We start from the raw sequence: 250,142 nt of genomic DNA on the forward strand, positions 1-250,142 counted from the left end.
TTCGTGAGATGAGATTTGGTTGTGTATTTTGATGCTATTGACAGAGACTCAAAAAAACATCCAGAGTAGGTTATCTCTCTTTGGTTAGATAATGATAAATCTTTCTCAGGGAAGAGAATGCCCTGTGGTGGCTGCTGCCCAAGTGACCATTTGCCATGAAGGCTTTGCAGGACACCTCTGCAGGGCTCTGAAATGAGGGAAAGTACAAGAAAAAGCTGAGCTCAGCAGTTAAATCTGAGAGGAATGTAGCACATGAAGAAAAACTATTTCCAGCTGTGTCTTTTAGGATCTTTACACCCTGCTACTGCTGTGGTTGAGCTTCTCAGTAACGTCAACACTCTCCACAGTAGCAAGTTGAAGAACCGCCATTGGATGTGCCAAATTAGTCACTTCCTCCTCCGAGCTGCATCATGCTTTCTCCACCTGAAGGGCTTTATCATGCTTCTGTCTCTGTTTCTTTCATTGCCAAGTTTAACCCACATGGGCAACATGCTGCTGTTCACCATTCTTCTTGCTACTTCTTTCTGCTCCTGTAAGCCCTTTTTCATTTCCCCTCCCCTCTCCTCTCTCCCTCCTGTGTGTCAAGAACACAGTCCTGGCTCCAAATAACTGTGGTTTCCTCCCCTTCTCTCAATTTCTCTGCTTCTCCTTACAGGTGCAGATGCCCAGGCAGTACCGGTGCAAACCCCAGAGATACAGAGGCAGGTGCCCGGCAGCTCCACCAGCATGGTGTGCCGAATGAGCCATGAAAGAACCGTGCACTGGTACATGCAGCTTCCTGGAGAGCCACCGAAGAGGATACTGTACATGTCAGGACAGCAACGTGCTGTTGCAGACAGTGGAGATTCAAGGAGATTTAAAGTTGGCAAGAATCCTTCTGAGCCTGTCTATAGTCTTACAATCCATTCTTTGACCCCGAGAGATTCTGCCACTTACTACTGTGCGTACTGGTTTTATCAGGGCATCACAGTGTTAGGTGGAGAAAGATAAGCTGTACTAAAAGGCTCTTTGCACTTTGATCACTGCCAAAATGCAGATACTTCCTTGTTCCAGCCCTCTTTCAGGATTTCCTGCAACAGCTTAAGAAAAACAGCAATTTATCTCGACATCTGCCAAATATCTGATGTCAATAATCATTTCAGGACTCACACATGTCTGTAACATCCAGAAATTTGAGAGTCCCAGTCACTTTAGGGAAAATATATAGAACATTGCTCTTGTGGTGAAAGCTTGATTGTACTGAGAGCACTCACCTGACAGTGAACACAGCCTGTCTGTTTGTGTGAATGAATGTTAGCTGTAAATTTCTCCATGGGAATCCTTGGAATAAGCAGACAAGCGTATCTCGATCCCCTCAGTGTTTTCTCTTGGAGAAAAAAGACATTGATATTAAAGAAGGAGAGAACACGAGATGATCTTGCACATCCTCCTTCATATTTTTCTTTTATTTCCTTTGCATTTCAAGAACCACAAATCCTTAAAACTGCCCAGAAAACCTAATGTTATTGTCATAGGTTCTTGCCTGATGTGGCCAGGCCAGACCTGAAATCCTCAGTCAAGGGGCTATGCCCATGGCAAGCAGAGACTCTCAGGGCCTTCAGGATAAGAGTGCTGAGTCCTACAGATCAGATTCTGGTTTTACCAGTTTGGAAAGCTGGCATTTGCCTGACAGCTAAGTCAGAAAACTGAGAGAGTTTTATGCCTCCAAGTTCCTGAGGTAGGACAGAGCGCACATCCTCAATGCCCTGTGAGATTTCCTCTAATATGTCTGCACCTTCAAAGAATAGCACCAATACCTCCCTAGTGGGAGCTTTTCAGTTTCACTGGCTCCAAACATTGCTTTTGTGGGATTTTGGAAAGCTTTGAATACATAACGGCTTGCTCTAGATGTTTCTAGCCCCTTTAACTATCTGAAAGACAGGTTGTAGTACATGTGACCTCAGACGCTACCTGCAGTCAGCTTGCCTTCTTTCCTCATGTCCTGGGATGTGAAGACTCCACACAACCAGTCTAGGAGGTTTCTGGAGTGAGGTGACTGCAGCTTCCTAACACAGAAGACGGAGCAGCCAACAACGATGTCCCTCTGTGGTGGCTGCAGACTGCAGCTCTCCCCAAGCTCGCTCTTGTTTTCCAGTCTTCCTTTCCAAGAAGTGTTTGCATCTCATCTGAGCCTCAAAACCGAAATCCTGTGGTCGTACACTTCCTCCCACGCTTGAAACCAAATCGGAATCACATTCCCACGGTGCAGCTGCCCTGGTTGCTGCAGGCTGGTGCCTCCAGTGCTCTGGTGGAGGGCAGCGCCAGCACAGGGGTACCGCGGGCACTTTGGCATACACAGCCGAGTGACTGAGCTGACGCAGCAAAACGAGGTCTCCAATGGGACTGGGGAACGCCTCCTCCCCGCATGGGCATTGTGCACCTCTCCTCACCCCTCCGGGTGACAGAACGTAGACACAGAACACCTCGAGTGATCTCCAGGCTGAAACCTTCACCACACAGTACACACCTGGAGCTGCTGTCGCTTGCAAACCTTTCTCAGTGCCTCTGGCTGGAGTTTTCAAGGACAACCCTGGCATTTACCAGGTGACTCATATTTATCTGAAAAGCAGACTGGACTACAACCTCTCACCAATTTTAGCCTTTCCCATTCTGGAGACAGTTTTCTGCAGATCAACCCATCTCTGTGTGCACTGAAGACCCATCGCTGAGGACCACTCTAAAGAGTCTCATCCTCCTCCCACACAACATTGTCCTCATCAGGCATCCCTTCCATCATCCTCTGACTCTCAATAGCAGCAGAGCCTTTCACGCAAACATGCTGCTGCTGGCAGCGCTGCTGGCCACAGCTGCTTGGTCTTGTAAGTCCTTCTGTCTTTTCTTACCTTTCTTCACAGGCACCCATGCCTGTGCTGACAGGCCTCTTCCCAAATGCCTGAATTCCAGCTAATGACATCCTTGCTCCTTTTCTCTTTCCTAGGTGGATTTGCACAAGAAATTCCCATACAGAGCCCTATATCACTTACTAAGTTCAAAAAAAGTGCACGGATGACATGTGAAATTCAAGCGTTAGGGGGGAATTTTGATGGCAGTGTCATACACTGGTATCGACAGAAAGAAGGCAAAGCCCCAGAGAGGCTACTGTTCTTTTCAGCAGGGAAAGCTACGGTTGATACTGGCTTTCAAGCAAACAGGTACTTGGTTGAAAAGGTTTCTGGCCACAACCGGTGTGTTCTTACAATAAAAGAAGTTGTTCCAGATGATGCTGCTACTTATTACTGTGCCTACTGGGATGCTCACTGTGATATACATTCAAAGGCTGTCAAGGCAAAAAGAACCCCAACAAACCAAACACACCTTCCCTCAACGTCTGAACCACAGGGCTGTAACTCTGCCACTGCCCTGATCTTTTCATTCCATCTGGTTTCAGCTGCAGAAAGGCCAAACCATTTTCTGCTAATCAAAAAGAGCAGCTAACCCTACTTTAAGGACAAATGAAATCTTCGCTACCTTAAGAATTGGCACATAAATACTGGGAAGTCACTGGTTCCTTTCGTGCTGTTTGCATACATCTAATGTGGATATTACCAAGGTATCCAAGATGTTTAAGTCATGAGCCAGTGTAGCCCTGCTGTTGATCTGGCAGCTTTTTGTAGTTTTTTAAAATAAACTCACACAATCTTTTTTTTTACCCCACTCAGAAAGATGCAAACGCTTCCAATCACAAGAAGCCTTCACTTCTAACTATTTTGCCATTTAGACAGGAAATCAACCAACAGCTTTTTGAACAGCTAGCAGCTCTGCATTCCCTGTGATACACAATGACATTATAAACAGTTGTTTTGAAGTTAAGGTTGCACTTGTAGAAGGTACTTTTCCCACACTTTGTACCGGTAATTGGATTTTCACTGTTGGTGGGAGATTGAGCCTCTTCTTGTGACGCCCTCCTGACTCGCAGTCCTTGTGAGGGCTCAGCACTTTGCACGGTGGATTGTTCAGCCAAAGCCCAGCAGAAATGAGAGGAAGGGCCTCTTCACTAAGCAGGATTTGCAGTAAAACAGGAGACAGACAGAGTTCTCTCCCACACTCAGGTCAGCTCCTGCTGGAGTGGAAATGTGCAGCTTTCCCTGTGATTTATGCTCGCAAGAAAGGGCTGGGTTGTGCCTGATGAAGTCAGTACTATCTTGAGTATTGACCTGAATGGTAGCAGATACAGGTAAGGAAAGGCCGGAGAGAAAGGAAGCAAAGCCACAGTCAAAGCACCACGGAAAGCAGCATCTGCATTCAAGTGTCTCCAGCATGGTGTGGAGCAATCAATGGGGTGACAGAGGTGCAGAGCAGACTCTTTGCTCATTCAAGACGGATGTGCTGTTCCAGATAGGCCTGAATTCCCCCAAAATTTGAAGAAGCCTCTCGTGCATTAGTTTACAGTTCCTTCCTTGCAATGCACAGCTCCTCATCTGGTCTGCCTTGGTACAATAGCTGACCTGATTTTTCATGTCTTCTAAACAGGCTGCAAGTTTTGAGCAAAGGAAGAAGCCAGTCTGGAACACTAATGTGTTGTCAAGATAGATACATCTACAGAAAGACTGTTATAAGTCAATCCTTAAGTTACCTAAATTCATATTCATCACTGTAATTGATTACTGACCATTTGAATGGCTTTACATACGCTTCATAGTTGCTGTGATACATGTATCAGATGTACCAGTCCAGAAAGAGCTCTTAATCTGTTGACTTAAGATTTCCTAGCTGAAATCAGAACAACAACCAATGCTGAATTCAGTTTGACCTGTTGAAGAGCCCTAACCACTGATGTTTCAAAAATGGTTTGAACTGGATCATCAAAACCACAGAACAGCAGGATGTAAGTGAAAATGAACTTGAAGCACCGCTCAGGGTTGCAGAGGCAATATACCCATTTAGCATTCCTCTACTGGTGGAGTGTCTTGTTTTGTTTTCTCTTTTTTTTTTTTAATTCCATTTAGAGTTGACCAGATCTTCATTTAGGTTAAAACACAGGACTCTTGATAGACTTCAGTGGATCTCCTCATCTAACAAGGCAGCAAACCCGCAAAGCAAACACTAACTCGACAATAGCTATTTACACTTGCTTTTTACAAACAGAAAGACAGTAATTTAAACTATTTCAGCCCTTTTCTGTTTATGGACAAACACTGAGTGATAAAATCATAGGACCACGGTTGTACTCTGCTGGAAGCTGTCCTGGGGAGCCCTGTATCCCTGAGACCTTGGATGAAGCCAGGTCAATGGAGGAGTTTGCTTTAGTTGATGAGGACTGGGTTAGGGATCAATTAAATAGTCTGGACTTCCATAAATCCACGGGTCCTGATGGGATGCATCCGCGGGTGCTGAGGGAGCTGGCTGAAGTCATTGCTGGACCGTTCTCCATCATCTTTGTCAAGTCTTGGGTAATGGGAGAGGTGCCTGAGGATTGGAGGAAAGCAAATGTCACTCCAGTCTTCAAAAAGGGCAGGATGGAGGACCCAGGTAGTTATAGACGGGTCAGGCTCACCTGGGAAAGTAATGGAACAGCTTATCCTTGGTACCATCTCAAGGCATATCAAGGATAAGAGGGTTATTAGGGACAGTCAGCATGGCTTTACCAAGAGTAAGTCATGCTTGACCAACCTCATAGCCTTTTATGAGAATGTAACAAGGTGGATGGATGATGGCAGAGCGGTGAATGTGGTCTACCTTGACTTCAGTAAAGCCTTTGACACAGTCTCCCACAGCATCCTCACAGCTAAGTTGAGGAGGTGTGGTCTAGACAATAGAGTAGTGAGGTGGGTTGCGAACTGGCTGAAGGAGAGAAGCCAGAGAGTGGTAGTCAATGGTGTGGGGTGTAGTTGGAGGCCAATATCTAGTGAAGTGCCTCAGACATCAGTACTGAGGCCAATATTATTCAATATATTCATTAACAATTTGGACGAGGGAATTGAGTGTACTATCAGCAAGTTTGCTGATGACACTAAGCTGGGAGGGGTGGCTGACACGCCAGAAGGCTGTGGTGCCATCCAGCGGGACCTGGACAGGCTGGAGAGTTGGGCGGGGAATAACCTGATGAAATTTAACAAGGGAAATTGTAGAGTCCTGCATCTGGGCAGGAACAACCCCAGGTTCCAGTATAGGTTGGGAAATTACATATTAGAGAGCAGTGTAGGGGAAAGGGACCTGGGGGTCCTGGTGGACAACAGGATGACCGTGAGCCAGCACTGTGCCCTTGTGGCCAGGAAGGCCAATGGCATCCTGGGGTATATTACAATGGGGGTGGTTAGTAGATCGAGAGAGGTCCTCCTTCCCCTCTACTCCGCCCTGGTGAGACCACATCTGGAATATTGTGTCCAGTTCTGGGCCCCTCAGTTCAAGGACAGGGAACTGCTGGAGAGACTCCAGCGTAGGGCAACAAAGATGATTAAGGGAGTGGAGCATCTCCCTTATGAAGAAAGGCTGAGGGAGCTGGGTCTCTTTAGTTTGGAGAAGAGGATACTGAGGGGTGACCTTATTAATGGTTATAAATATATAAAGGGTGAGTGCCACGAGGATGGAGCCAGGCTCTTCTCGGTGGCAAACAATGATAGGACAAGGGGTAATGGGATCAAGCTGGAACACAAGAGGTTCCACTTAAATTTGAGAAAAAACTTCTTCTCAGTGAGGGTGACAGAGCACTGGAACAGGCTGCCCAGGGGGCTTGTGGAGTCTCCTTTGCTGGAGACATTCAAGACCCGCCTGGACATGTTCCTATGCAACCTCACCAAGGGCTTCCTGCTCCAGCAGGGAGATTGAACTAGATGATTTTTGAGGTCCCTTCCAATCCCAAACATACTGTGACACTGTGATACTGCTCTGATGCCAGAACACCCAGTATTCCGGGTCTTCAGTACAGGGTCTCCAGAGCACATTGAGCACTGGGGTATCGGTCACATTTCACAGAAGAATGAAAGATCAAATTCCTGGTGCAATCGCAGGAGAGCACTTACAGCATCTATGTGAAAATCACTTGAAATATACCAAAACAAACAAAACCAAAACAAACACAAAACAAACCCAAACAAACAAACAGGCTGACACCTCACTAAAATAACATTACAACAGCACAGAAAGGAGAATTGGTGTAGACAACTTCGAATGAGAGCCACCAATGACCTAGCATCTGAAGAATGACTTTCAAAAGGCAAAACAGGCAAAACAGGTAATTTCTGTGTTTTGCTTGCCCTAATCATCTTTCTTTTAGGCTAAATCAATTGGGGGATAAAGCATTTGTGCTTCCTTGAGTCACACCCAGCATTTAGACATGCAGCTTACCTCACCTGTTACAAGAAGCAGTTGCAAGCACACCAATACTACTTCTGAGCTCCCAAATCTCTGCTGTGTGTCTTCCAAGCCTTGGGCATTCAGCCTGTGTCACAGAGAGTAACTTGAGAGACTTCAAATTCATGAAGTTCCACGTTCTTACTTTTTCTCCATTTTAATGGCAGTGGACATGAGGAAAAGTGTCTGACTCAAGCATTCTTTAGCAGCCTTCAACCAGTCCAAAAGTAGGCATAAAAACTGCTTCAGACTACAAAATTGCTTCAAGTGAGTTAAACTAAATTTGTTGGTGTGTATGAGAGAAAGAGAGAGAGGGAGAGAAGGTGAGTCTGTGCCAAGTGTGTAAAAGCTATAATCAAGATAACAGTCAGCGGGGTTCAGTCAGGTTGCTTTATCTCAACGCCACCCACCTGCTGCCAGGAAACCTCTCCAGATGATGCCCAAGCGAGTGGTTTCCTTTGCTCAGCCCCAGCCCTGCAGCCCTGCCTTCCTCCCAGAGGCAGACGCCAGCCAGAGCCCTCGAGATGCTGCTGCTCCCGCTCCTGGCCCTGGCTGCAGCCTGGTCTCGTAGGTTCCCCTTGTCAGCCCGGTGCGGGGCAGCGGCAGGAGGCACCCCCTATTTACACGTGAGCATGAACAGCAGGCTGAGGCTGTTTGTTCTGTTTTCTCTCCTTTCCAGGTGGACAAGCACAAGTGCTTCTGAAACAGAGCCAAGCCTCCATCACCAGAAAGGAAACTAGAACTGCCTGGATTGACTGTACAACCCAGGGCATATCTGACTTCCAGTCTGCGCTTATACATTGGTACCGACATATACCCTCCAAAGCTCCTGAACGGATTCTGTATATCGGATCAGGTCAACCTGTTTATGATGATAATTCCAATATAAGAAAGTATTCTTCTGTGAAGAAAGGTACCAATCTCTGCTCGTTCTCCATCAATGACATAAACTCCAACGATGAAGGTACCTACTACTGTGCCTACTGGCAGGCACACAGAACCAGCAGACCACAGACAGCCTGTACAGAAAGCTGCCTGTACCCTGAGTGGCAGCTTTACATCAAACACAGAGAACCACCATTGCACCTTCCTGCCTCTGCAACCTCCCGACACTTTTGTGCTGAGCATGTAAATAGAAACAATGCACAGGGAAAAAAGCAGAAAACTGCAGTGTGCTACACCTCATCTGGCACCATGTGCTGTGCTGGGGAAAAGGAGCACTCCTGGGGATGATGGTAAGCACAGCTGGATTTAGGGAGTGACACAGAGCATTTTTGAACAATATAGATACTTTCCCAAGTACTGCCTAAGCAGCAAAAATGAAGCAATAGCAGGGACAGAGCGTAGCAGGAGGATATTGACATGGAGATCTGGCCTGGGAGACTTCAGACCCAGGTCACACTGGAGATGCTTGTGAGACTCATCAATGCTCTCTCCTGTTTCAATGTTTATGATAGTGATGACTCCTTATAACACCAATACTCCTTAGCACCTCTTCCTACAGCAAGGCTCTGTTACACTGAGCATCTCCTGAAATGATGTCCCCAAGAAAGGATTCAGAAGACTATTTACAAGAGAAAGCTGCAGACTAAACCATGGAATATATGGAACAGGTGACACAACACTGCTGAGCCAGACAGCTGAGAGCAGACCACAATGACATTTCACTTAGATGGCAATGCAATCACAACCCTGTGTCCATGTGATAATGTCACATAACTCAAGCACATTGTTATTTCTCCTCAATGGCAGTCCACCCCCCATCTGAGCTTCATTACTTATCTTCCTACAGGCCCAGATGTCTTCTCTGAAAATCTCGTTGCTGCAGGTTCTCCGTGCAGCTTCTGTTTGGCCTTGAAAGATACCTTCCTCTCTGGCTTTCACACTTAATTGGCTTATTAATAAAGACAAAGCCTTCCATTCAGTAATCTCTATGGTTATTATTCTTCTGTATTTCTTCTTCTTCTTTCTTCTTCTTCTTCGATTGTAGATGTCTGCACTACAGGACCTGACACAAGTTCATCTGTGTGTCAGAAGGGCAAAAGGACAATACGAACTTTCTGTACTATTCGTGAGATGAGATTTGGTTGTGTATTTTGATGCTATTGACAGAGACTCAAAAAAACATCCAGAGTAGGTTATCTCTCTTTGGTTAGATAATGATAAATCTTTCTCAGGGAAGAGAATGCCCTGTGGTGGCTGCTGCCCATGTGACCATTTGCCATGAAGGCTTTGCAGGACACCTCTGCAGGGCTCTGAAATGAGGGAAAGTACAAGAAAAAGCTGAGCTCAGCAGTTAAATCTGAGAGGAATGTAGCACATGAAGAAAAACTATTTCCAACTGTGTCTTTTAGGATCTTTACACCCTGCTACTGCTGTGGTTGAGCTTCTCAGTAACGTCAACACTCTCCACAGTAGCAAGTTGAAGAACCGCCATTGGATGTGCCAAATTAGTCACTTCCTCCTCCGAGCTGCTTCATGCTTTCTCCACCTGAAGGGCTTTATCATGCTTCTGTCTCTGTTTCTTTCATTGCCAAGTTTAACCCACATGGGCAACATGCTGCTGTTCACCATTCTTCTTACTACTTCTTTCTGCTCCTGTAAGCCCTTTTTCATTTCCCCTCCCCTCTCCTCTCTCCCTCCTGTGTGTCAAGAACACAGTCCTGGCTCCAAATAACTGTGGTTTCCTCCCCTTCTCTCAATTTCTCTGCTTCTCCTTACAGGTGGAGATGCCCAGGCAGTACCGGTGCAAAACCCAGAGATACAGAGGCAGGTGCCCGGCAGCTCCACCAGCATGGTGTGCCGAATGAGCCATGAAGGAACCGTGCACTGGTACATGCAGCTTCCTGGAGAGCCACCGAAGAGGATACTGTACATGTCAGGACAGCAACGTGCTGTTGCAGACAGTGGAGATTCAAGGAGATTTAAAGTTGGCAAGAATCCTTCTGAGCCTGTCTATAGTCTTACAATCCATTCTTTAACCCCAAGAGATTCTGGCACTTACTACTGTGCGTACTGGTTTTATCAGGGCATCACAGTGTTAGGTGGAGAAAGATAAGCTGTACTAAAAGGCTCTTTGCACTTTGATCACTGCCAAAATGCAGATACTTCCTTGTTCCAGCCCTCTTTCATGATTTCCTGCAACAGCTTAAGAAAAACAGCAATTTATCTCGACATCTGCCAAATATCTGATGTCAATAATCATTTCAGGACTCACACATGTCTGTAACATCCAGAAATTTGAGAGTCCCAGTCACTTTAGGGAAAATATATAGAACATTGCTCTTGTGGTGAAAGCTTGATTGTACTGAGAGCACTCACCTGACAGTGAACACAGCCTGTCTGTTTGTGTGAATGAATGTTAGCTGTAAATTTCTCCATGGGAATCCTTGGAATAAGCAGACAAGCGTATCTCGATCCCCTCAGTGTTTTCTCTTGGAGAAAAAAGACATTGATATTAAAGAAGGAGAGAACACGAGATGATCTTGCACATCCTCCTTCATATTTTTCTTTTATTTCCTTTGCATTTCAAGAACCACAAATCCTTAAAACTGCCCAGAAAACCTAATGTTATTGTCATAGGTTCTTGCCTGATGTGGCCAGGCCAGACCTGAAATCCTCAGTCATGGGCTATGCCCCTGGCAAGCAGAGACTCTCAGGGCCTTCAGGATAAGAGTGCTGAGTCCTACAGATCAGATTCTGGTTTTACCATTTTGGAAAGCTGACATTTGCCGGACAGCTAAGTCAGAAAACTGAGAGAGTTTTATGCCTCCAAGTTCCTGAGGTAGGACAGAGCGCACATCCTCAATGCCCTGTGAGATTTCCTCTAATATGTCTGCACCTTCAAAGAATAGCACCAATACCTCCCTAGTGGGAGCTTTTCAGTTTCACTGGCTCCAAACATTGCTTTTGTGGGATTTTGGAAAGCTTTGAATACATAACGGCTTGCTCTAGATGTTTCTAGCCCCTTTAACTATTTGAAAGACAGGTTGTAGTACATGTGACCTCAGACGCTACCTGCAGTCAGCTTGCCTTCTTTCCTCATGTCCTGGGATGTGAAGACTCCACACAACCAGTCTAGGAGGTTTCTGGAGTGAGGTGACTGCAGCTTCCTAACACAGAAGATGGAGCAGCCAACAACGATGTCCCTCTGTGGTGGCTGCAGACAGCAGCTCTCCCCAAGCTCGCTCTTGTTTTCCAGTCTTCCTTTCCAAGAAGTGTTTGCATCTCATCTGAGCCTCAAAACCGAAATCCTGTGGTCGTACACTTCCTCCCACGCTTGAAACCAAAGCGGAATCACATTCCCACGGTGCAGCTGCCCTGGTTGCTGCAGGCTGGTGCCTCCAGTGCTCTGGTGGAGGGCAGCGCCAGCACAGGGTACCGCAGGCACTTTGGCATGCACAGCTGAGTGACTGAGCTGACGCAGCAAAACGAGGTCTCCAATGGGACTGGGGAACGCCTCCTCCCCGCATGGGCATTGTGCACCTCTCCTCACCACTCCGGGTGACAGAACGTAGACACAGAACACCTCACGTGATCTCCAGGCTGAAACCTTCACCGCACAATACACACCTGGAGCTGCTGTCGCTTGCAAACCTTTCTCAGTGCCTCTGGCTGGAGTTTTCAAGGACAACCCTGGCATTTACCAGGTGACTCATATTTATCTGAAAAGCAGACTGGACTACAACCTCTCACCAATTTTAGCCTTTCCCATTCTGGAGACAGTTTTCTGCAGATCAACCCACCTCTGTGTGCACTGAAGACCCATCGCTGAGGACCACTCTAAAGAGTCTCATCCTCCTCCCACACAACATTCTCCTCATCAGACGTCCCTTCCATCATCCTCTGACTCTCAACAGCAGCAGAGCATTTCACGCAAACATGCTGCTGCTGGCAGCGCTGCTGGCCACAGCTGCTTGGTCTTGTAAGTCCTTCTGTCTTTTCTTACCTTTCTTCACAGGCACCCATGCCTGTGCTGACAGGCCTCTTCCCAAATCCCTGAATTCCAGCTAATGACATCCTTGCTCCTTTTCTCTTTCCTAGGTGGATTTGCACAAGAAATTCCCATACAGAGCCCTATATCACTTACTAAGTTCAAAAAAAGTGCACGGATGACATGTGAAATTCAAGCGTTAGGGGGGAATTTTGATGGCAGTGTCATACACTGGTATCGACAGAAAGAAGGCAAAGCCCCAGAGAGGCTACTGTTCTTTTCAGCAGGGAAAGCTACTGTTGAGACTGGCTTGAAAGCAAACAGGTACTTGGTTGAAAAGGTTTCTGGCCACAACCGGTGTGTTCTTACAATAAAAGAAGTTGTTCCAGATGATGCTGCTACTTATTACTGTGCCTACTGGGATGCTCACTGTGATATACATTCAAAGGCTGTCAAGGCAAAAAGAACCCCAACAAACCAAACACACCTTCCCTCAACGTCTGAACCACAGGGCTGTAACTCTGCCACTGACCAGATCTTTTCATTCCATCTGGTTTCAGCTGCAGAAAGGCCAAACCATTTTCTGCTAATCAAAAAGAGCAGCTAACCCTACTTTAAGGACAAATGAAATCTTCGCTACCTTAAGAATTGGCACATAAATACTGGGAAGTCACTGGTTCCTTTCATGCTGTTTGCATACATCTAATGTGGATATTTCCAAGGTATCCAAGATGTTTAAGTCATGAGCCAGTGTAGCCCTGCTGTTGATCTGGCAGCTTTTTGTAGTTTTTTAAAATAAACTCACACAATCTTTTTTTTTACCCCACTCAGAAAGATGCAAACGCTTCCAATCACAAGAAGCCTTCACTTCTAACTATTTTGCCATTTAGACAGGAAATCAACCAACAGCTTTTTGAACAGCTAGCAGCTCTGCATTCCCTGTGATACACAATGACATTATAAACAGTTGTTTTGAAGTTAAGGTTGCACTTGTAGAAGGTACTTTTCCCACACTTTGTACCGGTAATTGGATTTTCACTGTTGGTGGGAGATTGAGCCTCTTCTTGTGACGCCCCCCTGACTCGCAGTCCTTGTGAGGGCTCAGCACTTTGCACGGTGGATTGTTCAGCCAAAGCCCAGCAGAAATGAGAGGAAGGGCCTCTTCACTAAGCAGGATTTGCAGTAAAACAGGAGACAGACAGAGTTCTCTCCCACACTCAGGTCAGCTCCTGCTGGAGTGGAAATGTGCAGCTTTCCCTGTGATTTATGCTCGCAAGAAAGGGCTGGGTTGTGCCTGATGAAGTCAGTACTATCTTGAGTGTTGACCTGAATGGTAGCAGATACAGGTAAGGAAAGGCCGGAGAGAAAGGAAGCAAAGCCACAGTCAAAGCACCACGGAAAGCAGCATCTGCATTCAAGTGTCTCCAGCATGGTGTGGAGCAATAAGATGGGGTGACAGAGGTGCAGAGCAGACTCTTTGCTCATTCAAGACGGATGTGCTGTTCCAGATAGGCCTGAATTCCCCAAAAATTTGAAGAAGCCTCTCGTGCATTAGTTTACAGTTCCTTCCTTGCAATGCACAGCTCCTCATCTGGTCTGCCTTGGTACAATAGCTGACCTGATTTTTCATGTCTTCTAAACAGGCTGCAAGTTTTGAGCAAAGGAAGAAGCCAGTCTGGAACACTAATGTGTTGTCAAGATAGATACATCTACAGAAAGACTGTTATAAGTCAATCCTTAAGTTACCTAAATTCATATTCATCATTGTAATTGATTACTGACCATTTGAATGGCTTTACATACGCTTCATAGTTGCTGTGATACATGTATCAGATGTACCAGTCCAGAAAGAGCTCTTAATCTGTTGACTTAAGATTTCCTAGCTGAAATCAGAACAACAACCAATACTGAATTCAGTTTGACCTGTTGAAGAGCCCTAACCACTGATGTTTCAAAAGTGGTTTGAACTGGCTCATCAAAACCACGAAATAGCAGGATGGAAGTGAAAATGAACTTGAAGCACCGCTCAGGGTTGCAGAGGCAATATACCCATTTAGCATTCCTCTACTGGTGGAGTGTCTTGTTTTGTTTTCTCTTTTTTTTTTTTTAATTCCATTTAGAGTTGACCAGATCTTCATTTAGGTTAAAACACAGGACTCTTGATAGACTTCAGTGGATCTCCTCACCTAACAAGGCAGCAAACCCGCAAAGCAAACACTAACTTGACAATAGCTATTCACACTTGCTTTTTACAAACAGAAAGACAGTAATTTAAACTATTTCAGCCCTTTTCTGTTTATGGACAAACACTGAGTGATAAAATCATAGGACCACGGTTGTACTCTGCTGGAAGATGTCCTGGGGAGCCCTGTATCCCTGAAACCCTGGATGAAGCCAGCTCAATGGAGGAGTTTGCTTTAGTTGATGAGGACTGGGTTAGGGAGCAATTAAATAGCCTGGACTTCCATAAATCCACGGGTCCAGATGGGATGCATCCGTGGGTGCTGAGGGAGCTGGCTGAAGTCATTGCTGGACCGTTCTCCATCATCTTTGTCAAGTCTTGGGAAATGGGAGAGGTGCCTGAGGATTGGAGGAAAGCAAATGTCACTCCAGTCTTCAAAAAGGGCAGGATGGAGGACCCAGGTAGTTATAGACGGGTCAGCCTCACCTCTGTCCCTGGGAAAGTAATGGAACAGCTTATCCTTGGTGTCACCTCAAGGCATATCAAGGATAAGAGGGTTATTAGGGACAGTCAGCATGGCTTTACCAAGAGTAAGTCATGCTTGACCAAACTCATAGCCTTTTATGAGAATGTAACAAGGTGGATGGATGATGGCAGAGCGGTGGATGTGGTCTGCCTTGACTTCAGTAAAGCCTTTGACACAGTCTCCCACAGCATCCTCACAGCTAAGTTGAGGAGGTGTGGTCTAGACAATAGACTAGTGAGGTGGGTTGCAAACTGGCTGAAGGAGAGAAGCCAGAGAGTGGTAGTCAATGGTGCGGAGTCTAGTTGGAGGCCAGTATCTAGTGGAGTGCCTCAGGGGTCAGTACTGGGGCCAACATTATTCAATATATTCATTAACAATTTGGACGAGGGAATTGAGTGTACTGTCAGCAAGTTTGCTGATGACACTAAGCTGGGAGGAGTGGCTGACACGCCAGAAGGCTGTGCTGCCACCTGGCGGGACCTGGACAGGCTGGAGAGTTGGGCAGGGAATAACCTGATGAAATTTAACAAGGGGAAGTGTAGAGTCCTGCATCTGGGCAGGAACAACCCCAGGTTCCAGTATAGGTTGGGAAATTACATATTAGAGAGCAGTGTAGGGGAAAGGGACCTGGGGGTCCTGCTGGACAACAGGATGACCGTGAGCCAGCACTGTGCCCTTGTGGCCAGGAAGGCCAATGGCATCCTGGAGTGTATTACAAGGGGTGTGGTTAGTAGATCAAGAGAGGTCCTCCTTCCCCTCTACTCCGCCCTGGTGAGACCACATCTGGAATATTGTGTCCAGTTCTGGGCCCCTCGGTTCAAGGACAGGGAACTGCTGGAGAGGGTCCAGCGTAGGGCAACAAAGATGATTAAGGGAGTGGAGCACCTCCCTTATGAAGAAAGGCTGAGGGAGCTGGGTCTCTTTAGTTTGGAGAAGAGGAGACTGAGGGGTGACCTTATTAATGGTTATAAATATATAAAGCGTGAGTGCCACAAGGATGGAGCCAGGCTCTTCTCAGTGGCAAACAATGATAGGACAAGGGGTAATGGGATCAAGCTGGAACACAAGAGGTTCCACTTAAATTGAGAAAAAACTTCTTATCAGTGAGGGTGACAGAGCACTGGAACAGGCTGCCCAGGGGGCTTGTGGAGTCTCCTTCGCTGGAGACATTCAAGACCCGCCTGGACATGTTCCTATGCAACCTCACCTGGGGCTTCCTGCTCCAGCAGGGAGATTGAACTAGATGATCTTTTGAGGTCCCTTCCAATCCCAAACATACTGTGACACTGTGATACTGTTCTGATGCCAGAACACCCAGTATTCCGGGTCTTCAGTACAGGGTCTCCAGAGCGCATTGAGCACTGGGGTATCGGTCACATTTCACAGAAGAATGAAAGATCAAATTCCTGGTGCAATCGCAGGAGAGCACTTACAGCATCTATGTGAAAATCACTTGAAATATACCAAAACAAACAAAACCAAAACAAACACAAAACAAACCCAAACAAACAAACAGCCTGACACCTCACTAAAATAACATTACAACAGCACAGAAAGGAGAACTGGTGTAGACAACTTCGAATGATAGCCACCAATGACCTAGCATCTGAAGAATGACTTTCAAAAGGCAAAAGAGGCAAAACAGGTAATTTCTGTGTTTTGCTTGCCCTAATCATCTTTCTTTTAGGCTAAATCAATTGGGGGATAAAGCATTTGTGCTTCCTTGAGTCACACCCAGCATTTAGACATGCAGCTTACCTCACCTGTTACAAGAAGCAGTTGCAAGCACACCAATACTACTTCTGAGCTCCCAAATCTCTGCTGTGTATCTTCCAAGCCTTTGGCATTCAGCCTGTGTCACAGAGAGTAACTTGAGAGACTTCAAATTCATTAAGTTCCACATTCTTACTTTTTCTCCTTTCTATTGGTAGTGGACATAAGGAAAAGTGTCTGACTCAAGCATTCTTTAGCAGCCTTCAACCAGTCCAAAAGTAGGCATAAAAACTGCTTCAGACTACAAAATTACTTCAAGTGAGTTAAAGTAAATTTGTTGGTGTGTATGAGAGAAAGAGAGAGGGAGAGAAGGTGAGTCTGTGCCAAGTGTGTAAAAGCTATAATCAAGATAACAGTCAGCGGGGTTCAGTCAGGTTGCTTTATCTCAACGCCACCCACCTGCTGCCGGGAAACCTCTCAGGATGATGCCCAAGCGAGTGGTTTCCTTTGCTCAGCCCCAGCCCTGCAGCCCTGCCTTCCTCCCAGAGGCAGACGCCAGCCAGAGCCCTCGAGATGCTGCTGCTCCCGCTCCTGGCCCTGGCTGCAGCCTGGTCTCGTAGGTTCCCCTTGTCAGCCCGGTGTGGGGCAGCGGCAGGAGCACCCCCTATTTACACGTGAGCATGAACAGCAGGCTGAGGCTGTTTGTTCTGTTTTCTCTCCTTCTTTATAGATGGACAAGCACAAGTGCTTCTGAAACAGAGCCAAGCCTCCATCACCAGAAAGGAAACTAGAACTGCCTGGATTGACTGTACAACCCAGGGCATATCTGACTTCCAGTCTGCGCTTATACATTGGTACCGACATATACCCTCCAAAGCTCCTGAACGGATTCTGTATATCGGATCAGGTCAACCTGTTTATGATGATAATTCCAATACAAGAAAGTATTCTTCTGTGAAGAAAGGTACCAATCTCTGCTCGTTCTCCATCAATGACATAAACTCCAACGATGAAGGTACCTACTACTGTGCCTACTGGCAGGCACACAGAACCAGCAGACCACAGACAGCCTGTACAGAAAGCTGCCTGTACCCTGAGCGGCAGCTTTACATCAAACACAGAGAACCACCATTGCACCTTCCTGCCTCTGCAACCTCCCGACACTTTTGTGCTGAGCATGTAAATAGAAACAATGCACAGGGAAAAAAGCAGAAAACTGCAGCGTGCTACACCTCATCTGGCACCATGTGCTGTGCTGGGGAAAAGGAGCACTCCTGGGGATGATGGTAAGCACAGCTGGATTTAGGGAGTGACACAGAGCATTTTTGAACAATATAGATACTTTCCCAAGTACTGCCTAAGCAGCAAAAATGAAGCAATAGCAGGGACAGAGCGTAGCAGGAGGATATTGCCATGGAGATCTGGCCTGGGAGACTTCAGACCCTGGTCACGCTGGAGATGCTCATGACACTCATCACCAAATTCTCCTGTTTCAATGTTTATGATGGTGATGACTCCTTATAACACCAATACTCCTTAGCACCTCTTGCTACAGCAAGGCTCTGTTACACTGGGCATCTCCTGAAAAGATGTCCCCAAGAAAGGATTCAGACTATTTAAAAGAGAAAGCTGCAGAATAAACCATGGAATATATGGAACAGGTGACACAGCACTGCTGAGCCAGACAGCTGAGAGCAGACCACAATGACATTTCACTTAGGTGGCAATGCGATCACAACCCTGTGTCCATGTGATAACGTCACATAACTCAAGCACATTGTTATTTCTCTTCAATGGCAGTCCACCCCCCATCTGAGCTTCATTACTTATTTTCCTATAGGCCCAGATGTCTTCTCTGAAAATCTCGTTGCTTCAGGTTCTCCTTGCAGCTTCTGTTTGGCCTTGAAAGATACCTTCCTCTATGGCTTTCACACTTAATTGGCTTATTAATAAAGACAAAGCCTTCCAGTCAGTAAACTCTATGATTATTATTCTTTTGTTGTTCTACTTCTTCCATTGTAGATGTCTGCACTACAGGACCTGACACAAATTCATCTGTCTGTCAGAAGGGCAAAAGGACAATACGAACTTCTGGTACTACTCGTGAGATGAGATTTCATTGTTTATTATGATGCTATTGACAAAGACGCAAAAAAAAACATCCAGAGTAGGTTATCTCTCTTTGGTTAGACAATGATAAATCTTTCTCAGGGAAGAGAACGCCCTGTGGTGGCTGCTGCCCAAGTGACCATTTGTCATGAAGGCTTTGCAGGACACCTCTGCAGGGCTCTGAAATGAGGGAAAGTACAAGAACAAGCAGAGGGCAGCAAAAAGCCGGCTGGGGAACCCTGGCTTCACTTCACCATTTTCCGAGGTAAATGGATAAGGCTCACCAGGCAGATTGGACCTGTTTTAAGTAAGAGACAATGGTTCACTACGACTTATCCCATTCATGTTCCCAAAGGAGGCGGTATTTTCTAGGAAAGGCTGGTGAAATGTGTTTTGGGGACAACTTTGGGGTGTCTGTGGAGAAAAGAACATCTTGAGTTTTTAAATTGTGAGCTCAGCAGTTAAATTTGAGAGGAATGTAGCAGATAAAGAAAAACTATTTCCAACTGTGTCTTCTAGGATCTTTTCACCCTGTTACTGCTGTGGTTGAGCTTCTCAGTAACATCAACACTCTCCAGAGCAGTAAGTTGAAGAACGGCCATTGGATGTGCCAAATGAGTCACTTCCTCCTCTGAGCTGCTTCATGCTTTCTCCACCTGAAGGGCTTTATCATGCTTCTGTCTCTGTTTCTTTCATTGCCAGGTTTAACACACATGGGCAACATGTTGCTGTTCACCATTCTTCTTGCTACTTCTTTCTGGTCCTGTAAGCCCTTTTTCATCTCCTCTCTCCCTCCTGTGTGCCAAGAACACAGTCCTGGCTCCAAACAACAGTGGTTTCCTCCCCTTCTCACAATTTCTCTGCTTCTCCTTACAGGTGCAGATGCCCAGGCAGTACCGGTGCAAAACCCAGAGATACAGAGGCAGGTGCCTGGCAGCTCCACCAGCATGGTGTGCCGAATGAGCCATGAAGGAACCGTGCACTGGTACATGCAGCTTCCTGGAGAGCCACCGAAGAGGATACTGTACATGTCAGGACAGCAACGTGCTACTGCAGACAGTGGAGATTCAAGGAGATTTAAAGTTGGCAAGAATCCTTCTGAGCCTGTCTATAGTCTTACAATCCATTCTTTAACCCCAAGAGATTCTGGCACTTACTACTGTGCGTACTGGTTTTATCAGGGCATCACAGTGTTAGGTGGAGAAAGATAAGCTGTACTAAAAGGCTCTTTGCACTTTGATCACTGCCAAAATGCAGATACTTCCCTGTTCCAGCCCTCTTTCATGATTTCCTGCAACAGCTTAAGAAAAACAGCAATTTATCTCGACATCTGCCAAATATCTGATGTCAATAATCATTTCAGGACTCACACATGTCTGTAACATCCAGAAATTTGAGAGTCCCAGTCACTTTAGGGAAAATATATAGAATATTGCTCTTGTGGTGAAAGCTTGATTGTACTGAGAGCACTCACCTGACAGTGAACACAGCCTGTCTGTGTGTGTGAATGAATGTTAGCTGTAAATTTCTCCATGGGAATCCTTGGAGCAAGCAGACAATCATATCTCCATCCCCTCAGTGTTTTCTCTTGGAGAAAAATGACATTGATATTAAGGAAGGAGAGAACACAAGATGATCTTACACATCCTCCTTTATGTTTTTCTTTTATTTCCTTTGCATTTCAGGAACCACAAATCCTTAAAACTGCCCAGAAAACCTAATGCTATTGTCATAGGTTCTTGCCTGATGTGGCCAGGCCAGACCTGAAATCCTCAGTCATGGGCTATGCCCCTGGCAAGCAGAGACTCTCAGGGCCTTCAGGATAAGAGTGCTGAGTTCTACAGATCAGATTCTACCAACAAAGCCTGGTTTTACCATTTTGGAAAGCTGATATTTGCCTGACAGCTAAGTCAGAAAACAGAGAGTTTTATGCCTCCAAGTTCCTGAGGTAGGACAGAGCGCACATCCTCAATGCCCTTCCATCATCCTCTGACTCTCAACAGCAGCAGAGCATTTCACGCAAACATGCTGCTGCTGGCAGCGCTGCTGGCCACAGCTGCTTGGTCTTGTAAGTCCTTCTGTCTTTTCTTACCTTTCTTCACAGGCACCCATGCCTGTGCTGACAGGCCTCTTCCCAAATCCCTGAGTTCCAGCTAATGACATCCTTGCTCCTTTTCTCTTTCCTAGGTGGATTTGCACAAGAAATTCCCATACAGAGCCCTATATCCATTACTAAGTCCAAAAAAAGTGCACGGATGACATGTGAAATTCAAGCGTTAGGGGGGAATTTTGATGGCAGCGTCATACACTGGTATCGACAGAAAGAAGGCAAAGCCCCAGAGAGGCTACTGTTCTTTTTAGTAGGGAAATCTACGGTTGATACTGGCTTTCAAGCAAACAGGTACTTGGTTGAAAAGATTTCTGGCCACAACCGGTGTGTTCTTAGAATAAAAGAAGTTATTCCAGATGATGCTGCTACTTATTACTGTGCCTACTGGGATACTCACTGTGATATACATTCAAAGATTGTCAAGGCAAAAAGAAAACCCAACAAACCAAACACACCTTCCCTCAACATCTGAACCACAGGGCTGTAACTCTGCCACTGCCCTGATCTTCTCATTCCGTCTGGTTTCAGCTGCAGAAAGGCCAAACCTTTTTCTGCTGCTCAAGAAGAGCAGCTAACCCTACTTTAAGGACAAATGAAGTCTTCGCTACCTCAAGAATTAGCACATAAATACTGGGAAGTCACCGGTTGTCAGGGATTGGCTCAAGGAGCATGGACATGAGTCCACCAAGCAACTGTACGAGCAGAGCCCATTTTAGTTGACATAAGTAGGCCTTAGATAGCTTGTCTATTAGGCCGTGGGAAAGGGGGAACGGAAAAGTACTAACTAAGGCAGGGTCAGGATGTCCTTGAAGAGATAAGAGTCAGAAGAATGTGGGATGCGCACAGCTAGCTAAACCCAAGTAGGTGGAGTAAGTAAATGTAACCTTTTAGTGCTTAGCCTATTAGATAGAGACAAGTATGCATAATTATGGTATTTGGTATAAATGCACGCTATGTCGGGCAATAAAGTTGAATCATGCTTTATCACTCACATTGAGTCGGCCTGCATGTTTTCCTCAGCCGCGTACTCGCAACCAGTTCCTTTCGTGCTGTTTGCATACTTCTAACGTGGATACCTCCAAGATCACTGATGATTAAGTCATGAGCCAGTGTAGCCCTGCTGTTGATCTGGCAGCTTTTTGTAGTTTTTTAAAATATACTCACATAATATTTTTTTTTTTTACCCCACTCAGAAAGATGCGAACGCTTCCAATCACAAGAAGCCTTCACTTCTGATTATTTTGCCGTCTAGACAGGAAACTAACCAACTGCTTTTTGAAGAGCTAGCAGCTCTGCATTCCCTGTGATACACAACGACATTATAAACAGTTGTTTTGAAGTTAAGGTTGCACTTCTAGAAGGTACTTTTCCCACACTTCGTATTGGCACTTTTCTGGCAATGGTATCACAACCCCATGTCCATTGGTATTTTTCAAGCAACCCAAGAGTATAATTTCCTCTCCTCTGTGCATTCCATCCTCCATCTGAGCTTCAGTACTTAATCTCCTACTGAAGAAACTGATGAGGATTAGTAAGCATGGATTTACAAAGGGGAATCTATTTAGATAACTATAGATAATGAAGCTCTCTGGAAAGTGCATGTTGGCCATTTCTTCAGTATCAAGTCTATTTGGTGATTATTTGAAGCTGGAAAGGGATACTGCTGAAGAAGTCCTTGGCCACTGCATGTGTTCCCTAGGCATAGACACCATCAAGTTTGATCTGTAATTATTCCTACTGGGAGACTGCATTAGAAGGCTACCATACAAAACCCAGACAGTGTCTGTAATTCAGACATTTAATTGTGTGAGACTACTGTATTGCTCTATGCTCCACCTGGGATCAGGTGCCTGACAGATATCTGCTGTGTGATCAGAAGAACAGCAATGTGCTGCTACCATTTCATACATGCCCTGTTAGTTTTGACAACAGGAACTTGATTTCAGCTCCTGAAGGTACAGCTGCCAACACAGTTTTCACTCTGATTAACCCTAGGTGCTCATGCAGGAGACTGTCATGGGATGCTCCTGGGATGAGTGACCTTTTCCTTGCACCTCTCTCCCTTCACCTCAAAGTCTGCCTCATATTTCTCTCTTCCTCATCACTTTGTTGTCACTCACCACCTAGTAACTTTGATGTGTCTTCTGATCCTTAAGACGTTTTCTTTCTCATCACCCTCAAGGTGGCATGAGAGAAAAATAACGGAGTTTCCCATGGTTATTTACTGGGAGAGGAACGATCATTTTCACTTCCTCCACACTGAAGCAGGTGTCTCTTCTTGCCTGCATCTGCCTGGAGCCCTGTGCCATCGGACACCTCTCCAGGCTGGTCAGCAACACATGCTTGCTGCATGTGGCCAGCTGCCAGCAGGAGGGAGGGAGGCTGAAGCAGCTCCTCTCCCTCCTGCCCAGTGAGCTGCAGCCCAGGCACGGGGCAGCACTTCGCAGCACCAGCCCCACTCACGGAGATGTCCCTCTGTGGTGGCTGCAGACAGCAGCTCTCCCCAAGCTCGCTCTTGTTTTCCAGTCTTCCTTTCCAAGAAGTGTTTGCATCCCATCTGCAGTTCGAAACCAAAATCCTGTGGTTGTACATTTCCTCCCACGCTTGAAACCAAAGCGGAGTCAAATCCCCACAGTGCAGCTGCCCTGGTTGCTGCAGGCTGGTGCCTCCAGTGCTGTGGTGGAGGGCAGCGCCAGCACAGGGGTACCGCGGGCACTTTGGCATGCACAGCTGAGTGACTGAGCTGACGCAGCAAAACGAGGTCGCTAATGGGACTGGGGAACGCCTCCTCCCCACATGGGCGTTGTGCACCTCTCCTCACCATCCTTCTGGGTGACAACACATACTCACCACCCACCCAGGGTGATCTTCAGGCTGAAACCTTCACCACCTAATACGCAGCTGGAGCTGCTGTCACTTGCAACCCTTTCTTGGTGGCTCTGGCTGGAGTTTTCAAGGACCACCCTAGGATTTACCACAATTTCTCATATTTATCTGAAAAGCAGACTGGACTACAACCTCTCACCAATTTTAGCCTTTCCCATTCTGGAGACAGTTTTCTGCAGATCACCCCATCTCTGTGTGCACTGAAGACCCATTGCTGAGGACCGCTCTAAAGAGTCTCATCCTCCTCCCACACAACATTCTCCTCATCAGACGTCCCTTCCATCATCCTCTGACTCTCAACAGCAGCAGAGCATTTCACGCAAACATGCTGCTGCTGGCAGTGCTGCTGGCCACAGCTGCTTGGTCTTGTAAGTCCTTCTGTCTTTTCTTACCTTTCTTCACAGGCACCCATGCCTGTGCTGACAGGCCTCTTCCCAAATCCCTGAATTCCAGCTAATGACATCCTTGCTCCTTTTCTCTTTCCTAGGTGGATTTGCACAAGAAATTCCCATACAGAGCCCTATATCCATTACTAAGCTCAAAAAAAGTGCACAGATGATATGTGAAATTCAAGCGTTAGGGGGGAATTTTGATGGCATCATACACTGGTATCAACAGAAGGAAGACAAAGCCCCAGAGAGGCTACTGTTCTTTTCAGGAGGGAAAATGGTTGTTGATACCGGCTTTCAAGCAAACAGGTACTTGGTTGAAAAGGTTCCTGACCAGAACCAGTATGTTCTTACAATAAAAGATGTCATTCCAAATGATGCTGCAACTTACTACTGTGCCTACTGGGATACTCACTGTGATATATATTCAAAGATCATCAAGGCAAAAAGAAAACCCTCCCTCACTGAACCACAGGGCTGTAACTGTGCCATTCCCCTGCTCTCCTCACTCCATCTCGTTTCAGCTGCAGAAAGGCCAAATCTTTTTCTGCTACTCAAAAAGAGCAGCTAACCCTGCACATCTGTCCTTTTCAAACTCTGAGTTGTCAATAGGACTCTGGTGTTCAAATATACGTCTGCTATTTTAAGGAGAAAGGAAGTCTTCACTGCCATAAGAATTAGCACATAAATACTGGAAACTCACTTGCTCCTTCTATGCTGTTTGCACAGGAATGGCAGAATTCTGGTGGCCCTTCAGGTCAGCAAACATTACACTGACCTCCTAGTCCAGCCACTGTTCTCCCCTAGGCAAAAGAAGGCAGTAAAAGAAAGATTAAATGCTGAAGAAACCACCTTGGTGGTGGGAACAATATGCTTGCCACCACCTAGCATATCTAAGAAAAAGCTCTCCATGTTCCCCACTATAGCTCTATGTGTAAGCAACAGTTAGTCCCTGGAAATATTGTTTACCTAATTTGGATACCAGAAAATCCCACATGCCCCAATTTAAAGCAGAGATTTACATTCTCTTATCTACCACAGCTGATGATGTGCTGCTTATAACCATCCTTTTCTTTCATTTCATGTAAAGGCAAGAAAAAAAAAATATAAAGAGGTTTTTTTTGAAGGAAGGAGATTTGCTGAAACTATCAAGTTTGATGGTCTTATTTCAAGTTTGTCCTGAGTTAGTATATGGCCCTGGGCACAGCAAGAATTTCACAGAAGAACCTTAAAGGAATAATTTTTGCTTCTGCCTTTAGCCAAGTATGTGCTTGCTTATCAGCTTTTCTTTTTTGATGAAGGGTGTAATCGGTTACCTGAAATGCCAGACCATCACACATAAGGAGCTACAGGACTTCAGAAAGAGGATCAGGCTGGGTGCAAATAAACAATATACACCAGTATCCTCAGGTCTTGAAAGTATTGAAGACAAAATGAAATTAAGCATGGAAGTGTTCATTGATTTCACTGAATCCTGTTGGTATTTTCAGGGCTAGTCAGTGGTGTGATGTACAGCTCTCAGCCAGAAGCCTGTAATCTCACATGCTGTCTTTACTCATAGGATCGCATGGCAGTTTTCTGTGACTAATTTTTATTTTTTGTTGTTTTCTGTCTTCCATGTGCAGTCAGCATTGTTGTCTTTCTCAGAGACCCTTCCCTTGGGGTCCTGTCGTGGTGTCAGAAAGATTCCTGAAGCAGACCTTAGACTTGTCAGAGCATGTGGCATCACTATGCCCATTTTATGATAGTAAAATTGCTGTGGACCATTAAGAGACCCATCTCCAGTGGTTTTGTTACTTCTAGCACACTCTGAATGTCTCACAGGGGACCAGCACTTTCTGAGCTTCATAACAGCCATCCATGGTCTGTTTACAGAGCAAAGCTTCATGCAGAGAAGTCTCTTTCACTTTCCTCCTCCTTTCCTTTTCCCTTTCCCTTTCCTTTCCCTCCTAGCTACTGCCTGAAGGTGCATGCTGACCCTCATGCCTGAGAAATGAATCCACAGAGGTTTTTCTCTACCGTCAAGCCTCTCCTTAACATTTTCCCTTCCTGTGGTGCCCTGATACTCTCCTGGTTTGGATCATTGAAGTTTAACTCATTAAAGAATATTAGTCTGATTGGACGAACAAGTGACACAATAATTTGAAATATGTATTTGGTCTCCAAATGGATATACATCAGTTTTGGTTTCCTCATACTAGCAAGCCCAGATCATACAGGAGACAAGCTGTCTGCAATATGCAGTGTTTCACTTTGTTGCTTATTTTATAACTACATTCTAAAGGGGAATTCTCAGCTACGCACTGTCGTGACCTTAATCCAACAGTCCCAGCAGTGGCAGGTGAGATGGTGGTGGTCCCCTTTGCTGTGTGTCCAAGGACATGACAGGGAAAGCAGCAGTCAGCATCATTCTCTGTCTACACCACTCCTGCCATTGCTCTGTTTTGCGATTACAGTGTTATCGCGCAGGAGCCTTCAGAATAGATGATTACTTTTGTTACACCTACCTCAGCTGAAAGACCCTCACCCTCAGCCTGGTTCCTCCCTCTGGCCACAAATGTAATTTCTTAACTTTTTTTTTTTCAGTTGATATGTCACATGAGATCCTAGAAGCACTAAATTTCAGTTTCTTTTAAAAGGCAAACTAAGCATGTAGGCTGTTTGATTGACAGCAGTGGTAACTCCTCTGATGTTATCTTGGGCTGTTTTATAAGAAATCCGTGCGCAAAGGAAAATCCTCCTTCTCCCACCAGCTAGTGTACATAAAGCTGCCAGTGAGCTGCTGTTGGAGAGCCTGGAGTGATTCCAGGAGGTGAGCTGACAATAACCACACACTGGAGGCAGAAAATGCAACCTGCAGCACACAGGCACATTTGCAATGCTTATGGTGCTGGCTTATGGTTCCTTCTTCCCCTCTGCTGGATTGTGTTAAGACAACTGAAAATGAACTCCATGTCAGTAGTACTTGATGTCACTTAATTGCAGGAGAGACGGGTGTACCTCTTTGGGAAAGAGCAAGATCATTGCCTGAAGGTATGTGACTTTTAACATTCACAACCCTGCGCACTTGTTTGTGTGTCTAAAATTGAAGAGAATCCTTCTCGTAATTCTTTGCTGTTACGTGGAGGCATTACCTAGCGAATCCGCAACAATTTAGGAAAGAGATTTTCTCTGAAGGACATTAGATATCAGCTGAACAACCAGGTGTGAGTCTGAAATTCCTGACATCCTCCAAGGAGCCAAGGGCCAGGCCTTCACTCAGTCTCCCAGTGCTAACTGGCAATAAAATTGGATTTTCTTCAGCAATGGCATAGCAAGAGAACACACTAGCTTATTGCAAAGTCAAAACATGGTGTGGAGAGCCTGGATCAAATACTTCGGTGGAGGAACTAAGCTAATTGTCTCTAGTAAGTACTACTATTATTGATCTAATTTTCACAAAGTCATTCAGGTTCTCAGATAATTAAGTATGAAAGACTATAGGAAAAGTAATTTCTGCCAGATAAATGTTCTTTAACCTTTGAACTGTGTGGATTGGGTGGATTGATGTGCAATGAATATATCGACCTTGTGAATAGAGAGATCGCCTCTAGATCAATTACTAGGATGTGGGAATGGAAAAATTAGGAGAGGTAAAAATTTAAATATTGGGATGCATTCATTCCCGTTCTGTGAAAGAAAAGTGAACTTCTTGAAAGCTGAGTCTCAGAAAGGTAAGAAATGCAAAAAGTTTCTTATTTATAGAGATAGAGTCTTAGTTGAGTGGGAAGGAATATTGCCTCGAATGTAACAAATTTCTAGTTCCTGGCCCTACTGAAAGAAATTAGTTCGCTTTTTCATTGGTATTATTCTTAATTGTGGTGGAGCTATGCAATCACTGGGATTAATGCTGGTTTTAGTATAAAGCAGATAGCAATACCTACAGGAAGTTGCTCAGAAAACACATGAACTTACCAAGCTGGCTATAAGTCAAATCATAAAAAGCAGAGGAGAGTTCCAGAAAAATTTAAAATGTTGTCCGTGCCTCAGACCAAAAATGTTTTCTGCTGCAATTTGCAATGAAACTGTGTCTGTGTAGACTCAACTGCTTTTGCCAAAAAGATTATGACACAGCCACTTACCAAAGGCATGAACTTAGTTATGGGCCTCAGTAATTTTTGTTTAGAATACAGACTTTGCATTAAAATATGGGCTTCAAAATATGAGTTTGATGAAACTTCAGTTAAGGTACTTTCACACAATAAGTAATTCACAAGATAGGACACTTAAGAAGAAAATATTGTTTACCTGTGTATTTAAGTCAACAAATAACTAGTAAACTTTCTTAATTTCCTTTGTGAATCATAATGTAACCACATTTATTCTTAAAACAGCAAAAAGAGGTTATTTCAGAGAAAACTTAGCAGATTAGAGGCAGCAGATCTCTGTTAGAAAAATCCTAGAATATAATGTAGTTCTAAAACAAGCACAGCACTGTTTTCTTCTCAGAAAGTTCTGTTCAAAATCCTGAACTTTTTACTCACTGCTCAAAGTATTTCTAAAAATGGCACCTTAGTCAATGTTTAAAATTCAGCTATTACAATGGACCAGACTATCACCAGCCTCTAAATCAGAGAGATTTTTTCTGTAGCTTGTGCAAGAAACGTGCAGTGAAGGTGATATTGCTAAGCATTGTAATACTGTGGAATGCTGATACCAAAATATTTGGAAGTGGAACTAAGCTTATTGTTTCAAGTAAGTACAAAATGTAAAACTTAACTACTCTGAACTATCTTCAATACAGTTAGATACTGACTACATGAAGTGCTCCGCTGTTTTATCTCCCATTAGTTTTAAACCTACTGAATGCTTCAAAGAATTTTCCTCCTAAACAGCATTTCCATATGTTATTGCAGCACTGATGTATAACTAACCTCATTATTATTTTATTTTTAAAGATTAATTTAAATATGGCAAAGATAACATTCAGAGAACTGAAAGATGGTTTTGTCTTTAAATGTGCATATTCAACCTTTGTGATATTTCTAACTCATTCTGAAAGAAAAGTGTCAAACCTTTGGGTTACTCGAATTCTTTGAAAAGCAAAGTATTTTCCTTCAAGACTATGTCTGACTATACCAAATCAAAGGGGTTTTCTGAGATATGTCCAGAACTTCTGAAGATATGCATAGCTAGAAGGCTACTCCCTCTTCCTAGCTTTTGCAGAAACTGCTTATTACCAGTCGTTACTATTATTAAGGAAGAATGCCAAACTTAAAATGCTTTGACATACTTGTCAAAATTATTTTGCTTCGAGTAAACTTCAAGTGCTTTGATACTTGCCTGTGATTTGGCTCAATTAAAATCTTGAGATAAAAGCAGGTTACCTAATTTTGACCATCTGAAAATAACATATGTGATTAGTGGGAGGGTCAGTTCCAATCCATGAGGGTTTTGCTTCATGTTCCTGACAATAAAAATGTTGGTTGGAGGTTTTGTGCTGCTCAGATCTCTGCATAACGTTCACCAATTATAGGTCTGAGTTTATGGGGTGTATAAGGAGCAAATTAGTTGGCCAATATCTGATTAAACAGATTTTTCTGCTGGTGCTGCCTCTTTCCAGAAAGCAGAGTCAGAGCCAAGGTGCTCAGTCTGCACCATCTGTCTAAGCTTCCAGAAGACTAAAATTAGTTTAGGTGAATCCTACCCATTTAACAACATGTGTCCTCAAAAAACTCCACTTTTTTTTTTTTTTTTTTTTTTTTATGTAGACAACTGCTCCTTTTTTACTTTTCTAGGGCCTAAAAATTTATTATACAGGAAATCTGATTTTGTTTAAAGAATACTGTTTACCTATATAAAGATAACAGAGCTGCACTGTTATTGCAAAGACTTTATTCACTGTGACTGGCTATTACAACAAGGTATTTGGCTCCGGTACAAAACTCATTGTGTCAGGTAAGTTACATGCTCTTTTCCATGCAAAAAGCTGTATAAACTTGGGGCTGTCCTATAGATGAGTGTTACATTGTCCCAGAGGGCACTCAGCCTGCTCAGAGCCTCAATGGCCACCCTCCTTGTGCAGAATTCCCCTCCCCAGCTTGACATTCCTACAGTGAGCCTTGTACTTGTAATGCAGTGGTTTGGGATGAGAAAAATTTCTGAAAAAGAGCTTACTTTTTTTTTTACTCCCTGAAAGGAGTTACTTTTGATCATACTCCACCTGGAAAATGTGGTGGAAAGCAGCCTGTAATGTTTTCCAGGGCAATTGCTCTTTCCTCCATGTGTACCGATGGAATAAGCACGGAATCAAGCAGCTGTGAATTAGGCATAAAGAAAACCTCTTCTCAATACAGATACAGAGCAATATGCAACAGCCATTTCCAAAATCCTTTTTTAATTAAGCATGTGTGCAGGATCTGTTAAATGTTTCCATGATTTTGCATGGCCAGTGTTAAATTAGAGCTGCACCCTCCATTTGTCAGTATGCTAAATCTTTAGTTTGGTGTACATGCAAGCTTAGTTATTTAAACCTGAAAGACTAATGTAAGTGAAACCTGTTGAATGAGCACAGGTTCATCCATACACTGTTTCGTAAGGAAAGTTCTAACTATAGAAATCAGAGTGTCAAAAGAAGCAGGTGTATTTCTAATAAGAAAATAGGGCTAGGCTGGAACACAAAAAGAGATTTTAAAACCACTGAGACTAGGTGGGTTTTTGCAAAGCACTCACGTACAGTGACGTTTACAAAATCTTCGGAACTGGCACAAAGCTTGTTGTTTCTGGTAAGTTTTTTAGTATCTAAGAAAATATGCCTTATTCCGACAATCCAAAATCTAGAGCAAAGGGAATGCGATATGCTATTTTAAAATTATAACACAGATTAAAATACTGATTTTGAAGTGTAACGCAGAAAAGCGATGTGGAATTTGCAGTAGCAGAATCCATTTCTTTAGCATGCAAATACTTGTGTAAGAGAGGTCAGGGTAAACTACAGGATTCACATAAACCATAAACTGCTGAAGTATTACTTCTTTTGGATACTCAGAGCTACATCATGTCATTCCCTTGTGCAAAGCTTACTGCCCAGAGCAGCTGGGTCAGGGTAACTCAGATATGCAGCTGTAGATTGCCCCTTGGCCTCAGAGCAGAGGGAATAGAGGTGCTACATAGGAAAACATTGTGAGGGCAAACAGATTCCCTAAACCATGGCTGAAGCTCAGCACCTCTCTTTTTGGCCAAGGGGAATGTATTTCCCCATGGATTTGTCCTAACAAAGCTGATTTATTCCCGGCAAGAGGAACTGAACCTTCAGACGCACCACAGAACTGGTTAGCTGCAGGCAAACAACAAACAATTAGAAGACTAAAATGTGGGGGGAAATCCTGGGCCTTCACAAACGTTGCCATTGGTTTCAGTGTCAGCAGGATTTCACGTGAAGTGCATATGGCTTTCCCTGGGGAAAGATGTGCACAGGAATGATGGAGGTTGGTGCTTCTCTACCGCACACAGATGCACGTGTGATGTTGCCTTTTGGTACTGACTACCCGCGAGAGTGATGTGTAGGTACCTGGGGCAGGATTTGAGGGTGAACGGTCCCGATCCCACATCCATTTAAGCAGATTACAGTAACCTTAACACACAGAGGATTAGGCTCAAAATGAGTAAATGCCCCTCCGCTAGGCTTGAGAGGATCCATGGCTGTTTAGGACTGCCTTTCATTAGTTCACTTAAACAGTGGTCTAGTATGCGTGTATTTTTAAATCACGTGAGCAAAAACACTCACCATCCTAGAAAATAAAGGAATTTTTCTAGAAAAAAAATCTAGACAAAATATGGGAGCTAAATGAATTCCCCAGACAACAACACTTTTGGTTTGTTTTGACATTTTTTTAAACAACTGATAGGAAATATTAGCTTGAAACTGAAATTAAAGTACATACTACTGAGGGATCTTTGGGAATAGCAACATTAGCTGAGATTGAATTCAAATTTTCTACATCCATGTAGCCAAAATAATAGACTCTTTTTGTTCACATGATAGCTGTTACATCTGGTACTTGTTTGGCCAAAATGTCCCGAGCAGTTTTTGTAATGGAATGTGTCAATGGGCATACGAAAAGATATTTGGTTCTGGCACAAAACTCATAGTCTCCAGTAAGTGTTTTCAAAGACTTTTTTTTTTTTTAAAGTTTTGTAATGGGAAAGCTTTAGAGTGAATGTTGACAGCTGTTTAAGGTATCTGGGGTGGCTCAGTAGGTCAGGACTGTAGTGGGCTATTATCAGTAATAATACCTGGACAAGAATGCTGTTTACGAGCCCAGAGTGCTGAGTTGGATCAGCTCCCCCTGGCTTGAAGGGGAACTGAGAAGCTTTGAATATCACACAAAATTGGTCCATTTTGTGTGATCATCCAAGTAATAAGAATTAAAATTTCAGCTTAAGAACACATTGACTTTATTTATAAATCTTATTTATAGATACTTATGAAGAAACTGTAGAGGAATTTCATTAAGAAAACTTCTGACAGTTCATCTACAAAAACATGTATTTTGAACCTAAATTCATTAACAGCTCATTGATTATGAGCCTTACTCTGGAATGTTGTTTGCACAATATATTGCAGGCTCACTGCATCATTACAAGAGAGAAAAGTCAGATTTTAGCTTTAGAAATATTTGTACCTGTTTATATACTATTTTAAAAAGACCCACGTGCCTCTTAAAACCTGCCTTAGAAAATTGTTTAAAAAAAAAAAAAAAAAACAGCAAAATTTGTGAAAGTGTAATAAAAACAAAAAAGACAGTGGAGTGGAAGTTCATGACTAAAATTTTCGGAAAGGATAAGGTCATTTACTCAGAAAAGCCAGTGTAAATCATCTTGTTGACTTCAACGACTTCACAGATCATTCTGAAAATACATCAAAATGTACAGCCAATTCTGCAAGTTTTCATCCTTTCTTCCATTCAGTTTATGGAGAGAGAAATATATATATTCACACACGAACATATATACACATGTGTATACGTAAAACTTAATTTGCTCCGCTCTCTGCTGTCGTACATTTACCTTCGCGTGTATAAGGCACTCTTCTATGTATGCACACGGTTGCAGTTATTCAGACCATGTTTCCTCAGTATTGTGATATGATTTAGGTGTTTCATTTAGTCTAAGCACCTACGGTCTTTTTGTGGTAAATGGAAAAATACTGGAAATTCTGGAGGTGGAAATTATTCTGTCTTCGTAGAAGCCTCTAAAATGGGTTGGATGAAATAGCAGCTGAAAGTATCTTTCTTTGCCTCTCTAGTTAGATTTGATAATCCAGAAGACTAACATCAAACTAGGCAATTAAATTTTAGCCTACTGAAATTAGTCAGAGTAACTTACTAAGCTTTGAAAATCTAAAACAAACATCAGAAATAGTCATGAGGCTTTGCTGAGTGCCTTGTCACCGGGACAGGAGCCACATCATGGTCTCCTGAATATATACAACTCTGGAACAAATAAGTCATTTTATAAATTAGTTTAATCTTGCATCCCTGGGAGCACTGGTGCATAAAGAAGATAAAAATAACCCTAAACTAACGTTAGAGAACCATAAAATTGTTAGCAGTTTTATTACTGGGTCAACAGAACTCAGTCCATACCTTCATTTCAATGACAAATCTCCAAAATTAAGGAAATTCATAATACAAGAGTTATTGTTTTGAAGTAGACAGTCTTATGCTTCAGTCATCCTTGTTTTTAAACATAAATCACTAAGTTGTTTTAAGTGGTATGCAATGTACAAGATTGCTCTAGAATAGCCAGATCATTTAAAGAAAGGTGGAAGCTTTTTGACAAAAACACGTATTGCATTAATGTGTTTTCTCACAACGCATGAAACCTGCACCACTCAGCGAGAATGAATTTTAAAGCCTCTGCATCTAGATGCTCAAATTCAGTGGCAGAGATTCACACAGGAATCTAAGGAGAAAGAGTAGTGTAAGTAGATGAACACCTAAAATCTCTTTGCGGCCTCAATTTAAAAAAAAAATCTGAAGCAGCACCTTCTACACAACAAAAGTCAATTTTGAAAACTGTAACTAGTCTTCAATTGTAGTTAAGCATAGACAAAAACAATTGCCCATGACAACTAAAGCAGATTCTTAATGCTACTATCCACTTTTATAATGTCAAAAAGTCTTCTCTATATGGACAAAATCTGGATGATTTTGACTCTTCCTAATAATATTTATTCCAGACGGCCAAATGAAATAGAGATTACCTACAGCTAGCCTGTGGTAAATGACTCACTTTTCATTTAAAATATATTAACATATGTTAATACTGAGTATGTTTTACAAAGCACATCACCCACGACAACCCTGTTATAGACAGTCATGTTATTTGGAAATAGCAACGTTATCTAGATATAGCATGTTCTTCTGCTTGAGCTTTGTTTAGGTTTTTCCTTTTCAGATGCAAACATTTAAACAAATCTAGTGTTAAAGGAACAGCATTGCCAACCTTTATGATCCAAAGCATTTTGTGATTCCGTTTTCCTGTCTTTATCAAGATTTTAACCTAGCAAATACATAGAATGTCTTAAAAAATGGCAACAATAATTTTTGCTGCCTTTAAAAAAAAAATCACAAAATGTATGTCAGATTTTAAAATTAATTAAATCTAGCAGATATTCATTAATTAGCAATGGGGACTTATACTGGGGACATAAAACTGCAAACATGTGAAAGGCAGGTGACCTACCTTTAACGTTCTATAAACAAAATTGTCACAAAGCTGGTTTTGCATAAACATTATAAAGCAACATTAAATTCCTCTTATCAAATAAATGAACAAAGCTCTTTCAGAAACTATTACTATTATTAAATAATTGTCAAAGACTTGTGCAGACAAGTACACTTTCTGACAGCAGTACTGCTTGAAAGGCTATGGGATATAGCTTCTCACATAATTACCTGAAGTTTTCTAACTCAATTTCAAGGGAGATTATTAATAATCTTCAACAATATTTCGCTTTCTTAAGATTTCTCAAAACTAAGTTTTCAAACACTTTTGAGTAGCTTTCTAGAGTTTTAAAGAAAGAGACTTAAATTCATTTTTCAGATAAAATTATCAATAAATCTTTTATGAGATACTTTTTAATCTGCTCAATATTATAGCGGTAAAGAGGAGATCTAGTCCGCTCTAGTCTTCCTCTACTAGATGTACTGCTTGACATGAAGCATGAACAAAGCAGTCTAGATGTCAGCGCTCACGAAACAATTTAAGACTTAAAACAATGTTTCTTCATGTACATGGCACAATATCAAAACCTAGATAAAACATTATCCAGACTCTGGAAGACTCTATATTGCCTAAACAAGAATGAGTTTAGAATATTTGAATTTAATTTTGTCTTCTGCTTTTTAGTTTGACTTTATGTACCATACTCATTAAAGTCTCTATTTGTTTTAGTACTCTATAAGATAACATTTAAAAATAAGGTTAAAAGTCATATTTTTCATTCATGGTTATTCTAAATAGTGCTGTTACTGGTTTGACTGAAAATTAAAACTTGCCATTTGGATGCATTGAAATAAGATTTAATATAAAGTGTATTTGAATGCCAGGTTCATTTAGCTCAGCCTAAAACTTCTTTTTACTTCAAGGATGGAAATATCTGTAATTCATCCATCCCATTACCTAAAACTCCTTTCATACATCAGACATTTCTATTCCCATCATAAGTATTTCATTACAAATTAGTGAGCTAAAACATTTGTTAATAAGACGTTTAGGTTGTTGCTCTTCAGAACTTGTATTTTGTGGCTGGGCATTTATTAGCTGTACACTACTGATCTTCCAACTCTCTATTTTGTTATTTTTTCCTCCAATAACCAATCCAGACAAAGGAAGCTCTGCTCCAGTAAAGTCTGAAATCCTGAAGAAGAAACATGAAAATCTGATAACGTATGTTTGCCTTATTGAGAAATTCTACCCGGAAGTTATTCGGGTGACATGGACCGATGGAGAAAAAGAGATAACAGACAATGTGGGAAAAGGAGATGCCTGGAAGCCTGCAAAAGAGGAGGAATACTCAATCGGCAGCTGGTTAACTATACCAGCGGAGAACAAAAACAAGAACTACTACTGCAAATATGAGCATGAAAGCCAACAACGTTCACTGCCGACAAAAGGTATAATATATACTACATTTAAAAAATTTAATTCTATGTATTATTATAGACATCAGCTTTTCTTAGCAATGAAATGACAGAATTAATGCTTTCTATTACTGTTCCTGGAAACATCTGCTCCTTGGCACAACAATAGCTAAAATACACATCTGGGGAAACTACCCAAGTTTTCCCAGGTAAGCAACCCAATGCTCCCCAAGTGAAGGTCCCATTGTAAGAGAAAAAGAGCAGTTCTTCAGCCTCATCAGGTGCAAACTAGCAGAGCTCCAAAAGGTCTGCGCTGAGCCGTGGCAGGTACTTTCCAGTCTACAGAAGTTTCCGAGAACAGGATGACCTGTTAGCCATGGCTTTAAGGTGTAAGTGCCTCTGACACCTCCTGACATTAGTTACAGCTATAAACAACTAAGGAGTTAAAAACAAGTTTACTGGGCATGTAGAGCGAAGTTTAAATATATTACTTACTCATAGTCCGGCGACAGTGAGGTAATCACCATGCATGAAAAGTGAGATATCTCATTTAATTGTGGAAAGACAGATTATGCAAAGAAAAATCTGAAAGACAATGCAATTAAAAAACAAACAAACAAAAACAAAAAATCCCACAACCAAAACTATAATCCATGTAAATTGTTTATATCATGGTAATATCTTTAAGAAAAGCCGCCTATATTGGTTTAGATTAATCTTTTCTCAGTACCTACTTCTGTCCCACTTACTATCAATTAACCTAACTCAAATGAGTAAGAGAGCATGGCCATAAATTTCAATCTTCAAAATATATTCTGACAAAAATGCTTTAAGTTTATTTAGATGGAGGATGTATGTAGGGATGCAATATAGGTGTCTTTAAGCCCATGTATCGATGCATACAAATGCCATAACGAAGAACAAACACAAATTTGCTGCTTCAAGCACAAAAGGGTTTATTTTAGAGAACAAACCATGATCAAAACAGCAAGTTCCCAATAGGGAAACCTTAGATCATATTCTCCTCAAGATTATTATTTAGTGTTGAGCCACCATGAAGTACCCTGTTTCCTCAAAAATAAGACAGGGTCTTACATTAATTTTTGCTCCAAAACTTATGGCTTTTTTACATATACAGCTGCCTGAAAACCATTTAAACTGACTTTTTAAATGAACTGTAATTAGGTATTATTTTTGGAGTAGGGCTTATATTCCGAGCATCCTCAAAAATCCTGAAAAATCATGCTAGGTCTTGTTTCTGGGGTAGGTCTTGTTTTCGGGGAAACAGCGTAACAAACTAATTAAGGTCCCTTCCAATGTAAATTATTCTGTATTTCCAATAACAGCACATTGTATAGGCAAACAGACTCCAGTTACTTCTGTGACAAGATCAGGTGGTCAAATTGACTTCAGCTCCAAGTAAAAGACGCTGCCAAGGAACAGCCTAATGGACACATTCCTGAAAGGGCAAAGGCAAACCTCCCACTTAGAGCAACCAGTACCCAGTCACTTCTCTGCAAGCATTTTTCCCCTTCAAATTCTCTCTGCACATGAATCCAACCTGCAAACATCATCCCTGCAGACAGATCTCAAACATCTTTTTTTGTTGTTTAACTTCCCATTTCTCTGTTGCTGTATTGCCTTTTTTTTTTCCTTATTTCTCAATTAATGTTTGTTAAGTTAAAAAAAAATAAAAAGCCTAATTGGGGCACTTAAACTTTCCATTAGATTCTACAGAGACTTCTCGGGAAGAGGACTGCAGCACATATCCTGGGAACGGCACTGTTTTTAACAGAGGTAATAAAAATGTATTAAAATGTGGGAATGCAATGCACGTTTATGCATGAGTTAGATATTGCTATAACACATCAGAATATCATTAAAATTATCTAAATCATCTACAGAAAATCTTTAAAGTCTGGGGTCAGCAACTCAAAAATGCTTCAGTGCTACTCTGAATTAACTTCTGTTGAGGATTATAAGAAGGGACTCTCCTACTTTTAATAGGTAGCTTTATTAGGATGCTATAGATGCTGTTCAGGGTACTATATTATTAGCCCTTATTAAGTGCCACTTTTTTAAATACCCAAAGTAGTTAAAGGCTTGACGCTGCAGCTGATGCTCCATCAGCCTAGCAATTGCGCAGCACTTTGGTCATTTTCTTTTAGCTTGAATGGGGCTTTAGGCAAAAGCATGAGCAATTAAGTTAAAAAAATCCAACACAAAAGGAATTAAGCAAACCTGGTGCTACCAGTAATCAGTGCTGGAAGCACTAGAATAGTGTTCTTGCCTTTACAGAGAATAATAGCCCAGCAGAATTGAAAGGCAGTCTAGTGCTAAGAAACGCACTTGATCTAGAACTTTTTGGAAGTGCAAACCCTCTCAAACGACAGTGGTACTTTGTATGTGTTTATACACTGTCCACTGGAATCAATGTAATTGCAGCAGTAAACAGACTACACAGTCCTACCTGCCTTTTAAGGGGTTGTACAATATTGACACTAAACAAGACTTCTGTTTTACATTTCTTACAGATCACTTAATGCACAGGACAGCATATTTAGTGTATATTGTCCTTCTTCTGAAGAGCTCCATGTACTATCTCATCGTACTCTTCTTCATCTACAGAATGTGGGCTTCAACCAAGCACCAAGGAAAGAAAGCATAAATGCTGATTTAGGAAAGCCTTACAAGTTCATCTTCAATTGGCTTTGCTATGTGCTTATCCATATAGACTCCCCTGCTCTCAGTGTTAGATGTAACAACAACAAAAAAAATCCCCAAATAATTTTCTGGCATTAATGCATAGGTCTTGTTTTTGCTTCACTGCTAGAGTTTTTGTATCTGTCTGGTTTTCCTGATTTTTCTGAATATTGAACTGAGATGGGCAATAGCAGTTAAGTTACACACCTTGTATTTTAATCCAAAGTCCATATTGCTGGACAGGGTGCTGTGCCATCTTGTCTAGACCACGTTTTTGCCAAGAAAGGCTGGACATGATGATCCTTGTGGTGCCTTCCAACCTGGTATTGTATGCTTTTGTGACTGCAAAATGAAGAAGGTACTCATGTTAATAGTAGATATGCACACAGAGATTTAGAGTTGTAACAGGGCTTTTGACATATAAAGAACAGATGCATTTTCTTATTGCACTTAAGGATTAATTAGGAACATTCCTGTGCTGTTAATTCACAGGTATTTGTTAATTTTTACTTCTGATGATTTATTGCAACTCTCATGTATCCACCAAATCAGGACTTAAATATTTTGAAGTGAAGTGTGCTTTAAGTCAATTAAACACAATTTTTCAAAGTCAACAGAATATCTTTGGTTGAAGAAGTTAGACAAGCATAAAAGTAATTCTAAGGTGCACAAGCACAGAAATGGAAGAAATCCAGCAGGCTTTGCACCAACCCTGTGACACATACTGAAAACCTGCACATTGTATTTTTAAGGAAGAAAACTATTGTAGTGATCACAAACATCATCTTGTTTAGAGATACCTTTTAAGTTGAGCAAAAGCTTAAATCTGAAGCTTTGATAGATAACGTGTTTTCACAATAGAGGAAAAATTCTCAGGTGTTGGACTTTGTACTCTACATCTTCATTTCTGTGGGAAAATCAGAAGTAGATATTGGGGTAAAGCATTTGCTCACTTTGGGACAAAGCACAACAACAAGTTTGCAGATAAGCGCCTGCAGCATTTACACTCACTGTATCTGTAATGATGTAGGGGGCAATAAAAGCTTTCCTTCAGGTGTGTTTTTGAGGCCCGTGTTTGTTTTCCTGCATTTCCACAGCATAAACTAACACGGCTATAAAACACGATTCTTTTCTCTGTTCGCATAAGTTCCTCTGGAAATCAAAGATCCCTAGAACCACCTGTTTTCTGCTTTTTAGTGTATTAAATGGGAACACTTTTACACAGAACAATTAAGGTTAGCTCATTAGATCTTTTCTGTTGAAGAGCTAAGCCAAGCCGGGGGAAATGGCATGCTGTCACAACAGGATTGCCTTGTAGGGCTCACACCCTTGCAAGTGAAGGAGAACATAAGTCACACTCAGTTCTAACAGTCACAGCTCTTTTACTAACAGCACATCTTCGAAGGAACTCTACAATCTGCGTATTGAAGCCAATGCAACTAATTACTGCCTTCAATGTCATGTCCCTCTTCAATGCAAAGAAAGATGTGATGTCTAGTCTTTAGTCAAACTCTCTTCAAGTATTACTTGTTCAGGCTCAGTTCCAATCAAAGTGAAATTAAATAGCGACAGAGGTTTTCTTGGAATACAGTTACAGTGGATTTCAGTAGCATCATTGATATTACTGTCCCAGTCTTCCCTACCTTTATCCCTGATGAAGAAATGCTTGATTGCATTAATGAAACAAAATCTCTTTCACTAAAATGATCCTCAAATTCACTTGTCACGCCTCATACAAAAAAAAGGGAAGATGTTGTCCATGTGGCGCAGGAAAACAGAGAGAAAACACAGTGTTTTAAGCTTTTTGCACAAAAAACCCTGCCTACATGCAACCTTAAACCATGCTGAGCATAGCCATCACCCCATACTTTCTGGGGTTTCTCAAGCACAAGGTTGCAGGTTTTACATCTGCAACAGCTCCTATGTCCCTGAAGTTTATTATATAGACATACACTGTTCATACTGAGTTTTTAATTCTTATTTATTTAGCCTGAATAAGAGGACAAGTGGATTTTTAAGGCTCCTGGGTGCTGAGACATTTGTTTACAGGAAGGTCTGGTTAATTTAGTGGAAAAACCCTGTAAACTGAACCAGTCACAACTGGTTCGGAGAAGGTGGGCTGTGATGAGAATGGGTGATAAGCTGAGGACAGTTAGACCACAGCCGTCCTGTCTTTTACCACAGCATACTTCTGAACCATTTCCTTCTAATGGAAATACAAAGTGATAAAAACCACATGCCTAAGTTACATGTAAATAACAGAGTGAAACTGGCTGTTCGCTGTGCATGTTGGTCTAACTGCATGCTTGTGATATGTACGTGTAGGGGCTATTGCTACCACAAAAACATGAGTGCTGCAGGACTTGCAGTCTTTTTTTATCATGAGTGCATGCCAGAGATAGATGTTATCTATTAAGCATAAAATTCTGCTGTCAGGACTTTGTAAACACTTGAAAAACAGATCTCATGTCTTACTACAACTGATTTTCAGTGATTTCAAGCTTCTACAAGTACAAGCATTACACCCGCTCTACTCCTGTTACAGAGTTGCAGAATTAATGCAAATACTACAAAAATGGTTAGAGGCAATCTGGTACTTCTAATGAAAAGAAGACTGAATAGGATAAACTTTTGCCATGAAAGCACAGAGGAGTAATCAGCACATATTGATTTATTTGTAGAAACGGATTTGCAATGTATTCTGTGTCTTGCTAGAATAATTTTGTGTCCTATATTGTACAAAAACTTACATGTTTGAGAATATTGACTTCTCATCTATCAAAACAACCTACAACAGGTTGTAGTCGTAAATGAAAAAGACATGCGTAAGGATTATAGCAGTCTGTCAAGAGCTAACTTCTGTTGATACTAGGTACCAACTCTAGTAGAGTTTAAGAGACATTCAAATAGTGGGCTATTCAGTTTGAGATTTTGAAACTGCCGGGGCACCAGCACATAATTGGAAAGTTGTGAGGAAATAAAAAATCTCAGGGGAATAGTTTGAGAATTCATTTCGCTGCACCTGTAAAAATTTACAGGGAAATAGACTGAACAACAATTAACAACAAGTAATTGACAAGTTCCACCCAGTGAGTCCAAACAATAATAATACAATGAAATAAGACTTACCTATGATGGAGCTATATTTAATTAATTATATATATATATATATATATATATATATATATTATATATAAATATATATTTAATTAATCTCTCGATAAGGTACACAAGACAATACCTTCCAGTAATTACCTAGTTCTTTGAAGATTAACCTCAGGAACTACTAGATACATCTTGGGCAAATATTTTCATACCACCCAGGAGGCAACCTAATATATAGAGATTTTGTTTTACGGAAGTCGGGATGAATGAAGATGAGAGCCAAGACAACAGATGTTGAAAATGGGGAGGCTCACAAGGAAAGGTAACTCACCATTCCCAAAGAGCACTAGAAGACTTCAAATCAGAAGCTTCAGTGTCTCAAGAAGATTTCATTCTTCCCCTAGCTGGAGCTTTGCCACTTGTGGCAAAGCGAATGCATGGGGCAAGGTGATCCTGAAAATAAATGAAGTCATTCCCAAAATGAGGGAAGAGAGATCCTACATTCAATGAAAGCGCACTACAAAATTATACAGACCTCTGCTGTGACAAAGTGCTCAAAGTCCCCCCAAATAAAGTTTAGGTGGTGACAGGGCTACATGCCCAGAGACAGCTCTTACAGGAGGCACTGCTTTTGCAGGGAGGTGGCTTTGTGGATCAATCACTTCAGGGAGACTGTTCCTTTCCTTTCCTGGAATAGCATAACTGACAATCATTTTGAGGCTCAAATTGTAAAATAACAGTAGGAATAAACTATCTCCAGGCTGATTTTGTACATGCTACTAGTTGAATGATAATTCAGCAACCAAGACTTTATATCTAGTCCCTTCACCTTTAATATGAAGTCTCTAAGCATTTTCATGTGATTTAATGTAATCTCATTTCTCATAACCATAAAGGGTGCTTGAACCAACACTATTGGCTTGATAGCTGGGGCAGACTGGCAGAAAAAGTGCACAAGCTGCTGCTGAGGCTCAGGTGGCAGCTCGCTGAGCTCAAAGCAATGCCAGTCACAGGCCCCTTACCACCATGTGCCATATGAGGCATGGTAGCTGAATGCACATGCAGCATTAAGCTGGTTAAACTGCGATGGACAAGCATTAGCTCATTGAGCTCATGCATGTGGGCAGGAAGGAAGAAGAGAAGAAATAGAAGGAGGGGAGTCAGAAACATCAGCCATTTCTATCTTCAAGTACGATCGCAAATATAGGAACAAAAGAAGAACATTTCCAGAGAGGGCATACAGTCTTTCAAAACTTTCTGAATCTTCAGGTTTGTTACACCCACAGCAAAAGCCTGGACCTCCTCTTAAAAATATTGACAGACTATGTTTTGCAGTTTCAATCCACTTTTTTGGTGAAAGCACCCTGTTCACAGAATCACAGAATGTTTGGGATTGGAAGGGACCTCAAAAGATCATCCAGTCCAATCCCCCTGCTGGAGCAGGAACACCTAGGTGAGGTCGCACAGGAAGGTGTCCAGGTGGGTTTTGAATGTCTCCAGAGAAGGAGACTCCACAACCTCCCCGGGCAGCCTGTTCCAGTGCTCTGTCACCCTCACTATGAACAAGTTTCTTCTCAAATTTACATGGAACCTCCTCTGTCCCAGTTTATACCCATTGCCCCTTGTCTTATCATTGGTTGTCACCGAGAAGAGCCTGGCTCCATCCTCGTGACACAGACCCTTTATATATTTATAAACATAAATGAGGTCACCCCTCAGTCTCCTCCTCTCCAAACTAAAGAGACCCAGCTCCCTCAGCCTTTCCTCTTACAGGAGATGTTCCACTCCCTTAATCATCTTTGTTGCCCTATGCTGGACCCTCTCCAGCAGTTCCCTGTCCTTCTTGAACTGAGGGGCCCAGAACTGGACACAATATTCCAGATGCAGTCTCACCAGGGCATTAGCATTCCTCAATCCACCAGCAACCAAACCCAGTTCATTAAGCGTCTGTTACGTTTAACTAAAATACATTTTCATTTTGCATTGCTAGTGTATTTTTAGTCCAGAGTACTGTCAGGGATCGTGTCACTGCATAAAGTTTCAAGAATCTCCAGACAGGAGAGACTGTGTTGGGAGCTGCAGCATCCTGCTTGGTAAACAGGGTATTTCATTCATTACCTGTATTTCTGTAACCCTAATTTTCCCTCTCCTAAGTACAGACCTTAATTTGCAGTGCACTGGTACAGCACAGCGTTTACTCTTTGTTGTCCTGATGATTCATCGCCCCTAGACGAAGCTGTAAGTCACTTATGCCAAGACACTGCAAGGTTTCTAATTGTATCATCGTGTTCTAACTCTTCTTGAGAGAACTTTTAACATCTGTTTTGAATATACTCCAATTCCTAGTAGGTACAGAGCACCCCTGCTCACCTTCATGTAAGCTTGCAAAATATATACCTGCAAATTCCTTTATGCAAGCAAAGCCACACAGAATGTACATGTGGGTCTACAAAAGCTATGAAAAGTTAGGAATACTTCCACCCCAGCTCTGGCTATCCTGCTTCTGCTGCCCTCCAATTCTTGTGCAAAGAATCCTTTTCCTTCGGAAAGCTTTGGGAAAGGCCAGTGGCTGAGATCTGACACGCTTTTTTGGACAAGCTCAAGTGCAGAGTACCAGGCAGACAGCACTTCCACTCTGAAGATGCTTTCTGAAACAAAAGTCTGTCAGGAACAAAAAACCCTTCTTCAGCAATCAGTTTTCCAGCCTAGTTCATCATAGTGAAATACCAGGTCAGAAAGCGAGGGGCTGCCGAGTTTCAGAATGAAACTGAGACACCCTTGATTCCACAGAATAAAATCTCTTAGTATTAATACAGTATGAACCTGCTCTATTTCAATAGATTGTGGACGGTACTGAAAACAGACTTCATGTATGATCACAAGTTGAAACCATAGAAGTCTAACTGTAGACTCCTAATTCCACATTGAAAACAGACTCTAGATATGGCTCATTCATCAAGGGGGTAAATACCCTCTGTTTTGCACCAGGAGGTGCTAGTCTGTTACAATCCATTAAGAGAGGAACTCAGGCTCTGTAAAGTATCATTTAACATGTTGTTTATTAGACCAAACACTATAAGGAGATAGTATTATGGATAATCTTACATCCCTTGAGAAGGTGGTAACCATGGGTGCTGTAGATTTGAACAGGCCCCTGATCCACCCACAAAATGCTGGACAGACCCTGTCAATAGGAGAGATTTTGGTCATTTGAGCTAGCTTATAAGTTTCTTACAAGAAAACAACTCTGTTCATAAAGGATGTTCACAGGAGAACTTCTTGCTGTACTTGTAGATAAAAGCAAAGCCACACTGGTGGCATAATCACAGCTACCAAGCAGGAGCTGCCTGCAGGCTTTTCTGTTAACAAAGAGCTGGCTGAGCTGATCCTGCAGCCAGGGAAGCTCTGCAGCACACAGAGCCTGGGGGCCGCTTTGTACGTGCAGCACAGCACAGACATGTGCAGGTCACACTGACTCCACAACATACAGCAGTGTCCGGTCAGGATCATGACATTCCATGCCTTGGTCCAGATGCGTTTTAACTTTCTCAGACATATTAGAGATTGTATTAAGTACGTACAGGCTTCTCAAGCCTTAAGTACGAGGCGTAACAGAGCGGACAATGATCTGTCCAGGATCCCTAGCTCATCAAATACAGCATCTTCCGCAAGGCTCACAATACACACTCCCAAACCACCAGTGATCCTCCTGACATAGCAAAAAGCCTGCAGCTATGCCATTAGCAAGCCCTTCCTAAGGTGTACATACACAGGGCAGTGGAGTTAAGGTTGCTCAGGCCTTATTCATTATAGCAGCACCTGTCACTCATGTGCTACAAGTGACTGCCTTTGTTGACATACAAGGAAACAAAAAGTTATTCATTATCCACAACTCTCCTGCCCTAAAGACCTCAGACTATTCTCACAAAAACAAAACAAAACAAAACAAAACAAACTCCAACAAACCAAAAAAAAACAACAACCAAAAACCCCCACAACCATGACACAAATGATGAGACAACCTCACAATATAAACCCTGATGTTGAAGAAACATCACAACCATTAAAAGGAAATGCTCAGGAGTAAAATTGTTTTCAAAATCTTGTAAACAGTTCATGGTGCAAGAAATTAATTAAACTCTCAAGAGCTATCCTGGAAGAACCAAGCAGCTCTAACTACTGTTAACTTCAGACACCGGAGTTAAAAGAAGTTTTTCCCCAAATCCCTTAGGCACGTTTCAGGAAATTCTGTGCTTTATGTGAATTTTAGTGCTTTCCCTTGGGAGGCCAGCAAGCTCAGCCAGCAGGACGTCCCCAGTACCTCACACCCAGGACAGTCAAGAACATTTCCGCAAGCTGGCCAATAAAACACCTGTAGAAGACACCATGAAACAACACCCTCATTCAGATTTTCCCTCTGCACCTCCAGGCAGAGCAGCCTTTGGAGGTCCAGGTCTTCCTTCTCTTCCCAAAGCTTGACAAAAACCCTAGAGAAAACAGAAACACAAAGAAATTTTAGGACTGTATAAATGTAGGAGTAGTTACATTTATACAGTCCTATACTTACATTCAGGCCTTTGAAGGCAACTGTGAAGCTGATGTGGCCCCCAGTGAAAATGAGTTTGACACCCCTGGTATAAACAGAGGAAATGTGAAAGATCTTTGCCAACAGGTAAGAGACTGAAGTAGACAGTAACAGGAGACAGAAACTGATTGCTCCCTAGACTCTTCTGTACTAATATCAGAAATTCTTGGAAAAGAGAGAGCTTGTTTTCTTCATTTAGGTATTCCCCCAGTTCACACACCAGACACTGAAAGAACACTCCTGGTTCTCCATTAGATGAAACAAAGACATCTACCTTTCAATACATGGCTCTTTAGAGCTCAAAGAAAGAAGAGAGCTCTGCCCACCTTTTGGAGCTGTTGCTCCTTGGTGTCTCAGAAGTTTACTCCAGACCTCGAGTAAGCCCTAATGGAAACATCTCACAGCCAGCCACCAGATGGCTCAAAAGCTCCCCTTGTTCAGAGAGCTTTAGCGCTCACTATGTCATTAGTCACTGAGGATAATTCAAGCAAGCAGGGCTCTTTGAAAGACAATGTCTATAGCTGGGCTGGACATGAACTCGCTCCCTGCTGTATCTCTTGAATTCAAGAAAATGTAAGTATTTAATTTCATCCTCCTCACAGTTTAATTAGCAATGTAAACAAAATAACAACGAAGCAACCGTTCCCTGGCACACGGAACTGCTATTTATTCCAGTTCTCTCACATTATTTCCCCTGCCTTTCCCTTATCCTCACCACATCCTGAAACACAGCCTCAATGCAGCATTAGGTCATTTTTAAGCAACTGTAGCTATTATGTGCTTCAAATAATTCATAGCATACTTTCAATGACTTTTCACAAACTACACTGCAAATGCGCCAGTGGAGTGGAGAATTTTTCTCTATGCATAATCTAAACAAGTGTGATTGACGAGTGAGGCTGCCTTTCTTGCAACTGGGGTGCCTGTTTTACAGCTAGGGATGCAGTTCTCTTTTTCACAAGTCAGTGTTCCAGGAAACTTCAGTCACAGGCACTTCTAAAAACTCCATCAGCTTTGCAAGTGTATCATACTGAAGATACAGAAATTTTATTATATTAAAGTGATGTCTTATACTGCACTTGATGTCTGAAGCTTTTTTTTCATGACCAGCTACAGTGTGCATTTAAAGTTTTATTAGCTACAGTGCAAAATCCCTCAGAACAGGGTAAACTGTACATTTGGAAGTATGAACAATATTCAGGAAGTTTAGCTAATGAAGTATCAGGCTGAAAAAGATTCCTTGCCTTCACAATTCAATTTCACTAGAAAATGGTATTGTGAAATGAGTTTAAACTTTGAGGTTTCATATTTTTAAATACAGAGTTTCTGAATAAATACTCGAGTGAGAGAAGAGGAACAACTTCAGATAAACAATTTTGTGGATCTTCTATCAAGTCCTAACCCAATATAAGTAATGTAAGTAAAACATTCTATATGATAATTGCAGTCTCAAAACCAGTATATGAAGAAAAGCGTCTAGCTAGATACTTTAAGCTACGTTGATCTGGTTTATGCAGGATATAAGAACTCAAAATATCTTTCCTAATAGCTTTGGTATATAAGACTTGTATTTAAGTGGCTTCCACAGGATGAGGTTTTGATGTACTTCTGGATACGCCTCATATCCTACTCTTCACTGATACACGCTTTAACTCTCCCAGGAGAGAGACAAGTACTGTATGAAACATCATGCAGCATGAAATTGAATATACATACATATATATTCCTGCTTCCACTACATCCCAGAGGTAGCTGCAACTCTACAGAGACAAATGTGGGCCAAAAACCCTCATCACTTGACATTTTCTAGTTTAAATTCATAAACTGCTCTAATGAACACTAAAACATAATTTTATTCTTTGTTTCAGATGCTTGCAGATGGTCCACAGCTCAAGTTGTGACAAAGAACATGGTTTTGTAGGAGGACCAGCTGGAAGAGACTAGCTGGAAGGAGCCTTAGTGACACAAATGGAATTCAAAATGCCCATATTGGAATTAGGTCAGAGCAAAATCTGTAACAAGACTGACCGACTCCTGGATGCATTGCCAAACTACAAACAGAACTGTCTTATAGCCAGTTCACATACCACAATCAACTTGTAACTGGCTGGATGTATCTGTTTAGCTTCAGAGCCTGTGATAGTTGTTTATTTTAAGAAAGTATACTGAATGTCCCCCTTTTCAGTTTTGAAGCCATGCAGTGTTTCCTTAACTTTAAAACCAATAGTTTTAGAGGTACCATAAAATGAAGTCACAGTAACGTATGTGCTTTAGCAAATGCATCAACAGATGACAAATTCCACAGTGATCAAATCAATATATCATACTGATACAGAAGAGGTTTAACTTAGTATAACGAAATCTGAACTGCTTTGGACTTCTAGTTCCCCGGGTCTGCCTTCAGAATATAGTTGTGCTGCTACTTCACAACTGAGCACAGAATCTGCAAGAAGGCAGTTACTTCCACTTCTAGTGACCCCAAGAACTATCCAGAAAGCCTACAAACTCCCTGGGATAAATAGGTCCACTGAGCCCAGTAAGGGCTCAACCAACAATTAAACTGGAAGAGCAGGGAAGGCCCCACACAACATTCATACCTTATCACAAATTGTACTAACCTCCAGAAACCTTAACACCTCCAACAACACGGATTTGTCTGCTCAAAGGTCTTGAGTTCTCCTCCAAAACCAAATGTTCTTTGTTAGGTCACATTTTGCCCACTAAAACACCCCTTCATAACAGTACACAACACAAAAAAAAGGCAATGGGCTCTCCCTTTGGAGTTTGAACTTACCTACCATCATCTACTTGGATGAAATAATACTGTGTCCAGTTCTGGGCCCCTCAGTTCGAGAAGGACAGGGAACTGCTGGAGAGAATCCAGCAAAGAGCCACAAAGATAATTAGGGGAGTGGAGCATCTCCCTTATGAGGAAAGGCTGAGAGAGCTGGGGCTCTTTAGCTTGGAGAAGAGGAGACTGAGGGGTGACCTCATTAATGTTTATAAATATGTAAAGGGTCAGTATCATGAGGATGGAGCCAGGCTCTTCTTGGTGACAACCAATGATAGGACAAGGGGCAATAGATACAAACCGAAATACAGGAGGTTCTACTTAAATATGAGAAGAAACTTCTTCACAGTGAGGGTGACAGAGCACTGGAACAGGCTGCCCAGGGAGGTTGTAGAGTCTCCTTCTCTGGAGACATTCAAAACCTGCCTGGACACATTCCTGTGTAACCTCATTTAGGTGTTCCTGCTCCGGCAGGGGGATTGGACTGGATGATCTTTCGAGGTCCCTTCCAATTCCCAACATTCCGTGATTCTGTGAAAGTTACTTTCAGCACACTGGAAGAAATCCCTCTGAAGGGTAGGGCTAAATTTTCCCAGAGGCACTCCAAAAAACATGGAAGGATGAACTGGTTTTTATTGAGTAAGACTTAGTCTGGGGCTCCATCACCTAAGGCAGAGAAATGTATGATAAATATACTGAAATGTGCTAGAGGTCATCAGGCAGTTTCTAGAGAAAACCCAGCCTTGCTTTCTTGGCCGCTCTGGGCACACCAATACAGAAGTGAGAGGCAGCAGCACACTCAGGTTCAGAAGCCTTCCTATGTTTCAGGCAGGCTTCATACAAAGCTAGCTTTCTAGGCACAGAACACAGTCACTGCAGGCTGCAGGGGTGCTAAGGTGACAAAAAGCGGCTGGAGGGAAGAGCTCACCCTGCTTATCACAGTATGTTTGGGATTGGAAGGGACCTCAAAAGATCATCTAGTCCAATCCCCCTGCTGGAGCAGGAACGCCTAAGTAAGGTCGCACAGGAACATGTCCAGGCGGGTTTTGAATGTCTCCAGAGAAGGAGACTCCACAACCTCCCCGGGCAGCCTGTTCCAGTGCTCTGGCACCCTCACTGTGAAGAAGTTTCTTCTCAAATTTAAGTGGAACCTCTTGTCTTCCAGCTTGATCCCATTACCCCTTGTCCTATCATTGTTTGCCACCGAGACGAGCCTGGCTCCATCCTCGTGGCACTCACCCTTTATATATTTATAACCATTAATAAGGTCACCCCTTAGTCTCCTCTTCTCCAAACTAAAGAGACCCAGCTCCCTCAGCCTTTCTTCATAAGGGAGGTGCTCCACTCCCTTAATCATCTTTGTTGCCCTACGCTGGACCCTCTCCAGCAGTTCCCTGTCCTTGAACTGAGGGGCCCAGAACTGGACACAATATTCCAGATGGGGTCTCACCAGGGCAGAGTAGAGGGGAAGGAGGACCTCTCTTGATCTACTAACCACCCCCCTTGTAATACACCCTAGGAGGCCATTGGCCTTCCTGGCCACAAGGGCACAGTGCTGGCTCATGGTCATCCTGTTGTCCAGCAGGACCCCCAGGTCCCTTTCCCCTACACTGCTCTCTAATATGTAATTTCCCAACCTATACTGGAACCTGGGGTTGTTCCTGCCCAGATCTCTACACTTCCCCTTCTCTACACTTCCCCTTGTTAAATTTCATTAGGTTATTCCCCGCCCAACTCTCCAGGCTGTCCAGGTCCCGCTGGATGGCACCACAGCCTTCTGGCGTGTCAGCCACTCCTCCCAGCTTAATGTCATCAGCAAACTTGCTGATAGTACACTCAATTCCCTCGTCCAAATCGTTAATTAATATATAGAATAATGTTGGCCCCAGTACTGGCCCCTGAGGCACTCCACTAGATACTGGCCTCCAACTAGACTCTGTACCATTGACTACCACTCTCTGGCTTCTCTCCTTCAGCCAGTTTGCAACCCACCTCACTACTCTATTGTCTAGACCACACCTCCTCAACTTAGCTGTGAGGATGCTGTGGGAGACTGTGTCAAAGGCTTTACTGAAGTCAAGGTAGACCACATCCACCGCTCTGCCATCATCCATTCACCTTGTTACATTCTCATAAAAGGCTATGAGGTTGGTCAAGCATGACTTACCCTTGGTAAAGCCATGCTGACTGCCCCTAATAACCCTCTTATCCTTAATATGCCTTGAGATGGTACCAAGGATAAGCTGTTCCATTACTTTCCCAGGGGCAGAGGTGAGGCTGACCAGTCTATAATTACCCGGGTCCTCCTTCTTGCCCTTTTTGAAAACTGGAGTGACATTTGCTTTCCTCCAATCCTCGGGCACCTCCTCCGTTTCCCAGGACTTGGCAAAGATGTTGGAGAGTGGTCCAGCAATGACTTCAGCCAGCTCCCTCAGCACCTGCAGATGCATCCCATCTGGACCCGTGGATTTATGGATGTCCAGACTATTTAATTGCTCCCTAACCCAGTCCTCATCGACTAAAGCAAACTCCACCATTGACCTGGCTTCATCCGGGGTCTCAGGGGTACAGGGCTCCCCAGGACAGCCTCCGGCAGAGTAGACAGAGACAAAGAAGGCATTCAGTAATTCTGCCTTCTCTGTATCTTCTGCAACCAGGGCACCCACCCCATTCATCAGTGGGCCTGCATTGCCTCTGGTATTAGTTTTATCTGCTATATATTTGAAAAAGTTCTTTTTGCTGTCCTTGACCCCTCTCGCCAGCTGTAATTCTAAGGAGGCCTTGGCTATCCTAGCTGCCTTCCTACATCCTCTAACAGCAGCCTTATATTCATCCCAAGTGGCCAGCCTCTGCTTCCATGACCTGTAAACTCTCCTCTTCTGCTTGAGCATACCCAACAGATCCCTGTTCAACCACAGAGGCCTCCTGTCTCCCTTCCTTGACTTCCTACGTGTGGGGATGCTCTGATCCTGAGCGTGGAAGAAGCAATCTCTGAATGCAATCCAGCTATCTTGGGCCCTTTTTCCTTCAAGCAGTCTTGCCCATGGGATTTCCCCCAGCAATTGCTTGAAAAGGCCAAAGTTAGCCCTGCTAAAGTCCAGGGTTGCAATTCTACTTGCTATTCTGTTCCTGCCACACAAGATGCTGAACTCCACCATCTCGTGGTCACTGCAACCCAGGCAGCCCTCAATCTTTACTGCTTCGACCAGACCCTCCTTGTTAGTGAGGATGAGATCCAGCAGTGCACCTCTCCTAGTCGGCTCCTCCACCATCTGCATGAGGAAGTTATCATCAATGCACTGGAGGAATCTCCTGGACTGTGGCTGGCTGGCTGAATGGTCCTTCCAGCAAACATCAGGGAAGTTAAAATCACCCACGACAACCAGGGCCTGTAACTGTGAGGCCACTCTCAACTGCCCATAGAAGGCCTCATCAACTTTCTCAGCCTGATCTGGTGGCCTGTAATAGACGCCCACAACAGTGTCACCCCTGCCAGCCTGCCCCTTGATCCTGACCCATACACTCTCAACTCGCTCGTCATCCACTCCTGGGCAGAATTTAGTACATTGTAGTTGCTCTCTCACATAGAGAGAGCATCCTTCTGATGCTACAGAAGGGGATAGCAACATCAAGTCCCACTCCCCACTGGAACTACTGACCTCTGGCTTTCCTTGCAAAGTCTTCACTTGTGCTAGCCCTGTTCTGAAAGCTTCTCCAGCACCTTCCAGCCTTCCCTCCTGATACTGCTCCCTCCTTACTCAACAGCCTTTTATGCACAACTTTCCTCAGGTCAGGCATGTCACCTAAACTCAGCTGAGCACCTGCAGAATCTACCTGCCTCAACACCAGCTCCAGTTCTCTTATGCTCTCATTTTGTTGAAAAATACTGGGATTTGTGTTTCCAACATTATGTTCTTCTGGACTTCCTCCATGTCTAAATTACTCCTGTTTGGAAAAGGCTTGTGTTGAATGAGGTGTCTCTGGAAGGGCAAAACTCTGTGCTCACAATGCATGAACCCCCATTTCTGAATAGCACTGCCTGATGGACACACTTCTGTGGAACACATTGTCAGACAGCCCACACTCTTGTCTTGAACTAATAGTCTCCAGATCTGGCACTATGTTAACAAGGAGAGGGGAAGGAATAAAAATTTTCAGCTCCAACTCAGAACAAGGAGTCCTACTGATCTACAGATGAGCAACCCAGAAAAGATTTGCTTATCTTCTAAATCCATCAGCCAGACCAACTGCAGGGTTTTCTAAAATGATTTGCAAGACTCAGTGTGTGATCACCAAGGTAACATCTGGGGAATAAACTCCATCCTGAAATAGGTTACAATTTAGGTATATTTCTTAAACAAAAATATGAGTCCTGGCAGCAGGACTCCAGGAAATCTGAGATGCAGCTCATACCTATTTTTCTACTTAAATTTTTCAAATATTGGGTTTTGAAAAAGTGTCTCATCACAAACACTAACAGGTCACAGAAAAGGAGGCTTCTCTAGTCAGCTATTGAATATAGATAAGGTCACTAGGAGGCAGTAACATAAGAAGCAGATCTTTCAGATTTGTTCCCCATTCTGCCAGGCATCTTCACTTGAAACCTTTAGCCTTTGCTGATATTCTACTCCTCACCATGCTAGTACAGCCAGAGCTACCACTATACAGAATTTCTCCATTCTCATGTATTATCTCACCTTTGCTACAAAGGAGCATTCATGATGTAGATATAGGTGCACAGTCCTCCTTGCTTCAGGAGGGAAAAATGCCCAACGTATTTCCTTACTACACTCTGGTTCAACTCCCTTTATGGCATCAGTGCTGGCAGATTCACAGCAGTCCTCTGAAACGAAGCCAGCTGGCTTAATGTCATCTGTTGTGGCCTTCATTTCACTCATGGGGATTTCTTCAAGTTCCACAATATGCTGTGGAACTCCCCTAGGGAGGAAAAAAATACGTCAGTTCTAGGACAAGCACTGATTTCCATTGCATTACATTTCCTCAGCGCCCCCACCCCTTCACTGTAAGAGAACTGTAAGAGAAGTGACAAAGTGACAAGAAAAATTAATCAGAGCTACTTACATGCAATACTCTTGTCCAGTGACAACACTGAAGGAAACATTCCCACATTTCTGCCAACAAGAAGTGTTTCACTGTGATTAAGCAGCTGAAAAAAGACTGACAGTCCCCAGGAGACCAAGGCTTCAGATGACTAGCAGTACAGTAGAGAAACCCAAATTCTGCCATGCTTAGAGCCAGCCCTCTTCTTCACCTCCACAGGCAAATTGTGTGGATGTCTGCAGGAAGAAAGCAATGGAGATACCTGGAGGTGAAACCTCAGAAACCAGAAGCCTCCCTGGCAGACAGAAGTAAAGGCCCAGGTCAAAGATGGAAAGGTGGGATCCCACCACATAGCAAACCCCTTGTCCTTTCTGGCCCAGCATCTAACTACAGTAATTTCCAAGCAGCTTTTGAAGATGGGAGTCCATACAAGGCTGACACACTTGTCTAATGGAGGGATAGTGAAAACCATGCTGTTGCAGCTATATTCAGCTACACATTTACATGTCTCACAACTACGAGAAAACTGAACTCTATGTAAATCAGGTCCCACAGACTGTCCATTAAAAGGAGAGCACTTAAAAAAAAAAAAAAAAAAGAAAAAAGAACGTATTAATGACTAGAACCATGGGAAACCCAACAAGACTTCTGCTGTGTAGCTAATTGACTTGCCCGGCATCACTGAGGTTCAGAGAAAGACCTCAGGATTATCTCGAGCCAATTCTGACAGCCTCCATTACTGGAAGACAAAGACAGGGTTCAAAATAACTCAGGAGGTGCCTGCACTTGCTGTGGTTGAAGCAGTGTTTGTAAATAAAAGATCTGAAACTTGAAACACTAAAACACAGGAAAGCATCTCAGTCTTCTCTCACTTTGAGCTTCTCCTCCTGCAAAACCAGGGCTAGAGCTCTGTTGTTGGCTTGGATGGTATTCAGTCACACAGGCCTGCTGGCTGCAGGAGAACCGTCTGTCCTTACACATGGGAAATTAAGAAGAACAAGCGCAGGACAAGCTGTGACACAGGCAACCAAAGCATCTTACTTGACTCATTGGCACTCTTAGACGAGGGCTCAAACTTTCCACAGCCCTGTCCATTTCTTGCTCCTCTCCTTTATCTGTTCTTTCAAGTTGGCCTGACTCCTTCTAGATGACTTTCACAAGGACTCGGCCATCTCCTACCTGCACAGAGCCCACAGCCCGCCTCGCCCCTCCAACGGCCAGCAACCGCCATGGCTCGTGTCACCCCCTCACCTGTGAGATTGGAGGGGGGGGGAGGTGTATCATTGGTGTTTCTCAACCAGACTGGCCTCACCTGTGTAGCTTTTGGGGGCAGAGGGGTCAATCAACAGTTAACAGACTCCTGGTTGTCAGCAGGAAGCATTGGGTGAAGATCTCCTTTTGGCGCACAAGATGAGGCCATGGAGATTCACGGTCTCAGTGGAGTTTGGTGTGAAAAGCCACGAGCACATCAGGCACCCCACAGGCTGCTTTTTGACATGCAACACCCCACAAAAGACAAATCAGGAAGATGTAGTTTCTCTTTACCTTTTTGGTGCTGCTCTCTGTCCCCTAACAAACTCACACCAAACCTTTCCACTAGGCCCCAATAACCCCTCACAGAATAAACAAACCCCCAACAAGCTTGAGGGAAGAATGAACTGTGCTGGGTGTGAAAAACCACACCCTCACCAAAAATACTGGCATTATGCCCTGTCACAATTATCCTTATGCCCACTTACTACTACAACTTTGCACCTTCTTGTGGGCAGCATTCAAGAGGCCCTAAAAGCCACCTCTGTCCCCTTGCAAGTTTCTCTATAATTATCCAATTAATATAATTAAATGTAACTTAAATTTTTTTTTCTCAACCAAACCTTAGTTAGTCTGACTGAAAATAGCCTTCCATGTAAGCTTTGTGTAATTATGGCTAATGCTTGTTACCCATTTGGCCAACGAGCAATTTGTGATCTCCAGCAATGGTGGAAAGGTCTTGCCTGTCACATTGGTTCCAACTAAATGAACTGTGCTTTGATTCGAAAGAAGAGCTTTCTCCATTGCTATCAGTCCCAGTTAGTTACACTTTTTTTCAAGCTTATACTTGCATCAAAATAACATCTTTTCTCCCCTTCCCACCCCCCCCCTTTCTTTATTACAGCTTTACATGGTACCTCCCAGGTCATCCCAGTGATCTCGGAAATGCTTTGAGATATTTATCTAGATAACTCTTTGTCTGTAACTGTCTAATTCTGGTCCACACACACTTGTGAGAGCAGAAATTGGATGCTCTTCTTGAGCCAGTGAACAAGCCCTAAGTCCAGGTCTCACTGAAGGGATGACAGAGGTTAATGTGTGATCTCTGAAGGGTGCAGTCAGGCCACATGATGCTGGAATGGAAGACAGTGGTCTGGTTGAAGTGGCTGATGTTCAGGAAGACACAGTGATGCCTGCGGGGCAGCTGCATTAGACACTTGTGTCTAATGACACTTGTGTCCTGAGACAGTGCCTCCTGAGGTCATGCAATGCTATTTATTTATTTCATGGCATGTCCCTGAAACTGGGGACTTTCCTGATCTCTTTGGACTTTAGTGAAATCATGCTGGTCTAAATCTCTATTTGGAGGTTCTCCTTTTGTGGAGAATAGAAAGATGAACTCTCGACATCACCCTAGTAAAGGTAAACACAATGTAATGTTTTATAGCTCTACAGAGTTGTTAGAGATGAAAGACTTTTGAAACACTTTCCTCCATCTTCCCCAGTATTACAGAAAAATGATAATGAAAAAACCAAACCAGTCTTACTGGAAAGCTTTGGAAAACACTCTGCATTTCTAGTGTTAAAGCAGAACATGTGAATCGGGCCATCCCATCTGCTGTGCGTGTTTTGCCTAAGTGATACAACAAAATGTGCTTGGTTTTTGTTTTCATACTGCAGAAAGACACCACAGAACACACTGACAGAGAAATGGAGAATGATGACATCGGAAAGGAAACTGACTGCTGCCTGCACCCCTAGAAGAATAATTATTGACTTGACCAGTCAAGTGGAGGAAATTAGTCCAGGAGGAAATTAGTCATCAGGCACATGCAAGTAAACAAGCATTTTGCTTCAAGACTTTTTTATTCCACCAACTAAATATGATTGCTTAGACTGCTAAGGTGGGGGAAAAAATAAATAAAAAGTTTAAAAGGTGGCCAATAAGCCCACTGTGCTGCTAGATGAGCTTTCAGAAAAGTTTGTTAAATGTCAAGGGCCAAATTTCAAATAAGCAGCTACTAAGCAGCATGAGTTGTACTGAAGGATCATTTTTAAAACTTCAGTGTACCTTGTTAGTAGACTGACTTTTTATACATTCTAAGTAGTTTGCAACATTAACTTGCATCGTGGCTAACAGCACCATAAAAATCACAGCTGGAAAAACAGTCACTCTAATTTTCAAACAAATGTCAGATACAATATAGCCATTAGAAAAATTCTGTTGAGTTGCACAATTCTGAAATAGTTTTACAAGGAAAACTTAAAAATAGGACAGGCTTGATAATACTGATGCTTTTATTTACTGATTTTGCTTTTTATTTTTGTTTGTGACCAACCTATATGAAAGCAGTTTACAAGAATCAGGTAAAACATTATTCTTACTTCTGGTAAGAGTTGTTTTGGAAGAAAGTGAAAGACTTGAAATTAATCCTTCCTAGGACTGTTCCCCCTTAGTTCTTTTAAATGCCTTAAAGAGTCACAATGGATCACATAATCCAGTATCATACAGTCTAAATGTTGGGTATCTTATGTTCTGGGTATTTTGTTGAATTTGTTTTGATTTTCTCATAGCAAGAAATGGAGAAGCTCTACAACAGAAGTGGCTACACTATCAGAAATCTGCAACAAACAACTTTTGAAAAAACTACTAAAAAAAAAAAATCTTAATCTTTAGAAAGAATGTACTGATGCTTTACCTGTGCTCTAGAAGAAATTTTGCAGTAGGCTGGTACTTGAGTTAGTAACTCCTTATCTGACTGTCACAGCTTAATATCGTAATTACAGTTTTCTCTGTGCCATAAAATGTCCAGGTTCAATGGGGTGGTTTAGAGGAAATTAATTAGAAGAAGATGTGCTCCCCACCATACGCCAAATACGGTTCTGGCAGAGTTTTGTATGTGTGAACACTCAAAACCCCCAAAATATCCCTTTATCGTCAGAATACAGACCATTAAAAACATCTAATCAAGACCCTGATAGTATCTTCTGAAAAAGTACACACAGGAACAATCGCAACAGGAAAGCATCTGCTACAGGTCCAAAAGGATGATTCCTCTCAGGCCAAATGTTGGGCTCCTTGCTGGCCTCAAGTTAAGTCCAACACAGGGGTGAAACCACTTCAAATACTTCAGAATTGCCAATACAGGTGCTACTCATTTCCCACTGGCGATGTGCCAGCTTGAAAAGAGTGGAAGTTCTTACTAGCATTCACTGTCCATAAAGAATAGGCTACGGAGAAAAATCCCAGCATTCCAGAAAACACCTTCTTCCCTGTACTGCCCCCATCCTCCACAGCAGTACAGCCTAAAAGTAGCAGACCAGGCTAAGAAGTCAGAAAATAACAAAACAAAAAAACCAAACTAAAGCAACCAACCACAACAAATTCAAAATTTCAAAGCCAAAGAGATATTTTTCAAGAACATGAAGACTGGTGTTAGCTACTCTGCAAAGGTTTTCCTCTGTCCTGTTATCTCAGTATTTAAAAGAAAACACAAAACATCTGGTTTCAGTCAGTCAAGTGTCCATTTAATAAATTCCTTAGCCACATTTCCCACCCCCTTCCTCCCACCCTAAAATTTCAATTCACACATAAGCAGCAGATGACATAATTTCATGGTGTACAACATAATTCTTTAAATCTGCACTCTTAATAGTAAGAGTATCAGGACTAGTTTTTGACAAAATTACCTAGGAACTCAGATGTGCTCATGCAAAAAAGCAGATTTTTATATACAGTCCCTATTCTTTTCTTATAAATTTAAATATTTTACAAAAATGCATTTTCAAAATGTATAAAGTTTAGTGAATACCCCAAATGTATCTTAAAATAAAATGTTATCTGATTTCAAAGGTTATTTCAACAATGAAGTCTAGAATTGCACCAGATAAAAGGCACTTGTGCTGTGTGATGTCTTGAGCAAATATGTTAGTCTATAATACAGTAAAACAGTGTCGTCTTGAATTCATGCAGCTGTCTCCAAGCATCAAGCATCATTAAAGCAGCCCAAAGAGATCGTGAGTAAACTTGATTCCACAGTTGTAAAAACATTTGCTACCGCTAAGTTGAACATACAGCGTTGTGCTCCAGCTCTGACTCTAGAATCAAAGGCTACAGAAAAATTGCTGTCATTCATGTGGGAATTCAAACTACATTTCATTCTCTCATAAGTTACAAAAAGAAGTATGCCATTTAATTATGAAACCAAACCAGCTATGAACAACTCAGTGTTCAAATAGTTTGTGCCAATGAAAGTCTGTATCCAAAAAACAAGCTAGGGGCTAGTTATTCAAGGAGCAGTGCATCATATTTTTGATTTCCGCTTCACTGCTGAGATAAAAGCGCAGTCCTATTTGCCTTCATCTTCTCCAGTCTTTTCATTAAGTGGCTATTGGTCATCTCCATCTCTTCTATCTTATCCAGTGCTGTTCTTAACTACAAAATAAAAGCAAAAGTTATGATCACTTTAACTGGACTTTCTACTGTTCTTAAACTTTGACAGAGGAAATTAAATCAGGAATACAAGTATCATATGCTTTGTAAGAGTACCACGTAAGTTACCACACAACTCTTTCATGACTGCAGTCAGATGAAGTGGAAGTCAACTATTAAAAAGATATTTAGGAAGCAACTGAAACATGAAACATGTACTCCTTCTGAAAGAGGTAGGTGCTGGCAACTTCCTATTACACACTATTTAAAGGTACAGCCCTCTCCACAATAGTTACTTACTGATGGATCTATATCTATATCATCTATATCTATATCTATATCTATATCTATATCTATATCTATATCCATCCCATGGGTAGCAAACATGCCAGTCATGCAGCAGGTCTTAAGCAAGCACGACAAACAGCTCAGTTAAATACAGCTTCTTCCCAGCTCCCTGTTAGGTGTATGCTGGAAACTTCCCAGGCTGGCCCTTGACACAGAGCATTCGGCTCCCCATTAATTTTTGCAGAAGCATTAGTTTTAAATAGTGCAAGTTACCACATTTAGAAGAATATGTAATTTTAGATCCTTCCTTTCAAGGAAGTACTGCCTTGAACTGTAATTACTTTTATTTGGTACAGTTGTCTTCTCAATGCAACACTGATATACTCGGAGACCTTCTCAAAAAACACTTACAAGCTGTAACCAAAGATTACAAAAAACAGAGCTTGGAGGCAAAAGACAGAGCAGTCCAAGACGAAAAGGAGCACGGAGCTGAAAAGGAAATAAAATGAATTACCTCTCGCTGAAGCTTCCTCTTTTCAGCTTTGAGTTCATCTTCTACTTTTTCTGCATTTTCTGCTGCATTTTTATACCTTGCAACCTGCCCCTCAAGTCGTCCAATCTGCAAACCCAAACAAGACAGAAGATTACTCAGGTGTTCCAGCCTGAGCTCACCTGCCACCAGCTGTTCTTCACCTTCTGAAAAGCCACCATGACACAAGGCATCCTGTGAATTATCCATAGTGACTCCCTTTGGAAAAAGGAAGTTTGACTGTGTTAGCAGCAGCCATAATTACTAAGAGAAATTTTAAAAGAACTAATAAAACTGTAAAATAAGTTGTGGGTAGAAACTTGGAATACCCTTGACTGTCTGTCCTCCCTGGCAAGGGTCATGGGAAATGGTAGAGAATGGAACATAGCATAGGACACAGCTGAAAGATATTGAAGGTTAAGAACTAAGCAAAGAGCTGGAAAACCAAAACCAACAACAAAATGACACACAAAGAAACAACCTGGAAAGTTGAAGAGCAAAGACCAAATGAAAATGTATACAGCAGAAAGGAGACTGTAACTGTTATCAGGATATGATGAAGAGGTGTTGAGCTCAAGCACAGAATTCAGCAATAAAGAGGGGGGCTTGAGACAAAACCTGGCTGCAATCTGCAGCCCACTCACTGGACTATTACATCTATAGTTCTCCCCGCTACCCCAAAATCCATAGAATGGGCTAGTAGCCTGTTGCTGTAGAATAGAGACCAACTATGCCTCTGTGATTCAAATCACAATCCTTTATATACATTTTAGGTGATCTACAGAGATGCTGAACTATAATACCATGTTACTGATTTATAGACACAAAGTGTGAGTAAATCAGTATGAGAAACATATATCTACAGAAACAAACTCTTGAATTTCAGAGAGTAAATAATGTACCTTCCACAGTCTATACAACTTTCTGACAAGTAATTAAGCTACATAGACTGATTTTCATGAACTAGTAGCTTCAGTTCCTCTTCATATTCTGCTGTACATTCACATCTCAATAAACTAACTCCATATTATTTTCTCTTATGGTTAGACTACGCATAGGTATTGAATTGGACAATACATGAAAAAATACAAACGTACTGTCATTCTGTGCAAACTAAAAAGATAGTAAATCAAATGATGAAATATGTTTTCAGTTTTTGCTTATAGAAGTATTATAAAAGTGTGCAGAGCCAGTGTAATGATAAGAATAAATATGAAGAGAGACCCACTTACGTTTTGTTCCAAGGTAGTTATATCTTGTTCAGCTTTCGAAAGCTTAAATTTGTATTCACTAATTTGTCTGTTGGCATCTCCTAGACAAAAATTGAGACAAACATATTAGTCAAAGCAACTTTTTATACTGGCAGTTTCCCTTTTAATTAAAATTCATTAAAAATACCATTTTATTGAGAAGCCCATAGAAAGGTTTACAAAGACACAAATGTTATTTCAGAAGTCTTTTTGGAGAACAGGAAAAGGAAATAATTTTCCTGTTTGTTAGAGAAGGTCTCCCTAACATGTTGTTTAGAGAATACAGCTACTGTCTCTGTAAGAGTGTGCATTAAATCTCAGGTGTATAAATGAGATATACACTTTTTAAGACACATATTTATAGCCAACTCACCTCTCAAAAGAGAATCAACACAATAACCAACACACACTGCGAAAATGGATCAAATCACTATAGACACAATACCAGAAGCATATGGCATTGACATGTGTAATAACATTCAAAAGATAAGGAGTACAAGGCTTGAACCTGCCTGACAAACCAAGGAGTTTTGCAAATTATTTTGGTGTTATATTTTAGCCCTGACATTGCCAGTGGTCTGTTCATGTACATTGCCACAAGCATACTAAATGACAAGCTGTCAAACAAATTTACAGCTGATGAAATAGCCTGCTTGAAATGGAAGGTAGCTTAGTGCTTCTGTGAAGCAACACTGAATATCGTATTAAACTTCAATAATTTTTCATGTTTTGCTTCACAGAATAACAGTCTTGTAGATTAAGTTTCCATATCAGAGAGTAAACAAAATAAAAAAAAAAAAAAAATCAAGTAGTATATATTAACAAAATATCTCAAGCTGAAATTCTATCATCTAAAAATTGAAGTTGTTCCAAGTAGCGGCACCCATTCTAGACAAGGTCATCAATTGAAAAATAACTTCCCAGAATGTTATTTTTCAGCACTGAAAGAGGCAGATTTTTAAGCTATTCTGCAGCTAGAATTCTCTTACAGGGAGATATACCACCAAAAATCTAGCTGGTCAATTATATATTCCTTCACAATACTACTACTACACACCAATATAGGAAAAGAATATAGGAAAAGCAGCTGGAAGAGTCTGTTTCCTCTTGCCAGTAAGAATACCTTCGAACAGCAACCATATACCTACTCTGCATTTCAATTAGCTGCAAGTCAGAACCATTCTCTAAGCCCATGATATCTGTATTCATGCCATCACTTTTAGAGTATTTCTGTCGCTCTTCTTCCAACTGCATCTTCAGTTTTCTAACCTGGAAAAAAAAAAAACAAAATTATTATTTTGTGAAAAAGAGACTTCTAGAAGGTTCAGTGATTGTCTATCTAAATATTCAACAGGGAGAAAGGCAGAGCAGTCCCCAGGTGCTGCTAGCTGTGGCGGTTCTGTGCGGGCGATCAGCAGAGCCAGCCAGTATACCTTTTAGACTCTAAACACTTATGAAAGTTATTAACAATATCCTGGTGAGTTTACACGGCTTTTTGGGGATCCTCTCTTTTACTCCATCTGGAAGTAAGGTCCTAGGCAAGTCTGTGGTGCACAATAGTCTTAAACGGTTCAATTTCATGCTACAGTAGCTGTCTCAGGATTTTTCCAGTAGTCAGGGGACACAGATTCCTCAGCTACATCCTTTGTGTCTGCACTTTATGAAAGAAGTGGGAGCTACTTTTTTGATTCTGTTATCAAAATACTGTCCTACAGATGAGTGGTACGAGAGTTATACTTGGAAAACTCCCATTCATGATATAAATCAAATATTTTAATAGTGATTTCTGCAATCACATGGTGACAAATATGCATATACATACATATATATATATATATATATATAAAATAGCCTTGATTCAACACTGTAATCTATTTGCATTTTAAACCAGGTATCTACATTAAAATTAAGGTATATGTTGTCTACATCTGATTTTGCTGTGTATGACTTTAAATTCGTAGTGTGTTCAACTAGAAGCCCAAAACCAATGTTGTTATTAACAATTGTTCAACAGCTATATGTTTTCTTGAGTCCTCTCTTCTCAATAATGAACTGTATTAAAATACAACTACTTAGATACTATTAATTTTCTATTTCAGTGGCTGAAATGATCAAAGAAATAGCATCACTTAGCAATTGGGAAGCTCATGAGAACATCATTTCATTGGGTTCAGTATTTCCACATAAGACAAAATAAAAGAAAGCACAACTGTAAGTACATGCACTAATAGTTGAGTCAGCAGCAAGTTATATTTCAGCTAACCAGCTAGTGAAATGAGGCTTCTTCACCATCTAAGATCAAAGTCACATGGATAAGGACATTAGTGAGAGGTGCTGATAATTTGTGGTAGCCAGCCAGGTAAGAAGTTGGGTATTGTATTTTGCTTTAGCACTTTAATATTTGATTAAGCAGCTTAGGTGCTTAAAATTTCTTTACTGCTAATATATTAATAGTCTGCAAAAGGATACAGAAAGGTCTGTTTCTGGAAAGAATAGCTTATTTTACCTGGGACAACAATTCCTCCTTTTCCCCAGCCAGTTTTCGTAGCCGGACATCTAAAACCAAAGAATCCAGTTAAAAACCTGAGAAATCTGTAACTAAGAACATATGTCATAATTTTTTGTTCATTTTCTAATGCTCTTCACAATTTAAGGGAGCATAAAAATTTGGTATCTCACTAATAACAACATACCAGTTAATAGCAGGAAAAACAGGAATTTTTTTTCATTCACGCTATTTTAGTGTAATAAATTTAAAAGCAAGACCTCTGAGTTCAGTAATTCTTCAAACTAAATTATCAACTGAGTGGTGTGGGGTTTTTTTGTTTTGTTTTTGTGGTTTCGTTTGTTTGTTTGTTTTAATAAGAATAAAACACAGTTTTGTCCCAATATCTACAACAGCCATTTCCAACAAAGTTGTCTTCTCATTGTACACTCTTTTCCCTTCTTCTTAAAAACTTCTGTGTCTTCAGGGAAGGCACTAAGCTTCCTCATACGCTTAGAAAGTTTGTAGAAAGTGTTCTCAAACCACAAGAAAAGTACTTGGGAAAGGACCCACAGGAATGTTGCCCTATCTCTACCCAGTCAGAAATCAGCAATGGCTACAAAAGTCTGTCAAGCAACACCATGCCTAGATTAGAACAGCTCCCTTGGAAGTTGTAACTTTGACAGAAACAAAGCACAAAGACATCTGCATTTCACTATGATGGGGCCACAGCAGAAACATGTATCAAGTCTTATCTCTATCAAAACAAAAATATGTACAACTACAATGCAAGTCTAGAGAGATGTTTCTTTGCATGTTAACTGAGTTTTACAGTGGATTGACTACACATACAGTAACTTGTTCAATCTAAAGATAAAAGCAAATTAAAATACCCCCCACCCCCAAACCTGTATCTTTCTGTTGTCTGCGTTGTTTTTTGAATGTTTTTAAAACTTCGGGGTTTTTTCGCTTCATGATTGTGATTAAACACTGAACTTGCTTTACACTAATAAAGGCAGAAGTATTTCAAGGAAAGGGAAAGAACATACAATACTCTGTTTTCTGTAATGGAAATTCTTTCATTCATTATACATACTTTTAAAGATTTTTTTTTCATGAAATGCAATGAAAAACATGCTATTCCAAAATACAAGGTATTGTCTGACAGCAGTAAAAGAGAAAGCGGAGCAAGAGATGTAATCAGTTACAAACATCCAAGCATATACTATTATTTTTTTACTCAAAAGATACATCTGTCTTCTTACTCAGCATAAACAAACAAACAAAAAAGCACAAACTAAACAAAAACAACGCCACAACCTCGAAAATTGTGTAAACATGTACTCCAGAAGCATCACAGGTATCTTTTTGCATCTGTAAGTCACAACTAACTGTAAATAGGAGGGAAACAAAGACTTCAAATACTCCATAAAGTATATTAGGATATTTTTACCTAGTGGTCCTTCTCCCGCAGATTCCAAGACTTGAGCAGCTTCCTGTGATACAACTGTTATTGCACCAACCACTGATTCATGGTTTACATCACCATTTGGTGTGCCATCTGGAATTATAACTAATCCATGTTTCTAAAAATACAAAAAAGAAAAAAAGAACCTCATAGAAGAGCTGTACCGTAATATAATTGGACAGAAAAGTTTTTAAAAATCTTTTCAAGATGATCAAAACAGTTACAACGAAATGCAGCATTTATCTGACCCTAAGCTCAGGTTTTGAGACTGCACAAGAATAGTAACTATTCTTCTTTTTCATTGACCTTGATTTCATGCCCTATTCCTGGATTTCTGTTACTGTAAAGTATCTGCTACCAACATACCTCTCCTCTCGTCATTGCTTCCTTCAGGTCAGCCAACTCCTCTCTGAGCTCATCTCGCTCATTCTTAATGCAGTCAAAGTAATCTTTCTGTCTTTCTAGGGCCTGCGTTCAGGCAGATAGCAAGAAAAAGAACGGCACAGAGAAAAAGCATATGACAGACAGCAGAGAGATTTTCTACAAGTAATACAAAGAGCTCAATAAAATAAAAGTTATTTAATATATATAAACATACATTTCTGATAACTACCTTTTACAAGTCTGGTATGTAGCCTCATTGCTGCATGTTTGTCATGATATAATTTTTTCCCAGGCAAGTCTTAGTAGATTCTATAATAGACTTTTATTTAGTGGGTTCTATTTTTGGTAGATTTTGATAAACTACATCAAATACCAGAAGAGTAAGTGATTCTTCTTAATACAGGCACTCTGTGGCCAGAAATAAAATTTCCTGGAACTGAACTGGCAAAGATCCTAAAACGTCATGTCCATTGAACTAATTTTTCTACCTTTTACAGAGTATAGAAGTAGAAATCTTACCTCATAAAAGACCTTGGATGTAAAAGCCTGCCATCCAATACAAATACTAGTTCATTTACTACTTGCTTAACTACTGCAACCACCCTTTACTAAAACCAAAGCCATAGGTTTTAGAGGTGGAAAAAAGCAGTAAACACTAACAGCACTATTTTAGTACAAAAAAGTATTGCAGCTAAAATTACAACATGGATAGAGATAGGTTTGCCTACCTATGCTGGAGCTGTGTTACCTGGCAGTTAATCAGACATTTTCACTGAACTGAGCTGCATCCCAGTATTCCATTACAATTCAATATTGTAATGCATTACAAATAATCCTGACCGTACAGCAACAACAAAAGTGTACACACATTTTGTTGAGAAAATGATCCAACTAAACCTTATGTCATGCATGAATGTTTAGGAATGGACTGATAACAAGAAAGAAATGAAGGTGTAAAACTTTGTGTTATAAATGCCCAACATAATAATTTGCAGTGTGCTGAATTTCAATAGTTATCTAGAATCTGTATACTAGAGCAGTGTTTTAATGCATTACTCTTAACTTCAACAGAAAAAAATTAAGTGCTGTTGCACTTGATTTATTAGTATGGAAGTGTAGCATTTAAAATGCAGGTAATTCAAAATGTGTGAAGGCATTAGCTGTCACATCATAGTTTAACAATTCATAAAATGTCCCTTTATTTCTTAACACATTCCTGATCTCTAACTACATTACAAACAGTGTGATGAACTTTAATCATTACATCATTTTGTATTCCACTTAAGGATACAAACACCTTTGCCATTTTCAAAGAACAGTGGCAGAACCGGAGCTCGCTCACTTGAGAGAATAGACACACAGATCCTGGGGACTTGGCAGTGTCCTGTGATGCTGCTGACCTTCCCAAAACAGCCCTTCTATCCTCACCCCCTGTGCACAAGCATTGGAAATCAGAAAACTTTAATGGGGAAGGATGTGAAACTGATACAACCATGTATCTTTAGTGGTGGAGAAATTACTAATCAGTATTCAACATTGAAAAACTTTAATAAAACTGCTATTGTTCGTGTGCTTGGAGATTATGATACACGACATGAATTTTGTACTAAATATACTTCTGCAATTCTTCTGTTGGGGCAGAGGGAAGAAACCATGACAACTAAGCTCTGCAGACACATTTTAACAAACCAGTATGGTTAACATCTGATCATTTGGCAGAAAGTATACTTGTCTGGGGTCCTATTTTCTAAGTATTCCAAAAACCTCCACAAAATCTATACCAAACTCAGACATGCCATCGCTAATGCACGTACAATTTGGAGTCACCAAACATTAAAACAGCTGTATATTTCAGGAATATAACCTGGGAGTTCAGTGTCCTCAAACTGATCTAATTTAAGAACAAGTACAACTGCACACTTCAATCACTTTGTAGAAACAGGACCCTATATGAAGGCAAGTGTAAAACAAACTCGTGCTGTCTCCGTTCTGCTTGCCTCCTGCTCTTCCTTCTGAGGCAGCAGTCTTGAATATATTTTAAAACCGGTTTAAAATTCTAGTTATAAAATACTTTGTGAAGCTTCTCAGAGACTTCTGAAGCTGGAACAGAATAAAAATGAGCAAAGCTACTTAGCGTTGGGGAGAAAGACTCAAAAACTGCAAGCTAAGAATAGACTGCAAATGTTTTTCGGTAACAGAAGTGAGAAAGAAAAGGCAGTAGCATTTTTACATTTTAAGAACTAAAGACTTCAATTCTGAGAAGGCAAAAAAACATCTAGTAATGGTGTTTACAAGAATATAGAAACTGGCAGGAAAATTTTGTCTGAAGGAAAAAAATATTGGTTTCGTCACTGTTTTTATGAACATTATATAAACGCTCTGTACAAACTCTGGCAACATATTTGAGAGAGAAAAAAGCACTTGCAGAAAAAAAGTTGCACAAATTGAAATAGTTCAGAACCCAAAGGTGAAGAGTAAGTATGGCAAGAATACTGTTAATTAAAGATTCAAAAAAAACTGTCAGAAGAAGGTTCAGAAAAAAATTAAAAATATTGAAATATTATGATGGAAGAGAAGACTGCAGTATGGATTGAAGGACTGAAAGGTGAAATAAATGCTGGTTGAAAAAAGACAGAATAACAGGGTTTTTTTAAACTAGCCACCACCGGTTAAAAGAGAACTTCTCAAAGTGACTTGAACTCCAGAAAATACAGCAATTTTCCAAGAAATCTCTGCATGTCAAAATCCTGTGTAAAACTCAGAGAGAGATTACCCTACAGTTATTAAAAGGCAGACAATGCTTTTCTAAAGACTTTCTATTGAACTCCCTCTCACCACCAGGCAATTTACTTGTGCCACAGAACAGCCACAAGTGCAGGGCCATGTTGTTATCACCTAGGATCAGATTACAAAATTATAAAATTGTGTGTATAACAGTTTATTATGTTACAGATTTAATTAGCATTATTCATCTTTGCATAAAGATGAAGTGGAGCTCATTTTCCACAGAAGAAAAAGACTGCAAAATGTTTGAAATATTTAAATTGGGATTGGCCTTCATTTCTTTGGAGTACACAGCATTCCCTGGAGTGTGGGAGCGCCCATCTACTTCTAAAATGAAAAAATACCTTCCCCCCATATTTGATTCATACCCCTATTTTTTTATCTTTCCAATTAATTGTCTCCTGAAGATCAAACACCTCTTTGGTTATGGAGTCTATATTCTGCTGCATGCGTTGATTCTCCTGTAGTAAATAGGATGAGGGAAGAATAGAAAAGAGAAGTAAGGAAATGGAAAAAAAAGGGAAAACATTAAAATAGAGAAAGGAAATTAAATAGTAAAAGTCAACCAAAGAGATATGAGCATGAAGTTAAAGAAAAAGGGTGCTACTAAGCGTAACATAATATTTCCCTTAGGAATTAATGCAAGAGAATGGTAACTAATTTTAGTCAATCACTTAATGTTGATGAGAGAATTTAGTGCAGGTAGAGTTACATTTTTTTTTTAGTAACAGTTCCCATTACAGACTGTGGGTAATATGCCCTTTCTTTAGGAAAATAATAACCCTGTGGCTATTTCCAGATACCTTCAAGTACTGTTTGGAAGTGAACACTTATTTTAACAAGTGGTTTTATTAATATTTTACAAAAGAGAACACCTCCTTGAAAGCATAAAGAAGAAAGTTTGAATCAAGCGTCCAGGAAGTGATATCCAGCTGCTGACTGCCCTCTGGTACTATATTAATACATATCAAGTGTGCTCCTGTTTTTTATCTAACACTGAATTCTGCTGTTTGCCTTGCAAACATTAACTACAATTCTTTGCTACATTCATATAATTATGTATTAAGATGATATAAGAACTTCTAGGGCTAGAGGTAACTTTTTGCCTTCCTAGTGAGTGAACTTGATTCTGCAAAAAGCTAAATGGCTTCAGCTAGATTATCTGCTAGTGTGAATAGCTAGAGAGGTTAGTCGAATAAATGTTAAATACGGAACAAACTGTCTTTACTTTTGAAGGGACGGCATGCATTTGGTGAATATTCAACACTCATATCCTACATTCTACCAAAGCACACATTCCAGCAAATCTGTTGCATATTGTTGATTCACATACTTCTTTAAAAAAGGCAAACAACCACAACCAAAGTAGAAAGCAGAAAGTGTTTTTTTTTAACTTCACAGTGAAGTCAAAGAGAATCCAGAGCAAGTGACAGAGCTACAAGCAGAATTTGCCAAGATTTTGCTTGTCAGCATTAATCTGCAAAATCCTGCTGTTTAGGCTAATCTTACTCCTTTTCTTCTGCTAGTAAGTCATATCAACTCCAGTTCATGAAGCATATTATTTTCTCAGTAACCATAACAGATCTGAGACTTTCCACAAGCCTTTTGGAGTTACTGCATTACTGCCTGGAGAGCATAAAAACTTAATGAGGAAAGAAATCAATCAGTGAAGACCAATATTATATAGCTCTTGAAAATTAGGTAGTGGAAATTTTGGCCCATACACTTAAAATCACAATTTTTTACTCAAACCAAAAGGCAGTAGGAAGATCATGTGTAATTAAACCACAGCTTACAGTACTAGAACCAAAATCAATGGGAAATGGACACTTGCATACTACTGACAATATATATTTTTGTGGACCATTTTAAAATTAAGACTGATAATAGCTCTGGGATTTTAGGGCACACTTATTCTGGAAACAAATCAAAGGAGGGAGAGGGGAAAAGAAAGTAACGCAACATGCACCCAGCAACATTGTTATGACACACTGAAAAATAACACACTGACCAGTGTTTCTACATTTATGCTTGACTGGTAAGAAAATATTAGTTACTGCAAACTTCAGTGGTTGATGCTCACAAAAATCAGAAATAACTGAAAAGAAAACTTTCAGAAAGTCAAATAATATTATTTTGTAATATTCATGCATCAGAACTACCGGCTATCCAAAAGATTTTAGACATAAAAACATTAGTTCTGCCCTCACAAGGAAGGAAAGATACAAGTAACAATCATGAGATAACTGATTCTCACAGGAATTAATAATTTTACACGTTTGAAAACCTTGAAGAGACATTTTCAATTCTACAAATTAAGAGAGATTGATAGCTTAAACTCTACCCAGTCAAACAAGATTAATTCTTTCTTAAAAACGTAAGATAATATTTAAGCTCACTTCATGTATGGTGGTTGGTCCCATTCAAGTTTTACACCATATATATTTGTGCAAGTTCTATCCGACACTATCTTATATGAACATACCTCTATCAATTCATCTCTCTGTCGAAGGCCCTCTTTAAGTTCATCCAGCTTATGCTGTAGAACGCTGCACGTGTGTTTCTGTCTTTCCAATTCCTATATTAACAAATTAATGATTTTTATTTCTTTTCGGTTTGACACTAATTTCCAGTATTAAAAAGTTAGTAATATCACTTAACATAACGTTACCTACGAAGTTACTGCAACAATTTGAGAAATTCTACCTACCAAGTTTCTAAAATTCACAGAATCAGTATTTTAGGTAAGTTCTCCAGATATTTACCATACAGAAGACTATTTAATAAACTCTAGAGTGGACAGAAAAGATGCTATAAAAATTTTAGTACAATATTAATGAGAAAAGCTCAGATATTGAATTTACATAAATATTCTTGGAAAAAACCTGCCACGCAGATCTTCCCTTTTCAAGAAAGGGGGACTGAACATGCCCTATTCAATTCAAATGCATATTTTATCACTAGTGTATTGCATTGATTAAATGCAACTAATTTGCATGTAATTGGTGCAGAGGTGGAAGGGTGGTGTGTGTGGGGTGGGTTGGGATGTGTTTTGGGGTTTGTTTCTTTTGGGGGGATGGTGTTCAGGTTACTAGTGTTTGGTTTTGTTGTTTTTTTTGTGTGTGTGTGTGTGTGTGTTTGTTGTTGTTTTTGTTTGTTTGTTTTTAATTATTAATTTTTAGTGGGGAGTGGTTGGGGTTTTTGTTTGTTTTGTTTTTAAAACAAACAAACAAACACCCAACACAAACAAAACAACACTCAGAAGATCTTTGGTCACTGAGATAGACAGACTTTTCTACTGATTCAGAAGTTTTCAACTGTTCTTACTAAGTAATCCAGGCTTCTATGGTTTATCTTTATAATTAGAAAAAAAAAGGTCATAATAATCTGTACCTTTGACTTCTCTTCATTCTCCCTATAGAACTCTGCTATCTGTTCTTCTTTCTCCTCAATGACGTCCTTTAGAGTATCCACTTGGTAAACTAAGTTGTTTTTCTCATTGTCTAGTTGAGCATTGGAAACCATAGCTTTCTTGTACTTCTCTTCAACCTCAGCTAGCGAATCCTACAGACAGTAGAAAGACTTACATTAGTTTAACTTTTTGATGCATTGTTATAATGTTAAAATACCACCATAATGCTGAAGAGCACTACCTGTTTTACAGTGAAATTACACAACTATTTTTGTTTCTGAATTGTAATTCATGTCTTCTCTTTACAAATATCAGGTCACGGTTCAATTTCCATTATTCAGGTTAAGTCACACACAGCTATTAAAAGTTATCATTATAAAAGTATGAGAACTACAAGATAATATTCCACTTGCATTTTCTGCTCTGCCACCTTCACAACTAAACTGACAGGGTAGTAACATCACAGCTATATTGTGTTTTCAGTGCATGCACAAGAAAATAGTTCAGAATGAGGCAACAAATCTGACACAGAGCACTCAGACAAGTAACTAAAAAAGATCACAGAAATCTCTCTAAAAGTAGCTATAACTTAATGTCCATTATTTGAGTAGTGCTTTATACTTTGAAGTTAAGGTAACCACACTAAGTAATGATTCTTTGTTTAAGAAAACATTTTCTCTCTTTTCCTTACTGAGATTTAAAAAAAAAAAAAAAAAAAGCAGCAGCATGTAAAGATTGACACGCTTGATTCTCTACCTGAATGTGCACATGTGCCTAGCTATAAATGCTCTTACGCAATTCTTTCAAATTTACCAATATTATTTTATCCTATTTTTTTCCTCAGTACTGTAACAAATGTCAACTATTTGTTCTGCATTGAAACAGGCTGTCCAGGGAAGCAGTTGAGTCACCATCCCTGGAGGTGTTTAAGACGTGTAGATGAGGTTCGTCAGGACACGGTTTAGAGGTGGACTTAGCAGTGCAAGGTTAATGCTTGGCCTCGATGACCTCAAAGGTTTTTCCAACCAAAATGATTTTATGATTCTATTCAAATACTAGAACAACTATCACTCCAGACACTTTTAAAACATGTAATGATTTCAATATGCATGCTTCTAAAAACACTAAAGTTGAGTTTGAGTCCTAATTTTAGAACTGAAAATAAAAACTATTAAGCCATTCCATTTCCAAAGTAGGTTTGTGCCCTACTACAAATCCCCTAGTATTTAACGTAATCTATTCTTTCAAAGCATGGGTACCATAACCTCCATGTTTAATTTGTATTATGACAGTAGAAGTACTAGCATAGAAAGGGCATCAGGCTGGGGTTTTCTAGAAAACAGAACTGTAGGACTAAGATACTAGGGGAGAGGATGGTAACAATCTAAGTTTCCTAAGAAAACATAAAAAAACCCAGCCCCAAAATACTATTCCATGTTATAAATCCCCATTTTGAGAAAGCTGTCCTTAAAGTACATATATTAACTCTAATAATTTTATCCTAGTTGTGCGTATTTATATGTCTCTGTTCCATTCACTAAATTCTGGAGAATTTTGTGCTGGAGAAAAAGAGTATTTTAGAAACCCTAGAAAAAAATAACTTAAGACACACCCTGACAGACTACAGATCAGAAGAGACAAGAAAAATATAAGTAGTGAAAAGATAAGAAAACTACCATTACCATTTGGGCAGCAGTAAACAGCAAACAAGATTCACGATAAGATAGAAGCAAATGAAAAAGGACATATGTAAGTACATTCCACTAATTTTTAAGTTTTAGATTAAAACTGAAGAAACCATTTTTTGTGATGGTGGAACCATGACAAATCTTGTAAAGACTGGTAAAACAAAATGTCACAGACAGTAAACCTTCCAAAGACTTTCAAAGAATAACTTGATTTAGAGAAAAAGAAGGAAAACATCAGGACTAAAATGAATGTTGTAGTCCTTTTGTGAGGAGATACGAAAATTCAATGAAAAGTACAACTAGGAAAAAATTCCAACTTGATTGTTTCCGTGAGTGTGTTGAGTGGAGTCATGTTGTAATTTCAGTTCGCAGAGATCTCTGGACACCATCTGCTCTGATCTCCTAATTAAACAGGGTCAATCAAGATCAGGCTGCTCACAGCTCTTCTCCAGTTCATTTTAAGTATCTCCAGAGACGCAGACTGCAGAACCTGGCTGGACAACCCGTTCCAGTGTTTGACTGCCTCCCTTGTGAAAAGTCTTTTTCTTGAGGTCTCATTGGAATTTCTGCCTTTACAATGCAACTTCTGCCTGTTGCATCTTGCCTTGTCACTGTGCACCTCTGAAAGGAGTCTGCCTGTCATCTTTACAGCCTTCTATGCGGCAGCTGAAAACAGCAATGATAATGCCACCCTCCTGCCCAAGGCTTATCCAATCCAGTTGTCTCAGCCTCTTACAGTATGCCATGTGCTCCAAGAGTTCAGCCTTAAAGAGAAGACTAAGTTGGGGCTTAAAAGATTGGATTAAAATGCCATTAATCAACAAGTTAATAGGGGAAAAAGTCTGCAGTTATGAACGAGGAATAAATTGATTTTGAGACAGAAGAGTGAGAATTGCTTCCCAGAAAAAAAAAAAAAAAAAAGCTATGCCAAAGAGTCTCCAATGAGTTAAAAAAAAAAAAAAAATTGCAACATTGCTAAGGCTACTCGAAAAGAAGAAACAATTCCAAAGAAAAGTATTACACATGTTCCCCATGGCTACAGAATTCCATGTACTTTCAGTAATCTTCCAGTTTGGTGGGAAACAACATGGATTTGGAAGAAATTCTGAAGCACTTGAATGAGGCAGTGGAATGCCTAAGGATGAAGCAGTGGGAACAGGCTGGAATGAAAACAGATAATAAGGCTCTCCACATAACCTAAAGCTATGAAGAAGTACCACCCACAATTCTTAGTAAAGTCAAAGGGCTATGCAAATTAGTCTACTTGGCTAGAATAAGATGATTAAACCCAGCAGACATCAAGAGAATGCTCTGTTAACTGCATAAAAGAAACATTTTGAGGAAAAAGAAAAAAAAAGGATTCCTTTCTAGTTGATGCAAGGGAATATAGAAAGAATAAAACTGAATCAGACTGAGACATGAAAAGACCTAACTAAATCACTAAATCAGAACTATCCTCATTAGAGTTTATTCTGCTGACACCCAGCAGATTTGTAGCCAGGTAAAAACCACACTCTTTGTAGCACGAGGGATGGGCAACCACAGAAATAAAGTTAGCATGATTACATATCACTGTTACTCAGCCACTGAAAAAAACCCCACCATTTAAAAGGAGTGTAAAAGCAGGTATCCTAGTAACTCTAACACACACAAGACAAAACTGCTAAAGCAGAAGTTGGGGGAAAAGGCAATACCTTCCTAATTACAAAGGGTTACTGAAAGAATCTCTACAGAATGCAAATTAACTTAGGAAGATAGTATTCAGTATTAACCATAGCATAAAATGCAATTCCATTTTGTAAGTCAAGCATAGATCAAGATCTTACTGTCTGTTGCACACCTGTGCTCTTTGGTAACTGTAATGGATTACAACAAATAATAGCACATTAGTAATGATTCAGAAGAGTAGTCATGAGATGCTGGCAAATATGCAAAAGCATGAGAGTTAGATCCGTTCTGAAAATATGAATCTCGCATTTTATTCAAATTTAGTACAATCATTGCCATGTCTAATAATCTTGTAATCTACTGCTCTTTGAAGTCCTTTTAATATTCATATGGCAATATGATTAAAACAAGATGTACTTCACGTAAGCATATAGCTATCAGATTCAAAGTTACTTATCCTCTAAAGAGGAAACAGTTTTTGCTACACTCAACAGCTCAAATTACATATCTTCTCTTTACTATACCATCTAATATGCTGTTTAATCAAGGAAATTCGAGGAACCTATTAAAAACATCACTGTTACATGCTCTAGTACAAAGAGCTGTCATTAAATTCAGTCTCTATGTGGATATACAACAAATATAGAAAGATCTCTCTACTTTTACAAGGAACCATTCACAATTAGGTTACAGGAAAGAGAACAGAACAAATATCCTGAAAGAGATTTGTAAGCCACATCATTTGCTCTATTCGGTTTCCCTTCAAAGAGGGGAAAACAGTAATACTTTAACTGCAAACTGCTAATTATGTAAAAATTTGCATAAGAAAAGCACGCACACTAATTTAAACCAGTCAAAATACAGATAGACTTCACTAATCTAATATGAAAATACAAACCTATAATTTCAACAAAGATAATGGGAATGTAAGTCAAATATTAAAAAAAAAAAAAGTCCTTCATAACGGCAAAGCACTAAAACAACCTTAATCTTTGCCTGCATGCTCAGATACATTTCAGCACATCTTTCAAAATTAATGTGGTTTTGCTTTATAAGATGTACTTTTGCCGAAACTTGGAAGACTAATGCTTAATTTCTTAAATTATTTGTCATAACTATATCCTGTCTCTTTCTTCCTCTCTCAATACATAGTAATTACTTTGAGTATCCATTTACTTGCTAACAAAAGTCTGAAAAATAGAAATTCAACTTCTCATTACCTTACAGAAAACACTTGCTAAATTTGAAAGTTTAATACTATTTTAACATAAACCAAATTATGAACATTGGCTATCTCATTTACGTTTAAAACATATCTTAACGATTTACTCATGTGACAAATTTAAGTTGATACTTTCTATGAATTAAAAGTTAGAGACATGCTTTAAAGAAATTTAAAATCTTGTTAGTAAAGCCTTATATAGTTAGTGGAACCAGTGGTATCTCCATTACCCCAAAAACACCCATACAGAATGCATGCTTGGGAGGAGCCCTGATACCTTTAGTTCTTTAAGTCCCTGCATGTATCTCCCTTCTACATCGTGTATCTGGTCCTTAAGATCATAGATATCCTGCAGGACATAGGAATGAACCATTGCATAAGAAGTATGGGGAAATAATTTATAGTCGAAAAAGCAATAAAAGGTTTACATGCATTTCTGTCAAATGCCAAAGCCTGCAATAATTCACAGCAATCACAGTTACTTCACAACAACCTGATGGAAATTAAGATTTTGTTTATATTCCTGAATCCAAGGCATCTCAAATAGGACAGAACTGTTTCAAATTCGACATAAACAAAGTCTTATTTTAATATATGCGAAACTGTTAACACTATAAATATTTATAAACAATTACTAAGATACAGAAATATTTTGTGATTAAAAAATACATCCTCATAACTTTTTCTTAGTATTAAGAAATCAGAAGTTCTATAGCAAAAAAAAACTCCTCCTAACCAAAAATACAATTTTAAGCCAGTTCCAAATTCACTGAAAACACAGTTTACCCGTAATTCACTGAGGGATGCATCCGGATCCACCAAACTGCTTGTGTCTCCACTTCCTCTCCTAGATGAGTTGCCGCTCAGAGGAGTTGCACTTATTGAGTTGCGAGATGATGGCTTAAAAAGAGAAAAACACTATATCAGTAATTATGCTGTCATATCCGGTATACTTGACATTGCTTTCTATAAATTGCTTCACAGTCATAGAATACTTCTCTCTCTTGTTTACACCATTTCTTAATAGTAGCTTATAGACAATATTTTACATTGATTATTATCCAGCACTTTTGCTGTTTCTTTCTGAAATGTTCATTTCCTTTGATGACTTATCAGTTAACGTAACATTACAGGTTTGAGACTCCTGTTCAGAAGACTTTCATAAGGAGGCTGTTAGTGCTGAAAAACTGTAGAAGTTTAAAATATTTCTAAAAATTGTAATTTCTGCCACCCAGGACTCAGAATAAAGTTTCCAGCGGAATCTAGCACATGAATTTTAATAGCTCTTGCCTGCTATAATTCAACCTTTCCTGCTAAATACTTCTCACACAGAAAATAAATTCTATAAAAAAACTAATACTTGCTAGAAGTAAACTGGAGAATACAATTATTTCCTCGTGAAATGAAAGACACAAAGCACTAATATTTTGTAGATAAAAAATATATCTAAAAAGAACTCTTTGCAAGCTCTTAAAAATGATTAAAATACTCTGCTAAAAACCACACAAAATTTATACTTTTGGAACTGCTTCAATCCTTTTAAATTTATGGATGAACACTGACTTTCAATAATTTTTAAATTAAAAACTCTTACCCTTGAAAATATTTCTGAATGTGATTTTTCACTCTTTTCTTCTAGCTGAAAGAGAAAAGGGAAAACGATCACAATACACCTTTTTCCAATGAGACACTACTGAATCACCATCTTCTGTTCAAAGATACTGAGAAATATTTAAGAATGAAAAATGAAATAATGAAAAAAAATCCAGAAGTTAACACAGATTAAGACAGGAAAAAAATATTCAGCATGAAAAAGTAGGTTTTACCTCAATTGCAAAAATAAATGAACACTTGTCAAGAAAAAGTCAGAAACATTTTCTTGAATATTGGTATATGACTTCTTAAAAACTTCAAGTATTGAACAACAAAATTTGTTTCACTATTCAACACTATTTCAACAGGGTAGTGACTACAACACTTGGTGGCACAACAAACATGAAGCTTCATGCAAGTGCACTTCAGACAATCAGTGTGAAATGTCCTAGTTATTAGAAAACACATTTGTTCCTTTAATCTCTTTAGTGAAACCTGTAGTTACATCAGGACAAAAAAACAATTCTGGTAAAAGCTCAGAAATGAAGTGTACTAAGTAAAAGCAACTCATTAAATAATTTCAATTCATATTTTATGTATTGAAGCCTAAGAAAAAGAACTACCATCCCCCCTTCTTATTTAGGAGACTCATATTGTAAACTTACATAGTAGATTTCCGTATTTTCTACATTGCTATGAATTAAAATAGGTGGAATCAAATGAAGACACTAATATGTTGCCATATTTTCTAAAACAATTATGCTACATCAAGTATGGTATCTCAAGTATCTGGCTTCTTTGAAAACACCTGTTTTTCTCCCAGTCCAAGGACAAGAGACTTGGAAATCTGCTACAAGGAGAAACAAATGTTACAAGATCTTTCATTTTCCTTCTCTTTTGGTTTCTGCAGAAGGAACATGGCATTTCCATGGCAAATTTACCATCTCCAGAGATGTACTGAAATTGTAAAATGCAAATATTTCTCACTACTATGATGGTAAATTGTTACGACATCAATTAATCTGAAGCATCCATTATTACAATACCAGTTACAAAGCACTATAAGAACATTAAATCATCTAATTGCAGAACCAAGGAAACAGCGGTGGTAAGGTGCTCTGGCAGTCACCTAGTCCTGCCTCCCAAAGCCAAACCGCTGCCAAGAGCCCAGGTTACCTGTGGCTTTACCCAGCCAAGTCCCACCAGCTCCCAAAGCTGGAGGTTCTCCAGCCTTGTTGCAGCCTGACAGAGCACAACACCGACCTCCTTGTGGAGCTCCTTGCACCGAACTCCTGTGGGCTCATCTGAACTTCTCGAGCTGCAACATGAGGCTGCTGCCCCTTCTTGCGCTGCGTGGCATGGGTGTGCAGAGTTTGGCTCTTGCTTAATGGAGGCTGCTGATCACCACGTAGCGTCCCCTTGGCCCAACCCAATAAAGCCCAGTTCTCTCAACCTTTCCTCCTACCGCATGTGTTAACCCTGACTGTCATTTCAAAGACATGCCAAAGAACAAAAATATCACTATTTTTTCCACTGTTAAACACAAAAGGTTTGATGGCAAGCAACAAAAAGGAATTGGACAACACCCTCAGGCACATGGTGTGAACTGTTGGAGTTGTCATATGCAGGGATAGGAGTTGGACTCGATAATCCTTGTGGGTCCCTTCCAAATCAGGAAATTCTATGATTCTAAGAATTTCTAGAATTGGTAGTAGCAATAAAGAGAAGGCAGCTGGGTTTGTTGTGAACAATGTTCGGATTAAAGGAATACACAGGAAAATCTTAGTGATAATTTTCCTGTACCATGGTCTGTTGACTTGGGATTCAGTACAAGAGCAGAGCCAACAATAAGAGTTCCAGTAGTGGATCCTGACAAAATCTTAACTTGGATCAATGAACCCTAAAATGTACCAAAGAAGGCTCAGTTCTAAGTATTTATTTTTGTCACTAAAACAAGTAGTAATAGTATTCCAAAATACACAAAAAACCTAGACATTTGATTTCCACAAGAAAAAACCCCAGCCTTTTAAATTTAAGAGGTGCTTAAGCTCATCACACACAAAACGTGAAGCATTAACACATCACATGCTCCTAGCAACAGGCAAAATCCCCTTCAAAATAAATAAAGCAGCATGCTTTCTAAAAATTCAGACTCCAGATATATTTATACAAAAAATGCCCCCAAATCTATTTGCTATTAAATAACTCTGAGTGCTTTCACAGTATTTATTATTTCAGAGTAAGAACATCCACAGTTAGTAAATTCGCTGTGTTCACCACAGCATAACAAGCAGCATTGCACTCACACTATTCAAATCTTGGATGTCATCTGCATCGGAAACAACGCTTCCCCTGCGGTTGGAACGACTAAAATAGTCAGCAGCAGTTTCACTTTGATCAGAAAAATCAGAAGACTTCAAAAGATAAGGAGAAAGGTGAGAGAGAACTGAAGATGATACCACAGAATGAACAAAAGTTTATTTAAAAAAAAACAAACTCCAACAAGCAAGAAATCCTAAGTTAAATCTCCATTATTGCAATTTGTTTTTCTAACAGTTTAACAGCTGTAAAAATCTTAATTATTCTTCTAGAAGTTTGCTACTTTAAATGTGTCTACATGAATAAAATGTGTGCCACACTGATATGAATACTTTAGTCAGCATATGCATTGTTTTTAAACACTCTCTTCACATGTTTGTTATTCTTATAGTTGACAGTATCTAAAATGAAAAGCAATGAACATTTATTATTGTTTCATTTTCCTCATATGGAGTAAAATAAAAAATACAGACATACAAAAGGGTTTAGTACTAAAATAGCACCCAACAAGCTACAAAAATACTTTAAAAAAAGTCTGTAGAACATTAAAACATTATAGAATCAGAAGCTGATAAATAATAGTATTTTCCTCTACAAATGCTGTCTTTTTTTTTTTTTTTTTCAAATTAACACAATCCCCACACATACTCATAGTAGGATCTGGGCTTCCTTCATTTAGAACTTTGAGAGGCAGTACAACAGAAGACAAGCTTACTCCCCAAAGCTTATGTCAGAAGTACCTAAAAATGTCAGGATAAAATGCTAATGCTACACATCAGTGGTAAAAAAGATAAAATATATCTAACCACACTACAGTAAATACACCTGCCATGGGAATTCAAATGAAATATTTAACTGAGAAAACATTATTTATTCATGTTAAACGTAGTTTTTGCTGAGAACAGTAGGTTTACCAAAAGTGTTGTACTGATAACATCCTGCTTCAAAAGACTTGACTTTATAGTTAATGTGAACATTATACTTGGTTTTAAAAGCAATTATAAGAGCACAAGCTTTAAATGAACAGTTTGAAAATATTGTTCCTATCTAATTTTCACCACTCAAAAAAATAATTCTGATTTCTTTGTACTTGATGTACATGAGTGATGCGGCCTCATCTTATTCTGACCAAAAGACAGTGAGATGCCTTTTATGCAAATATGACCAGTTACATATAAAACAGTTTGCTGATGAACACCTGTATCAGATTAGGACTACAGAATTGTATTTTTTCTCACTGCTAGGTTATATTCTATTTCTCTGACAAAGAATTTTTTATATATATATATCAAAGTAAATATATTTACACAATCAGAGATTTGGCTAAACTTTCTTATTTGACTTGCATTTCACAAAGTAGAAATATGCTGAACAGAATTCTGCTTGTATAAATTATGCTTACAGCAGAAGAACAAACAACTCAAGGCCTACAAACACAATCTATGACACCACAGCTCTTGTCATTCAAAACCAAGTTACCTTTGCTGTTGGCAAGTCCATACATCCAATAAACCTGACTGCTTGTCTTTCTATGCCTTTTGTACTTCTAATGTCTTTCTCAATAGATTTATAAAAACTGATACAGTTTAAGATGGAGATACACACGCAGGTTTTCACCAGCATTTTCTACTGTTTCCTACTTTATCTTTTGATTTTCAGTGAGTACTGAGCTGACTTCCCATGCACTACCCAGAGTGAAACCAAAATATTAACCACAGAAACAGTAGAAAGGGAAAGCTATGAATAAGATTTTTACTTAATCCGTTTTTCAGAATTCTTTTATTAAACAAATACTTTGAACTCTAAAACATTCACCAGTGTGAATGAATGGAACCTTGGCATTACTGGTATCACATATACATATATATATGTGTATATATATATATACATATATATGTATTATATATACATAGCAATATATAATATCAGATCTCAGTATGAAGTGTATGCTTTTAAGAAATGAATCTCAGTGTTAAGAGAAACCAAGTTCAAGGGACTTTGCAGATGGATGTTAGGTTTTGGAATTTCATTCAAGCAATAGCAAAATTCCTGTTTTCTTACATTCTCAAAAACTCACTCTGACATCTGTTGTAGCTAAAAACATCCAGTTTTGCAAATCTGTTTTCGTTTAGTCTCTATAACATTGTTTAGAATATGTTAAAAATGAAAAAAAAATGATTGAACATTTCAATGTAGCGCATACCAGAATATTGATTTACTTTTTCATGTAGCATGACAAATAAGCAGCAGTACCAGTGAAACTAAGACAGTTGTTCTGTGGCAGAAACAGAACAGAAGCATTTAAAAAAAATCAATCCGCAGCACAAAAAGCCATCTTTGGAACAATCCTTTTAACACAGTACAGAACAAATTTCTCTGTTTTGAATACTGGTCACCATAAAAAATGAGCCAGCAACTTCTTACTGCACAATATAACAAAGTTTGCTATAGTTCCCTTCCCAAAAAGACAGACTTTTTCACATGTATTGTAGAAACAGTTTAATGTGCCTGCCCCAACTATGTACCATATTCCATTTTCCAACTCCTTCCATATATATATATTACAAACACTTAAAAGATGTTTAGAAAAACAAATTCCTTATTGCTTCTCCACTTAACTGTCTTCTGCTAAAACTTTACGTCTTACTAAAAATCAAATCTCTGACGAATTACATTTTTTGGATGTAGAATTGAAAAATCGAGTCTGTGTTTTGGTCAGTAAAGAGATCCCCAGTGTAAACACTCATAATCATCGTGCGTTAGTATCAAAGCATTTAGCAAACCATGCAAAAGGAACGCTCACCATAGGACTACTTCGAATTGAGCTTGCTCTTGAAGAATAACTGTATTCAGATGGCTAAAGAAAAGTTATGAAGGAAATTTTCACAATATTCATAGATTTTTCTCTCCAGAAAACAAAGTTAATGAAAGAAACCAAAAGCCTGTTACACTTACAGTGCGAGAACTATATGAGCTATATAATCCATCACCATACAAAGATGCCTGAGAAAGAAGGAATGAAATACCATTTATATTCAGTCTGAATTATGCCATGCTCTTATACACCGTAATTCTTACAAACTCTAATGTACTCTATCTTATTCCATCTACACATTTTGCAGTTAACATTATACTTTTTGAAAGGACAAACAACTTTTACAAATTTCCAGCAGCATTTCCTCCTACTATTAGGGATTTTTATTTCCAAATATAAATCTAAGATTTTCCTTGCACAATAGCAAAAGAGTTAAAAAAAAAACAAAAACAAAACAACCCAAAGCTTAACTATTTTCAGAAATAAATGAATTAAAATATTTAAATTGCCATTTGGTTTTTGCTGTTCTGAAGTCTTCAGAAGTTTTAATCCATGCTGGGAACTGAAACTACCTTGTACACTGATCAGTTTTATTTTGTGCTCATCCATGCAGGTTTTCCTGAAGAAGAATGTTTCAAAGTGTAAGGCTGAAATCTCTTTATCTTTTAAAGAAGCTCTGGGCAACACAATTATAAAAAAAAAAATGAACTACAGTCTCATGCTGCTTTCCTCCTACATCTCTAGTATAAATCAGAATTATATGTAGATTAGAATTATAGATAATAGCAGTCATTATGACCTTGATGTCTCACTGGATCTTATAATGTTTCCTTGAAGAACACGCATAAAGCCAAAAAAAGTAAATTATCTCCGTTTGCAATCCAAGCGTAGAACAAGACCTCACTAACTACATAAAAATATTACATAAGAGTACTTGACAATTTTCTACATAGGCTTAGCATGTCTCTAAATGACAGTATAAGTTGGATTTGAACTACTGTAGCAGCAAAGTCAAAGATTCAGGCATGCATGTCACTCTTTGAAGACAACAACTTTTTGTAGAGCTATCTTAGTCATTTTAATGGAACTTCCAGCTATACTAGAAGTGCCATTAAAATGGCACTATAATACTTTTTATTTTGTAAAGATGCAGATTAGGCTTTCATCCTATTACATTTTTGTATTACTATTACATTTAAATATGGCATCTTATTTGAAAGTATTTAAAGTGTATTTACCACAAATTTCTGTAATCTCCTAACAATGATTTTTCCTATTCAAATGCTTAAGTTCTTTAAATACTTTTTTTTGTATTATACATGCAGTTGTTATTTAGTATATTTAGATTAACTTGTTGCAACCCATGTTCTTCATCATCATTGTTGTATTCATAAACTTTATGCTTGTCCATAAAAAGATCAGTAAAACAGCAGCAATTACTAAAATTCTTTAGAGAGGCAATTTTAAAATGTTAAAAACATTAAACTGAGTGCCTCCACAGAACAACGCACACAAGCAGCAGCTTTATTTAAAAATATGAAAAAATGCACATGTAATACTGTCAAGCCTCATGGCCATACAATACAATTTTATGGCAACCATGCAAATGGTGCTTACGAACCAAACTGATACTTCTTATCAAACCAGTGTTTACAGAAGGAGACACCTATGAAGAAAAGTGTAATTTTATATTTCTGAGGCCATTCAAACATCTAAAGATAGCCAAAATGTTATTTTATGTGGTACTAACCCTGTAACTCCTAGTTGTTGCCACTGGATCACTGTATAGAGAAGATGACTGTAGCACGAAGAACAGAAAATGTCAGAAACACCTGTTCTGTGTACATTTCTTTTAATCTATTACTTTATACTCCCCAAAAGTTCTAAGGATTGAAATAATAAATTTCACATCTATAATAGACAGGAATTTTAAGAATTGTGTGGATACACACTCCAAGAAAACCCATTATCTTTGAAATCATAATCTAAAACATTAATTAAAACAATCCAGTCTTTTTATCAGAAGATTTGTAGAAAAGAATGATAAGAAATTAAATAGCTTTCAAAAGACATGCTGATTTCCTCTAGCTACTTATTTCAACCTGTCCAGCAGCTGCAGGTACTGGAAGGTACCACCCAACTTACAACAGACCATTGCTTTATCTCTCCTGTTACTGTAGAAGAAAAGCAGTACATTGGTACCAAACTTTAAAGACTTTTTGCTGTTGTTGCTGTTTTTTAAAAATAGGACTTTGAAAAAGTGTCACAGACACTAGTTGTTTTCTTTATATTACAGAGCAATCAGGAAACAGAAATTTTAATTTTAAAACCCCACATACACAGAACACAGAGTAAACCATACGCAGAACACAGAGTTATCCATTCATTTTATAAAAGGCAACCCTTAAGAGCAAGAAATACAATTTCAACTACCACTAGCTGTAATAATTTGCAGTCTTATAGAAGGAAAGAAAGAGAAGTTTGTTTCATATAGGATAAGAAAGCAAATCCAACTATATGTATTTTATATACATAGAAAAATTAATATAAGAAGAGGAGACAGACCCGAGTATGGTAGGAAGGAACTGGTTTACTATGTCTAAGGCTGCTATAATTTCTTTGATCATAGTAAATTCCACTCTGTGGGGGGAAGAAAAGAGAAAAGTTGCATCTATAGATCTTGTAAATAAAAGTTCTATCTCAACATTGCCCAAAAGTTCCCAAGCTTAGAACTTGTACAGAATGCTGTAAAAATTTTCCCCTATGGTTGACCCATATATGACATTCTGAAGTAAGTAAAGCATAAAAAAACCAAACTACTTATGTATTCTATATATCACCATTATCTGTATTTTTAATACCATGTCCAAAGTAGTAAATTATTTTGTGTCCTTTTCCCCCCCCTCTAATAAATAACAAAGCCCCAAAAAGTTTACCTAAGCCCTGATAAGTGAAGCATGAAATATATGGAGAACGTATTTGACGAAACTTGCTAATAATTAGTACAATTATTTGCTTGATTTTTTTTTCTATTAGATACCAATCTGAATCAGAGCATATGGGGAGAGATGACAGAAATTCCTAAGAATTTAGTAGTGGAATGGCTGTTTGTGTGATCAGCATTAGTCTGCACCCTACCACCATTCCTTATACCACGCGTGCATGCTGAAAGCCTAGCAATTATACTTTGGCTTTGTTGTTTTTTGACACTTCCTACACAAATTGCACATAAATGTATATGTGAGAAAAAAAATTATATATACATAAAATGAAGGAAAAACAGAGAGATGAAGACATGACAAAAAGTAGTGCTTTCAGCATGTAGTGCTTGATATCTCAATAGGCCATGAAAGGCAGACAGATCCATACTACTCATGTATTTAAGGACTGGGGAAACAGAAAAATGGTGCCTCGATAACGCACACAGAAATGCTGTAATACAAACATGTAAATACACAAATTATTTCAGCTTTTCCTCAACACAGGTGGCCATGTCCCCAATCCCTGATGCAATTGCTGATTCATCAGTGCCAAAACACTCTGAAAAATTACATCCAAAATATATGATTTCTTGGCACTATATTCACATATGTTACACTGAACTTTCTAAAATAGTTTTGGGAATATCACAATAATCCACATGCCTTTTTCAACAGTTCACTGGGTTAATGTCACTGTTTTTGGTAAATTCAATCTGTTTTACATCTACATTTAAAATATCTCTAAAGTGATAGGGGATAAAGTGTAAATAATAGAGCACATATCTCCAACCTGACTGAATAAACTTTCATCCAGAAATGCCAATCTACATATTCACAAAAGCCTTCCCCAGGCCTCCAACAGAACATGATTTCTATTCAGCTGATTCCATTCATGGAATTCCACTGCCATGAGCACAGTTTCAAATGCTCAACTTCAGGTCAGAATTTAGTCAGTACAAGAGGTCTCTTTTTTCCTGAAAACATTTATGTGTATGTCAGCAAGCTAATAAATCTATCCATAACTTTATCAGTATGTAACTCTACACAGTATATTTATAATAAATATTATAGTCAAAAACTAACCAATAAGTCTTTACGTGAATAAGCAGCTTTCTTCTTTGAACTATGAGATTCACTGTAAGCATGACTCTAAGAATAAAATTTAGAGAATTAATGCTACTATATAGTAACATCAATCTTAAAACATAAATAAGTCAAACATAAGGATTTAAAATTTTTATCACCTACAATGGAAGCACAACAGAAAATTCTAACTACATTATTAGAATAATAGGCCATACTTCTATCTGTGTAAAAAAGAACCGATACGTGCATCTATAACCAATACTATCTCTGATTAACAGGGGCTTGGGCTTAAGACAGTGCTCACATTTCACAAAAAAAAAAAAAGTATAACCAGTAAATAAACTAAAAAAGCTTAACATTACAGATTATTCTAAGCATTATATTGTGTTTGCCTATCTGTAGCTAATTCAAATAACATTGCTGTTTAAACAAATTCAGCTTTTTAAGCTGCTTACATATTACTTCTAGTGGCACTCAGTGCTTGCCTTTGCTTAGGAGACATACACAAATTTTACCTGGCATAATACCAATGAGAATGTGATGTACACTACTACCACTTCATAACAATAAGGATTTTTAAAGTAAAGTTATGTAAACCACCTGTTTTTTCTCAGGACAATTTTAGTCAAAGTTTCTATATGGAAATGGAGAATACAAATATATGCATATACACATTTTGTTTTTAAGTCTAATCTGTATGTATCGCTTTGCTTTAAAGTTCAGAAATAATAAATACTAAAAAGTGCTTACTGTAAGACAGTTATCTGTAGTATGTGACTTCATTAGATTTTCTCCCAGAAAAAGTTTATACATGCATTCTATAGAAAGTGTTAGAATTGTACTGCTATTTTAGGTCTGAAATTGGGATAGTACAAATTCATATACTTAAAAAAAAAAAAATCAATAATTCAAAGTAGCTGGTTAGTGTCACTACATCTTAAAACCAAAGTACTAAAGTTTTCACTGAAAGACATGCAAAGTGTTAACATACAGGGACCGAGTATCTTGAAGATATATCCTTAGTACTGTCATACTGCAGTAAAAAAAGAAATTAAAATAATGAAATTAAAAATGTATATATATCAAAATTAGTTGGTTTTTTTTTTCAAATAATGACTAAAATACTTAAAAGGAAATTGCAATACAACATTCTACTAATTATGAAAATGTATACATAGAGGAATGCCATTTATTCAATCTAAAGGGCATTCTGAGGCTGGAACACTGTTTATTAAAGACTATTTTTCCCCCAACAGCACCTCGATTTCTGAAAAGTAAAATATTTTGGACAGCAGCAGGTTATGTGAAATATTTCATGTGGTTTTGGTAACAGTGTTTTAAATAATTAAGCAAAGTCTCGTACAATACATTATATTAAACTGGGAGTGTGTTTATTAGGTGATGTGATAATAGGCTCATGTCCACACAGGCAAAGGAGCCCAGAGGACCATCAGTCAGCTCTGATGTCAAGGTGTGAAACCCATCAGGATGTGGGGGGGTCTTAGGGCACCTTACAGACCAATGGAGGTCACTGCCTACAGGGTATGGAAGACACTATGGGATGCAAGGTAACCTAGAGAGCAATCGAAGGTGGGGAAAGGGAGGGAGATACAGCTGTTTGCAGAAGGAGCGAATGTGTGAAAAAGAAGGAATAGTCGGATGAAAGTTGCGTGTAAAGAGACTGCCTGTCTATCAAATTTAGCAACTCAATATTCATAAAAACAGCTTTGTAGTAATAGTTTAGCCAGTGTCCACATGGGCCTTGTCACTCAACAACAGCAAAATCTGTGGAGTTTACACATTCTTTTTAGTGTACAAATCTTAAATTTTCAAAGCAAGCTTATGTTTTCCAGTTCATTTAAAATTTCACAGGTATAACAGCTATTCCGACTGCAGGTAATGCACAATCCAAAAATGTTACTTAGTATCATCCTATGCTTCCTTAAAACAAACAAACAAAAAAAAAGCACAAACAAAAATTGAAGGCAGCTTGAGAACATTACAGACTAACAGCATGCTAGAGTACCACCCAGTATAATTTCCATCATGATAACTACTGAGACAATTACAAGAAAATATGATTTCTACTTGTCTATTGATACACCTGAAAATTCCTTCTAGAGATCAAATAAACACCAAAAATCCCCTAGTTTTAGATTTTGTATCTGTTTATAAATTGATATAGGCCAGGTTTAGTTCATATTATTTCATATTGTTTTTAATATTATCTCAATAGTTCCAATATATCCAATATTCATATTACATTAAAAAGTAATTTAATATTATGAATATAATTTACAGACTATAGTACCTTTTTGTGCTTCTAAAAGTATAACTATACAGGACCCAGAGGACACTGTACCAGTTTTAGCCAACTTAAGATAAAAAATATTAAAAAAAAAATAAATTAAGTTATTAGCTTCCAATAAGCAACCTTGCTATCAGAGAATTGAGAGATCACTCAGATTATTATCATAATAAGATTTAACTTATACCTTTACTTAACTGTTAACAGCTTAAGTCTACTATATTTAACTTGCTTAAACTAGGAAACCACAAAATAAACAGAAATATCTATTTCTGAAGAATTGAAATTTCTGTTTGTGTTCCCTTCCCTGAGACTAATTCCCTTCAAACTCGAAGTTATCTTCAAAGACCAAACACAACACTTTGAGCCCTCAAACTTGCAATCACAAAGCCTTCGATTACATTAATCAATCAGTCGAATTAATACAATTTTCTACATAGAAGCATGCTTTCACCAAACTACTGCTTTGGTAAGTAGGCACAGAAAATGTTATAATGGGAACACATCCAAGCATGCTCATTCCAGGCTACACACCACAAGATCTCTCCTTCTGGAGGTACTTGCTCTGCTCCTGTGAGACCCACTGACATCCAAAGAACTCTTAGGAATGAAATTGTAAAAATATATCAACATATAATTTTTAAAAGCTCTAGTGAAAACTGTTCATCTTCACTGAAAGGCACAAAATAATCAAAGCAGTCAAAGAAATTCTGGGTATTCGCCCCCCAAATGAGCTCAGTTACCTGCTGAGTTCAAACCCTATTCTTTAGTTCAGGGTAAATTACTACATCTCTATTTTAGCACATTTTTTATGTTAACGGAAACAAGAACAGATCTGAGCAGACTTGTACCATCTCACAAGTTTATAAGTGTTGCCACATAATACATTTTACATGTTTTTTTTCTGTAAAACATTTACTGTTTGCAAAGTAGTCAAAAGTACCTTATTTAAACAATTTAGTCAGTAAAAAAATCTGTGTGATAAATTGCAGAAACACAACACCAAGACTTGCAAGATGTAACAAAATTCAGTTAATCAAAGATTGCACCTAAAAGCTGAATCCTCTTAGTAAATGACAACTTTTTCTTTAAAGTCATGCAAAGAAACAGCTTATCCTACCTTTCCAAATAGACAAATTGCTAAAATAAAAGGGTTAACTTTTGTTTATCTCCTGGTCTATATATCCAGATCAATGACAAGCTGATTTCTATGTACATCTACTCAGACAAGGAAAATGTTTACAAACCCTCAATAAAACCATTCTTTAGCACTGTATGTGACCTGAAGAGGATAGAAGAAAGCCTATACAATATGATAAATACTTCTATTAGAAGTCTTTGGGATACCTCGCATCATTCAGGCAAGTCTTTGCCACTAACAAATAACATATCCCCATATTCTCAGAGAAATAAAACACTACATCATACCAAACTCTTCTTCAAATTGTATCCAAAGGTATTACTACTTTTTCTTCCACAAATATTACAGAAACACAAGTGCAAGAACAACAGTGAGCAGGTGACCATCAGCATCAGTTTGCTATGAAAGCCCAAGCTACTGACAATGAGTAACACTGATTTGGAAGTGGCATTAATTCAGGGTCACTAAGTCAGCAGTAGTATTTACTTTACTAAACAAAAATTTGCCTGTTTGCAGAATTTGAGACAGACGGAGAAAATGGAAAAGACTTTTTTTCCCAGACTTTTTAAATTCGACCAGTGTTTGATCATTAACAGCACCTTCACAAATGACCAAGAGATCTGATGTGTAGTACAGGGCATTTCAAAAAGATGAACCAAATTCCAAATATATGGTGATTTCAAATTGGGTATATATTTTTGAAGCACCCTGTAGTAACCATAAGACAACTGACAACTTATGTATGAATCTTCATACTCTACCATTTATAGACAAGCCAATTAATCCTTACTAGTTGGCAATATCTGAAGCCTAAGTACAATTTACTCAGCTTTTTAAAAAAGACGTAAATTATATTACACTGGGATAACACTAGAAGATGACACTTAAAACTTGTAATTAAATATCTTATTTCAAATAATTGATTGTTGAACTACATATATTTCCAAACAATTTCCAAATGCCTATCCAGTTATTTTCACTAATGAAAATATACTGTAAATAAATACATGTAGTAGAGGGAAAAAAAGCATGAGGTATTTATAGTAAAAAGAATCAAAGAATTTAAATGTGATACACAATACGTAAAAATAAACTATCTTGTTAACATTGATGGAAATAAAATACCAGATGAATTTTAATATTGTATGTGACTGAAAATACTGACTCTAAAACTGCTAATACTTGGAAGACTTAAAGTATCATCCACTCCCCAAGCAAATGAACCTCCCCTCTTTTTTTTTTTCTGGAGGCCACAATGGAAAACAACACAGTTTGAACACAAACCAAATATGAATGTCGACTGGACCGGTGAGAATACCTGGCCCTCTCTGAATCTTCCTGAGAAAGGAGAAATGCAGAGTTATTTCATAGGAGAAAAAAAAAAAAAAAAATATATATATATATAAAAAAGTGACAAAGTAAAAGCAAGCAAAAGTAAGCAACATGCTGTTAGCACTTTTAATGTTATGTATCATTTTGACTAATCCATCATGGCAAGTGAACTCATTCAAGTCACAAGAACTGTGATTTCACCTGATCTAGGTAAGCATTCCAACACACTACATTAGGAGATGTAAACAAGGGAGGTTAGTTTAATTAATCATTAGTGTTCAGTAGCCAATCTTTCTTCTGATTACTATATTAATGCATAAAAAGTAAAAAAAAAAGTTTAAAATTAAGAAATTAAGGTAAAAACTTTTTAAAAAGCTTAACCGAATCAGAAGTACATTAGTAAGAAATTTACTTTATAATTACTACAGTCAGATTGTTATCATTTTACAAAGTTATATTAGCTCTAACAAAGATGTTAATTCTCAGTTTCCTCATACATATTTTATATTGTCTCTTTTATTAAAGGAACAAAGTTTCTTAGGCAAATCGATCAATTATAGGTTCTATAGGTAGTTCTGCTCCACAATGACAGTGAAAATATTAAAACCAAATTACAAAATTTGGGGAAGGACAACTAGCTAAGACACCTTAATATCTTTTGTGCTGTTGAAGATCAGGGAACGTTCACAGAAAGGAATATGCGAGAAGCAGCAGGACAAAAATGCAACTGATTTAAAACCAAAAATTAAAATGTTTCACATGCCATAAGCTTCTCAAAAATTGAGTTACTGTAAACAAGCTCATCAAGAATTAGATTTTAAACTATCCAATTTCAAGGCTACAACAGGGCTCTAAACTAGGAGTCCTTCTTCAAATTACTTGCTTTCTACAGTTTTCAATGTCTATTTTAAAGATTGCTGGCCAGTTATCTTCAGAGTTAAAAGCTTGGCCTCCAGATCATAAATAGATACCTATGGTCTAAAGTTGGATTTCAAAATGCTTACGGTCATGCGTTTATTTTCTACATTATCACTGGATATATTAACTAGTTCAATATTATTTTGTGACTATTCAAGAGGCCTGGTTGATACTCTGCAAGAAAATTTCCCACGGAGAGGACAAAAAAAAAAAAAAAAAAAAAGAAAAAAAAGGTTCTCTTCATTTCATAATGACATTTTATGTCTTCCTCTCTATAGTGTCCACTTTGAGATTTAAAACGAACATTTATACTATGTAACTTTTCAACACATAGTCAGATCACTGCCAATAGGCAGTGTAGGTTTATTTAGGGCAACAAGCCTCTTCCTGACATAGAATCAGAAAAGAGAAAGCCAGTGTTAAAGAGTTCTGCATATTCAGGTCGAAGGATAAATTAAGTACTGCAGTACGTACTGTAGGTAACTGCTGCTGGTCACTATGAAGCTTGTTTCTAAAAATTTAAGTTTGAAATATGTACTTTATCTAGGAGAGAGGTGAGGTCTCCTGATCCATGAAAGGAGTGCACATGTGCTCAGAAACCTCCTGCAGCAAATGTGCCACTTACAAGCACGAAGAGAAGGTGTTGTTCAATTGGGTGGCATTAACTTCAAATCGAAATTGCTCACAAATGCAATCTGTGTTTTGCAATTTTTGTTTTCTCTCCAGCAAGAAAGCATTCAAATGTGCATTCCGCCATGAGATAACATAAACCTATGTTGTTCTTTATAAGTGGCGCGGGAACAAATAAGCACACACATATATCAGGTAGGCAAAGAGGCAATACAAAGCCAGCACACCTTTCGCAAATAAAATTCTAATGACAGTTCTAGGATTTATCAACAGAAATGCTGATTAACTCTCATGGTAGTTTTAACTATTTGAAATTATGGTTAGTCTTGGCATGTATTTCTTAAATGTTCTTGATTCAAAACATCTGCACAGTGAACACTTCCCTAATAACAAACAGAAACTCACATATCCCATGTGCCGCCTTAAGAGGCAGGTGTAGTTTGAGAAAGGAACTCTCTAATATAACATTGCACTAAATTAGGATAAATCGAACAGCAGCTTTCTCAGATTGTAACTCAACTATCTCTATTCCTTCCTACTTACTACATTTAAAATAAATAAATGAACATTCAAATATTTTATCATTATTATTTGAAAATGAGAGGCAAAGGGTAAAAGGATGCAGGTGATGCACAGGGTGTTTTTAGTTGCCTGTGAGGGGTTTTTGGTTTGTGTTTTGTTGGTTTGGGCTTTTTTAGATTTTTGTAAATAATTGTTTTTTAAGTCAGGGAAGTGACAATCATCAGTGAAAAGACTAGCATTTGCCACATTGCTCAAAGAAGAAAAAATTAAATGCAAGTCTGCTAAGAAAAATAAAAGTAGTAAAAAACCCAAACCACAGAAGTTAACTGAAATTAAAACATCTACTACTGAAAAGATATTTACATGGATTGAAACTAATGAAATTTCATTTTAAATAGATTGGCGACTTTAAACCAATACATGGTAGAAACAAAAAACATTTCATTTTAAGAAGAGCATCTCATTTCATAGTTTGTCTTTTGCTGCCATGAAGTACCCTCCATATCCACATCCATATATGGTTTATATGTCATTATTTTCGGTAATAAAACACTTTGAAATAACACACAGCAAACCATTAGTAAATTACTTCCTCCAAATCCTGTGTTAGTTCTCTGAGTGGCACAAACATGCACAACAGGTGGTTTTAGCCTACCATCCATTTCTGGATATGAGCCCATTTTCTATCATATGAATGCTGAGAAGACTACGGAATGTGAAAAGAAAAACAAAGAAACCATTTACAATATAGATTATTCACCACACAAGACTGGAATCTTAAATCAAATATTTGGAAATATCTGAGTTAATTGCCATGTAATCTTCAGCATACTATTGGATACCTGAGGCAGCTAGAGAAGTACAAATATGGAATAATGAGAGCCATGTAAAATTGAGGCAAAAACATGTTTTGTAATTGTACTTGTTATTACCACAGGAAAAACAAACAAACAACACAAACATAAGCATTTACACGGATTTGAATGTAATAATGATAAATAATAAATTATCAATCTTCTGCATGCTGCATTGAAACCTGAACCAAATGCAACAATCATGAAATAGTCAGACTGTTGAAAACCTAGTTCCCAGGTATTTTTGCTCAAAAAAATGAAACTTTTTTTTTTTGAGAAATGTTTGGAGCAACACGCAACCATATGTATAAGTATTGTCCCAAATCTATTTATTTTTTATAAATAAAAATCCTGACAATAGGTATTTATTGTGAACACTTGGTATAATTCCTATGGGAAGAAACTGACTGAAAACAGTATACCCAAAGTTACAAATCCAAATTATCCAATTACTAAGTATATTACACATGAAAAGTACAGCAAAATAATTCTCTACTTTTTCATAGCTGTTTATCCTATACACTAGTCAGTGTACATTTTGGGTATATGTTTACTATTTATGCTGTGCTGTCAGTTATCCATATTTACATGGACCACTTGCACACCAACAACAAGGAAAGAAACTGCCCCTTGTGTTAAGTAACTCTTATAAAAGCACAAAAGTCACCAGCTGACTCAGCCACAAGTGTAGTAATTCAAATCCAGACAACATTCAGCTTCTAATCTGAAGTTTACAATTGTTCCTCTCGGTGCAAAATTATTTATGCAAGACCGAGTTCTGGATACTGTCATTATGTTCTCTCCTTCTGCTCACTTAAAATCCAATAAGCAGTAATAAGAAAGCCTCGACAATTAAAATACCTAAACATTTAGATTCATTTCTGTTCAATTTTTGTTGCTAGGTTTGAATTTAGTGCATTTGTTAAAAGTAAAACATCCAACCACCTGATGATGTCTGTAAACCTAAAATTTGAAACCACATTAAAAACATTTTATTTTTAATTTGACAGCAAGAGTGCTAACAGCCTATTTTGTATAGCAGATTTTTCCCACAAAGTGAGGGCAACTATTGAGGAAGTTCAAAATGAATAGTCGGATCAATATTTTGTGAGGTGTCATCCACAGGTAATTACAAACAAGTTGCCTTTTCAGATAAATAACCTAAGGGAAAAGAGCTGGGTATGGGGGGAGACAGAGAAGCTAATAGTTGCCTGGTGCCGTAAATACTAGCAGACCGAAAGACAAAAGTACAGAAAAATGTTAAGAATTTAGCAAAGACTTGCAATAATTCCTGATTTACACTACCTCTTTTTGCTGTCGCTCCAGCTCTCTCATACGTATATCTCTTGCTTCTGCTCGAGCTGCCCTTTTGGCTGCAAGCCTGGCTTCCGCCTACAAGCAAATTGAAAATACTGAAAATTAAACCCACATTTTTTGTGAAGACATTATTGAGCACTTTCTACAGAAACACATTAAGATTCTAACATCACAATACATAAATAGAAAAGAAATTGGAGTTCTCTGAATGAAGTTTCAGAAAGGATACATACTTAAGTCTTTACAGATATCATTACAAGTTCAAAGAATTACATGTTGATAAAAGAACTGAGTTCATAAATACTACTGTCATTAAATCAAAAAATTCATATCTTGCAGACTTTAACAGGACTCTACCTATGCATAGGATTTATACAGGTATGAATGCAGCTGCAGAATCTTTGGCCACAGACATTAAAGAAAAAAGAAGTAATCAAAACCTGGTGATTGGTATATACAACTATGTATCTTCTCCACTTTCTATCCAGCCTCAATCAAAAAAGAAACACATTGTCTTTCAGATCCTAAATGCCACCTCAAATCTAATCAGTTAATAATTATGAGGTAATAATTTTTGACATAAAGCAAACAGCTGAGGAAAACAAGCTCATTTTTTACATGTTTGTAAAATGAGCTCATGAAAATTTTCTCTTAAATTCTTAGAATATTAAGCCACTGAAGACAGGTTTTCCATCAAGATTTCCTGTTGTCTATCTACTGTTGCTTAAAAACTTAAGAGAAATATCAGTAGCCAAAAGTTCAGAACTCCTACCATGCAAAACACCTAATTTTATAGAACTTCATAAAAATGTAAAATTCAATGGGGTTTTGCCTTTGGTTAGGGTTTTTTTTCTGCTTTTGCCACCATCACAGCACAGGTTTATGTAAAGTATTAGAAACTTACAAAATTCATGACAATTGCAAATAACTGTTTTTCACTGTGCTTCAGGAAAAAAGTTTAAATTATGACTACACTACAAGTACAAAGATACCTATCAATGACAAGAAGGAGGGCAAACACATTATAGCTTCATTACTTAAACCAGTTTGTATTGGTTTCAAATGACTCTCATTAAGATTGTGTTTCTATATTTTGCATACTCAGATGAAGTGATTCCAAAGCTGTGTCAGCGCTCCTGACTGCCACGCTGCAATCCTTTTTCCGAGCAGCGTAACACTTCTTCCTACCCAATGACAGCACGCAAGAAAAGCAAGGGAATTACCATGCATCAGGAAGGCTTTTCTTACTTGCAGCCCTACTCTGTCATTGTCTGTAATCATAGCTCTGTGGCCTATAAACTTTGACACAGATGTATATGCAGCACAGAAAGAGAAAGGACTCACACGGCTGACAGGTCTGGGTTCAATTCTGCCTGTAAATCAGCAGATACACACATCTAGCCTTTAGACTCTGGCAAGGTTTTCTTGCAAAAGATAGAAAGTTCATTTGTTTACTGATTCATGCTGAAAATCAATTCACATTTCACTCTGTCCTAGTCCAGTAGCCACAGATCAAACTTTCACATTCCTACAGTAGAAGGGAAACTCCATTTCTCCCAATTTACTAAGCCCTTGAATTTTACAAACATTAGTCATAAAATGGGTGCCTGAATTCAAAGAAATAATTTTTTTTCTTATAGAATTTTTTTCGAAAAAGTTTGCTATTACATTAATTATTAATCTGAGCAACCAGGTTCCTCTAAAAGGTACACAATTTCAAAAAGACAAAGTAGTTGGCAAGTTAACTCAGAACGCAGGTCTTGAGCTTCCTTCAGCAAGCCCTAGAGCAAGAGACAAATCACATTACCATTTGAAAGGCCATCATAACAATTAATTCTTTATTCTCAGTAAAATTGTTAGAGATAAGACCCCATGTTATTAATAGAGCACTCATAAATCTTGATAACTACGTAACTGAAAAACAAAGTTAAAAGTAATAGAGAAATAACCATAATTCAAAAGGACATCACTTTCTTCCTGGGTGCTGTTGTTCACTCTGTTGCATTACTGAAAAAAGCCCATGAAAGTTATGAAACAATTTCCACTAACAAACTCTTCACAAATTAAATTCTTCAGCTATGTTGAGATAAAGTCTTAAAATATCTGCTAAGGCAAATATAGTGCCACAACAGCTTTGGCTAGAGAACAGAGTTGAAATGATGAAGCTGTTTGGACTATAGAACCAGCACAGAAAGGAAGTCTAAGCTACTTTTTATGTTTTGGAAAAAACAAAACAAACAAACACCCACAAAAAACAACACAGCAAAAAGACAGGGAATCATGTTATAACACTTTTCTAATTCCATTACTATTTGAATTGAAGAGTATTCTAAATACATCACTATTCTTTGCTCATAGGAACTTGGGAGTCAGTACAGGTTGCTTTCTACAGCTTGCATCAAACAAATTCTAATCTTAGAAAACTACAGACAGGCCACTACTGCCTTGATTTCCATTTCACTGATCGTTGCTCTCTATACAGTCTTTAGACAAGACACACATATCTTTATAATAACTAATATATTTATTACAAAGTCATATAATTGAAATATAGCTTGTTAAAAAGTCATATACCAAATTCCTATTTTCCTGAACTGAGAATTAAACTGTGTCTTGTCTAAAATCTAGCAAATCTGACACTTTATTTTAAAAGTTCCTAAAGGGTATTACCAGCTGTTAAAAAGGAAGGCAATAGCTGTATTTTCTCAAACACTTCAACTGCAAATAAGAGATGACGTATCCAAACCTGTTGGAGCCATACCAGTACACTTATACTGGTGGGTAAAATGGACATAAATCACTTTGTTAGATATTCTGAAGGGCAAGTAGGATTCATCATTAGGTATAAATACAACAATTCTGCACAGAATTCATTCAGAGAAGTGGTGAAGAAAGGAAATAGAGGACTACAGAAAAGACCTTTGTAAGAAAAGGGATTGGGTAGAAAGAAACACAAAGAAGAGGCCCTCAAGACTAAAGGACTAATAACTAAATTTGTAGATTGTTTTTGTATATGAACAGACTCATGCAACTCTTATCAGTCCAATCTGGACCAGCTGGATCCTTTGGCTGAAACCAATTGTACGAGGTTTAACAAGGCCAAGTGCTGGGTCCTGCACTTGGGTCACAACAACCCCAGACAGAGCTACAGGCTCAGGGAAGAGTGGCTGTAGAGCTGCCTTGCAGAAAGGGATCTGGGGGTGCTGATTGACAGCCAACTGAACATGAGCCAGCAGTGTGTCCAGGTGGCCAAAAAGGCCAACAGCATCCTGGCTTGTCTCAAGAATAGTGTGGCCAGCAGAGATAGGGAAATGATTGTGCCACTGTACTCAGTACTGGTGAGGCCCCACCTTGAATCCTGTGTTCAGTTTTGGGCCCCTCACTACAGGAAAGACCTTGACATGCTGGAAAGAGTTCAGAGAAGGGTGATGAGGCTGGTGATAGGTCTGGAGCACAAGTCTTATGACAAGTAGTTGAGGGAACTGGGACTGTTTAGCCTGGAGAAGAGGAGGCTGAGGGGAGACCTTATCGCTGTCTACAACTACCTGAAAGGAGGTTGTAGCATGGAGGGTGTTGGTCTCTTCTCCCAAGTAGCAAGTGATAGGACAAGAGGAAATGGCCTTAAGTTTCCCCAGGAGAGGCATAGATTGGATATTAGGAAAAAAGTTCCTCATGGAAAGGGTTGTCAGGCATCGGAACAGGCTGCCCAGGGAAGTGGTGGAGTCACCATCCCTGGAGGTGTTTAAAAGATGTCTAGATGAGGTTCTTAGGGACATGGTTTAGAGATGGACTTGGCAGTGTTAGGTTAAAAGTTGGACTTCATGTTCTTAAAAAATCTTTTCCAACAAAAACAATTCCATGGTTCTACTTCTTATCTTTTACCATTTACTCTAAGGACAAATATGTGATTTTTAAACCAAGTGCCATATCTGCATTTCTCTGGTTATTAGCTCAGCTCTGGGTAACAAAACAAAGCCATCTGTTCACCACTGAGTTCTGGATTTCTTCATTCAAAATAGGTACCAAAAAGCATCATGGGAGAAGAAAACAAAAAAAAAAGCTTCTTTGCACCTGCATGAACAGCATCTCATTCTAGAAGAACATGATGATTCTTACTGTTTTCATGCAGTTAAGCTACTACCTTGAAGCAGCGCTCACTTTGATTAGTTTTTTTACTGCATATGTTTAGTAAATACAGGGTAGCAAGAGAATGGTCTCCTTCCATTAGAGATGGCATGGTCAGTTTGCTTATTTTCACCTAAAACCCAATTACTAACAACTACTTACAGTCACATTTAGAAAACTATCTCTGCTTACTCCATTTTTTCCTTTTTTTTTTTTTTTTAATACATATTCTTCCACAATTTTTTTAAAACCTTCCAAGCCATTTTATCTCAATTTCCAAGGGTAACATTTAGTTTTTCAGTTAAATCCAAGATATTTTTGTAAAGAAAGAAAGAAGAAAGGGAAAGAGACCAGATTTTAATTTGAATGTCTTTGTAAAGATTGAGCCTATAGTCTCTCCTTTCTGAAGTGCTTTTTTCTTAGTCTCTTTAGAGCAACCATCAAATTTTTCACCAAGTTAAGAAGCATACTAGTACATGGAATTGATATGGTAGAAGCTTCCATGCACGTTCAACAAGGAGAATCATAACATCTGTCTTCGTACTGTAGACAGGTATCCTGCTCTTTCCCCTTGCCTGCAAGACGGAATTCACTAGAAAGCAATACTATTTTGATTTAAATTTTTATACTGTAGAGAAGGCAATTAATTAGATCAGATTCAGCATAAAATCTTCAAAAGGATAAAACACAGGCTATACCAAAATTTGTTATTCACCTCTGACAAAATATGAATGCTTTTTGTTGAAAAATTAGAATTATTGCTACCACGGGCTACCACATATGCATAATTCATTTCTCTCTCTGTTGAGGGATATGCTGGGTTACTACCCTGCAGTTTTCAAGGCAAGAGGCCCTAGTAAGGAAGACTTTCCTCCTTCCAACAGCTGACAACAGTGAGGGCACCAGCTGCCCTTGACAAGGTACCCAAACTCCATCGCTGCCACAGGGCATTGAAAAATTGAAAAAGCACTATTGAAAAACAACAGCAAACAAAATTTTGAAGTAATACTAAAGTAGAAATGTTTGATTTAAAAATATTTAAGTGATCTCTTATTAAAAAAATTTCAAAAATAATCTAGCATCTACAATCTCTGTAAGAGCATGGGGTTCTTTGGGGTTTTGTTTGCTTTCTTAAGAAAAGCAGAAACTGTATGCAGAGAGAAACATGCACTGAACTTTGAACAGATTCAATATGGCGAAGACTATGTTGTTAACTTTTTAAAAATTCATTATGCAGTCTTCAAACATTTTAAAATATTGAACTCTTGGCTCCTTCTACCCTGGCAATTAAGTAACATGACATGTTTACCAAAGAAAGAACAACTCCACACTACCCAAAGTTTGAGTCATTAGAGAGTGAATTTTAAATCCAAATTAATCTTATTCTCTCACATGAGAAAACACCTTGTGAGAATTTCCAGGCTTCTGCTATAAAATGAAAATAGTAAAGAGAATGGTTCCTGAAAAACTACAGACAAGATGCTACAAGAAGGAAATGAATATCAATGCATTGTCCATGGGCTCCAATTCTTTGTCATCTATTCAGCCCTGAAGAATGAAAAGGTTGCTGATGCAAACACAGAAAGAAAGGATATAAAATGTAAATCCTGATTGTTCTTTCAAACTGCTGCTTATCTGATTGAGGCTCGTGACATGACAAGAGTCAGACTCTTTTCACTTTCTGGCATGTTCATTATATCTCACTTTGAACTGAAGTCAATGTAAGAACACAGAAGTGATAAACCTCTGTCCCTGCATGTAAGGCTGTTCTTGCAGAAAGAGGTCTCAAGCAATCATAAGACAGGCCTGGTGACAACAGGTTACTGCTGAATATTTAAAATGAATACAACAGCTTCTCTGTAAATTACAAAGACAAATGAAGCAGAGATGCAGATGTCAGCTGAAGATACTCCATCCACAAAACAGCTTTAGAAGCAGAGAATCTCCACAACAAACGAACAGGGAAAACAGATCTTGAGATCGTATCAGCTGTATCCAGTGTAGACTGTGAACATAACCCTGAGAACATGAACCTCAACTGCTACTTATTTAGCTATTTGTTAAACAAAAAGGATTCCCACATAAGAACCTAATCTTGATAGGAGACCAAAGTCATACTAGACAATCCCTGTTATTTGGAAAGTCAGAACTTTCTACAAGACAGAAGAAACCACCTTCTTTCTCAATCAGAGAGCTAACAGCTTCAGAATCCATTATAACAGCTAGAGAAGGAACCAGAAGATGGTATAAAGGAGCTCTTTATATTTTCAGGAGATTAACTCTCCTCAAATTAGCCTTGCTATAATCAGAAGACACTTGCAAATACTTCACTTTAATGTAGCTGGGTGCATTTACACTCAGAGCCCCCCTACTGCTCGCAGAAAACACCTGAACACTAGACCTACACCTGTTCCCACAGCTTTCGAAACAAACAGGATAAACTGGTAATCCTCTCTGTTGTACCAAGGTAAGACTTCCAAACAGATCAACTGCAACTAATCTCACTTAAGATACTGAATAATATGGAGAGTGCAATGCTTCCAGAGAAAGATGCATAGATCCCTGTCCCTTGATATGCACATCACCTTTACTCTTCCTCAGTTTCAGCAAGCACATGGAATTCAATGCCAGTAAGGATAATCTAATACAAAGTAGGCCCCAAAGAAAGAGGTCTAGTCCCTCAGAAGTTCCTGGAATAAGACAGTAATTCACTGAACAGTGATGGTTTAGCATACTTGTGCCTTGCTCCATGCAGAGGCACCGCAGAAGAGTTTGCCTCAATGCAAACTCCCACAGCAAGGAAAAGAGGTTAAGAGAAGTCTCTACATAACAGTGCTAGTGCTGCAAGAAGTGAAGGGGAGGAGACACAAGCAACTGAGGAAAAAGTCTTCTGATGAGGAAGGATGGAGAAAATGGAAGAAACCTCACAAGGAAGAAGTAGTTTGACCAAATCCCTCAGATCCCATGGTAGTGCCCTTGTCTTCCATTAAATATTTTTGTGATGACACATCAGATTCAACCAGTGCAGAAAAATGACTACATAGAAATTAATTTATTGGATCGGTACCCAAGAATTGTTTACACAAGGTTTACTAGAAAGTAGATGTTTGTTGGTACCAAAATGAAGATATCACAACTTCTTTTAATGCATCCCATAAAACAAAGAAATCTCAATTTTGTCAAATTAAGAGTGATAAGAAAGAACACGACAAGTGCTTTCTGAAATCTGATCTTTTGGAGGAAAAAACTCTGAAACTTCATACCCTGCACTAAGCCTTTGTTAGTATTAAAAAATCTGATAATTCCTAGCACCATTTTGTGACTGCTCTGAATTCCAGAGCATTTCTATGCAGTTTTTCCATGCAGATCATCCTGAGTGCCAGCCTTTTGTTTCTGCATATTCTGTTTACCATGTCTTGATACCTAGAACACCTTTCAGGGATGTTTTTCTCACGAAACATCTGACTTATGGATTACAGGGCTCAACTCAACTGTTTTAATAACATCTGCTAAAAAGGTAATTTCAGAAGAGGAAGTTGAGGAACAAGGCACCCTTTGACAATAAAAAGATAAGCAAGCCACATTGCTGAGATAATGGCTTCAGAACGTTAAAGTATGTCTACTCCATACATTCGAGCAGTGAGAACTGACATGCACTATGTGAGCATGGTAACAGAACATTTTCCCCAGCTTCAAATGATAGTGCCTATGTGTGGCACACTAAAATCAGATGTTAAAGACAGAGCTTAGTTTTGTTCACTGGACTCTGCTGTTATATCCTGAGAAATGTGTTCTCTTTCTTTAAAGTTTTCTTTAGAATAAGGTGGCTAATACCATGAATTACAGCTACCAAATCAATGACAACAGCTGCTGTCTGACATGGGATCTGAAAGCCAGCTTCTCCTACACAGACCAAGGGATTAACAACCTAACAGTAGTACATATTGTGGTGATACAACATTCAGGATGACAAATAACTTTTCACACTATTTTGAAATTGGATAACAATTTGAGACTCTTAAAGTGAAACCTGGATATGGCAACACAAAAGAAGAAATGGTGCTGTACACAGCCTTGAAAACATGTATGCAGAGGTAACAAACCATTTTATTTCAAAATATGTTTAATTCTCTTCTTAACATGCCACGAAAGGTGACCCTCAAAATAAAAAAAAAAAAGCACCAGTATACTAGGAAGTGAAAAATAATTCTGATAAGAAAAATCAGAAGGAACATTTAGAACAATTTAATTCCAGTAAGTTTTAAGCATTAAGACAAATCAGTTAAAGAAACAATTAAATGCTTACCCCTTAAATGATATACTGATGAGCATAATGATTTTAGTTATAAAAATAAGACTTAGATTAATATCAGAATATTGCATAAGTTTTATGAGATTTTCAGCAAGTTGTTTTCCAGTTCATTTTTGACAGAGGAGGAAGGAAGCCTTAATATATATTAATCCCTGGAACAGACATATTCAACTCAGTTTTCTCTGCGAGATAACATCTCTAGCTGTAAGACCTAGTATTAGTTTAATTTAGCATTAAGGGAAGGAAGAAATGGGGGAGAAAAACAACACCACTTCATTTTTGTTTAATTTACACTCATGCTCAAATTTTAATTGAGGCAGTTAGGAATGTAAGAGAACAAAGCCCCACAGTAATTTTAAGCAAGATAATACTTATAACACCTTGGTATTGAGTCCTTTTTTTTCTAGGCTAAGTCGCAAGCTGATGCTACTGTACTGGAACCACACAGAGAACACTCAAAAAAAAATTTAAAGGCAGATTTCTTCTCCTTTGTTAACTGTTTTCTCCCAAAATGTGAGACAGAACTTGAGGAATGAGACTGTACATGATTCAAAGCCCCACATAGAACATATCTGCATTAGATTTGGTGTGAACCATAGCTTCCTGGAAAGTTGCCAACTAAATGAAAATTATTTTTTTACTGGCAGAACACTTCCTTGGCCTACAGTCTATGATGACTACATTTGAAAATGCACACATAAGCTGTGTTTTCAAAGACCTATCACACATGTACATATACTATACACACACATATATATAGACAATAGTTTACATTACAATGCCAACTAGAATCTGCATTTTGCACTCATTTGTATAATCTCAGATTAACAGATTTGTAGATAGTGTAGCTCAAAGGTTCTGCATCCACTTTTATATAAACAGTATTAAGGCTTTTGTTTCCAAGTCACAGCATTTCCTCCCAGAAAAGCTCAAGTCCAAATAGACATCTGTAAGACTAAATTGCAGCTGCCTCCTTCCTATATCCGGTGGGACTACATTCCCCTTTGTATACAAAATTGCCCTTTGTATCAATTCCTTGTTACTTGCATATTTGGCTGGTTAACTTCAGCTTTCTATTTTTCACATGGTGACTCCCTTAAGGAGTCCTGGTATGGTGTATACATTAAGCTTTTTTTCGAAAGAAACGTGGTTTTACAATTGAAATAGACTATATGACAAATACCTATTAATAATGACTATTGCTTATTCAACACCAATACACCATACTTACCATCTTAAGAATACTATACATTGTAATGGGATAATCATGTTGTTTTTTAGTTTTAGACCTGAGATGATAACTGGATTTCTCATTTATCTTTAGCTAACAACTATTTGAATCATATAAATATCTGTAGAAATATCTGTAGAAATATCTGCTAAACTTAAGTGTGATCCTGTCAAGTTACATTAATCATACAATTAAAGTATCATTGTGAGAACATTTAAGTAAATGTGATTTTTTTGATCAAAAATACTCTTAGTTGGTATTAGTTATCAACACTTTTGGCTAACTGCACTTTTTAATGCACAGCTTAATTTTAATTTTTTTCTGGATAATGAGACTTCTTCCACCAGTATTTCTGAATTTAAAACAATTTGAAGTTAACAAACCTCTCTGGCAATGTTACTCAGGGCTTCATCTTCTGCGGAAAACCTGTCTTTCACTGGGGTTCTCTTCCGTCCTGATCCAGGAGTTCCCATGTTTATTCTCTGGTCCTGTATTTGCAAAAACAGACATGAAAAAGCTCAGTTTTCAGATCCAAAATTAAAAACAAACAATCCACACCCCAAAACATAATATACTTTCCAATTATTTAGCTATATAATACTCCAGAACCCTACATGCCATTGGCACACGTTTCTCCAAGAGCTATATTTCTGGAAAAACCTTATCACTAAACCTTGTGACAGCTTTACAGAACACCACTGCATCCTACAAGGTGCACATACAGTGAAGTTTTTCTACTGAACAGAATCTACAGCTTCAAGGTTACACACAACTGTGAACTATTCCTAGCTCAATGAAGATACTTAAATACCCTGTCGCTTTTCACAAATCCTAAAAATAAATATCCATATAATTTTATGGACTTGAAGAAAACTCATTTCAACAATGGGTTCAAGAATGAAACTTACACATTCATTAGAGCTCTCTCTAAAACAGAAAAGATAAATTCAGCAGACAGAAACTTTTCAAAGCACCCAAGCAGGTAATTGGGGCTTATTTACACAATGTTTCTTGACAAAGATTATTTCACCTAAAAAGATTTCTAATTTGGGAAATGAAGAAAGAAACATGCTAGCATCATATATCCAGAATAATACATAAAACACCCTCTTAACTTTCATAGAATCATAGAATGTCCTGACTTCCATAGCTTGCTAACTATGGGAAAAATTATTTCCCTGCATGTTATGAAGAATTTAATATATGCTGTAAGATTAGAATTCTCGCAGAAAATAACAAAAGAGAACCTGAAACCAAAACGCAACCACACAAAGAACAGTTTGTTATACTGGCCTTCCTAAAGATAAAAGGAAAGTACATTATAATCTGCTGCATTTATTGTTCAGAATTCCTGTGTCACATCCATTACATGTTTATTTCTTACTGTAGGGCTGGGTTACAGGTTGTATTATACAACTGATTAAGTGACATCCTGCTGCATTTCATTCAAAAAAAATGAAGTGTCTAAAGTCCCCAAACAAAATGAAAAGCCTGTAAGGAAATCCCTCAAGTTCCCTCTCATTCATTGTCACTTTAGGCGTATGTAAATGTTATCTCTTCCCCAAGTTCTGTTGTCTACTCTTCTTCCTATTATCTTTTGACTAAAGGTTTCTTTTGTTTCTTTGGGCTTCCTAGAAAAAAAAAAAAAAAAAATGTCACCCGTCTTACATAAAACAGAAGCTGAATTACAATTTAAGGCCCTGTCACTCACCACCTTCAATGGCACCACCTGTTCTGATGCCTGGGTCTGTGCCAGTGGATTTGGCATCACACCCATGCAAGGCGTTCAGATACTGCAGTGTGAACAGGCTATAAATAGACAGACTGAAACTCTCCTTTTCTCTTTCAAGTAAGACTACAAGATAATTAAAATTCACCTGTGTAAAGACAATCTCTGTATATTTGATCCAACAACAGAAAAGCACAGCCCTGCTCTAGAACCAGCCTCAGTTTCTCAATTAATACTGGAAAATAAGCCAGCAGCCTCTGCATTTCAAGTCTAAAGCCACAAACCAGCAGTTTATTTCTTTAAATATGTAACATCATTTAATCCTGAGAAGGAATTCCACATTTTGTCCCAGGCAAAATTTCTCGCGGTTTCACTTGTCCACTTGCAAAGTTAGCGTTTTTATCTGCTACAGACTCTTAAATATCAGAATCAAGTGGATCATAAAGGAGGTTCTATAGAACACTGCAATAGCGCTAACTGCCCCTGCTGCTGGAAACTGATATCTTTAACACGTGATAAGACAGATGTTAATTCTAAAATATCACCTGAATGTAATTTCACAATATTAGAGAACATAAATACCCAGGTTCATCACAAAATTTTAATCTGTCTCTTAACAAACAAAACATAGCACTAAGCATTTTCTCAACAAAACCCAAAGATCTTATAGAATATGTACCAACACTCTGTGTGATCAATTTCAGTTATAAACCAATTCAATTTAAATTAGTGGCTAAATTCTTTGATTTCATTAGGGAAAAAAAAAAAAAGGAGGCAATGAAACCAGTGGGGTAGAACATTAACACAGAGGAAGGCTGGAATTTCTTGAAATCAAACAGTCTAAAAATCTAACAGAAAAAATCTGAAGAAAGGTTACTTGGACAAATAATGTTAGAAACACATTAATAAAAAAGGAGAATGAATTTAGGAAGCAGGATAAAAAAACACCATTCCTTGCCAGCAAACCAATCACAGGTTGCTGATAAAGCCTATAGTAGTAGTTTATTTTGATGTTTGACAGTTCCACAAATGTTAAATATACTAACAAATATACCTGTGAAATACACTACAAAGAGCAAAAGCTTTTTCAAATATCTAACTAAAAAGAAATATCTAAGAAGCAGGAGTGCTATGCAATTATGATGAAGTTGAAATTAAAGAACCTAAATATACTTCATAAGTTAAATGAACACTTGATCTTCAAGAAATAAATACTGCTGATGCGTTAAGGCACGGAAGCTACCATAACCACAATTAAAGCAAAGTTCTAAAAATTAATGTGCTCAGAAGAACAGTGGAAAACTCAACCTAGCAATTTTAAAGAACTGTCTCATGAAACTGCAGCTCTAGCAACACAAAGCTACAAACAAGCCAGAGGTATTAACATTGCAAAACAGCAGAAGTAGCAGTCACATTTGAGAAAGAGCAGAAAGAATAACATGGGAAGTCACAATCTTATCTACCTAACCTTCAGTGTTATGTCAAAGCAAACTCTAAAGTAGAGACAAAAGGGCATAGACTAAAAATATATTACTTTACTTGAGTTAAAATTATACAAGACTAACATAAGTGTGTTCCCCAGAAGAATGCCCCTATATGAGGGTACACTCTTTGGAAATAGCATGACTGTCCATGGGTGCAAAAAACACCTAAGAAAAGGAGCTACATGATCACAGGGTGAACATGACTCAACAAAGGATTGTGTGTAGAGTGTCAGAAGGAAATAAACATGGTTTTAATTCAATAGTTTTAAGGATTCATTTAGTCTTATTCTGAATGAAAATTCTAACTGAAACTAGAACTATTGCAAAAAGGAGTTAATTGCTAATATGAGTAGAAGAACCTAACATTAAAGGGAAAAAGCAGAGACTGAGAGAAGCATGTAATTACTGTCTGCCGAGAGATTATAGTGCTTACTACTATGATGGAGGCAAAGTTATTGCAGCTCATGAATAGTGTTTCCATTTGTAAAAAAAACCTGTTCATCTCTAATCATGGCCCACTTCAAAAACCGTTGGCACAAAGTTTCTGCTCTGAGCAGACAAGCTCCTGTCAGCTCTTCAAGAAAGAAAAAGTTACTCTTTGGATAGTTGACAGTGAGTCCAGTACAGGCTGACAACTGCACAATCTACCCCTTTAAAGCAGCATGTTTGCAGTTTATTTGCCATTTGAAAATCTGAGAAATACAACTTCTTATGAGTTCATCGTGGTATTTCGCAACAGAATGACAACTCCTTAGATGTGGTTGAAATCCTTCAGTTTGTTGGTGTTATGAAGCTACAGATGAACAGAAAGTCACCAGTTAAGACAATCAAAAAACCATCATGCTGTCTGATGGAACCACAAAGTGTAACCACACTTGGTTACTGTAGGTAAACTTAAAGCAATGCAAGATAGCAACTGTACTGACATATCCTCCAGCCCTCTAGAACTACCAGGCACCTCCAGACCCAGCAAGCTATCTTTGGTGACCTTCATCAGTCTTCACAAATTACCACCATTCCAAGACATCATGCAGTGATGAAACTTCAAGCAGTGGCATTTATTTTATGAAGTATGAGTTTTCTGCCTGTCTGCTGCTAACAGCTGCACTTGGATATACCATTACTCCACAAAATAAAGCACTACACATAGGATATTACCATCAGTGACAAGTAGCATCTACAAAGCTCTTACAATGGTCACTCACCAGAGGATCTCTCAAGGCACAACATAAAGCATCTGTAGGTTTCAGAGAAGCAGTGTAACACTACTGAACTCTTCTATAATCAGTGCTACCATAAATGATGAAGATCCAAGAAGAAACTAAGAAATCAAATGTGATTTTAAAATATGAGGAAATGACAGTACTATAATGAGCACTGTGAAAAATGACAGGAATGCACAATAAAAAAAAGTCCAAAGAATCTTCCATAAGTGTTTATTCTAAAATGAAACAAACATCTTTTCTTACACTGTCAGCTTTTTCTGTCATTTTGCAAAAGAATGATGCATAACTCAAAAAAAAAAAAAAAAAAACAAAAAACAAAAAAACCACCCACAAAACAAAAAACACACACGACCAAACAAAACACTGCTACTATATTGAGGCTCCATTTTTTAATGAAACAAACAGAGAGCCCCATGGTAACAACCCACATTCAGTAATAAGCTGCAACTATTTAAGATATTTTTCCATTACCAATTTAATACACTCCTACACTCTTTTCTACTACTGCTACAGTTACAGTACAACGAAGAAAAGCAAGCAGGACAAATTCTCCTGAGTGCCCCTTAGAGCCTTCTCCACCTGCTGCTTCTGCAATCAGCTGACATGACTCCTGCTGACTATCCCTCTGCTGAGGTAGCAAGCTGCTAGGCTTAGAAAGACTTGCTTCCACCTGGCCCTTTGGGAGGTGCCCCTTCGCCTCTTCCCTTAAAGTAGCTCTAAGTCTGCATGTCTAATCCAAAAAGAAGAAAAAAAAAACCAAAACACACAAACTTCATAATCTTCACAAGCTAACAGCACTATTTACATAACCTATTTTCAAGGACACAAAATGTATAAACACAAATTGTCCATTACATACACTTCCATGTTACCTAGTTTCCAGACATTCAAGATAATAAATTAGGATTACTTTTTCAGAAAGTATCTCTCATCATTTTTTGTAACACTACCAGACTGTACTGACCCATAACTATCATATCACCACACACCTTCACTGCAGGAACTTAAAAACACAAAGAACACCACAGTATCAAATCTGTTTCTGGTTTCTAATCCTCTGCTGGCATTATGTACCAGAGGTATTAAATTATATAGGATATCAACCTAGGTTTTTTGGGTATAAGCACATGACAACTTCTGTGCTACGTGAAAGTCTAGACCTTCACATGTTCTACAGATGCTCACTAACTGGAGCTCAGTTTAAACAGCACTTTCTAAAAGTTAACATGCTAAAGCACTACGTCACCTTCCGAGACAACAAGAGTCATTACAAACAGAAAAATTACGCTCCTTTGGAGTCAGTTCACCAGAAATACTGATGTACAGGGCTACAAGCTCACACTTCACATATTTCATACAACTGTCTTCTATTCAGAAGTTTTCAACTACAGCCAGGAATTCAATTCAGGTAAGACTGACTCCATACTCTAAGGTAAACATCTCCAAGCCCAAGTAACGCACAGCAATGGAAAAAGCATGTAATGTACGTCAAACTATTTTGTACAACTAGAGCACCTTTCATCTGTTCTTACATCATCGCTAAGCAATTACATCAAACAAAGAATCAGATGTATATTAAGAAGATAACTGTTTCTGGGCCCCAATACATTTAATTACACCACTTTACAGTCAAGACACAATGAATGTTTGAAGAACTCACCAGACAAGTGTTGATTTAATCTCACAGTAAATTTGTAACAAAAACTCCCACACATTTCCAAGGATGTTTGATGATAGCATTGGTACTTTAAAGGGATAAAATTGGTCCTAGGCTTTCCTCATTTCAAGCCAAAAACATCTGCAAGTCTCTCTAAAACGAAGGAGTCACTGAGTAGATCATACAAACAACGCAGGACCACAGAATGCTTGGAGTTGGAAGAGAACTTTGGAGATCATGTAGTCCAACCCACCTGCTAAGGCACGTTCACCTAGAGTAGATCACACAGGAATGCATCCAGGTGGGTTTTGAATGTCTCCAGAGAAGGAGACTCCACAACCTCTCTGGGCAGCCTGTTCCAGTGCTCTGGCGCCCTCAAAGTAAAGAAGTTTCTCCTCATATTTAGATGGAACCTCCTGTGCTTCAGTCTGTGCCTGTTGCCCCTCATGCTATCGTTGGGCACCTCTTGACACCCACCCTTGAGATATTTATAAACATTGATGAGATTTATAAACATTGATGAGATAAAACGTTTTTATTATCGGTGAAACACATAAAGCTGCCCTTCAGAGTATCATGCTAGCATTCAAACTGGAAATGACTCAGAGCTGCTATCAGGCTCCTTCCAAACTCATTAATGTGCTCATCTCATCATCAACAACAGTCTCTTTGCAATTATAGCAGCGGGGCATACTAAGAATAAATAAACGTGGTCTGATTTTTATTTTTCTTTTTTTGTAAGCCCGACTAGGAATCAGAAAGGCTGTCAGAACCGCACGGCGGGTCCCTGCGCAGGGCACGCCCTGTCGCCCCGGGAAACAGCGAGGCTGCGGTAAAGTGCTCCGAGAAGTGCGGGAGAGAAAGGGGCCGAAACACACACAGCTGTGATTTCAGGACATCTTCCTTTCTCTGTCTCTCTCCTCTCCCCCGCCCTCACTCCGCCGTTTCCACTCAGCACCGAGGCGCGAACGGCACGTTCCCACAGGCCTGCGGACCGGGGCGCACGGATCGAGCCCGCCGGAAGAGCTCGGGCCGCCCGGGCTTCCCCTGGCCCGCCCGCAGCGGGTCTGACAGGGACAGGGGACCGCACGCCACCGCCCCCGGATGCCGCCCTTATTGTTTTCCTTTCGGTTCACCTTCTTGACGAGGGAGTCCCGGCTGAGCCGCCGTGCTCTCCCCGCTTCTCTAAACCCGAAGAACCGGGTTCTCACCCCGCTCCCCGCCCGGGTTTGTGTGTGTATGACACCCTCCCCCGTACCCCCTCCTCCCGGCCCTCACCCTGTTCTTACCCGGGCCCCAGGGAGCCTTACCTGCGGGCCAGCCTGCTGCAATACCGGAGCGCCTTAATAGGGACGGGGCGGGGGGGTGTTTCTCCTCTCCCCCCCCTTCCACGGCTGTGAGGGGCTACTGGGTCCCGGAACCGACTCAGGCTCCTTCCTTCCCTCACTCCCCACGCCCAGAGTCCAAGGAACAGAAGCCGCCCCAGGGCGAGCGCAGATGCCCGCCGGGCACGGATCGTCCAGGGGCCGCGGCGAGGCAGCTGCTGCTGCCTTCCTTTACCTTTCCGTAAGCCCCACCCGCCCCTTCCCCGTGAAGGGCCGCGGGAACCGGAGCTTTGGGCAAAGACGAGCCGCACCGCTCCAGGCCGCCCTCTTCCCCGCCCCGCGCTCTTGCCTCCTCCCCTTCAATGCCGGGCGGTTACAGCCACACCGAGAAGCCGCGTAGGAGACAGCGGCTAATGGCAAAGCACACGCAGAGTCCCGCGGGTGGGCGACGGATGGAAGGGAGGACGGCCGACAGCAGCTGCGAGAGCGGTATCCGACCCACGCTGCCGCCGAGACCGGCGTGCAGCCACCCCGCCCCAGCCCCTTACGCAGGCCGGCGAGGAGAACGGCGCAGGCGCCGCACCCGCCGAGAAACAAGGGGGGAACCGGGCGGTGCGGGCACATGCGCAAAGCGGGCGGGCGGGGCGGCGGCCCTGGCGGGGTCCCGGGCAGCCGGTGCTCGGGGGCGGGTGTCTGTGTCCTGAGGCGCCCTTTGCGCTCAGGGACGGCGAGGCAGCAGTCAGCGTTAAACGCGCTGCCGGAGGAGACGTGTCCTCCTTTCCCCCCGTTTCTCTTTTCCTCAGCAGGCGGCGAAGGGAGGGGGAGCCGTGCCCTGCGGTGGGGAGGGCAGCGGCGCCCAGCTCTACGCCTCGGCCCCCCCTTATCACCGGGCAGGCCGGCTGACTCACCCCCGTGGCGGGGAGAGGTAGGTCTGCGACCTTCTCCTTTATGTTTGTTTCTCCGTTTTAGCCGGGGTTCTTTTTTTTTGTTTCAAATCGAGCGGCGTTCCCCATGGAACGGCCCAAAGCCGGAGCCCCGGGAGGCCGCAGCCGCCTCTGAGGAACCGGAGCCCGCGGGCACCGCCGGATTCGCTTCGTCCCCGACCCGGCCGCCTCCTGCTGCCACCGCTCTGGTCTGGCACGCCACACGAGTGCCTCAGATTCACGTGGATGGGTGCCAGGCAGGGTTTCTGGGTAAAAATCCTCGGCAAGCATTTACACCTTATCTTACACTGGCCCAAGCGCGACCAGACTTCTGTACTATCAGGATTTAAATACAAGTAAGCATCAGAGTCCCGAAGGATAACATATAGAAAATAAAGAAATGGCTATACTATTGGATGTATTCTAATTTATGCACAAAGAGCCAGCTCGCATTCGTAAAAGTATTGGTAAGACTGCTGCGAAATAGACTTGGGATCAGATCTGTAGTTATTTGCTTTTCAACACCTCTGTCAGTATGTGGAGGGTGTCTGTAAGGACACAGAGATGATCAAAGGGCTGGAGGAAATAGTGTTTCGTATGTTAGAAATCACCTGGGAATGAAAAAGTACTATTAGAATGACAAGCCTAGTGGGAAGACACAAGAACATTCACCAGAGCCCTTGGCAGAAGTCAAATGTTGTCTCACTAAAATAAGCTCAAGTGAATGTGCATAAAGAAAAAGGGGTTTGCAAGTGAGTTTAGTGTGTTACAGTAGGTGTAAAACAGCTTGAGTTTTATTAGTATTTTATAACTTTGTCTGAGAAACTCTGTACTGTCTCAGTCTCCTTCCTCAGTTGATCATACAGCATAGCCTCACTGTGCTTATTTTCAACAGCAAGTTATCTTCTGTAGTAATAGATGATGATCTCACTGCAGGGAGATGAAGCAGGAAGTTTCTCGTGGAACATCAGTAGGAAAGACCTAACAAAATTACTGGCGTAAAAACTACATTTTTATTTGAAGTTTATTCTTCCAGAAGGACCCACCTGCTGATTTTTCTGGGCTTTTTGGAGAGTCTTCATTGAAAACATCTCAGGTTACCTTGGTTTGGTCAACCTAGTGGAAGAAGTCTTTCATTCCCTCTTGAGTGGAGAGAGTTTGTGTGGAATCTTCTGAAATGTGGGATGTCCCAGGTCTGTGGGGGATGATTCTCTGTTAATATATTGCTATGTAAAAGGGAAAAATGGTTTTGGTTGTTTGTACATTTTTCTTAAATGAAGTGTTGATATCTGCATACGTTTAGTCTTTTGGTATCATAGGCTGCAAATTTTTCTTTAATGATGCAGCAAAACACATGTCTCCTTGAGAGCAGACATGCATTTTTGTGGCTTGAAAGAGCAATTGTTTACTTGACTGAAAAGTGGTGCACAGTGCAGCGAATACACAGCACAGTTACTGCAGGCAGTGGTACAGGATGTCACAGTAGCAATTCTGAGTTCAGCATCCTTAATGAGTAGTTAAACAGTCAAGCTATATACGGTTTCATTATAAACCTCTAATTAGAAGCCAGAAAATGAAAGTTATGTTAGAACTTTTGCTGTAAAACGGCTGCAGTTACAAAATGTAAAATAATTTATGATTCTGCCTTGAACAAAATCTTATTGAAGCTAGTATAAAGCCTGCTCTGATAATAATGGGTTTCTGCTAAAAATAAATAAATGAATGAATGAATGATCACTGGATCTGCCTTTATATTTTCTCCTCACTGTTTTCTTGCTAGGTGGTAGATTAGTATAGGTTCCTTGTCATAAGATATTGAACCTGCTGGTTTACCCTCTCCTTTCCCTTTTCTCTGGAAAGCTCTCTCTAAAGCTGTTTTGCTCAGTTGAGACATTCCATGGGTAAAATTTTAGTTCTTTTTAGAGTAATGGTCACCTAAGGAAGTATATCTAGGGTGAACCTGTAAGTCAGTTATAGGGAACACATTCAACAATATCAACTTCCTGCAATAATTTGTATGCAATTTTAAAGAGATTTTGTCACTGAAACAGCTTAGACGAGAGAGTTTACAGAAAAAGGTGTTTTCCTGTGTAATGTTTGTATTTGTGCAGTTTTAAATATTTTCCCCTCCCTCCCCCTCCTCTGTTTAGCATGTCTAATCTTCCTGTGAAGCTTTTGTTTCATTATTGCAGTTTCTGGTTAAGAATGTAATAGTGATGGCACATATGTAGGATTATAGTCCAGTTTAATCCCTAAACAGACACTGGGCAATCCTGTGGCAGGGTAAAAAGATCATTAAAATTATTCAGTACCAGCTCTGTTGAAGCACTTGTCATTATTCAAAATAATGTTAATTTTCAGTTACACTCAAAGCAATAAGTAAAGGGTTGCATGACTTAAATCTGAATCTTAAATCTAAATGATGTGACACAATTTAAAGAGAATATTTGAAATGGTTGTAAGGCAGAATGCATGCAGACTGTCTGCTGAATGTAATCACAAAATTCTTAAATCTTTTGTAGAATTCATTGAACTACTGAGGGACTATTATCTGGCTTCCCCTATAAGGTTTTTGCATCCATATGATGTTTACCAAGTAGTGCAAAAAAAACAAGCATTCAGGATTCCTGGTTGTTTGTTGTAGGGATATGCACATTTCACAGCTGTTGTTGTAGGGGTTAATCTAGGCTAGGAGGTTTCTGGTAGTGCTAAGTAACTGCAGAATCGGTGAGATTTAGTTTTCCCCTTCACCTAATTTACTTTTAATAGTGCAAAAATTCGTAGGGCACAGTAGGAAATATGCATATACAATGTATTTTTATGGGGATTAGCACCCACAAATCTTTCTGGTCTTTTCCAGCAGTAGAATTATATGAGTTTTCCTGGTTCAGATCTATTGCATCCTCAGCAGGGAAAGGCTTGGACTGTGTTGAATAGCTGTGGGTGGGTTCCCAGAAATCTACATTTCCAAGTAAATGCACTCTTTTGTGGAAAACATCTGTTTTAACACAGATTTGTTAATTCACCAAACAATTGAAAAGAGAATGCTCTCTGCTTTCTAGGTATTTATTTTCACTGGTTTGGTCAGGTATTTTTATTTTAGTCTTTTAGAAATAAGGTAAGCAATAAAATATTGGGGATTTATGTTTAGAGTGTGTTCATAGGAATATTTTTGTAATTTCTATAGATTAGTCTTAATTTTTGTACAGTAAAATTTTGAGCACTATAGTGCTCTGAACAGTGTCCAAAGATCAGCTTGTTGAATAAGAAATAAGGGGAAGATACTGGCACTATTTGGATTGATCCCATTTAGATGTAAATAAACTAAGAAATATCTTAACAAGGTTTGTGGACTGAGATTTTGTAAGGAAGTGAAGCTATAGTCTGAAGAAAAAAGAATTTTAAAAATAGGGTGTAACTGTGACATTTGAAGGTTTTTATATTATACATAGCAGTGTATTTTTTTTCATATATAGCTTTTAATCATTATTCCATTGTAAAAACAACTAGAGATTCAAGTATTGTCATCCTTACATACTTGATAGATGTACTTCTAAATGTCTCTGTGTTCTGTTTGATATACAGAGAAATACTGACAATTTTCTATGCTGAATATAATTCTTGAAAACTCAATCTGAAGTCATGACCTATTTTTTGTGTGTTATATATCCCCCAAAAGAGATTGTGGAAATGCTGGTTGATTTTAGTGATGACACACAAGCCACAAGGAGGAAATCACCTCACTCTTATACAGTTGTGTTGAGTTTGCAGAACTAACGAGCAGTGTCTATATTAAGCACAAGTGAGTAAACACGGGGATCTTTTAGTACATACTCATATGTTTTTCTTAGTCACCTTTCTGACACCCTTTATATTTTTTATATAGAAGTGTCATTAGACTGTAAAGTTTAAATACGACATTTCAGTACATTTAGATTTTATAACACACTAAAACCTAATGGGCCTTTATCAGAACTCTCCTGTGCCTGATATTCCCTTACCCCAAATTATCATCACCTACTACAGTGTTCCCACTAGGTATGCAGAAGTGAACAAATTATTAATATAACTAAGACACACCTACTATGATTTTTTCTCTTCTTTAGAAAATATAATAAAAAATAAACCACTCTTTTATTTTTGCTTCCCGAAGGAACTACTCCTTTACAATTCTCTTCAAAATCTCAAGTGCACAGGTTCTCCATATAACAAAACCAGCTTTCACTGACTCTTCATCTCACTTTCTCCAGTAACAAACTTGACCCTCTGTCTAATGTATTTAAAAAAACCCAATCAAATGGAATAACTGAAAGCCAAACTGAGAGAGGTGCTTTTCCATCAGTGTTGAGCCTGTCTGCTGCTCGCTGCTGCACTGCACTTCTTCTCCATTGGTGTATTATATGCCTGACATTAATTTGCATCATTATATAAAGGTGAAGGTGGATGTTTCCTTCATACAAGTGCTGTTAATCTGGGGAAGCAAAAGGACTCTGAAATTCAAATTTCAAATGTCAGGCTCTGAACTTCCCTTTACTTTGGAGATCGCCAAACCTGTATATTGCTCACAGAAGCCAGTCAATGGTAACTTGTATCTTTGTAGACTTCATCAGCATCACTTTTGGTCCAGTTTCTTTATAGCCCCTGAGCAGACACTGCTGCATCGGTCAATGGCAGCTGAGTGGAGCAGCCCATTTCAGATCAAGCAGATTGTGTTTAATAACTCCACTTACTGAACTGAAAATGAGAAGACTGGGAATGAAGTAATATTTGTCTATAAGGTACATGCACTCAAGATCTAGAGCAAAACTAGCTTTGCCAGGTCATAGAGCAGGTAGTAACTCCAATGTTTGAAATTTTAGGACTATCATACTATTTTTTTTTTTAATAAAGTTCATATTCTTAATTTTTTAGAGAAATGCTATGTTAATTGAATTCAACCACCGGAAAATGAGGAAGAAGAAAAATGTTAAAAGTTCACAGAAATGTTCATAATACTTAGTTCATTTAAATAAAATACGTTTCAAACAGTGTCTTACTCATCTGTGAAATCAAACCTGTTGACATTTGTCTTGAATTTAATAATTTACTTCATACAGAATTAGCATATCCCTTTTCAGTCTTTCTTGCAACAATACGTGGATCTTTTATTCAGCTAGAAAGCGAAGCTACTACAAGACTCCAGATGTCTAGTTGTAACACTAGAACTGGCCAAACTTAAAAGTGGATGTATAATTTGAAAATATAAAAATTAACCCCAAACCTAAGTTAAATTTATAATATTCCTTTAAATGTACATTTAGAGCCTGAATGTAGGATTGCTTAGATTTTGTAGCAAATGTATCTCTACATGTGCTTCATGTTGAATCTTCTGAGTGTTACAGCAGCTCAACCTTTGTGACCTAAGTATTTATGTTTCTGTATGTATTGTGCAGTCCTGATATAAAAAAACCCTTAACGTTGTTGAATTCTGTATTTGATAAATGGACGAGAAAAGATAGTGTGTGATTTCTAAGGTTTTGTCTTGCCTTTTCAGGGGTTTTTAAGACACTCATGCAAATAATCTCGATTAAGGGATTTCCTAAATTACACTTATGCATGATACCTGTGCAACTCTACGAGACTTCCTGAATTATGTTAGCAGAAGTCAAACTGATTGAAACAGTGTAAACAAAGCTAGAGATGATGTAAGAGGAAGAATCTGTCTTCTGCTGTTTCTAGGCTGAGCAAATATAAAAGCAGTATAAAAGCAAGCAGATATCACTCTAAATATATACTGGGCAAGTCTACTTCCAGGCATGATTGAATTCTGAAGAATGACACCACAGTCTTGCTCAAAATTTCTGTAGCATTTGAAAGGAAATCCAGTAACTTTTGTGATGATTCATGCCTGAATATTTTGTACACTTATTAACTGTTCTGACCAGCTCAGCTAAAAAAGAGAGTGCACACACAAACTAGATTATAGTTTCTTGTGCAGACTTGTTTATTAGCATCCAGTTAAGGGAGCCAGTTGGTTACTTACGCAACTTCAGCTCAGCTTGCACAGGTGTCAGTGAGGGCATCACTTTTAAAAAATGGGATTACACAACTGTAATGAGGACACTGTTTGGCAGGGAGAACTTTTGTTGCAGGAAGTGAGACATGAGCAAGAAATAATACTGGGTGGTGACTACAGGAGCCAAGATTGGGTTTGTGAGCCTGGCAATTTGGGGCCAGGATAGGGAATCCCTTCCACCCCCCAAAAAAATCCCAAACTCTCTACATGGCTACAAAAGGCTTATATGGTGTCAGAACCAAGGCACAAAACATATGGTTTTGTTCATACTGTTTTTACAGTATTTTTTCAGAGCAAAGCTGTACTTTGAACCATACATAATCTTTTATGCAACAACTTAGTTTTGTGACTTTGTATAGACATCGGATTAATTACTTATGGCTGAAAACAAATACTTTTAGGATTTATTAATGAAAATAGAATGGGTTAATCCACCAATTTATTAATCCTTCAAATCACCAACAGAAATTATAACTTCTATTTATATATGTAAAATACACATACACACAATATGTATAAACCAAAACATCATATACTGATAAATTAAGTATTAAAACTAAGCTAAATCAATCTCAAACAGCTTGCAGCATCTGATGAGAAACAATTATTTAAATAACCATTCCATGCTGTTAGGTTGCTCCTTCACTGAAGATGTCACAATATTCTCCTACCTCTCCATGTCTGCTTTACTTTAAAACCTTTGAGAAAAAATTTAAATAGTCACCCGAGCAGCCCAAGTGAGATGTGTGCTGACTTTTCAAGCTTTGCCTGTTTCCTGATGGAAATACCACAGCTCTCAATTCCTTGTAAGCAAGGCAGCTGCGTTCATTTTTAGAACCACCAGTTCTGCATCTGCGTTAATCTACTTTTGTATGTTATGGAGAGGACATTTGGCTCCGTTGCTTGTAAAAGGTGGTACCAAACATAACCAGTAATGATGACTGACTGTCATCAGTAATGATGGTAACTGCTATCTAAACATTAAAATATGAGTTAATACAACTAAAATGTGGTTGTCTGAAACTACAGAATAGTTGTGTTTCTTTTAGTTTGTCATTGATAAGGGCAGAAGTAATGCCTGGAGTATAACCTAGAACAGGAAAAAAGTAGCTTCCTAGATGTTGTTACTGTTAAAACATGCAGACCTTTTCCTCAAAAAATAAAAAGCGCCAGGAAAGATGAGATTATGTTAGATGAAGAAAAGCAGTAAAAACCCTTATTTCAAATTAGTTATTTGAGGGCTGTGCTTGTTCATGTTTGTCACATTTAAAGGAGTAGCATCCAGAAAGGCTACTGAGAAGTGTTCTGTAAAAAGTTACCAAGGAAATTATTGAGATAAAGAAGAAAGTTGTAAGGAAGCCATTGAACTTAAACCCATCATTCTTCAGTGCAATTATTTTACTTACTGGCTCTATTTTTGGGCAACTTAACATAGGACTAAAGGGCACAACTGAACGAATCTATTTTACTTCTGTTGGCAGTGCTAGTTTTAAATGAGAAATGTGAGAGTTTCGCTTGGGGATTTTGTAAAAAATCCAGAGGCTTGAAATTTGAAATAATTCTCCTGATAATGACAAATAAAAGCTTAGAGCCCAACACAGAGCCTGGAAAGTGACAGCGGTGTCTTGCCCAGCAGCTCTGATGCCAGCCGGTGCCGGGCAGGGTGCAAAGCCTGAACAAGGTCTCAACATTTGGTCTGTCAGGTGCCCCAGCAGTGAGCATGGGGGTGCAACACAGCAGGAGGTAGCTGGACGAAACCCAGGAGTGAGAACTCTTTGGCTTAGCACAGAGAAGCCAAAGGAGTGGAGTTTGCAGGTGTTTAGTGAAGGTAAGAAGAGAGAGAAGTAGGTGCATAAGTGTAAGCTGTTATCCCTGGTTAGCTGATGAAAACTGCTGCTGTTTGCAGCTTCTCACTGGCAGGGAATATACTCTTGGTGCAGGTTGCTGTAATAAAAGCATTTGGAAGGTCAATATCACAATGTGAAAGTTATTTTACATATATACACACTAGTGTACTGAAGACCTGATACTTGTATCCTTTACGTTAGGCAATACTGCTGCTCTTGTTTATCAGTACTGAGCTGTTATCTCTGCAGTGATGCCATTTTCTGATCCTTTCTCTCTTCTATATTTGCACCGTGAGGTCTGATTTTGAGTCCCATGTTTCAAATGCTGTTAACAGTTTATATTTTCAGTATTTATGCTCTCCCCTGTGTCCAAATATGTCAACAAATAAAAATATACTCAAGTATTTAAAATGCAACAGTCAGTAAGATGATGTTAAAAAGCAAACAATTTTTGTTTGTGCTTTAAAGACTAGAAATATTTTCTGTGTTGACTAACATACCTGATATGTTTCCCATTCTTAAAGAAAGCATTTCATTTGAGTCATGAAGCCTGTTAAGCTTATTCAGCATTTACATTCTTCTCCCTCCCCTCCTAAAAATTGTCATCTCTGGAAACATTGGAGGCAAACCTCAGTTTTCTATGCTTTCAGTATTTCTGTCTTTCAGCAGTCTTCATCTTTGAGCAGTCTTAGACTTAATTTAGTCCAGTCTTAGGCTAAATTAACAAAACTACTAATTTCTTCCACTACAGCAAAAATGAAATTTCCTAACTAGAAGCAAAATTACTAGTTGTCATTAATGGACTTTACTTCATAGGAGTTAAATTTCTTGTCTGCAGTGGTCATCTTCTCAAATAAGCATAAAGGAACTCTCTCCCCCTTCATTATTTCCTTTCCACCATATAACAGCTTTTGACTTAATGCTTTCTGCTTTTGTCTTCTTAGGGCACCTCTGCATGAATGATGCGACAAGATTTATTTGTATGTAAATCAATGCTAAAAAAATACAAAACTGCATTCAAAAAGTGCAGATCTTTGAACTTAGAATTCAGAAATTTTATTCAGTTACGGACAAAGAGTGATTCGAAAATTGTTCATGTACTCATCTCTCTGCTATGAATTGTGTTTGCAGTCTACCACTATTCTCTTTGCTCTGAGGCTTGTGTTGAGCAACTGCTCTGTTTACCTGTATGATGTCTGCCTTTCCAGTTTGGGTGACTAGGTCTTCTGAAACGGCAATTTCTCCTTTGAACTCCCGAGAAGTACTGTTGGAAAGTAAAATGTGGGAGAGCAAGATGTGCGGTTCCAGCCACCTGGATGATAAAGGAAGATCAATACTAACATGACCATCCGGACGGTCAAAGACATAATACTAACATAATAATATATAAAGGGCTTTGGACAGATTACTTTGAAGTACGTTTCTCATAATTGTAAAAAGTTATAGCCCAGACTCGTGAGAATGGTATCTCGGGCCGGATAACCGCCCCCAAGTGCATGGGATGTGTGAATGTCCTTGGGCCTGGTCTGTGAATGTCCTTGGGCCTGGTCTGTGAATGAGTGGAAAAACAAGTGAGATGAACATCACATGGGTTTAGTGTGTTCTTGATAGCAATTAGTGGAAAAGCACCTTTTTGTAAACATCTTAGTCCAGGCCTGTACCTGTAAATCCTATAAATTGCCAATGGTGAATAAAGAAAGCAACCTAGGCCTAGGTCAGCTCTCTGCTTGGCCAGGCTCTGCGCTCCTTCCTGAACAAGATCTCTGCCTCTGTGTGAATTTCTGTCTGCATCCCAGTGTGCGTCGTTCGTATTTGCCGCAAAGTACCATCTTGATTCTGAAGTATTTGAGGCTGCTTAGGTAAGAGAACTCATTTCCAAAACCACTCAATAGCTTCATGGCTGATTTGCAGCCTGCAAGGTGATGGCAACAAGGGAATGTTTTATAAGTATGCATTGTGTACACTAGAGTACCGACACCACAGAAGCTAAAGCAGCCTCACTCACAGTGGTTTATTTCATAATAGCCCACAGTTATCTCTCTGTACTTAACCTTCCTGTGTGGCTCCTGCTTAAGCACATGCTAAATGGACAACACTACAAGATCCCATGACTTGTGGGCAGTATGTTACCCGATGAGACTGTCTGTCATTTTTCATAGCCATAAGAAAGTAAAAGGTTGTAACAGAGGTTGGCAAGAACAAAATTTGATCTTACCTGCAGCATGTTACTTGCTTAGTATTGTCCCTAATGGACTAGCAAAAATTTGGACCACTAGACTATAAAGAATTAAGTATCTAGAAATATATTTAAAATAATAAAATTAATGAATGTATGAACCTTCATATTGTGCTTAATTAGGTGAACTTGAAAGCAATTTTTAGTACATGGAGGAAGAGGAGTAAATACTACATGAAACATTTTCAGTACTAGCTGTTAGAGTACACTTTGAACAAGAATTCTATAATAGCATGACGATGGTTAATGCATTATGACAGCAAGTGAAGGGTTATCTTTCTTACAGTATCTGAACCAAACCAAAAGGAAGTTATGCCTTCCTTGTAAGTATTTGTGTGCATATTTATAGTATAATTATGAAATTTTAACTGTTTACAATGCTTTTTCCTTCTCTCAGTGTCCCAACTGCAAAATTATCTTGGTTCTTTGGATTGTGGCAGTTTATATTGAAGAATGAATTCAACAGAGATTTAGGGAGCTACATGATGTAGAAATAATATTTCTTGCTATTTTGGATAGTTACAGGGATGAACTGAATAAGGTAGGATAATAGAAGAACAGTTCATGACACTTTATCCTTGGAAATCAAAGACTAAATAACTCGTCTCTATTCTTGGCACTACCAGGAGGAGGTAGAATGACATCTCAGTGTTCTCATGAGTTCTGTGTATTCTAACCTAAATATCCACTGCAGACCCTCCTGCCTGAGTACAAGGTCTGGCCTTCATCTCTGATAAATAATTCAGTGTAGCGCTTCTGTAAGTATTATCACATGCATTTAATATGAAAGTTTCACAGAGTAAAAATCATATTGTAAATTCTTTAGTTAACAGTGACTTGCATCATAACTCTGAGTTTCTTTGCATGCAAATTGCTGCTGAGTTTTATAAAAAGTACCTGGCAGTAGGAAATAATAATCAAATTGCCTGAAAACCTTTAATTTAGCCAGACAGAGTAATAAACAACATGTAGTTTGAGTTCATATTGCATTTACTATGAATTGAACTGCACCATTGCAAACTTTAGGTTAATACTCCCTCTGCTTTTAGAGCCGTGGGAAAGTCCAGGTGGACTGAAGCCGATTACCAGAGGAAATACTTCTGTGAAGACTTGTCACTGTTCTGTGGGTATATTTTAATTTGAAGGTTTTTTTTTTCCTCTGTAAATGTAACACTGTAATACTTCAATTACAGGCATCAGAGTTTATTTGGGGTAGTTAGAAAACCAGTATTTTGCCATTTAGAAGGCAAGTGATCAATTTTAATAGATACATTAATCAATAAGGAATATTTTATATTGCATATTCAATAAGGAATATTTTATATTATTAAACGGAGAAGGTATATTTTATATTAATAATTAAACATAAATATGCTGTGAGCTGTACTTGGTATTTGTTAAGCTAAACCAAATATCTCTGGCCTTTTTGGAATAAGCAGAGAAAAACTTAATGAGTGTGGAATCTAAGTGCCATGATAACGTGAGCAAAGTCTGAGAGAGAACAATTCAACTATTACATTTGAGTTTAATTTGAAATAGTGCATCTTAACAGATGAAGTTGCAAAATCACATAGTTGGAACATTCTGAGCAGTTTGGTAATCACTTCCTCTTAAATAATAGTTTTCTCAAAAAGGAGTGCTTCACATCTCGAGATTCTGCATTCACAGTATGTCTTTGCAAACAAGAGGGGATAACAGAAAGGAAGCGTGCCAGCGTGTCATCCTTACGTACAGGTGAACTCCTAGAGATGATGAAATAGCATGAGAATACAACAAGGGGAGCATCTTGCTTCATTATATTTATACACAAGTAAGAATGTCTTCTAGACCACAGAGTTTTCCAGAACTCAATTGACTTGCCTGTGAAATGACTTGTGTTTATTATATGGGCATAGCATCAGAGCTACTGAGCATTTGTTTCTAAAGCACTTCAAGAAAGCCAGGTATGATGTATGCAAATCAATACCGAATAACTCTGCTCCTGTATTAGTTCAGCAGAGGTGATGAAGTATTCTCTATTTTCAACTGAAAGGTAAGTCACTCTTCTTTATGTAGAAGTGCCCTATGGGCCCGTCCTTGAGAAGTAAGTCAGACATGAGAAGAATTTCATGCTTAGAGCCCTCAGGTCTCTTCAGCCTGATATTCCGCCCTAGTCAGTGGCTGGCAAATCTTGTAGCAAATCCCAAGAGCTAGAAAAAAATAGTTAAGGAGGATGAGAAACACTTCTCTCCAAAATATTTGAAAAGTAAGAGTAGTAGGGAGTTTAGAGTACAACAATACTCAAGCAACAATATGTCAGTATTAGGATATTATCTTAAATGCTGACAAATTTCTAATCTGAAATTGGTGATTGAGTGTTCTTAGAGATCTGTTACTTTGATAACCTTTATGTGTCCTGAATTCCAGCACTAATCCATATATCTAGCTACGTACAACTATTGTCCTTGTGCTTTTATGTGTCACGGCTTTGTATAATCACTGAACAAAAATGTGTATTTGTTCTATTTTGTTGATTCTGGAAACTGTTATGCAGGGAAGTAGTATGATTATTCCTAAATCACTGGTTTTTGTATTCTGCATCCACCATTTTAATGAATTTGATACTGCAGAAGGAAGGTGAATGTTTTCCTTAGCGACAATCAAATTATACAGTATTGTAATTAGAAAAAGTACTTCCTGATTCTCCTTGAAATAGATGTGTACCTTGATAGTTGCAAATGTTCTTCAGTATACCTCTTAAAGAATTTGTTGTGCTATAACTCAGTGACTTTCCTTAGCAGTGAATTCTGGGTGTAGCATCCCCAGTGATGTGGTTTTAGATGTTCCACACTTTAGCTAAAGGCATCACAGAAATTAAATCACTTTTTCAGCTTTTCCCAATTGAATAACCTCAGTATCTGAAGATCGTTGCTTGTATTCCTAGCCCTGCTGACTGAAAATGATTAAGCAAAATCACTTGCTGTTTCTTAATGATGGTGCTTAAGGGGAAAACATTATCGTAGAATCAGAAAAATCCCAAGAGGGAGATAATTGTTTCTTATGAATGTGTATCTCAGTATTCTTAAAAACCATCTAAATAAGCCGTCATTCCCTTGAGCTTTCTATCAGCAGTTGGGCAAGCAAAGAGGAAAACTAACCAGGTGTTTGCAGGAAATTGGGTAGCATCACTGTTCTCAATTAAAATACCAATAGAAATACTGAAATGCAAAACAGCTTGCCCAGTGTGGATGAGCAGGGCACTGGGAGGGCTGGGAATAGAAACCAGATTTCCTTGAAACCAGACCACTCCTCTGCCATGAAGGAACTCTGTCTTCAGGAGCAAGTTCTTCTTTGTTTTTAGATATAAGGTTCTTGCCCATATAGAGTTGTTGGTGGTTTTATGTGTGGGGGTTTTGTTTATTTGTTGTTTTGTTGTGATTACAGAAAAATGAAAGTACTCAAATGAGAGTCTGCTGCCAGCTAATTTAAAATCAAACTCGTGACTATCATCACTGTTGATGTAAAGGATCTGCTGTTTTATAGCATCATTGGCTCCCTTTTTGTGGCTTCCAGAGCTTTTACAGTACAACTAAAGTGAAATGGAAGTTAGGAGAAAGGTTTCAGTGCTCTAAACCAGGGATAATGTAGGAGTAGTTACATTTATACAGTCCTAAAATGACATTCGGCCCTTAGAAAGCAAGCGTGAGGCTGATGTGGCCCCTGATGAAAATTAGTTTGACACCTCTTCTCTAGAGAAACAAGAAAGGAAATGCCACTTAACAAGGTAGTGATAAAATGAAGATTTTTTGTTTGAGGAAAGCAAGACCCTTGCAGGATCAAATCCTGTCACTCACTTTTTAATTTCTCCATGTCTTATATTCCCATTCACAGAAAGATGGCTTGTGGTCTTTCAGCTGAATAAATCCAAATAATTTTCCTCCTCCTGCAGTCCTAATTAGTGACCCAGTTTATTGCAGTTTCTTAGTAGTCTTCAGTGCCTGAGCTTGCACTTTGTACTTTTGGAAATAGAGGAGTGTGTGACATGAAATGTGATCCCTGAACAACTTTCCAGCAAGAGCAGAGAGCTTCCTTTCCCTCCCAAGGTGCAAAGCAGCCACCCCTGTCAGCTTTTGCCCATGCTGAAGTGAGTTAATTCCTCTTGTCTACCCAGTTTGAACAACTGCAGCCTTTAGGCTACCTGTCAGTTTTCTCAGACACTGCCCCTGCTCTTTTCATAGCCTTGTGCATTTTGAACATACAAATCTGACTTTTCCCTTAAATCACTCACTTTAAATGGCTGTTATTGAATCTTTTTGCTCAGTTTTACCGTTGCTGAGCTCGGACCAATATCTGGGCACCACAGGTGAGTACATGAATACAGAAATAATCAGCAAATGGACTGTTTGCTAAGCAACCACAAAGTCAGCCACGTGGTAAAGAAATTAAATGTTCGATATCCAGCAAGTTACTTAGACCAGCCCATACTTTGTACATGGGAGAATTATACAGCTGATGTAGAAACTTTGGGTTTTGTCAGTTCCCTGACATGAATGTTTTGAAACTCATCCCACTGTTGGTACAGTTTTGCATTTGTAATACTGACAATGACTCTGGAGAGGCACGGTCATAATCTTCTAGAACACTGCCATCTGGTGGTGGTTATAAGTCACAACACTTAGATACAAAAGCAAAAATGGAAATTAAATCAGGCTAGACAAATGCTCTGATTATCTGTTTTATTCATATTAAAGCTTTTAGGGTTCTAATTATAGCACTACACAGGATTTACCTCACACAACTATTTCTCCTCTTTCCGTAGGGTGCAGGTACAATGAGCTGTGACGGTTTTCATTGCACTATCAGATAACGTTGTGTTGTTTGTAACCTTTGTGCTGAAGTAAAGATCAGAATACTTCCTAATTGAAAGTGATTACTTGTCCACCTATGTATGGTACACTGTATGACTGCTTTAACATCAACATTAGTATTTGAATTTTTAAAGTAAGAGTAAAAATTGCAGTCATTACCAAATGCAACATTCCATAAGCTGTCCATAAAGAATAGTGGCCTGTACATAAGCTCTGAACAGTAACTCCTGTTACATGATTAGTGCTCCCTTTTGCTTAGGTTTGTTTACTCTACTACCAGTTCATGTTCATTTATTTATAAAGTAACTTCCTTGATGTCAAACATTATCCAGTAGGAATAATAAGAATATTTTCTATTAAACATTAGTTTCTAACAGCATGATTATGACGTCAAGAAAAATTCAAACATACCAAACCTTCTTTCCAAACAAAATGAGAACCAACATTAAAAAGTTATCAGAAACACTATGTATGTCATGTTGCTTTCTTTTATGCCTTTTTGTACTTGTGATGGATGACTGGATTGAAAGAACTAGCTACTAGCAAATTCGTACATCTTTCAAAAAGTAGCTGGAGTTGTAGGTGTAGAAAAGAATATTGAAAACCATATTAATAATTTATGTCCATGGACTTCTTGCAACTTCCAGAAAGCTGCAATAACTTAAAGACAGCATTTTAAAAATCAGATTATAGACTGGCTGGAGGCCACAGACTCGCTGCTATTAGCCACGAAGATAGATACTTGTTGAGAGAGTATCAATTCTTTGTGTAACAGTTGCTTATTAGCCGAACTGGAAGTAGCGCTTGGTGAGATTACTTCAGTTTTAAGTTAAGCAAATTGCTTAGCAAAGACCGTACGTTCCTGAGCAATCTGAAATGACCCTGGGAACATAAAGCGATCCAGCTCCTCACTGCCTCTGTTTCTGTTGCAGCAGCTCCTGTACTCAGGGGACTCAGCACCGTAAGTCAGCACAAAATTATTTGCTCTCTTGTCAAGTTAGTTTTCTGCAGACTCAATATGCAGAAGTGACTAAGGGAAAGGTCTGACAAGCACTGGAGCTAGTGCAGGGCAGGGAATGGGACTGCGGGGACGTGTGGGCCACTGTCGCTGGCAATTAGAGTGGTCTAGACTGCCGTGAAAACAGTCTGTTACATTTATGCTCTACTCTCTTTCCCACAGAAATGCATTAACGACTGTCATAGATTTAATTTGGAATTAAATTTAATTATCTACCATAACCAGTGCTGTTTGCAGATATACATTTATCTTTCACAGACAGTGCAACAATGTCATAGTTCTCTTGTTTAGCTTATGTTAAGCGGTGTACTTAAGGGAGATAAAAAAGGAGGGGAAAGATCTTCACTTTCAGTTGCTACTTTTAACTTCACAAAGGAATCCACTAAGATCAGATCGACCAGAGCTCTAGCAATGAGGTGCTGTTCAGTTAAGTAAGGGATTTTGACACCATGTGTATGTAAGAATATGGTTCCAGATAATTGCCCCCAGGACTTTTGTGGGGTTTAGAGTAAATGCTTTGTATATTGCAATATGTATAAAGCAAACTTGCCCAGACTCTAAAATATTTAAAGTCCTTTTAGAAGGTTTATGATAGTGTTTTGTGGAGTTATCATATATATCTTCGGAATTTGTATACTACTGCTTAATGTGGGATACCACTTTGTTTTATCTGAGCAACAGTAGACACATTGTCATGTATCACAAAATATTGCTGGTTTGTACCAATTCAAAAGCACAGAAATTCACATTGTCCTTGAGTATTTAAAATGCTACCAATCTATATATGATTAAATGATACATATAAATATTACTTCACCTCTTCCTAAAACTCAGGTATGCCTCTCCCATGGAGAACAGGAGGTGATTATGTACACTGGAATTTACAAAACAAAAAAACCTTGCTGTAGTAAAAAAATCCCCTGGAAAATATCTAACTGCCATATGATTACTACGTTGAGTTACTGCAACCCATTAACAGAGTTCCAATTAATTAATCACCTCACCATTTTCTGCAGCAACTAAGACTTTAGTGTAGGAAAGAATAACCTTGATCATACTTTCTGGTCTGGTACTTGTTCTCTCCTGCATAGCCTTCAGTCCCATGAAAACATCTGCACTGTCAGAAACAGTCAGAACATAATATCTCAAGCTTTAAATTTTCCAAGGAAATAATACAGAGCTCTCTTTTGCATTGGATACATTTAATGAAAGAATTAACAAAGCTCTTATTTTCTATTTGATAGCTGTTGGAGCTAGTGTTCTTTCACTTATGCATCTACCCATCAAAATCACATACTGCTTTTAGTCACCTAGGTTTGAAATTAGCGTGTAATCTGTAGATGCTGAAGAGAAGAGAATATGAGATAGCATTTGTAACAGAGCACATACGTGTGAGAATCATGGATTTATTAGGAGACTGAAGGCTGTTACAGGGTTTCCCAAAGCATTCATCAGGCAATGCCCCTCTCACTTGCCAACCTTTGAATCATACGGCTGTGCTGCTACATGGAGAATCTTTGCTTTTTATGGCTGCAGTAAACTTAAATGCCTATTTTATCTCATTTCCTCATGGACTGCTATTCAGCTGGTTTTGCCCCTTTAGTCCTGGAGACTTTTTCCTATACTTCTGTTTCAAGCTCACCTACAGAAAAGAGAACATAAAAATCTGCAAAATACTTATCTGACCATTACTGCTTGTAGGTTCAGACTAGCGTTTTTGAAGGTGTTCCAAATCAACAGTTCTCACTAGAAATCAGTAGAGTGTGCAAGTCACTGCTCCCATCTAAGGTATGTATAGTAGACTTAATGGGAACATACACAAAAAAAAAGGATCATTACCAGTCTCAGTTTCTGTACAGCTAAACAGGCTGCTGAAAATTACCCACTCCTTTCCTTTCCTTTCCTTTCCTTTCCTTTCCTTTCCTTTCCTTTTCTTTTCTTTTCTTTTCTTTTATTTTTTTCTTTTCTTTTCTCATGTAGCAAAAAATTAGAAAAAACTTACAGCAGTTCATGTTTGCTGTAGATGTATCTTGGTTTATCTTTTTCGTCAGTGTACAGCAAATGATCCATTTCATATTGACTTTTTTTCCTCAAATTACTTAAAGATGACAGGAATGTATTTCAGTGAAAACTTTTCTGGATGATTGTGATTACCGCATACAACCGCCTTAGTATGGTGCTACACAGAAGACTGCATAGCTCAGCATTTCTTGCAAATAGCTTAACTTATTTCTAGCCTTCATACAGCATCACTGTCAACACAGCAAGTTTCGAAATAGTCCCATTGTTGGAGATTGAATGCTGGCTGCTGCTGACAGCTCTGCATTCACACTGACAGGACTGAATGCACACACACAAATCTCATCCAGCAACGGCTCTAAAGCTATAGGTTGTAACCTACAGTGGCCAAGAACATTTCTCCCCAGTTTCAAAGACAGAATAGTAACGGCAGTAGCAAACGCTGCCTTTCCACCTTTAATAGTACTCTATTTGTAAATAATATAGACAGGTTTACAAATAGTACTCCGAAGGTTTCAGGGTGGACTAAATGAGAACAATGGAACTTGCCGATCAGCAGGTAGGTTTTCGGTTTTAAAAAGCAACTTTTGAGCATGTTTAGTCGGCAGCTTTCACGAGCCCAAGGGTCGAGCACCTCGTAATTACCTCGTGATAACAACGCGCCCGATTCCTCCGTTTGGGAAAGCTTGTGCGTGAGACTCACTGACCAAGACACCGGGACTGTGTCACATAGGGGCTTACAAACCCCGTATCAACTTGGCCTTCTGGCAAACCGAGTCTTTGCACTGATTTGCCGTGCGCCCTTCAGATGAAAAGGATTTATTCGTAATCACGGACCGAGCCGTCCAGAGAGCGCTCGCTGTGGAAGCAAACTACAAAACAAGCAGAATCACCATTTCTGCTTCCCCGCAGAAAGCCGCTCGCTCGCTGCCCAGGGCGGCGCAGGGAAGGCGGGGGTCGGGACGCACCTTCTCCCCTCTCCGCTTTGTGTGGTGCGGGGGCCGGGCTGGACCGGGCGGCCCGTCGCCGCGGGGCGGAGCGCCCCTCTGCAGGCGAGCATTAAGGTGACAGGTCGCACAGTTACGGCGGCTCCGACCCCTCTCACAGCGCGGGGAAGGCGCAGCAAAGCGGCGGCTGTGGCGGTTCTTACGCTCCGCTTTCCTCGCCTCCCGACAGAACGGCGGTGACTCCACGGCGGGCGGGCAGCGCCTCCCCTCCGCTCGCGCCATTCCCGGCACAGCGCCGCCTCCCGCCCCGCGGAGAGAGGCGAGGCGAAGCGGCACCACCGCGCCGCCGGCTCGGCTCCCAGTCCCGGCCGGGCGGCCACGCCACCGGCGCCCGCCCCCGGGGCGGGGGGAGGAATGGCACCGGGCATTCCGCTGGGAAGTTTGTGCCTCGCCGCGCCCCGTACTGCCCTGAGCGCTCGGCTCCACGTTGGCTGCGCAGGCGCGGTAGTCGCGGCGTTCACCTGCTCCGCGGCGGGGGGGGCGGGCAAGGAGGGGCGGCGGCAGTAGCGGCGGCAGTAGCGGCTCCAGTAGCGGCTCCGCGGGGTCGGGGCGGGCGGGGCTCAGTCACACCTCCGGCGCCACTCGCCTAACGAACCGGGGAGCCGCACTCCGCTCCCCTCCTCCCTCCCGCCACCATGTTCAAGAAGCTGAAGCAGAAGATCAGCGAGGAGCAGGCGCCGCCGCGCGGGGCGGTGGGACGCGGCGCCCCCCTCACGCCGCAGGTACCGCGGGCCTTGGGGTGTCCGTCGGATCGCTGGGCGGGCCGGGAAGGAGCCATGGGCGGCTAGTGGTGTCCGGCCGGGCGCCGGTGGCCTCTCGCCCGGAGGGGAGGCGTGTCCGGGAAGGCCTCGGCGTGACGCTGGCGTCGGGTCGGGCCGGGCCGGTCCCGCCGCCCTGGCCGCGGGACGGTGGCGCAGCGCAGGCCCTGCTGTCCTGTGCGTGCTGTCCGGCTGACAGCTCTGCGGTGGGCTGCGCTGCGACTTCCAAGGCCAACTTTGCTGTTACCGAGCCGCCTCCTGTCCTGGGAGCCTCTCCAGAGGCTGCTGGACCGTTCTTTGGTCGCTCTACAAAGGCTGTCTTTCTGGGGAATGTCAAAACCATCGCTTGCTTGAATAGGGTTTCTTCTTTAGCGTTTAAAGGAGTGACACTTTCATGTACGCTGGCTAACGACCCAGCATTGAGATTGCTAGTTACCTTTTTCTTTCATCTTGATATTTGTTCCTTCAATTCCTTCAAGCCCCTTCTATTGCCATTGTTTAGGGGGCTGCTCTGCTTACCTTAGCCTAATTCCTGCTTTTTTTAACTGTGGAAAAATTGAGAATATAGTGTAAAGCTGAAAGCAAGGCATATTTTTTGGTCATAATTTAATTGTATAATTTTCTTGTATTTGTACTTTTCCAAAATTATAATTAACATTGAATTCCAGAAACTACTGGGTTTAGATTATAATAGCACACATTAGATATGACAAGGGTATGGAATACGTCTGAAAGTGACAGTGGCCAAAACCATGTTGTGATGATTTTATGTGTGTGTCAAAGCAGAAAAACTCTGTCAGTTCAGATTTAGGTAGAAAGACTTTGACAGGTTAACGTTGTATTGACAACCTGTGCTGAAAAAGATAATGTCTGCCTATGTCTCTTTGACTTTTTGCTGCATTAAGTATCCTTTTCATCTTGGAATCTAAAAGAATAAAACTGGTATAAACTCTGTATCATGTGAATGTTAAGCTGTCGAAAGATAATTTGGTTAATTTCACAAATAGGCGATCAGTTGCCTGGGCTTGATCTGAATGTAATTTGAACCACTGGGAGATCTGACAATGCATAATCTCAGTATTAGACCATGGTTTCAACACTACTGAAATTCTGCTATGTAGTACTTTTTAAAACTCTCATTTGTCAAATAGGGGCAGTATTTTTGGAAATGGATCTACTGTAAAGCTTTATGTAGACCATTGTTATTTTAAGCCCTTTCATAGATATTAGCTCTGGGTCTTCTCTAGTTAGTGAAGTATATTTTCGTCAGTGGCCGTTTAGAGTGCTGTCCTGAATTGGCACATGTGATAAACTTTGAGTACCGTATAAAGAGACTGAGCTGCAGAGGCTACTATTTTCAATAAGCAGCAGCTAAATTATGGTACTTTGCACACAGTATTGTAACCCACTTAGCTCAGAAAACTTGGTGCATCTGTTAAAGAGTCGGTACTTGCTGAAAATCAGCCTAGTGAATAAATTTGGCCCTGAATGCACGTGTGCACGCAGCAGCATAATATGTTGCACTCTTTATTGGACTATTAAAATTAACGTTGACAAATTTTGTGAAAACTGATACAAGAGCTTATGATAAATGATACTTTCACCTAGTCAGCTATAGTGTGGACAGCGTAGATCATGTAACTCAAGGGCTGACATGAATGGAAAGGCAGAAGCAGAAAATGAGAACAGAATTTTAGTTTTGTGTAAAATAGTTGTCTTGCAGCATTGCTTATTCCCATTGCTCCCAAGTAACACTAGAGGGAAGTTGGAGGTAAATTTGATCTTAAAAGGAAAATAGGCTAGTGTGCTCATTTCTCACATATCATTTGAAAACAGATTCAGTAAATAAGGAAGGAGTGAGAAGGTTTTGAGGCCTGTAAAATGTACTGGAGTCTTGCAGAGAGTGTGGAAGAGACTTTTTTTTACCTCGATTTTAGTAATTCAGATGCCTAAAATACGTTCCACTTCTTGGGTATTCTGTCATCATATGGATTATCAGCTGCTCATATTGAGCCATTTTTGAGCCAAATTTTCCAAACACATAACGTTTCTTGGTTTTGTGAGACTTTTGTTTGTATTCCTTTTTACTGTTTTCTTACCCTGTTTTCTTTTTTTTTTTGTAGTTTTCTGGTTTTTTGTGTGTGTTTTTTTGTTTATTTTCGTTTGTGGGTTTTGTATGTTTGTTTACTTTTGGTTTTCTCCCCCCTGTTGTAGGGAGACTTAAGTTATTGTACCCTTTCTGCTCTATTCATAACTTCGGCTTTGAGACCTAAAACTTGTCATTTGTACTCTGGTTTATAGTGTCCGAGCCTAAATTTTCTGATAAGACTGGTAAAATCTGGAGGTAAAATTTCTCAAGTGCAACACGTTTTCTGAGGAGGCCTCCTGCTTTGATATGTATAGTGAGCTAACTGATGTTGTCCATCAGGTTGACAATACCTGCACTCTGCCCCTTACAGGCTGAAGAACACATCAGACTCTAACTGCTGACAGGGAGGAAAAAAATGCTATTGCAGTTCCAGTTATCTCTTGGACTGATACTTGTTGAAGATAGTCACCTGACAAATAGGGATGAAGAAAAAGCAGAAACATTCATTGCGGTTTTTGCCTCAGTCTTTAACACTGATAGGCGAATTGCAAGACCACGACTGCAGGAACAGTAACTTTCCATTTGTGGCATGAAACTGAACAAGAAAAAAAGTGGAATTGTGCACCTGGGATGGAGTGACACTGAACAGAAGTCTAAATGAGGAGAGGAGTGGCTGGAGAGCAGCCCTGCAGAAAGGGGTCTGGGGGTGCTGGTTGCCAGGAGGCTCAAGAGGAGTCAGCAGAGAGTGCCCTGGCAGCCAAGAGGGCAAACCCCATCCTGGGGACATCAAATACACCATAACCAGCTGGTCAGAAGAGGTGATTGTCCTTCTGAATTGAGTACTGGTGCAGCCTCACCTTAAGTACTGCAGGCAGTTCTGGGCACCACCATTTAAGAAGGACGTTAACATGAATGCATCCCAAGGAGGGCAGCAAAGCTCGGGAAGGGACTGGAAGACATGTGCTCTGGGGTAGTGGCTGAGAACTCTTGAGTCTGTCTACCTTGGAGAGAAGGAGGCTAAGGGGTGAGCTCATTGCTCTCTCCAACTTCCTGAGGAAAGGCAATACAGAGGGAGGCACTGAGCTCTTCTTCCTGGTACCCAGTGCCAGGATGTGTGGGAATGGCTCAAAAAAAGCTGTGTCCATCAGGGGGGGTTCAAACTTTTCGTAAGGAAGTATTTATTTTTTACCAAGATGGTGGTGAAACCCTGGAATAGGCTTCCTGGAGAGGTGGTTGAGATCCAACACCTGTCAGTGATGAGGAGGCATTTTAACAGTGTCCTTAATACAATGCTTTAATGTTTGGTCAGCCAGTTGGACTAGATAATGTTAGCGGGTCCTTTCCAAGTGAACTGTTGCCTCTCCTCACCCGGAGTCGAATACTGGTGACACTGTTATATGGCTGAAATGCCAGGGGGTTCTTACATCCAAAAACAATTTCAAGGAAACATAACTAAAAGGATGGAAGTGGAAAAAGGATTTTATTTAAATTATTTATTCTTATTTTCTTGTTTGATTTTGTCTGTAGGTATGTTGATGGCTGCAAGGTGGCTGGTAGATTTGAGTGGTAAGTTGTAGATTCTTTGGCTTAGGTATTGTAGGTCATTTATTAAGGCCGTTTTAGAATGTCTTCGGTTGGTTTCAGATGCTGACTAGATGACTTGGATGAGAACAGCAATCTCACTATGACAAACAGTGTGACAAGATTGATTGGGCTGATCTCACTGGCTAGGCAGATATCCGCTTCCTATTTCGCTGCTCCCTGTGTTTCCCTGCCTTGCTCAAAGAGGACGACCTTCCCCGCTAGAGGCGAACTGTTGCTAGATCAAGGGTATACGGTAGCTGCGCTGTGCTTGAGAACCTCCAAACAAGCTCAGGGTCCATTAGTAGGAGAAGACAGGGTAGTGAAACTTCCAAGTCTCCAGACACAAGCAGGTGAGGCTTTGCATGGGTGGTAGGGTGTTTGTTGGTTGCATGGGTGTAGGTGTTTTTTGATGGCTGTAGCTTGGTTAGGCTTAGGGAGTTTAGGTTATTTAGGATGTGGTAGCTTGGTTGTTGAAGTTGGGTTGGTTTAGATTGGCTTGCAGCCGCTGGGTGTAGGTGTAGGTGCATTTGGTAGCTTGCCTTAGGTCGTTTGGTTGATATTGTTCAGGTTATGTATGTTTGTCTTATTTAGGAAGGGTTAGGTTGGTTATTTTAGGCATTAGGTTTAGATGGGTGGTTTGAGGTGGTTAATCTGTTTAGGCCCTTTTTAAGTGTCTTGAGGTTGTTTGAGGTGGGTTGAGTTTAGGTTGCATAAGTTATTTGTGAAAGGGTGCTTTAGGTTGGATGTTGAGGGTGGTTTAGGTGATGTTTTTTTTGGTTTTAGGAGGCATTCTTTGGTTTGAGGTTGTGTCTGGATGATTTGGATGTGAGGGGGCGATCTGGCTGGGACAAGTGCTGTCTTAGAAGCTGTCCTCTTTGTCCTTCCCCGCTCCATGTGTTTCCCTGCCTTGCTCAAAGAGGACGACCTTCCCCGCTAGAGGCGAACTGTTGCTAGATCAAGGGTATACGGTAGCTGCGCTGTGCTTGAGAACCTCCAAACAAGCTCAGGGTCCATTAGTAGGAGAAGACAGGGTAGTGAAACTTCCAAGTCTCCAGACACGAGCAGGTGAGGCTTTGCATGGGTGGTAGGGTGTTTGTTGGTTGCATGGGTGTAGGTGTTTTTTGATGGCTGTAGCTTGGTTAGGCTTAGGGAGTTTAGGTGATTTAGGATGTGGTAGCTTGGTTGTTGAAGTTGGGTTGGTTTAGATTGGCTTGCAGCCGCTGGGTGTAGGTGTAGGTGCATTTGGTAGCTTGCCTTAGGTCGTTTGGTTGATGTTGTTCAGGTTGTGTATGTTTGTCTTATTTAGGAAGGGTTAGGTTGGTTATTTTAGGCATTAGGTTTAGATGGGTGGTTTGAGGTGGTTAATCTGTTTAGGCCCTTTTTAAGTGTCTTGAGGTTGTTTGAGGTGGGTTGAGTTTAGGTTGCATAAGTTATTTGTGAAAGGGTGCTTTAGGTTGGATGTTGAGGGTGGTTTAGGTGATGTTTTTTTTGGTTTTAGGAGGCATTCTTTGGTTTGAGGTTGTGTCTGGATGATTTGGATGCGAGGGGGCGATCTGGCTGGGACAAGTGCTGTCTTAAAAGCTGTCCTCTTTGTCCTTCCCCGCTCCATGTGTTTCCCTGCCTTGCTCAAAGAGGACGACCTTCCCCGCTAGAGGCGAACTGTTGCTAGATCAAGGGTATACGGTAGCTGCGCTGTGCTTGAGAACCTCCAAACAAGCTCAGGGTCCATTAGTAGGAGAAGACAGGGTAGTGAAACTTCCAAGTCTCCAGACACAAGCAGGTGAGGCTTTGCATGGGTGGTAGGGTGTTTGTTGGTTGCATGGGTGTAGGTGTTTTTTGATGGCTGTAGCTTGGTTAGGCTTAGGGAGTTTAGGTGATTTAGGATGTGGTAGCTTGGTTGTTGAAGTTGGGTTGGTTTAGATTGGCTTGCAGCCGCTGGGTGTAGGTGTAGGTGCATTTGGTAGCTTGCCTTAGGTCGTTTGGTTGATGTTGTTCAGGTTGTGTATGTTTGTCTTATTTAGGAAGGGTTAGGTTGGTTATTTTAGGCATTAGGTTTAGATGGGTGGTTTGAGGTGGTTAATCTGTTTAGGCCCTTTTTAAGTGTCTTGAGGTTGTTTGAGGTGGGTTGAGTTTAGGTTGCATAAGTTATTTGTGAAAGGGTGCTTTAGGTTGGATGTTGAGGGTGGTTTAGGTGACGTTTTTTTTGGTTTTAGGAGGCATTCTTTGGTTTGAGGTTGTGTCTGGATGATTTGGATGCGAGGGGGCGATCTGGCTGGGACAAGTGCTGTCTCAAAAGCTGTCCTCTTTGTCCTTCCCCGCTCCATGTGTTTCCCTGCCTTGCTCAAAGAGGACGACCTTCCCCGCTAGAGGCAAACTGTTGCTAGATCAAGGGTATACGGTAGCTGCGCTGTGCTTGAGAACCTCCAAACAAGCTCAGGGTCCATTAGTAGGAGAAGACAGGGTAGTGAAACTTCCAAGTCTCCAGACACAAGCAGGTGAGGCTTTGCATGGGTGGTAGGGTGTTTGTTGGTTGCATGGGTGTAGGTGTTTTTTGATGGCTGTAGCTTGGTTAGGCTTAGGGAGTTTAGGTGATTTAGGATGTGGTAGCTTGGTTGTTGAAGTTGGGTTGGTTTAGATTGGCTTGCAGCCGCTGGGTGTAGGTGTAGGTGCATTTGGTAGCTTGCCTTAGGTCGTTTGGTTGATGTTGTTCAGGTTGTGTATGTTTGTCTTATTTAGGAAGGGTTAGGTTGGTTATTTTAGGCATTAGGTTTAGATGGGTGGTTTGAGGTGGTTAATCTGTTTAGGCCCTTTTTAAGTGTCTTGAGGTTGTTTGAGGTGGGTTGAGTTTAGGTTGCATAAGTTATTTGTGAAAGGGTGCTTTAGGTTGGATGTTGAGGGTGGTTTAGGTGATGTTTTTTTTGGTTTTAGGAGGCATTCTTTGGTTTGAGGTTGTGTCTGGATGATTTGGATGCGAGGGGGCGATCTGGCTGGGACAAGTGCTGTCTTAAAAGCTGTCCTCTTTGTCCTTCCCCGCTCCATGTGTTTCCCTGCCTTGCTCAAAGAGGACGACCTTCCCCGCTAGAGGCGAACTGTTGCTAGATCAAGGGTATACGGTAGCTGCGCTGTGCTTGAGAACCTCCAAACAAGCTCAGGGTCCATTAGTAGGAGAAGACAGGGTAGTGAAACTTCCAAGTCTCCAGACACAAGCAGGTGAGGCTTTGCATGGGTGGTAGGGTGTTTGTTGGTTGCATGGGTGTAGGTGTTTTTTGATGGCTGTAGCTTGGTTAGGCTTAGGGAGTTTAGGTGATTTAGGATGTGGTAGCTTGGTTGTTGAAGTTGGGTTGGTTTAGATTGGCTTGCAGCCGCTGGGTGTAGGTGTAGGTGCATTTGGTAGCTTGCCTTAGGTCGTTTGGTTGATGTTGTTCAGGTTGTGTATGTTTGTCTTATTTAGGAAGGGTTAGGTTGGTTATTTTAGGCATTAGGTTTAGATGGGTGGTTTGAGGTGGTTAATCTGTTTAGGCCCTTTTTAAGTGTCTTGAGGTTGTTTGAGGTGGGTTGAGTTTAGGTTGCATAAGTTATTTGTGAAAGGGTGCTTTAGGTTGGATGTTGAGGGTGGTTTAGGTGATGTTTTTTTTGGTTTTAGGAGGCATTCTTTGGTTTGAGGTTGTGTCTGGATGATTTGGATGCGAGGGGGCGATCTGGCTGGGACAAGTGCTGTCTTAGAAGCTGTCCTCTTTGTCCTTCCCCGCTCCATGTGTTTCCCTGCCTTGCTCAAAGAGGACGACCTTCCCCGCTAGAGGCGAACTGTTGCTAGATCAAGGGTATACGGTAGCTGCGCTGTGCTTGAGAACCTCCAAACAAGCTCAGGGTCCATTAGTAGGAGAAGACAGGGTAGTGAAACTTCCAAGTCTCCAGACACAAGCAGGTGAGGCTTTGCATGGGTGGTAGGGTGTTTGTTGGTTGCATGGGTGTAGGTGTTTTTTGATGGCTGTAGCTTGGTTAGGCTTAGGGAGTTTAGGTGATTTAGGATGTGGTAGCTTGGTTGTTGAAGTTGGGTTGGTTTAGATTGGCTTGCAGCCGCTGGGTGTAGGTGTAGGTGCATTTGGTAGCTTGCCTTAGGTCGTTTGGTTGATGTTGTTCAGGTTGTGTATGTTTGTCTTATTTAGGAAGGGTTAGGTTGGTTATTTTAGGCATTAGGTTTAGATGGGTGGTTTGAGGTGGTTAATCTGTTTAGGCCCTTTTTAAGTGTCTTGAGGTTGTTTGAGGTGGGTTGAGTTTAGGTTGCATAAGTTATTTGTGAAAGGGTGCTTTAGGTTGGATGTTGAGGGTGGTTTAGGTGACGTTTTTTTTGGTTTTAGGAGGCATTCTTTGGTTTGAGGTTGTGTCTGGATGATTTGGATGCGAGGGGGCGATCTGGCTGGGACAAGTGCTGTCTTAAAAGCTGTCCTCTTTGTCCTTCCCCGCTCCATGTGTTTCCCTGCCTTGCTCAAAGAGGACGACCTTCCCCGCTAGAGGCGAACTGTTGCTAGATCAAGGGTATACGGTAGCTGCGCTGTGCTTGAGAACCTCCAAACAAGCTCAGGGTCCATTAGTAGGAGAAGACAGGGTAGTGAAACTTCCAAGTCTCCAGACACAAGCAGGTGAGGCTTTGCATGGGTGGTAGGGTGTTTGTTGGTTGCATGGGTGTAGGTGTTTTTTGATGGCTGTAGCTTGGTTAGGCTTAGGGAGTTTAGGTGATTTAGGATGTGGTAGCTTGGTTCTTGAAGTTGGGTTGGTTTAGATTGGCTTGCAGCCGCTGGGTGTAGGTGTAGGTGCATTTGGTAGCTTGCCTTAGGTCGTTTGGTTGATGTTGTTCAGGTTGTGTATGTTTGTCTTATTTAGGAAGGGTTAGGTTGGTTATTTTAGGCATTAGGTTTAGATGGGTGGTTTGAGGTGGTTAATCTGTTTAGGCCCTTTTTAAGTGTCTTGAGGTTGTTTGAGGTGGGTTGAGTTTAGGTTGCATAAGTTATTTGTGAAAGGGTGCTTTAGGTTGGATGTTGAGGGTGGTTTAGGTGATGTTTTTTTTGGTTTTAGGAGGCATTCTTTGGTTTGAGGTTGTGTCTGGATGATTTGGATGCGAGGGGGCGATCTGGCTGGGACAAGTGCTGTCTTAGAAGCTGTCCTCTTTGTCCTTCCCCGCTCCATGTGTTTCCCTGCCTTGCTCAAAGAGGACGACCTTCCCCGCTAGAGGCGAACTGTTGCTAGATCAAGGGTATACGGTAGCTGCGCTGTGCTTGAGAACCTCCAAACAAGCTCAGGGTCCATTAGTAGGAGAAGACAGGGTAGTGAAACTTCCAAGTCTCCAGACACAAGCAGGTGAGGCTTTGCATGGGTGGTAGGGTGTTTGTTGGTTGCATGGGTGTAGGTGTTTTTTGATGGCTGTAGCTTGGTTAGGCTTAGGGAGTTTAGGTGATTTAGGATGTGGTAGCTTGGTTGTTGAAGTTGGGTTGGTTTAGATTGGCTTGCAGCCGCTGGGTGTAGGTGTAGGTGCATTTGGTAGCTTGCCTTAGGTCGTTTGGTTGATGTTGTTCAGGTTGTGTATGTTTGTCTTATTTAGGAAGGGTTAGGTTGGTTATTTTAGGCATTAGGTTTAGATGGGTGGTTTGAGGTGGTTAATCTGTTTAGGCCCTTTTTAAGTGTCTTGAGGTTGTTTGAGGTGGGTTGAGTTTAGGTTGCATAAGTTATTTGTGAAAGGGTGCTTTAGGTTGGATGTTGAGGGTGGTTTAGGTGACGTTTTTTTTGGTTTTAGGAGGCATTCTTTGGTTTGAGGTTGTGTCTGGATGATTTGGATGCGAGGGGGCGATCTGGCTGGGACAAGTGCTGTCTTAAAAGCTGTCCTCTTTGTCCTTCCCCGCTCCATGTGTTTCCCTGCCTTGCTCAAAGAGGACGACCTTCCCCGCTAGAGGCGAACTGTTGCTAGATCAAGGGTATACGGTAGCTGCGCTGTGCTTGAGAACCTCCAAACAAGCTCAGGGTCCATTAGTAGGAGAAGACAGGGTAGTGAAACTTCCAAGTCTCCAGACACAAGCAGGTGAGGCTTTGCATGGGTGGTAGGGTGTTTGTTGGTTGCATGGGTGTAGGTGTTTTTTGATGGCTGTAGCTTGGTTAGGCTTAGGGAGTTTAGGTGATTTAGGATGTGGTAGCTTGGTTGTTGAAGTTGGGTTGGTTTAGATTGGCTTGCAGCCGCTGGGTGTAGGTGTAGGTGCATTTGGTAGCTTGCCTTAGGTCGTTTGGTTGATGTTGTTCAGGTTGTGTATGTTTGTCTTATTTAGGAAGGGTTAGGTTGGTTATTTTAGGCATTAGGTTTAGATGGGTGGTTTGAGGTGGTTAATCTGTTTAGGCCCTTTTTAAGTGTCTTGAGGTTGTTTGAGGTGGGTTGAGTTTAGGTTGCATAAGTTATTTGTGAAAGGGTGCTTTAGGTTGGATGTTGAGGGTGGTTTAGGTGACGTTTTCTTTGGTTTTAGGAGTCATTCTTTGGTTTGAGGTTGTGTCTGGATGATTTGGATGCGAGGGGGCGATCTGGCTGGGACAAGTGCTGTCTCAAAAGCTGTCCTCTTTGTCCTTCCCCGCTCCATGTGTTTCCCTGCCTTGCTCAAAGAGGACGACCTTCCCCGCTAGAGGCGAACTGTTGCTAGATCAAGGGTATACGGTAGCTGCGCTGTGCTTGAGAACCTCCAAACAAGCTCAGGGTCCATTAGTAGGAGAAGACAGGGTAGTGAAACTTCCAAGTCTCCAGACACAAGCAGGTGAGGCTTTGCATGGGTGGTAGGGTGTTTGTTGGTTGCATGGGTGTAGGTGTTTTTTGATGGCTGTAGCTTGGTTAGGCTTAGGGAGTTTAGGTGATTTAGGATGTGGTAGCTTGGTTGTTGAAGTTGGCTTGGTTTAGATTGGCTTGCAGCCGCTGGGTGTAGGTGTAGGTGCATTTGGTAGCTTGCCTTAGGTCGTTTGGTTGATGTTGTTCAGGTTGTGTATGTTTGTCTTATTTAGGAAGGGTTAGGTTGGTTATTTTAGGCATTAGGTTTAGATGGGTGGTTTGAGGTGGTTAATCTGTTTAGGCCCTTTTTAAGTGTCTTGAGGTTGTTTGAGGTGGGTTGAGTTTAGGTTGCATAAGTTATTTGTGAAAGGGTGCTTTAGGTTGGATGTTGAGGGTGGTTTAGGTGATGTTTTTTTTGGTTTTAGGAGGCATTCTTTGGTTTGAGGTTGTGTCTGGATGATTTGGATGCGAGGGGGCGATCTGGCTGGGACAAGTGCTGTCTCAAAAGCTGTCCTCTTTGTCCTTCCCCGCTCCATGTGTTTCCCTGCCTTGCTCAAAGAGGACGACCTTCCCCGCTAGAGGCGAACTGTTGCTAGATCAAGGGTATACGGTAGCTGCGCTGTGCTTGAAAACCTCCAAACAAGCTCAGGGTCCATTAGTAGGAGAAGACAGGGTAGTGAAACTTCCAAGTCTCCAGACACAAGCAGGTGAGGCTTTGCATGGGTGGTAGGGTGTTTGTTGGTTGCATGGGTGTAGGTGTTTTTTGATGGCTGTAGCTTGGTTAGGCTTAGGGAGTTTAGGTGATTTAGGATGTGGTAGCTTGGTTGTTGAAGTTGGCTTGGTTTAGATTGGCTTGCAGCCGCTGGGTGTAGGTGTAGGTGCATTTGGTAGCTTGCCTTAGGTCGTTTGGTTGATGTTGTTCAGGTTGTGTATGTTTGTCTTATTTAGGAAGGGTTAGGTTGGTTATTTTAGGCATTAGGTTTAGATGGGTGGTTTGAGGTGGTTAATCTGTTTAGGCCCTTTTTAAGTGTCTTGAGGTTGTTTGAGGTGGGTTGAGTTTAGGTTGCATAAATTATTTGTGAAAGGGTGCTTTAGGTTGGATGTTGAGGGTGGTTTAGGTGATGTTTTTTTTGGTTTTAGGAGGCATTCTTTGGTTTGAGGTTGTGTCTGGATGATTTGGATGCGAGGGGGCGATCTGGCTGGGACAAGTGCTGTCTTAAAAGCTGTCCTCTTTGTCCTTCCCCGCTCCATGTGTTTCCCTGCCTTGCTCAAAGAGGACGACCTTCCCCGCTAGAGGTGAACTGTTGCTAGATCAAGGGTATACGGTAGCTGCGCTGTGCTTGAGAACCTCCAAACAAGCTCAGGGTCCATTAGTAGGAGAAGACAGGGTAGTGAAACTTCCAAGTCTCCAGACACGAGCAGGTGAGGCTTTGCATGGGTGGTAGGGTGTTTGTTGGTTGCATGGGTGTAGGTGTTTTTTGCTTGCTGTAGCTTGGTTAGGCTTAGGGAGTTTAGGTGATTTAGGATGTGGTAGCTTGGTTGTTGAAGTTGGGTTGGTTTAGATTGGCTTGCAGCCGCTGGGTGTAGGTGTAGGTGCATTTGGTAGCTTGCCTTAGGTCGTTTGGTTGATGTTGTTCAGGTTGTGTATGTTTGTCTTATTTAGGAAGGGTTAGGTTGGTTATTTTAGGCATTAGGTTTAGATGGGTGGTTTGAGGTGGTTAATCTGTTTAGGCCCTTTTTAAGTGTCTTGAGGTTGTTTGAGGTGGGTTGAGTTTAGGTTGCATAAGTTATTTGTGAAAGGGTGCTTTAGGTTGGATGTTGAGGGTGGTTTAGGTGATGTTTTTTTTGGTTTTAGGAGGCATTCTTTGGTTTGAGGTTGTGTCTGGATGATTTGGATGCGAGGGGGCGATCTGGCTGGGACAAGTGCTGTCTTAAAAGCTGTCCTCTTTGTCCTTCCCCGCTCCATGTGTTTCCCTGCCTTGCTCAAAGAGGACGACCTTCCCCGCTAGAGGCGAACTGTTGCTAGATCAAGGGTATACGGTAGCTGCGCTGTGCTTGAGAACCTCCAAACAAGCTCAGGGTCCATTAGTAGGAGAAGACAGGGTAGTGAAACTTCCAAGTCTCCAGACACAAGCAGGTGAGGCTTTGCATGGGTGGTAGGGTGTTTGTTGGTTGCATGGGTGTAGGTGTTTTTTGATGGCTGTAGCTTGGTTAGGCTTAGGGAGTTTAGGTGATTTAGGATGTGGTAGCTTGGTTGTTGAAGTTGGGTTGGTTTAGATTGGCTTGCAGCCGCTGGGTGTAGGTGTAGGTGCATTTGGTAGCTTGCCTTAGGTCGTTTGGTTGATGTTGTTCAGGTTGTGTATGTTTGTCTTATTTAGGAAGGGTTAGGTTGGTTATTTTAGGCATTAGGTTTAGATGGGTGGTTTGAGGTGGTTAATCTGTTTAGGCCCTTTTTAAGTGTCTTGAGGTTGTTTGAGGTGGGTTGAGTTTAGGTTGCATAAGTTATTTGTGAAAGGGTGCTTTAGGTTGGATGTTGAGGGTGGTTTAGGTGACGTTTTTTTTGGTTTTAGGAGGCATTCTTTGGTTTGAGGTTGTGTCTGGATGATTTGGATGTGAGGGGGCGATCTGGCTGGGACAAGTGCTGTCTTAAAAGCTGTCCTCTTTGTCCTTCCCCGCTCCATGTGTTTCCCTGCCTTGCTCAAAGAGGACGACCTTCCCCGCTAGAGGCGAACTGTTGCTAGATCAAGGGTATACGGTAGCTGCGCTGTGCTTGAGAACCTCCAAACAAGCTCAGGGTCCATTAGTAGGAGAAGACAGGGTAGTGAAACTTCCAAGTCTCCAGACACAAGCAGGTGAGGCTTTGCATGGGTGGTAGGGTGTTTGTTGGTTGCATGGGTGTAGGTGTTTTTTGATGGCTGTAGCTTGGTTAGGCTTAGGGAGTTTAGGTGATTTAGGATGTGGTAGCTTGGTTGTTGAAGTTGGGTTGGTTTAGATTGGCTTGCAGCCGCTGGGTGTAGGTGTAGGTGCATTTGGTAGCTTGCCTTAGGTCGTTTGGTTGATGTTGTTCAGGTTGTGTATGTTTGTCTTATTTAGGAAGGGTTAGGTTGGTTATTTTAGGCATTAGGTTTAGATGGGTGGTTTGAGGTGGTTAATCTGTTTAGGCCCTTTTTAAGTGTCTTGAGGTTGTTTGAGGTGGGTTGAGTTTAGGTTGCATAAGTTATTTGTGAAAGGGTGCTTTAGGTTGGATGTTGAGGGTGGTTTAGGTGACGTTTTTTTTGGTTTTAGGAGGCATTCTTTGGTTTGAGGTTGTGTCTGGATGATTTGGATGCGAGGGGACGATCTGGCTGGGACAAGTGCTGTCTTAGAAGCTGTCCTCTTTGTCCTTCCCCGCTCCATGTGTTTCCCTGCCTTGCTCAAAGAGGACGACCTTCCCCGCTAGAGGCGAACTGTTGCTAGATCAAGGGTATACGGTAGCTGCGCTGTGCTTGAGAACCTCCAAACAAGCTCAGGGTCCATTAGTAGGAGAAGACAGGGTAGTGAAACTTCCAAGTCTCCAGACACAAGCAGGTGAGGCTTTGCATGGGTGGTAGGGTGTTTGTTGGTTGCATGGGTGTAGGTGTTTTTTGATGGCTGTAGCTTGGTTAGGCTTAGGGAGTTTAGGTGATTTAGGATGTGGTAGCTTGGTTGTTGAAGTTGGGTTGGTTTAGATTGGCTTGCAGCCGCTGGGTGTAGGTGTAGGTGCATTTGGTAGCTTGCCTTAGGTCGTTTGGTTGATGTTGTTCAAGTTGTGTATGTTTGTCTTATTTAGGAAGGGTTAGGTTGGTTATTTTAGGCATTAGGTTTAGATGGGTGGTTTGAGGTGGTTAATCTGTTTAGGCCCTTTTTAAGTGTCTTGAGGTTGTTTGAGGTGGGTTGAGTTTAGGTTGCATAAATTATTTGTGAAAGGGTGCTTTAGGTTGGATGTTGAGGGTGGTTTAGGTGATGTTTTTTTTGGTTTTAGGAGGCATTCTTTGGTTTGAGGTTGTGTCTGGATGATTTGGATGCGAGGGGGCGATCTGGCTGGGACAAGTGCTGTCTCAAAAGCTGTCCTCTTTGTCCTTCCCCGCTCCATGTGTTTCCCTGCCTTGCTCAAAGAGGACGACCTTCCCCGCTAGAGGCGAACTGTTGCTAGATCAAGGGTATACGGTAGCTGCGCTGTGCTTGAGAACCTCCAAACAAGCTCAGGGTCCATTAGTAGGAGAAGACAGGGTAGTGAAACTTCCAAGTCTCCAGACACAAGCAGGTGAGGCTTTGCATGGGTGGTAGGGTGTTTGTTGGTTGCATGGGTGTAGGTGTTTTTTGATGGCTGTAGCTTGGTTAGGCTTAGGGAGTTTAGGTGATTTAGGATGTGGTAGCTTGGTTGTTGAAGTTGGGTTGGTTTAGATTGGCTTGCAGCCGCTGGGTGTAGGTGTAGGTGCATTTGGTAGCTTGCCTTAGGTCGTTTGGTTGATGTTGTTCAGGTTGTGTATGTTTGTCTTATTTAGGAAGGGTTAGGTTGGTTATTTTAGGCATTAGGTTTAGATGGGTGGTTTGAGGTGGTTAATCTGTTTAGGCCCTTTTTAAGTGTCTTGAGGTTGTTTGAGGTGGGTTGAGTTTAGGTTGCATAAGTTATTTGTGAAAGGGTGCTTTAGGTTGGATGTTGAGGGTGGTTTAGGTGATGTTTTTTTTGGTTTTAGGAGGCATTCTTTGGTTTGAGGTTGTGTCTGGATGATTTGGATGCGAGGGGGCGATCTGGCTGGGACAAGTGCTGTCTTAAAAGCTGTCCTCTTTGTCCTTCCCCGCTCCATGTGTTTCCCTGCCTTGCTCAAAGAGGACGACCTTCCCCGCTAGAGGCGAACTGTTGCTAGATCAAGGGTATACGGTAGCTGCGCTGTGCTTGAGAACCTCCAAACAAGCTCAGGGTCCATTAGTAGGAGAAGACAGGGTAGTGAAACTTCCAAGTCTCCAGACACAAGCAGGTGAGGCTTTGCATGGGTGGTAGGGTGTTTGTTGGTTGCATGGGTGTAGGTGTTTTTTGATGGCTGTAGCTTGGTTAGGCTTAGGGAGTTTAGGTGATTTAGGATGTGGTAGCTTGGTTGTTGAAGTTGGGTTGGTTTAGATTGGCTTGCAGCCGCTGGGTGTAGGTGTAGGTGCATTTGGTAGCTTGCCTTAGGTCGTTTGGTTGATGTTGTTCAGGTTGTGTATGTTTGTCTTATTTAGGAAGGGTTAGGTTGGTTATTTTAGGCATTAGGTTTAGATGGGTGGTTTGAGGTGGTTAATCTGTTTAGGCCCTTTTTAAGTGTCTTGAGGTTGTTTGAGGTGGGTTGAGTTTAGGTTGCATAAGTTATTTGTGAAAGGGTGCTTTAGGTTGGATGTTGAGGGTGGTTTAGGTGACGTTTTTTTTGGTTTTAGGAGGCATTCTTTGGTTTGAGGTTGTGTCTGGATGATTTGGATGTGAGGGGGCGATCTGGCTGGGACAAGTGCTGTCTTAAAAGCTGTCCTCTTTGTCCTTCCCCGCTCCATGTGTTTCCCTGCCTTGCTCAAAGAGGACGACCTTCCCCGCTAGAGGCGAACTGTTGCTAGATCAAGGGTATACGGTAGCTGCGCTGTGCTTGAGAACCTCCAAACAAGCTCAGGGTCCATTAGTAGGAGAAGACAGGGTAGTGAAACTTCCAAGTCTCCAGACACAAGCAGGTGAGGCTTTGCATGGGTGGTAGGGTGTTTGTTGGTTGCATGGGTGTAGGTGTTTTTTGATGGCTGTAGCTTGGTTAGGCTTAGGGAGTTTAGGTGATTTAGGATGTGGTAGCTTGGTTGTTGAAGTTGGGTTGGTTTAGATTGGCTTGCAGCCGCTGGGTGTAGGTGTAGGTGCATTTGGTAGCTTGCCTTAGGTCGTTTGGTTGATGTTGTTCAGGTTGTGTATGTTTGTCTTATTTAGGAAGGGTTAGGTTGGTTATTTTAGGCATTAGGTTTAGATGGGTGGTTTGAGGTGGTTAATCTGTTTAGGCCCTTTTTAAGTGTCTTGAGGTTGTTTGAGGTGGGTTGAGTTTAGGTTGCATAAGTTATTTGTGAAAGGGTGCTTTAGGTTGGATGTTGAGGGTGGTTTAGGTGACGTTTTTTTTGGTTTTAGGAGGCATTCTTTGGTTTGAGGTTGTGTCTGGATGATTTGGATGCGAGGGGACGATCTGGCTGGGACAAGTGCTGTCTTAGAAGCTGTCCTCTTTGTCCTTCCCCGCTCCATGTGTTTCCCTGCCTTGCTCAAAGAGGACGACCTTCCCCGCTAGAGGCGAACTGTTGCTAGATCAAGGGTATACGGTAGCTGCGCTGTGCTTGAGAACCTCCAAACAAGCTCAGGGTCCATTAGTAGGAGAAGACAGGGTAGTGAAACTTCCAAGTCTCCAGACACAAGCAGGTGAGGCTTTGCATGGGTGGTAGGGTGTTTGTTGGTTGCATGGGTGTAGGTGTTTTTTGATGGCTGTAGCTTGGTTAGGCTTAGGGAGTTTAGGTGATTTAGGATGTGGTAGCTTGGTTGTTGAAGTTGGGTTGGTTTAGATTGGCTTGCAGCCGCTGGGTGTAGGTGTAGGTGCATTTGGTAGCTTGCCTTAGGTCGTTTGGTTGATGTTGTTCAAGTTGTGTATGTTTGTCTTATTTAGGAAGGGTTAGGTTGGTTATTTTAGGCATTAGGTTTAGATGGGTGGTTTGAGGTGGTTAATCTGTTTAGGCCCTTTTTAAGTGTCTTGAGGTTGTTTGAGGTGGGTTGAGTTTAGGTTGCATAAATTATTTGTGAAAGGGTGCTTTAGGTTGGATGTTGAGGGTGGTTTAGGTGATGTTTTTTTTGGTTTTAGAAGGCATTCTTTGGTTTGAGGTTGTGTCTGGATGATTTGGATGCGAGGGGGCGATCTGGCTGGGACAAGTGCTGTCTCAAAAGCTGTCCTCTTTGTCCTTCCCCGCTCCATGTGTTTCCCTGCCTTGCTCAAAGAGGACGACCTTCCCCGCTAGAGGCGAACTGTTGCTAGATCAAGGGTATACGGTAGCTGCGCTGTGCTTGAGAACCTCCAAACAAGCTCAGGGTCCATTAGTAGGAGAAGACAGGGTAGTGAAACTTCCAAGTCTCCAGACACAAGCAGGTGAGGCTTTGCATGGGTGGTAGGGTGTTTGTTGGTTGCATGGGTGTAGGTGTTTTTTGATGGCTGTAGCTTGGTTAGGCTTAGGGAGTTTAGGTGATTTAGGATGTGGTAGCTTGGTTGTTGAAGTTGGGTTGGTTTAGATTGGCTTGCAGCCGCTGGGTGTAGGTGTAGGTGCATTTGGTAGCTTGCCTTAGGTCGTTTGGTTGATGTTGTTCAGGTTGTGTATGTTTGTCTTATTTAGGAAGGGTTAGGTTGGTTATTTTAGGCATTAGGTTTAGATGGGTGGTTTGAGGTGGTTAATCTGTTTAGGCCCTTTTTAAGTGTCTTGAGGTTGTTTGAGGTGGGTTGAGTTTAGGTTGCATAAGTTATTTGTGAAAGGGTGCTTTAGGTTGGATGTTGAGGGTGGTTTAGGTGACGTTTTCTTTGGTTTTAGGAGTCATTCTTTGGTTTGAGGTTGTGTCTGGATGATTTGGATGCGAGGGGGCGATCTGGCTGGGACAAGTGCTGTCTCAAAAGCTGTCCTCTTTGTCCTTCCCCGCTCCATGTGTTTCCCTGCCTTGCTCAAAGAGGACGACCTTCCCCGCTAGAGGCGAACTGTTGCTAGATCAAGGGTATACGGTAGCTGCGCTGTGCTTGAGAACCTCCAAACAAGCTCAGGGTCCATTAGTAGGAGAAGACAGGGTAGTGAAACTTCCAAGTCTCCAGACACAAGCAGGTGAGGCTTTGCATGGGTGGTAGGGTGTTTGTTGGTTGCATGGGTGTAGGTGTTTTTTGATGGCTGTAGCTTGGTTAGGCTTAGGGAGTTTAGGTGATTTAGGATGTGGTAGCTTGGTTGTTGAAGTTGGGTTGGTTTAGATTGGCTTGCAGCCGCTGGGTGTAGGTGTAGGTGCATTTGGTAGCTTGCCTTAGGTCGTTTGGTTGATGTTGTTCAGGTTGTGTATGTTTGTCTTATTTAGGAAGGGTTAGGTTGGTTATTTTAGGCATTAGGTTTAGATGGGTGGTTTGAGGTGGTTAATCTGTTTAGGCCCTTTTTAAGTGTCTTGAGGTTGTTTGAGGTGGGTTGAGTTTAGGTTGCATAAGTTATTTGTGAAAGGGTGCTTTAGGTTGGATGTTGAGGGTGGTTTAGGTGACGTTTTTTTTGGTTTTAGGAGGCATTCTTTGGTTTGAGGTTGTGTCTGGATGATTTGGATGCGAGGGGGCGATCTGGCTGGGACAAGTGCTGTCTTAGAAGCTGTCCTCTTTGTCCTTCCCCGCTCCATGTGTTTCCCTGCCTTGCTCAAAGAGGACGACCTTCCCCGCTAGAGGCGAACTGTTGCTAAATCAAGGGTATACGGTAGCTGCGCTGTGCTTGAGAACCTCCAAACAAGCTCAGGGTCCATTAGTAGGAGAAGACAGGGTAGTGAAACTTCCAAGTCTCCAGACACAAGCAGGTGAGGCTTTGCATGGGTGGTAGGGTGTTTGTTGGTTGCATGGGTGTAGGTGTTTTTTGATGGCTGTAGCTTGGTTAGGCTTAGGGAGTTTAGGTGATTTAGGATGTGGTAGCTTGGTTGTTGAAGTTGGGTTGGTTTAGATTGGCTTGCAGCCGCTGGGTGTAGGTGTAGGTGCATTTGGTAGCTTGCCTTAGGTCGTTTGGTTGATGTTGTTCAGGTTGTGTATGTTTGTCTTATTTAGGAAGGGTTAGGTTGGTTATTTTAGGCATTAGGTTTAGATGGGTGGTTTGAGGTGGTTAATCTGTTTAGGCCCTTTTTAAGTGTCTTGAGGTTGTTTGAGGTGGGTTGAGTTTAGGTTGCATAAGTTATTTGTGAAAGGGTGCTTTAGGTTGGATGTTGAGGGTGGTTTAGGTGATGTTTTTTTTGGTTTTAGGAGGCATTCTTTGGTTTGAGGTTGTGTCTGGATGATTTGGATGCGAGGGGGCGATCTGGCTGGGACAAGTGCTGTCTTAGAAGCTGTCCTCTTTGTCCTTCCCCGCTCCATGTGTTTCCCTGCCTTGCTCAAAGAGGACGACCTTCCCCGCTAGAGGCGAACTGTTGCTAGATCAAGGGTATACGGTAGCTGCGCTGTGCTTGAGAACCTCCAAACAAGCTCAGGGTCCATTAGTAGGAGAAGACAGGGTAGTGAAACTTCCAAGTCTCCAGACACAAGCAGGTGAGGCTTTGCATGGGTGGTAGGGTGTTTGTTGGTTGCATGGGTGTAGGTGTTTTTTGATGGCTGTAGCTTGGTTAGGCTTAGGGAGTTTAGGTGATTTAGGATGTGGTAGCTTGGTTGTTGAAGTTGGGTTGGTTTAGATTGGCTTGCAGCCGCTGGGTGTAGGTGTAGGTGCATTTGGTAGCTTGCCTTAGGTCGTTTGGTTGATGTTGTTCAGGTTGTGTATGTTTGTCTTATTTAGGAAGGGTTAGGTTGGTTATTTTAGGCATTAGGTTTAGATGGGTGGTTTGAGGTGGTTAATCTGTTTAGGCCCTTTTTAAGTGTCTTGAGGTTGTTTGAGGTGGGTTGAGTTTAGGTTGCATAAGTTATTTGTGAAAGGGTGCTTTAGGTTGGATGTTGAGGGTGGTTTAGGTGACGTTTTTTTTGGTTTTAGGAGGCATTCTTTGGTTTGAGGTTGTGTCTGGATGATTTGGATGTGAGGGGGCGATCTGGCTGGGACAAGTGCTGTCTTAAAAGCTGTCCTCTTTGTCCTTCCCCGCTCCATGTGTTTCCCTGCCTTGCTCAAAGAGGACGACCTTCCCCGCTAGAGGCGAACTGTTGCTAGATCAAGGGTATACGGTAGCTGCGCTGTGCTTGAGAACCTCCAAACAAGCTCAGGGTCCATTAGTAGGAGAAGACAGGGTAGTGAAACTTCCAAGTCTCCAGACACAAGCAGGTGAGGCTTTGCATGGGTGGTAGGGTGTTTGTTGGTTGCATGGGTGTAGGTGTTTTTTGATGGCTGTAGCTTGGTTAGGCTTAGGGAGTTTAGGTGATTTAGGATGTGGTAGCTTGGTTGTTGAAGTTGGCTTGGTTTAGATTGGCTTGCAGCCGCTGGGTGTAGGTGTAGGTGCATTTGGTAGCTTGCCTTAGGTCGTTTGGTTGATGTTGTTCAGGTTGTGTATGTTTGTCTTATTTAGGAAGGGTTAGGTTGGTTATTTTAGGCATTAGGTTTAGATGGGTGGTTTGAGGTGGTTAATCTGTTTAGGCCCTTTTTAAGTGTCTTGAGGTTGTTTGAGGTGGGTTGAGTTTAGGTTGCATAAGTTATTTGTGAAAGGGTGCTTTAGGTTGGATGTTGAGGGTGGTTTAGGTGATGTTTTTTTTGGTTTTAGGAGGCATTCTTTGGTTTGAGGTTGTGTCTGGATGATTTGGATGCGAGGGGGCGATCTGGCTGGGACAAGTGCTGTCTCAAAAGCTGTCCTCTTTGTCCTTCCCCGCTCCATGTGTTTCCCTGCCTTGCTCAAAGAGGACGACCTTCCCCGCTAGAGGCAAACTGTTGCTAGATCAAGGGTATACGGTAGCTGCGCTGTGCTTGAGAACCTCCAAACAAGGTCAGGGTCCATTAGTAGGAGAAGACAGGGTAGTGAAACTTCCAAGTCTCCAGACACAAGCAGGTGAGGCTTTGCATGGGTGGTAGGGTGTTTGTTGGTTGCATGGGTGTAGGTGTTTTTTGATGGCTGTAGCTTGGTTAGGCTTAGGGAGTTTAGGTGATTTAGGATGTGGTAGCTTGGTTGTTGAAGTTGGCTTGGTTTAGATTGGCTTGCAGCCGCTGGGTGTAGGTGTAGGTGCATTTGGTAGCTTGCCTTAGGTCGTTTGGTTGATGTTGTTCAGGTTGTGTATGTTTGTCTTATTTAGGAAGGGTTAGGTTGGTTATTTTAGGCATTAGGTTTAGATGGGTGGTTTGAGGTGGTTAATCTGTTTAGGCCCTTTTTAAGTGTCTTGAGGTTGTTTGAGGTGGGTTGAGTTTAGGTTGCATAAATTATTTGTGAAAGGGTGCTTTAGGTTGGATGTTGAGGGTGGTTTAGGTGATGTTTTTTTTGGTTTTAGGAGGCATTCTTTGGTTTGAGGTTGTGTCTGGATGATTTGGATGCGAGGGGGCGATCTGGCTGGGACAAGTGCTGTCTTAAAAGCTGTCCTCTTTGTCCTTCCCCGCTCCATGTGTTTCCCTGCCTTGCTCAAAGAGGACGACCTTCCCCGCTAGAGGCGAACTGTTGCTAGATCAAGGGTATACGGTAGCTGCGCTGTGCTTGAGAACCTCCAAACAAGCTCAGGGTCCATTAGTAGGAGAAGACAGGGTAGTGAAACTTCCAAGTCTCCAGACACGAGCAGGTGAGGCTTTGCATGGGTGGTAGGGTGTTTGTTGGTTGCATGGGTGTAGGTGTTTTTTGCTTGCTGTAGCTTGGTTAGGCTTAGGGAGTTTAGGTGATTTAGGATGTGGTAGCTTGGTTGTTGAAGTTGGGTTGGTTTAGATTGGCTTGCAGCCGCTGGGTGTAGGTGTAGGTGCATTTGGTAGCTTGCCTTAGGTCGTTTGGTTGATGTTGTTCAGGTTGTGTATGTTTGTCTTATTTAGGAAGGGTTAGGTTGGTTATTTTAGGCATTAGGTTTAGATGGGTGGTTTGAGGTGGTTAATCTGTTTAGGCCCTTTTTAAGTGTCTTGAGGTTGTTTGAGGTGGGTTGAGTTTAGGTTGCATAAGTTATTTGTGAAAGGGTGCTTTAGGTGGGATGTTGAGGGTGGTTTAGGTGACGTTTTTTTTGGTTTTAGGAGGCATTCTTTGGTTTGAGGTTGTGTCTGGATGATTTGGATGCGAGGGGACGATCTGGCTGGGACAAGTGCTGTCTTAGAAGCTGTCCTCTTTGTCCTTCCCCGCTCCATGTGTTTCCCTGCCTTGCTCAAAGAGGACGACCTTCCCCGCTAGAGGCGAACTGTTGCTAGATCAAGGGTATACGGTAGCTGCGCTGTGCTTGAGAACCTCCAAACAAGCTCAGGGTCCATTAGTAGGAGAAGACAGGGTAGTGAAACTTCCAAGTCTCCAGACACAAGCAGGTGAGGCTTTGCATGGGTGGTAGGGTGTTTGTTGGTTGCATGGGTGTAGGTGTTTTTTGATGGCTGTAGCTTGGTTAGGCTTAGGGAGTTTAGGTGATTTAGGATGTGGTAGCTTGGTTGTTGAAGTTGGGTTGGTTTAGATTGGCTTGCAGCCGCTGGGTGTAGGTGTAGGTGCATTTGGTAGCTTGCCTTAGGTCGTTTGGTTGATGTTGATCAAGTTGTGTATGTTTGTCTTATTTAGGAAGGGTTAGGTTGGTTATTTTAGGCATTAGGTTTAGATGGGTGGTTTGAGGTGGTTAATCTGTTTAGGCCCTTTTTAAGTGTCTTGAGGTTGTTTGAGGTGGGTTGAGTTTAGGTTGCATAAATTATTTGTGAAAGGGTGCTTTAGGTTGGATGTTGAGGGTGGTTTAGGTGATGTTTTTTTTGGTTTTAGGAGGCATTCTTTGGTTTGAGGTTGTGTCTGGATGATTTGGATGCGAGGGGGCGATCTGGCTGGGACAAGTGCTGTCTCAAAAGCTGTCCTCTTTGTCCTTCCCCGCTCCATGTGTTTCCCTGCCTTGCTCAAAGAGGACGACCTTCCCCGCTAGAGGCGAACTGTTGCTAGATCAAGGGTATACGGTAGCTGCGCTGTGCTTGAGAACCTCCAAACAAGCTCAGGGTCCATTAGTAGGAGAAGACAGGGTAGTGAAACTTCCAAGTCTCCAGACACAAGCAGGTGAGGCTTTGCATGGGTGGTAGGGTGTTTGTTGGTTGCATGGGTGTAGGTGTTTTTTGATGGCTGTAGCTTGGTTAGGCTTAGGGAGTTTAGGTGATTTAGGATGTGGTAGCTTGGTTGTTGAAGTTGGGTTGGTTTAGATTGGCTTGCAGCCGCTGGGTGTAGGTGTAGGTGCATTTGGTAGCTTGCCTTAGGTCGTTTGGTTGATGTTGTTCAGGTTGTGTATGTTTGTCTTATTTAGGAAGGGTTAGGTTGGTTATTTTAGGCATTAGGTTTAGATGGGTGGTTTGAGGTGGTTAATCTGTTTAGGCCCTTTTTAAGTGTCTTGAGGTTGTTTGAGGTGGGTTGAGTTTAGGTTGCATAAGTTATTTGTGAAAGGGTGCTTTAGGTTGGATGTTGAGGGTGGTTTAGGTGATGTTTTTTTTGGTTTTAGGAGGCATTCTTTGGTTTGAGGTTGTGTCTGGATGATTTGGATGCGAGGGGGCGATCTGGCTGGGACAAGTGCTGTCTTAGAAGCTGTCCTCTTTGTCCTTCCCCGCTCCATGTGTTTCCCTGCCTTGCTCAAAGAGGACGACCTTCCCCGCTAGAGGCGAACTGTTGCTAGATCAAGGGTATACGGTAGCTGCGCTGTGCTTGAGAACCTCCAAACAAGCTCAGGGTCCATTAGTAGGAGAAGACAGGGTAGTGAAACTTCCAAGTCTCCAGACACAAGCAGGTGAGGCTTTGCATGGGTGGTAGGGTGTTTGTTGGTTGCATGGGTGTAGGTGTTTTTTGATGGCTGTAGCTTGGTTAGGCTTAGGGAGTTTAGGTGATTTAGGATGTGGTAGCTTGGTTGTTGAAGTTGGGTTGGTTTAGATTGGCTTGCAGCCGCTGGGTGTAGGTGTAGGTGCATTTGGTAGCTTGCCTTAGGTCGTTTGGTTGATGTTGTTCAGGTTGTGTATGTTTGTCTTATTTAGGAAGGGTTAGGTTGGTTATTTTAGGCATTAGGTTTAGATGGGTGGTTTGAGGTGGTTAATCTGTTTAGGCCCTTTTTAAGTGTCTTGAGGTTGTTTGAGGTGGGTTGAGTTTAGGTTGCATAAGTTATTTGTGAAAGGGTGCTTTAGGTTGGATGTTGAGGGTGGTTTAGGTGACGTTTTCTTTGGTTTTAGGAGTCATTCTTTGGTTTGAGGTTGTGTCTGGATGATTTGGATGCGAGGGGGCGATCTGGCTGGGACAAGTGCTGTCTCAAAAGCTGTCCTCTTTGTCCTTCCCCGCTCCATGTGTTTCCCTGCCTTGCTCAAAGAGGACGACCTTCCCCGCTAGAGGCGAACTGTTGCTAGATCAAGGGTATACGGTAGCTGCGCTGTGCTTGAGAACCTCCAAACAAGCTCAGGGTCCATTAGTAGGAGAAGACAGGGTAGTGAAACTTCCAAGTCTCCAGACACAAGCAGGTGAGGCTTTGCATGGGTGGTAGGGTGTTTGTTGGTTGCATGGGTGTAGGTGTTTTTTGATGGCTGTAGCTTGGTTAGGCTTAGGGAGTTTAGGTGATTTAGGATGTGGTAGCTTGGTTGTTGAAGTTGGGTTGGTTTAGATTGGCTTGCAGCCGCTGGGTGTAGGTGTAGGTGCATTTGGTAGCTTGCCTTAGGTCGTTTGGTTGATGTTGTTCAGGTTGTGTATGTTTGTCTTATTTAGGAAGGGTTAGGTTGGTTATTTTAGGCATTAGGTTTAGATGGGTGGTTTGAGGTGGTTAATCTGTTTAGGCCCTTTTTAAGTGTCTTGAGGTTGTTTGAGGTGGGTTGAGTTTAGGTTGCATAAGTTATTTGTGAAAGGGTGCTTTAGGTTGGATGTTGAGGGTGGTTTAGGTGACGTTTTTTTTGGTTTTAGGAGGCATTCTTTGGTTTGAGGTTGTGTCTGGATGATTTGGATGCGAGGGGGCGATCTGGCTGGGACAAGTGCTGTCTTAGAAGCTGTCCTCTTTGTCCTTCCCCGCTCCATGTGTTTCCCTGCCTTGCTCAAAGAGGACGACCTTCCCCGCTAGAGGCGAACTGTTGCTAGATCAAGGGTATACGGTAGCTGCGCTGTGCTTGAGAACCTCCAAACAAGCTCAGGGTCCATTAGTAGGAGAAGACAGGGTAGTGAAACTTCCAAGTCTCCAGACACAAGCAGGTGAGGCTTTGCATGGGTGGTAGGGTGTTTGTTGGTTGCATGGGTGTAGGTGTTTTTTGATGGCTGTAGCTTGGTTAGGCTTAGGGAGTTTAGGTGATTTAGGATGTGGTAGCTTGGTTGTTGAAGTTGGGTTGGTTTAGATTGGCTTGCAGCCGCTGGGTGTAGGTGTAGGTGCATTTGGTAGCTTGCCTTAGGTCGTTTGGTTGATGTTGTTCAGGTTGTGTATGTTTGTCTTATTTAGGAAGGGTTAGGTTGGTTATTTTAGGCATTAGGTTTAGATGGGTGGTTTGAGGTGGTTAATCTGTTTAGGCCCTTTTTAAGTGTCTTGAGGTTGTTTGAGGTGGGTTGAGTTTAGGTTGCATAAGTTATTTGTGAAAGGGTGCTTTAGGTTGGATGTTGAGGGTGGTTTAGGTGACGTTTTTTTTGGTTTTAGGAGGCATTCTTTGGTTTGAGGTTGTGTCTGGATGATTTGGATGCGAGGGGGCGATCTGGCTGGGACAAGTGCTGTCTTAGAAGCTGTCCTCTTTGTCCTTCCCCGCTCCATGTGTTTCCCTGCCTTGCTCAAAGAGGACGACCTTCCCCGCTAGAGGCGAACTGTTGCTAGATCAAGGGTATACGGTAGCTGCGCTGTGCTTGAGAACCTCCAAACAAGCTCAGGGTCCATTAGTAGGAGAAGACAGGGTAGTGAAACTTCCAAGTCTCCAGACACAAGCAGGTGAGGCTTTGCATGGGTGGTAGGGTGTTTGTTGGTTGCATCGGTGTAGGTGTTTTTTGATGGCTGTAGCTTGGTTAGGCTTAGGGAGTTTAGGTGATTTAGGATGTGGTAGCTTGGTTGTTGAAGTTGGGTTGGTTTAGATTGGCTTGCAGCCGCTGGGTGTAGGTGTAGGTGCATTTGGTAGCTTGCCTTAGGTCGTTTGGTTGATGTTGTTCAGGTTGTGTATGTTTGTCTTATTTAGGAAGGGTTAGGTTGGTTATTTTAGGCATTAGGTTTAGATGGGTGGTTTGAGGTGGTTAATCTGTTTAGGCCCTTTTTAAGTGTCTTGAGGTTGTTTGAGGTGGGTTGAGTTTAGGTTGCATAAGTTATTTGTGAAAGGGTGCTTTAGGTTGGATGTTGAGGGTGGTTTAGGTGACGTTTTTTTTGGCTTTAGGAGGCATTCTTTGGTTTGAGGTTGTGTCTGGATGATTTGGATGTGAGGGGGTGATCTGGCTGGGACAAGTGCTGTCTTAAAAGCTGTCCTCTTTGTCCTTCCCCGCTCCATGTGTTTCCCTGCCTTGCTCAAAGAGGACGACCTTCCCCGCTAGAGGCGAACTGTTGCTAGATCAAGGGTATACGGTAGCTGCGCTGTGCTTGAGAACCTCCAAACAAGCTCAGGGTCCATTAGTAGGAGAAGACAGGGTAGTGAAACTTCCAAGTCTCCAGACACAAGCAGGTGAGGCTTTGCATGGGTGGTAGGGTGTTTGTTGGTTGCATGGGTGTAGGTGTTTTTTGATGGCTGTAGCTTGGTTAGGCTTAGGGAGTTTAGGTGATTTAGGATGTGGTAGCTTGGTTGTTGAAGTTGGGTTGGTTTAGATTGGCTTGCAGCCGCTGGGTGTAGGTGTAGGTGCATTTGGTAGCTTGCCTTAGGTTGTTTGGTTGATGTTGTTCAAGTTGTGATGTTTGTCTTATTTAGGAAGGGTTAGGTTGGTTATTTTAGGCATTAGGTTTAGATGGGTGGTTTGAGGTGGTTAATCTGTTTAGGCCCTTTTTAAGTGTCTTGAGGTTGTTTGAGGTGGGTTGAGTTTAGGTTGCATAAATTATTTGTGAAAGGGTGCTTTAGGTTGGATGTTGAGGGTGGTTTAGGTGATGTTTTTTTTGGTTTTAGGAGGCATTCTTTGGTTTGAGGTTGTGTCTGGATGATTTGGATGCGAGGGGGCGATCTGGCTGGGACAAGTGCTGTCTTAGAAGCTGTCCTCTTTGTCCTTCCCCGCTCCATGTGTTTCCCTGCCTTGCTCAAAGAGGACGACCTTCCCCGCTAGAGGCGAACTGTTGCTAGATCAAGGGTATACGGTAGCTGCGCTGTGCTTGAGAACCTCCAAACAAGCTCAGGGTCCATTAGTAGGAGAAGACAGGGTAGTGAAACTTCCAAGTCTCCAGACACAAGCAGGTGAGTCTTTGCATGGGTGGTAGGGTGTTTGTTGGTTGCATGGGTGTAGGTGTTTTTTGATGGCTGTAGCTTGGTTAGGCTTAGGGAGTTTAGGTGATTTAGGATGTGGTAGCTTGGTTGTTGAAGTTGGCTTGGTTTAGATTGGCTTGCAGCCGCTGGGTGTAGGTGTAGGTGCATTTGTTAGCTTGCCTTAGGTCGTTTGGTTGATGTTGTTCAGGTTGTGTATGTTTGTCTTATTTAGGAAGGGTTAGGTTGGTTATTTTAGGCATTAGGTTTAGATGGGTGGTTTGAGGTGGTTAATCTGTTTAGGCCCTTTTTAAGTGTCTTGAGGTTGTTTGAGGTGGGTTGAGTTTAGGTTGCATAAGTTATTTGTGAAAGGGTGCTTTAGGTTGGATGTTGAGGGTGGTTTAGGTGACGTTTTCTTTGGTTTTAGGAGGCATTCTTTGGTTTGAGGTTGTGTCTGGATGATTTGGATGCGAGGGGGCGATCTGGCTGGGACAAGTGCTGTCTTAGAAGCTGTCCTCTTTGTCCTTCCCCGCTCCATGTGTTTCCCTGCCTTGCTCAAAGAGGACGACCTTCCCCGCTAGAGGCGAACTGTTGCTAGATCAAGGGTATACGGTAGCTGCGCTGTGCTTGAGAACCTCCAAACAAGCTCAGGGTCCATTAGTAGGAGAAGACAGGGTAGTGAAACTTCCAAGTCTCCAGACACAAGCAGGTGAGGCTTTGCATGGGTGGTAGGGTGTTTGTTGGTTGCATGGGTGTAGGTGTTTTTTGATGGCTGTAGCTTGGTTAGGCTTAGGGAGTTTAGGTGATTTAGGATGTGGTAGCTTGGTTGTTGAAGTTGGCTTGGTTTAGATTGGCTTGCAGCCGCTGGGTGTAGGTGTAGGTGCATTTGGTAGCTTGCCTTAGGTCGTTTGGTTGATGTTGTTCAGGTTGTGTGTGTTTGTCTTATTTAGGAAGGGTTATGTTGGTTATTTTAGGCATTAGGTTTAGATGGGTGGTTTGAGGTGGTTAATCTGTTTAGGCCCTTTTTAAGTGTCTTGAGGTTGTTTGAGGTGGGTTGAGTTTAGGTTGCATAAGTTATTTGTGAAAGGGTGCTTTAGGTTGGATGTTGAGGGTGGTTTAGGTGATGTTTTTTTTGGTTTTAGGAGGCATTCTTTGGTTTGAGGTTGTGTCTGGATGATTTGGATGTGAGGGGGCGATCTGGCTGGGACAAGTGCTGTCTTAAAAGCTGTCCTCTTTGTCCTTCCCCGCTCCATGTGTTTCCCTGCCTTGCTCAAAGAGGACGACCTTCCCCGCTAGAGGCGAACTGTTGCTAGATCAAGGGTATACGGTAGCTGCGCTGTGCTTGAGAACCTCCAAACAAGCTCAGGGTCCATTAGTAGGGGAAGACAGGGTAGTGAAACTTCCAAGTCTCCAGACACAAGCAGGTGAGGCTTTGCATGGGTGGTAGGGTGTTTGTTGGTTGCATGGGTGTAGGTGTTTTTTGATGGCTGTAGCTTGGTTAGGCTTAGGGAGTTTAGGTGATTTAGGATGTGGTAGCTTGGTTGTTGAAGTTGGGTTGGTTTAGATTGGCTTGCAGCCGCTGGGTGTAGGTGTAGGTGCATTTGGTAGCTTGCCTTAGGTCGTTTGGTTGATGTTGTTCAGGTTGTGTATGTTTGTCTTATTTAGGAAGGGTTAGGTTGGTTATTTTAGGCATTAGGTTTAGATGGGTGGTTTGAGGTGGTTTATCTGTTTAGGCCCTTTTTAAGTGTCTTGAGGTTGTTTGAGGTGGGTTGAGTTTAGGTTGCATAAGTTATTTGTGAAAGGGTGCTTTAGGTTGGATGTTGAGGGTGGTTTAGGTGACGTTTTTTTTGGCTTTAGGAGGCATTCTTTGGTTTGAGGTTGTGTCTGGATGATTTGGATGTGAGGGGGCGATCTGGCTGGGACAAGTGCTGTCTTAAAAGCTGTCCTCTTTGTCCTTCCCCGCTCCATGTGTTTCCCTGCCTTGCTCAAAGAGGACGACCTTCCCCGCTAGAGGCGAACTGTTGCTAGATCAAGGGTATACGGTAGCTGCGCTGTGCTTGAGAACCTCCAAACAAGCTCAGGGTCCATTAGTAGGAGAAGACAGGGTAGTGAAACTTCCAAGTCTCCAGACACAAGCAGGTGAGGCTTTGCATGGGTGGTAGGGTGTTTGTTGGTTGCATGGGTGTAGGTGTTTTTTGATGGCTGTAGCTTGGTTAGGCTTAGGGAGTTTAGGTGATTTAGGATGTGGTAGCTTGGTTGTTGAAGTTGGGTTGGTTTAGATTGGCTTGCAGCCGCTGGGTGTAGGTGTAGGTGCATTTGGTAGCTTGCCTTAGGTCGTTTGGTTGATGTTGTTCAGGTTGTGTGTGTTTGTCTTATTTAGGAAGGGTTAGGTTGGTTATTTTAGGCATTAGGTTTAGATGGGTGGTTTGAGGTGGTTAATCTGTTTAGGCCCTTTTTAAGTGTCTTGAGGTTGTTTGAGGTGGGTTGAGTTTAGGTTGCATAAGTTATTTGTGAAAGGGTGCTTTAGGTTGGATGTTGAGGGTGGTTTAGGTGACGTTTTTTTTGGCTTTAGGAGGCATTCTTTGGTTTGAGGTTGTGTCTGGATGATTTGGATGTGAGGGGGCGATCTGGCTGGGACAAGTGCTGTCTTAAAAGCTGTCCTCTTTGTCCTTCCCCGCTCCATGTGTTTCCCTGCCTTGCTCAAAGAGGACGACCTTCCCCGCTAGAGGCGAACTGTTGCTAGATCAAGGGTATACGGTAGCTGCGCTGTGCTTGAGAACCTCCAAACAAGCTCAGGGTCCATTAGTAGGAGAAGACAGGGTAGTGAAACTTCCAAGTCTCCAGACACGAGCAGGTGAGGCTTTGCATGGGTGGTAGGGTGTTTGTTGGTTGCATGGGTGTAGGTGTTTTTTGATGGCTGTAGCTTGGTTAGGCTTAGGGAGTTTAGGTGATTTAGGATGTGGTAGCTTGGTTGTTGAAGTTGGGTTGGTTTAGATTGGCTTGCAGCCGCTGGGTGTAGGTGTAGGTGCATTTGGTAGCTTGCCTTAGGTCGTTTGGTTGATGTTGTTCAGGTTGTGTATGTTTGTCTTATTTAGGAAGGGTTAGGTTGGTTATTTTAGGCATTAGGTTTAGATGGGTGGTTTGAGGTGGTTTATCTGTTTAGGCCCTTTTTAAGTGTCTTGAGGTTGTTTGAGGTGGGTTGAGTTTAGGTTGCATAAGTTATTTGTGAAAGGGTGCTTTAGGTTGGATGTTGAGGGTGGTTTAGGTGACGTTTTTTTTGGCTTTAGGAGGCATTCTTTGGTTTGAGGTTGTGTCTGGATGATTTGGATGTGAGGGGGCGATCTGGCTGGGACAAGTGCTGTCTTAAAAGCTGTCCTCTTTGTCCTTCCCCGCTCCATGTGTTTCCCTGCCTTGCTCAAAGAGGACGACCTTCCCCGCTAGAGGCGAACTGTTGCTAGATCAAGGGTATACGGTAGCTGCGCTGTGCTTGAGAACCTCCAAACAAGCTCAGGGTCCATTAGTAGGAGAAGACAGGGTAGTGAAACTTCCAAGTCTCCAGACACAAGCAGGTGAGGCTTTGCATGGGTGGTAGGGTGTTTGTTGGTTGCATGGGTGTAGGTGTTTTTTGATGGCTGTAGCTTGGTTAGGCTTAGGGAGTTTAGGTGATTTAGGATGTGGTAGCTTGGTTGTTGAAGTTGGGTTGGTTTAGATTGGCTTGCAGCCGCTGGGTGTAGGTGTAGGTGCATTTGGTAGCTTGCCTTAGGTCGTTTGGTTGATGTTGTTCAGGTTGTGTATGTTTGTCTTATTTAGGAAGGGTTAGGTTGGTTATTTTAGGCATTAGGTTTAGATGGGTGGTTTGAGGTGGTTAATCTGTTTAGGCCCTTTTTAAGTGTCTTGAGGTTGTTTGAGGTGGGTTGAGTTTAGGTTGCATAAGTTATTTGTGAAAGGGTGCTTTAGGTTGGATGTTGAGGGTGGTTTAGGTGATGTTTTTTTTGGTTTTAGGAGGCATTCTTTGGTTTGAGGTTGTGTCTGGATGATTTGGATGTGAGGGGGCGATCTGGCTGGGACAAGTGCTGTCTTAAAAGCTGTCCTCTTTGTCCTTCCCCGCTCCATGTGTTTCCCTGCCTTGCTCAAAGAGGACGACCTTCCCCGCTAGAGGCGAACTGTTGCTAGATCAAGGGTATACGGTAGCTGCGCTGTGCTTGAGAACCTCCAAACAAGCTCAGGGTCCATTAGTAGGAGAAGACAGGGTAGTGAAACTTCCAAGTCTCCAGACACAAGCAGGTGAGGCTTTGCATGGGTGGTAGGGTGTTTGTTGGTTGCATGGGTGTAGGTGTTTTTTGATGGCTGTAGCTTGGTTAGGCTTAGGGAGTTTAGGTGATTTAGGATGTGGTAGCTTGGTTGTTGAAGTTGGGTTGGTTTAGATTGGCTTGCAGCCGCTGGGTGTAGGTGTAGGTGCATTTGGTAGCTTGCCTTAGGTCGTTTGGTTGATGTTGTTCAGGTTGTGTGTGTTTGTCTTATTTAGGAAGGGTTAGGTTGGTTATTTTAGGCATTAGGTTTAGATGGGTGGTTTGAGGTGGTTAATCTGTTTAGGCCCTTTTTAAGTGTCTTGAGGTTGTTTGAGGTGGGTTGAGTTTAGGTTGCATAAGTTATTTGTGAAAGGGTGCTTTAGGTTGGATGTTGAGGGTGGTTTAGGTGACGTTTTTTTTGGCTTTAGGAGGCATTCTTTGGTTTGAGGTTGTGTCTGGATGATTTGGATGTGAGGGGGCGATCTGGCTGGGACAAGTGCTGTCTTAAAAGCTGTCCTCTTTGTCCTTCCCCGCTCCATGAGTTTCCCTGCCTTGCTCAAAGAGGACGACCTTCCCCGCTAGAGGCGAACTGTTGCTAGATCAAGGGTATACGGTAGCTGCGCTGTGCTTGAGAACCTCCAAACAAGCTCAGGGTCCATTAGTAGGAGAAGACAGGGTAGTGAAACTTCCAAGTCTCCAGACACAAGCAGGTGAGGCTTTGCATGGGTGGTAGGGTGTTTGTTGGTTGCATGGGTGTAGGTGTTTTTTGATGGCTGTAGCTTGGTTAGGCTTAGGGAGTTTAGGTGATTTAGGATGTGGTAGCTTGGTTGTTGAAGTTGGGTTGGTTTAGATTGGCTTGCAGCCGCTGGGTGTAGGTGTAGGTGCATTTGGTAGCTTGCCTTAGGTCGTTTGGTTGATGTTGTTCAGGTTGTGTATGTTTGTCTTATTTAGGAAGGGTTAGGTTGGTTATTTTAGGCATTAGGTTTAGATGGGTGGTTTGAGGTGGTTAATCTGTTTAGGCCCTTTTTAAGTGTCTTGAGGTTGTTTGAGGTGGGTTGAGTTTAGGTTGCATAAGTTATTTGTGAAAGGGTGCTTTAGGTTGGATGTTGAGGGTGGCTTAGGTGACGTTTTTTTTGGCTTTAGGAGGCATTCTTTGGTTTGAGGTTGTGTCTGGATGATTTGGATGTGAGGGGGCGATCTGGCTGGGACAAGTGCTGTCTTAAAAGCTGTCCTCTTTGTCCTTCCCCGCTCCATGTGTTTCCCTGCCTTGCTCAAAGAGGACGACCTTCCCCGCTAGAGGCGAACTGTTGCTAGATCAAGGGTATACGGTAGCTGCGCTGTGCTTGAGAACCTCCAAACAAGCTCAGGGTCCATTAGTAGGAGAAGACAGGGTAGTGAAACTTCCAAGTCTCCAGACACAAGCAGGTGAGGCTTTGCATGGGTGGTAGGGTGTTTGTTGGTTGCATGGGTGTAGGTGTTTTTTGATGGCTGTAGCTTGGTTAGGCTTAGGGAGTTTAGGTGATTTAGGATGTGGTAGCTTGGTTGTTGAAGTTGGGTTGGTTTAGATTGGCTTGCAGCCGCTGGGTGTAGGTGTAGGTGCATTTGGTAGCTTGCCTTAGGTCGTTTGGTTGATGTTGTTCAGGTTGTGTATGTTTGTCTTATTTAGGAAGGGTTAGGTTGGTTATTTTAGGCATTAGGTTTAGATGGGTGGTTTGAGGTGGTTAATCTGTTTAGGCCCTTTTTAAGTGTCTTGAGGTTGTTTGAGGTGGGTTGAGTTTAGGTTGCATAAGTTATTTGTGAAAGGGTGCTTTAGGTTGGATGTTGAGGGTGGTTTAGGTGACGTTTTTTTTGGTTTTAGGAGGCATTCTTTGGTTTGAGGTTGTGTCTGGATGATTTGGATGCGAGGGGGCGATCTGGCTGGGACAAGTGCTGTCTTAGAAGCTGTCCTCTTTGTCCTTCCCCGCTCCATGTGTTTCCCTGCCTTGCTCAAAGAGGACGACCTTCCCCGCTAGAGGCGAACTGTTGCTAGATCAAGGGTATACGGTAGCTGCGCTGTGCTTGAGAACCTCCAAACAAGCTCAGGGTCCATTAGTAGGAGAAGACAGGGTAGTGAAACTTCCAAGTCTCCAGACACAAGCAGGTGAGGCTTTGCATGGGTGGTAGGGTGTTTGTTGGTTGCATGGGTGTAGGTGTTTTTTGATGGCTGTAGCTTGGTTAGGCTTAGGGAGTTTAGGTGATTTAGGATGTGGTAGCTTGGTTGTTGAAGTTGGGTTGGTTTAGATTGGCTTGCAGCCGCTGGGTGTAGGTGTAGGTGCATTTGGTAGCTTGCCTTAGGTCGTTTGGTTGATGTTGTTCAGGTTGTGTATGTTTGTCTTATTTAGGAAGGGTTAGGTTGGTTATTTTAGGCATTAGGTTTAGATGGGTGGTTTGAGGTGGTTAATCTGTTTAGGCCCTTTTTAAGTGTCTTGAGGTTGTTTGAGGTGGGTTGAGTTTAGGTTGCATAAGTTATTTGTGAAAGGGTGCTTTAGGTTGGATGTTGAGGGTGGTTTAGGTGACGTTTTCTTTGGTTTTAGGAGGCATTCTTTGGTTTGAGGTTGTGTCTGGATGATTTGGATGCGAGGGGGCGATCTGGCTGGGACAAGTGCTGTCTTAGAAGCTGTCCTCTTTGTCCTTCCCCGCTCCATGTGTTTCCCTGCCTTGCTCAAAGAGGACGACCTTCCCCGCTAGAGGCGAACTGTTGCTAGATCAAGGGTATACGGTAGCTGCGCTGTGCTTGAGAACCTCCAAACAAGCTCAGGGTCCATTAGTAGGAGAAGACAGGGTAGTGAAACTTCCAAGTCTCCAGACACAAGCAGGTGAGGCTTTGCATGGGTGGTAGGGTGTTTGTTGGTTGCATGGGTGTAGGTGTTTTTTGATGGCTGTAGCTTGGTTAGGCTTAGGGAGTTTAGGTTATTTAGGATGTGGTAGCTTGGTTGTTGAAGTTGGGTTGGTTTAGATTGGCTTGCAGCCGCTGGGTGTAGGTGTAGGTGCATTTGGTAGCTTGCCTTAGGTCGTTTGGTTGATGTTGTTCAGGTTGTGTATGTTTGTCTTATTTAGGAAGGGTTAGGTTGGTTATTTTAGGCATTAGGTTTAGATGGGTGGTTTGAGGTGGTTAATCTGTTTAGGCCCTTTTTAAGTGTCTTGAGGTTGTTTGAGGTGGGTTGAGTTTAGGTTGCATAAGTTATTTGTGAAAGGGTGCTTTAGGTTGGATGTTGAGGGTGGTTTAGGTGACGTTTTCTTTGGTTTTAGGAGGCATTCTTTGGTTTGAGGTTGTGTCTGGATGATTTGGATGCGAGGGGGCGATCTGGCTGGGACAAGTGCTGTCTCAAAAGCTGTCCTCTTTGTCCTTCCCCGCTCCATGTGTTTCCCTGCCTTGCTCAAAGAGGACGACCTTCCCCGCTAGAGGCGAACTGTTGCTAGATCAAGGGTATACGGTAGCTGCGCTGTGCTTGAGAACCTCCAAACAAGCTCAGGGTCCATTAGTAGGAGAAGACAGGGTAGTGAAACTTCCAAGTCTCCAGACACAAGCAGGTGAGGCTTTGCATGGGTGGTAGGGTGTTTGTTGGTTGCATGGGTGTAGGTGTTTTTTGATGGCTGTAGCTTGGTTAGGCTTAGGGAGTTTAGGTGATTTAGGATGTGGTAGCTTGGTTGTTGAAGTTGGGTTGGTTTAGATTGGCTTGCAGCCGCTGGGTGTAGGTGTAGGTGCATTTGGTAGCTTGCCTTAGGTCGTTTGGTTGATGTTGTTCAGGTTGTGTATGTTTGTCTTATTTAGGAAGGGTTAGGTTGGTTATTTTAGGCATTAGGTTTAGATGGGTGGTTTGAGGTGGTTAATCTGTTTAGGCCCTTTTTAAGTGTCTTGAGGTTGTTTGAGGTGGGTTGAGTTTAGGTTGCATAAGTTATTTGTGAAAGGGTGCTTTAGGTTGGATGTTGAGGGTGGTTTAGGTGACGTTTTTTTTGGTTTTAGGAGTCATTCTTTGGTTTGAGGTTGTGTCTGGATGATTTGGATGCGAGGGGGCGATCTGGCTGGGACAAGTGCTGTCTTAAAAGCTGTCCTCTTTGTCCTTCCCCGCTCCATGTGTTTCCCTGCCTTGCTCAAAGAGGACGACCTTCCCCGCTAGAGGCGAACTGTTGCTAGATCAAGGGTATACGGTAGCTGCGCTGTGCTTGAGAACCTCCAAACAAGCTCAGGGTCCATTAGTAGGAGAAGACAGGGTAGTGAAACTTCCAAGTCTCCAGACACAAGCAGGTGAGGCTTTGCATGGGTGGTAGGGTGTTTGTTGGTTGCATGGGTGTAGGTGTTTTTTGATGGCTGTAGCTTGGTTAGGCTTAGGGAGTTTAGGTGATTTAGGATGTGGTAGCTTGGTTGTTGAAGTTGGGTTGGTTTAGATTGGCTTGCAGCCGCTGGGTGTAGGTGTAGGTGCATTTGGTAGCTTGCCTTAGGTCGTTTGGTTGATGTTGTTCAGGTTGTGTATGTTTGTCTTATTTAGGAAGGGTTAGGTTGGTTATTTTAGGCATTAGGTTTAGATGGGTGGTTTGAGGTGGTTAATCTGTTTAGGCCCTTTGTAAGTGTCTTGAGGTTGTTTGAGGTGGGTTGAGTTTAGGTTGCATAAGTTATTTGTGAAAGGGTGCTTTAGGTTGGATGTTCAGGGTGGTTTAGGTCATGTTTTTTTTGGTTTTAGGAGGCATTCTTTGGTTTGAGGTTGTGTCTGGATGATTTGGATGCGAGGGGGCGATCTGGCTGGGACAAGTGCTGTCTTAAAAGCTGTCCTCTTTGTCCTTCCCCGCTCCATGTGTTTCCCTGCCTTGCTCAAAGAGGACGACCTTCCCCGCTAGAGGCGAACTGTTGCTAGATCAAGGGTATACGGTAGCTGCGCTGTGCTTGAGAACCTCCAAACAAGCTCAGGGTCCATTAGTAGGAGAAGACAGGGTAGTGAAACTTCCAAGTCTCCAGACACAAGCAGGTGAGGCTTTGCATGGGTGGTAGGGTGTTTGTTGGTTGCATGGGTGTAGGTGTTTTTTGATGGCTGTAGCTTGGTTAGGCTTAGGGAGTTTAGGTGATTTAGGATGTGGTAGCTTGGTTGTTGAAGTTGGGTTGGTTTAGATTGGCTTGCAGCCGCTGGGTGTAGGTGTAGGTGCATTTGTTAGCTTGCCTTAGGTCGTTTGGTTGATGTTGTTCAGGTTGTGTATGTTTGTCTTATTTAGGAAGGGTTAGGTTGGTTATTTTAGGCATTAGGTTTAGATGGGTGGTTTGAGGTGGTTAATCTGTTTAGGCCCTTTTTAAGTGTCTTGAGGTTGTTTGAGGTGGGTTGAGTTTAGGTTGCATAAATTATTTGTGATAGGGTGCTTTAGGTTGGATGTTGAGGGTGGTTTAGGTGATGTTTTTTTTGGTTTTAGGAGGCATTCTTTGGTTTGAGGTTGTGTCTGGATGATTTGGATGCGAGGGGGCGATCTGGCTGGGACAAGTGCTGTCTCAAAAGCTGTCCTCTTTGTCCTTCTCCGCTCCATGTGTTTCCCTGCCTTGCTCAAAGAGGACTACCTTCCCCGCTAGAGGCGAACTGTTGCTAGATCAAGGGTATACGGTAGCTGCGCTGTGCTTGAGAACCTCCAAACAAGCTCAGGGTCCATTAGTAGGAGAAGACAGGGTAGTGAAACTTCCAAGTCTCCAGACACAAGCAGGTGAGGCTTTGCATGGGTGGTAGGGTGTTTGTTGGTTGCATGGGTGTAGGTGTTTTTTGATTGCTGTAGCTTGGTTAGGCTTAGGGAGTTTAGGTGATTTAGGATGTGGTAGCTTGGATGTTGAAGTTGGGTTGGTTTAGATTGGCTTGCAGCCGCTGGGTGTAGGTGTAGGTGCATTTGGTAGCTTGCCTTAGGTCGTTTGGTTGATGTTGTTCAGGTTGTGTATGTTTGTCTTATTTAGGAAGGGTTAGGTTGGTTATTTTAGGCATTAGGTTTAGATGGGTGGTTTGAGGTGGTTAATCTGTTTAGGCCCTTTTTAAGTGTCTTGAGGTTGTTTGAGGTGGGCTGAGTTTAGGTTGCATAAGTTATTTGTGAGAGGGTGCTTTAGGTTGGATGTTGAGGGTGGTTTAGGTGATGTTTTTTTTGGTTTTAGGAGGCATTCTTTGGTTTGAGGTTGTGTCTGGATGATTTGGATGCGAGGGGGCGATCTGGCTGGGACAAGTGCTGTCTTAAAAGCTGTCCTCTTTGTCCTTCCCCGCTCCATGTGTTTCCCTGCCTTGCTCAAAGAGGACGACCTTCCCCGCTAGAGGCGAACTGTTGCTAGATCAAGGGTATACGGTAGCTGCGCTGTGCTTGAGAACCTCCAAACAAGCTCAGGGTCCATTAGTAGGAGAAGACAGGGTAGTGAAACTTCCAAGTCTCCAGACACAAGCAGGTGAGGCTTTGCATGGGTGGTAGGGTGTTTGTTGGTTGCATGGGTGTAGATGTTTTTTGATGGCTGTAGCTTGGTTAGGCTTAGGGAGTTTAGGTGATTTAGGATGTGGTAGCTTGGTTGTTGAAGTTGGCTTGGTTTAGATTGGCATGCAGCCGCTGGGTGTAGGTGTAGGTGCATTTGGTAGCTTGCCTTAGGTCGTTTGGTTGATGTTGTTCAGGTTGTGTATGTTTGTCTTATTTAGGAAGGGTTAGGTTGGTTATTTTAGGCATTAGGTTTAGATGGGTGGTTTGAGGTGGTTAATCTGTTTAGGCCCTTTTTAAGTGTCTTGAGGTTGTTTGAGGTGGGTTGAGTTTAGGTTGCATAAGTTATTTGTGAAAGGGTGCTTTAGGTTGGATGTTGAGTGTGGTTTAGGTGACGTTTTTTTTGGTTTTAGGAGTCATTCTTTGGTTTGAGGTTGTGTCTGGATGATTTGGATGCGAGGGGGCGATCTGGCTGGGACAAGTGCTGTCTTAAAAGCTGTCCTCTTTGTCCTTCCCCGCTCCATGTGTTTCCCTGCCTTGCTCAAAGAGGACGACCTTCCCCGCTAGAGGCGAACTGTTGCTAGATCAAGGGTATACGGTAGCTGCGCTGTGCTTGAGAACCTCCAAACAAGCTCAGGGTCCATTAGTAGGAGAAGACAGGGTAGTGAAACTTCCAAGTCTCCAGACACAAGCAGGTGAGGCTTTGCATGGGTGGTAGGGTGTTTGTTGGTTGCATGGGTGTAGGTGTTTTTTGATGGCTGTAGCTTGGTTAGGCTTAGGGAGTTTAGGTGATTTAGGATGTGGTAGCTTGGTTGTTGAAGTTGGGTTGGTTTAGATTGGCTTGCAGCCGCTGGGTGTAGGTGTAGGTGCATTTGGTAGCTTGCCTTAGGTCGTTTGGTTGATGTTGTTCAGGTTGTGTATGTTTGTCTTATTTAGGAAGGGTTAGGTTGGTTATTTTAGGCATTAGGTTTAGATGGGTGGTTTGAGGTGGTTAATCTGTTTAGGCCCTTTTTAAGTGTCTTGAGGTTGTTTGAGGTGGGTTGAGTTTAGGTTGCATAAGTTATTTGTGAAAGGGTGCTTTAGGTTGGATGTTGAGGGTGGTTTAGGTGACGTTTTCTTTGGTTTTAGGAGGTATTCTTTGGTTTGAGGTTGTGTCTGGATGATTTGGATGCGAGGGGGCGATCTGGCTGGGACAAGTGCTGTCTTAAAAGCTGTCCTCTTTGTCCTTCCCCGCTCCATGTGTTTCCCTGCCTTGCTCAAAGAGGACGACCTTCCCCGCTAGAGGCGAACTGTTGCTAGATCAAGGGTATACGGTAGCTGCGCTGTGCTTGAGAACCTCCAAACAAGCTCAGGGTCCATTAGTAGGAGAAGACAGGGTAGTGAAACTTCCAAGTCTCCAGACACAAGCAGGTGAGGCTTTGCATGGGTGGTAGGGTGTTTGTTGGTTGCATGGGTGTAGGTGTTTTTTGATGGCTGTAGCTTGGTTAGGCTTAGGGAGTTTAGGTGATTTAGGATGTGGTAGCTTGGTTGTTGAAGTTGGGTTGGTTTAGATTGGCTTGCAGCCGCTGGGTGTAGGTGTAGGTGCATTTGGTAGCTTGCCTTAGGTCGTTTGGTTGATGTTGTTCAGGTTGTGTATGTTTGTCTTATTTAGGAAGGGTTAGGTTGGTTATTTTAGGCATTAGGTTTAGATGGGTGGTTTGAGGTGGTTAATCTGTTTAGGCCCTTTTTAAGTGTCTTGAGATTGTTTGAGGTGGGTTGAGTTTAGGTTGCATAAGTTATTTGTGAAAGGGTGCTTTAGGTTGGATGTTGAGGGTGGTTTAGGTGACGTTTTTTTTGGTTTTAGGAGGCATTCTTTGGTTTGAGGTTGTGTCTGGATGATTTGGATGCGAGGGGGCGATCTGGCTGGGACAAGTGCTGTCTCAAACGCTGTCCTCTTTGTCCTTCCCCGCTCCATGTGTTTCCCTGCCTTGCTCAAAGAGGACGACCTTCCCCGCTAGAGGCGAACTGTTGCTAGATCAAGGGTATACGGTAGCTGCGCTGTGCTTGAGAACCTCCAAACAAGCTCAGGGTCCATTAGTAGGAGAAGACAGGGTAGTGAAACTTCCAAGTCTCCAGACACGAGCAGGTGAGGCTTTGCATGGGTGGTAGGGTGTTTGTTGGTTGCATGGGTGTAGGTGTTTTTTGATGGCTGTAGCTTGGTTAGGCTTAGGGAGTTTAGGTGATTTAGGATGTGGTAGCTTGGTTGTTGAAGTTGGCTTGGTTTGGATTGGTTTATAACTAGGAGGTTTAGTTAGTTTCTTCTAGGTTACTTTGGTTTTTTTTGGGTTGGTTGTTTTCGTATGTTTTACGTAGGGGCTCGTTCCTCATGTTATGTATTTGTTTTAAATTTAGGTGGTTTTATGGTTTATTATGCTGTGTTTACATACTTATATGTTGTTTAGTGGTTGTTTAGGTGGGTATCAATTCATTAGTTCAGCTTGCATTACTTGTATATTCTGGTTTAGGTAATATGGTTAGGTGCTTTTATTTCCTCTTTTTTTTTGGTTTTAGGAGCATTTGATGGTTTTTTGTTGCAGGGTTTTTCATTTTTAGGGTGTTTTAGATTGTTTTAAGTTTGGTAGTGGATGATTGCTTTTTAGCCTGGGGTATTTAGATCATATTCATTGGTGTTTTTTTTTGGTTTAAGTCATTTTGTATGTTTAGTTCTTCTGGGTTTGTAGTTTTTTTGAGTTTCTTTTAGTTTGTTTTTTTTTTTTTTTCCGTTTTTTTATGTTGTATTAGTTTGGTTTTAGTTTGTCTGTTTATGAGATATTTAAGTGTATTTAAGCTTGGTTGGTAATGGTTTAAGTTTTTCATGTTTGTTATTGTAGGTTATTTTTTGTGGATGACATTGGTTGGGTTAGGTGGGTTGTTTTTGATATTTTAAGGTCACCATCATGCAGCATGAGCAGCAGGCACCCATCCGAAATGGCCCCAAGAAGCTGTGGCAAGGGGCCGTGCTCAGCGCTGCAGAGGAAGGCAAAAAACCCCCGGAGACGCTTGCTGTCCCACTTGGGGGAAAAAAAAAGCCTTCCTCGCCCCAGCTGCAGGGCACGAGAGGCCATGTTCCTGGTGCTTGAGCAACAGGCGGGAACCGAGCCAAAAGGGCCCAGAGGAGCTCTGCAAAGTGGTCATGCTCAATGCTGCAGAGGAAGGCAAAAAACCCCTGGGGACCAGGGCCAATCTGCCCCGGGGGAAAAAATTCCTTCCTGACCCCAGTGCTGGCGATCGGCTGTTCCCTGAGCATGTGAGCACGACCTGGCTCCTTGTCCCACAGGCTGCTCACGCCTCCCAGGACCTTTGCAAGCCCTATCCTGCCTTAACCTGGAGCCATCTCTTTGGAGAGTGCCCAAATGCCCCCAGCGTGATCAGTCTTGGGGGCAAGAATCATTACCATGCATGTCAACACACAAGTGGGTGCTCCAGAGCACGCTGGCAACGTGTCTGCATCCTATTTCTTACCAGTGTTGCCCCTGGCCTGACAGGGGAGCAGGATGGTCTGCTCTTCAGTGCTCTTCAAGAAGTCATTGCCTTGGTCTTACCACTGCTGTCCAGCTGAGAAGGGTTTCCATCCATCAGATGAGCCTTGCAGCTGAGAACCTCCAGCAGCCTTGTCCAGCCTCCAGTCTTCTCCTCCCTAAGCCCCTACCAAGGAATTGCACTGGCTTCTCAAGGGCTTCCTCGGGGATGTGTCCGGGCTGCCCCCGGGCCAGCTCTGGCAGTGGACACAGGAGGCTGCTCTTTTTCATCCGGCCCAGGATGTGACTGCTGCGTTGCCAGCTGCTGGCATTGTGACATGGGGTTGACGCGGCCCCTGTGTGCAGCCCTGCCCCCCCCCCTCCACGCAGCACCCTTGGGAGGAAGCCTTTGGGTTGCTGGCCCTGAATCAGCCCCTGTGCTCAGGAGGCCCAGGGGGCTGTCCGTGCATTTGGTGGCCATGCACTGGGCACAGCTGCTGGGTGGCCATTCAGCTCCCAAGGACAAACCTTGTGCTGTTACTCTTTTTTCAGGCCATAGGAGAAACTCTGCAGCCCAGTGACCACTCCAGTAGCAATCCCCTGTCTGTGCCATAGCTAACACCCATTAGGCTGGGCAGTGAGTTGGATCAGGGGCTTGATCTTTCTGGAAGCAACCCCTTTTTTTGGAGTGTAAGGGGTATCAGGCAACCTGAGCCTCAAGGAAAGCAGAAGTGTAAGCAGAGCCGTGGTTTGGGATGGATGGTGGCAACAGACCACTGTTGATTTAAGACAGGCCTTGAAAAATAAGCGAGCAGAGTTTACACTGGTATTCAGGAAAGCTTGGTCATTTTCAGACGAAGAGCGTTTGGATCTGTTCCCAAAGCACAGCCAGGCAAATGACAGCCATTCCCAACTGTAACAAATAGCCCATTGCTGCTTTTGCTGTTATGTCCCCACATCCCAGCCAAACAAAGCTGCATAGCTGCTCTGTTAAAACAAACACTCTGCTATTGCCCCCTGTCGAGGGTTAAGATTGCGGGGTGACAATAAAACCCTGGCAGATGTATTGTTAACCTCCTCTCCCCCCCCCATTTCCCCCTTTTGCCCCTCCCTCTCCTCCCTTCTCACTAAGGACAGGCGATTGGGAGGGAAAGAAGGACAGAGAGAAGAGAGCTGGAAAAAATTAAAGATGTTTTACTAATGCTACTAATAGGAATAGAGAAAATAATACAAAATATACAAAACCAATCTTGAAAGTCTCAGCAACTGCAGAGCCAGCAACCAAAGTCCTGGATTGGACTCTGCAGCCAACCGGGGCTGGATTCAGTCTGTCACTAGGCCTCAGTTCGCAGGGACAGCTAGCAAGGTCCTCTCTTAATGTCAGCCATAAGCAGAAGGGAAAAGGGACGAGATCCTCGTGATCTCGCACTTTTATATGAAGTATTCACATGAATGCAATGTCATACACAGTTGGTCAGTTTCTTGGTCACTTGTTTCTCGTTGCCCCTCTTGCGAGATGTCCATCCGTGCTTATCAATAAGTTTGCATTCCGTTGCTAGGTTTACCAAAACATGTGTCTGGTTCTCCAGGAAAATGCAGTTAATATGAAGGCTTTAGCTGACAGGCAAAATTCACTGAAAGAGAAACTTGTTTTTAACAAAACCAGGACACCCCCTCTCCCTTTGAGACTCTACATGAGGGCAGGGAGTCCCCTGTACCATGTGCCCTGCCCACCTGGTGGCCTGTGTCAGGGAGGGTCGGGTGCTACTCTACTGGTCGATTTCCCTCCCCCACTCCCTGATGCTCCTCAACCTGCTTACCTCCTCCCTGAGCTCTGTCACTAAGCAGAGGAGTTGTCCTACCTGGGCACACCTCCCACAGCTGTGTTTACCGCTGCCATACAGTATCGGTGTAAAAGCAGGTCGCATCCTGCAGCGTCTTCCCACCGGGTCCCTATCTGCGCAGCTGCATCACTTGTGGTTCGGGTCGACCTTACAGACGCCAGGGCTTTCTGCCGGGTGGACACCACAGTCCCTGCTCGAGCTGGCAGAGCTTCTCTTCCTGCGCACCCTTCCGTGCAAACTGCCTTGTCCCGCTCTGTTTGCAGCGCTCCTGCTCCATAGCGGTGCCCAGGCTGCCGTTTACAGGTGTGGTCACCGCTGTGACCGGCCAAGTCCAAGTTTCGCCAGCGACTCTCGCGAGTGTTGCCGGGTCCTCTCGCGGCCCTGGCCGCCGCGGGAGAGCGTGCCGGTGCGCGAAGCTGCCGCTCGTGCAGGCGCTCGTGCAGGCACTCGTGCCTCCGCTTCGGATCAGCTCCGCAGCAGCTCCCCCATTGTACTATGGTTTTCTGCAATCCAAATTTAAAAGACCTGACCGTGAATTTCACTCTTTCATCCATTTGATGACAGCATGAAGGGTGGAGCCTCAGAGATGTGTTAAAGGGACGTTCACCCATCAGCAGCCTGCTGGAGCCCATCTCCACATAGTCACCACCAGCCTTCAACCAGCTGGCTGCGAACAGATGGACTGTGTGAGTGGGCTCTGAGCTGGAAGGTGGTGGTGTCAGTCCAGTCACTTTCAAAATGGCCATATGCTTCCCAGGGAATGAAATATCCACAGCTACCATTAACTGAGCTCCTGTTTTGGAGTTTTCATTGGAGAACATGCTAAATCAGCCCAGACACTGAAAAAGCTACAAAAGACAAAACACTGCTGGGTGACTGCAATGCGGTTTGTGGCATGGTTGTCTGTGGGGACATGCTTGACTCTCCAGGAGTGTGAATAAAGGTTGCTGATGATTTTTTTGAATGAATTCTGCAGGTGTTTATTGGAGAGGAAGATTGTTGCTGGTTATTCTAAGATGGGTGAGCAGGTGGCTGGCCAGGTGGCCGCCTAGGACTAAAAGACAGGTAGCTGTCTCTCTTTAAGGGGCCCTACATGCCAGTAGGATGGCTGCAAAGGAGGAGTGAAGATTTTCCTATTGTATGCCCACCTGAAACCACCTGAGAATGTTGGTGTGATGAAATTACTGATGACACCATTCAGATACAAAGGAACTTATTTTTTTAATTAATAAAAGAAAGTTCGAAAACCAGTCTTGTATCACACACATGGTAATGACTTTGCTGAGCGTAGCAGGGACCAAAACTGAACACAGTATTCCACGTGTGGTCAGACGAGCACTGGGTGGGATGATGACTTCTTTGTCTCTGCTGGTGATGCCCCCTCTGATGCAGCCCAGTGTCCTGTTGGCTGCTTTTGCTGCAGCAGCACCCTGGTCACTCATACTGAGCTTCCTGTTCACCAGGACCCTTTCCACACAGATGCTCCCCAGCCGGGAAGATCCCAGCCTGTGCTGCACTCCTGGATTACGTTTTCCCAGGTGCAAGATCTTACACTTGTCCTTGTTGACCTTCATAAGATTCTTATTAGCCCACTCTTCCAGTCTATCCAGGTCATCCTGCAGGGTGGCTCTCCTGATGTATCCACTTCCCTACTCGGTTTGGTGGGGTACACTGGATCCAGATAACTTATGAAGATGTTAAATGGTGTTGGGCCCAATATAGATCCCTGGAGACCCCACTTGTGGTAAGTTTGCGTGTTGAGAAGGAGCCATTTACTTCCACCCATTTCCCCACCTGCCGCAGAGACCTCTTGTCTAGACCGTGACGTGACATTTTCCCTAGAAGGAGGCCATGGGAGACTGTATCAAAAGCCTTGGAGAAATCCAGGTAAACATTGTCCACCACTAGCCCCCCATGAACTGAGCAGGTTACTATGCCATAGAAGGTGATCAGGTTTGTCAAGCACAAGTTGCCCCTCTTGAATCCACGCTGGCTATTCCCAGTCATGTGCTTCAACTGAGTTGTGATGGCCTCCAGGAGGATTCATTCCAGAACTTTTCCACTGACTGAAGTCAGACTGATTGGTCTGTAATTTCCTGGATCCTCCTCTAAGCCCTTCTTGTAGATGAGGTGATATTAGCCTTCTTCCAGTCTTCTGGGACATCCCCTGATCTCCACGACTTCCCAGAGATTTTGGAGAGCAGCCTCACAATGTCAGCCACCTCTCTCAGGCAGATATTGTCAGGACCCATCCATTTGTAGGGGTCGAGCTCCTGTAGTAGTTCCTGTACCAACTCTTCCTTCACTGACAGGAGGAAACACTTTTTTAACAAGAGCGTGGTCAAACCCTGGAACAGGCTTTCTGGAGGTGTCACATGCCTATTAGTGTTGAGGAGACATTTGGACAAAGGCCTTACTACCTTGTCTCAACTTTTGGTCAGCCCTTGAAGTGGTCAGGCAGTTGGACTAGATAGCTGTTGTCATAGGACCTTTGGACCTGAACTGTGCTCTCCTGTTTCATCTCCCCTGTTCTAGACAACTTCAGTTACATAATCTTTTTGTTCGTTGCGTGAGGTCAACGAATACTCGTGCTGCAGAGCTTAGTGCCACTGCTCTGGCTGTAAATGGACAAGAGGTCTGAATGCGGCAGTGAAAACTGGAGAACTGTTAAGGACAGGACGAAGAGACACATTCATACTCGTTTAAGACAGTAGGAAAGTGGTGATGAACGTTTGGAAACCGTTTCCCTTCTGTGTGGTGAGGGCCAGAAGCAATCTTCTTTAAATCACTGGCATTAGGTTAGGGAGTAGGAATGGAAGGAGTAGAGTACACTACTGGCACGAGTAGATTGTTGCAGCTTTGGGAACCACAGTAGAAAAAGGATATAAAGCTACCAGAGAGTGTCCAGAGGAGGGTAACGAAGTTGGTGAAGGGTTTGGAGAGGAAGCCGTATGAGGAGCAGCTGAAGTCACTTGGCTTGTTCATCTCGGAGGAGGCTGAGGGGAGATCTCATTGGGGCCTACACAAGGGAAGGAGGAAGGGCGGGCACTGATCTCTCAGGCAGCCAGGGATGATGCCTGAGGGAACGTCAGGAAGATGTGCCGGGGTGGTTTAGGTTGGACATTAGGAAAAGGTTCTTCCCCCAGAGGGTGGTGGAGCACTGGAACAGGCTCCCCAGGGAGGTGTCACGGCCCCAAGCCTGACAGTGTTCAAGAAGAGGCTGGACAATGCACTCAGAAACATGATGTGAATTTTGGGGTTGTCCTATGCAGAGACAGGAGTTGGACTTGATGATCCTTGTGGGTCCCTTCCAACTCAGGACATTCTATTATTCTTTGAAACCCTGGGAACAGTTTTGGTGTGCAGATTTTCAGCAGGATATAGAGAGATGAATGGTTACTTGGTGCTAGGTGAGGTGTTTGACTTTGGAGTTGAATTTTGAGGTGGAAACATTGGATCCAGTTGGCGAGACCTGTAACTGTGACTGATTTAGAATAATCTGTGTTTCGTATGATATTGGAGTTAATTCCTTTGTATCTAAATTTTACAAAACATACTCATTATTCTAGGCTACAAAGTGAGAGCAATTCTCAAAAAAACTGTGGTTTTTGGTAATATCTTTTCAGTGGTCTGATACTTTGTCAGTCATACTTTACAAGATCCAAATCTTGTCTTGTGAGACAGACATTTGCAAGGCAGAATTTATGTATGCAGCCTCAATGATGTTACTGTCTTAAATGATTTGTGTAGTTGTTTGTTTGTGAGGTTTTTGTTGTTCTTTATTTGTTTCTTTTTGTGGGTTTTTTTCAACACTCTGTTTATTCCTGTTATATTAGAGAATACACCTAACAGGAGATCTTCCTAATTAGTTTCTTTGTACATAAAAGGTTGTTAACATTTTAATTGTCATTACATTTACACTAAAATCTTATATTTTAATTTTGAAATACGAGGCTGGCAAGCTGCAGTTGGTTTGGGTTGGAGTGGGTTGTTGAAACCTCACTCAGCATGAAGTTGTGAAATTTCTTTGCATAGATGTTCAGAGCTGATGGGAAAGGATTCATTTTGTCATAATAAAATGTGCCATTTTATTTTGCTCTTTTTCTTTGTTTAGATTCAATTTTATAAGTACTTTTTTCTTATTTTGTCATTTTTTGTTTATGTCTTAAGGGAATAAGTTGGTATTCTGTATGTAAATGTCCCTGTCAGTTTGCAAAACTTTTATACCTTAAGCAACTGTACAATGCTACTAAAGTATTAGGAGGTTTGAGTGTCAAATTTGGTCTAAGTATACCAGGGTTGCAAAGAATCAAAATAACTAATTTTGTTGCATGCTCTTGTCGTGGATTCATGATGTGTTCCTTTCTGGGCCTTTGTACCAAGGTAGAACTTGTCACAGACAGTACACAGAACTTGTTGTTTCCTTTAAAAGAATGATCCAGACCAGGCTTTACTGAGATGTTAGAGTTAGGAATTGTTGAAGTTAATTATGGTATGGAATAATTAGCTGTGGACTTAGTATTTGATATATGTGATCTTTGTGTAGGTTCCTTCCAAATCCCCTCCACCAACTGGCGATAGAAGCAGGACATCTTCATTTACAGATCAGAATGATGAAAGCACTTCAACACCAGACAAAGAGGTCAGTTGAGAACCTTTTTTCTGTATTTTTCAAGAAAATAAAAGAAAAATTGAACTTTATGTCCTTTATTAACTTTGTTTTTTTGACTTCTTAATCTCACTCTTTTCTGTGCATTTATAGGTATGAATAGTCTAATTTTTAGGTTAAATATTGAAGTGTTTAAGTAAAACAGACCTTTAAGCATTAGTGATTAACCCCCCAATTAGGAAACCTTTTAAGTCATTCTTTAGGTCTTAAAAATCTTACCCCTGAACGGAACTCAGGGAGGTAGTGGGACAGAATTTACAGTCAGAGACAGTAACTTTGTTTTTTATTCCTCTTTTGTTTGAAAAGTTGGTGGAATCCAGTTAACTACATAGGTAACTTGAGGTTGATGAGCCTAAATGCTTAAACAGAGCTTTTCTAGGTGTTTCTAATCATACAAGTAATTATTAAATTTAAACAGCCCCCCAAAAAGCAAATCAAAATGAAACAACGAACAACAACAACAACAACAACAACAACAAAAAAGCCCAGACAAAACCAGCAACAAAAAAACAACCACAGACCAAACTGAGTTTAAATCATGAAATGTAAAATATCATTAAAATCACAATCAGGATGATGGGTAACCGTGACTTGCATAATAGATCAAACAGAGGAGATTATCCACTCTCACTTTTTTTCATATTGAGCACTGTGGCCTTTTTGAAGTGGCTTGATTAAAACGTAAAAAACAAACAGACAATATAAGCCCTTGCTTTGTGAGTGTGAAAACAGGCTGGTGGAGTAAAGCAGAGGACTGCTGTGGTTCTGTGAACTTTGTGAAAGAAAATGTTGAGTTCCTAACCAGAAATTCAGTTGCTGGGTTTTGCTACAAAAAAATATGTGCTTTCTTGAAGTAGGACAATCCACTTAAATTTTTTACACCACTTTTTCTTCAGGAGATGATCAGCTATATCTGAAATTTGTCTTAGATACCATTATTAATGCTTCCAGTGATTACAGCTTGGCAGTTTTCTTCCTGCAGCGATAATATAAAATAAAAGAGTATGTTGTGAATTTGGTTTGCATTTTGGAACTACAGTACTGAGTTTTCTAATAAATACTGATTTTTCTCTACTGTTACATGTATGTATGTATGTATGTATGTAATGATTTCCCTCTGTCCCCGGAGAGAGATTTTCTGTTAACCGATGCTCTGAAATGTCAGCAATCACTGTTGCCCAGTATAAATTAAGTGTTTCAGTAAGGAGAGTTTGCTGGTTTTGTTTGTTCGATTGCTTGTGGTTGGTTGGTGGTTTTTGTTCTGTTGGTTGGTTTTGTTTTTTTTAAATTATACGTATCCATTGTAGCAGGTACTGGAGGTGAAAGGGCTGATTTGGCCAAGGTTTTCAGAATTTTAAGCACCAAAAGCTTAGTGGAATATGAAATTTTGAAACTATGAGACTCAGTGATGTTCCGTGCAGCTCATTCACTGTTTTTTATCTATTGTTAACTTGGTGCTGCCTACACAAAAGGATGAAATCTTCCTCTCTCTTTTCAGTGGTAAATAAAGGGAAAGATTAAGTGCTAACACATGTTATCCCTTTTATTATAAAAATACCAACTGTTTTTCTGCTCAAATAGCTTGAATGAAAGGCATGAATGAAATAGCATGAATGAAAAGGACAATACTTTTCTTGTATATATTTTCAAGAATGTCTACTTCTGTTCGAGTTCTGAAAAAGGTTTGTGAGCCTGTAAGCTTATCTCTTTTTCAGTTTTATCAGTTGATTTAGTAAAAAGTACTACATCTCTTTACAATTTGGATAACATGTTTAAAAGATAAATGCATTTCCAAGTGGTGGTGGGTGCTACTGCCATGTCAGCTGTATGTATCAATGCTTTCTGTAATGTTCATAATTTCTATGGAGAACTACAGTTTGTCTTGTACTACTTGATTAGATATATGTTGCCTGCCAGAAGACTCTTTTTCAGACTACTTTTACAAACAGGGAAAGCAATCAATTCCCTGCAGGACAGACAAAGTTATCTTGGGAGACCATTATGCTCTAAATACAGTGATTACACTGAAGTGATCAGAGAGGCAGAAGGAGAAAGAAGATTAAGAGTGGAAACAGTACTAAAGTGACCTCAGATCTATAGTTATCCTTGGGCTTAGGCAGCTGCTCTGAGAATTTAAATTGTGAAACATATCTTGTAGTTAGAAATTCAGAAAGTAGTGAAGCTGCTAAGGGAATGACAAGATCTTTTTTTTTTTTTTTCCTTTTTTTTGTAAGGATGGTATTTATGTCAAATGGAAAATTTTACTAACATGAAGATAAATGATCAAGCCATGAAATCTCCTTTCTCCAAATATTTCTCATAAATGTTAACAGAATGATTAAAATCAAATGGTCTTCGAAAGTTGTTTGTTGGATTAGATTTCTGTAAAATTTAGTTCAATGGCAGTATTTTTATGATTAAAAAGATGCAGATAATCCATATTATGCTTGAAAATATATGCCCTGATTATATGGGTGCGTTATGTCTTTTGAGGGGCATTTTTTGCAGTGTTCTCATTTGATCGGGCAGAAGTTTTGTGTACAGGTGGCAGTGGCATGATAATGAACTAAAGTTAGACACCATTTAACAAACTGAAGATGTTTTGGTTTTGAAGAATGTCATATACTAAAACATTCTTGTAGTACATAAATAATTGCTAACCCTTTTGGTACTGAAAGCTGAGGAATATCAGTGTGTTTCGTAGTTGTTTTGTATGTTCTCTGCCCTCCCTCTGGGCTGTCATTGTTTAGAATGTCTTCAATAGGTCAGGTTTCTGGATTTTTCGTGCTGTAATATCTAAGTTGCAAGTATTCCATGCAAAAGCTTTGATTTTATATTCAGAACATTTTTAGAATAAAAACAACTTCAGAGTGAATTACACTTGTAAATGATAGGATTGGTCTGATCAAAGAATTATAATAAAACATACAGGCAAACATTCTTGCATTATGTTCTGCATTTAAAAGATTTTTTTTTTTCCAAAATTCCAAAACATTCTCAGTTAGTAAAACCACAACAAACCACAAAGTTGTATGCTCCATTCGTGGAATATGAGGTAAGTTTCTTTTTTGTGCCCACTTTCTTCTTCCTTCTGTTTTTGTTGAGCTGTGGATCTCCAGAGGCAGTGTTACAGAGAACCTCATAATTTTTTCGTGTAGAAGGAAAAAGCAGAAATTTGTCTATTTCTGTGTTCTGTTCTTGTAAGTAGCTCGTAAAATATTACTACAGTGTGGCATAAAAGCATGTATTGGTATTTCTACAGAAGTACCTTCCTTCAGACAATTTGCACGTCAGATGCTTTCTGAGTTGGATGTGGTACCATTTGAAACAGTCCTGGGTGATAAAAACGTGTACTTTGTGCTTCCAGTCTTTTCTAGGGAAGAATAGTGTTTGGTTTTCAGACTGTTACTGCTTCGACTCTTAAACAGAATTTGAGGTGAAATACATTACTTACATTCAATACAGTTCCTAGAAGTTCAAAAATTTCTTTCTGTTCTATAGTATACTTATTTACAAGTCAGACCCATCTGCAGAAGATAACAAAGCTGTTACAGTTCAGAGCCATCGGCTGCGAGCAAGCAGTGAACAGCTTGCTGTGCTCTCAGTGACCTGCCAAGCATGTGGATCCAAATATCACTCACATCCTTGTGAGTGTTATGGAAATGACAGCAGAGCACAATATAGATAGTGCTTCTTAGAGCTGAAGATAAACCAGCCAACATGGTTTTCAGTCTCACTTTAGTCCTGTGTAACGACTCTGGTTTTAAATTAATTGAAATGTTTTTCTAGTGTGGGCTATTAATAAAGCAGGAGATGCAAAGCTGAAATAATATTCCTCCAGTACCTTGGTTGATGCTATATCTTTCCTGTATTCATGTATTTAATTTGAAGTGCTTAAATAGACATTGTCATGCAAAGATGGTAGTGGTTCAGATATGTCTTTTTTTTTTTTTTTCTTTCTGACATGCAAATTTAAAACTAAATTTTGGGGGCTGTGTAACCTATTCTGTATCTAACGCTTGGATTTTACAACTCCAGATGCATACACCAGCATGTTTTGGTTGCTCATAAGAATGAAATACAAACCAGAAGAGAGTTGTGTTTTGTTTCTGTACTACCTCTTTCTGAAAATGCAGTTCTGAACTATTAGATTCTGGGGCTTTTTTTAACTGAAGAGAGAAACCTTGAACTTTCAGCTCTTCAGTTTTTCCTGTTCCCCAAGCACAGCAGGGATGAGACGTAAAAGGTTATGTTGCAGAATGCACAAACCTTCTATGAATAGATATTTGTGTAAATCAACAAATTACTGAATTATTCACAACTTTTTTCTGGCATTCCCCAAAATTATGTATTTATTTATTTTCCTGTAGGGACTGAGGTACTTGTCCGTAAGAGTTTAAACCTTTAGCCTGATCCCCAGCTCCTTGAACTAGATGACCAAATACTGCCTTGTCCCTTAGTTGACCTTATGGTGTGATCCCTTTTCCTCTAACTTATTGTGCCTGTATATAACAGCAAAACTGTCATCGTACAATTATAGAACCTTTTAAGCATGAACACATGACAAATGCACATATATCATGATGCTCTTAGCTAACAAAATAGTCAGATTTTCAAATTTACTTGATATCCATTTAATCTGAAATTTGGAACCACTGATTTTTGATTTTTTTTTTCCCTGTCAGTGAAAAATTACTGCCTTTGGCAGTTGAACATGTATTATACATATGCAACATGCATTGATTCAACTACTGCCATTTCCAGAGCCATGAGACTTGGGTCAGACTCTAAGCCCTGTTAAATTCTGGTATTTGTTTCACAGCATATTAAGGAAGCCCTTTGATCTAGGGATCACATGCACTTTGGCCTTTGCGCCTCGCTCATCAGAATCTTCGCAAAGGAAGGTTTGAGCGTGGCAATTCTTCAGAGGGAGGAGGAATAGCAAGAACAATATGAACACAGCTGGCTCTGGAGTAACACAGCTGGTTCTGGAGTTCAGAAAGGTCATGAAGAACAAGTAAGACTGCTTCCCTTTGGCCAAACTTGAGGGCTACAAAAATGGTTTCGAAATTTGAGAAAACAAAGTTTCTTTAAAACATTTCATATTTCATTTATTCTTTGATAATTCTGAAGGAAACAGCATCACCTGGTATCTGGCTTCATCACCTAATTTACCTAATTTATAACTTTCTCTCCAAGGTAGGAATGTTTGTTAGTTAGTAAAATTTTACTTGCGACAAAAAGAATAGGTATTAAATATTGTGACAAAAGATCAGCAATATCATAGCCTTAATTTTGTCCCTGAGATTAAGGTCAGTATGGGAGCATGCCTGAAACAATGTTGGAAGGTTTTAGTAGGATTTCTATAGTGAATGTCAAATATGATTTGATGGCATTCAGAGGCTTAGAGAAAGTTAGTTAAAGGATTATTTACATCTGTGCACATTCTGTCTATTCCCAGTATGCTTCAGCCCAGCTGGACTCCCTGCTCATGTAATTTTATTGATCACATTACTGGCATAGCACTAATGTGGTGCTAGTGATACATTAGACAGTATAGCACTAGATATGTTTAATGTTTCTGAAGCTACTAAGATGTGGGTTTTAGGCTAGATCTTGAAGTACAAGAATCCATTGTGGAAATATTTATATCTGTTTAGTTTTGGCAGACTAGCAAGTTTGTTACCTCTTTTCTGGGCAAAGGTGAATAATTTTTAGTGACTTTTAATACCCCCTGCACCCCTCAAATTAACTAGACAACTAGTTTTAAAGCCATAGTGAGTAGTTGATTAAAAAAAAATTAGAAATGCAGATAAAAATATATTGGAGAGCATTAGGTAGTGTAATTACAGGACTCATTAGACAGCTCTGCCTATAGTTTAGCTGTAAAAATATAGCAGGTAATGAGCTGCTGGACTAACAGAAGTACTGTGAGCAAGTACTTAAATATTTTCATTGTTGGGTGCCCAACATCTGAGAATGGAGGGTGAGCTCGCTAATGAGAAGATGCAGCAAGTTCTAAATGTGCTAAGGAAATACCACTCTGGGACCATGACTGAGTATATTCTGTGTTTGGTAGCTATTTGAAGTGTGAAACTCTTGTCTTGGCTGCTGGGGAGCAAATATTTTCGATTTCATGTCAATACAGTGATTACTGTTATGCCCCACTATTGTTGTCTTCTGCCCTTCTTTATGTTATTTATTTTATTTATTTTAGAGTGTACTATCAGCAAGTTTGCTGATGACACGAAGCTGGGAGGAGTGGCTGACACTCCAGAAGGCTGTGGTGCCATCCAGTGAGACCTGGACAGGCTGGAGAGTTGGACAGGGAAAAATTTAATGAAATATAACAAGGGCAAGTGTAGAGTCTTGCATCTGGGTAGGAACAACCCCAGGTTCCAGTATAAGTTGGGGAACAACCTATTAGAGAGCAGCATAGGGGAAAGGGACCAGGGGGTCCTGGTGGACAGCAGGATGACCATGAGCCAGCACTGTGCCCATATGGCCAGGAAGGCCAATGGCCTCCTGGGGTGTATTAGAAGGGGGGTGGTTAGTAGATCGAGAGAGGTTCTGTTTCCCCTCTACTCTGCCCTGGTGAGACCACATCTGGAATATTGTGTCCAGTTCTGGGCCCCTCAGTTCAAGAAGGACAGGGAACTGCTGGAGAGAGTCCAGCATAGGGCAACAATGATGATTAAGGGAGTGGAACATCTCCTGTAAGAGGAAAGGCTGAGGGAGCTGGGTCTCTTTAGCTTGGAGAAGAGTAGACTGAGGGGTGACCTTATTAATGTTTACAGATATATAAAGGGTGAGTGTCACGAGGATGGAGCCAGGCTCTTCTCGGTGACAACCAATGATAGGACAAGGGGTAATGGGTTCAAACTGGAACACAAAAGGTTCCACTTAAATATGAGAAGAAGCTTCTTCACAGTGAGGGTGACAGAGCACTGGAACAGGCTGCCCAGGGAGGTTGTGGAGTCTCCTTCTCTGGAGACATTCAAGACCTGCCTGGACACATTCCTGTGTAACCTCATCCAAGTGTTCCTGCTCTGGCAGGGGGATTGGACTGGATGATCTTTCAAGGTCCCTTCCAATCCCTAACATTCTGTGATTTGTAGGGCTGGCTCCTTCACTTTTGTGCTTGCCTTTGTTTAAAGAGACCTTGGAATTGTATGTCTGCAAACTCAAGCAGTTCTGCATCAGTTTATATTCATAGACTTGTTCCTTTCTTTATCTCAGAATTGTAACTGTTAGTAGTGTGGATTGGCATATTTTAGGCTGTGGATAGATAGCTTAGATCTTCTGTTTTTGCTAAAAAGGAGTAACATACACTCTCTGTTGTAATTAAAATTTTCTGAAAGACTTACTGTATAAGCCTCCTATTAGAACTTGGCTGCACTGATGTGGTCATGGACTTCAGGGGATGATTGAAAATTTAACAGTTCATGGATGCTGAACACACTACCAGTCCTTTTTTTTTTTTTTTTCTTTAATTTTGGGTGAAAAATAATAACTTTTTAGAGATTAAATATGAATTCTTTTTAATGCAAGTTGTTTGGTGTACTGTTTAATGGCATTGGGATTAATGCGATTGGAAAATGTCACAATTTAATATTTTGAGAAGCAAACATTAGTGTACTGTCCCTATGAAGAGATAACTTGAACCATCTGTGATTCCTGAAGTTCTCCATGGTCATGTTTGGAAAAGTGACTTAACACTTGAATAAATATATAGTGAGAGCTTTAACACAGTTTACTCTTAGGAATTACGCTTGTGAGAGGCTGAGGGAGAGGAACTGGTGACCAATTTTACCAAACCCAGCTTGTTGCAATCACAGTGGATACACTGGGCACATGTGTCCAGACTGGGGAAGATGGGGAGCAGGAGAAATGGGACCATCTCTTTTGTTAGTGGCTCATGTTTGTAGTAGGTTGAAAGTGAGAAGTTTCACCCAAGTTTCTCGGACCTACCTAGTTTTTGGCAAATCGAGTGAACTATTGGAGCACTAGTCTCATGCCAGCTTTGGGAATGCCATGACAAGGGCAGCTGAATAATGAAAGTCAGAACTGATTGTCAGGTTACTTATCAGTTTGAGAAGTAAAAAGAATTAGTGCTCCGCAGATGCCCTGTCTGTAAAGACAATTGAGATTTTAGTAGTGGTTTGTGGGGTTTTTGACTGTGAACCAAAGCTTCCTTCCCTTTGTAGCTCTACAAAGTCTAGCAAGATTCTTCAGCAGTGGACATTTGTACTAGGGGTGTGTGTTTGTGTGCATATATATGTGTATATAGTATAATGAATCAAATAGAAGACAATAAAAGCACATTGTTTAGGTTTTTATGTGGCTTTGTTTTCTGAAGGACTGGTAATTTAGGTTTCAGTCAGGTTTTTCAGAATTTTTTTTTTCCTGCGTAAAAACACACTAGAGAGAAAAGACGCAAGAAGTCAGTACCAGCATTCAGGAACTATTGTGTATGGCTGTCACTGAACATTATGCACTTAATATACTTTCTGAAAGGGTTTGGTGGACACAAATTCCAAGTCATGTAGTATTCCAGACACATGCAAATATTTTTCGTCTTTCAATTTGAATTTCTGTAATTCATCTACTAGGGCACTGGTGACTGCAACAGTCACCAAAGGAAAAATCAATCCCTAACTTATATTGTAATCAATTTTATTCTTAAAAATACTATTTAGTAACTTAAAATAAAACAAAATTGTTCTGCAGTAATGAGAAAGAAAAAGCTTATTGTGTTTTGGTTCAGTCAGCAGAGATGACAGTTCTGAAATCTGAGGCTATAAAAAAGTTGAACCATTAACTTTTGTGTGTAAGTAAAATCATGAGAGGAATATTTGTTTAAATCCGTTATAGCATCCTAACAGCGTTAGATTGCATTACATTATATGTAATTATATGTGTATATCCAGTTTGAATTCAAATTCCAGTCTTCTCTTCATGTTTTTAGTCTGTAGGAATTTAAATCTCTTCCTCAATACTGACTTGATAAAATGGTTAATTGAACTTGTGGTCTTTTTACAAAATAGCAGTCTGCTAGTAGTTTGAAAAAATTTGGAAGGATTTTTAAAAATGTGGTTAGAATTCTAGTGTGTGAGAACACTAGAAGAGAAATAGTCAAAAGCATGCAATTTATATTGTTTATAACTGACATACTGATAGAATTTTTAGAATAATGAGTTTTTCACATGTAACAGAGCACAGGAGGCTCAGTGTTATCTGAAGATTTCAACCATAGAAGTTCTTAAAAAAATACAATATCTCTGCCTGAAACATTGTCTTTACCTTTGGCTAAACTAGGATTTTATTTTTTTTTTAAAGCGTGTTTCTTTATTTCTAAATAATCAAAACTGTATTTTGGCCGTTCTGAAATTATGTAATGCATATTTTCGGGTCATGTCCTGCCTTTATCAGTATCTGTCGTCTCACAAACTGCTGTATTGTTTGATGATGTTTTTAATAGTGTGGAAAAATTGAGTAAAATCGTGCAACATTCTTTACCTTATTACTTCATTTATTTTTATTTTCCTACTTTTTGCATTGAATGACAGCTGCTAGCCGGGATGATAGCAGAACCTGCTTTTCTCTCTGAGTATACTATCTTTGCTTTGGATCCTACCAAGCAACCTAAGCCACAGAGTGACGGTGTGGTGAGTCCTCCCACCCCTCCTAGCGACGCCTTTAGCAGGGGGAGGAGAGCACTGTACTAGAAGGCAAACCTAGTGTTGCTTGTGGCTTGTTCTCACCAAGACATCTATCTTAACTACCCTGCTGCTAACCCCGCACTAAATTTCCTGGAGGTAGTACCTGGTAGCTCCTGGCTGGTGTGCTGTATGATGTGAATTTACTGTAACATCAAAAAATTAACACGTTTTCTGTTATACAGGTAACCGTACTCTACACAACTTTTAAATAATTGCACAAGTTTGTATGTTTGTTGCTTAGAGTTCATGAATGGTGTTGAAAGTCTTCCTCTGCACTTTTATGTATGTCTGTATGTATTCAGAGAAAAATGAATGTGATAAACGTTGAGATTGTTTTCATCTAAAACCTTTTGCTGTGTACATTGAAAGCCTCACAATGTCATTTACTACTAATGGTAGCAGGAAATAATTATCTCACATGGACACTGAAATTCAGCTACTTCTACTTGGTAACTTGGCAGCTATTATTGTGAGGATAAATAGACTTTTTAATGATTAAATTTTATTTTAAATATATATTTATTTGCCCAGAAATGTTTCCATAGTATGCAAGTGGAGAAGCTCAGTGAGAAGAGGATATGTGGGGAAAAAGAAGCAGGCACCGGGGTGGGGAAGGCAGACTTCTGCTGTCTAGCATATGCATACACAAAGCTGTATTCTTCTGATTGTTGTCACAGGACTGGGATGGCATCTTTCACATGCTGCAGGGGCCTGGCATTCCTGAGTCCATAGTGATGCAAAACACAGTGTTTTTTAGAGTCCCAGGTCATCCTTGTACTTCATAATTACTTTGGTTTTCCAGTTTAGAAAGTGCTATTTTGCTGCTCATGCTTAGGCCGAAAATGACAAGTCACTGAAAGCTGTAACAGGATACAAATTTGGTCAGCAAATGGACATAATACAACGCACCATGTTGTGTTGAACTTCTCTCTCTCAAGCTAAGCAAGATTGACCCGAAACAGTGATTGAAAATATGATCTGTTGAAAGTCCTCATTTGTTTTCTCAAGACTGAACTTTTTGATGGGGAGTGAAGAGGACATTCAGACTGTGCTAAAATCTGTAGTTTTGAAATAGTCACTAGATTTATTTTTTTTTCCAGTTCTAGGTATGTTGACCATATTCCAGGTCCAGTGATCACTACTTAAAGTTTCACTGCAAATGTAATTAAGCTTTTCTACACTTAGAGCAGTAAACAGTTGTGGGCTGTTTACACTACAGAATATCCCTGATATACTCGCATTTCTAAAAACCTATTTCTATGAATGCCCAAATGTTGTCTTTATGTTATCTTTTAATATAAACTTTAGTGGCAGAAATCACTCGCATATTTACATACAAGACTGCATACATAGGAAAGACTGATAATGTAAGAGTTACTGTTAATGTGTTACCAATGTGTATTAATAATACCTTACCTGTAAAACTGATTTTGTTCTCTGAACGTTTTGAAAGCTCTAGAGCTGTTTTCTCACAGCAAGAATTGCGGGGAAGAAAGCAATTATATAAAAGTTTATAGGGAAGAGGAGGGCTGATTATATACAAGTATATATTAAAAAACGCCATTATGTAGGCTTGGGAAACCTAGGTAAACTAAAGATCTAAGAGAGTGGAAGTTTAATTCTGCTAAAACAGACTAGTATTTTAACTGTGTGCATGCACAAGTGGTGTGTGATCTTAAGAGAGTGAGCATTATAATCACTGTAATGGCACTGATGAGGTTAATATAAACTCTTAACTAAGCTGGATGGGGTTTGTTGCATGAAGAAACAGGGGTTTTTTTAAAGAAAAATTAAAGTAAAATGAGGGAAGAAAATGTGTACTAAGCTCTCCTTCCTCCGTAATTTACTCACTTTTGGAAAAGCTGAGAAGGAAGGAGAACGGTAAAATGTTTTTAAATGAACACACTTAAGTTTCAGGCATATGAATCTTTTTATACCTTTGAGACATAAATAAGATGGATTCATTTGCATTTCAGAAATAGGGAAATAAGGATGCACAAGTGTCACCAGAATGCCCTAATGTGCTGCAGTTAAAACTGAGCTCTGGTTCATACATCTTAATAACAAAAAGCAACCTTTAAATTAGAGATTGTAAGTATCACTCTCTTGGAATAGAAATACAGTTTTGCATGTTCTATGGAGGAAAATACTTCTGTTTGTCCTCTCTTGGTCTCCAGAAACCTTGACATAGCTCTGCTGGTTTTAAGACTTTCCAAGTGCTAGCCAATGCTCTGTGATTCTAGTTTTGCTGAAACATCTCGTCAGGCTTATGAAAGACTAGGGCTTCTAAGCTCTTCAAAGCCTCTTGAATACATACTTATATATAGCAACTTCCATTCATGCTTACCTTTCACTGCGTGGGCACCAGAATATGACCCTTTGCCCTACAGCACTGTAACTTAGAATTGCAGCAGCTAGATACCTATGGCGTTGTCTATCCAGTGTATCCCTTTCATGATTTATGTCAAAAGTCTAATACCAAATATAAGTTATAAAGTTCTATTTTTGTTCACAGAGATTGAATACAAATATATCAGTACAATTAACAGGAAAAATTTAGAAGTGGAGACATTATTTGTGGTTTGGAAATGCCATTTTCTAAGGATTTTCATAGATCCTTAAATGGTAGCTTTTTAAGGATCTTCACAGAAAAGAACAGCATCCACTTTTTTTATATTCATAAACACCTTATTAGATTTAATAAATCTACTTAATCTTGTGTTTTAAAATAGATCTTAAATATTATTAAATTATTAATTAGATATATAAGCCCCAATAGTTTCCTTAAATTGTTTTCATGGGTATCTCAATATATGATTTTAGAAACAAGTTTTTGTAGTTAATTTGTAATTCCTGGTAAAGTATTTGCCTTCCTCTGTTGTCAGTCAAGTACTAGCATGGTAGGTACTCTGTAAATTATAAAGCAGAAGATAAATTTTTATTTTGATTACCATTCTTATTAACTTTCAAGTTAGGAAACAAAAAAGAACAGGTAACGCAGCCAAGAATAAAATGTGGGAGTGCTTTAGTTGAAAACCCAAGAAGAGCTCTTAATCCACTGGGAAAGAACACATCCACTGCAACAGGGCAATGCTCTGAAGCAGAATGCAGATTTTGTTCAAGCCAGGTGAAGCGCAGTTTCCAAATCCAAACAGACTTCTTGTATGGCTGGTTATTGAATCCGGACGGGTGACTGCTCATTGCTCTGGCTTCTGTAAATGTCTGGATTTCTCTTTCTTCTGTGGTATTTTTGTACTGCCTTCAATTTGTTCCATGTGAAACCTTTCTGAAGCCCTTTTACACGGAATCATTCCTCTTCTGCATTTATGTTTATGGATGCTTATCTGTGTGTCCACACAGAGTAGAAGCTGTGGATGTAATCATGTAGCATATACCTGGGTGACTATGATTGATACTTTAGTTGTATATATACCTTAGATTTTACAGCTTTCATATAACTAAGGGTACTTCTTAATTAAGAATTAAAAGTTACACTTATTTTAGCTGAATTCCTCATACTTTGTTCTATATGTCTCAGTGCTTTGGTTCTCTTGGAAAAAATTCATATCCCAGATGGTTTCTAGCATGTTTTGCTCCTTCAGTTTTACCTGGTTTAAACACCAGAAAGTCATCTGGATTTGTATAGGTTAGAAAACACATGAACACAGGACAGAGGGCAAGCAGGATAGACAGACTAGTAACAGAAATGTCTGAACTCTGTTACAAACAAACAAACACACACACTAACACACTTCCCGCACTCCACTTCCTATTGTTTTCTGTTGCGTTTGTTTTGGGTGGGGCTTTTTTGTTTATTTTCTTTGTTTGGGAGTGCAGAGGAATGTACATGTGAAGTTCTGCACAGGATGTTTCTTCAGAACGCCTGATTTTTTTTCCTGTGCTCGTTTGGTGTCTTAAACAGCCTGTTACCAGCACTTTTTTTTTCCAGGTAGATTCCACCCCTCCAAAATGTCCTGAAACAGAGAAAAACAGTGTGATTCCACTGTTACTCATGTTGGCTGTAAATGACACTGGTCATTAATCAGATTTTTCCTGCTATCATTTTGTCCTCTTTGGTGGTTTGTGTTTGTTTGTTTTTTAATTTGTGTATAAATGTTACATAAATAATCATTGTGAATAATTTAATTGGAGGTGTCAGCATTTTGGCAGATGTCTCCTACTAATCCATGCACACATAGCTGCTTTGTAGTTCTGTATATTGCAGCAGTCTGGTTTGAATTTAACAAACTAGCTTGTTTGCATGAAGACGTCTTAATAAACATTGAAAATAAAGTACTAAAAACACAGTGAAGGAAAAAGCAGGAATTGGAGAATTACAGTCCTTTTAGTCCTTCTAACAGTTGTTTTTCTTCCTGTAGAATGCAAGTACACAGCCCCTTCCCAGATCCACAGAAAACAACAGCAGCGGATCAGCCTCCCCACAGGTACTGGAAGATATGGGGGTTTGTTCCCTCTTTCACTGGCCACGGTGTCTTTACCAGATGTTGGCCTGAGTGCCAGGTATAAATCTTCATGTTGGAGTAGGGATGACAAGTACTCACCTGTCAGGATTCACCAGGGTGTTTTGTTATGTATCATCCCATTAGGTGGTAGTATGCATTGTCACTGATGAGTGGAGCTTTTTTTTTAGGGATGGGTGGGCAGTATCTGTTGGCGTGCTGCAGGGTACCTGCCTTGGGCTGCGTCTCATCACTCACAGATACAGCCAACACAGGATGCAAAGTGTTAACCTCACTTGCAAAAGTAGAGGGCATCTTGCATGACGAGAAAGCTGCCTGAAGAAGAAGAATTGATAGGCTTAAAAAATTGTCACTAGTGATAAAGTGGAAGTCATTCTTCAGAAAAAGTTTGTTTTTCTGGAGTGGGATTAGCAGTGGCTCCTAGCATGTGCGTCCCACATTTGATTGTGGGCACACTGTCATGCAGTCATGCTCTCCAGTCACTTCTGTAGCACCAACAGTACATGGTACCATAGCACAAAACCTTTTGTTTTAGAGCAACGTAAGTACCGTAGCTGCGTAAATCAACAATTGCATTTTATGTAAGAATCATAAAGCCATTTAATATAAAATTTTAAAAAGTACTAAGATGGTGTGCTAGAACTATCATACAAGGACTTTTACAATAAATTTGTTCTTTTAATCACAGGAAAAAAATTGTGTCTTTGAGATAAATACAGTCTATAATACTTCAAAAAGTGAGTCACTGTTTACTATTTATTTTAGTTACATATTCTTCACTTTTTAAAGGGGATACACAAAAGTATGTTCTTTTAGGGGTTTAAATCAGAGCTGTAGTTTATTGGATTTAGTTGCTGTTGGAAATTGCCCACATCTGGTAGTTGCATGCTTGACGGTTCTGCATAAGGATATGAATCTTCTAAGGGAGTGGTAGCCACTTGGTGTCACGCATGTGTTAGGCAGCAGTTGTCCCTTTGCCCAGGTCAGGTCGCTCTTTCCTGGGCTTTAATGCGTCTCTCTGCCTAAAAGAGGTGTAGAAGTAATTACTTGCTTTGGATTTTTGCAGCTGAGTGACCCTCCATCTTTTGCCCAGAGGCTTCAACTCCGAGTTCCCTCCATGGAGTCTTTGTTTCGGAGCCCAGTAAAAGAGTCGCTGTTCCGCTCTTCTTCTAAGGAGTCCCTGGTACGAACTTCTTCAAGAGACTCCTTGAATCGACTGGATTTGGATGCAGCTGGTCCCACCTTTGATCCACCTTCCGACATAGAAAGTGAAACAGAAGAGCCTCCGGGGAACATGGACAGCCTCAGCAAAGAGCAGCTGCTGCAGCGACTGCGCAGAATGGAACGCAGTTTGGGCAACTACAGGGGCAAATACGCAGAGGTACTTACAGAGGTTGTTACTGACTTACCGAGGTGGAGAGGGGAAAAAGATGAGGCCAACAGATACTGCGGTAGCGGATAATCTTTCTGTTTTTGTGTTTGGAGCAAATGGCTCAACTTAGAGCTAACACGGAAGTCAATATTAGTTATTTTTGGCCTCGTAGATGGGCCAAATGTTTTTCTGGTAATAAAATGTGGTAATGCTTTTCTTCTCTAGTTTGTAAATAATTTCATGTTGTCAGCAATAGAGATTGAGTAGTGGTTACACAAAGTAGACCTGTGATTGTTTCTGCTGAAAGCCCTTAGCAAGGGCTGGAGTTCAGTTCAGAGGTAGGCATGACTTGTATTTGCATAACAGCAAATTTACTTCTCTTCTGAAACTTGTTCTTGTAGTACAGTCTATATTCCATGTGCGTGCAATGAGCAAGCATTTTGTTTTCAATGAATAATTTATACTCGCTGTAATTTCCAGATATTTCTTGGAAGGAATTCATTCAAACACTATTTCTTTTGTTATTTTAATGAAAACCAATGATTTATTTAGTTTTCCCACTGATTTTCCAAATTGGGAAAAGTGAAGCTTTGCAAGTGGTGGTGTTTAGTTTTGGTTTGTTTGTTTGTTTTAAAAGTATGGCCATTTAAAACTGGCCATTTGCACTGTTTTTTACAGTTCTTTAAATGTTTGCTGCCCTCAAATACAAAACTTCTGTGCAGGCTTTTGGCTATTACTGTCAAAATCCCTGGAATCTAAAATATCTATACGACAATTACAGCATTCAGCATAACCCTGCAAAAACAGTTGTCTTCTTTTAATTAGGATTTGTTGTCTCCCATTATTTTTTCATTCGCATCCAGCTAGTATAATAAGATATATTTTTCTAAAAGTTTATGTAAACAGTATTGCCAAAAAATTATTCAGTTTGTAGTGGTTCTTTGTAGTTGGTTGGTTGGTTGGTTTAGTGTAGTCTTTCTAGTAAGTCTTAATTTTATCTGTCAAAGAGGTCTAGTTTTTTTTTTTCTGTTTTGTGAGCTTCTTTAGTTCAGATGGAAAAAATAGTTTTGCTGGAGCTTGGCAGAAAGTACTTTCGATCTAAAATGAGAATTTAGGATGTAAAATTTTTTTCTCTTTTAAAGTAGGATACAGAGTTAGCATCTCAAAAAGTGTGGTAAGGGAAACCATCCGTAGTCATCTTATTTTTTCTTTAAGTGAAAAATAAGTATGACTCTGAAATGAAAAGTAATTTTGTATTCTGAAAAAAAGTCCTAATTTAAATAATAGTTTAAAGCTATCTTTTGACTTAGAGATTTCTGGTTTTGTTGTTTTGGATTTGTTTTCCTTTAATTTTTCAGCAGTTTGAAAATGGAATATTATAGTTCCAAGTGACGTTATGCTACTTCAGCTTTGGACAGCTTAGGCAATTGTGGTCAAGTTTTTAATTAAGCTAAATTCTGCAGTTACTCATTAAGTCCTTTTGTCAGATTACAAAGAGAAATACTGTCCACTCACTTCTAGTCTTTCTTTGTCTGCTGGGTATATGCAAAGCACATGGAATGAGAACATTCAGTATTAGATGGCCATTTTTTTGCTACATTTGTAAGCGTATTTTTTTACTGCCTACTCATTGTAAATTAATTTTGGTTAAGCTCTCTGGGATGTGTACTCTTACACGTGTGTCTCTGTAGGGTATCTGTCTGGGCTGTAACTTTCTGATGCAGTGTTTTTTTTCCCTGCCTTTGTTGAAGCATGACTGCTCTTAGAGGTCTTTTTAGCAAAGGGAAAACTGTGCATGAATGCTGAGTAACCTCATTGTTTTCTCATGTAGGCTCTATTTTTTTTAACACATTGGAGATATTTTATAAATTGAAAAAAAAGAAGCACGGAGAAAATTTAGTTATGTTTCTGTCAAAAGAGCTTGCTCAAAGGTTTGAAAATTGAGATAGTGATACAACTAGGCAAATTATTTTGATAGCTGTAAGCAGACGCATTATCATCATTATACCAAATTTCTGTATTTTAGCTAGTGTCTGCGTATCAAGTTATCCAGAGGGAGAAGAAGAAGCTACAGGTAAGCATTACTTTTCGTCCTCTCTTACTTAATAGTTTTCTGAACCTTAAAATGCGTAGTGCAAATACAAATTTGATATTCAGTGCATTGTGTGTGTGTGTTTACACAACATGTTGTGTATATATATGCGTGTGTGTGTATAACAAAATACTCTTTCTTAGTTGGAATTTCGAAGGAGCCAAGCTAATACTGATTTGTCAAAATAACTGTGAAGCTATTGTACTCCAGCTTTTTAATTGTATCAGCTGAATTCAGATGATAGATTGGCAACCCACAGGTGGCAGTTTATTATAATACACATCGAGTTTGACTTGAAAGAGAAATACCAGTCTTTAATTCTTCTGCTGAAATACAATTCTATGAATTTATTTATACTCCAACGTTACATTCAACACACCTGGTGTTTATTCTTTTTTTTTCTTTTTTTTTTTTTTTTTTAAGGGCATTCTGAGTCAAAGTCAGGATAAAGCACTTCGCAGAATTGGAGAACTGAGAGAGGTACTTTCCTTTATTGATTGAATGTTTACTTTATACCACACATACACAGAAACTTTCTTTGCCTAGCTTTTGATTTGTTTGTTCACTTTACAGTATATTTTCTATCATACAGCAATAAGCAAATATAGGTCATAGGCACTTTTTAAGAAAGATTTTAATGACTATCAATAAAAAAATGGGATAAAATTTTAAAAATACTCATCTTGATATCAGTTACAATATTTGCATTCTTTTTATGGATTTGCAGTATAGTTTGATTTCAGTCATAAGATCAGGTAGGTCTTGTTATGTTTATTATCTCCTTAAGTTATAGTGAAATTAAAAGGAGAAGCTCTAATGTATTTGGTGTTGATAATACGCACATTTGGATTAATGAAAAGACATATGCAAATTACTGGGCAGAGCAAAGTAAAAGGGCAAGTTCACAAAAGCCATAGTGTCAACCCCTGGTGAATCTCTTTAGTGCCCCAAGAGCCAGTGCAGCATCAAGTTTGGAGATGGGTGTGCAAGGACCTCTCTGCCCATGTTCTTCTTACGCAGCCTGGGAGCTGGGTACCAGCTCGCTCAAAGCCACAAGCTTCCTCTGTGGCTGTACTCCTGTTTTTGCTGTACACTGTGCCGAGCAGCAGCGCTGCCGTGGAGCTTGCCAGAGCCATCAAACCATGGCGAGGTCCCACCTTGCCCGAAGGCAGACTAGCTCCCCACAGTCAGGCCTCTCGTCCCCAGACAGGGGCCAAGGCTGTTCCCTTGGGGACAAGGGGCGGCAGCTCTGAGCATGTGAATGTGCAAGTACCCAGGGTTCCTGCTCACCTGCAAGGTGAAGGTCACTGCTGGGGGATGCTCTGCTTCACCAACATGGGATGTAATCCAGGTGAGCAGGCTGAGAATTGTGTGTGCCACGGGAGCAGCATTTTGGCTTGAATCTGTGCTCATCTGAGCTGGAGCCCGTGCCTGGGCTGTCGCTCTGTCCTAAGCAAAACTCCAGGCCATAGGAGGGGAAAACCTGCAGCATTAGTGACAGTAGTGGCTTGCCAGTATTTTTTTTCCAGTTCATTGCAAGGTCAAATGAAAGCTCATTCTGTGTTAAGTCTATATCTGCATGTTCCAGTAGGCTTAGTTTTCCAGCTTATTGGTACTTGGTGCAGTTTGGAAGGCATACACATACCAGAGTTAAAGCTTTTGATGATGAAGAAGGGTTGGACACGTGCATACTAATTTTTAACTTCTTCTCTCATAGTCTTTCTGATTATATATATATATATTTGTGATATATTTATAGATTTGTATATATATTTGATGTAAAATTTAAGTTAGTTTTTACAAATCTTGTAGATTTAAAGATTCCTTCAAATCTAACACCGAAATTCTTTTATACTAATTAAAAAACTTTTAAAAGTATTTTTTGGTCTTTTGGAAGTCCAAGTGTTATAGTATGAGGTAAATCAGACTTAAAAGAAAAAATACAAAGAAAATGGTACATTTCCATTGTGAAAGCTTAAATGGCACAAAACAGATAATTCATTGATGTAATATCATCAGAAATGAATTTCTAAAATATTTGTTTTCTCATCGTAGAGTCCATTTTCCCCATAAATATGTGGAATCAGACAAGTTTATTCTAAGAGGACCATGTAAGAATAAACTAAGTCTCCTTTGAGGCCAAGCTGACAGTGCGAAATAGTCCCTGGAAACCAATGTGTCTTTTGCATACCTTAGTTTTTTCCTGCTAAGAGCAGTTCCTCAACAGCAGTCTTCAAGGAGTCTTCAGTGTTCTTCTTAGACAAGGATCAGAATGGACTTAGGGATCCAAAGGGGACTATTTCTGTGTTGTTTTCAGTAAATCTCTTTGGCACTCATTCTTGCACTGCGCTGCTTTGCTTTGCTCGAAAGGAGTTGCTTCTAAAGCTTGGGAGCACAAGGCAGAAGCTTGATGAGCAGCTGTTTGGAACGTGAGGCAATGCAGAGTCAAAGTGGATACAGCAACTTGGGAAGGGTGAGGAATGGTTTTCCAGGTGGCACTTTCCAGCGCTGTCCTGCCCGTGCACGGCTGGGCAGGCTCTGCTCACGCTGCTGCGGTTCCCAAAGCTGGTGTCAGGCCCAACTCTGGCAGCTGGGATTCACCGGGGGAGGGGAGGGATGGGTTGCAAAAAAGCATGCAAGCAAGATTCAGAGTTGGAAGAAAGCAATGCAAGAAGCGTCCAGTGCCCTGTGTTTTGTCTCATTTGCTTCTTCACCCCTCTTTCTGTTGTCCTCTCTCTTTGCCTGGCCAATAGAACCCATGTTTATGGGTGGTGCTTGCTTGTATACGAGCAGTCTTTGCAGAATAATGGTCACAGAGGCATTGGTTGCCTGGGGTGAATTCATGAGAAGATCTATATCGATGAAGTAAATATATACATTTTAAAAAATTAAAATACCGGTTTGGGAAATTATTTACAGTGCATGCATGAAATGTGTATGGTTCTGATTCTGTCAATAAGCACTTAAATGTGAGTAACTTTAATGCTACCTTGATTTTCTATTAGAACAATAATCATTTAGAGAAATTAAAGTATTTAAACTTTAAAAACATTGGAAGTAAATAAAGGAAACCTCCCTAAGGCAGTATTTTATAAGATTATGTAGATCCTACTAATGCAACATCTGCAAGTTTCTAAAGATGTTCAGCCAAATAAACGCAAATAAATAGGAACTAAAGCCACATAGTTAACTTGCTTGGCATTCTCTGTCTTTCTCATTTGAGGCACAATTGAGGAATAAAAAAGCCAACTTTCTGCTCTTACAAATTTGTCATAGTGGAATGTTAGCCTATTGAATGAGCGTAAGAGAAATTTAAATTTCTACTGTTTGTGTTGACTTAATCTGGTGGCTAAATGAAGAAACTGGTTTACTGAAGTGCAGCCTTTAACTTCCAGGAGAAATGAGTTCATGGAAACCAGTTTTCAGGAGGAGGCTTGAAGTGATCCATACACAAAGTTATTCTCAAGAAGAAAGAATCCGTCATACTTTTGCATAAAATCTAGACTTTTGCTGTTTCAGTGCTGGTATTATAATGGGGTGTTCTTGCTTTGTTGTGTGGAATGTTGGGCAGTAAAAGAAATATCCCCTGTATGGTGGTACTCTGGGGTCACAACTGTGCAGAGGTATATTTAATATTATTTCATTGTATTTTGACAAGCCTTTTAAATTCACATTCCAGTTTTCATTTGGGATGCATTTGTTTATGGTTTTCAGGAGCTCCAGATGGATCAACAAGCTAAGAAACATCTCCAAGAGGAATTCGATGCCTCCTTAGAAGAGAAGGATCAACTTATTAGTGTCCTGCAGACTCAGGTAAGATACCTTACCCAAAAGATGTCCTTTAAAACTGCTCTTCCTACTTGTTTTTTTTTGTGTTTTTTTTTTTTTAATTATTTTTAAATTACGTATTTCCTATAATTCATGTCCATGTTTTATTATAATTGCTGTGATGTTGTAAAGCTTCTTGAGAATTTAGGATTATCTAGAAATTAAGTGTGTCTTTGTAGTAGAGGATAACTTGGCAAAATAACACTCATGTTAAATAGGATTGTTTGATTTGTACTTAAATACCTTTGTAACATCTTTGTTATCAAGAACATAACATTAGCACCTGTTTGCACTAAAATGGCTTTGGCTAAATTTATGTGTATTGGTTAATTGGTCTTTGTTTCTCCACTCGTAAAGATACTCTTTTCGTTACCTGGAAACATAATTCTGATTTTTTTAAAAAGCTAAAAAAATTCAGACAGATTTTTCCTTTCTTTTTATCCTTGCTGGTATCAATTTTACTTAACCCTCTTTAGTTTTGAAGATGAAAACATGATCTACTTAGAATCCTTGGTGTTTTTCTTAACAAAAATAATGTTTTGTTTAGGTATCGTTGCTGAAACAGAGGTTACAGAACGGTCAGATAGGCACTGAATTGTCTGATCCAAATATCCAATCTGAACCACAAGTTCAAAGTCCAGCAAAAGAAATCGGTACAGAAAATACTGTGGAACCAGGAAGCAATGGTAGGTATTGTGGGTTTTTCAAGAGACCTTGAATTTTGGGGAGTAAGCCTGCTGTTATTTATGGTGGGCTGAACGTGTTATAGCAAGGGTGTATTTTCTAGAAGGAGAAAATTGTTTTGAAAACAGTGTGGCAGCTAGAGGACAGGATAACCCTTCTAACATACTAAATTTTCATAAGAATTGAAATCTGATGTGTCTTACCTTTGTCAATAATGATGATATTATTGCAACTTTTGCTTTTGTCGGTAGGAGTTGTTACTCTGTCTGGCCTAATATGATTAAGAGATTCTGTCCCTCATAAATAAGCCAGGACCTATGCCAGGACTTTAGAGAGGAGACCAGTTGGTAATCTATCTGTCTCTCTTTTATTCCCCTCAGGAAAAAGTAACAAAAAATAAAAAGCAAAGATCGATTTTGATATTCATCCTGTTGAATAATATGAGTGTTCCTCACATCAGGAGGTTATCTGAGTTATGGGACTGCCAGTATTATGTGTGTTTAATTACTGAACAAGGAACATTATAATCCTGATAACAGAATGAAGGTGTCATTTGTTGATATCCTTGACAAAGACAGGGTTCAGGTGGAAGTGAAATAATCTTGAAATTATCTTTGTTCAGGATCTGCCATGATTTTTGTATGATAGAATGAAGGGTTAGATCAGAGATTTTCTCATCCAGCATCATATCTTTTGTAGTGCTTAGGAAATAACGTGAGTATCCAGTCCCTAAGAATCAGCATTCAATATGTTTCCTGTGCTGGAATCTGCTTCTGGGCTATAGTGTATAAGACTTATGGTCATGAAGTGAGCCTCCGAATTTGTCTGATCCTATTTTCATGCCAAATACTCTTCGAGGGTCCAGAGCATCAGAGCAGAACACACAGTAAAATATAACCCAGTGTGCTAGTTATACAGGGAGGCGCACAGCTTGGAAAGATGGTAGACATGGCCTTTATGCTGCTGAATGTAGTATTGCCAACCTGAAGATTTAAGAATTAACATCACACCCTGCTCTGGAAAAGCACGAATCTGTGTGCCTGGCACTTGAGAGATGTGATTTGCTTTGCTTCGTGTTTTTTCCTGCTTGTGATTGTTCTGTTAGTACCAACAGGCAGGTTTATGAATGGTGATGACTTATTGATTGCATAGAAACCCTTGTTGATTAATAGTTTGTTTTAGAAGCTTGTATAGTAACTGGGGGTCTTTTAATTAATTTGGGGTGAAAGACTGTATATTTTGTGTATGCGTAGCATGTTTCTGTCGGTTATAGTAGTCACTAGGCAGTTTTGCAGACTTTGCACAACTTTTTTTAGAGACCTGTGAGTCGCCCACAATGTGAATGATGAATGCAGACCTTAATTTTGGGAACAGTGTGCATGTGATAATGTTGGCATGTGTTCTTGTAGAGGGTAATGAAGATTCTGTTAAAACACTGGAAACTCTTAATCAGAGGGTGAAGCGCCAAGAGAACTTGCTGCAACGGTGTAAGGAGATGATTCGGTCACATAAAGAGCGCTGCACCCAATTAACCAACGAGAAAGAGGCACTTCAAGAACAGTTAGATGAGAGGCTTCAGGAACTGGAGAAAATGAAGGTATGGAAAATGCTTTTAGCTTTAAATGTAGCTACTAGAACACAGTAAGAATGCCAGTATTTCTAAAATCTATGAATAGAGCAGACCATTAAATAAATTGTCTCTTTGCTTCTTTGGAGTTAAAGGTGCAAACTGCACCTGAAATGAAGACATTGAGCAATTACTCAGCTGTAAAGAAGGGTATGAAACTTTACTATATGAATAACCATCAAAATGGTATCCGGAATAAAATAGCTGTGGGATGCTGGAGTGGGGAGAAGACTGTCCTAGCACAGACAGACTGGTGATGAAGTAAGAAAAGTGGAGCTGGAGATAAACCTTTAAGACATAGAGGAAGAAGCATCAGTTGTATAAGTCAACAGAAAACACAGAAATGCAGGACAGTGGAGAGCACAATACAGTGAAGATAATATAAATGCATTCCCAAAGCTAAATTAATATTTTGCGTAATTTTCCTTTTAAGGCCATTAATGCTGAGTGTGGAGTAAAGGTAAGGTGGCTGATAGTAATGAAAACATTAAAATGTGATAAGTGTAGCAGTACTCAGCTTCAGTTCTGGAGATCAGGTTCTCTTCTCTGCCTTGGTCTCCAAGCACAAGCCCAGTTTGAAAGAGCTCTGAACGACTTGAGTATTTTAAGGACCTTTTCCAGAACAAGGCCAGTAATTAGCAGTTACCTTGCATTGCTGAGATCCTCTTGTAAGCCAAGATGCAGGTGATAGAGCGGGTACTTCAGGCATGTTTCTTGCCCATTTTGCTGTAGCAGCTCTGACCCCTGAGAGAACTGTGGAGGCTGTAACAAAGCCTTCAGACATCTGAATTATTATGGAAGCCATGAGGCAGCCCTAGCACTGGGAGATTTAAAAGTAATTTAGAGCTGCCTACTTTAATATCCCTGGATGCTGTTTGTACTCTTCCTCCAAGGCATAGTGCAGGGTAAGAGCCAAACCTAAGCTGTTTGTCAGAAGAAGGTATTTTCTTAGAGGTGGCAGTGCTTTAAACTTGTGGTTGTGGTCTTGTTTTAGGACCTTCACATGGCTGAGAAGACAAAACTGATTACGCAGCTGCGTGATGCAAAGAATTCAATTGAGCAGCTAGAACAAGACAAGGTAAAAAAAAAATGGCTTTAAACTATTCATAATTTTTGAAGAAGATTGTTTAAAACTCAAAATATCTGGCTTCTTGCTATTAGAAGCCATTTTCAGTTGTCTGATGTGATTGGGTTCATGTTTTAATGAGCAAATAATTTAAGCTAGCTGAGAATTTTATTGTATAGATACTTTAGGGTATTTACCTGTTAGATTGTACTTAATACTGCAGGATGATCTTTTTTATAGGATGGAACAATTACGCTGAATACACTACTCAATGCCAGCTTAAAAAAAAAAAAAAGTCCCCCCTAGCCACTAATGAAGATGAGACACAATGTAAATTAATCAAAAAATGACCAATGAAGAAAAAGTAACTGTAATTTCTTAGGAATATGAAGAGTTTCTCACTTTTTTTTGTTTCTTAAAGGGTTTTGTTCGTTGTTTTTTCTTTTCCTTTTCAGTCTCGATAGGAGTATCTTCTGGTGGTGTAATAAGTAACATGATTAAAGCTCATTATATTTGCTTGTTCTCTAAGGCGAAGCACGCACACTACAACGCTTTTAGTTTGAGTTTGTTTACAGAATGCAAAGAAAAGTATCTTTACCAGAAGGAGGAAGTTTTCTGCTGGTTCTTAGTTGCTGGAGGTGTTCTTTTCACCTCTACCTAAATTTTGGCTACTCTTCAAAAAAATTCCTGTTCTTCTTTTTGTTAGCATTTTCTGACATAGAAAAATACCATGATCGCTGGTTTTGTAGTAATAGACTAAAGTTTATTCCTGACAAGGATTGTGTCCTGGCTTGAAATTGTTTCAGCTATGGTTTATTTGCTAGCTTTCTATCACAAATACCTTTTTCCATAGGGCATGGTGATTGCAGAGACAAAGCGACAAATGCATGAAACATTGGAAATGAAGGAGGAGGAGATAGCCCAACTGCGTGCTCGGATCAAACAAATAACTACAAAAGGCGAGGAATTAAAAGAACAGAAAGAAAAATCAGAAAGAGCTGGTAAGAAATTCTAGAGATTATTAGCTTTCGCATTAAAACACGAGAAAGCTTCAGCATGGTCTTTTTGCACTCTTTCATCACTTGTTGTTTGGAATGGATATTAAGAGATGCTAGTTTTCCTAATATTCTACATATCACCCTTTCTAGCATCATTACTAACTTCACTTCTCTTCAGCAGAGTTTAGGTATGTTTTTGACTGGGTTGTCTCTGTTACCAATTCAACTGGAATTAGGAAGGAAACTGCTGAAGGGGGGAGTTGTACTTTCCTGTTTGTAGGAGAAAAGATTGATAGAGTTTTGTGCTGGTAAAACTTTAGGAGGGAAACTTGCAACTGTCTATAAATTATTGTAATGTCACCAGTATTTTACATCGAAAACATAGTAGTGAGTGAGTACGAGTTTGGGAAGAAGTAAAAACAAGGGGATGTGATGTGACCATAATAAGCATTTTCTTTCAAGAATTGTAGTGGAAGCTTTTCTGATTTCTTTTTAGTGAAACGTCAGTGATGATTCCTTTCGCTTCAGGCTTGGAACCTAGCGGCTGTGTAACTAATGTTGTAGTTTGCTTTTAATGGAAATTAAGTAACATTAATTATATGTGCTTGCAGTTCTCCTTTTGCTTGAAACTAAATTAGAAGGTCAATCTGCCCCATCTTTATTTTTAAACAGTGAAATTGGTTTGTGCTGTATCTATGAAAATTGTTTTAGAAGAATTTAGTTTGCTCTCATGGACACCTGAAGGAGTTCACTCTTTTGGCAGAAGCTCAGATGTGGTTAATTTGCACAAAACATTAGGTATATTTTCTTTCTCTAAAAACCAAGGACTAATTGAAAGAATTCAGTTCATAGGGGTTTATTTTAAATCTGCATAGATTTAGATCAGAATTTTCAATTTTAAAGATTAGTTTGGGTAGATTGTTCTGCTGAAATAGAGAAAAGCAGCTTGAACATCCATCTTACGAAAGTAGCAAACATTTTGATTAGGTGCCCTCCTCTCCTACCCTTCCAGGTACCATGTGGTCTTTTAGCTCTGGAAGTTTGTGTTTCAGAAGTCAGTCCTGCTAGAGTTGGATTTTATTTATTTCTTGGAGACTAGGAAGCTTTTCTTCATGATTAAAAAAAAGAAAGCTGAAGAATATCTTAATACTTTTGTAGTTACAGAATTATTGTCATAGTTGTTTGAAACAGTGTTTTTTGAAGCAGTAGAAACCTCTTAATTATTAACTAATATCTGCATGCTCTGGTTAATACAGTAATTTCCTTGGGTTTGCATAGACAGAAGCTGAAAATAAGTTAGAGATGATGCTCTGGATACCTGGAAAACTTAACTATTGTAGTGCGAAGTAATTTCACTTATGAACAATGTATCGAGTACACTGCATTTTTCTAGGGGGAGGTTTGTGTGAGAGAGATTAAATATGCTCTCTTAAATAAATTTTTTAAGTACTTTTGCTAACCTTTATGATGTATAAGCATCTACTTTGCCTTTGAGTGCATTTATTTTTGTACTCCATTAATCATGCATATATAAATGTTGGAACCCTTGGAAAATTAGTTAATACTACTTCTAACATAGGCAAAATTGTAAGGTGGCCTTTCTTAGATTTTCCTATTACTTCCTTGGCTTTATGCATTTCAAAAATATTGTAATATACAGCAGAAGTGTATTTCAATACAGTTGAATTAAATTGTTCCGGCATTTGAGAAAACCACCATCAATACTGAAAATCACTTGTAGGTCGCAACCTTTGAGTTGTACCAGTTTTAAGAATTTGGCAGTTTCATGTATTTGAGGTGAACAGGTTTAAAGTTCTGTTCCTTGGATAGTAAATGTGAGATTACTTTAAATTCTAGACTTCTCTTTTTCTATATGATGATTTAGTGACTTCATGGAATATTGTATTTGTAGAAATGTTAATTTTGCTCACGTTCTGGCAAAATAAGGAGAATCATAATACACTTTTACTTGGAATTTATGTTCGTAGTGCATATTGTAAGCTAAAAAGTGATATATTTTTCCATTCATGTTTTTAACTTACCTAGAGTTACATGTCTGGCTTTTTTCTTTATAATTTAGTGATTTTAGTGAAGTGCTTCAGTGTTTGGTTTGATGTTAATGCATTTTTGTGTACTGAAACAGTGAAAAGATACGTATGCTTATTTTGTGCGTGTTGTGTAAACTGTAACTTAGTCTCCCCAGTTGAAGTTCATTTTTTTTGTAGCTAGAGGTACCTTATGTTGAAATCTCACAGAGCATTTTGTTTTTGTGCATCCACACATGCCAATAAGTGAATCATGGTGCCTTTCCCAAGCCTTGTATGAACAGGACTGGGGTAAGGGCTCTTCTTTCTTACATCACACATTGGGTGCTTGAACTGGGCTCTAAAAAGTAAATTCTGTGCTTCTCAGGCACTTTTACTTGAAGTAACTGCAACTGATTTTTTTCAAAGTTTTGCAATATACATAGGTTATTTACATTATACTTCAACAAAGCTATTTATAGTATTTGTACTGGTAAATTTACTGGTAAACTGAAGTTTGTTCCTCCTGAGACTACTTGGCGTAAGTCCTTTCTGACTTGTCAGGATGCCGATTATTGACTTATTTACGTTCTGTACAGTAAACAATAATTCTCAAAGTCTGTAGAAAGCAAATTAATTTTGCTTTACTTTGCCATTTCTTTTGGAAGCTTAGTTAATGTATGCTCTGCACCTTTCTAGAGAGAAACAGAAAGTTTGGACTGTGCATTAAAAATCCCGCCTAGGTGGACAAATCAACTATAGGAAGTGAATTCAGCTTTTGGTTCTCAAACTTGTGACAAGATGCCCACCCTAAGCCTTTAGTAAGAAAACATGTACATCCCTCCTTTGCCATCCTGTTTAGTGCTTTCTTCACAATTTTCAACAGTAGATGGCCCTAGAGTTGAAGATAACCCATCTGCAGCACAGGAGAGTGAGCAACACTTTGCAGTGCAAACTGGTGTTACACTGGGCAGGAGAGGCAAGGCGAAGGGAACCGAGACTGATACTTTAGCGTAGCGTATGTAGAGCAGTCAGCTCTCTAGCACATGCATTATAAAAATCAGGTTTGCAACCCTGCATTTCTTAAACTGCTCAGACTCATTTTGTATAACTTACATACTGCACAGAAAGGTTTCCAGCTTGTCTGGCTTGGTCACGTAAATGAGGTTGTGCAAGACTCACCTGAGACTCTTTGTGTGCTTGTTATTGTTCCTGATTTACTGCTGTGCCTTTGTGATACTTCACTTAACCAGTACCCTGGTTCAAATATCTTCTCTCAACAGTAGCTCTGCTGGTCGGGGAAGAACACAGGTAGTGCCTTTACTCTTTGCATTCAGAATAGATGTATTTGGAAAAAATCACAGACTTTTATTCCAGGATTTTCTCCACATTGGAATTAAAGTCTCTGTTAGATTAAAAAATGATAATAATAATTTAGACTGTGTATTGTCAACGTGATGATAGTGTAGCCCTCTGCTGGTTTGAAATGTGGTTGTGTCACGCTACACTAGAATTAACGACTGTGAATAAAAATGATCTGTTTTGCTTAAGTGCTGAAAGTGCCTGAGATGCATATAATTTAACTTTTAGAGAGAGCTAAGTGCGATTCTGTGAAGTGTTGCTTCTTTGTGCTTTCATACCCCTTTGGCCTTTTATCCATCAGCTTTTGTCTAGCTTTTGTATTAGCATCCTGCTTGCGGTTACGGTGATGCAGCTGTTGTACTGCATGTTGCTCAGCTGTTACATATCTGTAGTCAATCCTAGCGTGAACCTGGATCTTCTCTTTGGCAGATTTGTGGGCTATGGCAAATGCATTCTCTTTCCTTTTGCAGAAGTAACAGGTTTCTTAATGAAAATAAAATATATGTCGCTCAGAACAAGAATCGGAAAACATTTATGGAAAAGTGAAACGACTTAATCTTTTACTTGCAGGCTTTATTTTCAGGCTATAGTTTGTAAAGATCTGTAGGTTTGGTTGTATTGTTCTGTTTGGGGGTTTTTGTTTTTGTTTGTTTGTTTGTTTTGTTTTGTTTTAAGCCATTTACGATGCTGTGATACTGAAGGACTTGGCCAATTTTGCTGTCTGCGCATGCTTTTGTTAGGGCTGAAAGGAGCATCAGGGAAGCCAGTGCCTTTCTCTGGACGCGCTTGCGCAGGCTGCGTTCATAACCGAGTTGTGCCGGGGTGGCGAGGAGGGGTGACTTGAGTCCTGCAGGTCCCAGGTGGCAAGTGCCTCTCTTGATGGGGACTGTCAGGAGTTGTACTTGGAAAGTAAGGAGCTGTAAACCTTGTGCATGCTTGTCGTTATGTTTCAGACTGTTTCGCCGTTTGAAATAAACTCTTAATTTTTTTCTCTAAATTTTTTGTCATGAGTTTCATTATTTATTATTTAAGTAGAACTGGGAGTGAAAACGTGGGTACAATAATGTGCTTTGATATTGCCAGGGCTAATAAAAACCCTGTTTTGCCCTAAAACGTGATTGTTGCTGTGAGCAGTCAGAGAAAGTCTTCCTCAGAAAACAGAAGAAAATTCTGGAAAAGGTCAGAATTTAGGTGAATGCAATTTTAGGTTATTAAGTTGCTTGAAAACATATTTGCAGCATTGACTCAGAAGTGTAGATTATGGTTAAAAGCTTCAGTTTATAATGTTATTAGAAGATGTGGAATGGAAATCATTATTCACTTCTCAAACTCATGCTTGAATGTAATTAAAAGTAGTATCAAAAAGACAAGGATTACAGGAGTTGCGGTGAATGCCTGCTGAGTAACAGTGAATCAAGGAAACGAGAGATGTGTGTGTCTATTATGATTTTCTTTTTGTGACAGAACTAAGTGGAAGAAAGTTTAACATACTAAATAACAGTTTAAAAACAGTTTTGTTCTCTCTGCTTCCAGAACAGTACCTAAGTGTCCAGGGTATAGTAGAATAATATACTTTTAGGTTTTTTCTGCTCTGATAATTTACAGTCTTGAAATTGGCACCATGATTTTGAATTTTACAGAGGTATTTTGCCAAAGTTCTTTTATGTAAAAAATTAACTATGTAGTAGACTATTCTGAGACTGAATTTTCCTTTGATATGTAGCAGGAGTGTTCCACATTCATGATCTGTTCAGGAAAAGAGATTTCACTGATACTGATCAGATTCTAGTCTTGTGTAATTCTCTATAAATTCTGCCATCACTTTCAGCAAGTAACTCACTTCCTGGTATTTTTTATTATTAACCATCTCACAACACAGGAATTTATTTGCTTTCTTTTTATATCTAAATGATCATCTATACAGTGAATGAAGTATGTGAGAATACTACTTATTAGCATGGGAAGAAGCTGTGGAATTATTGCATTCCATTTGTAAAGTAAAATGTTTCAGCAGACTTTTGCATCTTACGCAAATATAAATAAATTTCGTCACTGCACTGTGTGTGTTCTTTTGAAACACCTTGTAGATATTCAAGTTTTTTGGGAGCAAAACTTAATATTTTTTTCTTACATTTTATTTTGCAAAGTTCAGAAGCACAGGACAGTCTTTGTAACACACAAGCATTTTTCCAGTGTCTCTGAATTGCATTGATAGTAGTTTACATTAAAAGTAAAAAGTGAAATAATTAAATTAGCAAAGCCATCTCTCTGGACTCCACCAAACCCACAGTTTAAAGAGATTATCTGAGTTGTAGAGCTTGAAATGAACAACTCCTAGGTAAACAGACTGCCTGGTCTTATATTTCAGTGTCATATTCAGGAGGAACTCTCTCATCATTCAGTATAAACCGACTCGCATAGCAGTCATTCCTGGTTTATGCTTGTGTCTGCGTGTTTTAGTGGAAGAACAACTTGTGAAGTGCCTTTTCTTCCTGCAACTTTTTCCCTCTTCTTCAGAGTTATTCAGCATATATAGCCAGAAGAGGAGCCATAGTTTGTTTATATGGTTTGTGTATTTTATAGTGATTATAGGGGCAAAAAGAGAAGCTATGGAATGTATTGGAAGACATTCACAGCTATTTGTCAGTTCTGTTTCCTTTCTGGATAATAAACCCATGTGAATTCTTGATGGATTCCTAAGTTCATTCTTCTGTTACTTGTATAATTTGTGTTTACTGAGAACTCTGTTCTACTATGATGTGGCATAGATATTTCTCGGTTATCATATACGTCTTTTTTCTTTGCAGCTTTTGAGGAGCTTGAGAGGGCTCTGAGTGCTGCCCAAAAGACAGAGGAAGCCCGGAAAAAATTGCAGGCAGAAATGGATGAAAAAATCAAAGCAGTAGAAAAGGCAAGTGAGGAAGAGAGGGTAAATCTTCAGCGGGAGTTAACCAGAGTGAAACAAGAGGTGGTTGAGATTATGAAGGTAAAAGCTGAAACCCTGTATTATTGGCTTTTAATCTAATTATTCTGTTACGATTAAACTATGGTTGTAAAATGCGTTAGTATATCAGAACTTTGTTATACAATTTTTCCTATTTAATAAGTTCTATATACATTAATTGCTGGGATTAAAGATTTACTTAAGTGAAAATAGAAAACTCCCCATACAGACCGTTTTGTCTCTAATAAGTTTAAAATCAGTATGTTAGAGGCGTGTGAAAAATGAACAGTATTGCTCTTTGTTTCACAGTATTTAATAAAATTAGTTACTAAAATACACTTGAAACTTTAAAGGAAGTCAAGGAGAAGAAATTAATGGCACTCAGCTCACATATCTCCAACAGGATTTTAGGTTTTAATATTAAGTACTTGTAATGATTATGCTAACCTAGTATTTGTAAGTGTTTAAGAACTTGTTTGATAGTTAAGAATCACTAAAATTTGCTTCATCTGGTGTATTCAGGTAGGAATTTCAGGAATAGTGCACATGCCTTGCAAAGCTGTAAATGTGAACACTTTTAAATTGCAGTACTTGTGTTGACATTTGTTATAATATTGATTTTTCTAAGAAAATACACCGATGCTTTAGGGGGATGACTAACTTGCATTACATTATTCTTAAATGAAGTATGTAGGTTGTAGGTAGCTGTCTACATAGAGAAATACCACTTGACATTCTGGCTCATGAAATAACAAGAATACAGGAAAAGCTACAGACAGAAGTACTTTTCCAATTTATTATCACATTTGAACTGAAACTGAAAGCACTGAGTTCACCTTGGCAGAAGTGTCTTTAGAAAATGTGGTGTTCCTTTTAGTAGAACCATGAAAGAATTGAGAAGGAAGATGAATAACTTCAGGCTTGAAAATAAGACCTGTCAGGGCTTAATATTAAGCACTCCAAGTGATTATTACTTATTTAAAGGAGGCAAAGAGATGGTTCTGGTTTCCTCTTTCTGTTGCACTGCTTTTCGTTATTAAGAAATAAAAGTGTTTTACTATTAAATATCTCGAAATTATTTTTTTCTGACTTTGCTTTGCAGAAGTCTTCAGAGGAGCGTGTTGCTGAACTGGAAAAATGCCATAAAAAAGAATTGGCTAGCAAAGATCAGGAGCTAAATGAGAGATTACAGGCCCAAGAAAAGGAGTTCCAGGAGAAGATGAAGGCAGCTCTTGTGAGTATTCCTAAAGCACATAGAAAAACAATTCTCTAAGTGTGAGGTGGGGACTAGAAGTCTTAATCTGACTCTGTTTCGCAATGAGAGTCCTTCTGTGCTCAAAGACATGAGTGTCCTCCAAAAGTCAAGAGCTCAGAAATTTCAGCAATATGAAGGAAAAGCAGCTATAAAGATCCAGACTGAATCATGATAATTAATCACTATCACTGCTCACCAACAGCAGTATCTTGTGGGAAAGCCTTCTTTTTGTGAAAACTCTTTTTGTTAAGATTTTTTTTTAATTTAATTTCCTCCTTTGGATCATTGGTGATTAGCCACAGCAACTAGAGTAAAAGAGATACTAAGATTGAGGCTGTTACTTGGAAAGTGTCAATATCATGATGTCTGATTATGCTGTCTTATGTGAACAGGGTTAGCTATTCATAGTGTTTGACCTCAGAAAATAATTTTCTTCTAGGTCAGGCTGGGAGGAATCATTTGGATTCTTTGCTCTTTCTCATAAGCTGTAATCCACTTTAGAACATCACATAATTTTACCTAACAAATATTAGATTCACTTTTGTGCATGGTTTGTGACCAGGACTGAGGGACTTTGCCAGTCCCTTCCTGATTATTTTTTTCTACCCGTTTCTTAAGTTGTTTTTTTTTTTAATTATAAGGAATAGAAGCCTAAAAAGACATTAACAGTGGCATCAAGTGAGAACAGACCTTTGTTCCTCTAAGGTGTTGCTCTCAATCATGGTAAACAAACCAAAATGAAGGACTGGATTGCATTATGTTTTTCATACAAAGGGAAGCAGAAGACAAAGGATTCCCAAGAAGAGAAAATTGAAATTATTTAAAACAATTTTATTTTCACACATGAAGTACAAACTGTGTGTATGTATGGAGAAAATGCAGGTGACTAATATATGAATCCTCTTAACTGGTTTGTAAATATCCTGTTACGCTGTTTTTGAAGGTATGATGGACTACATTTATAGTTTATTGTTTTAATTGTAATTTTTGATACAGGAAAAAAATCAGAGCGAGTGTTTAAAAACCCTGGAAGAAAAAGAGCAGCAAGAATCTCTAGCCTTAGAAGAATTAGAGCTGCAGAAGAAAGCAATCCAGTCAGAGTGTGACAAGAAAGTTCAGAAGATGAATCAAGAAGTAGAGACTTTTAGAACTGTGAGTAAAGATTCCAAAAGGGTAAAGGTTTATGAGACTTTCTTTCAGTATATATTTAACTGTAACAGGTTTACAAATACTGTGGATTTATTGTGAGTGGGTTGTTTTAATCTCACAATGCTTCTTGTAGTGACAGGAATTTAATGTATTGCCATGGTATGCTGCAGCCCCTAGCTTTTTACGAGATTAAATGGCAAAATATAGAAATACAAGGAATACATTAACTTTATATCATTTCATGGGATATGAATTTGTATCCATCTACATCATTTTTATGTATGTTATACAGGAGAGTTAAACTTTAAATTCTTTAACTTCTGGGTACTGCTACCATACAAACACTTATAAGGACACCTGAGTAAGTAAAAATTTGCTTAAATTATGAAGTGTCCTTTGCTTTATGTATGTAAGATTGTATTATCTGCTAATGCAAGTTTATACATTATTCCACCACTTCACAAATATTAGTTTGGAAGTTTCAACTACAGAAGCGCTTTAACTTTACAGCAGCATTTCCATGAGAGGTGGAATTTAGATAAATCAGTAGATAAGTACAAAGCTCCATAATACTTATGTAGACTCCCGATATCTTTCATCTTGCATATTGGTACTTTAGCTTAATAAGAAAATGTGAACATATATCTCATAAATGGAATATGGTTTATTTTATTTGAATTAAATTCTTTCCACGTTTTTATTGTATCTATTTTTACTGCAGTGAAATTGAGAAAATATTATTAAATAATTAACTCACCATAATGGAAGCAAAGTTGAGAACAAACTAGATGAAGTTAATATTCACTAAAAATAATGGAATAAATTACTTGTGGTTTTGTGAGCCTGGTGGGATTTTTAAAAATTTAATCAATTTGTTACCTTTTGAATATTCATATTCTTTTAAAACTGTATTTTCTAACAGAGGATTCTTGAACTGGAAAGCACTCTTGCAAAGTATTCCCAAGATGACAGAAAGCCATCAGAGGAATTAAGTACTCTGATGGAGTCTGAAAAAAAGCAGCACAATAAGGAAATCAATGATATAGTTGAAAAACACAAGAAAGAATTGGAGAATATGAAACAGCAGCAGGAAAAGCTCTGGACAGAAAAACTTCAAATCTTAAAGCAACAACAAGTAACTGAAATAGAAAAAATGAGAGAAAAACAAGAACAAGAGATAGATACAATTTTGAAAGAGAAAGAAACAGTTTTCCGTGCACACATAGAAGAGATGAATGAAAAAACATTAGAAAAACTTGATGTGAAACAAACAGAATTAGAAGCACTGTCTTCTGAGCTATCAGAAGCACTAAAAATACGTCATGATTTAGAACAAGAGATCTCAGAATTGAATAGTAAAGCGTGTGAAGCAAAGCAAGAATTGGAAGAAGAGAGGAAACGGCACAATGAAGAGGTTAAAGTGATGTTAAAAGAGCATGAAATGTCTATTCAAGGTGTTGAGAAGGTACTCAAAGAGGAACTCAACAAACTCAAGCAGTCATTGGAGGAAAAAGACAGACATCTAGAAGAACTAAAAGCACATGAACAGAACCTGAAGGAATCTGCAGAAAGATCTAAAGCTGAACTTGCCCAAGTGTCTGCAAAGCTAGAGGAGCTTTCGGAGTCTCATCGGAGTACTTCTAATGAGCAGGCAAAGACTTATGAAGAGAAATTAGCAAAGCTGCAGCAAAAGATGACAGATCTCGAAGGTGAAAAATTGCAACTTAGTGAGCAGCTTGAAAGAGCTGAATCCCAGCTGAATGAAGTTAAGAATGAGTTAGAGACGAACGTCAATCAGGTGCATGATCTGAAGCAGCATTTACAAGAGCAAAGCAGTGAAAATACGCAAAAAGTAACCTCTCTAATGCAACAATATGAATGTCAACTGAAGGATCTACAAAGAGAGTCTGATGAGGCAAAGAGAAGTCTAACTGAGAAGGAAAATGAAATTGAACACATGAAGAAGTTGCAGAACAAGCAAGTGGAAGAGCTTACACAGAAACTGTTAGCTGCTGAGGAGAGAATTAGTGCTTTAAAAGGAGAATATGAAAGTAAACTGAAACGTCAGGAGAACAAAATGGAGAAAATTAAGCAGAAATCAAAAGATATGCAGGAAGCTTTCAAAAAGAAACTTGCTGAGCAGGAAGCTAAACTGAAAAAAGAGCTTGAAAACAAGCAGTTGGAGTTCACTCAGAAAGAGAGTGAATTCAATGCGAAAATGTTGGAAATGGCACATGCCAGTTCAGCCGGAATCAGTGATGCTGTGTCGAAACTGGAATCTAATCAGAAAGAGCAACTGGAGAGCCTTGCTGACACTCACAGGAGGGAGTTGGAAGAAGTTACTCAGATTTGGGAAAAGAAACTCAATCAGCAGGTTGAAGAGCTCCAGGAAAAACATGAAATGGAACTGCAAGAGAAAGAGCAGGAAGTTGGAGACCTGAAACAGAAACTTGCCACCTTCAGTGCGGAGAAGGAGAGCTCCCGAACAGAAATAACCCGACTGAAGGAAGAACAGGTGAAAAGGGAGGAGTTCCTGAAGGAATTGGAAGAACAACTAAGGCAGTCAGTGGATAAGGAAAGTGACCTGAAAACACAGGTGAAAAAACTGGAAAGTGATCTTAATCAGTCCCTGAAAGAGCAGTCAGGACTTGAGGAACAGCTCAGTAAACAGAAAGCAGTTGAAGAAAAAGACAAAGCCAGAATTACTGAGCTGGCTGATACACTGAAAACACTTGAAGAGAAACTCCAAACTGTGCAGTCTTCTCAGTCTAAAGATCATGAAAATTATGAGAAAAAAATAGAGGCAATTCAGCTAAAAGAAACTGAGCTTAAAAGGTGGTCAGAGGAACTTGCGGCCCAGTTAGATGCTTGTTGGAAGAATGTTGAAGCCTCATTGCAAACAAAAAGCAATGAATTAATTGAAAAATGCAATGAAAAAATTGGCATAGTAACATGCAAAATTGCAGATTGCGAGCGTCTAACTGCAAAAGTTAAAGAAGCAGTGTTAATTAAAACAAGTAAGGTTCCTGAACTAGAAGCTCAACTTAGAGAAGTAACAGAGCATCATTCTGCTGCAAGTACTTCTTTGCAAAAGTCAATGCAACAGCTGCAAGAGAAGGACAACTTAATTATGTCTATGAGAGCTGACATTGAAGGACTTGTAACAGAAAAGGAACAATTGCAAAAAGAGGGAGGGCATCAGCAGCAAGCAGCGTCGGAAAAAGAAACTTGCATAACACAGCTGAGGAAAGAGTTATCTGAAAATATCAATGCTGTCACCTCAATGAGGGAGGAACTCCAGGAAAAAGAATCTGAGGTCTCTGCTCTCAACAAAACAATTAATGACCTTAATGTTAGACTTGAAAGCATGATAACAGAGAAGGAAGCAGCCATGTCTCTGTTAAGCAAGCAACATCAAGAGGATCGGTTGCAGTTGTTAAACCAGGTACAGGAGTTATCGTCCAGAGTTGAGACGCTGAGTCAAGAAAAATCATCAGCTCTTGAGCAGGTAGATCATTGCACTGCCAAGCTGTCAGAGTGGAAGACAAAAGCACAAACCAGGTTTACACAAAATCATGACACTATTAAAGATTTGCAGGGCAAACTGGAATTAAGCAATATTGAAGCCAACAAAAAAGATGAAGAGTTAAATAACCTGAAGGAGCAGCTGGCTGAACAAAGCAAGAATCTCAATAGTTTAAAAAGTGAATTGGAAGAAAAGCAAAACAGGAGGGAAAAGCAAGAAAGTGAGTTAACTGCAAAGTTAAAAAAACAAGCAGAAAGAATTGCAGAACTAGAAGAACACATTGCTCAGAAAACTTCAGAAAATGATTCCTTGATGGAGGAACTTAGAAAGTATAATGAACAAAAAGACACAGAGCAAAAAGAGATAGCTTGGCAACTCCAGCAGGCAGAGAAGGTGGCTTTTGAAAAGGACAATAGATTTAAGGAGGCTGAAGAAAAAGTACTTAATTTTGAGAAGCAAATAGGTTCACTGAAAGCTGAAATTGAAGCAAAAGATAGGGAATTCGATCAAATGAAGTCAGCGATACTTAAAAGCAAAGAGGAAGAACTGAAAGAATTAGAAGAGAGACTGAATGCAGAGAACATCACTAAGCTGGCAGATCTGAAAAAGAAGGCAGAGCAAAAAGTCGATTCTATTAAAAAGCAATTGATGAGTCAGATGGAAGAAAAGGAACAGCAATTTAAGCAAGATAGAGAAGATCAATTGAGAGACTTGGAACAAAAACTGCAGGAGAGAGAGGCCAAAATTGAGTCCTTAGAAGAAAAAATAAAGTCAACAAGAGATTCCACAGAATTAGAAATGCTGCAAAGAGTAGAGTGTGTTAAAGCTTCTGTAGAACAAGAAAAAAATAACGTACTTGAGAGTGTCCGACAGACATACGAAGAGAAAATGCATGTGCTACAGAAGGGCTTAACGGAAAAAGATGAATTGTTACAGAAGTATGAAAAGGAACAACAACAGAGTAATAACTCTCATCTAGAACTGCAAAAAGCCCAGGAAGAACTCCTTAAAAAACTAGAATGTATTGAGAAGAGCCATCAGGAGGAGCAGAGTAGGACTGAAAGCCTCAGGAAGGAACTTGAGGAGCAAACCAAAAAATACTCCTTGTTAGCAGATGAACATGCTCGTTGTGGTGGTGATTTAGCAAGCAGTAGGGAAGAATTAAAAGCTAAAGAACAAAAACATCTTGATATGCAGAATGTAGTTGGAGACTTCCAGAAAAAATTGCAGGAAAAGGAGGCAGTCAGTCAATCTTTAGAACAGAAGATAAAAGAGTTGGAAAATTGTCTAGTGAAGGAAAATGAAGCGCATAAGATTGAGATGGAAGATACGAGTTTGAGATATGAAGAAAAGCTAAAAAGTTTACAGCAACAGTTGGATGAAAGGAGTGACTGTCTGAAAGCTTTTGAGGAAAATGCTGAAGAAAAGGCTAAATCTGGTTTGGAGCTGCAGAAGTTATTGGGTGATATGCAGAACCAGCAGAAGGACTTGCAGACGAAACTGGAAGAGACTGAAAGGGAGAAACAGAAACTACGCAAGGAAGTAAATAATCTTCAAAAAGACTTACGTACTCTGCGAAAAGAGCATCAGCAGGAGCTTGACATAATAAAGAAGGAGTCCTTAGAAGAAATGGAGCAGAAAATCAGGTAAATTATTCGTTCCTGGTCTTGTTACCATTTCTTTGCTCTATCTTTAACCACTAAAACTCCAAGAATACTTTTTTTAAAGGTCAATTTGTAACAATGAAATAATGACTGGTATTATTCTGTCATTTTTCTAAATAGACTCAGAGAAACAGCAAGAGAAGAGCTACTTGAAAGTAGCACTTGATGAACACATAAAGCACTATTTAAGTCATCAGTTTAAAAGGTGGTTTGTCTTTTGGCAAATACCACTTTTGATTTGTTTTAGTGATGGTCATTTTCAGTATTGCCAGAACATAAAATATAGTTTTATTTTCCTCAAGCAGGAAACAAAGGTAATTGAAACAAAGTTTATTAAAACTTAGCACTGAGATCTTCATGTTCAAATGGTATAAAGAATTGTTCATAAGTACTGAACAAAAACGTGGTACTGCTCAGCTCTAACGGCTTCTCAAGCAAGGAATTCCCTAAAACTTCCGCTTTTATGTGGCACATACGTGATGTCCAGTTCTTCATCTCCCTCAGCTAAAACTCTGTATCTTTTGGAAGGGTTCAATTCTGGAGTGTTTTTTTAAATGAAACACCTATGCCTTCCAGGTGAATTCAATAAGAAGGGAACAAAAACCCTCCGTGAATCCCACAGAATTCATATAACTTAAAACCATCCCATTCTAAAATAGTTTTGGAGGCATTCCCAGCTCTCCTACCTTGCTAAACTGTTCTCGCGCTATCTTTAAACATTTTATTTTCTCACTGTATTTTTTTGACATTTCTGTACAGATGTGAACAAGAAGACATTGAGTTAAAGCACAACTCCGCCTTAAAGCAGTTAATGAGAGAGTTCAATACGCAGCTGGCTCAAAAAGAAAGAGAATTGGAAACAGCAGTAAAAGAGACGATCAGTAAGTGAAATATGAATATAACTTTAATCAGTAAAATAGCCAGAAACCAAACCTTCAGCTGTTTTGGGGAAAGCACATTGGTAAGTTTTCATTCTAATACTCCTGTGACTTCAGCAGTTCAAACCTTTAGTGCTCCATTATGGAATATATGACACTGAAGGATGCCTTTTAGAGAAACTTAGATCCATCTGGGCATCAGGACTGCATCTTTGTAGCTGTGCCTTGCAGACTTCATTCACTGTAACCACCACCAGGTACCAACTGGATATGATGTCTGATTGCTGTACCGTGTGGTTATAACGAGTACAGCACATTTCAGCTTCTTGTCCATCTTTTGTCCCCATAGTGTAAACTGGAGGTTGGAAAAGTGGGCAGGAACTGTCTTTTGACTCCACAGTTACTGGAAGTACACCTACAAGTGATGAATTTCTGAAGATTTGCAGATGTTTCAATCACTTCTCTAGATAGAGTAGGAGACAGAATTAGTTGATAAATATTGGTTGTGATCTTAACTTTTAGAGAAAAGTTCCAGGATCAGGTAGAAAAAAATTGCTCCAGATACCCAACTACAGACAGCAAACTTCATAATTGTCACTGACAGTGTGGAAAAATGAATGTTCTTGGTAAGTTTTCCTTACAGATGCCTTCCAAAGTTGTCTTTAAGCTTTTTTTAATACTGTTGTGACATAATTTAGCAAAATAAATATGTTCTCTTTTTTTATATCACCTGTCTTTTTTTTACAGGTAAAGCCCAGGAGGTAGAAACTGAATTGATAGAAAATCATCACATAGAGACAACACAGTTGCATAAAAAAATTGCTGAAAAAGATGATGATCTAAAAAGAACTGTGAAAAAATATGAAGAAATCCTTGAGGTATCTTTCTGAAAAGTGATATGACTACATACATTTCTAAATAACTCTTCCCCTTTTTTCCTTGCACAACTAGGCAAAGAACTATAATTCTTTCTAGTAAGGACCTTACTGCTTGAATTGCACTTGATATATGTGGTGACTTAGCTTGCAATTAAAATGTTTGGTTTTGTGTTTTATGAACATGAGAGAACACCAAAAATTAAGCCTGAGCTCTAATCAGTCAATAAAAATTATACGGTTAGGTCCTTCTATCCTTCAGCAGTTTGTCTTCCAGATTAAAATGAGGAAAGTGAGGGAGGTAAATTCAAGCTTTACTAGAGTAGTGGTAGTGTATTGTTGAGGTTGGTTGGTTGGTTGGTTGGTTTTATATCATTGGTCTAAATTCTGCATTTCTGGAAGATTTCTATTTTTATTACCTGAATGTGCAGTGCATTGCCATTCTGGTCCTTACTCTACAGGCCCAAATGGGTCTGTGATTTGAAGTCATGCAGATGTAAGTCCTCTCTGTTTTCTGATGCATTCGATCTGTGCATACGTCTGAAACATGCATGGGGTACTCAATGCATGATCTTGAAGGTTTAGGCTAATTTGACTTCTTTGCAATTGGAGGACGTGAATGCTGTTACTTTTTGCATCCCATTAACGATGGCAATGACAGTTGCCTCGAGCTGCACTAAGCTGTAGATCGATATTTTACATTTCAGAGGACAAGCAGGATTCTCTGCCCATGGCAGGGGGGTTGGAACTAGATGATCTTTAAGATCCCTTCCAAACAAAACCATTTTATGACTCTGCTATTCTCACTGCTGCTCCTTTTCTCCATGCTCTTTAGTGCCCCCTAAACCCTTGTGAAGAGGAAGTCATTGTTTCTGAAAATGTGCTTAAAACTGCTTTAGGAACATCTTTGTGAGAGTGACTGAGGAAAGGATTTAAGTCCTTGTCACTTCCAGAGTACAGGAAGTAACTCTGTATCCTAATGTGTCCCTTTCATGAAGGTCATCTGAGCAGGGACAATCTCTGCAGTCATACACTTCACGGATTATACTCAAATGCTGGTTTAGTGCGAGGTAGTAATAGCTCTTTTTTTTGCCATTTTTGAAAAGCTAACTGTAATCCTAACTATGTAATCTGAATTGTTGAAGGCCTGCAAAATCTTGTGAAGCTCCTGTGTTTGTCTCTTGCTCTTTTCTGTAGTCCTGTAGTATAACTAGCCTTGATACTAAATTTCCAGCATATTCTTTCTGTATATAGCATAGCTCTTTTGTTGATTGCTTACTGTTCACTGTAGTGAAGTTTTGAGTGGTTAGATGATTGTGTAAGTAAATTTTTTCCTGTATTTTGAAGGCTCGTGAAGAAGAGATGACAGCAAAAGTTCATGAGTTGCAGACACAGCTAGAAGACTTGCAAAAGGAATACAAACGAAGGATGGCAGAAGAGCAACGTTGGCACAATGAAAAGGTGAGCTAGAGCTAACATTTATTTAGGTGTGAAATGCTAAGCCTTCATAAAGTGTTGTGGTTTGCTCTTAGTTGCATTTTATTTATATATCTGGCCTTCACTTTCCCATACAGTTTCTGTCCTTTTAGATGTTAACTTCAAAAGTGAACATCTTTAGAATCTGCAGTATTTGGTGCTACTTTTTAAATGGTATGTTAAAAAGTCCAGTTCTGTTGTGATTATTATGGTGGGGTGTTTCCCTCCCTATGTATGTTCTTTATGTTGATTTTACTGGAATCCCTTTAGAAGGAAATGAAGTCACACTGGATTTTTTTTTAATTTGAATTCCAAAGGACTCTGAAACAGTACCTTGAATACATCAATTATTGACTGAGAGGTCTTCATTAAAAGAAGATTGAGTGCATGCTTTTCTCTTTCTGAAGCCACATTTTAGTTTGAGGAATTCTTTGGTGAAAAAATATTACTAGTTATTAAACTGAGAGAGGAAGAGTATATCAAGTGTTGAGTCATTGATGAGAATTCATATTAACCTTGTTTTTAAATTATTCATTTTGAGAACAGGCAGCAATGGGGATACTAAATATATTTATTTGACACTACAAACTTAGGGTACAAATTACCTCATTGTCCTAATGTTTGTCCCTTCTCCCTTGCACTTGCTTACAACACCCTTTACATTACTTCTAGTAACTATTCCATGGCATGAGTGTTGTTTTCATAACAGGAAAAGCAGAAGTATTTGTATCAGACTGCCTTGTATTCTTAATCAGCCCTTGTCCACCCACTGAAATTAGTCTTTAATAATCTTATTATCTGGAGGAAAATTCCTTAAGAAACCCTATAACATGATCCTGAAAAGTATGAAGAGTACTTTATCTTTAGGACTTCTGTGTTAACTGTTTCCCTACTTACTTTGTTATAGAAGTCTGCTATAAATACAGGCAGTCATTTAGTGTCCTATTATGCATGCATCTTCAGGATTACATATTGGCTGATAGCACATGGAAGTTTTACCAAATCTATATACCAGCAACGGTATCTAATTGCACAGATTTGCAATGACAGCATGGAGCTGTAAAATATTTGAATATTGCAAATAATACATCTTAATGTAAAGATGAATCTGCTTACAAGAAACAAAATAAACAGCTAATTTAGCCTGTCTTTGGAATCTTGTCTACAGTTTTCTACTCCTTGGAGTTTCCATGGCATACTTTGGAGAAACTCAAGGGAGTTGTTCCATTTCTGGCTGGTATAAACCAGTTGAGAGAACTCCATTGCCGGTAAATAGCTTTGTTTTAAATGAGAAGTGATGTCTCACTTGGAGGGGAGGAAAACCAGGTTGTGTATCAGTGTGTGTACCTAAGTACAGTTAAAACATCCAGGTTCAAAGTGCTTGCAGAACAAGGATGGGATTTTTTGGTGAGTGTAAGGCAGTTAAATATCCATGATTTCACTGGCATACAGACATCAGTCTTTCTTGAGTAATTTTGAGAATTCCAAGTAACTTCAAATTGAACAATTCATTCACAAGCTTTCTTTTGGATAGCTCTGATTTAACTGAATGTAGGTTTCATATTTCACGCTGTTCACAAAGGTGACTTCATCTCAGAACAACATAACTATTCTAATAGTCAGATTATTATATTAAATGTGCAGATAGTTCCTGGTAGGTCTCCTGGTCCAGTCAAAGCTCATGTATTTAGAGTGCTGTAAGTGGGCTTACAGTTCCTGTTTTATCAGCATTTCAGGATTGGATTCTCACTGTCACAGATTCTCCTCTGGGGTCAGTAGGTAGTTTTCTTTTTTCTTCCTTAGAAGTTAAGATCTGTTCTTCTTCTTGAGTCGTACCTGTCTTAATTTGTCCATTGCCTGTCTTCAGTATGTTTGTAGGAAAGCAATTTTGCTATTACCTGGCACAACAGCATATATTTGCAACTGATACAATAGCTAAATGAGAAAATGGGACGGGCCCTGTGGACCTTGTCCACATATCAGAGCAGAAGTGTACAAATCCACATCTGGTTTTTACATGTGCATTCAAATGAATTCTGTCATATTTGCCATGGTATCTTTTGTCTCACCTTTTTTTTTTTCTTTCTTTTCTTTTTGTTGCCTTGTAACATTTTTTTCTCTCTTTTTTTTTTTTCCTCCTTCAGCAGTAGTAGTAAAACAGCTCAGAAGTCTTTCATTGCCTGGAAGCAACTTTTTGTGGGCAATTGATACATTTGTTGTCTGAAGTTGGAGCATTGGAGTCTTCCAATTCACAGAAACTTGTCTTATAAAACCTCCTGTGCTGCTTCTTGTCAGCCTAGGCCAGACATCACATAGATCATATCCGCTTTGACAATGAAGCGTAACTATACATTTGAACAATATTTGTCTGACTATGATAAGCAGTTGGCAAACACTAACATCCTTAAGTGTTAGTGTTCGATGTAAAAATATCAGAAATTCTCTCTCTTAATGAGAAAATAAGTATCTGTTCAGATGATTGAGATCTCCAGAAGCAAGAATGTGCCTACAGGTTTAAGCTCCGTAAAGAAATTATTTTCACCTGTATTCTGTTTGCAGAGTGTAGGAAAACCAATAGGTTTTATGAACCTACTGAGATGGGCAGTAGTTTTCTACAGAACTCCAAGGAGGCTCAGGATAAAAGAAGTAATATTTACCACCTCCGTGTTAAGGTTTAGGTTACCTTAAAAAAAAACTCACACACAAATTATTTGACGTTAAAATGATTTTACAACCTTGAGCTATATGACTACTAAAGCATTATTTTCCTTAGAGTTGGATCATGAAAAGCTAGAAAGTTGAGCTGAGAATTGTTTCTCTACTTCATAAACATTGTTGTCTTTGCAAGATATAGAGCTCATGAAGCTCTTAAGCTGAATCCATTTTCAGGGAAATGTTCACATTTCCAAATGCAACCTCTAGAAGGAAGGAAAAAGATACAGTATTATGAAAGTATTAATAATAGTTAGGATTTTCTGGCCTGTGCTTCATACTTGTTCAATTATCATTCACCTCCAATATGCATTTTGTAAATATTCGGAAACCTGAGGTTCTTCAAGTTATATTCATGATAATTGTCTTAAAGATCAAATGAGAAATTTAAATATAAGCTTTATGTACTGTCAATACAAATAAGTTAAACTGTATTTATAGGACTACTTATTTTTACATGTTTAATTTAGTTATTTCAGTTTTTATCATCCTCAATTAAGATATTCTATTGGAACTAGGAGGTTGATATTTCTTTCTTTTTATACCTGTGTCCAGTGCTTGATATATTCAGTATTTTTCATACATTGTAATATAATTTTTTTGTTGTTTTTCTAGGTTGCAGTAGCAGAACTTCAGGTAAGTCTTGTATTTTATTGATTTTGGTGTCTGAGTAATTCTGTTTCACAGCAGTTTGAAAACTGAAATAATGCTTATAAGTTTGTGTTAAAAGGGAGAAAGAAGTTTATTGAAAAGATAGCCATGAGGTATCCTTAGTTTCCTGATGATTTCCATGTGGCTGTTCTTTCAGGCACAGCTTGCACAGAAGACAACACTAGTCAATGATTCAAAACTGAAAGAGCAGGAGTTGAAGGAGCAGGTAAGGGCGCTGTTTGAACAAGTAAAAAGTATTCTTGATCCTGTTTGCAATATTGAACGGTTTGTTCTTTTCAAGTGATGATGTAGCACGTCTCCACACAGGTAGTATGGAAATAATATGCACCTAAAATGGTTTTGACTCAGACTTGCTCTCAGGCGATCTGTGCGCTTTTCCAAGTACTCCTCTGTCGCCTGCAAATGAAAATACCACATGCTTGGGATACAAGTTAGCACATTTGCACAGTGAAAAATGAACAGTGGTCTTCATGAAATTATGGATCTCTTCTTTTTCTAAACTGAATCTTTTTGATGTTAGGTACTATTTTTGTCATTTTTTACCTATGTTTATGTGTATAAAATAGACATGTGTATATGTGTAAAAATACATATATAGATATATAGATATCATTTGCTATGGATATAATTATGTGTATATACAAATGTGTACACATTAATGACCTTCAGTAGCTCCGGGACAATTTTTAATAACACGGTTTGTAATGTTCTCCTTCCTCGGAAAGGAAATGTATTTTGCTTTCATAGAAGGTGATGATTTTTAGCTAAAAAGTGTCTCAGTTATGCTTATTTTAGCTGCTAGTGAACACCATTTGTCTTTTTGACTGTTCTCGGTTTAGATTCATGTACTGGAAGACCGACTGAAAAAATATGAGAAGAATATGTATGTCACATCAGTTGGAACACCGTATGGAGGTAAGTACACAGTTTTTATCACAAATAAATGTTTTGTTTGTTTGAAAGCTATGCTTTGGTTTAGACAATTTATGAAAATGTCAGTCTCTTTAAAACACTCGTATGTTTTTATGACATCTTACCCTTGTTTTATCCTGTCTAAGAGAGCTGGTGTGTGATTTCAGATGAGCAAACTCCACGACATTTTGTTTGATGTTTGGTTTTATGTCATACAGTTAGAATAGCTCTGTATCAGAGTTCTTTAGCTTTCTGTATCCCCAGAGGGAGTGGTATAGGCAAGTGACACTAGAAAGTGGGTGGCGAGGAATTATTCGTTTGTCTTGGCTAGTTAAATATACATTTCATGACTCTTTAAAATTATTAACTATAAAAATATTAGATTTTACAGACCTTTCTCGTGTTACATATCTGGGCTTTTACCCTTCTTGTGATTAGAGTTCCTTTCCAAGATACCCTGCTCTGACATTTGATCACAATAATATTACTTTTCTTGGTTTAATACGTGCTCTATTCTATATCTTTTTAGAATACTCCAATAAAAAATATTTTTTGCACTGTGTTACTTTAGCCATGTCACTTTATTATTATTGTTGTTTTTAACCTCTTGTAGACCACCTCTTCGTAACAAGACCTCTTAGTCTCAAGGCTTTACTCCCCATATTAATCTAATACCTAATTTAATTTGCTTTTGGCCTGTGCTACTGGCCTTTCATCAAATTATGCATATTTCTGCTTGGTAAGAATAAGCAAAACTAGTAACTTTAGTCTCCATAGGTATTTCTCCTCAAAATTTTCCTTCACTGTTGTCAGTGCAAAACCCAATTCCTAAAGTTTGGTATTCCACTGCCTATCATATTCAACAGTAGTGTTTTGGTTTACTCCGGACTCCTTGTTTGCTTGTATTCTCCATCTCCTGTATTACGTGTTGTTTGGAAGGTATCTAAAGTTTGTCTTTCTGTCTCGTGTTCTGCAGTTGTTCAGATTCCTTGACAACCTTGTAGGCAGCACAGATGAATAATATTTCAGTGGAAAAAAACAATATTAACACTGCAATAATATTTCATTTTTCTTATATCTGCTCTTACCCTATTTTACCATGTTATCCTTCCACTCTTTTAAGATAAGGTATTTTATAAACAAATAAGAAAACTAGAAGTTGAGGGCCGTCAGGACTAAGTACATTGGTTTCACAGAATTACAGAATGGTTGGGGCTGGAAGGAACCTCTTGAAATCATCTAGTCCAACCCACCTGCTAAAGCAGGTTCACCCAGAGCAGGTCACACAGGAATGTGTCTGGGCAGGTTTTTAATATCTCCAAAGAAGGAGACTCCACAACCTCCCTGGACAGCCTGTTCCAGTGCTCTGGCACCCTCAGAGTAAAGAAGTTTCTTAAATATGAATGCAAACAAAGACTAAGCAGTTGAGCAGGGGCATGGATGGCCTATAGAAGGGGCAGGACAAAGGCTGAGAGGGCTACCATGACTTTCATGAAAGGAGGAAGAGACCTACTGAAGTGCAAGGAAGAATGTGGTACATAACACAAAACAGTTCAGGACTTCTTTCCAAGAAGAAAATCTCACCATAAACAGTGTAGTAGCAAATGTCACTTGATGTCCCTTTGTGCATTGATAAGGAATGGTGTGGAAATCTTGCCTGTTCCTTACATTTCTGCTGAGTTTATGCAGAGGAAACCAAAACCCTTTCAGTTGCGCCTCAGCCTCCATCTCTCTGAACAAGACAAACCCCATGTCCCAAGCCATTCCTCAGAGGACATGCCTTCTGGCCCCTTCACCAGCTTTGATGCCCTCCTTGGGACATGTTCAAGTATGTTAACATCGTTCTTAAATGGTGGGGCGCAGAACTGCATACAATACTCAAGGTGAGACCACTCCAAAGCTAAATGCAGGGCAATAATCACCTCTTTTGACCAGCTGGTTATGGTGTATTTGATGTCCCCAGGATGGGGTTTGCCCTCTTGGCTGCCAGGGCACTCTCTGCTGACTCCTTTTGAGCCTCCTGGCAACCAGCACCCCCCGATCCCTTCCTGCAGGGCTGCTCTCCAGCCACTCCTCTCCCCATTTAGATTTGTGTTCAGTATCATTCCATCCCAGCTGCAGAATCCGGCATTTGTTCTTGTTCAATTTCATGCCGTTAGTGAAATTTAGATTCATATGAGTGACTGTCAGTATAAATTTTCTCTTGGTTTTGTTTGCACAGATGGAAACCTTCACCATACTGACGTTTCCCTTTTTGGAGAGCCTACTGAGTTTGAATACTTGAGGAAAGTGCTCTTTGAATATATGATGGGTCGTGAGACAAAGGTATGGAAAGTTTTATATGGTGGCATGTGATTCAGGTTAGAACAGAGTTTATCATCCTTGCTGTCTAAATTTGAAGTACCATGTGTTTGTGATTCATTACATGCTGTTTATTACTGACACTGGGATTCAACAGGTTTTCAGGTTTTTTTCCAAAGGAGCATGATCCCTACCTTAAAAACTTTGTTGGCATGCCAAGATGGCTGACAGGGGAAAGGGGCATTGTCATATCTCTCACTAATATACCTATGGAGACAAAAACTTTTATAGGTAGGTATGGTTTTACTTGCAAATACCCTGTTGCCAGTCAGACTTTATGAACTGTGAAAGCTGGTATGCACAATACTAGCAAAAGTGCTCTTTTGTTATCACCTTGTTGCAAACATGGCAAGTAACAGTTGGATTAAATAATAGTTTGTTAGTAGCTCTGAAATGGTGAAATATCTCTTTAATTGCTTCTTAAAAATGTTTTATAGGGCTCCCAAATCTGTATGCCTTGTCTAGATAATATAAATTTACTCTTAAAAGCAGTGAAAAACTGCACAGTAGGCAGCTTCTTGTATGCTGCAAGCTTGTGCAATCATTCCTACATTGACATTTTACTAGCTTGCGACAGCAGTGATGCTTAGAGATTGATCATGTTCAGAAAAAGTATGTCATAACACAAACGTTTTTCTTGGACAATAAATACTATGTGGATGATTTTTTTTTTCTCCTTCCTGGAGTTCCTCCATTCTTTGTTGCACTGCTTTCAACTTGGACTACTGTTAAGCAGAGAGGTTTTATGCAGGTTTCTACGTTAATTATCGTGGTTCTCATTGTGTTCTGTGCGGAATAAAACTTGGTTTGTGCAGGACATCTTGTCCTTATGAGATTCCTCTTCCTTTCACTTTTTATCCCATTTTTCACTTTGATATTAATTCCTTTTTTATTAAAAATAAAAATCCCTGATCCAGAAAACCTAGAATCACAAGTTAGCTTCTGTTCACAAGCCTGTGGCTCATTGGATGGCTCTGCTACTTTAATAAAAAACAACTGAAATCGTTAAAGAATGATTTTATGATTTTGAATTGTGAGGGACTTGGACAAGAGAAAATTCTAAACAACATTGTCAGTAATGTTTCAATTTCAAGAAGTTTTGAGGCAGCAGTAGATGGCTATTGCAAATAGGTGGTGGATGTCACAAATTTGCGTTCCAGAATACCTAGTTTGAGACCTCTTTTGTCACTCGTTAAGGCTATTTTTCACTGGTTTTCAACACATTAATATGCCTACCTCAAAACTGTGAATGAAAAATTGTGAGGGTTTTTTTCCTTTTTAACAGTAATGTACTAAAATTTGCAGTTGACTTCTTCAATAACAGCAACTACAATCGCTTCTAAAATAAGTTGACTTTAGGTCTCTTTCTTTCAATGGCTTTAAATAAAAGCTATATGAATAAGCATAATAAATTTATGTATGTATGCATTTATATGTATAGATTTATATGTTTGTATACCTATACATGTATTTATTTGCTCTGGAGATTAATTTTTATTTAGCCAGAAGATGCCATTACAACATTGCCTGCACACTGGCTCCTAAAAGCAGATGAATATTGGGACAAAAAAAAAATCAGAGAAGAGAGACATCAGATTCCTACAATAACTTGGGAAGGAGTTGTTTAAAAGTTTATATGATTGAAAGGGGAAATATATTTAAACAAACAACCAGCAGAAATTATTTTCAAAGCACTACAATTTTTAGCTTTGGCAAATTAGATGCAGATAGGTAAGAGAGAATGACAGAGTTCTTAAAAGTGAATGTGATTGTATTCATCTCTATTAGGTGTTCATACAAATTTGATTACCTCAGCAATTCTTACTCAAGAGTAGTAAATGTTCTGATGTATTGGAAGAAGGGAAGAATTTCTGGTATTGTCTAGTTTGCTATTACTAACTGCTCAAGATTGTAGCTGTACTGGCATTTACTAATGGAAAATTAAAGTGGAATGAATGTTAGCGTTTTTACTAATGTAAATACAGAGATACTTTGGTGTCTTCACTTTGACTTCAAAAAGTGCTTTTGAGCCGATTTCATATGCTGGTTTTCTTTCGGCCATTAGGTGTGGTGCTAGAAGACACTGAGCTTAGTGTCTGATCTCATAGAGATAGTATTGTATAATGTTACATTTACTGAACCATATCTCAAAAACTGGTTTAATCCTGCTACACTGGCTGGAGCACCACGAGCAATGACAATGTGATTGATAAAATCTTTTAAACAGAGTCTAAGTGTGTTAGTGCAGTATTAACATGTGCTTCTTTCTCCAGCACACTCCTCAAGTTAAGAGATCTATGTTGAGATTTGCCTCTATGGTACAGACATAACTTTCTCTCAGCTTTTGTTTTCCTGGACCAGACAAGGCAATTTTTTTCTAATTTTCCCTTGTAAGATCATTCTGGTGGCCTTTCGCTGTGCAGAATCTCCTTTTACAGTAAAAATAAATATGCCATATCTCAAAGGCAGTGGAATCGGTGATCTCTATGGACATTAATTCGCCTTTACTGAAAGGAGTTCCAAGAGAATCTGTGTAAATTATCTGCGGGGAGGGGCGGTGCCAATTATGCAGCTTGGTAAATGATCCTGGAATCATATTAAATAGACATTAATGAATGCATCAGTTGTGTTACAGTGCTGGAGACAGAAGAGACATGTTGAGGGTTGATTGTGGCTCAGTATCTAAGAGTCAGGAATGATGGTCCTAATGTGGGACTTGTAAGCTACCACATTCTCTGTAAACGGTATGTGTCTTTGCTGGGGGATTTTACTGTCTTGCCCTGCAGACCAGCTTTATTTTTGCCTCTTCCTTGGCAGGATAACCGAAATGAGATTGCCAGCTTTTTCTTAGCTTACAACTTGTTCAGAATATCTGAATCTGGAAGTACATGGCATACACCACTAGGTCAAATTAAATAATATTTTCTATAGACACATGAATAGTTGTGCTGTCCAGCTGTACTGCACACCAATTCTTAAGTCTTGCAGAAATCCTAGATGCTCTGCTTGTAAATTCATTATGCTCTTTGGAGTCTGTTCTGAGGCCAGAAAAGTCAGTCTGAGGTTTGTATATATAGTAAATATGTGTGTCGATATCAGCTAGGTGCATGGAAGAATGTAATGGAATATACATCTGTGTCGGAGATAGTACATTTATGCAGATCTTTATCTGGCACCTCGACATGCTCTTGTGCACTGCAGAAAAACAAGGGATATTTCTGTAAAATTTGGATTTTAAAGGTTCTGCCTTTGACCAGCAGCTCTTGAATTACAGAGAGGACTGATTGGTATCATTGTAAAAGTAGTTTTTTCAGAGATGACATATCTGAATATATCAACCTCATAGAAAGAAATGGGAATGCAAACTATCAGCTCTTATAGCAGGACTAACTATTATGTTTGGGAAAGCTCAGGGTCTTTCTATAGGTAGAAATAGAGATGCACACTTGGGAACATGTATGTGTACTCACACACTTAATGAGTTATTAGGGGTTTTTAATAGTAGAATAGACTGTTAGAGAAGCCTGTGTTGAACATGCTGTCCTGAGATCTGCAGTCCTTGTTTATGAACTATGCAACTCTGAATAGTGTTGAATAATTCTGCTTCGAAATCTCCCTAGTGGCCTCAAAAACTTGGAGAAGATATCAAGTCACTGCTAGTGATAAATTACAAAATGGTCATTTTCAGGAAAGAAGGTTTCAGATAGCCCCTATTTAGGTTGGCACATAAGTATCCGTACTTTCTTGGAGTATTTGCAGCGTCTGTAGATTTTTTCTTTAACAGTTGCATACCATTGTGTCCTGTAGAAAATGGTTAAGAGCGGGCTTTCTTCATAGCTCTGTTACAAACAGTTCGAACAGATTGTAAACCCAATGCTTTCCAATCTTTCAGTCCTGAATTATGGCAATGAGGATTCTGGCAAGAGAAATTAGGAAAGTGTGATGTTAGTTTGTAGCGCTGAGCACATTCCTTCATGTATCTGGGAACTGCAGTAGAGGCACTTCTTAATTACGGGAACTATTAATATGTTAAAATTAAGCTTTTTGAGCTGAAAGGATTCAACAGGGCTTGGGTTTTTGTTTGTTTGTTTTCTTTTTTTATCCCTATTTAAGTTATATACTGAAAGAATTGTTGCAAATTAAAGCTTCAACCTCTTACTTTTAGCTGCAGTCATTTGGGTCCTGCAGCTGCTTTGTTGCTGCAGCCTCCCTCTTCATTCCACTGGTAGTAAACAGTGGATACTGAGAGCAGCAATCTTATCTCATCCACATTCTTTAAGAGCAGCAGTCCTGGGTTTGTAGCAATCACCTTCTGTTTTAGCTGAACTGCAGCCCTTACTTTGACCTTTATTGTAAAAGTCACCTGAACCTTGTTTTGTGCCTTTTGGATTTTTTTTCTTCCCACTCATCTGTTTATAAAATGGAAATAATCATTGCCTGTTTTACACAAAGCTTTTGATATTCTTACATTCTTGCATCTGAGGATGTCTAAATGATTTGCTGTTTAAATATGGGCTTATTATATATCCATTAAAAATATTTGCACAACTGGAGTTGCACATCTGACATTGGATCTGCTTTCTCAATGTTTCATTTCTTTACAAAATACTTGGATGATGTGAATATAGTTGAATCCATAAGGACTCTCTCAAGTGCCATGTGCTTGAAATGTGCCTTTCAGAAAGGCCGTGCTAAGATCGAATGTGCTTGGAGCAGTATTTGTAACAGTATACTGGCTTATTAATGGACTTCAAGTATTTGAGCAGTTACCATAGAGCTTATATGGTATTACAATAGCTGCAGTTTGTGACAATGTGAAATGAAGACTCTTAATCATTTTCATATAATTCACGTAACATGTTATCCGTATGTGATGATATCGTACTGGTTTCACTGTATTTTCGATTGACATTACTAAAATAGTATTGTATAGTATTCTTAAGTGAAATGCTTTTCAAAATATTACAAAGCATTTTAGTGCATATTAAATTACTTATAGGTGATATATTTCTTTTTAGACAATGGCCAAGGTTATAACAACAGTGCTGAAGTTCCCAGCAGATCAGACTCAGAAGATACTAGAACGAGAAGATGCTCGACCATTGGTAAATTATATAAGTAAATCAAGTTTATGCAAGAGATTAGGTTGCAAGAATAAGGAATTAGAAACTTTCTTTTAAGTCTTCTTTTTCCCTGTGTCTGTATTCAAGGAAACTCCTTTTCTCTCTCCTTCCTCCTTCTACAGTGGAATGTCACATTCCAGATGTAGATTTCAGGAGTGAGAAAAAAAGCAAGCATATTTTCTTAGCTAGTGTTTCTCATAATCAGTTAACCCATATTTCTGATAACTATGAGTACAACAGAACAAAGCTAGTTTACTCATCACTACTATTCCTCAGATTAATTTTCTGATGAAAAAAGTAATCTGACAGAAAAAGATGTGTTTAAATTCAGAAGTTTCTGTGGAGTCATACCAGTTTTCATTAAAAATATGAGAGATATTTCGGCCTTGGGATAAAATTTCTGGCAAAAACAATAGCCATTTTCCTTGTAGAAAAGAAAACCGATTAGCTCGGTCACTTGGGATGTGTGTGTTTGAAGTGAGATACGTAGATTTAGGTCATTCTATCTGAAGTGAGTGTCCTAACAAGACTTTTAAAAAACAATTTAAAAAAAGGGTCTTCTCTTCACTTTGGTCTGTTTACCGGAAAGATGAATTTGAGTTTGAGAAGCAGACCCAAAAAAAGAAGAATACATGAGCATAAGCATTTCTTTGCTATTACTGTTACTATTTTATGTATTAGAGCTATTTCTTATTAAGACGAAAACTGCAATAATGGTTTACTCTGCATTGTATCTGGAGTCAACACGATAATCCCTCTCTTTGTGAGTCAGCTTGGTAGAACGCCTAGGTATTAAAGTGAAAGGAAGAATTGCATTCTCTTTCTCTTACTGCCCTACATATATATTTATTTAACACTAGCAGAAACAGAATAAGATAAAATTTTAAACATTTTTAGATTTTAGTTGAAGCAATTACATTAAAGACCTGTTGATCCATTAAAACAAAAGTTTAAAAAATATAAATTCTAGCATTTATTTGCTTGAAGTATCAAACAGGAGGAAAGTGTATATATTTTAGCAATTTCCTGTACACTTAGTAGGTTTGGGAGTGTCTTGGACCTTTGTTTGCAGTCCCTTCAGCTTTTCGATACTTGAAAGCTGGTCTCCTTAAAACAGGCATTCCCAACTTCTGTTACAAAATGAAACTTTAACTTGAATTCATACAACAGATTTTTGTTCTTGGTATTAAATTTGGCTGGAACATTTTAGCTACTGAGTTTTTTTACAGGCTGCAAGTGCTTCGATTGTTAAGGATAATGTAATTTAAAGAGCTTCATGTCCTGATCAAAATCTTCTTTGGTTTCACGTAGCAGTCCCTGCTTGGCTCAGATCTAACATATGAATTTTCTCCTTTCAAAATCCACCAAGAGATTAAGTGAGATGTCTTATGGAAACTCAAATATTAGGGCATGTTAGGCATATTATGGAGGATAGATTAATTTCTTTCTTCACTTTCAAAGTTACTGAGTTTGTTTACTGAAGCACAAATCAATATTTCTGGCTGGTCTTCTGTAGTTCTGTTAGGACTGAAAAGTAGGAGGAGTCTCAGTAAGATATTCTATCAAGAAATATGCTTGTGCTTTTGTTTTGTGTCTATTGACATTTACTAACATGACATTAGTACTTCTCCACACTTCATATTGGAGTGATGCCAGTGTTTTAAAATGCCCAGTATTTTGATCTGAGCAATAAAGTCCTGATCTACAACATAAATGTGCATTTTTAATATAAAGCTTGGTTGTTTCTGTATTTCAGTTTATGGCCAAAACATCTGTAAGTAATATTAATGTGTAAATAGTTAATTAACTGTGCTACTGGAAAAGAGTAAGTGTGTGTAGTAATAAGTGTCTGTGAGTAATTATTTACCCTCTTAGTGGACATATATTTAACAGGTTTCTGAAAACTTTTGACAAATTCCTATGTCCATAAATATGTGCTAGATCAATGTATCTCCTCCACTAATCTAGATTTTACTACATAGTTGTTGTGCTCTAACTGTAGCATACTCATCTGTAAGCAGTAGATGAGTAGCAGAGTTCTCATTTACACTATTAACAAAGTAGTCAAATAAGCTGTTTTCTTCCTGGCTTTGTAGTTTGCCTCACCTCGCAGTGGTATCTTCTGAATATCCCATCAGTCTGTGCTTAGTTAGCATGTGGGTGAGTGAAGCCTAATACATATTTGTTTTATTGAAAGATGAAACCTATGGATTAATCATTCTTCTGTTTTTTGTTGTGTTTTTTTTCTTGTCTGCTTTTGTTCCTTTAAAAAAATAATTTTTTGGTTCTATATGTATATGATAAACTTTATTCTACTCGTAATCATGTTTTGCTTTACAAAGCCAAGTTTCAAAATGGTAAATATTGATTCAAAACAAATCTTTTTGAGTTATAAGCATAATTTGAATTGTTGATTGAGCTACAGAAATCTCAGTTGTAGAAAAAACCAAATCAGATTTTAAATCAATTAATATGTAATACTTAATTTTATTGCACTTGGCTTTGTTTTCTCTTTATTCACTTTCTGAGCTTCCACAGATATATAGGAGACATACACCATACTGCTTGAAATAAATTATTACATCTTATCAATATGAAAATGGATTATGTTAAAAGCATTCATGAGACATTCTCTGTGAAGGAATTAGAATTTGGTTGCGTTTAAACAGCAATAACTTTCTGAATCAGAGTTTTGGCTTGGTACCAAGGGAAGCTAGAGCAGAGAAATAAGGGAGAACAATTTGGGGAGCTTTACGCTCTCAGTTTACTGGGCCTTTTTTTCAGGTTTTATTAAGCTACTTTTGTTATGAATCTGTGACACTAATTGTGGTGTTACAGAAAAGCAACAGCTAATTTGGGCCTAGAGGTGCAGGTTGCATTAGACTAGCCAAGCTAAAGAAGGAGCACACAAGCAGTAACAGTTGAGAGAGGAGAAGGATACGGAAGTTTACAGTTAAAACCTTCTGCTCTGCATGGTAAGATCGTAATTTGAGTTGTTAGTGGTGTACGATATTTATTGCACTCTTCAGATAGGAAACGGCCAGCCCAACTTTCCTCTTTCTCCTTTGCACAGTTGCCAGGAATTGGTTTGGTGCAGGTGAAGCAATCGCTATCAGTGGGATGAAATGCAGCCGTTGTCCTGGACCACCACCAGGGCAAAATGGGCTGACTTGGGCTGTTTCCATTGACACCTATCACAGTGCAGCTGACAGGCAATCTTTCTCACTTGCAGTCATCCAAATATAGCCTATAGTACAAAATAATACCTTTTTCAAAGGAAAAAAACCTATCCATCTTAGCAGTCACGGGTTCTACTTTATTTTGTGTTCCTTTAAACCTTTGAATGCAGTAGCAGATTCATTTTATTGCACTTAAAATGCAACAGAGTTTGGACTGTTTGCCTCCCAGCCTTGATCACATCTTGACAGAATCAGCAGCTCTGTTGAAAATAATGGAATTTTTGGGAGTGATAGGACAAAGCTGTTTACAACACTATTGCAGGAAGCATGTTTGAAATTTAAATTATTGTCATGCTGTCTGTGATACCAGCGTCAAAAATTCAGGCCTTTGCAGCCATATTTGAAGCATGTTGCAGAAGGGCTTGATTTTCACCTTGATGTCAGCAATTACCTGGTTTACTTTCATAGCTTAAACAAATGTGTATGGAAACTGTTCAAACCTCATTTTTGGATTGTAGTTTCTTATTTTATCTCAAGTATTTTTGCGACTTCTGTCAATAGATAGCCAGCAAATGGCATAATATTCTTCCTGATGATGCTGATTTCATTGTGAAAGCACTAAATATTTTCTTGGTAGAGGAGACTTTTCCCTAGCCCCAAAGTTGTACTTGATCATTTCAGTTTGGTGATAGGCCTTATGCAGAGAGGACAACATTGTTTTTTGTTGGATTAAGATGCAAAGATGTGGTAGACTATCTATTTCCGACTGTATTCCTACAGGTTATTTTCATTTTCATCAGTTCCTCAACTGTTTTGCAGATATTGCAATGGAATTACTTGCTCAAAATCAGTTAATAATTTGGCAAATTGACTTACCTGAAATTCTTCCATCTCCTATTCTGATTAATAAGCAATAATGTCTTTATTATTTTAATATTAAGTGCTTCTAAGTTGTTCTGAATAATGTGACATTTGTTCATTTCATTTCATTTCATTCTTCTAGTCATGGCTACGACCATCTTGAAGAACTTGTGATGAGAATGTCTCATAGCACTGCTGCTTAGAAATATGTTCATATCTCTGTTGTTGTCCCTTGGAAGGGACACGAAGAAAAGCTGTTATTCAAGGTCACAAATGGAACAGCAAGAACCAAAACTCAGCACCACCTTTGGACCATGAATATAGTTAAAACTGCCTTGACAAGAAACGCTAATCAGGGGTTATCTGGTGATGAGTCTTTTTTCTCTTCTATTGAACACTGTCTTCTATTTTGGGTTAAAGGTTATTTTTTTAAAGGAGAGAAAAGACTTTATCCTAGGAAGGAATTGCCCACTACTGTATCTCCATACAGGCTTTACTGGGTGTTTTTTAAGAGTTGAAATAAATGGTTTGTTTCTTCTATTTATTTTTTTATTTCTGAATGAATTGTGCAATATACTTTTGGATGGGTAGCAGTTGAGGTGATTTTCCTGATGAACTAGGCACTCTTGATGACTACTCTCTCCCCATTTGATCTTACGATTGTTTGCTAAAGGTCACTTCTATATGCTTTTGCCTACAATAAACACAGATTGCAGTACCTCATTTGTTTACTCCTAGCTTTTGTACTTATATTTTCTGGAGGAAAAGTACGTTACTGTAAATTGTAAATAGTTAATACATAACAGTATCATATGCTGATCTGTGACTGTTGACAGCACTAATCTGACAAGAGCTGAGATGAAATAAAGTTTATTTACTGTATAATTTTGGAACTTCTTTGGTATGATTTTTCTTCTAAAAGGATCCACCAGTTTTGTTCTTATTTCTGTTCAAGACATCCTTAGCTGAGACATTTCCAGGCTGAAATTCCTCTCATAAGAAGAGCTGTTTAAGTACATGGAGCTGTAAAGAGTCAGTGGAGACCTTCACATTTTCAAGGGATCACAGTCTGTGAAACAGAACGATGGTGAGCTGAGACACTGGCGTGAGAATATAGCAAGTAGGGAAGTTTGCTTTGTAAAAGTTTTGAATTATGTATTTTTGTTCTTTTAAATAATGGTCATTTTGGCATGTAAGTTGTGATCCTCTGAAGTGGTATGCAAGTATGGGTAAATTTAACTTGTTCTCCAGCTACTTTGATACTTGCCATATCAATAACCATCACCTGTATTGTATATACTAGTTTGCCAAGATGGTTCAAAGAGATCAGTCCTCAATGGATATAATTTTTAACCTCAACGATCATAATTTAACCTTAAAGAATATAGTTCTTAACCTCAATGGACATAATTTAACCTTAAAGAATGTAATTTTTAACTCAAATGAGTAGCATTTTTAACCTCTGAGTGCTGTCCTGTTAGCCAAGGAGAGCAGCAGGTTCTCATGACTGCAGAAATGGGTTTGACTGGTGTGTGTGGTCTAAACTGACAGGTTTGATGTGTTGTCCTGCTCCAGCTGTCATGTCCAGGGGCACTACCCGAAGTTATGTATTTCTGTGTACCCACATTTTGTATTTCTTGTACTGCTTTCTAGCTAATCTCAGCTTCATATGGTATTAGAGTTGTGATTATTGGCATTTCAAGACTCTGCATCCCCAATATTTGCCTCTGATTGTCTATGAAGTTCAGCCTTTTCTTGCATAACTCCCCCATAACCCTCTGGGAGATCCAGCCATTCTACACAACACGGCCCCTTTTGTCAGCTTCTCGGGCTGTTCTCTGTCACGTTCAGCAATTTCTCTTGTCGTGTCCAGTGGTTTTCCATGTCCTGCTTAGTTAGCTTACCCTCAGGCCAGGGCACAGATAGCAACCTGATACTTCTGTGTCTCCAAAAAGCAAGTACCGTCTAATGACATATAGGATATTTGATACAGTTGCATTTGGTTTTGGTTTTGTGGGTTTGTTTGTGGGGTTTTTGTTTCTTTGGGGTTTTGCTTGGTTTTGTTTTTCAAATGCACTGGGATTCACCTTATTTTGTCCTCTGCCGGAAAACAGGAAAAGAAATGAAGAAGCGGAATTTATTTGCAGTTTTGTATCCTAATGAAACTGGGAGAAGTGAAACAATTTGAGTGCTCCAAGGTCTGTTGTGGCCACCACCTGTCTAAAGAATACATCTGTCTTTAAATTATTGTTTATGGTCTAAAGGGACATGGCTTGCCTTTAATATTTAAGGACTCAGGGTTCCGTCTTTTATTTCCTACTGCTGTGTCTCTAGCAAAATCTCTTCATTTTCACATTATTATTTGTAGCTTTTTTTTTTTAGCTTTTTTCTTTTGTCAAATGTATCAAATTTTGTATAAAAAAAATAGTCTTTGTAATTATTTCAGTTATAAGATCTTCTTTTTGCTTCTGTTGCGCAGCCGAACGGCATCCTGCAGCACATTGTCTGACACAGCAGCAGCCTGGACCAGACTTGACACTGGTACGTTTGGCTGTGAGAAATACATGTTCCTCTCATAGCTGTCTGAGGATTTGTAGGATTTTGCTATCGCTATCATTGCAGCAATCTAAAATGTAGATTTGAGTTTCAGGTTTCCATGTAAGGTATATGTTGTGTTAGGCTTTGGGAAATTAAATGCAGGGATTTGTTACTCTGACAGTGAGTATCACTATGATCACTTACAGTTCTCTTGTCCTTGCAAATCAGCTATTTTTCACATTTTCTCTTTTTGTTCTTTTCCCTTTCCATGAAGGATACTAGTTGTAGACTGTACTTTGTCAAGCATGACTTAAGTGCAGTGGAGCAAACTGAAATAGTCTCTATAATATTCATACAACATTGGATGGAGTAAATAATTTTTTCTCCCATAAGTGACATGATTAAATAGCACCTAGATTATGGAGTTATCTTCAATTATTTAAAAAAAAAACAACCAACCAAACAAAAAATCTAAAATCAGATAAACAATCCCCAAATTCACATTTTGACAAAGTTAAATGTTTTTTCCCTCCTATATATAACTTATAAGTAATCACATAACTATTCCATAGCATAATGGGAAAGTGTGTTAGGAACAAGGACTTTGTCATACTGAAGTTTTAACTACTTCTAGATTATTTTTTAAAGAGAATATGTAAATAAGGCATTCCTTTAGAGTTTAAATAAAGGAAATGAGTTAGGGTGAAAGCATGAAAATGAGCGCTTCACTTTGAGTAGTGTATTTTTGTTGTTGGAGTGTCATAAAATACTGCTAGTATATAGTGCCAATGTCACTATAAACATATACTTCTGATTATAAAATATCCTTGTTTAGACAGATGTAGCTAAAAGCCAAAAACTGTATCAAAGTTTTGGCTGCCTTTTTAGCAAACGTTAGAGGATCCCAAGCTTGTTCAGACTGGATTGTTAAAAGATGCTGCTGCAGGGGAATGTATTTGGATTGTCTTTTGTTGAACTTTTCCCCCAGTTTTACATGCAATATACAATGTATTAATAATTTTATGGACCCATACACATGTGCATAAGAAGATGTGTAGATCTATTTATGAAGATAAGAAGTAAAATGTTTATCAAGTGTTCTCTAGCGTCCTAAGGATTAAGCATTGTTAATTTAGATGAAAAATACCCATTTTTTAATTCCTGTATTATCTCAGTGCCTAGGCTGATACTTATTTGCAACATATTTCATACTTGTTTTATAAAACATCATGTATACAATCCATCCAGCTTCCAGTTCTGCCATTTATAGTCCCTCTTTCTGTGAGCTGTACTAAAATTCATTTATTTCCTACATAGTCCATGTTAGCTGGTTTTCCTCTCTAAAATGAGGATTCCAGACTCTCTGAAAACCAGGATGAATACTGAGAGGATTGGTTTCATTTCATAATCCATTCCTCTTACATACAATCTTCTTGTCCATCCATATGTGCTACAGAAAACTCCATGGAGTATGTTAAATTGAGAAACTTCTTTTTAATTTCACAATGCCGTTACGGAAATAAAGATGAGCAGAAACTGGCAGCCTCTCCCCTGCATGTGGGATATCCAGACCCAGCTGGATATGAATCCTTATGGCTGTTCCTAGACCCTGGTCCTCCAAATTGTTGACATGGGGTGTTCAAACTCTGGTTGTGTGTATTCATAATGCTGCAAATTAGAGATGCTAGAACAGAAGTAAGCAGTAAGTCTAGGAGTTGCCACCTTTGATTTTCTCTTCTCTTGCAGGCTCTCATTTACACTGATTCTAGTTAACTCTGTTAACATTGAGTTAGTTTCCTGTATGTATTAGAGTAATTTTAAAGGCTTGTTGACTCAAAGTAAGCACGTCTCTGGACGCTCCTTTCATTGTGGAACAGTGACAGATATTATTTCCTACAGTTATCACTTAACACCATGTGACGTTTCAGAGAAGCGGTAGTTAAGCCCATGATAATTACATGTATTTATGGCTGTGCTAGGACATTGTGGTAAAGCAATGGATGATGATGGAGCTAAGCATGGTGCAGACATCTGCCATGACACATGACTTGCTCCTCTTGGTTGCAGCTTGTAGAGCAGCCCAGGTCACATCATCACTTGGTGGCCGTTGAGCAAATGAAGAAGGTGATTGTTTTATAATTAAGTGCGTTGCCATGACAAAAGTTGCTTTGATTTGGCAAGTAGCTTTTCCAAATGGAGACCAAGACCTGTGTGGCTCTGGGGGCTGACCAGGTTCAGCTTCTGGAGGGCACACTGGGGGGTGATACCTAAAGCAGGTCAGCACACCTGCAGCAGAGACGCCTTTGCCTGCTGAGCTGTACCAGCCTCTCTTTGTGGCTGGATGGCCTGAATCTCCAGTGTTTCTGTAAGCATTTAATTTCACTGATAGGAAAAGGGATGAATAGCAGAGTGTATGTTGTAATCTTTGCCACTGTTTATATTTTGGAAACTTTAGTGGTCCAAGAAAGTATTTAGCCTTCTTATTTAGACTTACTTGTTACAGTGCTGATGTCTGCAAGAAAAATAGTCATAGTATTGTGCATCATCCAGTTCTACTGAAGTAAGAGAGGCACTTAAAAGTTTTCTAACATGGATGAGGCAATAGTATATCTTTTGCAAATGAATCAAAATGATCAAATAAACAGTATGTACAAGTGTAAAACAGGCATCTCTCTGTGCAGCCAACGTGGCACGTGCTCTGTGGTTCCTTAACTGCAAGCTGCTCCTTCTGCTGAGTCCTGCCAGCCTTTCTTACTCAAGCCACAAACTCTGGAGAAAGAGCTGAAGTGGAAAACTAAGCAAATGAGTATCTGAATGAGGGAGAAATAAGATAAGTAGGTACAGAGTAAGGTTATTTGGAGGTAAGATTCATCATGGCAGATCAGATGAGAAGTATTAAGTACATAACTGGGGCTTTTTAGAGGTTTGCCATGTCTCTGACCAGCGCTCCAGCTGTTCCCTCAGCTGATCATGCTGTTGTGAAGGGGGTAGAAGTAATTGATCATGAGTAGGCACAAGAAGCCTAGAAGTAGACCTCTCCATGAGATTTTGTGCCCCAACATGTGAGAATTGCTGGAATGGAATACCCTGTGTTAATGTAACTGGATATTCTGTTCACTTACACATCTATATATCTTTATAGACACTACCAAATTATCATCCTAGTTGATGCAGCAGATCATTCCGGAAATGAACTGCAGGACCGAAAATAATACTTTATCCCTTAGCAAAATGGGCAGTACTTCCCTATGCCTAGAAGTGGAAAAGCCTACTGGAGTTGGTTTATAAGCTTGAAACAATAAAATTACAAATTATACAAATAGAAGACACAGCTAATCCAACAATTCGGTGCATGTTGTTGTTTTGATGGCTATCTATCTAGGGCTTCTACAGAGTAGGATACCTTAAAAATAACGGAGATTATTTCCCCTCTTCATAGCCTAGTGTAAGACCACAGTTACATGGCCCTTCTAGAATGGTGATTAATTGACCGAAAACAAAAAGGAGGAATGAGGTGAAAGACAAACACTAGGGTCTTCCTTTATGCTAATGAAAACAATAAGTAGGCTGAGCTATCTTCAGAGAGCAAAAGATTTTGCTTTCCCACACTGAATGTAACTTTGACTTCCCTGAAAACTGTTTCCACATAGAAGGAAACTGCCCTCACCTTGAGCCCCGCAGCCACAGTGTTATCTGCACGTTATTTAAAGCACAGCACGCTTCAGCCCCGAGATTCCAGTGCTGTTACTCACTGAATTAAAATCTCATCCAACCACAAATTCAGTACAGGAGGGGGACAGCTTAGTTAAGTGTGGATTTTTTTTTTCCCCTTGCTTCATGTAGCACATTCAGGATGTGATGATTGTAAGGGTATTCCACTCTTTGAGAGGAAGAGCAGTTTTTATGTATTTTATGCAGGTCCTGCATGGTTGGACCTCACTAGATGGACCTGCAGGCTTCTGTGCCAGTAGAAATGCTGGTATAAATACAGGGTGAGCAGGAAAGATCCAGGTTGCCTGTATTTTTCCTCAAGATGAGGGCATCCCTGTGCTACCTAAAAATAGTATGAAAGTCTTGCTGCTCTTCAGCACTCTCCTTATTCATCCAATGAATAAATATGAAACTGCCATGAAATTGGGCTGTGTCTATGGGCCTGTCTGTCTTATATCTGTAGGGATTTTTAATTTTTTTTCCTTTTTTTTTTTTTTAATGTGACTTGCTGAATACAAAAATAGAAGGAGAGGGGGAAGATGCACCGGTGGCAATGGCCAGCATGAATAAGGTCTTACAAGCAGACATGTGGTTGCTTTGCAGTGTGCTGCATGGCCATCCGTAGAACCTGTTATGTTTTGGTTTATAAGTACAGGCAAATATACTGCCTTAGTAACTTTCAGTTGTATGGAACCTTTTTAAAAGAAAAAAAAACAAGTTTAGTGATGAGAGACAACGTTTCTGCTTGGAGATCTAGAATTCACACCTTCTGGATGGGCACATGTGGACACCTCGGTATGCCAGCAGGGCAAGGCAGAAGTTTTGGCAGAGCCAGTGACTTCCTTGAGGCGAGAGCACTGCCGGCCAGAGAGCTGCTGGGCCACAGCCTGCGTTGCATCATACAGGTGGTCTCCTCAGTTCCTCTTTTTTGTGCAATTATTTACAGAATCACACAGAATGTTTGGGACTGGAAGGGACCTCAAAAAATCATCCAGTCCAATCCCCCTGCCGGAGCAGGAACACTTAGATGGGGTTACACAGGAAGGTGTCCAGGTGGGTTTTGAATGTCTCCAGAGAAGGAGACTCCACAACCTCCCTGGGCAGCCTGTTCCAGTGCTCTGGCACCCTCACTGAGAAGAAGTTTCTTCTCAAACTTAAGTGGAACCTCTTGTGTTCCAGTTTGAACCCATTACCCCTTGTCTTACTGTTGATTGTCACCAAGAAGAGCCTGGCTCCATCCTCCTGACACTCACCCTTTATGTATTTGTAAACATGAATAAGGTCACCCCTCAGTCTCCTCCAAACTAAAGAGCCCCAGCTCCCTCAGCCTTTCCTCATAAGGGAGATGCTCCACTCCCTTAATCATCTTTGTTGCCTTGCGCTGGACTCTCTCCAGCAGTTTCCTGTCCTTCTGGAACTGAGGGGCCCAGAACTGGACACAATAAACACAATAATCACTTTTTGTTAAAGGCTTTATTTCATTTGTCTTTGCTGCCCCTTCCCAGGGCTTGTGCATCAGTGTCTCCTTGGAAATAAGGTTTGAAATGGGTAGAAGGTGAGGGTGACTTTCAGTGATCTGCTAGACATTGTGGGTCTGCTGCTTGTCTTATATAGTGCAAGGAGAGTGGGCATAAGAGGAAAATGCATTAAGT

At 40.1% G+C, this 250,142-nt stretch overlaps 3 protein-coding genes across 35 annotated transcripts; 2 read left to right on the forward strand and 1 right to left on the reverse strand.

Moving 5' to 3' along the window:
- The first annotated feature begins 17,157 nt into the window (after positions 1-17,157).
- Positions 17,158-40,063, forward strand: LOC102083883 (T cell receptor gamma constant 1). Of its 2 annotated transcripts, XM_065052022.1 has the most exons (6): positions 23,780-24,156; positions 24,276-24,600; positions 30,065-30,114; positions 36,048-36,338; positions 38,034-38,102; positions 38,840-40,063. In XM_065052022.1, the coding sequence occupies exons 1-6, from the start codon at positions 24,114-24,116 to the stop codon at positions 38,971-38,973; spliced, it is 912 nt and encodes a 303-aa protein (XP_064908094.1). In that variant the 5' UTR covers positions 23,780-24,113; the 3' UTR covers positions 38,974-40,063. The 2 variants fall into 2 exon arrangements, with proteins under 2 accessions (XP_064908093.1, XP_064908094.1); XM_065052021.1 differs by lacking the exons at positions 23,780-24,156; positions 24,276-24,600; positions 30,065-30,114 and adding exons at positions 17,158-17,299; positions 17,414-17,647.
- A 19,244-nt stretch (positions 40,064-59,307) lies between these two features.
- Positions 59,308-115,246, reverse strand: LRRFIP2 (LRR binding FLII interacting protein 2). Of its 23 annotated transcripts, none has more exons than XM_065052035.1 (27): positions 115,225-115,246; positions 107,279-107,383; positions 97,216-97,302; positions 95,712-95,762; positions 92,939-92,992; positions 91,048-91,113; positions 89,197-89,238; positions 88,203-88,268; positions 86,704-86,778; positions 85,889-85,936; positions 85,760-85,804; positions 84,279-84,326; positions 84,127-84,180; positions 81,311-81,418; positions 79,006-79,050; positions 78,198-78,311; positions 77,689-77,760; positions 72,815-72,985; positions 71,907-71,999; positions 69,790-69,882; positions 66,620-66,721; positions 66,239-66,371; positions 64,807-64,856; positions 63,449-63,569; positions 62,283-62,362; positions 61,036-61,140; positions 59,308-60,236 (listed from the first exon to the last, which is right to left on the reverse strand). In XM_065052035.1, exons 2-27 carry the CDS (start codon positions 107,366-107,368, stop codon positions 60,126-60,128), a joined length of 2,124 nt encoding a protein of 707 aa, XP_064908107.1. In that variant the 5' UTR covers positions 107,369-107,383; positions 115,225-115,246; the 3' UTR covers positions 59,308-60,125. The 23 variants fall into 23 exon arrangements, with proteins under 23 accessions (XP_064908107.1, XP_064908105.1, XP_064908106.1 ...); XM_065052033.1 differs by lacking the exon at positions 115,225-115,246 and adding an exon at positions 114,302-114,726; XM_065052034.1 differs by lacking the exon at positions 115,225-115,246 and adding an exon at positions 113,245-113,267.
- On the forward strand, positions 114,888-243,126 carry GOLGA4 (golgin A4). Of its 10 annotated transcripts, none has more exons than XM_065052030.1 (26): positions 114,888-115,241; positions 183,276-183,371; positions 192,968-193,066; positions 197,500-197,565; positions 198,668-198,982; positions 201,000-201,047; positions 201,489-201,545; positions 204,780-204,878; positions 205,441-205,579; positions 206,987-207,174; positions 208,199-208,282; positions 209,124-209,271; positions 215,462-215,640; positions 216,701-216,832; positions 217,850-218,005; positions 218,925-223,174; positions 223,952-224,073; positions 224,818-224,948; positions 226,293-226,406; positions 229,749-229,769; positions 229,942-230,010; positions 230,645-230,720; positions 232,939-233,042; positions 238,078-238,183; positions 240,298-240,361; positions 242,384-243,126. In XM_065052030.1, the coding sequence occupies exons 1-25, from the start codon at positions 114,939-114,941 to the stop codon at positions 240,348-240,350; spliced, it is 7,155 nt and encodes a 2,384-aa protein (XP_064908102.1). In that variant the 5' UTR covers positions 114,888-114,938; the 3' UTR covers positions 240,351-240,361; positions 242,384-243,126. The 10 variants fall into 10 exon arrangements, 9 of the variants coding, with proteins under 9 accessions (XP_064908102.1, XP_064908096.1, XP_064908098.1 ...); XM_065052024.1 differs by having other exon boundaries at positions 114,924-115,241; positions 238,097-238,183; XM_065052026.1 differs by having other exon boundaries at positions 114,924-115,241; positions 215,462-215,565.
- The last annotated feature ends 7,016 nt before the right edge of the window (positions 243,127-250,142 follow it).

This window comes from Columba livia, chromosome 2 (assembly GCF_036013475.1).
Source record: "Columba livia isolate bColLiv1 breed racing homer chromosome 2, bColLiv1.pat.W.v2, whole genome shotgun sequence".
Taxonomy (NCBI): domain Eukaryota; kingdom Metazoa; phylum Chordata; class Aves; order Columbiformes; family Columbidae; genus Columba; species Columba livia.

Coding starts and splice junctions, on each gene's coding strand:
- LRRFIP2 (XM_065052035.1), bottom strand. CDS start 107,368: ATGGGAACTCCTGGATCAGGACGGAAGAGAACCCCAGTGAAAGACAGG. Junction 72,986..77,688: donor AGGGACTTAAAGAACTAAAG/GTATCAGGGCTC, acceptor TACTGTCTGTAG/GATTCGCTAGCTGAGGTTGA. Junction 69,883..71,906: donor AGAGAGATGAATTGATAGAG/GTATGTTCATAT, acceptor TATTTACTACAG/GAGAATCAACGCATGCAGCA.
- LOC102083883 (XM_065052022.1), top strand. CDS start 24,114: ATGCTGCTGCTGGCAGTGCTGCTGGCCACAGCTGCTTGGTCTT. Junction 24,157..24,275: donor GGCCACAGCTGCTTGGTCTT/GTAAGTCCTTCT, acceptor TCTCTTTCCTAG/GTGGATTTGCACAAGAAATT. Junction 24,601..30,064: donor TGGGATACTCACTGTGATAT/ATATTCAAAGAT, acceptor ATTCACTGTGAC/TGGCTATTACAACAAGGTAT.
- GOLGA4 (XM_065052030.1), top strand. CDS start 114,939: ATGCGCAAAGCGGGCGGGCGGGGCGGCGGCCCTGGCGGGGTCCCGGGC. Junction 230,011..230,644: donor AGCAGGAGTTGAAGGAGCAG/GTAAGGGCGCTG, acceptor TTCTCGGTTTAG/ATTCATGTACTGGAAGACCG. Junction 238,184..240,297: donor GAGAAGATGCTCGACCATTG/GTAAATTATATA, acceptor CTGGCTTTGTAG/TTTGCCTCACCTCGCAGTGG.